Consider the following 288,358-nt stretch of genomic DNA (forward strand, 5'->3'; position numbering starts at 1 on the left):
TTAAGTTAATATTGAAGTTTACTTGGAAATAGAAGTATGATAGTTGTATTTCTATAAATATGGTAGTTATATCATGGTATGTGAAATGTTGAGTAACTTTTTTTTCTGAAGTTAATAATTATCTTGTCAGTCAGACAAAATACAATCAATACATGTTGGATGTTGGTGAGGTCAAAGATGGTGAGGTTCATCGCCCTTTGCAATGAAACGCTTGACCACATGGTGGCAATATTGACATGGTTATACTACTCGGGGACCCCTTTCAAATCGATCAAATGGTAGTTTAACCATATTAACAAGATCCTAATGGTGAAAAGCCTAAGATTTGTAGGATATTGTAATTTCCCTGTTACCCAATGATTTCTTACCATGAGTTATCAATGTTTCAAAAATAGCAGTTGCATGAATGAAAAGTTGTTTTTTTACAACCATCTGAGAACCTATCATGAAACAGGAATCAGTCATTTAATCAACCATCCTGGACCACCCGGTGGAAGCCACTGTTTGCTCATTTTGCAGTGCCTAACAAACTACACAGCGGCCAGGGTCTGAACTCGAAGTTTGGTGAGCTGTGCTATGCAGGCAGAGGGGGGTCCGGAAGACTCATACACTCCAAGGAGAAGATGGACACAGTCTCTCACATAGAGATCCTATTAAATTACAATTACATGTGAATTATTTTAAACATTTTATAATATTTAGTGTTCCTTTAACAACACAGCGCATTACGGCTGTCACTGGTGTCTAGTCTCAAGTCATTGATGTCCATCTTTCATTGAATGTCCAATATTTGTTAGCAAATTACAGAAGGCGATCAAAGACTATATAGGCTTAGCTTTTGGGAACTATTTGAAGAGATCACATAAAATTACAAAAATACATTATTGTATAGTATTTTCATTTGATTTAACCTTAATTTAACTAGGCAAGTCAGTTAAGAACAAATTATTTTTTCAATGACAGCCAACACCGGCCAAACCAGGACGACACTGGGCCAATTGCACGCCGACCTAAGGGACTGTTGTGATACAGCCTGGATTCAAACCAGTGTCTCTGTAGTGACGCCTCCAGCACTGAGATGCAGTTCCATAGACCACTGTGCCACTCGGGAGCCCAATGAATTTCTGGAATTAAAGTTTTCCTACCAAGATGGATGTATTTTTAGGCTTTCTCTCATCCCTCATCAGCTGACCACCAGAACCAGGGTGACTGGTGGCCTAAAAAGGCATGGTACCAGGCCCAAAAGCAGAAGGCCTCCACTGAGGTTTGGGGTGTGTTTGGGGACTCTTTGGAGGGGTGGATTAAGGCTCAAAGATGTTTGGGGAAAAAAGGCTATTAAAAGGAAAAATAGGTGAGAAGAAGGTGGTTTAGGCTATCTACTGAACAAAGTCATTATTGACTAATACTCAGATTAGTCAGCAGAGTTGCCATCTGAAAGGCATTAGGTAATTCGTAAATTATTTTATTTTATTTATGCTTTTTATTTTTGATGGAGACCCTTTGTTATAAAAAATAAATTGGAAGAGCTCAGGTCCACCCTCGTGAACAAGATTCTGATTGGGTAAGCGGATTTTCGCATGTTTTGATTGGCCACTAACTCACCAATCGTTTGCCCTCATTAACTGGCCTGGCAAGAAGCCATCTTCGACATTTCCGGTTTTACTTTGGCGTTGCAAGAAGCCTGTCAAAAATAAATATACTCCTCAGGACAGTGAAAATGTACCTTTTAAAGTGTTAATTTGTCACTTGTTTCACAGGCCGAAACCCAGCTCGCTAAAGTAGCCAAGCACCTTGGAGTTCTTTGGTGGATTGATATCAAAATAATTATCGTCAGGTGGGTAGCCAATGCAATGAATTACGTTTGAAACATGTTGCGTGTGATGTAAATGCACTACTAGAGCCTTATAAACTAAACAATTGGCTGCTGGCATGGATATCTTAGTTGCTACCGCTGCTGCAGTATGGCTAACCTGCCCCTGCCACTTCGTCTCCAAATGTACAGTGGCATGTAACCAAGATCGCGCATCGTGTGGCTAAAGTCAACCCAGGGTCAAATTAATCAATATAAATAATGTACGCCAGAGTGCTAAACAGCCGCTTATCAACGGCGGGGTAGGACCAATCATGCTATAGAAGGGCTATGATGCTATTCAAGGAACTGGGTTATGGGGAAATGTGGGCAAATCTAACGTCACATATTTTGCCCACGAATGTGACGTATGGATACGACCAGAGATGGGTGTTCCATAATATATGAACTCTATATTAATTCCTAACTCTCTCTCGGCTGCCTGCTGTGCTAAAGGTTTACATGTAGGCACTGTAGCCTACATATACATTCATCGGACATATCAGCTGGCAAGCACTTATCAAATAACGTTATGCGTGTAACTTAGTTCCGTTAGTGAGACATTTAGCGATTGTTCCATGCTAAGAGGGGTTGTCACTAACTACCATATCCACGAAGTCCAAAACCCCGCCTATTTCTATTAAAATACGATTTTAAACCTAACCTCAACCACACTGCTAACCTTATGTATATCCTTAAATTAACACCAAAAAGAAAAACATTTTTTTTTTCTCCAGAAATTTTGACCACGTAGCCCATTTAGACTTTTGTGACTACTATCTAGTGGAAACCCTAGAGAGGTGGGAGAACTGAGAACAGTACATCTGAACTGATGAGTGGTGTCTGGTTTACTGATGGATTGGTACGTTGTTTACTGAGACTGCAGTTCATATTTTCTCAAGCGCGAGCGGCTGTCACTGGTATCTGGTGTCAAGTCATTGACGTTTATCTTCTATTGTAATATTTTCTGGCAAATTACTGAAGACTATTGAAGACTATAGCCTAGACTTTGGGGATCTTATTTGGATAAACTTCCTTGGCACATATTTTGTCATACGTCCAAAGATGTCTGTTTTTGAAGGTACGTTTTCTTTACCTGTCTGCTATTGATGGCTCTTAAACAGTTATATTTTCCATGAATCTGTAAGTCACTTTTTGTCTTCTCTTAGTTTGGAATGATTTTCACTTTTTGAAAGGCAGTGCATTATTTTTACCTATCTATTTCTTCTGATGCCATCTTGAATTTAGGCTACTGAGGCTATAGATTTCACCACATCAGTATTATGCAATACTGGAATTTGCCAAATTAGGCAACCAATCTCTTAGTGGGGGATATTTTCATCTTGAGTGAAAATGTCAATTGTAACAATTGCATGTCAATTGTAACCAGAGCTGGGTTGCTGCTATTTTTATATTATTTTCTTAACATAATACATCCTGTGTTGAACAGAGGGTGAATGAACCACAGTTGACTGGTTCAATAATGGAGGGGCAGGTAGGCTATCATTGGTTAGGAACGTAACCAAAAGGTTGCTGGTTCGAATCCCCGAGCATACTTGGTGAAAAAAATCTGTTTGTGCCCTTGAGCATCCCTCATTGCTCCTGTAAGTCGCTCTGGACAAGCACGTCTGCTAAATTACTTACATATGGATAATATTGACCCAATAGGCTTGACTTGTTCGTGGTATAATGGACATAGGAAGAAAATGCTAGATGTCCATTAAAATAGATCCAATAAGCCAGCATGTGGGTAGACATTTGCATGGCATCATATGTAACCATGTTCCATTTCACTTATTGTAAAATAATGTGCTTGCTTGCTTATGAATGACTACAAGCTGCCTTGCTCGTTAGAACACAGGCATGCAGTTGTTTCAAGAAGGTTTTGACTGATCTTTAAACTGACCATTTTCTGTATTTGATAGTTTTGAATGGTTCCTGCAGAATGAACAAACTCCTTTTTTTTCTCTCTCTCCCCTTTGGCCTCATACTATTTGATTGTTTTGAATTGTTCAAGCGGACTGAATGATGAAATACCTCCTCTGTTGCTTTTTTTTCTCTCTCCTTTCTCCGGCAGATCTCAGCAAAGCCGGGATGGCAGAGTTTCAGGAGAAGCTGCGGCTTCAGCATGAGACCTCCATGCACAAAGAGCTGGAGAAGCTGCTGACCACAGCCAAGGGGGCTGAACAGGAGGTGGGCATGGGGTTTAGGAGTTTGGAGCGAGAGTACCTGGTGCATGTTTGTGTATCTAGGGTGGTTGTTTTGGAGGAGTGAGGAAATGTCTTACCCTCCCAGAACTCAGTCCAGCAGGGCAACAGGATGGTGAATGACCTGCGTCTCTCTCAATGGGTCAAACACAGATGCACACACTTCATGATTTCACAACATGGACTCGCTCTTTCTACCTCTTTCTGCTCCTCTCCCCATCTTTTCACCCCCCACTCTTTTCTCCCTTGTTTACTTTAAGCCCCAGCAGGCTTGCTTTTAAACCCCTTCCCTATATGATGTAGGCCATACATTCCCACAGAAATCATTGTCACTTTTCATCACCACTGAGCCCTCACCTTACAAAAGGATCAGCTATTACCATGCCATCCAACAAGCACAGTGCACAACCCATATGACCAGAAACTGGAAAGACAATTCTCCCTGCTTAGCAAACAGTTTGTATGCAGTTAGCATTGCTACTGCTAACTAAAGCATTGGCATGATGGCAAAAGCTTTACAAGATAAGCATTCTCACTCTGTAGAGTAAGTGGTTCATTTTTTACTCTGCTCCTCGTTTCACTTCAAACACAACACATTAAAGTTAGACTGCGGAGGGGGGAGAAAAGGCAATTAAAACCCATTGAGGAGGACCGGAGGGTTTAGGAACGAACAGTGAGATGGGCTAGGTGGGAGTTCTAATGATTATACCAATGGGGGCATTTAGAACACACTGAACTGTAACGTACATGAAAGCCATTAAGCAAAGGTCAAAAAGGAGGGTTGCGGGCAGAATGCTTTGATTATAGGGAGTGGGCAGGAAATGATGAAAGTCTACGCTTCACCAAACAGACTGCATCAACAGACTAGAGAAATAATGATGCACATCATTTGTAATACAAATATTGAGTTCAGATGTAGCCTATATGACACATCAAAAAGTATTTAACTCTGTATGCTATTATTGGATTGGTGAGGTGGGGGTGTCAATGTAAATAGTCCGGTGGCCATTTTGTTAATTGTTCAGCAGTCTTATTGTTTGGGGGTAGATGCTGTGAACTTATACAGGATCGGTGGGTCTCCCGTGGGATGGTTGAGCTAACGTAGGCTAATGCGATTAGCATGAGGTTGTAAGTAACAAGAACATTTCTCAGGACATAGACATATCTGATATTGGCAGAAAGCTTCAATTCTTGTTAATCTAACTTCACTGTCCAATTTACAGTAGATATTACAGTGAAATAATACCATGCTATTGTTTGAGGAGAGTGCACAGTTATGAACTGAAAGTTATCAATAAACCAATTAGGCACATCTTGATACAAAAGTTTGAACATAAATGCAATGGTTCATTGGAACAGTCTAAACCTCTAATACGTTGCCCATACACTGCTGCCATCTAGTGGCCACAATCTAAAGTATGCCTAGATTAATATATTGGCCTTTCTTTTGCATTTCAAAGATGATGGTAAAAAAAAAGTTGTTTTATTTTCTTCACATTATCTTTTACCAGATCTAATGTGTTATTCTCCTACATTTCTTTCACATTTCGACAAACTTCAAAGTGTTACCTTTCAAAGGGTATCACAAATATGCATATCCTTGCTTCAGGTCCTGAGCTACAGGCAGTTAGATTTGGGTATGTATTTTTAGGCAAAAATTGAAAAAAGGGTCCGCTTGCCGAGCGGTAGCAGAGAAAACAGTGTATGACTTGGGTGACTGGAGTCTCTGACAATTGTTTGCGGCTTTTCTCTGACACCGCCTATTATATAGGGACTGGGTGGCAGGAAGCTTGGCCCCAGTGATGTACTGGGCCATATGCACTACCCTCTGTCGCGCCTTGCGATCAGATGCCAAGCAGTTGCCATATCAGGCGGTGATGCAACCGGTCAGGATGCTCTCGACGGTGCAGCTGTAAAACTTTGGGAACCCATGGCAAATCTTTTCAGGCTCCTGAGTGGAGATGATAGTTCGTTGGTGATGTGGACACCAAGGAACCTGAAACTCTCAACCAGCTCCATTACAGCCCCGTCAATGTTAATGGGGGGCCTATTCGGCCGCCTTTTCCTGTAGTCCATGATCAACTCCTTTGTCTTGCTCACTTTGAGGGAGAGGTTGTTGTCCTGGCACCACACTGCCAGGTCTCTGACCTCCTCCCTATAGGCTGTCTCGTCGGTGATCAGGCCTAACTACCACTGTTGTGTCATCAGCAAACTTAATGATGGTGTTGGAGCCGTGTTAGGCCACGCAGTCGTGGGTGAACAGGGAGTACAGTAGGGGACTAAGTACATACCTCTCAGGGGCCCCAGTGTTGAGGATTAGCGTGGCAGACGTTAACCCATTTCCACCTGGGGGGGCGGCCCGTCAGGAAGTCTAGGATCCAGTTGCAGAGGGAGGTGTTTAGTCCCAGAGTCCTTAGCTTAGTGATGAGCTTCATGGGCACTATGGTGTGGAACGCTGAGCTTTAGTCAACGAACAGCATTCTCACATAGGTGTTCCTTTTGTCCAGGTGGGAAAGGGCAGTGTGGAGTGTGATTTGAGATTGCGTCATCTGTGCATCTGTTGGGACAGTATGAGAATTGGAGTGGGTCTAGTGTATCCGGGGAGGATTTTGTTGATGTGAGCCATGACCAGCCTTTCAAAGCACGTCATGGCTACCGATGTGAGTGCTACGGGGCAGTAATCATTTATGCAGGTTACCTGTGCTTCCTTGGGCACAGGGACTATGGTGGTCTGCTTGAAACATGTAGGTATTACAGACTCGGTCAGGGAGAGGTTGAAAATGTCAGTGAAGACACTTGCCAGTTGGTCCGTGCATGCTTTGAGTACACGTCCTTGTAATCCGTCTGGCCCAGCGGCATTGTGAATGTTGACCTGTTTTAAGGTCTTGCTCACATTGGCTACCGAGAGTGTTATCACACAGTCGTCGGAACAGTTTGTGCTCTCGTGCATGCTTCCGTGTTGCTTGCCTCGAAGCGAGCATTAAAGGCATTTAGCTCGTCTGGTAGGGTTGCTTCACTGGGCAGCTCGCGTCTGGGTTTCCCTTTGTAGTCCGTAATAGTTTTCAAGCACTGCCACATCCGACGAGCGTCAGAGCCGGTGTAGTAGGATTTACCCCCCCAAAATCAAAAATGATCATTTGCACCAAAGTAGACATCATGCAAAACTTCAAATCCCTGCAAGCTCCTGCACGTCATCTCTAGCTAACACCTTTGCTAACAGTTATTGTATCAATTCAAAACTTGCACAAGACAGTTCACAGAATTGTCCATTTTTAAAGAAATGTAGCCAATTTATTCATTGCTAACATTAGATACTTCATCCAGAGATTCTTACCCTTGCCTCGATTCGGCAGTCTCGTCCAGATCATGTCATTGGTAGTTCTTTATGATAGCCAAATTGGCAGCTAATTAGCGTTTCATTTTTGGGGGGTAAATACAGGCAAATATATTGATAAAGTCACCTTGTCCTAGAGATTTACACGGTTAATAACACCATGTCCCTGTTTGACCATTAGGTTTTATGACTCATACTGTGGTACTCTATTCCAGTACAAGCACACCTGACTCAAATGTTTTACTAATTATCAGGCTGACAGGAGATGTGGCTCAAGGAACTCTTCTGCGTCCTCTCATCTTCCTTTCAGCCATTGACAGCACAGCCCGGGATGTCGAAAGTAGGTGGAAATATGTTGACGATCTAAATCTGGTCCCATACCCTTTCTGGATCGAGGGCCAGGAGCTCAAAGTGTGTGATAGTGTGAACACTTTTTTAGAGCTAATGGTACAGAAAGACTTACAATGGGGCAAGCAGTTTGCTACTATGGTAACCAAGAGCAACAGAAAACGTTTTGTCCTTCGCCGCCTTAAAAGGTTCCATGTGCCACAGGAAGACCTGGTTTGCATTTACACCGACTACAGACGCCCCACCCTGGAATATTGCGCTCCGGCTTGACACAGCTCACTGAACCAGGCCCAGTCTGGTGACCTGGAGCGTATTCAGAAGAGGGTATGCCGCACCATCCTAGGAGGATAATCCAGTTATACTGAGGCACTTCAGACCCTGTCCCTAACCCGGCTTCATGAAAGACTGACACAACTCTACACTGACTTCGCCGTCAGCCTCCTAAAATCTCAATTCCTAGACTGGCTAACCCCTGACTGAATCACAGGAACGGGCAGGAACACCTACAGCCAAAACAAACTGACTACCAAAGTCTAGTTTACCAATCCCATATTTCTGCTCGTTGATTAATTATTCTCTTCAAGACCACAGGACATTATTGATTTAGATTTTTGTAAATGAAAAATGTTGCTCATATCCATTCATATTTGGTATGCTCATGGATTTGTGTTGACTGCTATATGAGTGTTAAAAAAAACAAATGACCCCCCCAAAAATCAAGCCCTTTATTAGTTAATTCAGGTGTGCTGGTTCTGGAATACATCAATTAAGTGGAGATGGCTGAAGTTACTAGAGGTTTGGGAGACACTGATTTAGGCTTTAGTAATGTTATGATTTCAACCGTGTCAGTATTTTTATCAAGCTATGTTCTGCGTGTGAATTGGATGCTATAATGTATCAATAATGTGGATCTTGATCATTTGCGTCCATGCAGAGTCTGATCCTTGGCACTTTCTATTTCAGATTTCCAAAAAGGACTTTGAGGGTTTTAAGAACCTCTTCCACAGATTCCTCCAGGTGAAAGGACCCTCTGTGAAATGGGACAAGATCCACAAGCCCCCAGAGGATCTGGTGAGTAGTTTGGTTTTAACCTTGGTTTTAAAGCTCAGGCATCCGCTATTTGCACAAGAAATGACAAGACATTGTCATACAGATCAGCCTGTGTCTAAAAATGGTTCCCTTCCTTACCATTGGAAATCCATTGTTTCTGCAGGTGTAGACCCTCTTGTACAAAAGGGATTATCTGACCTGTAGTTTCTTTTATTTTGAATAAAGTCTTTGTTGCATATTTAGTGCTAGTCCACAAACTAGGGTCTCAGAAACACTGTTTTGAGTGTAGCATCTCTATGTGTATGTTGGGTGAGATTAGATCTGTAGGCCAAAGCCCCCTTCTACAATGAACATCTGAGCAGATAGATGCGGCCCCTTTGAACTGAACATGAGAGCTGTAGTGGCTGTCATGTGACACTGGCTCTATGAGGGCAGAATGTTGTGGTCCTGTCGTCCTGCAGCATACCAGGGGAGAGTCTGGGACAGAAAGCCCAGTGTTGGGTTTCCTCCACTGGGACGGGAGCCAGGCGCCAGAACACCAAGCCCTCCACATGGTCTACGTCCCCATCCTCTCCCAGCTGACTGGAACATGTGAGGCTCCAGTCAGAGAGGGAGTGTTACAGCGTAAGGGTCACTGGGGCGTGGGCTTTCCCCCCCCGAGTCTAAATGTCGAAGAACGTAGCGTTTTGAGTAGTGCTGGTCAAGAGAGTGCGCCTGCGGTGACAGGAGGTAGACTCCGTTAAAGGAAGGAGAGGGGGGGGGGGGGGGGGCATTTCAGGGAGACCTGGGCTGGAACCACTGACCCATGGAACACTTAGGCCACATGCAGGAAGGCTACATCCAGTTGGTATATAGATGCACACACTTGTTTGTGAGTCTACATTCCCAAGCTCGTGAAGCCCACAGATTATAATGAGTACGTAGTAAGGTATGGAAACAAGCACCCCGCACCAACAGAACTGAAACGAGGTAACCAGATCCAAGAACAGAGTGTGTAGCTATGGGCCAAAGCCAGCCAGCTATTTATCACCTGGGTGACATTTCAGTATCTCTGAGAGCCTGACACCCCACCTTCCTGAAATAACCCCCAGCTCATAGGTTACCTTATAAATAGCCTGACCTCTCCAGCATTCGAAAGCACAGCCTTGAGGGAGCAGGATTCTGGCCTGGGGTGATATTTGGCTTACCCTGCCCCGAACCCACCTCGTGGGTGTGTAGGCTTATCTGCTCTAGCAACCTCATTCTAGGACCGTCTTAAGACCGTCTTGTTTTGGGACGTGATTCATGGTCACGACCATAAGGCTAGGAGTAAGGAACTTGAAACCGGATCTGGACTCGTTCCCCACTTGTGACACACAGGTCCAGATAGATACCGTCTGCTTCTCTACCAGATTCTCCATTCCCTCCCAGTTATGTAATCGCTTCATCGCCAAGGACTCACAGTATCTGCAAAACGCAAAGCTTTTTTTTGCTCTTAGGTCAATATTGCTTGTTTTGCAGAGATTGTCTGTTTGAAGTCCATGGCTGCTAGGGAGCCTGAAAATGCACCTCGAGTTTGCGTTCTCAATATTTAGTTGTTCTAATGCTTTGTCGGCTAGCTAAGTGCATGGAATGAACCCTACATTTTGAGTAGCCTAGTGAATAATAACGGCCCAAGTATGGAACCTTGTGGTATTACAGTATTTATAGGAAGCATTTCAGACATTGTACCATCAACCTGTACACTTTTGATTTGATAGTTTTCCACATTCTAAAGAGATTATTCTGGTTCTTTTCTGTTTCACTCTAGTAAAACTCTTTCTTTGCCTTATAAGTGCTGTTTCACTTCTCTAAATCTAGTCCAGTCTGTTGCCAGATCGGACTGTATTACTTTGGCCCAAACCACATTTGGTTCATGAATAAACTCTGTTAGATCCCCAGAAAACCCATGGATTATCTCAACCCTTATGAGTTTGAGTGACTGAAATTTTCTTGAAAGACCACACAGGAAGCCTTGCTCATCACATTTTCTAAAATTCAGTTTCAATTAATGGTGGTTGGTTTTGGTTTTGTCTTTGTAAAGGGAACTACGTAACTCACAATGAAAGTAACCTCTTTTTGTTGTTGAGAGTAATGGCACTTCACCTCAATAGCCCAGACTTTGGTAAACGCATCTTATTGTGCTGGGTTATGACTGACGATGGTGAACCCACACCTTCAGACGCTGTGTAGTCTTGACTCCAACAGAGCCATGAGAGACTATTGTGTGTTGGAAAGGATCCCCCATAAGGTAAGAAACATTGGTATGTCTTCGAGAGCAAAATGTTCATGGTGATGGAATTAGTAATTAGAAAACCATTTGGTTACTTCTCTCTTGATCTTTTGATACTCTTGAGATATCTTGATTAGGGCCTGGGACGATAGCAGTATCGTGGCAAGGAAACAAAACAAAAAGCATATTTAAATTCTTTAGGAAAACGGCCCTAATGTTGGAAACGAACATTATATTGTCCTCCAGAGTCACAAGTATTTATTTTTCAAGCTATAACACACAATATTCTACATACAGCAGGTTTTAAAGGGCCAAAGTGTTTGTTCTGTTGTGTTTTAATGTTTGTCATGGAAAGAATATCGCAATACTGGTATCTTCCCCAGTGGCGCGTATTCATGGATGCCAAGGGAAGCCAGGCGCACCAAAATGTTTTACCAAAATGTTCTTCAATTCGCAAGAGGCTGAAATATATCTCACCAGAAAAAGCATCCGAGCGAGCAAAACAGTGCCCCTCTGTCTCTGTGTAGACCATCTATCTATCCGATGCGGTCAAAAGAGTATGACATTGTTGCTGCCCATAGCATTGAATGCAAGTGAAGCCAGCGAGCATTTGGCCTCCCTTGATTAAAAAACAAAACAAAACTATAAAATAATAGCCAATCAGCGAACTCAACTGTGAATGGTCCTGGCGCACCAAAAAGAGTGTCAAGGGAAGTCAGTTTGGAACTTGCTTCACTCCAATCACATCAAGAGCAATATGTCATTGGCAGAAACAACTTGAATTGTTGCATCTCGTTGTTGTTAGCTAAAATTCTATACTGAACAAAAATAAACGCAACGTGCCACAATTTTACTGAGTTACAGTTCATATAAAGAATTATAAATAAATTAGGCCATAATCTATGGATTTTACATGAATGGGCAGGGGCACAGCCATGGGTGAGCCTGGGAGGGCATAGGCTCACCCACTTGGGAGGCAGGACCTGTCAATCAGAATGTGTTTTTCACCACAAAAGGGCTTTATTACAGACAGAAATACTCCTCAGGATCATCTGGCTGGTCTCAGACAATCCTGCAGGTGAAGAAGCCGGATGTGGAGGTCCTGGGCTGGCATGATTATATGTGGTCTGCAGTTGTGAGGCTGGTTGGACGTACTGCCAAATTCTCTAAAATGATGTTGGAGGTGGCTTATGGTTGATTAATTAACATTCAATTCCCTGGCAAATGCTCTGGTGGACATTCCTGCAATCAGCATGCCAATTACACACTCCCTCAATACTGGAGAGATCTGTGGCATTTTGTTGTGACACAACTGCACATTTTAGAGTGGCCTTTTCTTTTGTGCAATGATGATGCTGTTTAATCAGCTTCTTGATATGCCACACCTGTCAGGTGGATGGATTATCTTGGCAAAGGAGAAATGATCACTAACAGGAATGTAAACAAATTTGTCCACAAAATTTGACAGAAGCTTTTTGTACATATGGAAAATGTCTTAAGGTGTTATTTCAGCTCATTAAACATGAGACCAACACGTTACATGTTGCGTTTTTATATTTCTGTTCAGTGTAAATTAGCCATGGATGGTAGATTTGGACTTGACTTAATTGTCCGTACTGGCCAATGATTATAACGCCGATTCTGATCCAACCATAAATTCATACATTGTGCCCCTGTGCTCGATTTCTATACAACTGTCAGCAACAGATGTCTGAAATAGCCGAATCCACTAATTTGAATGGGTGTCCACGTACTTTTGTATCACGTTCGCAAGGAATATGAACTAACAGGTTATAGAGCAAACAACGCAATTATCACAACACATAGGTTGTAATATGGCATTTAATGATATTTAATCTTGATTTGACTTTCTGACATGAGAGTTGTGAGGTCTTGGATATTGTAGAGCTTGGGCCAGTCTTTGGTCATGTCAAAATGGTGACCAACATGAAGATTTAGCCTAAATGTTGTTTAAAATACATATTTTTTGCAGCTAAAGGTCAGTTATTTAAGAATCCTTATTGAAGATTATTTTAGCCTGTATGTCTTGAGGGAAGTAGAATGACCCGGCTCTCCAGACTCCTATTCATTTAAAAAGGGCTATAGTTGTGGCGAGAATCAGCCTAGTGGTTAAAACTATAAAAGGGTTTTGAACCCTCTACCACCTAACAAGTGTCTTACACGTTGCTTTGTGTATTTTCCAATAGTCCATACACACTGAATACAGTACACACTGCGAAACAATAAATGGGGTTTGTTGAGAGAAGTGCATAGCCTGCCTCCTCTGTAGCCTATAGTTTCCCAGAATGTAAGCCTTTTTTTTTAGTACAGGACTAGGCTTTCTCCTAATCTGTCTGGTCCTGGAGAACACTGCCCATAGCATTGTGATATCAAATTATAGGATAGCTTTGAAATGGCCTATTGTGGGTGTATCTGTGGGAAGACATTGTCAATATACTGTGAGGATTCCTTCATGGTTTGAATTCCTTCATGGTCACACTCGTCTCAATGGTTCATCCCATGAAGGTGTGAGCAGTAAGGAAGAGGATGAGGCCTGGCTGCCTGTTACCATGCCAACTCTGAAAGGGTAGCCTCCCTCCGACGGTGCAGGAAGTGTGTGGAAACGTTGAGCAGGAGGTGTCCTCGCACCCTCCTGCGTCTGTCTATGCATGTGAGGAGGATGGTGATGGGAGGGAGGTAAAGTAAGGAGGTGTGTCTGTATGTGTGTTGAAGGCAGTGTAACGGATTGCGTAGAAGTTAAGGTCTTGAGTGTGACACACACACACACACTCTATATTTACTTCTTGTACAACACAAGAGGACAAAAAGGACGTGTCATTTTTCCATTTGCCAACAGCGGGGCCAGTAAAGGCCAGAAGGCCTGTTCCTTGTCCCCTGGGTAGTATTCTAAATGGCTGGAAGTACAGGAAAGGACATTCAAATGGTTAATTATACCCACAAAGTCTCACTATACCCCATCCAGCTTACTGTATTCAGCTCACAGTAAAACATACCATATTAACAGTTTGCCCTTTTCAATTATGTAGGCTATCGCTGTACCTTGATGTAGGCATTTTCTGCAGGGGTGTTATGTTCTCCCCTCAGTCTCTGTGTGAGGATGTACTTTAGCTCCACCGCTCTGGGTTTTGACAGCTGTTGCTATGGCTTCACTGAGTAGCACTGTTGCGTAATAGGAGTTTGGAGTGATGCCACTCCACCCCCCCTCACCCTACCTTGAGAAACTTCAATACTGCCCCCAAGCTGTTAACTGCTGAACTGAAGATCCAACATCAAGGATCACTTTCACAGGGATTGATATAAAAGGTTGCCTGTGGCAAGTGAACTGAGCAGTCGGCAAGTTGAGTCTTCTGTGGTTAACCCGTTGGACAGGTGAATTATTTTATTGACAACGACCAAACCGCAACAAATTCCTGTAGCCTAAACTGATATATCTGGACCCTCCCCATTGTTTAATAGAATCCATCAATTTCTGTGTAACTTACTACTTTGTTAGTGGAGGAACGTGTGGCCTGCACTGAAGTGTTCTCAACATTGCCAGTCTGTGTTTAAACAGCTATACATTTCTGGGCAAGTGATACATCTTCAGGCTACTCCTAGTATCTGACCTCTGACCTGTACTTCTTTCCCTTTCTGTTGCAGATCCACCCCTATGACAAGATCAAGGCCCAGGTGCTGCCGGACAGCGTGGCGGCCAGCCTCAACAAGCTGGTGGTGGTCAAGCTCAACGGAGGCCTTGGCACCAGCATGGGCTGCAAGGGCCCCAAGAGTGTAATCAGTGTCCGCAATGAGAACACCTTCCTGGACCTCACTGTCCATCAAATAGAGGTAGAGGATACTGTACTGTACCATTTTTTTGGTCCGAGTGAACATAACACTTAAAAGATATCAGAATATTCAGTATGAGCCAGAATGTTAACTAGAGCTAGTTATTGTAGTACTAGATATTCCTATTTCTACATTCAACATCATTTATGACGGAATGACAAACTATTTGGGAGCCAAACTCCAGTTGTAAAAATGCATCTCCCTCTCAGCACTTAAACAAGACATTCAACGTGGACGTGCCTCTGGTTCTCATGAACTCCTTCAACACAGACGAGGACACCAAGAAGATCCTGCAGAAGTACACACACCACCGGGTGCACATCCACACGTTCAACCAGAGCAGGTAACACACACACACAGACGTCCACGCCTACAGAAATATACACATGGGTTGTGTTCAGCAGGGCACACTGTTTTAAAGCGTTTTTGCAATGTAAAATCCTAATGATCGTTGCTCTTGGACAAGTTCAGGTACATGACATTTTCTCTGTACTGGACATGATCCTGTTCTATTACGATCCTCCTTAACTCTTTCCTGAACATCCTCTCCTTTTTACACCCATCCATCTCTTCCTCTCCATTTCCCTCTCTTCTCACCTCTACCTCACTTGACAGGTTGTCATTGTAAATAAGAATCAGTTCTCATTGACTTACCTGTATAGATAAAGGTAAATAACATTAAAACTCTCCTCCTGCCCCTCTAGATACCCGAGGATCAACAAGGAGTCCCTGCTGCCTGTGGCTAAGGACCTGGGGTTGCACGGCGACCACGCCGACGCCTGGTACCCGCCCGGCCACGGAGACATCTACGCCAGTTTCTACAACTCCGGCCTGCTGGACCAGCTGATCGCCGCGGGCAAGGAATACATCTTCGTGTCCAACATAGACAACCTGGGCGCCACCGTGGACCTGTTCATCCTCAACCACCTGATGACGCAGCCCAAAGACAAGCGCTGCGAGTTCATCATGGAGGTCACGGACAAGACCCGCGCAGACGTCAAGGTGAGCAGAGGGTTGTGTGCTAGCTAGAAGCAGGCAAGGGGTACTGCTGGTTCTCTTTTCTCCCTGGTGGTTCATTAAATTGTTACTGTCGCTGAATGTCAGAGTCCTCACCTCGGCAGTATTTCGGGACCTTGGGGCTAAAGATTTAAGACCGTTAAAAAGTGATAAAGCAACAATGGTAGAGGATGAAAAGATCATGATGAAAGTGACTTCCCTACAATTGTATGATCCGTATTGTACCTCAAATGTAAAATGGCATACAGCCTATCATTTCCTGACTGCTCATGGTTTCTGCCACGCCTCTCAATCTCCTCCGCAGGGTGGCACGCTGATCCAGTACGACGACAAGCTGCGTCTGCTGGAGATTGCCCAGGTGCCCAAAGCCCACGTGGACGAGTTCAAGTCGGTCACCAAGTTCAAGATCTTCAACACCAACAACCTGTGGATCTCCCTGGCCGCCATTAAGAGGCTGCACGAGCAGAACGCCATGGACATGGAGATCATCGTCAACCCCAAGGTGAGAGGACGGATGAAAGGAGAGCCTTAATATTCTGGTATCTGTATCTACAGTGGGTTTAGTTCGTAGCCATGTGTTTTAGGGTTTCCTTTGAAATTCTCTTAACCATCCCATTTTATATGAATTAATATTTTTCAGATGGCAGTCAACCATGGCCTCGAGTGACTCAACTACGATTAGATTTGCATCACTTTGTAATAGCCGCCACAAACTCACTGAACGTTAGCACCAATTACCCTTCAACTACCTCCTCCCCAGACGCTGGACGGTGGTCTGAACGTGATCCAGTTAGAAACAGCGGTGGGCGCCGCGATCAAGGCCTTCGACAACGCCCTAGGTGTCAACGTGCCCCGTAGCCGCTTCCTTCCCGTCAAGACCTCGTCAGACCTGCTGCTGGTCATGTCAAACCTCTACAGCCTGGACGCCGGCTCGCTCACCATGAGCAAGAAGAGGGAGTTTCCCTCCACACCACACGTCAAGCTGGGCAGCTCTTTCACCAAGGTAATGGAACCAAAATGTAGATTTCAATGCATTTTGTCGAGTCATTATGGCAGACATTTTGATTTTATATATATTTGTGTGGGTCTTTTTTGAAGGAGGTAGTCATTCATATTTCATGGTTTGAATAGGTTCTTGACAGTAGAAGTGACCTGTTCTGGTTGTAGGTCCATGACTTCCTGATGAGGTTTGAGAGCATCCCAGACATGCTAGAACTGGATCACCTGACAGTTTCAGGAGACGTCACCTTCGGAAAGAACGTCTCTCTCAAGGTAAAGGCTTCATACCCGAAATGGTACCTCATTCCTATTGCATAGTATTTACTTGGAATACAGAAAATTGATACTGGGCTAGTTTTGCTTGACATCTCTCTAACTGTTGATGTTTTGTGTGTTACATTTGTCTACGTCCCCTCCTCACTATCCATTCCACAGGGAACTGTCATCATTATTGCCAATCACGGAGATAGGATTGATATTCCTGCCGGAGCAGTGCTGGAAAACAAGATTGTATCTGGCAACCTGCGCATCCTCGACCACTAAAGGCCTTCAGGACACAGACGAGACTCAAGGCCAAGAACAAACTATACCTAGGACTGTTGCAGAGCAAGAAAGACACAGGGTGCCGTTCCACAGTTATGTGATCCACCATTTCAGATAAATTATCTGCAGCTTCAGAAAGACTACCGCAATCGGGGTCATTTTAAATCAGCTTAAAACGGATAGGATGGTCCTCCTAATGAATGTTGTGGTTCAGCATACCATGCAAACACAAGGCTTCCGTTGGATACGAAAGCTGTGTTTACACAAGCAGCCCAACTATTTGACAAGAGATCAGAATTGGGCTGCCTGTGTAAACAGCCTCTGTTGCAAATTCTGAGCCAACTAACCTGAATAAAGTACAGTATGGATTCAACGTGTCAGTCTCTCTTGATTTTAAAACTAGAAAATCAAAGGTGTGGCCCTCAAGTATACGTCTATTGCAGTGCACTACAACCCTAAACTAGCGCACCGGTTTCTAATAATTATCTACTTGGAGCAAAAACCTACAGGTGGGTAGCTCTCCAGGAACAGGGTCGGAGAGCCCTGGTCTAATGGTTATTTTGTAATGGGTGCATCAAGTCTAGCAGCTTCCTCACAGACAAAGTGGAAATGCTTCTATATTGTCCCATGTTTTATTCAGTTTCCTGGGATTCAAGACAAAACGCTCAGGCATGCGGTCAGATTTTCAGTTTGCCACACTTCATAACCCATCACAACCAGAGCAGCAATGAGGGCCCAACAGACAGACATATACACAGGCACTCAAACAGTATACTATTGTCTGTCTTTGATAGTTATCAAAAGTAGGCACTTTTGAAGTAGACTGCTTCTTATATACCATTGGATGAGGTGTAACGTTCACACAGGCAGTTAATAGAACTGGGTAATAAGACTGTTTTGGTTCGAGCTTGACTCCAGAAACCAATGTTCGCTCATGCAATACAACAGGTGAGAACGCTGGATAGAACTGTCACACGACTGATGCAGTGGAGTTTACTGCAGCCTTGTTGGAAGATAATGCCTTATAGAATGACTTAGCTCGGTCATTACAGAGAGGGGAACAATTGTGCATAATGTCTGTCGGTAGACAAGCAATTTAACTAACTAGCAATGCTCAGTGGCATTATTATTGGAGAGAAATTGCACAGTAAAATGTTAAATAAGTGACTGCTGTATTCAGTGCAAATTGAGAAGAAATCAAATGTTTGGTCAACTTACATGACCATTTAGCTTAAACACAGGTCTGAATCCGTCAGAGTGGCTTTGTTGATGGACGTGAGATAAACCATATGCTTTCAACCTGAACAAAAATAAAAAAACTTCTCCAGTAAGTGACATGTTCTGAACCCTGTCGACATTTCAGGCCAATCAAAGTCTATAGTTGAATTGCACAGTGTGATGCGGTGACAGGCAGCAGTTAGTTGTGTCCTAAAAGTCTCTCAGAGCTGCGCTTTAAAAGAAAGCCCATGTCGGTGTCCGAAATGGCACCCTATTCCCTATATATTGTGCTAGTGGTACACTAAATAGGGTGCCATGTTACGTAGCCTGTTCTACATCATGGCTGCTTTCAGGGTTTGGTCCCACAGCGCTGCTGCCTGGGGCAGTTTCTCCCTTGAGGAAGCACCACCACTACCAGACTTCCGCTCTCTTTCTGTACCCAGACAGTTGCCCTCTTCAGGTGGCTTCAGTGAGATCCCTGGGCAGGCACAGTCTCTTTACAACAACCTGATTAGAGTTAGTTTCTCCCTTCCCTCCAGGGAGAGTTAACATGGCGTCACACTGTAGGTAGGACGACTACTCCCTCCCCCATCATCACCTCTTCTGCTCCCAGATCTCAGCCATGTTCAAGTCCAGCTTTTCAAGGGCCCTCAGTGATTGAACGTTCTCAGTGTAAAATGCCACATCCACCGTCACCAGCCTGGAGTGGGGTGAGAAATCAGAGTGCTTTCAAGTCATCATTCAACAAGTCAATTGTAAAGTGCATTGTCCTTTAGTGACAAGAAGCTGTTTTATCAGACACATTAAGCCAAGTTCTGGACCAAAATCACTTTCACTAGAGATTCTCCATTGAGCTTTCTGTTTAGTATGGTCAATCAAGATCATCAAGCAGATCTCTCAACCACCACAGAATCAGAGAAACACCCACCCATGTTGAGGTCCACCGTCGTGGTGCACGCCGAGACGGGCCAGCTGCCTTTTAAGGTGCATTTTAAAGCTTGCATTGATCCTCAGGAACAACATCTAAGGCCCGGAGGAAAGAGGGAAAAAAAAAAAAAAAAAAGTGTTACCCTCAACTCAACATGTCTAGTCAGTTGCGACTGCAATGAAGACAACCTGGAACGTGCCCAGTATGTTATAATAGCAGTATAAGGTACCGTAGTTACGTAGTACATTGTATTATTCAGAATGACAAATTGGAATAATTAGAAGTAATTGAATAAGATATGTGGTATTATTGCCATATGTTACCTGTGCCTGTTCCTCAGGTAGGAGCTCGTAAAGGGCTTCGTGCATTTTGGCCATTTGTTTACACACGTTGCGAAAGCAGGCCGAGGGCATGGGGGCCTTGACTTCATACTGGCAGGAGACCAAGTAGATATTCACATATGTTGATACACTGATTGACACTGGCTACAGCTATCTTCATAAAGTGGTGTTGCAGGTTAGACGGGGAGAGTTTGAGAGCGGTTCAGACCTGTAGAACTCACCTTAGACAGCACCTTCTCAAACAAGCTGTCCATGATCGCCATCAATTTAGCGGAGATCTCTGCTATGTGATCGTTGTAGTCCTGGCCCAAAACAGGAGGGGGGGGGGGTATTAAAACTCGAGGCCTGCACATCGTGTCACTCACAGTGTACAAGTGAATCCCTGAACTAGAGTACTGTCCTCGTGCGTGCAGGTCTGTGGATGTCAGTGCTCACCTTAGTGATGTGGTCAAAGTGCCTGAGGACACTGTACTGCTTGGGCGCCAGCTTGGTCTCAAAGTGGGCCCTGATGACGGGAATGTAGTGAACCACCAGCTGAAGACAGCGAGAGGCCAGGGCTGAGGAAAGACACACTATGGTTATTTCCACACACACTAAATGTGGAGGTAACCCTGTAGTGGGGCAAAGCCTACGGTTCATAGCAAAGCACCAGGTTGTGTTCAGTAGGGCAAACACCATAGACAATTTCAAATGGAAAATGAAATTGCGCTTGTCTTATTGGACACGACCAAGTGGTACATAGCAGAGTATGTGAGCGGAGTTGAGCGGTTGGAAATCCCGCTCATTGAGCAGAGCTGGCGCCCTGCTCCGGCGCTCCAAGTCCTTTCCAACCGCTCCACGAAACACCGCTCTGCGCCCACAGGTTAAACTGCCCTTCCTAATTCGCTCCATTCATTAAAATCCCTATTTAACCAACATCCATCTATTATTGTGACTACCTGGACCTACCATTTGGTTTTGAAGAATTGAAACTAAGCCATATGATTTGAATGAAAAGTGTTTGAATAAAAGAAGTGCATATCATTTCAAATAGGCTACATGTCATATTAAACAGCATATTAACACTAAATAGGCCAGGAGCCAGACAGGTTGTGAAAATGATTTAGATTATGTCAAGGCTACAGCCAACGAAGAAATACTTTGAAGCATTTACGAGTGCGACACAATTGGCTGGTAGGGACATAAAGCGCTCAGCACGTAAACATTTTGCTGTATTAAATGATTATAGTCTATAAGTTGCGCAAATAAGCAGTGACTTAATTTTTTATTTAATTCGAAGTAAATTAAAAATGACAGTGCCTTTGAATAAAGTTTTAGAAACAGGAGTTTGGCCAGTCTGTGGATTCAGGCTTATGTGAAGGAGCCTGTCAGCCATTGGATGTCATAAGGTGAACGCACCAATTTGTAAGTCGCTCTGGATAAGAGCGTCTGCTAAATGACTTAAATGTAAATGTAGCAGACATTCTCTTCTCTTGCAGAGCCACTGGGGATGCTAAACACCCCTTTGGCCACTATTGCTAGGCTGGGCAGAGATGCAGTTGTTTTTTTCTATAAGCAGGCCTAAAGGTTTATAGGCAAAATAACCCTATCCGAACAGAAAGCGCCTTGAACATGGGAATATGCCAGGCCTATTGGGCCAAAATCAATTACGGCCTATTGTATAGGTAACAGAACAAAAATTAATACTACTTTTAAGAGACCTGATTTTTAGTTTAGAAACACTTTGCTACAATGGACACACTTGCAGTGCTTTCGGGTAAGAATTCAGAACCCATTGACCTTTTCCACATTTTGTTACTTTACAGCTTTTTTCTAAAATTGATTGAATCGTTTCCCCCCCCTCCCTCAATCTACACACAATACCCCATAATGGCAAAGCAATAACAGGTTTAGATATTTTAGCAAATGTATTTAAATAAATAAATAAAATCACATTTACAGTATTCAGACCCTTTACTAAGTACTTTGTTGAAGCCCTTTTTGGCAGCAATTAGAGCCTGGAGTCTTCTTGGGTATGACACTACAAGCTTGGGACACCTGTATTTGGAGAGTTTCTCCCATTCTTCTCTGCAGATCCTCTCAAGCTCTGTCAGGTTGAATGGGGAGCGTCACTGCACAGTACACTGGTATTTTCAGGTCTCCAGAGATGTTCGATCAGGTTCAAGTCCGGGCTCTGGCTGGGCCACTTAAGGACATTGAGACTTGGCACCTTTCCCCAGATCTGTGCCTCGACACAGTCCTGCCTCAGAGTTTGGTTTTTGCTCTGAGATACACTGTGGGACCTTATATAGACAGGTGTGTGCCTTCCCAAATCATGTCCAATCAAGTTGTAGAAACATCTCAAGGATGATCATTGGAAACCGGATGCACCGGAGCTCAATTTGAGTCTCAAAGCTAAGGGTCTGAATAATTATGTAAATAAGGTTTGTTTTAAATTTGTAATACATTTGCAAGAATTCCCCCCAAAAAATCGGTTTTCACTTTGTCATTATGAGGTCTTGTGAGGGAAAACAAATAATTGAATCCATTTTAGTTGAAGGCTGTAACGTCCGAACATTTGGAAAAAGTCAAGGGGTCCGAATACTTTCCGAACGCACTGTAGTCATCTACCCACCTCGTTCCTTTCTTTTAGCATGTGCATGTAGTAAGTACACCATCATGCTTTTGGGATGTGTGTCTCTTCAGATTCCACAATGATTCTTTAGTTTGTGAACACTCCCTCTCTTGCTCTTGGTCCTCATCTTTCTAAGTCACCTTGATTTAGCAGCTGTGCGTTTTATCAGTTTCTTTATGAAAATATTTAGCGAACTCCATGGCAGTAGCTAAAGCAAGGGGCTATAGATGGCAGCACACAAGCAGACTACAGATGCATGCTGGGCCGGGCATGCCCTGAGATTGTGAACGGAGCGCTACTGGAGCGGCGGGAATCGCACTCCGCTCACATGCCCTGGTACACACCCAGGTTTTTAGTGGTGATGGTCTTGAGTCCCACCACTTGTAGTGCTCCTGCCCCCAGGACCAGCTGGCAGCTCCGTGAGTTGAAGTGCTGTCAAAGGAGGGTGGGGGGGGGGGTCAGGGACCATTCAATTCAACACGATGGCAGTTTGTTAGTGGGATGCTAGCCAGGTGAATGTAGCAAACACTCAGACCATTATTCTAGACTGTTGCCACACACGGGGAGGGGGGAGGTGTTGTTACCTTGAGTAGGTCTGAGAGGCGAGTGAGCATATCCGTGGAGATGGAAGGGATGTCGTTGACACACTGACAGTACTCCAGGAAGATCCGGATCAGTAGTAACACCGTGCTGATGAGGAGGACAGAGGTCACCAGTCAACAAGGGTCTTATCATAATTTGTCCTACAAGCCTTACGTTTTGAATGTGGGAGTGGAAATGAGCATTTATTGTAGTTACCTACCCAACAACAGCATATTTCTGGCCATCAATGTGCAAATAATCACTTGGTTTCCTTTCCTCTGTGCCTGGTATTGAGGAGGAGACAGAAAATAAACTCAGTCAGTCTGGGGACAGACAAATATGTTTTGGGGACTGACCATCGGGAACCTGGACTGACAGTGGTGCAGAGCGTGGGTCAGTGACAGACGATGGTAAGCATGGTATACAGGGCATAACATTCACTTTAGTCCACCAGCCACTGTGGCAGGTAGATGAAAATATCTACCAGCCACTCAGGTCTTTAACCAAAATATTTTTGTCATAATTACATAAACACCAAAAAACAGATGACCTTTGTAATGTTTCTAAAAAAGACATATTAGTAAGAAGTAATGTGGTATATTGCTGAATTTCATTTCATTTTTTATGACCCGAGTCTTGACCAAAATACCAGAAAATGTTCAGCTGCTTTAAGGGTGGGAGGTTACCGTGGTAACTGAGCCACTCGAGTGGTCTTGTGTCTCCGAGATTTGTGATCTGTCTCTTTGCTACCAGTTGAAGCCACAGACTCAAACTATGGTTGAAAAACAACCTCGTAATGTAAATAACCCCAAAAAATGAAAAAGTTTTACATTGCAGACTTTCGAGTAAATTGGACCAACTTTTAAGCCTGTGCGTCTCCAAAATGAATCTATCAGCACTTCACTCAGTGTGCCTAGCTCCCCTGCCAGGCTGTGTTACTGCGAGGTGGGACATAGGATTCCTATTTATTTGAGCGATTAGCAGCTATGAAACAAAACAGCAGAAATACTTTGAAAACAACTACTGCAGCATTTTTCTAACCCCAACTGTGCTCACACTTGACCTTTGACTCTTTATTCTCAAAAGTAATACTCGCACTGTAGTCCTGCAAATTGACCACCTGCCTGGTGAAATAGACATTCTAACCAGACAAAATCTAAATCTACCCGCAGGTGCTCATTTTGTGCTCAAATGGTATGTTACCTTGGGGTTTGCGTTCGGGTAGTGTGATCCTGCCATCTGCTATGGAGTTAACCAGGTCCTGGAATTCTGCAGGAACCTCTGCCTGTTTCCACCGCTCATTGTCCAGCAGCAGACTGGAGAGAACCCACACGCACAGTTAGGATAGACGGTTTAAGTTCCTGAAGTATTGCACCTCTAATCCCTATTTAGAAGTGTGTGTGTGTGTGTGTGTGTGTCTGTACTCTCCAGTCTAATACCTGAGCTTGGTCTTACGCTCCTCGTGGAAGCGGTGGACAAAGCGGTTGGCCTGGCTCTGTAGCGCCCCCCTTAGGGACACACTGCGCCTGCAGCACAGCTCCTCCGTGTCCCTCACAAAGCCTTCCACCGCCTGGGACAGAAACACAAACTCTGCCGAGCTCAGACGCTCCAGGGAGCCATCCTGACGGAGAGAGAAAGGGATTTTTTTCAAGGTTACAAACATGAAATACTACTAGCAGGGTTGGAGTTATTCCCATTTTACTTTGCCACTTCAGAACATCAATGGAAAGTCACACATAAGCCAGCTGAGAGTGCATTGGTCATGCTGCGTGTTGTTTATCCTGTCATGCGTTAAACGAGCTAGCTACCTTGGCTCTGGCCATGAGGACTTTGACACAGCGGTCGTGGCTGACGTCTGAGGCGGTGTAGAGCAGCTCCTGGATGTTATTGGCCACGCGGCCCAGCTCCAGATCACTGGGCATCAGGTCCTCACTGGACCTGCAGCCGGACAGACAGCATAGAAATGCAATTACTAGAACGACACTTTTGTTTTTGTAATTCTATTGAACAGAATACAGATGGCACTTAAGGGACACTCAGTAGTAGACAATACGAAATAAAGTATAATAAAAAGTTATTTGCTTAATATAGCAAGCGACGGCCACGTGACTCACTGTCTGTAGGAGCGATCCATTTTCGTGAACAGGGTGCTGTACCTAATATACATCATTTGTTTGAACTGGTACTGGGCTACCTTTCAGACAAGTCTTGTGAGGCGTCCTAGAGAGACCCACCTTTCCACAGAGGGGTTATATTAATGTTGTTGCCCAAACTGTTCGGATGCTACAGACGGGAAGGTGGCAGATCGGCAGTACTGACTTCAGACCAGTCCCGTGACGCTTGTGGGCGTCATAGAGCAAAGCGGAGTTTTTTGAGTCTCTATATAGAGGGGTCATAATAGTCGTTTCTGTGAGAAGACCGATTTTCGGGATGTCTCCTGGTCTAACAAACACTGCTGTAGCTCGGGCCACCTTCCACCGCAGATGGCCGACATCTGAGGATGCGGTGGATATATCTAGCTTAAAACAGAGATCTTTTTTTTTTTTTTAATGGGGATTTTTTTTATTATGCCAACTTGATTTCCAAAGGGGAGCGGACATCGACTCTAGGGTTAACCACAGAAAAGTGTATAGAATTGCAGGAAAATATTCTCCCATGGAGCCTCGAGAACATGTAGAATTGGGGGGCCTCTAAAATGTTCTCGCTAACGGACCGACTGCGCCCCCTGCCACCACCTAAGCCCTTTTTTTGATCCAGAATAACCCTGTATTCTTTTGCTTTTTAGCATAAAACATTTTGGAAGGAAAACTAGTTCACGTATATTGTAATTAATAATAGATCATATTTGATAAAAATCAGAAAACACTGGACAGTTACTTTGATTTCCTGAGTGTATACAGATGTGCAGCATGTATTGAATCTTTTTCACACTGCCATGCCAACCTAAACTTTACTTTGGTGGAATAATAACCAGGCCAGCACAGCACAGTATATCCTGACTCAGTAGTGTTAACCTGACTCAGTAGTGTTAACCTGACTCAGTAGTGTTAACAGTGCGTTTGGTGAAGGTGGTGAGTGACTCACGAGATGGCGGCCCCTCCTGGCTGGAAAGCGTGTTCCCTGCTGGTGGACGACTCGGTGGTCCCTGAGGCGGAGTCACTACCACAACCATCCATACGTGATAGGGCCTGCCTGGGCCCCACGGTGGAGCTCTGCTCCTGGCCTGTGCTTGCCCCCAGGTGCAGCTGGGCATCATTGAGAGCGTCGCTGATGAACAGGCCCTCGTGCGTGAGGTAGGCCAGTTCTGCTTCCTCCTGGTTGAGAGGGGTCCCTGGGGCCTCAGTCAGGCCCCCCGCTGCAGCCCGCTCCAGCAGACGGCTCTTCTGGTTGCTGTCCAGCGCCTCCAGCACCACATTCCTCACCACACTGAGTGTCACCTGTGGGGCACAGCATAAGGACAAACTTATAGGGCAGAGGAACTAACTACCAGGGTTTTGGTCACTCCCATTTAAATTCCAGGCAATTCAGAAAGTAAACCAATTTCAAATCCAATTAGACATTTTCCTTACTGAAAAGCTTATTGAATTGAAATGGAATTGACACCAACATTGCTAACTACACAAGATAAATGAAAGGCACAGATCATCAGAGTCCTACACAAAGGTATTAATCATGTACTACCAATGGGCCAGTAAAATAATGTACAAACCAGCTGTTTTAAAGTGCACCAACGAAAAACGCCAAAGAAAAAAAAACACTTCAAGTCTTCTATTCAGCAAGAAGACAATTCCATAAATCCCATTTTGATTAAATCTGACTGTGATTGTGTTTTAATGAAGTATGATCCTCACCTTGATCCTCTTCAGGAAGAGAATGAAGTTCTCAAAGACGGACTTCAACAGCTCAAACCACTGGGGGAAGGTCATCAGACGCATCTGGTCTGCCAGCCTGACCAACCAGAAAGCAGGGTTGTATTCATTAGTGCAAACCATATCAAAATGTTTTGCAACAGAAAGAACCCTTTAACTCTGTTGAAAAACATCTAGGATTTTTAAATTTTTTATTAACCTTCAATTCCTATTACTAACAACTCAAATAAGAACTTGCAATAATTTTGTGCTTTTCTGTGCCAGCTTAATGTTTATTTTGAAAATAACAGAGTTCTACCAGGAGGGTCACACCAGCAATGCATAGCATTTTTACTCATGTGAACAATATATATTTTTTTATTTTAGGTCTGCTTCAATGGCTTTCAGAGGTAGGTAAGCATTGTTAAATGAGGACTGATGTCAAATTATGGTAATTTTTTATGTCCAAACATAAATACTGAATTACATTGAAATTAATGCTTCAGGTGGTGTATAGTGCCATGTCCCTCAAAATGGTTCTCTTACATTTCTAAATGAGACAGGTTTTTTCACCATGTTTCCCACATGTTCAGACAACACTGAGATAAGACAGTGCAGTTTGTATTATTATAGGCATTATTTTATACACAACTTTGTCTGAATATTGATGAATTGGGTCATGAAATGTGATTTAACCAATTTATGTTGCCTAATAGTGTTGTCAACAACTCAAATATTTTTCACCAAAATAAATATATTTTTTAATTATTAAAAAAACATTCTTAGTCCAACAAAGCACCTATGCAAAGCCCTCACTGTCAATAAGAAACGTATTCCAGGGTCAGCCTGCCAGCTGAAAATATTTGCCAGTGTGTGTGTAGGCTACATACCCCTCCCATCTCTGAAGCATATTCTACTGTAGCCTACTGACGTTCGAAGCGTGATTAAGAAATTAGGAAGATATGTCTAATTACAGAAGAATTAGGCCCACAGAATTACACCTATGGAGGAGCGGCTTCTATGGAGGAACTTTAACTTTAACTGAACTTCCGACAGTTGGCTTAACGTTGGACTAGTTCTAGCTAGCGAGCTTGTGTGTGCAGAGCAGCAGAATTAAAAACACGTTTTACCTTCCTGTAGTTAATAAATAAAATGTGAAACGTGATAATTATGGGATGTTCCAACTAGCATTTATAATCCCTGTCATAACAAGATGCCCAATGCTTCAAGGCAAGCATCCTCCTCCACCCTCTCTCCCCACCCGCAAAAATTCAGTCACATCTGGCCCCCTACACTTGTCTGTCCAGCTTATTGATATGCCACACCGGTCAGGTGAATAGATTATCTTGGCAAAGGAGAAATAATCACTAACACGGATGTAAACAAATTTGTGCACTAAATTTGAGAGAAATAAGCTTTATGTGCGTATGGAACAATTCTGGGATCTTTAATTTCAGCTCATGAAACATGGGACCAACACTTTACATGTTGTATTAATATTTGTGTTGAGTGCATGCACACAAAAACACAGTACATTCGGAATGCATTCAGAACCCTTGACTTGAAATACATTACACCCTTATTCCAAAATTGATTAAATTGTTGTTTTTCCTCATCAATCTCCACACAATACCCCATAATAACAAAGCAAAAACTTATTTAGACATTTTTGCAAATGTATTAAAAATAAACTTAAATCACATTTACATAAGTATTCAGACCCTTTACTCAGTACGTCGGCAGGGATTACAGCCTCGAGTCTTCTTGGGTATGATGCTACAAGCTTGGCACACCTGTATTTGGAAAGTTTCTCCCATTCTTCTCTGCAGATCCTCTCAAACTCTGTCAGGTTGGATGGGAAGCGTTGCTGCACAGCTATTTTCAGGTCTCTCCAGAGATGTTTGATGGGTAACTGGCTTAGGCTCGGCCACTCAAGGACATTGAGACTCACGAAGCTAGGTTTTCCATCAAGGATCTCTGTGCTTTGATCCTTTCCCTTGGTCCTGACTAGTCTCCCAGTCCCTGCCGCTGAAAAACATCCCCACAGCATGATGCTACCACCACCATGCTTCACCGTATGGATGGTGCCAGGTTTCCTCCAGATGTGATGCTTGGCATTCAGGTCACAAGGTTGAATCTTGGTTTCATCAGACCAGACAATCTTGTTTCTCATGGTCTGAGAGTCTTTAGGTGCCCTTTGGCAAACTCCAAGCGGGCTGTCATGTGCCTTTTACTGAGGAGTGGCTTCCGTCTGGCTACTCAATCATAAAGAACTGATTGGTGGAGTGCTGCAAGATGGTTGTCCTTCTGGAAGGTCCTCCCATCTCCACAGAGGAACTCTGGACCTCTGTCAGAGTGACCATCGGGTTCTTGTTCACCTTCTTGACCGTGACCCGTCTCCCCCGATTGCTCAGTTTGGCCGAGCAGCCAGCTCTGGGAAGAGTCTTGGTGGTTCCAAACTTCTTCCATTTAAGAATGATGGAGGCCAGAGTGTTTTTTGCGGACATGTTTTGGAACCCTTCCCCAGATCTGTGTCTCAACACAATCCTGTCTCGGAGCTCTACAGACAATTCCTTCGACCTCATGGCTTGGTTTGTGCTCTGACATGCACTGTCAAATATGGAACCTTGATATAGACAGGTGTCTACCTCTCCAAATCATGTCCAATCTATTGAATTTACCACAGGTGGACTCCAATCAAGTTATAGAAACATCTCAAGGATGATCAATGGAAACAAGAACACCTGAGCACAATTGAGTCTCATAACAAAGTGTCTGATAACTAATGTAAATAAGGTATGTTGATATTTTTTTTTTATACATTTGCAAAAATGTCTAAAAACCTGTTTTTGCTTTGTCATTATGGGGTATTGTGTGTAGATTGCGAGGGATTTGGATTTATTTAATCAATTTTAGAATAAAGCTGTAACGTAACAAAATGTGGAATAAGTCAAGGGTTCTGAATACTTTCCGAAGACTCTATGTCTCTATTTATGCAACAAAACTTGAGGGGCCAAATCAAATGATCTGAAGGCAGAATTTGGTCAGCGGGCCGACCGTTGAAGAGCCCTGTCCTAAACAATACGTTTCAATCTGATAATCTAACGTTACGCCCTCAATTAGATTTCCACACACACATTGTTTTCACAGCCCTCGTGTCATACTCCAAGCACTGCTTTCAATAGCAGGATGTCAGATTAACGCAGTTTAACTCATTGTTGTTGTTAAGACAACCATAAACAACTGGTTTAGCTTCCTTTCCTTTGTTGAGGAAGGATTTTCAGAACACCAGGCCATATTTTGACCACACCTCCAGTGCATTCGGGAGATATTACCTTCAGCTCAATGTGCTCAAGCAAATACAAACGCATGCAATGTATAGCTAGCTGTACTACTCACTTCGTGACGATGTCAGTGTCAATTTCTTCAATCTGCGACACCGAGTCGACAACAGACTGCGGGATAAGAGTATGTTACTTTCTATATCGGTTTTACTAAATCAAAATGCATTTCTCGTTTGATACAGGTGTGCTAGTTCAGGAATAGACCAACAAAGTGGAACTCGGAGGGGGTGCTGGAGGAGAGGTTTTGGGAAATACTCTTAATATGGCAAAGCCCTTTTCCGAATTTCACCATAAATGTTTATGATCATGAAGATAGTCTGTTCTGATACTTTGTGTCTGGTCTTTTACCTGCGTGACGATGCTTTTGGCTGCTAGGATCATCTCGTCACTGTAGATGTCCAGAAAATCCAGCTTCCGCTGCCTCAGCAAGCCAAACACCAGAGACTCCAGCCTGTCCTGTCTCCCCCCCCACACACACACACACACACGAGAGACAGACAGAGAGTGAGCAATACTATAAAACCCAATAACGCCAATCAGAGTAATTCTTCACTTCAAGAGATCAATTATGATAAGACACCAATTCATCAATTAAATTACAATAAACTAATAAACAAAGAGATTCATATTTCAAACCAATTAACCAAACGATTTCCACGTAATGGAGATAATTAAGATCTCCTTCAGAGTCATTCAAAGTTCCCATACATGTAACAAAAGGCAATTGGCAATTGTGCTACTGAAATGTAAATTAGGTTGATGATTGAAGATAAACACATTGATGTTTTCCTCTGATCTGAACAATCTCGAGATTGCCCCAAATGTGCCATTTTAATTCACTAGATTCCAAGTAGCAAACGGAAGAGTCAGACCCACCTTTATTGAGACTGAACGTTTGTATTGCATCTGTGACCACTGTGACAAAAAACAACCTCAATTTGGTGCTCCAACTAAACCTTCTCAACATTTACGGTTGAACTCAACCTCAACCTTGTTTTTTCACCCCCCCCCGTCCCCGTCCCCCGTCTTCTGACAGCGGATTTAGTGCATTTAAAACCTTTGTGTAACCAGGTAAGTCATTCGAGAACGAATGAGTTAAATATAAAAACGACCTCAGAATTAAATATAAACATTTGTTTATATTTTATCTCAACGGTACAGACCTTCTCCATGACCTGTCCGTCGTCCTCCAGACTCCTGTTGAGGTCACTCCTGGAGTACATGCTAAAGTCCCCCACCATCATCTTGTCTATCAGCTTCTCCATCTCACACAGCTGCGAGCCCAGGTGTCTGCGGGGCGGGGTGGAGAAACAGGAGACGTCAGAAGCATCACAAGGACACACTCTAAAATACACAGAGTATTTCACTATGTTTAACTGTGGGCTGGGACTAAGTGGTGTGTATTTTAAACTTTCGGCGTGATACAGTTCTGCCACCACGCTGTATTTGTGCCACCATAAAAGCTTACTTACAATAAATAGTTGGCGTGGACTGCTGCTTACTATCATTTGATGTACGATTGTCTCATATGAGTGTTTGGCGCATTTAAAATCAGACGAGTGTCACCGCCATGACAGATAGATCTGAGTACGTAACACAAACATCCCCCACTCGTCTCCACCACCCTCACCTGAAGCTGTGTATCCCCTGCAGCTCCAGCTGCAGCACCTCCTTGGTGGTGGCGATGAGCTCCAGGGCCCCAACGAACTCCGAGGTGGAGAGCAGCAGCTGCACAGTGGGCTGGCTCTGATGCACCGCCGCCATCAGCTTCAGCTTGTTGTGCAGCCGCGCGCAGTTGGAGCGCGTCAATGCCTGCCGCAGTGCCCGCAGCGGGCCTTCGCACATGATGCGTTCGATGGCGGCCGCGCGGCCCCGGAGGACTGCCACGGCGCGGGCGGTTTCGGTGAGGCGGTCCTGGAGCTCGTGCTGGGAGGACATGGCGTGGAAGAAGGCCTCGGAGCGCAGGGAGATCTGCCGCGCGATGCTCACCTCCACCACGTCGAGGTAGTGGCTCAGCTGAGAAAGAGAGGGAGAAGCCAACAACAGGAAACATGACGGTGACGCAATGAAACAACGCAGGACATGACAATTTTCCGTCAGCTCACCTTTTCCTGTAGTAACCGTGACGATGCCATGTCCCTGCTGCTCTTCCCGCCAGCGCTGTTGAAGTGGGACCATGGTAGGACCGCGTTAAAGGTCGTTGGGTCGTCTAGCGCAAAGTCAGGCTTCATGAAGATCTGTTTAAGCCAGATGTTAATTTTGGAATCCAGAAACAAAAAGTATGTGTGCTGCTCTAGCTGGTCTAGGGAGATATTAATATAATTAAACAATATATTATTTTAAAAAGTTAATGGTATAAACATTTGAGAATCATGAGGGCATACAGTCAAATCAAGGGGACAAAGCGGTTCAATAGGGCTCTAGAAATCCCCACAACTCACATGGTTACAACACAAAACAAGAGGAAGTAATTACCTTGGGCACCTGCTCCAACTCTGTTCTTGATTTATCTACGAAGAACAGAAAGTGAAAAAGCACATTAGTTGGATCAACTCACTTAAAACACAAAGGAAATGTGATATTTGACAAAACTAATAACAGGAGGCCCAGAATAGATACTGTAGGCGCCAGGTGCAGAGCTGTTTCATATCGCATACCGTGGTTGTTTGTGATGCTGGAGACAGCATCCAGCTCATCCTTGTTGGAACAGATACTCTTGCATCGCTCATGGATTTTCTCCCTCTACAGAGAAACACAGACATGATTTAGTTTAGGCCTAATAGCGTATACCGTTTAATTATAGTGGATGCATTTTCTTTGTGCTATTTCGACCATGAGTAAAGGGAAGAGGACAAAGTCTTAGAAATAGCTTAAAATGCTATGTTCATTACATTGCACAGGGCAGTTCCAAGGTAATAACCAAACAATAGAAAGAGGATTTGACACCTGGACTGTGTTCATTAGGCACCAAACAGACAAACTGGAAGGGACTATTTGGACTTGCCCAATAAGAAATGCACAGTTTTCTTTTCCATTGCAACATGTTTTTAAATGTTCTCTGTTGCATGCCCTAATGAGCGCTACCCAGGCCAGGCAGTGGCCTCTACTTCAGTCCAATCTACTGAATAATTCACACTGAATGACAGGGGCAGCGGTGTGTATTCGTTACCTGAGCTGTTTCCTGCAGGTAGGGGCCAAAGTGTTCCTTTGTGATGTTGGGGAGGTAGAAGGAGGGCATGACTTCTGTCTCGGCAAAGTCCAGGCCCCAGGTTTTGGTGAAGAAGTCAGACTCCCTCTTGGCCAGTCGAGGGTCATTCAGCGCAGCCGGGAGGTTCACCTTGGAGCTGTACACCGTCCACCTGTGCTGGTCGGCCACCACCGACGGGCCCTCGCACAGCACCCGGGCTGCCTCGCCTGCAAGGGCACGTGGGAAATGTAGTCAGTGGAAACCTTCAGCAGTAATGAAACATTCAATGCATCTCAAGATTCTGTAGCCTGACCCACCATCCTCAACACTGCGCTCTCATTTGAGGCTACCAATTTTTCTACCCTTCACCAAGAAGTGTGCACTCTTTCACATCCTCTCATGCATTTAAAAGCTTTGGATTGGTGCAAGAATGGCTGGAGGGAGCTCCTTACACCAATCCATTCAATTTTAAATCCATGAGGGAGAGTGTACAAGAGCACACTTTGGGAGAGGGGTAGAAAAATAAGACTACAGTCAGCATATGGCTGATCTACAGTGACACAAGATGAACCTTTATAGATATTCATCTTGTAAGACTGTTGGCCAACCATAAATGTAGGCTAGTTCTTTACCCGTGGGCTCCTTGGGGCAGACGTCGGGCAGGGAGTGGACGGGCCTGTAGTGTCGTGAGGAAGGGTCCCTGTCCTTCCGGAAGATCCCCTCGCTGCCACCACTGCTGGGATGAGGCACTGGGGAGGAGCTGTGGCTGGAGGCCATGGCATTGGTGCACCTCTCCACAGAGGCTAGCTGAGTTAGCAAACATAGCACTGAGTCAGAGAGTATCAATACAAAACAAAGACATAGCCTAAACATTCATGTTTGCGGTAACACGATATAAACCCTAAACTGGACCATCTTCAGAGTTCTTAGTCCAAGGGCATTGAAAATAGGGCCATAGAAAACTAAATGTTGAGAGAGGAAGGATACAGTGGAACACTTGTGTCAATAGTCTATCAATTCAGTCAATCCATTCAAATGTCAGCCCATTTTTCTGTGCACAGCAATGACCTTCAGTTGTTGTCACAAGTCACTAGTGTGAAGCAGAAGTGAAAGTGCAGATGCTGCAGATGTATTGTCGCTCAGACAATTGTGGCTCAGAGGTGCAGTTGAGCAGGTGTTAGGCTAGAATCCGAACAGTGAGAAAAGTAATGCCTTTTGACTCGTTTCCTCTGTGTATTGATTCAGTTATTGCTTTGTCTGCATAACTAGCCCCGTCCTACCTAAACTGAATGATCAAATTCAAAGTAATTCACCATTGGTGATTAATGTGGAGGGTACCTAGAACAGGGCCTATAGGTTAACCAATATAATCACACTAGAAAACAGTTGTGTCAGCAACTGAGACCATGATAAACTGCCTACAGGAGCAAAGCTCCTCCGTTGTCTAATCAGTCTGTTGAAAAGATTAGGGTGAAAGGTGGGCAGGTACCTTTAGGCTACAATCAATACGGATATGTATTGTTGTCCGTTTCAGTAACATACAATATCGAATGCATGGTGAAATAAGAAAATAAATGATTTATAGCAGACACATTAAGTCTTCATATGACTGATTTACACCAACGTCACGTGAATCACCACACACTGAACACGTCATTGAGCAATGACATCGTAGCTGCCTATATCAACAACGTCAAATGTTAATGCATGTAGCTTGCTAACTAACGGTTAAATTGACAGCTACAATGAAAAGTTAATTCGCTAGCTGAGGGCTATATGGATCAAAACTGTACAATGCAAAATGTCAAGAAAATATAGTCAGCTATCTCTGCGAATCAGATAATATTTCAAGACCACCAGGGATGATGATGATGATGTTCTTTTTTTTAACTAGCCGGGATTAGATGACCGTTTTAACTGACAATCTAGTTAGCGTTAGTTGTTTCACTTTTTAAATAGCTAGATAGTAGAGAGGCGTTTGCCTCACCACACTGCTAGACAACTGCAGCTTCTTAACGTTAACGATCTCAGGTGGGGAACAAGATAGAACGATAACTCTAGTTGGCCAAGTTACCTAGCTACTGTAGCTAACTGTGAAACACCGCCGTCCTCATTCGCATTTCCCCGTCATCCGGCAACATTAACTGTCATTGACCATTTTTTCTAATTACTCTTTACAGACGATATACGATTTACTCTTCGAGCATCGATATTCGAGTAGCTACCCAGGACTGCAGCAGCCTGAAGAGACCAGCTGGTTACACGTAGACTGATAATCGAAGCTAGCAAAATGTTAGCCATTTGACAGCTAAACAGAGACGGAAGCAGTCCACATAAATACATGATCGCTGAGCTTTTTTGAAGAGTAGACAAACCAAAAGAAGGTGCGCTATGTCTGGTACCTGTTGTTAGAAACACATTAGTTCTTGATTCTTCTTTCCGCCATCACGCTATAACATTAGACGAACCAGGCGAAAACATCCAAGCAAACCGCCGGTACAGTCACCATAATGCACTGCGCGAACAATCTTCTTCGAGTTCTTTCGAGCATAACCATGCAGTCACTTTCATCACAGCATACCACCTACTTCACTGCAGGATGGTCAACTTTGATTGGCGTGGGGGCCACAAAAAGACGGGAATCATCATGAGGGGCTGCAGTGGGTCTGCGTACCCACATCCATACTCCCCCCTCCCCACCTTCTGAGCAAAACATTTCAGTGCCCCCCCTCATATGGGAGTGAAGAGATAGCAAAAATGTCATAAGTTAATTTCCTGCAATTTTACACATTTTGCCATAGGGCGGAGAGAACATATAGCAATTTTATAACTCATTTCATGCAATTTTACTCATTTTGCCATGGGGTGGAGAGAAAAATGTGCAGTTTTACATCTTATTTCTTGCAATTCTGCACATTTTGCCATAGGATGAATGCAAATGTTTTCAGTTTTTAATATGATAACTGATGATCAATGGGCCCCACCCCGAATTATAGCTGGCCACTAGACTAACTTACCAATCGAAAACCTTTTAGCTGACATGGGCTAATTGAGTGACTGCTGATGCACAAACACATTTCGAAATAGCACCTTGTGTATTCTATTATTCCAACTCTCAACAGTAGGTTGAGAACCCGAATGAATTCCTAAAAAAAATACAAATGTAGTTGCCCATCCCCTACCTACTGCTTACAACTGACAATTTTCACATTCTCAGTGGAAAAAGTTAATTTCATGTGAACTAGCTAGTATAGCTAGTCAATCCAAATGAATACTGTGTATAATAGGGTGAATGTTATTGCATATCTTGTTTATTTTAGCTAAATACACCAAATATCCAGTATACATGAGTTCTGTCCAGTGTCTATTGATGCTCTTGGATTCCAACAGTGGATTGGAAAAAAAGAGAGCACTCACACAAATGTGAACAATTTCAAAGCTTTTAACTTTTATTGTTTCCAGTTGGTAAAAAAAAAATGGTTGTCTGCAACAGCAACCCTCTTTGCAGAAATAATACTCAACATCCTGTATGAAGGCATCAGGCAATCAAGAGGATATAAAGCAGAACAAATTGGTAAAACTTGAATGTAAGTTGGTTGAATGAAAGAAAATAAGCTCTCACACATTACTAAAATTGGGAGTACAAATCACTGTGTAAATTAAGATCAGAAGACGAAACACGGGTACATTAACATACACACAAACATAATATTATATACACACTGAATGCAGGTACACATGGAAGATGAGAGGGTAAAATGTTCATACCATCTGAAAAGTCAATGTGTTTAGGGCCACACTTCAATTGAACAAAAATGGATCACTTGCTTGCTTGAACACATTCTGGACACAGATAAGTGTCAATGTCGACAAGTTTCCACTAGTCAATTTATAGATCTGTTTCTCCAGTCCTTGTACAGAAGGGTACACAGAGAGAAAAGTGATATTGTTTTTTATTATGTACTTCTTCCACTTCTTATACCACCTTATACCTGTTGATGTGGTGATTGATAACATACAGATAGGGTACATGTTGGGATTCATGGTAAAAAAGGTATAAGGTCATAAGCACTTTTTTTTTTTACACAATCGCCAAATATGAATTTGACTAGGCCTAGTTTAACAACATGGGTCTTCATGTCTAAGAAAAAGGAGGTCACTTCCAAAACAGTAGCTAGCATTACAAAGTATGCTTGTTTCTGCTACAATTGCCTTTCAGATAGAAAAAGAAATGGCTATAAACATCAAGCCACACCACACATCCTCACAATGGATTTTGCATCAGAACATTACAAATCTGCACCTGTGGAAGAGTTTGCTGTGTTAGCATATACTGTAGCGCTTTTTCAATGTTAACATGAAAATATAATTATAGTATCGAAAACAGCACTGCTAGAAAAAAGGTCACTTGAAATGAGAGAAGCAAAAAAAGTATTCCGTAGCTCTCCAAAATATTTAAGTTAAGAAATGTTTAATAGTCCTTTAGCTGTTTTTCCACCATTCACTTGGTTATCGCATGGCCATGGGTCATGTTCATTAGAGCACCAAACAGAAAGAACCTGTCTGAAACAGTGAGGGACTACCTGGATTTGTCCAATAAGAAACTCAAATGTTAATTTTCTGTTGCAAAATGTTTTAAGATGTTTTCGGTTGTGTGCCCTAATGATCACAACCCTGGTAGTTGTGAAGCGTTAGTTGGGGTTTGGGAGGACACCACTGTCCATTATCTAGTCCAGGGGCCCTTGGAAGATGAGTCTGAGGTAGCCGCTCTCGCCGGCCAGTTGATGCACGCAGAATGGACAAGCGGCGTGGAAGGTGTGCGTGCCGTGTGGCAGCGGGATCTGGCTCCAGAACGCCGCCGTCTTCTCCGAGCACACATGACCGCACGGACTAAAGGCGTGTGTGGGCGGTGCTGCATCCAGGTAAAACCCCGCCTCACACCCCAGCCATAATGGTACATACGGCCCTCTGGTTCGGCACATGGGGCACTCCCTCTCCCGGCCCACCTCCACCACCTCATCCTCGGGCTCCCGTCCTTGGCCTCCCCAGGCGTGGTAGCCGTGCACATGGCCGCATCGGAGGTAGGCCCACGGCTGCTTCTCATCCAGGATCTCCTTGCGGCGGAGGCTGGGGAAGGCCAGGGTGTTGAAACCCACGGGGCACTGGGGCCGCCCGGCATTCAGCTCCTGCCGCAGGGCCTCCAGGTGCTTCACGGTGGGCGTGCGCGAGAGGCCCTCGGCCGTGCGCCACAGGAGGGTGGCGCCGCACAGGTCGATCAGCGAGCCGTCCACCAGTTCCTGGCTCTCGCTCTCCACCTGCAAGACACACAGATATATTAGCAAACAGATGGCAAGATATTAACAAACACAATACAAACACATGCTCCACATGGTGTTGCTCTGCAGTCTGCCTTGATTAAATGTGTCAATGGTCCTGTAGACGGCAACCTGCGATGCCACATTTTATAGCTGTGGGGTGAAGGGGGGATCTTGGGTTCTCCATTAAGGACTTAATGAAGTGCTTTTCATTTTATTTTACTGGGGAGAGATACTATAAATATATCTCAGTATTATATTGAGCATTGTCCTGTATTATTGGCCTTCGTTATGTACCTCAATAATAGATCAAAGAGGTCTTGCTTTTGTTTCAGACAAGCTGCAGACCTGCTGTGACTAAACCCATTGAACCAGCATCCCTTCCTCTCTTTCTCCCTTATCAGCTCTCTGCATTTCCTCCCCCCTTCCCTGGCCGTTCTCATGCCTCAGTTTTAAAGTCTAAAGGCCAAACCACATCATAATCATAATAACAGCATGTCTCAGACTCTCAGTCATTCCTCCCAAAATGAAGGCGAGGTTAGGAGTGTGAGATTCCTATGAGAATTCCTCTGATTTACTGAAATCTTCCAAACTGACTGTGTGGTCTCTGGGAGAAGGGGATGGAACTTAAAAGTATAGAGTCAGGGTTTTCCAGGGGAGGTTATTATCGGTGACATAACAGACCTATCACACAATAAATCAGATGCTGATTTCTGTGTATGAGAAACAGAGACCTCAAACAGCTAAAGCCCATTCCAACCAGACTGTTCTGTACAACTGAGATAACTCGTGAATTTGTTTAGATGTCCCATCTGCTCATATCAGAGCTGTGGTAAAATGGCTTAATGAAGTTACCCAACAATAACATTTTGGAGGACGGTAGAATCTAGGTTCTGAAAAATTGTTCAAGAGTCAATTGTTCCAAGTTAGAGTGAGAACTGGGGATATTAGCTGGCAGCTTCCATTCAATTAGTGCAGTATTAATGCTTCAGAAACATCTACTTAAAACAATGTCCCTGGAAAACAATGGCAAGGCATGGCTTACAGGGAGTAGACTCACTCAATGAGGCTGCACAGGAGTGTATGTGTGTGTGTGTGTGTGTGTTTGAACATGTTATGTTCTTGCAAGTACTCACATCTACACATGTTAGGGCTTGTTACTTCATGTGTGCGCACACATCTGTGTGTGTACGTGTGTGCTTGTGTGCATGCTTGTGTCTATGTATGTATCTACTAGCTACCCACCATCTTGCCCCGTTGCTGGGCGGAGCGGGTCTCTCTGAGGGTGAAGACTTTGCCACAGACAGATATCTCTCTCCACACGCCCGGCTTGGAGTCCTGCGTGAAGCCGTGGCGAGGGTGCATCACCAGCACGCCATTAGTGGTCAGCCCGTCCATCTGTCCGTCCTGTGTCCTCCACTTGGCTGCCTTCTCCTGGGGGAAAGGGATAGAAAGTAGAAAAGGAGAGTTTCAGAGATATGTGTGCAATACTTTTTAGTTCTAATAGTTCATAGTTATTTCAAGGTTGTATTATGGCTTATAAACGTCATTGCATCATGAATAATAATTGCAAATGCTTAAAGAGATACAGTATGTCACATTAGTAGTATTTCTATCCTAATTATATGGCAGCTATTTTGTTTTCATCACAATCACCAACTCACCCCCAGGAATATGTTCTTGGAGGAGTCAAAGCCGGCGGCATAGATGCGAGCGGTGTACGGTGGGCTCCGCTGGCAGATGATGCGGCAGGCGAAGCGCGAGATGGTGCTCTGGATAGACTGGGTCTGGGTCTGGCCCTCCCCCCCGTGGCTCTGCTGGCTGCCAGGCACCGTGTCTGTCACCACAAAGTCTATGGGGCTCTCTGTGGAACGCCCAATCTGGGATGGAAGGGAAAAGAGGTATATGAGTTATCAGAGTGTATATTCCATTTAGCTTTAGTAATGTTCTTGCAAAAAAAAAGCTTTTAGAGAGGCAAATATTCAGTGGGGCAAAAAAGTATTTAGTCAGCCACCAATTGTGCAAGTTCTCCCACTTAAAAAGATGAGAGAGGCCTGTAATTTTCATCATAGGTACACTATGACAGACAAAATGAGAGAAAAAATCCAGAAAATCATATTGTAGGATGGTTAATGAATTTATTTGCAAATTATGGTGGAAAATAGGCATTTGGTCACCTACAAACAAGCAAGATTTCTGGCTCTCACAGACCTGTAACTTCTTCTTTAAGAGGCTCCTCTGTTCTCCACTCGTTAGCTGTATTAATGGCACCTGTTTGAACTTGTTATCAGTATAAAAGACACCTGTCCACAACCTCAAACAGTCACACTCCAAACTCCACTATGGCCAAGACCAAAGAGCTGTCAAAGGACACCAGGCTGGGAAGACTGAATCTGCAATAGGTAAGCAGCTTGGTTTGAAGAAATCAACTGTGGGAGCAATTATTAGGAAATGGAAGACATACAAGACCACTGATAATCTCCCTCGATCTGGGGCTCCACGCAAGATCTCACCCCGTGGGGTCAAAATGATCACAAGAACGGTGAGCAAAAATCCCAGAACCACACGGGGGGACCTAGTGAATGACGTGCAGAGAGCTGGGACCAAGTAACAAAGCCTACCATCAGCAAGGGCATTGAAGATGAAACGTGGCTGGGTCTTTCAGCATGGCAATGATCCCAAACACACCGCCCGGGCAACGAAGGAGTGACTTCGTAAGAAGCATTTCAAGGTCCTGGAGTGGCCTAGCCAGTCTCCAGATCTCAACCCCATAGAAAATATTTGGAGGGAGTTGAAAGTCCGTGTTGCCCAGCAACAGCCCCAAAACATCACTGCTCTAGAGGAGATCTGCATGGAGGAATGGGCCAAAATACCAGCAACAGTGTGTGAAAACCTTGTGAAGACTTACAGAAAAACATTTGACCTCTGTCATTGCCAACAAAGGGTATATAACAGTATTGAGATAAACTTTTGTTATTGACCAAATACTTATTTTCCACCATAATTTGCAAATAAATTCATAAAAAATCCTACAATGTGATTTTCTGGATTTTTTTCTCTCATTTTGTCTGTCATAGTTGAAGTGTACCTATGATAAAAATTACAGGCCTCTCTCATCTTTTTAAGTGGGAGAACTTGCACAATTGGTGGCTGACTAAATACTTTTTTTGCCCCACTGTAGTAACTAAACTGATTCAGTTCTTTATTTAGATTAGTTTAAGGAATCCCAGATTTGTGTCTCAGTACTCAAATGGCTTCCTTTCCTTGCCTCCTTTTTATTTGGTCTCTCAACCATTAGTGCTTTTACTAAGAGGCAACAGCCTGTTAGCCAAGCCTTCTATCGTTTTCATGCCATTCATTAGTTAGAGTTGGCTAAAGCACATGTAGATCAGATCAGGACCTGGACTATGAGATTGAGAGAAAAGACAGGTGGCAGATTAATGTAAGAAAGAAAGGGAAACATTTTCAGATTTATGTTAGCTGAGGCTGTCATCGATGTCATGCAGAATTAATGGAGTAACAGCAGGCTGGCCACCGTCAGACTGTTCACGCCTGTAAATCACTATGAGTGGAGACAGTCGGGATAAGGGTCTCTGTGTGTGTGTGTGTTTAGACTTTCTATGCATGAAAGACACAGCTTCTTATTGTCATCACTATGATATTTGTTCCTTGGGTGTGTGAACGGAACAATTATTCTCTACTTAGGGAAACTCATGCAGGAGACAACAGAGACATAAAAGAGAGAGTTAAAGATATGTAAAAGAGAGAGAGAGAGAGAGCATGTGTGTGAGAGAGAGTGTGTGTGATGGATAGAGAAGGAGAGAGGGGGGAGAAAGAGAGAGTAAGAGAGAGAGAGAGAGAAAGAGAGAACATTGAAGAGTGATGTAAGAGAAAAGAGAGAGAGTGAGAGAGGGAAGAGAGGGTGATGTGGTCTTATCAGAAAGGAATGGCAGGGTGCACCCGAGCCCCATGAGGTCTCACTGCTTAACTGCCTGCTGAATCAGCTTCGAGAAGCCACAATGTCATTCGTCAAATCGGTACCATCTATACAGGATGTACAGCAGTGGCAGTCGGTGACATTCAAGATGAGGGAGGATGATTAAAAAAATTATGAGCATGGCCTTATTTCTATTACAGCATATTGGATGACTGTCATTCATATTACATTCACCCAGTTCAATGTAACATCGATAGGTTTCGGCTACTATGTGATACACAAATTTTCCCTATTCAACCTAGCCTATGAACGCTAGCCTTTTAGAAGTTTTCATGTCTACAGGTGTGACTGTTACTGTGACTGTGTGATAGTCATTTAGACAGGTTACCTTGGCGTTCTTGGGCACAGAGACTATGGTGGTCTGCTTGAAACATGTAGGTGTTACAGACAGGGTCAGGGAGAGGTTGAAAATGTCAGTGAAGACACTTGCCAGCTGGTCAGCGCATGCTCTGCGTATGCTTCCTGGTAATCCGTCTGGCTCTGCGGCCTTGGGAATGTTAACCTGTTCAAAGGTCTTACTCACATCGGCTACGGCGAGCGTGATCACACAGTCGACCATGTGAGTTGGCAAGACAGCACAACAGATCTGGGACCAGGCGTGACTTGAGCAGTGAGGACACGCTGGGGAGACACTCACCTGGAACATGTCTGTATTGCTGTCATGAGTGTACTCCACCACCACCGTCTGGGCCCGGGACAGAGTGTAGGAGATACTGTGCTGGTCCTTGTTGCTGATGGCCTGCAGGAGGGAAAAGTTTGATGTTAGGAGTAGCAGAATGATGTCATTACCAATTACATTTACTTCAGGCGCCCCTGTTCTGAGTGGAGATATAATGCCTATTATAGAGAGAAGATTGTGTATTAGTGCAACAAGAGACAATGCCGTCACTATCGTCTTGTTTATATCAAGTATACATTACATTATTTAAGAGAGTTTCTACGATTAGAGAAATAAGTCTTAAATTCAATCATACAGTATGACTGTTTCCTAGCTCCTACCTTGGCTGCCTGAGGTGTACACGCCACGTGTACTGTGCTGGGTTTCACCCCGCTGGCCTTGGGTCTCCGGCACAGTGCAAAGCGGCTTTTGCGCCTCCCCCTGTCTCCGTTGGGTAGGGAGCCATTGTACCTGTGTAGACAAGAACACACCCCATATAAATTTACCATTTTAGGTGCTTCAACAAATTACTGAGTAAAAGGGTTGAATACGTATGTAATATATATATATGTTTTATACATTATGTATAAATTCGAGCACACAGCTATGAAATCTCCATAGAAAAACATGGGCAGTGGAATGGCCTTACTGAAGAGCTCAGTGACTTTCAACGTGGCACCGTCATAGGATGCCCCCTTTCCAACAAGTCAGTTCATAAAATTTCTGCCCCACTGGAGAAGCGCCGGTCAACTGTGAGTGCTGTTATTGGGAAGTGGAAACGTCTAGGAGCTCAACCGCAAAGTGGTAGGCCACACAAGCTCACAGAATGGGACCGCCGAATGCTGAAGCACGTAGCGTGTAAAAATCGTCTGTCCTCGGTTGCAACATTCACTACAGTTCCAAACTACCTCTGGAAGCAACGTCAGCACAATAACTCTTTGTTGGGAGCTTCATGACATGACATGGGCTTGCTCCTACCTATCTCTCCGATCTGGTCCTGCCGTACATACCTACATGTACGCTACGGTCACAAGATGCAGCCCTCCTTATTGTCCCTAGAATTTCTAAGCAAACAGCTGGAGGCAGGGCATTCTCCTATAGAGCTCAATTTTTATGGAATGGTCTGCCTATCGATGTGAGAGACGCAGACTCGGTCTCAACCTTTAAGTCTTTATTGAAGACTCATCTCTTCAGTAGGTCCTATGATAAGTGTCAAATCAAAATCAAATTAAATCAAATTTATTTGTCACATACACATGGTTAGCAGATGTTAATGCGAGTGTAGCGAAATGCTTGTGCTTCTAGTTCCGACAATGCAGTAATAACCAACAAGTAATCTAACTAACAATTCCAAAACTACTGTCTTATGCACAGTGTAAGGGGATAAGAATATGTACATAAAGATATATGAATGAGTGATGGTACAGAGCAGCATAGGCAAGATACAGTAGATGGTATCGAGTACAGTATATACATATGAGATGAGTATGTAAACAAAGTGGTATAGTTTAAAGTGGCTAGTGATACATGTATTACATAAAGATGCAGTAGATGATATAGAGTACAGTATATACGTATACATATAAGATGAATAATGTAGGGTATGTAAACATTATATTAGGTAGCATTGTTTAAAGTGGCTAGTGATATATTTGACATCATTTCCCATCAATTCCCATTATTAAAGTGGCTGGAGTTGAGTCAGTCTGTTGGCAGCGGCCACTCAGTGTTAGTGGTTGCTGTTTAACAGTCTGATGGCCTTGAGATAGAAGCTGTTTTTCAGTCTCTCGGTCCCTGCTTTGATGCACCTGTACTGACCTCGCCTTCTGGATGATAGCGGGGTGAACAGGCAGTGGCTCGGGTGGTTGTTGTCCTTGATGATCTTTATGGCCTTCCTGTAACATCGGGTGGTGTAGGTGTCCTGGAGGGCAGGTAGTTTGCCCCCGGTGATGCGTTGTGCAGACCTCACTACCCTCTGGAGAGCCTTACGGTTGTGGGCGGAGCAGTTTCCGTACCAGGCGGTGATACAGCCCGCCAGGATGCTCTCGATTGTGCATCTGTAGAAGTTTGTGAGTGCTTTTGGTGACAAGCCAAATTTCTTCAGCCTCCTGAGGTTGAAGAGGCGCTGCTGCGCCTTCTTCACGATGCTGTCTGTGTGAGTGGACCAATTCAGTTTGTCTGTGATGTGTATGCCGAGGAACTTAAAACTTACTACCCTCTCCACTACTGTTCTATCGATGTGGATAGGGGGGTGTTCCCTCTGCTGTTTCCTGAAGTCCACAATCATCTCCTTAGTTTTGTTGACGTTGAGTGTGAGGTTATTTTCCTGACACCACACTCCGAGGGCCCTCACCTCCTCCCTGTAGGCCGTCTCGTCGTTGTTGGTAATCAAGCCTACCACTGTTGTGTCGTCCGCAAACTTGATGATTGAGTTGGAGGCGTGCGTGGCCACACAGTCGTGGGTGAACAGGGAGTACAGGAGAGGGCTCAGAACGCACCCTTGTGGGGCCCCAGTGTTGAGGATCAGCGGGGTGGAGATGTTGTTGCCTACCCTCACCACCTGGGGGCGGCCCGTCAGGAAGTCCAGTACCCAGTTGCACAGGGCGTGGTCGAGACCCAGGGTCTCGAGCTTGATGACGAGCTTGGAGGGCACTATGGTGTTAAATGCCGAGCTGTAGTCGATGAACAGCATTCTCACATAGGTATTCCTCTTGTCCAGATGGGTTAGGGCAGTGTGCAGTGTGGTTGAGATTGCATCGTCTGTGGACCTATTTGGGCGGTAAGCAAATTGGAGTGGGTCTAGGGTGTCAGGTAGGGTGGAGGTGATATGGTCCTTGACTAGTCTCTCAAAGCACTTCATGATGACGGAAGTGAGTGCTACGGGGCGGTAGTCGTTTAGCTCAGTTACCTTAGCTTTCTTGGGAACAGGAACAATGGTGGCCCTCTTGAAGCATGTGGGAACAGCAGACTGGTATAGGGATTGATTGAATATGTCCGTAAAAACACCAGCCAGCTGGTCTGCGCATGCTCTGAGGGCGCGGCTGGGGATGCCGTCTGGGCCTGCAGCCTTGCGAGGGTTAACACGTTTAAATGTTTTACTCACCTCGGCTGCAGTGAAGGAGAGGCCGCATGTTTTCGTTGCAGGCCGTGTCAGTGGCACTGTATTGTCCTCAAAGCGGGCAAAAAAGTTATTTAGTCTGCCTGGGAGCAAGACATCCTGGTCCGTGACTGGGCTGGTTTTCTTCTTATAGTCCGTAATTGACTGTAGACCCTGCCACATACCTCTTGTGTCTGAGCCGTTGAATTGAGATTCTACTCTGTCTCTATACTGACGCTTTACTTGTTTGATAGCCTTGCGGAGGGAATAACTGCACTGTTTGTATTCAGTCATGTTACCAGTCACCTTGCCCTGATTAAAAGCAGTGGTTCGCACTTTCAGTTTCACGCGAATGCTGCCATCAATCCACGGTTTCTGGTTAGGGAATGTTTTAATCGTTGCTATGGGAACGACATCTTCAACGCACGTTCGAATGAACTCGCACACCGAATCAGCGTATTCGTCAATGTTGCTGTCTGACGCAATACGAAACATATCCCAGTCCACGTGATGGAAGCAGTCTTGGAGTGTGGAATCAGCTTGGTCGGACCAGCGTTGGACAGACCTCAGCGTGGGAGCTTCTTGTTTTAGCTTCTGTTTGTAGGCAGGGATCAACAAAATGGAGTCGTGGTCAGCTTTTCCGAAAGGAGGGCGGGGCAGGGCCTTATATGCATCACGGAAGTTAGAGTAACAATGATCCAAGGTTTTTCCCGCCCTGGTTGCGCAGTCGATATGCTGATACAATTTAGGGAGTCTTGTTTTCAGATTAGCTTTGTTAAAATTCCAGTTTGCAAAGAGTCAAATAAAGTTCGTTCAGAGCCATCGATGTGTCTGCTTGGGGGGGAATATATACGGCTGTGATTATAATCGAAGAGAATTCTCTTGGTAGATAATGCGGTCTACATTTGATTGTGAGGAATTCTAAATCAGGTGAACAGAAGGATTTGAGTTCCTGTATGTTTCTGTCATCACACCACGTCTCGTTAGCCATAAGGTATGGAGTGTAGTCTGGCCTAGGGGTGTGAAGGTGAAAGGAAAGGCACTGGAGCGACGAACCGCCCTTGCTGTCTCTGCCTGGCCGGTTCCCCTTTCTCCACAGGGATTTTCTGCCTCTAACCCTATTATGGGGGCTGAGTCACTGGCTTACTGGTGCTCTTCCATGCCGTCCCTAGGAGGGGTGCGTCAATTGAGTGGGTTGAGTCACTGACGTGATCTTCCTGTCTGGGTTGGCGCCCCCCTCGAGTTTGTGCCGTGGGGGAGATCTTCGTGGGCTATACTCGGCCTTGTCTCAGGGTAGTAAGTTGGTGGTTGAAGATATCCCTCTAGTGGTGTGGGGGCTGTGCTTTGGCAAAGTGGGTGGGGTTATATCCTGCCTGGTTGGCCCTGTCCGGGGGTATTGTTGAATGGAGCCACAGTGTCTCGCGACCCATCCTGTCTCAACATCCAGTATTTATGCTGCAATAGTTTGTGTCAGGGGGCTAGGGTCAGTCTGTTATATCTGGAGTATTTCTCCTGTCTTATCTGGTGTCCTGTGTGAATTTAAGTATGCTCTCTCTATCTCTTTCTCTCTTTCTCTCGGAGGACCTGAGCCGTAGGACCATGCCTCAGGACTACCTGGCCTGATGACTCCTTGCTATCCCCAGTCCACCTGGCCGTGCTGCTGCTCCAGTTTCAACTGTTCTGCCTGCGGCTACGGAACCCTGACCTGTTCACCGGACGTGCTACCTTGTCCCGGACCTGCTGTTTTCAACTCTCTTTCTCTGCCGCACCTGCTGTCTCTAACTCTGAATGATCGGCTATGAAAAGCCAATTGACATTTACTCCTGAGGTGCTGACCTCCTGAGGTGCTGACCTACAACCACTGCAAATTATTATTATTTGACCCTGTTGGTCATCTATGAACGTTTGAACATCTTGACCATGTCCTGTTATAATCTCCACCCGGCACAGCCAGAAGAGGACTGGCCACCCCTCAGAGCCTGGTTCCTCTCTAGATTTATTCCTAGGTTCCTGCCTTTCTAGGGAGTTTTTCCTAGCCACCCTGCTTCTACATCTGCATTGCTTGCTGTTTTGGGTATTAGGCTGGGTTTCTGTATCGCACATTGTGACATCGGCTGATGTAGAAAGGGCTTTACAAATACATTTGATTGACTGATTGTTTTCCATGGCCGAACAGCCACACACAAGCCCAAGATCACCATACGCAATGCCAAGCGTCGACTAGAGTGGTGTAAATCTCTCCTCCATTGGACTCTGGAGCAGTGGAAACGCATTCTCTGGAGTGTCTGGCAGTCCGACGGATGAATCTGGGTTTGGCGGATGCCATGATAACGCTACCTGCCCAAATGCATATGCCAACTGTAAAGTTTGGTGGAGGAGGAATAATGTTCTGTGGCTGATTTTCATGGTTTGGTCTAGGCCCCTTAGTTCCAATGAAGGGAAATCTTAACACTACAGCATACAATGACATTCTAGACGATTCTGTGCTTCCAACTTTGTGGCAATAGTTTGGGGAAGGCCCTTTCCTGTTTCACCATGACAATGCCCCCGTGCACAAATTGAGGTCCATACAGAAATGGTTTGACCAGATCGGTGTGGAAGAACTTGACTGACCTCCACAGAGCCGTGACCTCAACCCCATCAAATACCTTTGGGATGAATTGGAATGTTGACTGCGAGCCAGGCCTAATTGCCCAACATCAGTGCCCAACCTCATTAATGCTCTTTTGGCTGAATGCAAGCATATCCCTTCAGCAATGTTCCAACATCTAGTGGAAGGCCTTCCCAGAAGAGTGGATGTTGTTATTGCAGGGGGGACCAACTCCATATTAATGACCATGATTTTGGAATGAGATGTTCGACGAGCAGGTGTCCACATACGTTTGGCCACATAGTGTACATTTTTATTTTAATATGTGAAAATAAGACTATGCAAAATAAGACTATGCTAACTAAGATTCTGAAAACAAATAAAACAAATAGTTTAACCACTGTAAACCCATTTAAAAGGGAAATTAATGAAAACTATAGATGTGCCCTTGAGCAAGGCACCTAACTCTAATTGCTGCTGTATGTCGCTCTGGATAGAAGTGTCTGCTAAATGACTAAAATGTAAATGTAATGAAGTCATTTGATCCACTTCTAAAATAAAGTGACCCCTGAGAGGGGTCAACTGTGTACTGTTATTCCTTGGTGGAATAAGGTCACACTCCAGCGTTGGGTTTGTTGCAGTCAGATCTCCATTAAAACAAAGCCCAATCCTCTTTGGTCCAATCAGAGGAGCTAAGCTATGAGGTTATCTTTTGGTCACTTACCCCTGCCAGCATCTGCTGTGCAAAGATTTAATTGGGAAATGAGGGCTTTCCTGTTGCAGCTACCTACTTTTCCTGGACAAGCTGAAGTATTAAGACTGTAGTATCTAATTTCACGTCTTAACTGGTAGCATTACATCCAGTGCTAACTAACTACTTGGAACTGCAAAAAGAAAGTAGTCTATGACCACCTAATTGTCAGTTGAACATTGTTTCTTTTCAGACCGTTCTACTGCTGAATACAACGTGAACGTGACAGAATACTTTTGAAGTCACAACAACCACCAACAACTCAGCTCACATCCTCCCTCTCCGCGCCACATAGGCTACATTCTCCTTTGTCCCAAAGAAATGGCTTACACTCAGGAAGCCAGCAGCTCTTTGTTTACCCTCACTGTGGCTGAGTTGCAGTGTACATTTAATTGGATTTAGATAGAACCACCCTGCTCCCCCTTTCAAAAAGAAACAAAACTGCCCAGTTCAAATATTGTAAATTAACATGTACCATTGTGTCTGTTGGAAGTTGGAACAATGGGGTTCACATTTAGAGCATAAGTGCTGACTTGCATTTATTTCAAAGAACCTCCATGTAGCACAGTTGTAGCATACCACAGTTGCCAATACACAACTTAACATGTACAGTGCCTTCAGAAAGTATTCACATCCCTTGACTTTTTCCACATTTTGTTGTGTTATTTTTATTACTGGTCTACACACAATGCACCATAATGTCAAAGTCGTATTATGTTTTTAGACATTTTTACAAATTAATAAAAAATGAAAAGTTGAAATGTCTTGTGTCAATAACTACTAACCTTTTTTTCATGGCAAACCTAAATACATAACGAGGTAAAAAAAAAAAAAGAAAAAGGTTAACAAGTCACATAATAAGTTGCATGGACTCACTTTGTGTGCAATTATAGTGTTTAAAATTATTTTTGAATTACCTAATTTCTGTACTCCACACAACACATCTGTAAGGTCCCTCAGTGGAATAGTGAACTTCAAACACATATTCAACGACAAAGACCATGGAGTAGATGGGGGGGGGGGGGGGGTCGAAGCAGACATTGAATATCCCTATGAGCATAATTATAAATGACACTTTGGTTGGTGTATCAATACACCCAGTCACTACGAAGGTAAAGGCGTCCTTCCTAACTCAGTTGCCAGAGAGGAAGGAAACCAGTCGGGGATTTCACCATGAGTCCAATGTTGACTTTAAAATAGCAACAGAGTTTAATTGTTGTGATAGGAGAAAACTGAGGATGGATCAACAACATTGCAGTTACTCCACATACTAAGCTAATTTACAGAGTGAAAAGAAGGAAGCCTGTACAGAATAAAAAATATTCCAAAACATGCATCCTGTTTGCAAAAAAACAGAAATGGCAACACATTACCGCACTATGCCTCTCCCCTATTTGACCTTGATATTTTATGTACTCAAATGTAGGCTGTGTGTGATGTTTAAAATGTAAACGCTGCAAAAAAAGAAACGTCCCTGTTTCAGGACGCTGTCCTTCAAAGATCATTTGTAAAAATCCAAATAACTTCACAGATCTTCATTTTTAAAGGGTTTAAACAATGTTTCCCATGCTTGTTCAATGAACCATAAACAATGAATGAACATGCACCAGTGGAACGGTCGTTAAGACACTAACAGTTTACAGATGGTAGGCAATTAAGGTCACAGTTATTAAAACTTAGGACACTAAAGATTTCTACTGACTCTGAAAAACACCAAAAGAAAGATGCTCAGGGTCCCTGCTCATCAGTGTGACTGTACCTTAGGCATGCTGCAAGGAGGCATGAAGACTGCAGATGTGGCCAGGGCAATAAATGGCAATGTCCGTACTGTGAGACGTCTAAGACAGCGCTACAGGGAGACAGGACGGAAAGCTGATCGTCCTCACAGTGGCAGACCACGTGTAACAACACCTGCACAGGATCGGTACATCTGAACATCACACCTGCGGGACAAGTACAGGATAGCAACAACAACTGCCCGAGTTACACCAGGAAAGCACAATCCCTCCATCAGTGCCCAGACTGTCCGCAATAGGCTGAGAGAGACTGGATTGAGCGATTGTGGTAAGGCAGGTCCTCACCAGACATCACAACGTCGCCTATGAGCACAAACCCACCATCGCTGGACCAGACAGGACTGGCAAAAAGTGCTATTCACTGATGTGTCAAGGTTTTGTCTCACCAGGGGTAATGGTCGGATTAACGTTTATCGTCGAAGGAAAGAGTGTTACACAGAGGCCTGTACTCTGGAGCGGGATCGATTTGGAGGTGGAGTGTCTGTCATTGTCTGGGGCAGTGTGTAACAGCATCATCGGACTGAGCTTGTTGTCATTACAGGCAATCTCAATACTGTGAGTTACAGGGAAGACATCCTCCTCCCTCATGTAGTACCCTTCCTGCAGGCTCATCCTGACATGACCCTCCAGCATGACAATGCCACCAGCCATACTGCTCATTCTGTGCGTTATTTCCTGCAAGACAGGAATGTCAGTGTTCTGCCATGGCCAGCGAAGAACCCGGATCTCGTATCTCAATCCCATTGAGTACGTCTGGGACCTCTTGGATCGGAGGGTGAGGGCTAGGGCCATTGCCCCCAGAAATGTCTGGGAACTTGCAGGCACCTTGGTGGAGGAGTGGGTAACATCTCACAGCAAGAACTGGCAAATCTGTTGCAGTCCATGAGGAGATGCACTGCAGTACTTAATGCAGCTGGTGGCCACACCAGATACTGACTGTTACCCCTTTGTTCAGGGACACATTGTTACATTTCTGTTCGTCACATGTCTGTGGAACTTGTTCAGTTTATGTCTCAGTTGTTGAATCTTGTTATGTTCATACAAATATTTACAGATGTTAAGTTTGCTGAAAATAAACACAGTTGACAGTGAGAGAACGTTTCTCTTTTTGCTCAGTTTATATAGTATCAGTCAAAAGTTCATTAGAGTTAACAGTCAAGAGTTTTTTTGTAAAAACTATGAAATAACACCAAACACCAAAACTATGAAATAACACATATGCAATCATGTGGTAACGAAAAAAGTGTTAAACAAATCAAAATATATTTTATGTTTGAGATTCTTCAAAGTAGCCACCCTTTGCCTTGATGACAGCTTTGCACACTCTTGGTATTATCTCAACCAGTTCCATGAGGTAGTCACCTGGAATGCATTTAAATTAACAGGTGTGCCTTGTTTAAAGTTAATGTGGAATTTCTTTCCTTCTTAATGCGTTTGAGCCAATCAGTTGTGTTGTGACAAAGTATACAAAAGAGAGTACCTATCTGGAAAAAGACCAAGTCCATATTATGGCAAGAACAGCTCAAATAAGCAAAGAGAAACGACAGTCCATCACTACTTTAAGACATGAAGGTCAGTCAATCCGGAAAATGTAAAGTTTCTTCAAGTGCAGTCGCAAAAACCATCAATGATGAAACTGGATCTCATGAAGACCGCCACAGGAAAGGAAGACCCAGAGTTTGCTCTGTTGCAGAGGATAAGTTCATTAGAGTTAACTGCACCTCAGATTGCAGCCCAAATAAATGTATTTTATTTGTATTTTTATTTCACCTTTATTTAACCAGGTAGGCTAGTTGAGAACAAGTTCTCATTTGCAACTGTGACCTGGCCAAGATAAAGCATAGCAGTGTGAACAGACAACAACACAGAGTTACACATGGAGTAAACAATTAACAAGTCAATAACACAGTAGAAAAAAAAGAGAGTCTATATACATTGTGTGCAAAAGGCATGAGGAGGTAGGCGAATAATTACAATTTTGCAGATTAACACTGGAGTGATACATGATCAGATGGTCATGTACAGGTAGAGATATTGGTGTGCAAAAGAGCAGAAAAGTAAATAAATAAAAACAGTATGGGGATGAGGTAGGTAAAAATGGGTGGGCTATTTACCGATAGACTATGTACAGCTGCAGCGATCGGTTAGCTGCTCAGATAGCAGATGTTTGAAGTTGGTGAGGGAGATAAAAGTCTCCAACTTCAGCGATTTTGCAATTCGTCCAGTCACAGGCAGCAGAGAACTGGAACGAAAAGGCGGCCAAATGAGGTGTTGGCTTTAGGGATGATCAGTGAGATACACCTGCTGGAGCGCGTGCTACGGGTGGGTGTTGCCATCGTGACCAGTGAACTGAGATAAGGCGGAGCTTTACCTAGCATGGACTTGTAGATGACCTGGAGCCAGTGGGTCTGGCGACGAATATGTAGCGAGGGCCAGCCGACTAGAGCATACAGGTCGCAGTGGTGGGTGGTATAAGGTGCTTTAGTGACAAAATGGATGGCACTGTGATAAACTGCATCCAGTTTGCTGAGTAGAGTGTTGGAAGCCATTTTGTAGATGACATCGCCGAAGTCGAGGATTGGTAGGATAGTCAGTTTTACTAGGGTAAGTTTGGCGGCGTGAGTGAAGGAGGCTTTGTTGCGGAATAGAAAGCCGACTCTAGATTTGATTTTCGATTGGAGATGTTTGATATGAGTCTGGAAGGAGAGTTTACAGTCTAGCCAGACACCTAGGTACTTATAGATGTCCACATATTCAAGGTCGGAACCATCCAGGGTAGTGATGCTAGTCAGGCGTGCGGGTGCAGGCAGCGAACGGTTGAAAAGCATGCATTTGGTTTTACTAGCGTTTAAGAGCAGTTGGAGGCCACGGAAGGAGTGTTGTATGGCATTGAAGCTCGTTTGGAGGTTAGATAGCACAGTGTCCAAGGACGGGCCGGAAGTATATAGAATGGTGTCGTCTGCGTAGAGGTGGATCAGGGAATCGCCCGCAGCAAGAGCAACATCATTGATATATACAGAGAAAAGAGTCGGCCCGAGAATTGAACCCTGTGGCACCCCCATAGAGACTGCCAGAGGACCGGACAGCATGCCCTCTGATTTGACACACTGAACTCTGTCTGCAAAGTAGTTGGTGAACCAGGCATGGCAGTCATCAGAAAAACCGAGGCTACTGAGTCTGCCGATAAGAATATGGTGATTGACAGAGTCGAAAGCCTTGGCAAGGTCGATGAAGACGGCTGCACAGTACTGTCTTTTATCGATGGTGGTTATGATATCGGTTAGTACCTTGAGCGTGGCTGAGGTGCACCCGTGACCGGCTCGGAAACCAGATTGCACAGCGGAGAAGGTACGGTGGGATTCGAGATGGTCAGTGACCTGTGCTTCACAGAGTTCAAGACACATCTCAACATCAACTGTTCAGAGGAGACTGCGTGAACCAGGCCTTAATGGTTAAATTGCTGCAAAGAAACCGCTACCAAAGAACACCAATAATAAGAAGAGACTTGCTTGGAACAAGAAACACGAGCAATGGACATTAGACCGGTGGAAATCTGTAATTTGGTCTGATGAGTCCAAATGTGAGATTTTTGGTTACAACCACTGTGTCTTTGTGAGACAAAGATTAGGGGAACGGATGATCTCCGCATGTGTGGTTCCCACTGTGAAGCACAAAGGAGGAGGTGTGATGGTCTGGGGGTACTTTGCTGGTGACACTGTCTGTGATTTATTTAGAATTCAAGACACACTTAACCAGCATGGCTACCACAGCATTCTGCAGCGATAGACCATCCCATTTCTTTTGCTTGGACCATGTTAGTTTATTGGTGATGTGGACACAAAGGAACTTGAAGCTCTCAACCTGCTCCACTACAGCCCGGTCGATGAGAATGGGGGCGTGATCGGTCCTCCTTTTCCTGTAGTCCACAATCATGTCTTTAGTCTTGATCACATTGAGGGAGAGGTTGTTGTCCTGGCACCACACAGCCAGGTATGACCTCCTCCCTATAGGCTGTCTCATTGTTGTCGGTGACCAGGCCTACCACTGTTGTGTCATCAGAAAACGCAATGATGGTGTTGGAGTCGTGCCTAGCCGTGCAGTCATGACTGAACAGGGAGTACAGGAGGGGACTGAGTGCACACCCCTGAGGGGCCCTGTGTTGAGGAGCAGCGTGTGGATGTGTTGTTACCAACCCTTACCACCTGGGGGTGGCACGTCAGGAAGTCCATGATCCAGTTGCAGATGGAGGTGTTTAGTCCCAGGGTCCTTAACTTCGGGGTGTGCTTTGAGGGCACTATGGTGTTGAACGCTGAGCTGTAGTCAATGAATAGCATTCTCACATAGGTGTTCCTTTTGTCCAGGTGGGAAAGGGCAGTGTGGAATGCAATAGAGATTGCATCATCTGAGGATCTGTTGCGGCGGTATGCAAATTGGAGTGGGTCAGGGTTTCTGGGATAATTGTGTTGATGTGTGCCACGACCAGCCTTTCAAAGCACTTCATGGCTACCTTACGTGAGTGCCACGGGTCGGTAGTCATTTAGGCAGGTTACCTTAGTGTTCTTGGGCACAGGAACTATGGTGGTTTGCTTGAAACCTGTTGGTATTACAGACTCAGACAGGGAGAGGTTGAAAATATCAGTGAAGACACTTGCCAGTTGGTCAGCGCATGGTCGGAGTACACGTCCTGGTAATCCGTCTGTGAATGTTGACCTATTTAAAGGTCTTACACACATCGGCTGAGGAGAGCGTGATCACACAGTCGTCCGGAACAGCTGATGCTCTCATGCATGTTTCAGTGTTACTTGCCTCGAAGCGAGCATAGAATTAATTTAGCTCGTCTGGTAGGCTCGTGTCACTGGGCAGCTCTTGGCTGTGCTTCCCTTTGTAGTCTGTAATAGTTTGCAAGCCCTGCCACATCTGACAAGCATCGGAGCCGGAGTAGTACAATTTGATCTTCGTCCTGTATTGTCCATTTGCCTTATATGCTTCCGGGTTAGAGACCCACTCCATGAAAGCGGCAACACTGTCCTTTAGCTCAGGGGTATGTATGCACAGTCACTGTGGGGACGACGTCATCGAAGCACTTATTGATGAAGCCAGTGACTGATGTGGTGTACTCCTCAATGACATCGGAAGAATCCCCGGAACATATTCCAGTCTGTGTTAGCATAACCGTCCTGTAGTTTAGCATCTGCTTCATCTGACCAGTTTTTGATTGACCGAGTCACTGGTGCTTCCTGCTTCAATTTCTGCTTGTAAGTAGGAATCAGGAGGATATAATTATGGTCAGATTTGCCAAATGGAGGGCGAGGGAGAGCTTTGTACGCATCTCTGTGTGTGGAGTAAAGGTGGTCTAGAGTTTTTTTCCCTCTGGTTGCACATTTAACATGCTGGTGGAAATGAGGTAAAACGGATTTAAGTTTCCCTGCATTAAAGTCCCCGGCCACTAGGAGGAGCATCTCTGGATGCGCATGGTCCTGTTTGCTTATGGTGGTATACAGCTCATTGAGTGTGGTCTTAGTACCAGCATCGTTCTTTGGTGGTATAAAAAATACAGATGAAAACTCTCTTGGTACAGTTGAAGTCGGAAGTTTACATACACTATCCAAACACCTTTAAACTCAGTCTTTCACCATTTCTGACATTTAATCCTAGTAAAAATGACCTGTCTTAGGTCAGTTAGGATCACTACTTTATTTTAAGAATGTGAAATGTCAGAATAATAGTAAAGAGAATGATTTATTTCAGCTTTTATTTCTTACATCACATTCCCAGTGGGTCAGAAGTTTAAATACACTCAATTAGTATTTGGTAGCATTGCCTTTAAATTGTTTATCTTTGGTCAAATGTTTCGGGTAGCCTCAAAAATCACGGGTAGAGTCAAAAATCACAAGGAACAACAGAAGAATAGGCTGCTAACTAGGCCTATATATATATATATAGTACCTGTAGTACCTGGGTTTTTATTTATTTTTACTATTTTCTATATTGTAGAATAATAGTGAAGACATCAAAACTATGAAATAACACATGTGGAATCATATATTTTATATTTGCGATTCTTCAAAGTAGCCACCCTTTGCCTTGATGACAGCTTTGCACACTCTTGGCATTCTCTCAACCAGCTTCACGAGGAATGCTTTTCCAACAGTCTTGAAGGAGTTTCCCCATATGTGACTCATTTCAGGAAACTAGGTGTATGTCGCAAGTCTTCACAGGAGAGACATTTGAAAGTTTATTTATATTTTTTAAAATAAATATATTTAATATATATATACACACACAGTGCATTTGGAAAGTTTTCTGACCCCTTGTGTGCTTAGTAGGGTCATTGTCCTACTGGAAGGTGAACCTTCGCCCCCAGTCTGAGTGCTCTGGAGCAAGTTTTCATCAAGAATTTCCCTGTACATTTCTCCATTCATCTTTCCCTCAATCCTGACTGGTCTCCCAGTCCCTTCCTATGAAAAACATCCCCACAGCATGATGCTGCCACCACCATGCTTCACCGTAGGGATGGTGCCAGGCTTGCTCCAGATGTGACGCTTTGCATTTGTCACGTATACTCCCTCACTGGCCTCTAAGTCACCAGATTGCTGATTATTACGCACACCTGTCACCATTGTCACACGCACCAGCGCTTATGGACACTCATCTGGACTCCATCACCTCCTTGATTACCTGCCCTATTTATGTAAATCCCTTTGGTTCCTTCCCCAGGCGTTATTGTTTCTGTATCATGTCGGTGAGCTGTTTGTGTTTCTTGATAAGTTCATGGTTGTTTATTCATTAAATGTATTCACTCCCTGAACTTGCTTCCCAACTCTCAGTGTACATCGTTACAGCATTCAGGCTAAAGAGTTCAATCGTGGTTTCATCAGACCAGAGAATCTTTAGGTGCCTTTTGGCCAACTCCAAGAGGGCTGTCATGTGCCTTTTTTCCCGTCTGGCCACTCTACCACTGTCCCTCTGGAAGGTTCTCCCATCTCCACAGAGAAACTGTTTCTTGGTCACCTCCCTGACCAAGGCCATTCTCCCCCGATTGCTCAGTTCGGCCAGGTGGCCAGCTCTAGGAAGAGTCTTGGTTGTTCCAAACTTCTTCCATTTAAGAATGATGGCCACCGTGTTCTTGGGGAACGTCAATGCTGCTGACATTTTTTGGTACCCTTCCCCAGATCTGTGCCTCGACACAATCCTATCTCGGAGCTCGACGGACAATTCCTTCAACCTCATGGTTTTGTTTTTGCTCTGGCATGCACTGTCAGCTGTGGGACCTTATATAGACAGCCTTTCCGAATAATTTCCAATCAATTTAATTTACTACAATCAAGTGTTAGAAACATCTCAAGGATGATCAATGGAAACAGGATGGAACTGAGCTCAATTTTGAGTCTAATAGCAAAGGGTCTGAATGCGATTGATGAGAAAAAATATATTTAATCTATTTTAGAATAACGCTGTAACGTAACAAAATGTGGAAAAAGGAAAGGGGTCTGAATACTTTCCGAATGCACTGTATATATACAGTATATATATAGTGGAGGCTGGTGGGAGGAGATATAGGAGGACATGCTCACTGGAATGGAATCAATGGAACGGTACCAAACACATCACACATATGGAAACCACGTTCGACTCCGTTCCATTGATTTCTTCATTTCTTCATTTTTAACTTTTGGAATGTTTTGCATTGTTATGTAGGTATTAGTACTTCACTGTTGGAGATAGAAACCCAAGCATTACGCTGCACCTGTGATAACAAGGCCAATGACCATGGTACTTGCAATACTAGATCATGGTACTTGCCTATGGAGCAGCAAGAGGAACTGCCCCTCCCTACCTTCAGGCTATGCTCATACCCTACACCCCAACCAAGCATTCAGTTCTGCCTACTTTGGTCTCTTGGCCCTCCCACTCCTGTCCTGGCACCCCAATGGTGGAACCAGCTTCACCCTGAAGCTAGGACAGCAGAGTCCCTACACATCTTCCCGAAAGCACCTGAAATCCTACCTCTTCAAAGAGTATCATAAATAATAACCTCTCACCTCAACCCCCACCACCCAAAAAATAATAAATACATCCCTGAACCAACACTTGCACTTGCCTGCCCACCCCCTCACTAATAACAGAATAGGATAACCCTACTGTACATAAGCAACAAAATGCAATTAAGCCTCCTCTTACCCCAGAACAATGAGCTCTCCGTATTTGACTGGCACTTTGGTGGAGGCTGGGGTGGTGGAGATGTTTTCCTGGTCGGGAGAAAACATTGGTGCAGCTGTCAGGGGGGGAGAGTGATGAGGAGCTCTCCCACGGTGAACACTCACTCCTCTGTCTCCTTTTTCCTCAGTGTCTGCTCCTTTTTCCTCAGTGTCTGGTCATCCCGCCTCTCACTACGCCACACTCAACCTGCAGACAAATAAAAAAAACAGCAGACGAGACATTTAGTCAGGATCAAACAGTGAGTCAGAGCAGACACAACAGACATCCCAGGTGCGTCTAGAACAGCAGACGTATATTAGTCAATACGAGACTGTGAGCGAGACTAAACAATCAACAGACGCAACAACCGAGATTGCTGTCTCTCCAAAGCATATGATACACCACAACACGTAGATTACTCACACTCACTTTGAGATTATCGAAGGGCGTACTACAGGTACCACAGGTGGATAATAGTCAGTAAGAGAGAGAGAGAGATAGACTAAACAAACAAACAGAGGCAACAACCAAGATTGATGAGTCTCCAATGATAAACCACATTGATTACTCACTCTGTGACCTGTGGCGCATATCGAACGCAACAGGTAAACTGCTATCCTGGCTTTGCTTGCTAGTAACTTTCCTAAGGCTTGCAGCTGAAGAAACAGACTAATACAATAATAGTAATACTTCAGAAAGCATGTTAACTTCAGTTACATAGTGCAGCAGAACTCTAAAGTGACCGGTCACACAAATCCATCAGGCGGCGAGTAAAAAGCTCAACTCCCCACAGCTAGACAGGCTCGGCACTAATCTGCAGCTTTGCTGCTACTGCGGGGAGGGTTCAGAGAGCAGGCTCTTAGCATCGCAACGACAGGGGACTTAGTGGGGTGCAAACAAAGCTAATGAGACCAGACATATGTCACACCCTTCAATTTTCAGCCGACTACCGCGGGCCATAGTTATCAATGTTGACCTTGGCTGGCTCTCTTTATGCTGTGTGCATGGCATAGCAGGAGCTTATCTTGTAAGCATCTTATAAGCAAGAGTGGAGTCACACAATTTGTTTATACGTCTGACATCCAACAACTTTAGCTGAAAATTAACTCACAAATTCGAAATGGAAAATTCAATGGTGTCATCCCGCACCACAGTCAACTCCTGATAAGTGCACATTAGATCAATTGTTTAAAAAGTGCAATATAGCTCCTAGTCCCAATTCAATTGCATTATTTTTAATTGCCTCTGATAACTAACTGCGTGTTCCGGTTTAGTGCAAACTGCCACAACTGTCCCAAGCCATTACATTTATCAGTTATCAGAGTTGACTGTCGTCCCTTATGTTAGTTGATGCTCTCAACCTTTGGTAACCTTTTGTACATGAGGCGTACGAATAGAGAGTAGGTCAGTTTCTGCTCCAGGGACTGATCTGAGCTTGACGGCTCCCCCCGACAGTGTTGATAGTCTTCTGACCCTTACTCGACACGCTGACCCTGACCATACACTCCCACAGCCCCCATGTCCAATCCACTCAGCTCTCAGTAGCGGTGGACCACAGGGACAGATACGTACACAAACACACACAATCACTCCACAGCTAAAACACACTAGTACTCATTACTACAATAAAGAAATAAAAGCTGAAATAAATCATTCTCTCTACTATTATTCTGACATTTCACATTCTTAAAATAAAGTGGTGATCCTAACTGCCCTAAAACTGGGATTTCTTACTAAGATTAAATGTCAGGAATTGTGAAATACTAAGTTTAAATGTATTTGGCTAAGATGTATGTAAACTTCCGACTTCAACTGTATCTAAACAAGCCTCATGGGCTCCCGAGTGGCACAGAGGTCTAAGGTACTGCATCTCGGTGCAAGAGTTGTCATTACAGCCCCTGGTTCAATTCCAGGCAGTATCATATTTGGCCGTGATTGGGAGTCCCATAGGGCAGCACACAATTCGCCCTGTGTAGTCCGGGTTTGGCCAGGGTAGGCTGTCATTGTAAATAAGAATATGTTCGTAACTGACTTGCCCAGTTAAATAAAGGTTCCATTTAACTTTAACCAAAGTAGATACTTTTAAGATTGTTATATGCATCAGTTGAGGTCTCTACAAGCCTCAATATGAGGTCCTTAGCATGAAAGAGCATCCTTGTAGCTGTGTGGGCTAATATAGTCAAAATGTTTGAGCCAAGGGCCTCCCAGGTGGCGCAGTGGTCTAGGGCACTGCATTGCAGCACTAGCTGTGTCACCAGAGACTCTGGATTCGCACCCAGGCTCTGTCGCAGCCGGACGCAACTGGGAGGTCCGTGGGGCGACGCACAATTGGCCTAACGTCATCCGGGTTAGGGAGGATTTGGCCGGTAGGGTTATCAACGTCTCATCGCGACTCCTGTGGCGGGCTGGGCGCAGTGCACGCCAACCAGGTCGCTAGGTGCGTTTCCTCCGACACATTGGTGCGGCTGGCTTCCGGTTTGGATGCGCACTGTGTTAAGAAGCAGTGAGGTTGGGTTGTGTTTCGTAGGACGCATGACTTTTGACCTTCGTCTCTCCCGAGCCCGTACGGGAGTTGTAGCGATGAGACAAGGTAGTAACTACTAATAATTGGATACTATGAAATTGGGGAGAAAAAGGGGGTAAATTTTAAATAAATTAAACATTTAAAAAAAATGTTTGAGCCAATGGTTGAGCCAATGGAAAGTTTGAAGTGTTTTCTTCCCAGGCATAATGCAATGCATTATCGCTGGGATATGAGGTAACAACAGGGCCTGGCCTGTGTTAAAATACAAAAAAGTGATTGTGATTGTGTTGAATTGTGTTTGGGAAATAAAGAAATACATGTTTTTAAAAAGGGTAGTGGTCATTTTTAATTCAGTACAAACATTTGAAGGTGGCTACCCTATAAGTTGTGCCAAGAGATACATTTTTTGGGACAAGTTTTCAAAACTAATTAATTCTAATTATTTCCAGGGATACAGACCATCCTTAAATATATGTACATATCTTTGTTAGAAAGAAAGAATAGTGGTCTTTTTCGTGAACTATATATTAAAAATGGCTCAACTTACCCGACTCTTCCCTATCATACAGTAAGACATGAACAAAATGCATCAGTGATTTGTATTTTCCTTCAACTTTCTGAAGAGGCAACGGCACTGGAATGTGTGTGTTTGTTTCTTCACTTTCCGTATCCGTTAGCGATGATGCTAATGTAATGACAACCATTTTCTGGAAGAATAATGATGAGTGAGAAAGTTACAGAGGAATATACATCATACCCCCCCCCCCAATGCTAACCTTCCCTGTTATTGTAATGGTGAGAGGTTAGCATGTCTTAGAGGTATAATATTTGTGCGTCTGTAACTTTCTCACGCATTATTATTCACAATTAATTCAGGACTATCCGTAATCATGACAGCATCTACATAAATGTAGGAGTGTTTAGAAACATTCTATTCTTACTTATAATAAATGTGACTCCAAAATTACACAATACATGATTTACCATTCAGTTCTATTGGGCACAAAATAATCTGAAACTCAACCAAAACAAACAGCAAATGCATCCAACAAGTTTGTAGAGTCACAAGATTGATGTAATTTTGACTACTTTAATACACATATAAGTGAATTTACACCAATTCTTTTGGTCCCCTAAAATGGGGGGACTTTGTACAAAAAGTGCTGTAATTTCTAAACAGCAGCTGACAGTCTGCAGTTTAACCTAATTGTATCATTTCAAATCCAAAGTGCTGGAGTACAGTGCCAAAACAACAAAAAATGTGTGTAAAATGCGAGTAATTCGTACCTGTGTAATATCAGTTAATAGGAAACACGAAAAAGACCACTAGTCTCTCAAAACAGCTATTCAAAACTGAGCCAGCTAGCTAGTTCAAGGGTTGGTTATGGCTTGAAAGAATAGCAGACCTGGCCCACTATCCCTAAAGCAATAATATGGACATATCTGCATTATCTTACCACTTCTGCTCTATTATAAATCAATAAGGATAAAGCAGAGATTTTTCTGCTATTGAAATCCTTGGGCGGGCCGGCGGTGTAAAAATAGTACATTATATTATTTATTTATTTGTATTATTAGTTTTCGGGATGGAAAAATGCTTTCAGTGTAAACTTAAATGACTAAAACCAGATATAAATGATGTAGAAAAGATAATGGATCTGTATATTTTTTTATAGAATATAATCTTTGAGAACAAAGAATCACCAAAATAAAAGTTAAATCTAATCAAATTAAATTGTATTTGTCACATGCGCCAAATACAACTGGTGTGGAATTTCACATTAAATATTTGCTTCCCAACAATGCGGTGTTTAAAATAGTAACACAAGAGGCATACAATAAAATATACAAGAATGGAGATATATACAGGAAGTACCAGTACCAGATCAATGTGCAGAGGTACGAGGTATTTGAGGTAGACACTGTATGTGCAAGATGGCAGGGGTCAATGACTAGGCATCAGGATAGATAAAAATAAGAATCAAATAAAGAACAGAGCAGCAACAAATTATGAGTGTAAAATGTGTGTGTGTGTGTGGTGTGTGTGTGTGTGTGTGTGTGTGTGTGTGTGTAATGTATATGTATGTACTAGAGGTCGACCGATTATGATTTTTCAATGCCGATACCGATACCGATTATTGGAGGGCCAAAAAAGCCGATACCGATTAATCGGACGGTTTTTGATTTTTTTTGTTGTAATAATGACAATTATAACAATACTGATGGAACACTTATTTTAACCTAATATAATACATCAATAAAAATCTATTTAGCCTCAAATAAATAATGAAATATGTTCAATTTGGTTTAAATAATGCAAAAACAAAATGTTGGAGGAGAAAGTAAAAATGCAATATGTGCCATGTAAAAAAGCTAACGTTTAAGTTCCTTGCTCAGAACATGAGAACATATGAAAGCTTAACATGAGACTTCAATATTCCAAGGTAAGAGGTTTTAGGTTGTAGTTATAGTATTTATAGGACTATTTCTCTCTATACCATTTGTATTTCATATACCTTTGACTATTGGATGTTCTTATAGGCACTTTAGTATTGCCAGTGTAACATTATAGCTTCCGTCCCTCTCCTCGCCCCTACCTGGGCTCGAACCAGGAACACATCGACAACAGCCACCCTCAAAGCAGCGTTACCCATGCAGAGCAAGGGGAACAACTACTCCAAGTCTCTGAGCGAGTGACGTTTGAAACGCTATTAGCGTGCACCACACTAACTAGCTAGCCATTTCACATCGGTTACACCAGCCTAATCTCGGGAGTTGATAGGCTTGAAGTCATAAACAGCGCAATGCTTGAAGCACAGGGAAGAGCTGCTGGCAAAACGCACGAAAGTGCTGTTTGAATGAATGCTTACGAGCCTGCTGCTGCCTACCATCGCTCAGTCAGACTGCTCTATCAAATATCAAATCATAGACTTAATTATAACTAATATGTTCGAATCCGGAAACTATCATTTCGATAACAAAACGTTTATTCTTTCAGTGAAATACAGAACCGTTCTAACGGGTGGCATCCCTAAGTCTAAATATTCCTGTTACATTGCACAACCTTCAATGTTATGTCATAATTACGTGAAATTCTGGCAAATTAGGTGGCCCAAACTGTTGCATATACCCTGACTCTGCATGCAATGAACGCAAGAGAATTGACACAATTTCACCTGGTTAATATTGCCTGCTAACCTGGATTTCTTTTAGCTAAATATGCAGGTTTAAAAATATATACTTCTGTGTATTGATTTTAAGAAAGGCATTGATGTTTATGGTTAGGTACACCTTGGAGCAACGATACGCACCGCATCGATTACATGCAATGCAGGACACGCTAGATAAACTAGTAATATCATCAACCATGTGTAGTTAACTAGTGATTATGATTGATTGATTGATTGTTTTTCATAAGAGAAGTTTAATTGTTTTTCATAAGAGAAGTTTAATGCTAGCTAGCAACTTACGTTGGCTTACTGCATTCGCGTAACAGGCAGTCTCCTCTTGGAGTGCAATGAGAGGCAGGTGGTTAGAGTGTTGGACTAGTTAACTGTAAGGTTGCAAGATTGAGTCCCCCGAACTGACAAGGTAAAAATCTGTTGTTCTGCACCTGAATGAGGCAGTTAACCCACGTTCCTAGGCCGTCATTGAAAATAAGAATGTGTTCTTAACTGACTTGCCAAGTTAAATAAAGATTAAATCTGCCAAATCGGTGTCCAAAAATACCAATTTCTGATTGTTATGAAAACTTGAAATCGGCCCTAATTAATCGGTCGACCTCCACTTGTGAGGCATCTGTTTTTCAAACTAGACACTCTAATGTACTTGTCCTCTTGCTCAGTTATGCACCGGGGACTTCCACTTCTCTTTCTATTCTTGTTAGAGCCAGTTTGCACTTTTCTGTGAAGGGAGTAGCACACAGCGTTGTATGAGATCTTCAGTTTCTCTAAAGTCTAAAATATACAGAAGGACAGTGTTATTGCAGATTTAATCAGGACAACAGTTTTCAGCTGTGCTAACATAATTGCAAAATGGTTTTCTAGTGATCAATTAGCCTTTTAAAATCATAAACTTGGAATAGCTAACACGTGCCACTGTAACACAAGAGTGATACTTTCTGGTAATGGGCCTCTTTATTCCATAAAAATCAGCCGTTTCCAGCTACAGTAATAATTTACAACATTAACAGGGTCTACACTGTATTTCTGATCATTTTGATGTTATTTTAAGGGACAAAAAATGTGCTTTTCTTTCAAAAACAAGGACATTTCTGTGACCCCAAACTTTTGAAAGGTAGTGTATGTGTGTTTCGGTTGTGTCGGTCTGCGTGTGTGTTTGTTATGTGTGTATGTGTGCGTATCTAGTGTACAGTATGTGAATGTGTGTTGGTTTTGTGTGGGAGTGTCAATGTAGTGTGTGTGAGTGCATGCGTGTGTATATGGTGTGTATATAAAATCTAGTGAGTGTGTGTAGGGTCAGTGCAAGATAGAGTCAGTGCAGGTAGTTTGGGTACCCTTAATTTATTATTTAGTAGTCTGGCTATTTAACAGTCTTATGACTTCCGTGTAGATGCTGTCTCGGCGCCTGTTGGTCCGAGAGCCGATTCTTCGGTGCAGCTGATGGTGCAGCTGTATAACATTTTGAGGCTCCGAGGGCCCATGCCAAATCTTTTCAGCCTGCTGTGGGGGAAGAGGAACTGCCATGCCCTCTTCAATACTGTGTGGGTGTGTGTGGACCATGTTAGGTCCTGTGGTGTGGACACCAAGGAACTTGAAAGTCAAGGAACTTGACTCATCGACATCAGTGATCATGCCTACCAGCGTTGTGTCATCAGCAAACTTGATGATGGTGTAGGAGTCATGCATGGCCATGCAGTTGTGGGTGAACAAGGAGTACAGGAGGGGACTAAGCACACAGCCCAGAGGGACCCCCGTATTAAGGGTCAGCATTGCGGAGATGTTGTTGCATACCCTCACCATCTGGGGCTGGCCCACCAGGAAGTCCAGGATCCAGTTGCAGAGGGAAGGGTTTTTTAGACCCAGGGTCCCTAGCTTGTTGATGAGCTTGGAGGGGACTATGGTGTTGAATGCTGAGCTGTAGTCTATAAACAGCATTTTCACATAGTTATTTCCCCTCTTGTCCAGGTGGGAGAGGGCAGTGTGAAGTGCAATTAAGATTGCGTCATTTGAGGACCTGTTGGGGTGGTGTGCAAATTGGAGCATAAAAGGCATTTAACTCGTTTGGGAGTTCTGCATCACTGGGCAATTCATGGCTGGGTTTCCCTTTGCGATCCATTATTGTCTGCAGTCTTGTACCCTCTCGTCTGCTTCATCCAACCATTTCCGTATTGAGCACATCATTGGTACTTCCTGTTTGAGCTTTTGTTAGTAAACAGGAAGCAGGAGAATTGAGTCATGGTTAGATTTGCCAAAGAGAGGACGAGGGAGGGCCTTGTATGCATTTCTGTGGGTAGAACAAAAGTGGTCTAGAGTTCTTGAGCCTAGTGGCGCAGGAGACTTGTTGGTGAAGTGAAGTAGGACAGTTTTAAGTCTCCCCAAGTTAAAGTCTCCACCCATCAGAAACGCTGCCTCTGGGTGAGCACTTGTTTGTCAGGGAGAATTGAAAATTCCCAAACAATTAATTTAGCAGATTTTGTTGTAAAATGCAGCCCATCGTACCCACTGCCACTCCCTCAGCCACGCCCACCACCTAAACCCCTTTAGATCCAGAAAAAACCCTGTAAAGTATTTGAAGTGTTTGAAGACCCAACACCCGGGGCAAACACAGCAGTGAAATCTGCTAAATGATTTAAGCATCCCATGGGGAAACAACAAGAACAGAGAAAAAGATGAGCACAGATTCAAAAAACCTAACCCGTCCCAATTATAAGTCATAAACCGCCAATCCTGTGCCCACGATTAGCTATCTCTCAATTTCATCAAAAAAGCAGACAGGCTTTTTTTTCTCATCATTCCGTTCTCACAGATCACTCTTTAAAGGTCTGTTTGTTAGATTTAATCAGTAACTACAATCTGGTGGCTACAGAAGCACTCAGATCTCACCCAAGGTGAGAACGGAAAAACGTATTTTCACAGTACTTTCTTACATACTTCATAACAGTAATAGCGCTTGATTTAGAAAACAGTCTAGGACCACAATTAAATAGCTGTCCGTGGATGGCAGTGATGTTGGGTAAGGTCTGAGGCTGACTATTGAGCCCCACATTGGACGTGTCATAATACCCATAAAACCTAGCAAGTCAAACATGGAAATGTTTCCAATCATTTTCCCATAGGAGATTTTAGAAACATTTACAATGAATGAATGTTAATTAACATAACATAGCATCTCCCGGCCTCCACATATACAAGCCGCCGATGCGGGCCGTTGGAAAATCTACATAAAAAAAGTATAATAAATCATTTTTATATATACCATCACAATAAATCCACAATCTATTTTAGTCAGGTCTAAAGAAACATTATAGGAAGAAAATGTATTTCAGAAGAATGAGCACTTCCGGGTTGGAGCGAGCGGTCGCATCTGCACTCGGTCCGCAGGTAGTATTACATTTCATTACATTTCATTACATTTCATTATAGTACAACGGTTTGATTTGTCTAATCTTAGCAATTTCTTCTTAGCTAGCTACACAGCCGTCTTTGTATCATAGATAATTGCGTAATTATCGTATTTCGTCGTCCTAACGCAGTCTACACTGCCCTGCAGCTAGCCAGCTAGCTAACGTCCACCGTTAGCTAGTCCACCGTCTACCGATTAGCAGCACAACTATTACACTCAACTGAACGACTTGATTAGTGTAGTGTTAGCTAGCTACATAGTTGTCTTTGCTGTCTTCGTACCCAAGATAATTGTGTAGTTTAGAGTGTGTAGTTTTATGTCGTCCTTAACATAGGAGACTCTGCTAGCTAGCCAACAGCTAGCCAACGTCTACCGAACAGAACTTCTGCACTCAACAATCCGGTCGCATTTCGCTTCGCTCCACAGGTAGTATCGCATTTTTCATTTCATTTCATTACAGTACAACGGCTTGATTTGTTTGATCGTAGCTAGCTACATAGCTAGCTACATAGCCGTCTTTGTATCAAAGATAATTGTGTAGTCTAGAGCGATTTCCTAGGTTAGTTAGCCAGCTATTGTCGTTCTTTTAGCAACGTAACGTAATCAACACTGCTAGCTAGCCAGCTAGCCCCGAATAGCAGCACAGTAGAAACTATTACACTCAACGGAACGACTTGATTAGTGTAGTGTCAACAACGCAGCCAATGCCAACTAGCCTACTTAGTCAACAACGCAGCCTCTGCCAGCTAGGCCACTTCAGCAGTACTGTATCATTTTAATCATTTTAGTCAATAAGATTCTTGCTACGTAAGCTTAACTCTCTGAACACTCGTGACGTGTAGTCCACTTGTCATTCCAATCTCCTTTGCATTAGCGTAGCCTCTTGTGTAGCCTGTCAACTATGTGTCTGTCTATCCCTGTTCTCTCCTCTCTGCACAGACCATACAAACGCTCCACACCGCGTGGCCGCGGCCACCCTAATCTGGTGGTCCCAGCGCGCACGACCCACGTGGAGTTCCAGGTCTCCGGTAGCCTCTGGAACTGCCGATCTGCGGCCAACAAGGCAGAGTTCATCTCCGCCTATGTCTCCCTCCAGTCCCTCGACTTCTTGGCACTGACGGAAACATGGATCACCACAGACAACACTGCTACTCCTACTGCTCTCTCTTCGTCTGCCCACGTGTTCTCGCACACCCCGAGAGCTTCTGGTCAGCGGGGTGGTGGCACCGGGATCCTCATCTCTCCCAAGTGGTCATTCTCTCTTTCTCCCCTTACCCATCTGTCTATCGCCTCCTTTGAATTCCATGCTGTCACAGTTACCAGCCCTTTCAAGCTTAACATCCTTATCATTTATCGCCCTCCAGGTTCCCTCGGAGAGTTCATCAATGAGCTTGATGCCTTGATAAGCTCCTTTCCTGAGGACGGCTCACCTCTCACAGTTCTGGGCGACTTTAACCTCCCCACGCCTACCTTTGACTCATTCCTCTCTGCCTCCTTCTTTCCACTCCTCTCCTCTTTTGACCTCACCCTCTCACCTTCCCCCCTACTCACAAGGCAGGAAATACGCTCGACCTCATCTTTACTAGATGCTGTTCTTCCACTAACCTCGTTGCAACTCCCTCCAAGTCTCCGACCACTACCTTGTATCCTTTTCCCTCTCGCTCTCATCCAACACTTCCCACACTGCCCCTACTCGGATGGTATCGCGCCGTCCCAACCTTCGCTCTCTCTCCCCGCTACTCTCTCCTCTTCCATCCTATCATCTCTTCCCTCTGCTCAAACCTTCTCCAACCTATCTCCTGATTCTGCCTCCTCAACCCTCCTCTCCTCCCTTTCTGCATCCTTTGACTCTCTATGTCCCCTATCCTCCAGGCCGGCTCGGTCCTCCCCTCCCCGCTCCGTGGCTCGACGACTCATTGCGAGCTCACAGAACAGGGCTCCGGGCAGCCGAGCGGAAATGGAGGAAAACTCGCCTCCCTGCGGACCTGACATCCTTTCACTCCCTCCTCTCTACATTTTCCTCTTCTCTCTCTGCTGCTAAAGCCACTTTCTACCACTCTAAATTCCAAGCATCTGCCTCTAACCCTAGGAAGCTCTTTGCAACCTTCTCCTCCCTCCTGAATCCTCCTCCCCCTCCCCCCTCCTCCCTCTCTGCAGATGACTTCGTCAACCATTTTGAAAAGAAGGTCGACGACATCCGATCCTCGTTTGCTAAGTCAAACGACACCGCTGGTTCTGCTCACACTGCCCTGCCCTGTGCTCTGACCTCTTTCTCCCCTCTCTCTCCAGATGAAATCTCGCGTCTTGTGACGGCCGGCCGCCCTACAACCTGCCCGCTTGACCCTATCCCCTCCTCTCTTCTCCAGACCATTTCCGGAGACCTCCTCCCTTACCTCACCTCGCTCATCAACTCATCCCTGACCGCTGGCTACGTCCCTTCCGTCTTCAAGAGAGCGAGAGTTGCACCCCTTCTGAAAAAACCTACACTCGATCCCTCCGATGTCAACAACTACAGACCAGTATCCCTTCTTTCTTTTCTCTCCAAAACTCTTGAACGTGCCGTCCTTGGCCAGCTCTCCCGCTATCTCTCTCAGAATGACCTTCTTGATCCAAATCAGTCAGGTTTCAAGACTAGTCATTCAACTGAGACTGATCTTCTCTGTATCACGGAGGCGCTCCGCACTGCTAAAGCTAACTCTCTCTCCTCTGCTCTCATCCTTCTAGACCTATCGGCTGCCTTCGATACTGTGAACCATCAGATCCTCCTCTCCACCCTCTCCGAGTTGGGCATCTCCGGCGCGGCCCACGCTTGGATTGCGTCCTACCTGACAGGTCGCTCCTACCAGGTGGCGTGGCGAGAATCCGTCTCCACACCACGTGCTCTCACCACTGGTGTCCCCAGGGCTCTGTTCTAGGCCCTCTCCTATTCTCGCTATACACCAAGTCACTTGGCTCTGTCATAACCTCACATGGTCTCTCCTATCATTGCTATGCAGACGACACACAATTAATCTTCTCCTTTCCCCCTTCTGATGACCAGGTGGCGAATCGCATCTCTGCATGTCTGGCAGACATATCCGTGTGGATGACGGATCACCACCTCAAGCTGAACCTCGGCAAGACGGAGCTGCTCTTCCTCCCGGGAAGGACTGCCCGTTCCATGATCTCGCCATCACGGTTGACAACTCCATTGTGTCCTCCTCCCAGAGCGCTAAGAACCTTGGCGTGATCCTGGACAACACCCTGTCGTTCTCAACTAACATCAAGGCGGTGGCCCGTTCCTGTAGGTTCATGCTCTACAACATCCGCAGAGTACGACCCTGCCTCACACAGGAAGCGGCGCAGGTCCTAATCCAGGCACTTGTCATCTCCCGTCTGGATTACTGCAACTCGCTGTTGGCTGGGCTCCCTGCCTGTGCCATTAAACCCCTACAACTCATCCAGAACGCCGCAGCCCGTCTGGTGTTCAACCTTCCCAAGTTCTCTCACGTCACCCCGCTCCTCCGCTCCCTCCACTGGCTTCCAGTTGAAGCTCGCATCCGCTACAAGACCATGGTGCTTGCCTACGGAGCTGTGAGGGGAACGGCACCTCAGTACCTCCAGGCTCTGATCAGGCCCTACACCCAAACAAGGGCACTGCGTTCATCCACCTCTGGCCTGCTCGCCTCCCTACCACTGAGGAAGTACAGTTCCCGCTCAGCCCAGTCAAAACTGTTCGCTGCTCTGGCCCCCCAATGGTGGAACAAACTCCCTCACGACGCCAGGACAGCGGAGTCAATCACCACCTTCCGGAGACACCTGAAACCCCACCTCTTTAAGGAATACCTAGGATAGGATAAAGTAATCCCTCTCACCCCCCCTCCCCCTGAAAAGATTTAGATGCACTACTGTTCCACTGGAGGTCATAAGGTGAATGCACCAATTTGTAAGTCGCTCTGGATAAGAGCGTCTGCTAAATGACTTAAATGTAAATGTAAATGTAAGAACAGAATATGAGTTGGCCTACTGTATGTTATCTGGCTATACGCCATGCCATAGGCTGTAGCCTTGTTCATTTAGCAGACAAACGATGCGTAGAGGTTCCATGCCATTATTTTATATTATATGATTTTATAGTAAGAAGAATATAATTGAACATAGCTGAATAAAATAGAAAGGATATTTTTTCCCATTACAGAGTGAGCGTGCGTGTGAAGTGGCTATGTTGAGCATAAAAGTAATCACTTGAAAAAGGTCCTATATGCTAGATTTAGAGTTATTTGGCGACTTTAGTTGTGAATGATACAAATCTTAGAATGTCTTCGAAATCAAGATATGGGCTGCATGATGCAACTATAGGCTACTGATGATTTAAGACAGTTGCAAAGTTGCAAATAAAAGCTTGCAAAATGTTCCTTGCCTCAGGCTGCAAACACTGTTCTCTCATGAAGAGATCATATTTTCACCCTCTTCTCAACAGAATCTTGTCTTTAATAACATGTAAAATTTGTTTAGATTTTGAATGTCCCATTATCAAATGGGGAAGGGCAGGGGAAAAAATAAATGTAATCTGTATGCACTCGAATAGCAAATAGCGGCCGGGTAGACTACTCTGGTTATTTCACTCCACACAACAACCACTGTTTGAGGAGCAAGCTGGGCGACAGTTGATATTCCGCCCAAACTCTGTATGCCTTGGGCTCTCCAACCCTGTTCCTGCAGCTACCCAGTGCTTCATTTTGGAAACCAAGTCAAATCTGTTCAGGAACATCGATAGTAACATATTTTCACAATGAAACATATTTCATTAAACTGTTTACAGCCCATCTCTCTGAAGGAAAAAGGGGAGGAGATGGAAATGCACAGTTGTGAAATATTCTGTAGCTATAGGTAATGTGTCAACCTATTAATTCTGAAAATAAAATACCCTATTACTAGGCTATTCAAAATCAAATACAAAACTCACTATAATTGTAGGCTAACTCTGAAAGCCGCCCTGCACAACCAACAGCATCACCTAGGCCTATACGTTCACTCCCAGACTCATGGATATAACGTTTGGAGTGTAGAATAAGGTAACCAGTCCATCCAGTATGCATAATAATACAGTCAAAGGCGATTACTACAATTTGTTTAATTTTGTATTGGGTAGACTAATTATGTACCAAAGACATCTTAAATTAGTTTTTTGGTATGTTTTTCTGCCCTGTGTAATATGCTTTTGTATTGTATAATGGCAAAATCATTATTTTAATTATGTTTTGGGGGGGGGCTTGTGCTCATATATAGGCCTATGCTTATGCATAAGCTCTAATATGCATATGGATATTTTGAATGAATCATTACCTTAGAAAGCGCTGTCCATTTTGTTGTATTAGACTTTGAAACAACATCCACAACGACCATGTTTTCCACTCACTTTCAACCTGTTGAACTTCTTTCTTCAAAATGATCAATCACAGTGAGGTGAGTTTTAAAAGCACATACTGTTTTGATAATACTTATTTGATGTGATTTTCTATTGCATTTGCATTGATGTCAGAGTGGTTAGAGGGACAACATGTCACGACTCCGACCGAAGGACACTCCCCTTCCCGTTCGGGTGGCGCTCGGCGGTCGTCGTCGCCGGCCTACTAGCTGCCACTGATTATTTCCTCCCCCTCCTTATGTGTTTATTGAGTGCACCTGTTTTGAGTTAGGTAGTTAGTAGTAAGGCTTTATTAGTCAGCCGGCCCGCCTGGTTCCTGCGGGATTAATTATTATGACCGTCCGTTTGGTGTACTTGTGTGCACGTCTATGGGTTTTGTGTTTTCCCATTTTGTGTTTTTTTTCTGGACAGTTTAAGTCCCCCTGTTTGAGGCATTTGTTTGTTCATTACGCCCTGTGTTTTCGTGAGGGTTACACAACAGAGCCCTGAGAACCAGCCCATCAGTGACCTGATGATCATTAGCAAGTTGGGTACTACCTACACATGTCCAGAGTGCATAAGAGGAGATTACCGTGACTCAACGGTCATGTGGAATTTTACTGCGGTTAGGACTCATGATGAATGCCAGTGTGGCGGTAATACAGTCAGCGCAACAGCCCTATTCACAGGTCATTTGGATTAGTCATGTACAACAGATGCACTTGTGGGAAAAAAAACATGTTTCTGTGGTTTGTATGGGGAGCCCACAAGATGCACCTCAGTGAGAACATTCTGCAACTGTGCCATGGAAGAGGAGCCTGGAACTTCAATATTTCAATTGAACTCCAAATAAGAAGTAAGTAGAGTTGGATAGGACACACCATACACCATCATGTGGAGTGCTTAACGAGAGCGAGCGAGAGCGAGAGACGGAGAGGAGAGACAGCTATAAATCGGGGCCAAAATTGTGTAGTGTATACTAGGATGGGGCGGTCTCCAGATTGTCATACCTTCATACCGATTTTATGCCATACCTCGATATTCGGTAATACCGGGACTGAACACAAGGGACAGTGTTTTGAAACCCCACTGATACTCTGTAATCCGAAGGTTAGCAATGCTAACAAGTATGTGTAAAATCCCATGGAGAATGCTAACGAGCGCATTGCAAACATTTTATACAGTGTCTGACCTAAACTATAAATGTAACTAAAAAACACAGTTTGCTGCACACACAAAACACACATTAGACAGCAGAGCTCTTGATCCAGGAGCGGATTGTCTGCTGTTACCAAGCGAATGCTTGATTTTGGAAGAAGCTAACCACCCACTAAATTAACAAACCAAAATGTTCAACTGCAGAGCATTTAGCACATTTTAGACAGTTAACCTAATAGTTATAAGATATCTAGCTGGCAAACATTTAGTTTTGAATTCCATACTGCAATTAGATAATCTAGCGCATGTTACACATCAGTGAGTGATTTACAAGGCTCTCATCATTTTGTGCTTGTAAACGTGACTGGGGACGACCGTTAAGTTTCAGAATGAAAAATTATGTGACAGGTGAAATGAAGAACGCAATCTTCTTTATCTTATTATTTTGTAAATGTAAAAAAAAAAATCTTCTCATCGCTGCAACTCCCCATCGGGCTTGACAGGCGAAGGTCGAGTCATTGTAACGAATCTCTTCGTCGTCTTGAGGAGGAGTAGGAAGGATCGGACCAATATGCAGCGTGGTAAGTGTCCATGTTAATTTATTACACTGAACACACGAAACAAAATAACAAAGTGAAAGGAAGAAACAAAACAGTTCTGTCAAGTGAATACACAAAACAGAAAACAACTACCCACAAATCATAGTGGGAACACAGGCTACCTAAGTATGGTTCTCAATCAGAGACAACGATTGACAGCTGCCTCTGATTGGGAACCACACCATGCCAAAAGCAGAAATAGAAAACATAGAACAAAAACATCAAATGCCCACCCCAACTCACGCCCTGACCAAACTAAAACAGAGACATAAAAAAGGAACTAAGATCAGGACATGACAGGCCAAACTGCAATTCTTAACACCCACCCACTTAACCCGGAAGCCAGCCGCATCAATGTGTCAGAGGAAACACAGTTCAACTGACGACCGGGGTCAGCCTACAGGCGCCCGGCCCGCCACAAGGAGTCGCTAGAGCGCGATGAGCCAAGTAAAGCCCCCCACGGTCAAACCCTCCCCTAACCCGTACAGCGCTAGACCAATTGTGCGCTGCCCTATGGGACTCTCGATCACGGCCGGTTGTGATACAGCCCCTTCTTCATCTTCTAACGTATTGCATAAGTTAACTTCAGGTATTTATACTGAACAAAAATATAAATGTAACATGCAACAATTTTAAAGATTTTACTGAGTTACAGTTCACATAAGGAAATCAGTCAATTGAAATGGATTTCACATGACTGGAACACGCTGTCGTACACGTCGATCCAGAGCATCCCAAACATGCTCAATGGGTGGCATGTTTGGTGAGTAGGCAGGCCATAGATAAGCTGGGACATTTTCAACTTCCATGAATTGTGTACAGATCCTTGCGACAGGGGGCCATGCATTTTCATGCTGAAACATGAGGTGATGGCGGTGAATGAATGGCACGACAATAGGCCTCAGCATCTCGCCACGGTATCTCTGTGCATTCAAATGGTCATTGATCAAATTGAATTGTGTTCGTTGTACGTAGCTTATGCCTAACCATACCATAACCCCATGCCACCACGAGGCATTCTGTTCACAATGTTGACATCAGAAAACCGCTCGCCCACACGACATCATACACGTGGTCTGTGGCTGTGAGGCTGGTTTGGCGTACTGCCAAATTCTCTAAAACAACGTTGGATGCGGCTTATGGTAGAGAAATTAACTTTCAATCCTCTGACAACAGCCCAGGTGGACATTCCTGCACTCAGCATGCCAATTGACAAAACTGCACATTTTAGAGTGGCTTTTTTGTGTGTCCCCAGCACAAGGTGCACCTGTGTAATGATCATGCTGTTTAATCAGCTTCTTGATATGCCACACCTGTGAGGTGGATGGATAATCTTGGCAAAGGAGACATGCTCAATAACAGGGATGAAATACAAATTTGTGCACAAAATCTGAGACTAAAGAAGAAGAAAAAATGTGCGTATGGAACATTTCTGGGATCTTATACTGTATTTCAGCTCATGAAGCATGGGACCAACACATGTTACATGTTGCATTTATATTTTTGTTCAGTGTACCTACTAAGAAGCTACAAATATTTAAACGTATTAAAAAAAATGTAAAGAAATTGTTTCAACAGTATTGACTGTATTGGAAAAAACATCCTGTGGCTTTTTCCAAATACCCCGGTATACCTTATATACGGTATACCGCCCAAGCCTGTTGACTATACACTTTTTTCTCCCTCATACACACACGCACATGAACACACACTCATAAAGGAGATTTTTGCGCCAGTGTTTAACCGTATGACGCAATCACAAAGATAACCATCAAACAAGCACAACCAACCATCAAACAGGAGCAGGTAGGCGAGGCAACCATTAGACACACATTCACAGGCCAAAAATGCTCAGTAGTCAGCGCTACTTAAGGAGATATACACTCACCGGACAGTTTATTAGGTACACCCATCTAGTACCGGGTTGGACCCTCCAGTCCTGGAGGGCGCCCGTTTCTGAGATACTGGATCCGGCACACCTGGCACCGACGATCATACCATGCTCAAAGTCATTTAAATCACTTGTTTTGCCCATTCTAACGTTCAATCGAACAGTAACTGAATGCCTCGATGCCTGTCTGCCTGCTTTATATAGCAAGCCAAGGCCAAGTGACTCACTGTCGGTAAGAGCAATCAATTTTCGTGAACGGGGTGGTGTACCAAATAAACTGTCCAGTGAGTGTACAGTATACTTACACAATAAACATGTAATGTAATAATAGTAGACGGCACTACTGTAAATAAACACTTACATTTACTGTACTTTTACTTGTAAACAAAGTCCATGTGTCTATCCTTCTGGGCGAATTAACTGTAAAACTCCTCACTGTTGGCCCTCAGTTTTAAAAGTATCTCTATCTAGATGCAATGGAGATGATGCCAAGGGATGAGAGTCGTCCTTGATCGGTCCGGTTTCTACTGTTTCAGTGCAGAAAATCACTTCACAGATGCTGATGTGTCTGGTATAGTGAGGACTGCAGTAACTGCAGTAACTTTGTCGCCTTGGGGACAGTCTGTGTCAGGTCATGCTGGAACAAAAAGCTGAGGAGCTTTCCAGGTGATTTGTCTCACACCACTTGTGAACTATACAATCCGACCATTAATGAGCAGTGCCACAATTGATCTTCTGATTCCACCGACTGGATCTTAATTCGATCACTCTTTTGTTGCCGAGTGTATTTGTAGTGTATTTGAGTTTTAAAGAGGTTTCTTGTAAGAGGTGCGTGACTGGCTGCAGGGAAGTCAGGTGCAGGAGACCATAAACTGGGTAATAACCGGAGCAGTTTAATATGCAAAACCAACGACACCCAGAACAACAAAATACGGGTACAAAATAACCACTGGCCTGAGGAGAGACACATGGAACGAGGGGTTAATACAGTATTCAGGGGGAAGCTGTAACCTGTAACTAACCTCGTTCAGTCTCCTCAGGACTTTAAATGGCCCCACAAACCACGGCCCCAGCTTCTGGCAGGGCAGGCTTCAGATCGAGAGCCAGACCCGGTCCTCACTGCGGTGACGGTCTGCGTCGGCTTTCTGGCGCACCACGGCCCACTTAAGGTGAATATGAGCAGCATCTCATGTCTCCTCCGTGCACCTGAACCAGTCGTCCACCGCAGGAGCCTCGATCTGACTCTGATGCCAAGGCGCCAGAACCGACTGGTACCCCAGTACGCACTGGAAGGGGGAGAAGTTAGTGGAGGAGCGAGTTCTCGGCCATCTCTGCCCAGGGCACGAACGCCACCCACTCCCCCGGCCGGTCCTGGCAATAAGACCTTAGAAACCTACCCACATCCTGGTTAACTCTCTCCACCTGCCTGTTACTCTAGGGGTGAAAACCCAAGGTAAGGCTGATCGAGACCCCCAGACGTTCCATGAACGCCCTCCAGACCCTAACAGTGACAGGTGCGGCCAAGGCCGTTGTGGAACGGGTAAAGGGTGTAGCTTACCTCTGGGCAGGTGCATAGGAGCCTTACACTGGGTGCACACCGAGCAGGAGGAAACATAAACCCTCACGTCCGTAGCCAAAGTGGGACAGAGCACCGTCCGACCAATGCCTGGATGACCAGAGGAGGGTGACGTGTGGGCCCAATAGATCAGCCGGTAACGGACAGCAGACGGAAGGTACAGACGCCCAGCGGGACACTGGAGGGGAGCAGGCTCTGCACCTAACGCCTGCTCAATGTCCGCAGCTCCTACATCATAGTTTCGCTCAGCCGGGCTGAGCTTCTTCGAGAAGAAGGCACAGGGGCGGAGCTTCGGTGGCGTACCCGAGCACTGAGAGAGCACGGTTCCTATCTCATCCTCGGACGCGTCCACCTCCACTATGAACGCCAAAGAGGGATCCGGATAGGCCAGCAAGGGAACCGAGGTAAACAGAGCCCTCAGGTGACCAAAAGCCCTGTCTGCATCAGCCGACCACTGCAAACGTACCGGGCTCCCCTTCAGCAGTGAGGTAATGGGACCCGCTACCTGCCCAAAACCCTGGATAAACCTCCGGTAGTAATTGGCAAACCCTATAAACCGCTGAACCTCGTTTACCGTGGTGGGAGTCGGCCAATTACGCATGGCTGAAATGCGGTCACTCTCCATCTCCACCCCTGAGGTGGAAATGCGATACACTAGGAAGGAGACGGACTGCTGAAAGAACAGGCATTTCTCAGCCTTGACATACAGGTCATGCTCCAACAGTCGACCAAGCACCCTGCACACCAGGTACACATGCTCGGTGCGTGCAGCGGAGCATATCAGAATGTCATCGATATACACCATTACACCCTGCCTGTGCAGGTCCCTGAAAATCTCGTCTACAAAGGCTTGGAAGACTGATGGAGCATTCATCAAGAGCATTCATCAACCCGTACGGCATGACGAGGTACTCATAGTGCCCTGAGGTAGTATTGTATGCCGTCTTCCACTCGTCTCCCTCCCGGATACGCACCAGGTTGTAAGCGCTCCTGAGATCCAGTTTGGTGAAGAAGCGCACCCCGTGTATTGACTCAATCGCTGTGGCTATGAGCATTAGCGGGTAACTGTACCTCACAGTGATCTGGTTTAGGCCTCGATAGTCAACACACGGGCGCAGACCTCCCTCCTTCTTCTTCACAAAAAAGTAATTTGAGGAGGCGGGTGAAGTAGAGGACCAAATGAACCCCCGACGCAGGGATTCGGAGACATATGTTTCCATAGCCACCGTCTCCGCCTGTGACAGGGGATACTCCTGACTCCTGGGAAGTGCGGCGTCTACCAGGAGATTTATCGCACAATCCCCCCGACGATGAGATGGTAATTGAGTCGCCCTCTTTTTGGAGAAGGCGAGAGCCAAGTCGGAATATTCGGGGGGAATGCACACGGTGGAGACCTGGTCTGGACTTTCCACCGTAGTAGCACCAACGGAAACCACTAAACACCTCCCTGAGCACTCTCGCGACCACCCCGTGAGAGCCCTCCGTTGCCATGAAACAGTGGGGTCATGACAAGCTAACCAGGGTAGGCCTAGCATCACAGGAAACGCAGTGAAGAAGAGACTAATTCTCTCCTTGTGACCCCCCTGCGTCACCATGCCCAGAGGAGCGGTGTTCTCCCTAATCAACCCTGACCCTAATGTTCGACTGGCGTGAACTGGGAAGGGCATTCCCTGTGACCTCTGCGGCCACAGATGATGCATGAGACGGAACCTCCTCCGGTCTCCCTGAGTGCAGCATGGAACCGACAGACCCCGCTCTGGACGTCTGCGGGTAGCCAGCAGGTTATCCAGCCGAATGGACAGGTCCACCAGCTGGTCGAAGGTGTGCGTGGTGTCCCTGCAGGCCAACTCCCGACGGACGTCCTCGTGCAAACTGCAGCAATAGTGGTCGATCAGGGCCCTGTCGTTCCATCCTGCGCCTGCGGCCAGGGTCCGAAAGTCCATCGCGAACTCCTGGGCGCTCCTTGTCCCCTGCCTCAGATGGAAGAGACGTTCACACGCCGCTCTACCCTCGGGCGAGTGGTCGAAGAGTGCCATCTCCCTCTCCACACACGGCGTTGGCCCACTCCAGGGCTTTCCCCGAGAGGCACGAGACGAGGGCGGATACCTTCTCACGGCCCGAAGGAGCCGGGTGGACGGTTGCCAGGTAGAGATCCAGCTGCAACAGGAAACCCTGGCGGCGTGCAGCCGTCCCATCATTCTCCCGGGGAAGGGCGAGACGAATCCCACTGGGAATGGGTGCAGGGGGGCCGAGTAGTGGAGACCCCGGCTGTGCTGTTGAAGGCGCTGGAGGAACTCCCTGTCTCTCACGGTGGTCCATGGTTTGGACGACGCGGTCCATGGCGGCGCCGAGATGGTGGAGCATCGCCGCGTGCTCCCGGACGCGCTCCTCGACCCCTATAACAGGGGCACCTGCTCCTGCTGACTCCATATTCGGGTGTGAAATTCTGTAAGAGGTGCGTGACTGGCTGCAGGGAATGCAAAACCAACGGCACCCAGAACAACAAAATATGGGTACAAAATAACCCGTCGCGAACCAGTCAGAGTGCACAAACACTTTACAACAAACAATTTAACACACAGACATGGGGGGAACCGAGGGTTAAATACATGACAAGTAATGAGGGAATGTAAACCAGGTGTGTGGGAAAGCAAGACAAAACAAATGGAAAATGAAAGGTGGATCGGCGATGGCTAGAAGACCGGTGACGTCGACCGCCGTACGCCGCCTGAACAAGGAGAGTAACCGACTTTGGCGGAAGTCGTGACACTTCTAAAGTTTGTAATTTCCACTTAGACATTTCATTAATGGCCGATTAATTAGGGCCGATTTCAAGTTTTCATAACAATTGGAAATCGGTATTTTTGGGCGCCGATTTGCCGATTTAAAAAGAAAGAAAAAAAGAAAAATGTATACCTTTATTTAACTAGGCAAGTCAGTTAAGACCACATTCTTATTTTCAATGACGGCCTAGGAACGGTGGGTTAACTGCCTCGTTCAAGGCCAGAACGACTTGTCACCTTGTCAGCTCGGAGGACCCAATCTTGCAACCTTACAGTTAACTAGTCCAACGCAATAACGACCTGCCTCTCTCTCGTTGCACTCCACAAGGAGACTGCCTGTTACGCGAATGCAGTAAGCCAAGGTAAGTTGCTAGCTAGCATTAAACTTATCTTGTAAAAAAACAATCAATCAATCAATCATTTTATTTTTACTTAACCAGGCAAGTCAGTTAAGAACAAATTCTTATTTTCAATGACTGCCTAGGAACAGTGGATTAACTGCCTGTTCAGGGGCAGAACGACAGATTTGTACCTTGTCAGCTCGGGGGTTTGAACTCGCAACCTTCCAGTTACTAGTCCAACACTCTAACCACTAGGCTACCCTGCCGCCCCTCATAATCACGAGTTAACTACACATGGTTGATGATATTACTAGATATTATCTAGTGTGTCCTGCGTTGCATATAATCTGACTGACCATACAAGCATACAAGTATCTAAGTATCTGACTGAGCGGTGGTAGGCAGTAGCAGGTGCGTAAACATTCATTCAAACAGCACTTTCGTGTGTTTTGCCAGCAGCTCTTCGTTGTGCGTCAAGCATTGCGCTGTTTATGACTTCAAGCCTATCAACTCCCGAGATTAGGCTGGTGTAACCGATGTGAAATGGCTAGCTAGTTAGCGGGGTACGTGCTAATAGCGTTTCAAATGTCACTCGCTCTGAGACTTGGAGTGGTTGTTTACCTTGCTCTGCATGGGTAACGCTGCTTCGAGGGTGGCTGTTGTCATTGTGTTCCTGGTTCGAGCCCAGGTAGGAGCGAGGAGAGGGATAGAAGCTATACTGTTACACTGGCAATACGAACGTGCCTATAAGAACACCCAATAGTAAAAGGTTAATGAAATACAAATGGTATAGAGAGAAATAGTCCTATAATTCCTATAATAACTACAACCTAAAACTTCTTACCTGGGAATATTGAAGACTCATATTAAAAGGAACCACCAGCTTTCACATGTTCTCATGTTCTGAGCAAGGAACTTAAACATTAGCTTTCTTACATGGCACATATTGCACTTTTACTTTCTTCTCCAACACTTTGTTTTTGCATTATTTAAACCAAATTGAACATGTTTCATTATTTATTTGAGGCTAAATAGATTTTATAGTTCCAGCCGGAACTGGGAACAATCATTCAGTATTGTTGTAATTGTCATTATTGCAAATACTTTTTTTTTTTTTTAAATCGGCCGATAAATCGGTATCGGCTTTTTTTGGTCCTCCAATAATTGGTATCGGTATCGAAAAATCATAATCGGTCGACCTCTAGTTTCTTTGGTCTTATTTTGGACCTAAGCTTGTCAACTGCCTTCCCACCTTTGGAACAACAACTCCCATTTTAAGGGTGGAGACATGCATCTCCTCATTATATACAAATATCTGGTTTAAATGGGAAGGTGCACACAGCACAGAGGAGCGAAGGAGACCAAAAATACATGAGAACCAGCGGACATAAACACATATAAAAATTTAAAAAATAACAAAACCTTGATTCTTGCGGTATAGGCATTTTGAATATCCCGCAAAAACATACATTTTAATTAATTCTATATAATGTATCTACCACCAAGGCAATGAGGCATAGCTCAGCTGGCTCTGTAGGTAGATCACATCAGCCTACAAATTGTGTGTTGCAGCGACTATACTACTCTTAGTCAGCCGGAACTGGGAACATTCACACACCTTTGCACCCTACAAAGACTCCATTAGAGTAGGTTTTCGATATCATTTTGAAAGACAGAGAACACACACATCTCTGACAAGATGTATTCTTAAGGTCCCAACAGGTTAGCAGATAAATGAGAGCTGATGCCAAGTCTTCTTGAGAAGAAACACCCTGCAATTCAGTCACATTTCTATATTCCCTGTCCATGAATAAAGCCAGTTAACTGCAGAGGACAGAGGCCCATTCACTGGCCTGTAACTAGATAATGGAGGAGCTTTGCAGCAATAGCACAGAGAACCACCCTCTCCCAAGACAAGGAGGACGACTTTTAAAGTGATTTCACTCCTCTGCAGTAACAAGGACACTGTTGTTGCACCCCTTTCATTCCTCTGGTGACAGAAGTAACAGCCTCCGGTCTGACTGGGCGGTGAATCGTTTTTAACCGCACGACAGGGAGTCGGGGGGCGCGATTTGGTGTCAGACTGGCTTCACACAGAGAAAATGCGAAACAGCTTCTGTGCTTGGTGGTAGTACATAGAGTGAGGCATTATATGACAATAAAGAATACTAACTGCACATCAACAAGTGCTGTAGCTAATTCTGCGAAGCCTTGATTAGCATTGAGAAACCGAATTATGTAATCAGTACTGTATTGTGCTTTTCACCCAGGAGAAGCAGGGAGGTTAAAGGAGTAAAGACAGGAGTTTAAACTCAGCTAACGTTAGAGCTGGCACAATTATTGTGTAATCGTGCAACCAACAATTATGGACAACAGTGAACTAATAAAAAGAATTGTGATAATCAGCCTAATACATTAATTTTAGGAGAAGGGCGATTCAACTTTATATTCAAGTAGATATAGTTTACCCAATAGCATTTGTTTTTACATGACTTAGGCTAAGTTGGTGATCATTTTACGAGCAGCACGGTCATGAAGAGAAGCTTCACTTCCACTTCCAAGTGGTGAAAACCATTCGTTCTTGAGACAGGGGTGTCACCAAAGCTGTGTAGTATTTATTAGGTATGTCGTAGCTCATTTCCAAAGACGCATTATGATGCATTACAAGCTCAATTTTGTTCATACAAAAATCACAATTATGAAATAACCGTGGCCATTTGCATGAGAATTCATCCTTACCATAGGCATCACAGCCCTAGCTAACGTGCTTATTTGTAGATTTTAGGTGTGTTGTTAAAACAATGCAGAATTGTTCAATAATTTTGATGTTAAATAGATGACTAATACCACACTAAATAAAATATGGTCTGTTAAGAAAAAATGTTGGAAATTGTTAATGATTTCCTTATTGTAGCAAATGTAATACGGTATATGCATTCAATGTTTATGTATTCCTATTGGTTGGTTTAATTTACATAACAATAAGATTATATGCCATTGGTCATGCTTGCAGATATACGGGAGATCGTGAATTAAATTCTACTATATTCTATTTTCATATTTACAATGTGTATATATTAGAGGTCGACCAATTAATCAGAATGGCCGATTAATTAAGGCCGATTTCAAGTTTTCATAACAATCGGTAATCTGCATTTTTGGACACCGATCATGGCCGATTACATTGCACTCCACAAGGAGACTGTGTGGCAGGCTGACTACCTGTTATGCGAGTGCAGCAAGGAGCCAAGGTAAGGTGCTAGCTAGCATTAAACGTATCTTATAAAAAACAATCAATCTTAACATAATCAGTAGTTAACTACACATGGTTGATGATATTACTAGTTCATCTAGCTGTCCTGCGTTGCATATAATTGATGCGGTGCCTGCTAATTTATCATTGAATCACAGCCTACTTCGCCAAATTGGTGATTTAACAAGTGCTTTTGCAAAAAAAGCACTATCGTTGCACCAATGTGTACCTAACCATAAACATCTACGCCTTTCTTAAAATCAATATACAAGTATATATTTTTAAACCTGCATATTTAGTGTCACGCAAGAGAAGTGACACAATTTCCCTAGTTTAATATCGCCTGCTAACATGAATTCCTTTTAACTAGGGAAATTGTGTCACTTCTCTTGCGTTCTGTGCAACAGAGTCAGGGTATATGCAGCAGTTTGGGCCGCCTGGCTCGTTGCGAACTGTGTGAAGAACATTTCTTCCTAACAAAGACAGACAACTTCGCCAAACGGGGGATGATTTAGCAAAAGCGCATTTGCGAAAAAAGCACAATCGTTGCACGAATGTACCTAACCATAAACATCAATGCCTTTCTTAAAATCAATACACAGAAGTATATTTTTTTAACCTGCATATTTAGTTAAAAGAAATTCATGTTAGCAATATTAAACTAGGGAAATTTTGTCACTTCTCTTGCGTTTATTGCACGCAGCGTCAGGGTATATGCAACAGTTTGGGCCGCCTGGCTCGTTGCGAACTAATTTGCCAGAATTTTACGTAATTATGACATAACATTTTGCTAAGTCAAACGACACCGCTGGTTCTGCTCACACTGCCCTACCCTGTGCTCTGACCTCTTTCTCCCCTCTCTCTCCAGATGAAATCTCGCGTCTTGTGACGGCCGGCCGTCCAACAACCTGCCCGCTTGACCCTATTCCCTCCTCTCTTCTCCAGACCATTTCCGGAGACCTTCTCCCTTACCTCACCTCGCTCATCAACTCATCCCTGACCGCTGGCTACGTCCCTTCTGTCTTCAAGAGAGCGAGAGTTGCACCCCTTCTGAAAAAACCTACACTCGATCCCTCCGATGTCAACAACTACAGACCAGTATCCCTTCTTTCTTTTCTCTCCAAAACTCTTGAACGTGCCGTCCTTGGCCAGCTCTCCCGCTATCTCTCTCAGAATGACCTTCTTGATCCAAATCAGTCAGGTTTCAAGACTAGTCATTCAACTGAGACTGCTCTTCTCTGTATCACGGAGGCCCTCCGCACTGCTAAAGCTAACTCTCTCTCCTCTGCTCTCATCCTTCTAGACCTATCGGCTGCCTTCGATACTGTGAACCATCAGATCCTCCTCTCCACCCTCTCCGAGTTGGGCATCTCCGGCGCGGCCCACGCTTGGATTGCGTCCTACCTGACAGGTCGCTCCTACCAGGTGGCGTGGCGAGAATCTGTCTCCTCACCACGCGCTCTCACCACTGGCGTCCCCCAGGGCTCTGTTCTAGGCCCTCTTCTATTCTCGCTATACACCAAGTCACTTGGCTCTGTCATAACCTCACATGGTCTCTCCTATCATTGCTATGCAGACGACACACAATTAATCTTCTCCTTTCCCCCTTCTGATGACCAGGTGGCGAATCGCATCTCTGCATGTCTGGCAGACATATCAGTGTGGATGACGGATCACCACCTCAAGCTGAACCTCGGCAAGACGGAGCTGCTCTTCCTCCCGGGGAAGGAATGCCCATTCCATGATCTCGCCATCACGGTTGACAACTCCATTGTGTCCTCCTCCCAGAGCGCTAAGAACCTTGGCGTGATCCTGGACAACACCTTGTCGTTCTCAACTAACATCAAGGCGGTGGCCCGTTCTTGTAGGTTCATGCTCTACAACATCCGCAGAGTACGACCCTGCCTCACACAGGAAGCAGCGCAGGTCCTAATCCAGGCACTTGTCATCTCCCGTCTGGATTACTGCAACTCGCTGTTGGCTGGGCTCCCTGCCTGTGCCATTAAACCCCTACAACTCATCCAGAACGCCGCAGCCCGTCTGGTGTTCAACCTTCCCAAGTTCTCTCACGTCACCCCGCTCCTCCGCTCTCTCCACTGGCTTCCAGTTGAAGCTTGCATCCGCTACAAGACCATGGTGCTTGCCTACGGAGCTGTGAGGGGAACGGCACCTCAGTACCTCCAGGCTCTGATCAGGCCCTACACCCAAACAAGGGCACTGCGTTCATCCACCTCTGGCCTGCTCGCCTCCCTACCACTGAGGAAGTACAGTTCCCGCGCAGCCCAGTCAAAACTGTTCGCTGCTCTGGCCCCCCAATGGTGGAACAAACTCCCTCACGACGCCAGGACAGCGGAGTCAATCACCACCTTCCGGAGACACCTGAAACCCCACCTCTTTCAGGAATACCTAGGATAGGATAAAGTAATCCTTCTCACCCCCCTTAAAAGATTTAGATGCACTATTGTAAAGTGGCAGTTCCACTGGATGTCTTAAGGTGAACGCACCAATTTGTAAGTCGCTCTGGATAAGAGCGTCTGCTAAATGACTTAAATGTAAATGTAAATAACATTGAAGGTTGTGCAATGTGACAGCAATATTTAGACTTATGGATGCCACCCATTCGATAAAATACCGAACGGTTCCGTATTTCACTGAAAGAATAAACGTTTTGTTTTCTAAATGATAGTTTCCGGATTTGACCATATTAATGACCTAAGGCTCGCATTTCTGTGTGTTATTATACTATAATTAAATCTATGATTTGATAGAGCAGTCTGACTGGGTGGTGGTAGGCAGCAGCAGGCTCGTAAGCTTTCATTCAAACAGCACTTTACTGCGTTTCCAGCAGCTCTTGCGCTGTTTATGACTTCAAGCCTATCAACTCCCGAGATTAGGCTGGCAATACTAAAGTACCTATTAGAACATCCAATAGTCAAAGGTATATGAAATACAAATGGTATATAGAGAAACAGTGCTATAATAACTACAACCTAAAACTTCTTACCTTGGAATATTGAAGACTCATGTTAAAAGGAACCACCAGCTTTCATATGTTCTCTTGTTCTGAGCAAGGAACTTAAACATTAGCTTTTTTACATAGCACATATTGCACTTTTACTTTCTTCTCCAACACTTTGTTTTTGCATTATTTAAACCAAATTGAACATGTTTCATTATTTACTTGAGACTAAATAGATTTTATTGATGTATTATATTAAGTTAAAATAAAAGTTCATTCAGTATTGTTGTAATTGTCATTATTACAAATATATATATATATAAAAATGGGCTGATTAATCGGCATCGGCTTTGTTTGGTCCTCCAATAATCGGTATCGGAAAATCATAATCGGTCGACCTCTAGTATATATATATAAAAGTTTTCTAGTAGGCGAGATGTAACGCTCGCATTAGCCTCCTGCTAATTCAGAGTTATTTCCATGCTAACAGACGAATCACGAAACTACAGCCATCAACATACTGTTGTTCTGCACATGTTGTCCTGTGCTTCCCTGTGTCTATCGTCAGGTACTTACATTTAATGTATTTTGTACTATTTTTGTCATTGTTATGATGTTTGATTACAAAATACCCAGTACATACTGTGTCAGCCTAACAAGACTTTTAGGACTTTAACGTAACCCTGTTTACAGAGGTCATAGGTGCCATTTTCCACAATCCAATAAAGAGGGTTGCTTTTGGCTGTAGGTGGCCATTTCATAGGCACCCATCTCTATAAGGAGATTATCAAGGGAAGGACAAAGTCTGATCCAAACATGGCACCTCATAAAAAGGGTTAGACTGCAGGCTAATAAGCTTATGGCTGGCTTAGAGAGAGAGAGAGAGGGAGAGAGGGAGAGAGAGAGAGAGAGAGAGAGGGAGAGTGAGAATTTCCAAATAATTTAATACAGTCAAAGTTTATTCTTCTTTATTAACGTCATTAACAATGGGGGTAAGGGAGATGTCATCATGTCAGTTTAAAATGGAGTCCAACGGTGACATAACCTCAGGAGTCTGACTTTTGAGGTAGCAGATGTAGGGTGGCAGTTTACATTTCAAACACTTTGAATTATTCATTGAGGTAAAACACAGACTACCCTGAAAGGCAAATAAATAATTGTTTAAAAAAAATAAGTATACCGTGTTGTGCCTAGAATGCATCTTCCTCAGAGAGTGAAGATGGTCTTCTGAAATTCAAACTAAAAAAGCTAGGCTACATCTGTCAACTACTGGTGTCATCCTCATACAAGGTACCGATTTAGCTATAGGTAAGGATAACGTCCATTTGCTTATGAGCAGCAATGCCACAGAGAACACATGTCATTATACTATCATACAAATTCAGGACAGAAAGTTATCACTTTTATTTGTTTTTCCCCATTCTCCAACCATCAGTCAGAAGAATGGTGAAAAATCTAATCAAATCAAATGTATTTGTCACATACACATGGTTAGCAGATGTTAATGCGAGTGTAGCGAAATGCTTGTGCTTCTAGTTCCGACAATGCAGTAATAACCAACGAGTAATCTAACCTAACAATTCCAAAACTACTAAAGGGATAAAGAATATGTACATAAAGATATATGAATGAGTGATGGTACAGAACGGCATAGGCAAGATGCAGTAGATGGTATCAAGTACAGTATATACATATGAGATGAGTAATGTAGGGTATGTAAACAAAGTGGCATAGTTTAAAGTGGCTAGTGATACATGTATTACATAAAGATGCAGTAGATGATATAGAGTACAGTATATACATATACATATGAGATGAGTAATGTAGGGTATGTAAATATTATATTAAGTAGGGAGGTAATCATGGGCAAAACAAAAGTTCCCAAGCAAATGTGTTTCCCCTATAGCGTTGAAGCACAATCAGCCAGGTAGGCAACCTCTCCATTTTCCAAGTTCATGGAGAACAAGAAAATTAGGATACATCCCAAATGGCATCCTATTCGCTATATAGTATACTACTTTTGACCTGCACTAATGGGCCCCGGGTCAAAAGTAGTGCACTACATAGGGAGCCATTTTGGACGAAACTCAAAAGTGGTGCACTACATAGGGAATAGAGTGCCCTTTTGGACGCAATCCTGCGAGAGATAAGAGGCGGTGGCTTGTAGGTGCCCATGATTGGACCTTTCAAACACATCAAGTCGATCTTGATAACAGGAGAGGAATGAAGAGGAGGGGCGTAAGCAGAAAAAGGAATGTGGAGAGGAGAGGACTGGATAGGACCAATTAAAATAGCCTTTATGTCTTTCTGTCCAGTCAGGAAAAAGGGAAGAAAGGGATCTTTCCAGGAATGACTTTCATTAATTGACTTTACCACAGAGGCAGATCTCCAAGTACTTTCATTAATTGACTTTACCACAGAGGCAGATATCCAAGTACTTTCATTAATTGACTTTACCACAGAGGCAGATCTCCAAGTACTTTCATTAATTGACTTTACCACAGAGGCAGATCTCCAAGTACTTTCTTTAATTTACTTTACCACAGAGGCAGATCTCCAAGTACTTTCATTAATTGACTTTACCACAGAGGCAGATCTCCAAGTACTTTCATTAATTGACTTTACCACAGAGGCAGATCTCCAAGTACTTTCATTAATTGACTTTACCACAGAGGCAGATCTCCAAGTACTTTCATTAATTGACTTTACCACAGAGGCAGATCTCCAAGTACTTTCTTTAATTGACTTTACCACAGAGGCAGATCTCCAAGTACTTTCATTAATTGACTTTACCACAGAGGCAGATCTCCAAGTACTTTCATTAATTGACTTTACCACAGAGGCAGATCTCCAAGTACTTTCATTAATTGACTTTACCACAGAGGCAGATCTCTAAGTTAGAAAGATTTACCGGCTAGGTGGCGAGTTTTTTAATGTTTTGTCTATTCATTCACTCTCTGTTCAAAATAGATCAGTCACACAAGTTCCAACCTAAACATGAACCAATGTCATGAGAATGGTGAGCATGTAAGGGCCCTTGACAGGGAATGTAGGCTAAAATACAGTTATAAACCATGCTTGCACAACACTACACAAACATAGGCCTAAATGTTGGTCATGGCACACCCAATGTTGCTGTTGTTAACATGATACAGCCTATGAATTACTTAGTAACTTTGTGGCTATGTGTAATAAACCATAAGTTACATGTTTTTAGTATGTGCCCCAGGGTTGATGTTAACTAATTGTGTTTCTCTACCCTTTAGCGACTTCCGAGTCACAGAACCCAACGTGATCCTCACAAACGGCAGGCTCTGAACACTCCATCCATGTTCAGCCTCAGCAACCTTCGGTGACCCCACGTTTGTTTTTCTTCCCGAATCAAGGCATGAAACACACACCCATCCTTAGGGCTTTTCGCCCCAAACAAATGGACTTGCATAACTGATCCCAGCACAACCTGTTGACATACCAGGGGTGAGTCGGAAAAGCATCTTATCTGGGAGGTTGGAGTCGAGTAGGGAGACATGCCTGATTAAATAAAGGAAACGGATCCAGCCCATTTCAGGAATGGAAACTCTGGTGAGAGTGATATGATGGTGTTATTTTTAAACTCTCCCAAGCATCCACAGATGATGTAGTCCACTACTGAGGAATATAGTCAGACGACAGTATGATGATGCAAAGCCAGTTTTCTAAGACAGCACAATCATGAATCAACTGTGCTTATAATAGACTGGAGGGGCAAATGGAATGTCAAAGTATAGACAGTTGGCTACTAACAGCCCTACCATACTCAGATGACAGTTTGAATCGAAGCCAGTTTCTCTTCAAATAAGCCTAACCTTATATAGAGAAGGGTCAAAGGGTATTCCGAAGTAAAGACAGTATATGCTACACACAAACACAGCTCTATTATGATAGGGACAGCAATGAATATGACTGGACAGTTGAGCAAACGAGCCCGAATTTGGGGGAACAAAAGAGGGAATCACGAGGCCAGATGCTCGAGCGAGATGATGCATGCAAATCAGTTTATGTTGTGGGAACAATAGCCCCCAGCTGGGCTTTCTCTGCGGGTCAAACCTGCTTGTCAACCACACGAGGGAAAGAGAGACCCTTCATTGTGCACAACCAGTAACGTAATATGCATACTTCAAAAGTGCCATAGACATTTCATTACACATACCCTACCTCTCTCTTAATAGTTAAATGGGTAACGTTAGGTAGGCTGCTTGGTTTTCCATGTGTGAATGATGACAATGGGCTATAAACCAACCTCATTTTAGGGTTTTCTTACTGCTGGAAAATGTTGTCATTGTTTGGTTTCTGTGCCATGAATAGACTAACTTGAAAGTAAAAAGTGATACGTTGTAGGCTAGGCCTACTACTGGTAACGTTAATAGTCGACAACAGAAAAAAACGTGTAAAAGGTGTGCAACAATTAACGTTAGGCTACAATTTTATATTGTGCTGATGATGACAATAACTTTCCCCTGGGTAGCCAAGCAAATTGCAGTAAAACAACACGTCAGCTACATCAAATAAAGCACATTGTATGCGTTTCAAACTCGCCTTACCTAATGATAATCCGACAGCATCATCTGGACTTTCCCGATATTCGCTCGAAATCCAATTTGAATGCTCCAGTTGAAAAAAAGGAAGGATGAAAGGAAAGCGATTCTGTCCGTGCTGACCTAAACACCGAATTGTCGAGTCATTTTTACATTCACCTGCTAATATATTAATGTTTATAACGTTGTTATATGCTGTCCAACTATTTTCGCTCTAATGTGCTGGTAAACGGACTCAGTGTAGGACAATACTAGAGTGAGTAATCTTTACAATCGCGTCTTTGCTCCAGTCTGCTCGTGCTCACATGAAGTTACGTCATGAGACGCGTCGAAACGTACCATGGGCCTTGTAGTTGTAGCCTAGTCTACTGGAAATACCACACTGCACGCACACGCACACACGCATGCACGCACACACACACGCACGCACGCACGCACACATACGCGCACACACACACACACACACACAGTCTTGTACAACTAACCTTGTGGGGACACACAATTCAGTCCCTTTCCAAATCCAATTTTCCCTAACCCCTCACCCTAACGCTAAAATCTAACCCTAATCCTAACCCTGAACTAACCCTAGCTCCTAACCCTAAACCTAATTCTAACCCTAACACGAATTCTAACCTTAACCCTAAACCCCCAGAGATAGCATTTAACCTTGTGGGGACCAACAAAATGGGGACCAAGTCAATTGTTTGTCTGTCAATGTGTGTGTGTGTGTGTGTGTGTGTGTGTGTGTGTGTGTGTGTGTGTGTGTGTGTGTGTGTGTGTGTGTGTGTGTGTGTGTGTGTGTGTGTGTGAGAGAGAGAGAGAGAGAGAGAGAGAGAGTTGAATTGAGAGAGAGAGAGAGAGAGAGAGAGAGAGAGAGAGAGGGAGAGATACTAAAATAATCCCTCTTCTGCAAGACAGGACTCCTCCATACAGTGACTTTTAAATAACCTCTTAGTTCACAATTTCTTGGTTTGCCTCTGCATTTCATTGGGGGAAAATGGTAGGTCTTCTTCACTCTTGCTTGCTTGTCTTTGCACAGATGTATTCCTGCTTCAATATCTGGAATTTGTCCCACGCTTTCAAAGAGCTCTTCACACCATACTGCCGAAAACCTGAGGGCCATTTTTTTCCTTCAGCAATGAAACACACATCAACATAGCAACAGCACTGCATTTGGTTCTTAAGAGTTCAGTAGGAGCATAGGGTGCAGCAAATGCTGTGCTAATACTGGCAAATATTACATTTCCAAACCACTAAATGATTGTATGCCTGACCTGTAAGCTGTTGTTATGCAGTCATGGAGACTGTAACCATGAACACTGATATGTTTACATAATGTTTTAAATACCACAAACTTGGAAGACGCATTTGGGAAAAAGGTTATTTTAGGCTTAGGGGTTAGGTTTAGGGTTAGGATTAGAATTGGGGCAAAAATTTGGTTTAGTGTTAGGGGTTATGTTTAGGGTAAGGAGCTAGGGTTAGGGTAAAGGTTTAGGGTTAGGGTAAAGGTTAGGGTAAAGGAAAAGTCGAATTTGGAATGGAACTCAATTGTTGGTTGGTCCCCAAAAAGTCTTCACAATTATAGTAATACTCTGCTGTGTGTGTGATTTTTTGTGTGTGTGTGTGTGTGTGTGTGTGTGTGTGTGTGTGTGTGTGTGTGTGTGTATGTGTGTGTGTGTGTGTGTGTGTGCATTTGAGAGAGAGAGAGAGAGAGAGAAAGGAAGAGAGAGAAACCAGGATAAATACGTTATCCTTGTGCTTGAGTACATAGATAATAGCTGTACATGTATATAATAACAGCATATGTAAAATTAGGTGAAATAAGTGAATTCACCACTGCAGTCCACTCTCAAATGAAACAGTTGAGTGAATAGGGGTGGGATATGACAAGCTGAGACAATACATAAGCGCAAGCGTCGGTTTCTGCATTGTCATTGCCAATGAATCAATGCCTGCCCTCTCAATAACCTTTCCATACGGGTGTGTGTGTGGGTTGGAGCTTTAATATGTAGCTGATGATAGCTGAGTCATGGTTGGCTGTGGTGTGTGAATAAGTCTCTGTATCGTACTTGAACTGAATAAGACTTAGGTTTGATTATCTGTTCTGCATTTCCAATACCTTCTGTTTTCCCTCTAACACTCATTTCATTGTTGGGTAGGAAGGTTACAATAATGTTCCCAATACTACATTTTACCAGACAAGAACAAGGCAGTCTGTAGGCATTTGCCTTATGAAATGTGTCAAGCAGTGCAGTAAGTGGAATACACAGTATTCCTATTACCTAGCAATAACAGTAAAAGCATCACAACCTATGACAGCAATATCATCACTACATGTACAATGATAGTGTTTACAGAATTCTCAGAAAATGTATTCAATTTTATTTGACAAAGAACCAAAGGGCTATATATGCTATATAAGGTCAAATGTTGGGAATATCTCACTAATATCTCTTTTCATCCAGATGTTTTTTCACAGCTCTCAATCTTTTTTTCTTTCTTTTTTTTCTCTTCTACGTCCCTCCTCTTTCTCCTTATCTTTCCATCTCTCTCTCTACCAGCCAGGTGCTAGTGTAATCGGATACGTTCTCGGCTGGTTTCCAGGTCACTGTGGGACCAGAGGCCATAGACAATGTGATGTGAGGAGAAAAAGGGTGGGCGTGGGTAGCAGTTATAGTGTTAGTGTATCAAATAAGATCATTACAAGAGTGAATAGTGGAGAGGGCAAGTAAGATTAAAGATTTGTCTGTTTGTCTATCTGTCCTGTGTCCATACAGTATATCTGTGCAATGGTGGTGTGCTTTTCCAATAGAAACCAACCCTTAATTGTTATAACCCCAAAAGTTTTGGCACATGGCGTGGTCACATTTCTTGGACTGAACAGGATCTGTTGAGGTGCAATGAAATGCACATACAGTAAGTACATGATTCATGGGCTCCATGTGTGAACCCAGACGGCAGACCCACACTGAGTAAGTTGTGCCATCTAGTGTTAATTTTGTGAATACATGGACATACATTGGGTATATACATCGAGTGTACAAAATATTAGGAACACCTGCTCTTTCCATGACAGACTGATCAGGGGAATTCAGATGAAGGATATGATCACTTTTTAAATTCACTTTAATCAGTGTAGATGAAGGTGAGAAGGCAGGTTAAATAAGGGTTTTTAAGCCTTGAGACAATTGAGACATGGATTGCGTATGTGTGCCATTCAAAGGGTGAACAGGCAAGACTAAATATTTTTAAGTGCCTTTGAACAGGGTATGGTAGTAGGTGCCAAGTGCCTCTTGAAGCTAGGGGACACTATTTTTATGTTTGGAAAAATAATGTTCCCAAAGTAAACGGCCTATTTCTCAGGACCAGATGCTAGAATATGCATATAATTGACAGCTTGGGATAGAAAACACTCTAACATTTCCAAAACTGTCAAGATATTGACTGTGAGTATAACAGAACTGATATTGCAGGCGAAACCCTGAGAAAAATCAAACCAGGAAGTGGCTTCTATTTTGAAAACTCCATGTTCCATAGCCTCCCATTGCTCCATTTAAAGGGGTATCAACCATATTCCTTTTCCTATGGCTTCCTCAAGGTGTCAACAGTCTTCAGACATAGTTTCAGGCTTTTATTTTGAAGAATGAGCGTGAACGACCACATTGCGTAAGTTGATTGGTGGGGGCTCTCAGAGTGAGTTGTGCGCAAAAGAGAAAGGCGGCCATTGTTACTCCCGGTCCTAATGAAAAGCCAACTGTCCCGGTTGATATATTATCGAATAGATATTTGAAAAAGAACCTGAGGATTGATTATAAAAAACATTTGACATGTTTATGTGGACATTATGGATATAATTTGGAATTTTTGTCTGCGTTGTCATGACCGCTCTTTCCGGTGGATTCCTGGGCATAACGCACCAAACTAACGGAGGTATTTGGATATAAAAAATATATCTTTATGGAACAAAAGGAACATTTGTTGTCTAACTGGGAGTCTCGTGAGTGAAAACATCTGAAGATCATCAAAGGTAAATGATTCATTTGATTGCTTTTTTTCATTTGATTGCTTTTTTTTATTGCTTTTCTGATTTTCGTGACCAAGTTGCCTGATGCTAAGTGTACTTATTGATTTGTCGAGCGATCGATAAACTTACACAAACGCTTGTATTGCTTTCGCTGTAAAGCATAATTTCAAAATCTGAGATGACAGGTGGATTAACAAAAGACTAAGCTGTGTTTTGCAATATTGCACTTGTGATTTCATGAATATGAATATTTTCTAGTAATATTATTTGACTGTGGCGCTATGCTATTCAGCGTTGCTGATGACAATTATCCCGGATTCGGTATGGGTGGTTCAGAGAGGTTAAAGAAGGGTTTTTAAGCCTTGAGACAATTGAGACATGCATCGCGTATGTGTGCCATTCAAAGGGTGAACAGGCAAGACTAAATATTTAAGTGCCTTTGAACAGGGTATGGTAGTAGGTGCCAGGTGCACCGGTTTTGGTATTTTGATATTTTATTACGATCCACATTAGCTGTTGCAAAAGCAGCAGCTACTCTTACTGGGGTCCACAAAAAACATGGAACATAATACAGAATGATATAATACAGAAAATCATTAGACAAGAACAGCTCAAGGACAGAACTACATACATTTTTAAGAAGGCACATTTAGCCTACATATCAATGAATACACACAAACTATCTAGGTCAAATAAGGGAGAGGCGTTGTGCCGCGATGTGTTGCTTTATATGTTTTTGGAAACCAGATTTGCTGTTTATTTTAGCAATATGAGATGGAAGGAAGTTCCATGCAATAAGGGCTCTATATAATACTGTACGTTTTCTTGAATTTGTTCTGGATTTGGGGACTATAAAAAGACCCCTGGGGGCATGTCTGGTGGGATAAGTGTGTGTGTCAAAGCTGTGTGTAAGTTGACTATGCAAACAATTTGGGATTTTCAACACATTAATGTTTCTTATAAAAAAGAAGAAGTGATGCAGTCAGTCTCTCCTCAACTCTTAGCCAAGAGAGACTGCCATGCATAGTATTAATATTAGCCCTCATATTACAATTAAGAGCAAAACGTGCCACTCTCTTCTGGGCCAGCTGCAGCTTAACTAGGTCTTTCCTTGCAGCACTGGACCACACGACTGGACAATAATCAAGATTAGACAAAACTAGAGCCTGCAGGACTTGCTTTTTGGAGTGTGGTGTCAAAAAAGCAGAGCATCTCTTTATTACGGCTAGAACTCTCCACATCTTTGCAACCATTGAATCTATATGTTTTGACCATGACCGTTTACAATCTAAGGTAACGTCGAGTAATTTAGTCTCCTCAACTTGCTCAACAGCCACACCATTCATTACCAAATTCAGCTGAGGTCAAGCATTTAAGGAATTATTTGTACCAAATACAATGCTCTTAGTTTTAGAGATGTTCAGGACTAGTTTATTACTGGCCACCCATTCCAAAACAGACTGCAACTCTTTGTTAATGGCTTCAGTGACTTCATTAGCTGTGGTTTCTGATGCGTATATGGTTGAATCATCAGCATACATGGACACACATGCGTTGTTTAATGCCAGTGGCAGGTCATTGGTAAAAATAGAAAAGAGTAAAGGGCCTAGAGAGCTGCCCTGCAGTACACCACACTTTACATTTTTGACATTAGAGACACTTCCATTAAAGGAAACCCTTTGAGTTATATTAGATAGATACTGTAGCTCTGAATCCATGATATGGCAGAGGTTGAAAAGCCATAGCACTTAAGTTTTTTCAACAACAGGTTATGGTCAATAATATCAAAGGCTGCACTGAAATCTAACTGTACAGCTCTCACAATCTTCTTTTTATCAACTTCCTTCCACCAATCATCAGTCATTTGTGTCAGTGTAGTACATGTTGAGTGCCCTTGTCTATAAGCATACTGAAAGTCTGTTGTTAATTTGTTTACAGAGAAATAGCATTGTATTTGGTCAAACAATTTTTTCCAACAGTTTGCTAAGAGCTGGCAGCAACCTTATAGGTCTGCTGTTAGAACCAGTAAAGGCCGCATTACCACTCTTGGGTAGCGGAATTACTTTGGCTTCCCTCCAGGCCTGAGGACAAAGACTTTCCTCTAGGCTCAGATTAAAAATATGACAGATAGGAGTGGCTATAGTCAGCTACCATCCTCAGTAGCTTTACATCTAAGTTGTCAATTCCAGGAGGTTTGTCATTATTGATCGGTAACAATAATTTCCCACTTCTCCCACACTAACTTTACAAAATTCAAACTTACACGGTTTTTCTTCCATTATTTGTTTTTTTATACATGAATATAATTGCTCACTGTTTGTCGTGGGCATTTCCACGTTTCTGGGTTTTTCAAGCTGGGTTTTTCAGTTTCCCGTGTGTATCAAGAGGACATCCAGACAACTTGACACAACTGTGGGAAGCACTGGAGTCAATATGGGCCAGCATCTTTGTTGAATGATTTTGACACCTTGTAAAGTCCATGCCCCGATGAATTGAGGCTGTTCTGAGGGCAAAAATGTTTGCAACTCAATATTAGGAAGGTGTTCCCAATGTTTTGTACAATCAGTGTATAGAGAACATGATGACATTTGCCTATAAATTACTCAGATAAAGATGCATCATATCAAGAAAGAAAAGACAGTCCTTGTATTATTGCAGAGAGCAATAGGCTATGGTACTGTACTTTTTAAGGTTTCTGTCATTGGGGAAACTTTTAAGAAGTGAAATGTCCATTGCAGAACCCTAGAAGGCTATTTTATTGAGCATGTTAATTTAGGCAGTGGTGGAAAAAGTACCCAATAGTCATTCTTGAGTAAAAGTAAAGATACCTTCATAGAAAATGACTATGTAAAATATTACTTGTGTAGAAGTCTAAAAGTACTTGGTTTTAAATTTATGGTATACTGAACAAAAATATAAACGCAACATGTTGGTAACACGTTTCATTTAAAAAAAATGTGTTTTTAAATATAACCTTTATTTAACATGGCAAGTCAGTTGACAATATTGACAATGACAGCCTACACCGGCCAAACCCGGACGAAGCTGGGCCATTTGTGTGCCGCCCTATGGGACTCCCAATCATGGCCGGTTGTGATACAGTCTGGAATCAAACCAGAGTGTCTGTAGTGACGCCTCAAGCACTGAGATGCAGTGCCTTAGACCACTGCAACACTCTGGAGCTGAAATAAAAGATCCCAGAAATGTCCATACGCACAAAAGCTCATTTTTCTCAAATTCTGTGCACAACTTGGTTTACATCCCTGTTAGTGAGCATTTCTCCTTTGCCAAGATAATCCTGACAGGTGTGGCATATCAAGAAGCTGATTAAACAGCATGATCATTATACAGGTGCACCTTGTGCTGGGAACGATAACAGGCCCCTCTAAAATGTGCAGTTCTGTCACACAATACAATGCCACAGATGTTTCAAGTTTTGAGGGAGTGTGCAATTGGCATGCTGACCGCAGGAATGTCCACTAGAGCTGTTGCCAGGGAATGTAATGTTAATTTCTCTACCATAAGCCACCTCCAATGTCGTTTTAGAGAATTTGGCAATACGTCTAACCGGCCTCACGATTGCAACCATGCGTTACCACGCAAGCCCAGAACCTCCGCACCTTGCTTCTTCACCTGCGGGATTGTCTGAGGGGGGAACGGGTGCTAAGGAGTATTTCTGTCTGTAATAAAGCCCTTTTGTGGGGAAAACTCATTCTGAATGGCTGGGCCTGACTCCCCAGTGGGTGGGCCTGGCTGCCAAGTGGGTGGGTCTATGCCCTCTCAGGCCCACCCATGGCTGCGCCCCTGCCCAGTCATGTGAAATCCATTTATTTATTTAAATTGACTGATTTCCTTATATGAACTGTAACTCAGTAAAATTGTTGAAATTGTTACATGTTGTCACAATCGTTGTTGTAAGAATCGGACCAAAATGCAGCGTGCTTTGGGTTCATCATCTTTATTAGGTGAGCAGGCAAAAAACAATAAAGAACAAAACGAACATGAAGCTATGCAGTGCTCAAGGCAACTATACACAAACAAGATCCCACAAAAACCCAGTGGGAAAGGCTGCCTAAATATGATCCCCAATCAGAGACAACGATAGACAGCTGCCTCTGATTGGGAACCATACCAGGCCAACATAGAAATAACAAAACTAGTGTACCCACCCTAGTCACACCCCGACCTAACCCAATTTGAGAATAAAAGGATCGCTAAGGTCAGGGCGTGACACATGTTGTGTTTATATTTTTGTTCAGTATACTTAAGTATCAAAAGTAAAAGTATAAATCATTTCAAATTCCTTATATTAAGCAAACCAACTGGCCCCATTCTTGTTATTTTTATGGATAGCCAGGGGCACACTCCAACACTCAGACATTATTTACAAACAAAGCATGTGTGTTTAGTGAGTCTACCAGATCAGAGGCAGTAGGGATGACCAGGGATGTTGTCTTGATAAATGTGTGAATTTGATAATTTTCCTGTCCTGCTAAGCATTCAGAATGTAACAAGTACTTTTGGGTGTCAGGGAGTAATGTATGGAGTAAAAAGTATATTATTTTCTTTAGGAATGTATCACGACTCAGGATATGACCCAGATGCAAACACGGGAGGCGGATAGTACAGTTCTCAGATTGTTTATTAGAAACACCGGGGAGGCAAAGGGCAGGTCGAGAGCAGGCAGAGGTTTGTGATCAGGTCCGAGTCAGACAGGTACAGGAAAGCAGCCAGGCTCGGGGTCAGGGCAGGCAGAATGGCCAGAGCTGGGAAAAACTAGGAAAAAAAACTAGAGAAACAGGAAGGCGAATGCATATGGATAGCTTCAGAGATGACCTGACCAATCTTTAAGTCTTTACTGAAGACTCATCTCTTCAGTGGGTCATATGATTGAGTGTAGTCTGGCCCAGGAGTGTGAAGGTGAACGGAAAGGATCTGGAGCAACGAACCGCCCTTGCTGTCTCTGCCTAGCCGGTTCCCCTCTCTCCACTGGGATTCTCTGCCTCTAACCCTATTACAGGGGCTGAGTCACTGGCTTACTGGTGCTCTTTCATGCCGTCCCTAGGAGGGGTGCATCACTTGAGTGGGTTGAGTCACTGACGTGACCCCCCCCCCCCTTGGGTTGTGCCGTGGCGGAGATCTTTGTGGGCAATACTCTGCCTTGTCTCCGGATGGTAAGATGGTGGTTGAAAATATCCTTCTAGTGGTGTGGGGGCTGTGTTTTGGCAAAGTGGGTGGGGTTATATCCTTCCTGTTTGGCCCTGTCCGGGGGTATCATCGGATGGGGCCACAGTGTCTCCTGACCCATCCTGTCTCAGCCTCCAGTATTTATGCTGCAGTAGTTTATGTGTCGGGAGGCTAGGTTCAGTTTGTATATCTGGAGTACTTCTCCTGTCTTATCCGGTGTCCTGTGTGAATTTAAGTATGCTCTCTCTAATTCTCTCTTTCTCTCTTTCTCTCGGAGGATCTGAGCCCTAGGACCATGCCCCAGGACTACCTGGCATGATGACTCCTTGCTGTCCCCAGTCCACCTGGCCGTACTGCTGCTCCAGTTTCAACTGTTCTGCCTGCGGCTATGGAATCCTGACCTGTTCACCGGATGTGCTACCTGTCCCAGACCTGCTGTTTTCAACTCTCTAGAGACAGCAGGAGTGGTAGAGATACTCTTAATGATCGGCTATGAAAAGCCAACTGACATTTACTCCGGAGGTGCTGACTTGCTGCACCCTCGACAACTACTGTGATTATTATTATTTGACCATGCTGGTCATTTATGAACATTTGAACATCTTGGCCATATTCTGTTATAATCTCCTCCCGGCACAGCCAGAAGAGGATTGGCCACCCCTCATAGCCTGGTTCCTCTCTAGGTTTCTTCCTAGGTTTTGGCCTTTCCAGGGAGTTTTTCCTAGCCACTGTGCTTCTACACCTGCATTGCTTGCTGTTTGGGGTTTTAGGCTGGGTTTCTGTATAGCACTTTGAGATATCAGCGGATGTTATATAGCTGAGGCTATATAAATACATTTGATTTGATTTGATTTGACCATTGATCCTGTTGACTCTTGGAAGTCTCAACCCTACTCCCCTCAGAAACCATGGATGTCCTTCGATGAGATACATGTATGATGCTGACCATGTGTCTCCAAATAACCATGTACAATAGATAACCTGGTTTCTACATTTTGGTGAAACTCACAATAAACCTGTTAAGGGATTTTTATGAATAATGACTCAATTATGTATACATTTAAATCAGAACTATGACTAAACAGAATACCACTATGTTACTGTATGGATGTATGAATCTTATTATAATCATAATACTGAATGTAATGTGTGTAGTTTTCGTCCAGAATTAGAAGGACTGTCTGTTCCTTGTTAGAAATGAATGGAATGCTGTGTTCCTTACAGGACATCCTGTCTCTTCACAGGGAGAGGAGAGACCTTGGGCTAGTAGTAGATTATTTAACAGGTGGTGGACAATGTGGAAAGGCTTGTGAACTATACTGAAATTGTATCGGAGTGGAGGAAGGACAGAATAAAACCTGTGACGTAATTTTTAGTATAAAACCTGATGTAAATTGTACTATGATCAGTACTCCCGAGAATAAACACTATTGATTGATTTTGAGACTTGTCTCTGTCCATTTCATGCAAATAAGTATCTTACACATTTTTAGAAATGGGCAGAGTGTTTTAATTTAATTGGTTGATAAACATATAGGAATCAAATTCCTTTAACAAAACCAAAGGATGCATGTCTAACTATGTCACACAGGCGTACTTCCCATGGCAGATCATGCCTCCTTCACCCCCTGAGCAGAGGAGAGCCTCCAGCATTTGAAGCAACATGGAGAAGGCAGTTCACTCAGCCCTGTGCTGCAGAGTCCCACCCCAGAGGAGAGGTGCTTCGTCCAAGAGAGCCGGTTATGGAAATATGTTTTTTGCCCTCCATCTCGCCCATGAGCCAGAACACTGTCTCTCCCCAAGGGGGACTATGAGATGGAAGAGAAGTAGATCAGCTGCCAGAAGAGCCGGGATAGGGACCAGGATGTGGCCTAACTTCCAGTTGCCATCCAGGGACAGCTGGCACAGAAGCCTCTCTCAGTTTTATCGACTTTATTATATTTCATTGTGGTCCTAGACTGATTTCCAAGTCCATTTTTACAATACGTTGTTTTTTATCAATTTCTTTCCACTGCATAAAAAGTGTTATTCATACTTTAAAAAATATATATATATATATATATTAATAGGCCCTTATAACAAGGCATAATAAATGTAAGGTAGACATAACTGAACGCATTTTGAAATATTTTTTTTGTAGCCTACATCATAAATTGATTGTTGATGTTTACTTTGTAACTTTAAAAGGACACTGCCCCATTCTATCCCACTATAATTGAAAGAGAGCTGGAGGACAGATAAGAGAAAACAAAGCTATCTGATTATAGAAAACAAGGATTAGACGGATTAGGTTGTGATTTCGTCAGCAGTTTTCAGGTCAGAAACTAAGCAAGACGCAAAATAGGACGTCGCCGTTCGCAATAACCGCATGCATACATTTTTTAGCAAATCCCAACATCACGGTCGCTGCTCTAGTCTACCTGTCAGGTCACTTCTGCTGTGCATATTACGTTGGTGCGACAGACAGAGCACCTTTCAGCTCAGCTGATAATTTTTTTCTCTCCATTTGGTCAAGATGGCGGAACTGGTAAGTGAATATGAGAAATATGTTTGAATTTATTCACAAGTCTGTGTAACATAGCCCATAGCCCAACAAATCTGATAGAAATAAATGCAGTCCAATCTCCCTTGACCAAGAGGTTGTGCAAAGACTGGTAAGCATTATGTTATTTCAATGAACATACCAATATGAACCCTATTCTGAAGAAAGTTTTTTGAGTACATGAGGGTAAGTTTAACATGACTTCTGGATGTGTGAAGAAAATGTATGGTACTTTGTTCTCTGTCAGTTCCGTTCAGTGGTCATATCACAGGTGGGATGAGGCCTGGAAAGAAGATCATTGTGATGGGGATAGTGAATCCTGAGCCTGACAGGTACATTGGACACACCCACATCATGCCTGCATACCAAATGGCAACTTTTTCCCTATACAGTGCACTACTTTTGACCAGAGCCTAGGTCAAAAGTTGTGCACTATAAAGGGGAAAAGTTTCCATTTGGGACGTCTAGCACGACTATCCTTTATCAAATACCAGTTAGCTCAGCTACAAATAATATGTAGTGTGAGAGTATCTTGATGTGGCTTCCATACAGTACCTTAGAAAAAACCTGCTTTAAGTTGTATAGGAATTCTATTGCCATGTGGTTTGGGAAAAAGCCACCGAAGTTGGGAGGATGATGTCTAAATGTCAGGATTGTAATCCACTTTGTACAAGGTCAGTAAGTATTGTATATGTATACAATGAAACACAAAATGCATAACAGACTTAGACTACCTTTTCTAACACACTTACCTTTTTTGGTCTTTGTGGCTACCCAGCTTTGACATCAGTCTGGCCTGTGGGTGTGGCACAGTGGATGAGGCTCCTCCCACTGACGTGGCATTAGAGCTCTGTGCCAAGTTCGAGGACCTCCAGTTCCTACGTAAGGCCTGTGTTTCGGGCACCTGGGGTGACGCTGAGAAGCTCATCCCCCTACTTCCCCTTCATCGAGGACCAACCTTTCCGGGTATGGGGAGGATCTTCATTTCTTCTCAGTGGCTCATCTTTGTATTCCACCCTTTGATAGTGTCACTGAATCCTGCAATTTATAGTGTAGGGTTATGATTATAATATAGGTTATAGTGTGGTTATAGCATAGGGTTAGGTTTACATTGGAATAAACAGAAACATTTAATATTGTTTCATACGATTAAGCACATTTTGAGAACACTGAAATGAAGTGTCAGGTGTCATTCAGGTTCAAGAAGGTAACACATGATGTAAGACTCACAATACAACAATATGGCTGAATGACCTCCCCTCGTTGTTTCTTCCCCAGATCGAGATCCATTGTGAACTACTGCGTTTCCGTGTATTTGTGGATGGACACCAGCTCTTTGATTTTTACCACCGGGTGCAATCCTTACTGGACATTGACACATTAAGGATTAATGGTAGTTTAACCATTACCAAACTCGGATAGAGGGAAGAAGGACTGTGTAGGATGCACTTTACAGAAGTGGTGATGGAACCTTGCCTCCCATAATCCTCACCCTTAGCAACATTGTGGACATCGACTTGAAAGCAATGTCTTAGCCTCTTTGAGCCTCAGCTGACAAAATCGATTGCAAAGCAATGTTCTGTCCCTGGATTTTCTATAGGATGTAGCCTACCTATTTCTGTTAGTCGTGATTTATTTTTTGTTTCGTGGTATTGAGTGCTGTTGGTTTGAGATGGTCATGAAATAAAAAAGCTTCCAGGGTAAAAAGAAAACTTTAAAAGATCAGAGATCTTGAGCAATACATTTTTTGGTGTTAATGAAAGCTCTCAGGAGGAATTACATACGCACACATACTGCTCTGAACATGAGGATGAAAATGACATTTAAATAAAGGACATAGTGTGTCCTTTATTTTTTAACATTTTGATTATATTGATTAACTAATATTGATTAACTTATAACTACAATATACTACATATTTCAGTATGATATAATATTTAAGTGTAATTGGAAATGAATAATTGAGTGGTTATGAAGTAATTAATAATTCTGTGGGGTATTATGCTTACACGGTGGCCTTTCAGTTCTTCAATAATTAAATTACGTTTATTTTGTATCATGGCATATTACAATAATTTCATGAACTATGCCAGTAGATTATATTGCAGGGGCACAGGTTATTATTCAAGAGTAGAATGGTGATTTTCTATTCCCTCACCTTGATGCTTGACAATGTCTGTGTATGTTGAGAAGCTCTTTCAGTGGCCTATTCATTTTCAATTAAAATATTTGAATGTGTCATAAATTAATCTGTTAATTTTGGAAATGTGGATTGTTTCAAATTGAAATGACTGAGGACTATTATAGGCCTAAAGAAAGGAATGCAGTACAGTATCTTTTTGTTGCTCAGTTGACCAGATGCTTGAATGGGAGACATAAAAGAAGCCCCCAATTTAGTTGAGTCATTTTCTATTAAGGTATCTTTACCTTAACTCAAGTGTGACAATTGGGTACTACTCAGTATTACTACTGCCAGTGCAGATGGATTTTGGATGCAGATTATTCTCCACTCGTCCATGCGCTCCAGTATGCTCTGCTTCCAAAGTAGAGGAAAACCAAAAAGGTCTTGTTGCATGCTGGGTAATATTCGGAGAGCGAAGGGGCCAAAGTAGGATCATCATCATAACCAGCTGACTCAACCTTAGCTAGTTGTCTCAGTCAGAACGAAACCACCTTGCTGTCTTGTTTTAAGTCTGAAAAGTGTCCACTTCATCTGAACCATGGGAATGAATGGTCAAGATATTAAGGTATGCCGAAACGTTCATTGGTACACTGCCAACCTGCCCGGATACGATGGGACTAGCTAAGGCAAGCAAGCTAGCGAGAGATGGGAGGACAACTTGATAGCTAGCTAACAGTTAGCTACAAATGCCTGTGTATTAGCAAACTAGCTAGCGAGCATCAAAACGACCTAGCTACTTTGTCACTTCTGCCCTCGATCTCGAATCAATGTAGAGAAGTATTTTCATAATATTTTAGCCTACTGCTAGTTTGCTATCCCATTCGCATAGACTGCCAAGTTGTTGTTTTTAGCTTGCTAGCTACGACATTTGTGCTGGCTAGTGGTAGCTGGCTACGTATCTAGCCAGCTAGCTAGCTATCCCCCCTGCCTTCCCCATCTGATGGAGAGTAAAGGTGTATGCCAGCCATGGCCTGTTTTCCATTCTAAGACTGGCTGGCACTTCACGTTATGGTAATGTAACTGTTAGTTAGCATAATCAAAGTGATTTATTCAGCTAACGTTAGTTAGTTAACTATCTGGTTAACGTTAGCTATTTGGCTAGCAACTAATTTGCTTCCAGTTGTTAGCTACTGGTAGCTACCTAACCAATCTTTGCTCGGCTAAAATTGAGCTAAATAGCTAGGTTGTGGGTTAAGTATATAGTAGGAAACAAATTATCATAGGGAGGGTTGCGTGTTCTCTTTTTGTTTACCCGGAGGTTTCTAGGTAGTGGTCTGTCATCACCTGTCAGTTTTAGTCTTGTTGACAGACGGTCTAATTTGGTGAACGAATAGCTAACTAGCTGGACAGGACAGGGTGTTGGAGGACACCTGTTTCTGATGTGTTAATTAGTTAACAATGTTGTATTATAAACAGATTCATGTTGCATTATAATATGTTGTATTGTAAACATTCATGACGCATACCATATCATGCAATCATAGTGCCCATAATAAAACAATAGGCAGTGCTATTTGTTGTGAATAGCAATACAATAGCTATCATCAGATTATTTGCCTTTAATGCCATCTTGCTTTCTTACACAGTATCAGAAGCCACTTCAAGTAGCCTAGAGTTTTAACAATGTTTTAAATGCTTTCCAAGGTTCCATGTCAAGGCTTACTAGGCCTAAGATATCTAGTCAAGGCTTCATGGGCATGAATTCTCTGTTCTAAAACATTTGTGTCCAGTTTTGACTCAGAACTGTACTTTCAGCGCTCTAGTCTGGATGCGAGTAAAGCACAATTTAGGCTTAAGAGTGCATTGTGCAAGTTTAGCCTTGAGCATCCAAAAAGAACATCAATAGTTATTATTCTTCTGTGCCCTATGTCTGGTTTAGTGATGAATTTGAAATTGTCAAGGAAATGGATCCCACCTGGACAAGGAAATGGATCACACCTGGAGGCACAAAACGCCTAGGCCTATGCTCTAAGTCTAATATTTCAAAAGGAAGCATTCTACATATCTTGACAGGCCTATGTCAATATACAAATACTACATGCACACAAGCCTTAGGTCAATGCAAACACAAATTGGGTACAAAGTTCATTGGTTGAAGTAATTAGGCCAGTAGGATAAACACACAAAATATTTGTACTGATAAAATAAATTGTAGCTCATTTTCAGTTCTCATTTGCTACTATTTAGGTAGGTCCAGGTCGCAATTGTAAATGAGAACTTGTTCTCAACTTGCCTACCTGGTTAAATAAAGGTGAAATAAAATAAAAAAGGTCACAAGAAATGAGCGCTCAACATTTCCTTTCGGGCCTTTTCTACATGACAACGCCACTTCGCTATTATCACTTAATTACTGTCAATTTGAAAACAATCTGTCCACTTAGCCTGGAGAGCTTTTGGTAATTTAATTTACGTTAAGGCTGAAGCAACACACCGGGCAAAGAAAACAGTCTAGATCCTAGACTCCATCAGAGACCGCTTCTAGGTCTGTAGGCTAACACGTTGTCGTTTTGTATATTCAGACATTTTAGCCTTCAGAAATCAGTTTTAAGAGAGAAATGAAATTGCTTGCATTTATGTGCCCTTCATTGTTTCAGTCACAATGACTAGTGTCTTCCCCTCTAGGTGTAACCTCAAGGCGTAGTGTGACTGCTTTAGGACCATGGAGCCGGACGTGATCCGCATGTACTCCTCCTCCCCACCCCCAATGGAGGACGGAGCTGAGGAAGAGGATGACGAGTTTGGGGACTTTGGGGGCTTCTCTGGAGTTCCGACCAGCGCCAGCTTCACTGAGTTTGACACCCCAGCAACCTTCAACCAGACCGCAGCCTTGGCCGCCACCTCACCACCGGAACTCCTCAACAATGGAGGGGTGGTTGGGTTGTCAAAACTCAGCTCAGGTCCCGTGGGAAGGGGTCCTGTGGTCAAGCTCTCCAATTCTAAGTCAAATGGTGTCGTGCCGGGAGGCTGCCAGTACGACTGTCCTTCAGAGAGAACTGTGAATGTGGAGGAGTTAAAAAAGCTTGCCGACCACACTCGAGCCAATAATCATTCTACCTCCCTGGACATATCTGGGAGGAGTCAGACTGACAACATAGACAAGCCTGTCGATTGCAATGGTGGGGTCCCGGAAGTTCTGACCAACGGCTTTGCTACTTTTGAAATAGAGGGAAGCACATCTTTGCAGAATTCGATCCACTCTAAAAAGAAAGGAACCACCGCAGAGTGTGCAGACGACTGCCCTCCCAGGAGCCCCGAGGACGACTTTGCGGATTTCTCGGCCTTTTCTAACGCAGACGTTCAAGGACTCTCCGGCAAGGTGACAAACCGCACCAGCGAGAACTTGGACAATCGCAACAGGGACGAACGGCTGGCAGAGGACGCCTGCCAGCAACAGAGGCAGCAGGTGCACTCTAATGTAGAACAGGGAATCAGCTCAGGGGACATTGTCAGGGACACTCACATTATAACTGGATCCAACGACATCGCTGGCTCTGATTCTCTATCGCACCCTGCTGAGGCTCGAGACACTGGCGAAGGCTTGAGCAACGGGGACGGGGGCTTTCAAAGAGACACTGCTAACTCTGAACAAAGGAACGTAGAGCCGGACTTTGCACACAAGCACTCTGCTACTGAGGTGGTTATTAGTGAGGATTCTGCCCCAGAGGAGGTTTGTGGTGAGGATTCTACCCAAGAGGTGGTTTGTGGCGAGGACTCTGCCTCTAAGGCACTTTATGTTGACAAACCGGTCGCCCAGATTGGTGTGGTTTTGGAGCAGTTGGAAGAGGAGGCGGAAGAAGAGAAGGCAGGTGTCAGTGAAAACCGGGTTTTCCCCAATATAGACGACGAAGATGGGAATGGCGAGCAAGCAGACGAGAAGCCAGGGTCCGGAAACGAAACAGAAACAGAAACTGAAACGTCTTTCGGCCGACCTCTGTCCACGGATGCCCTTGAGGAGTACGGCGACATCAGCACGACGGGCTCGGTGCCCACGCCGCCGCTCCAAGAGGAGACGGCCACGCCTGCTGACCACAGCCAACTGCTGGAGGACGACGACGGTGAAGACTTTGGAGACTTCGGGGACGTGGGCTCTTTTAGCGGACAGGGCTTTGCTGAATTTGACCAGCCAGAGTTGCAACCTGCACCTCTCACACAGGAAATAGTGGACAATGACAAAGACTTTGGTGATTTTGACGCCCCCAACAGCCACACTGGTGGTGGGAAGGCAATTGAGAACGAAGATGGGGGGAAGTTTGCAGATTTTCCCGGCAGCGACAGTTTTGCCGACTTTAGCTCGGCTCCTGTTGGTGCGGACCCTGATGCAGATGCTGGTTGGAATGCCTTTGATGAGCCTGAACAGGGTCAAGAGGAGGGCGATTCCTGGGCTGCATTTGGAGAGGAGCCGACCACCACTGCTCCTTTGGAAACGGGTGAAGACGAGTGGCAGGAGAGTGAGCCTGTAGCAGCCCGTCCATCCAGCAGCCATCAGATCAGTAGAAGAGACAGTCAATCTGTAAGTTTTTCTGTGCGAGTTTGGCCACTCAGGGTTTGAACTCTGTTCTCCCGCGCACCACGATAACATATTATGCCTCTGAGCTAAAGGCTCAGGGAGCCAATACAAGTTGTCAAGTCTCAGGCAAGATAACTCTGAACCACCTCTGTAGCATTCAGAAATGTAGCATACTTGACAGGAAGGTAGTGGTGTTTAAAAACCCATCTTACTGTAATTGAAGGCGCCCTATTGAATGTTGTTGTATTGCACTATCCAGGAAAAGTATGCTTAGTGACACTCTTAGGGGAATTCTGACGCTCTCTTGACGTTTATCACTAGTGTTAGAGAGCCGTACACGTGTCCTCCCTTAGGAATGTGACCAGACAGGGAGTTCCACCTTTTCAAGTACATACCATTTAACAATGCCCCTCCTTGTCCTTGCTAGTAGAGTCAAGCACAACAACTTATTCAAGATTTGAAATGTGTTGATTGAATCACGTCAGTGTTAGTCATTGTTGAACATAATAGAATGCAGCTTTATTGTCCATCGAAGCTCAAATATGAATTTATGTTGCCTGTCTATTGTATTGTGCATCTCCTGTACAGCAATGAGGCTAGCTGCCAAACGTGGTAACAGAAGACTTATTCAACCCGTATCTTATTCAGCAATATTGATTGTTATAACGTGTTTGTTATGTCACTGAGCCAGTCTCTTATTCAACAACGTTGGTTGTTATCATGTGTTTGTTATATCAGGCGGCGCTTTGCAGTCGGCTAGAGAAGCTTTTTCAGGAAATGTTCCCCGACGCACCTGCCCCGCAGGTGGGGGTGGAGGTGGTCCCTCTCAAAACCCTGCTGGAGCCTCCTGCGAGGTTACAGCAGGAAGAGCATGAAATGAAGAGTGGTGTGCCAGACAATGGGTGAGAGAAATTACCCCCCTTTTTAATGAGGGCTGGGACGGTACCAGTATTGCAGTATTTTTTTCCATGGCAAAGATTAAAACACGAAGCAGGCCAAACTCTTTGATCCATAAAAACCTGCTGTATGTAAAATATTGTGTGCTATAACTTTGAAAATAAACAAATGTGACTCTGGATGACAACGTAATTACGTTTGTTTCCAACATTAGGGCTGTTTTCCTAAAGAAATTAAACCGCTTCGTGTTTTGTTTCCTTGCCACGATACTAACGGGTATCAGGATACTAGTGTCGTCCCGACCCTAATATCCCATAACTACACACAATCTCATCAATACACAGAAAGACTCACCAGGTCTGTTCTATCTTTTTTTATACAACACAAATATGCTGTTACTGTGTCTGTATACTATGCGGTCAATATTTTTTTGCGTATTACTATGATAAAATAAAATTACATTCCTGCTTTGTCATCGTCGTCTGTTGCTACAGGGCCGTGGGGGACGTGTTGTGGAGGCAACTGCTGGACATCCACGAGGCGTTTGGCCTGCGACACCAGTGGGGAGGCTCGCACAGCAACAAGACACTACTCTGCTCCCTGGGCATCGACATTAGGAACATTGTGAGTTCTGCCGCCAGTCAGCAGTCATCACATTGTCTGTATCCCAAATGGCACCTTCCTGCTGTAACTCATAGGGCTCTGGTCAAAAGTAGTGCACAATATAGGGAATAGGGTGCCATTTGGGACATGCCACTCTCCCCCTTTCTGTGACCTTTGCCCTTTTAAAAAAAAATAATGGCTCTGTGAAAAAAACACGAACCATGATTGTAATTGCGAGAATGTTTTGACTTCTCTTCTGTCAAATGAAAAAGGCTGTTTGTAAGACTATTTGCAGCAGAGAGCAGACAAATAATTGTGATTTGTGTTTCCCCACAGCTGTTCACAGGTCAGAAGAAGCAGCCAGTAATAGTTCCCATGTATGCTGCCAGCCTGGTGAGTTAACTATGCGCTGCAAGGATGTATTCACCTCCCCCTTCAAACCACCTACTCGCTCCCTCAATTGTTTTTGCCCCTCTTGTAGAAACGGACCAAGAGACAAATTAACCCAAGGCTTATAAAATGTATTTAAAAAAAATTCTGGTGACATTTCTGTCAACTGGTTGCAAATGTTTTTCGCTGGCATATCCTACAAAAAAATGGTTTCAACTTTCTGGGAACCTTCCCAAATTCCCAGGTTTTAAACAGAATATCTCAACCCAATACACATACCAGTATTTAGTACGTTTAGGATGTAACCCTGCCTCTCTGTTACCTAGGGCATGCTGGAACCCACCAAAGAGCCAGTAAAACCCATATCAGCGGCAGAGATGATCACGTCCATAGCACAACAAGTACCTCCAGTGGCCCCGGCAGAGATCATAAGCACTAGTCCACCAGACACAGCCCAGGTTGGACTCCTACATTGAATCCGTATGGTCCTTTTTGGGGTACAATGTTTGGAATTTTGATGTTTTGTGTTTTTTCTGGCCTTTATTTAGATTAATTTCTTCTCATCAGTAGTATATGAGTATATACCAGGGCTATCCAACCCTGATCCTGGAGAGCTACCATCCTGTAGGTTTTCAATCCAACCCTAAAATAGCACATCCGATTATAATAATTAGCTGGTTGATCAGCAGAACCAGGTTAGTTACAAACTGGGGTTGGGGCGAAAACCTAGAGGAGAGTTGCTCTCCACCAACAGGGTTAGAGAACCCTGGTGGTATATACTGTATTGCAGAGGAGGCTGGTGGGAGGAGCTATAGGAGGACGGGCTCAATGTATTGACTGCAATGGCATAAATGGAACCGTGTCGAAACATATGGATCCACATGTTTGACTCTGTTCCCTTTATTCCATTCCAGCCTTTACAATGAGCCCGTCCTCCTATAGCTCCTCCCACCAGCCTCCACTGCTGTATTGGCTGTAAGGCCAATTGTCACAACTGTATACAAGGAATAGAGAGAGTGTGTTTATATATGTGTTCTACGGTAATTGGTCTTAATGTAGAACCTGAGGTGCTTTTCAAACAAGTTATACAAAAGTTGAGTTCCTGCCCCACAAGATGCGCAGGCATTGCATCAACCCATGGTAGCGTGCCACGTCATCGACTGTGCAGCTGGGCATCATATGGGTCGCGTTCCCCTGCTCAGACATTGCATGCATCATCCAATGGTTGGGTGCCACATCTTAGACTGTGTCATCGACTGACGGATTGCTATAACAATAGAACGTTGTAAAATATGGCATCGGTCCGCAATGTAGTCTGGTAGGAACTCAACCTTAGACTGCTGAGTTGTTGTAAGGGTAGAAGCCAGGGGAGGACGGCTCATATTAATGACTGGAACGGAGTGAATGGAATGGCATCAAACCAAGTGTTTGATGTATTTGATTCCATTCCACTGATTCCGCGAGCCCGTCCTCCCCAATTAAGGTGCCACCAACCTCCTTTGGTAGAAGCAGTCCATTAGCAGGCTTCCTGAACATCTGCATAGGCGAATCACCTGTTGACAAAGCTGTTCGCTTTTACCGAGTGTCTCCACCCTCTTCTGAGCTGGTTTGTTCCCTCTCCTCACCAGGAAGCGCTCCCGCCCGTCCAGTTTGACTGGAGCAGCAGTGGCCTTACTAACCCCCTGGACGGTAGGTCCCTCCCCCAAACCACCTGCTGAGTTAATGAACCATTGTCTCTTTCCAGAGCTAACCTATTCCTTTTTTCCACCACTCAAACTGTTTTGTCCAAACACACAAGCCGCCTAGACCTGTTTTTGCCTGTTGTCTTCCGTTAACTTCCATGGAACAACATCGTCTGACGTTTACTTCATCAACCATTGGTCATTACATGTTACAGTTTTACAGAGTTACGTGGATTTTGCTGTGAGGACTATAGTATAAGATTACAGAAAATTCTTATCTTACATTCTCTAAGATTTTGTGTATTTCATTGCCATATTGGACCATTTCTGATTTCACTTGTCATATCCAGACTCATAAAACATATTTATCTCATCAAATCTTCTCCTTATGCCTTTTGTTGTTAGCAACAAATCAAATTATTTTGCCATTTAGCTAAATGATCTGCACGGTTCATGCTACAAAGCCATGATGGCCGTTCATGCTTCAAAATGTCAACACAGATTTTTCATTAACCGGTAGATAGAATCACACAATATTTTCTCATTAACACAGCTACGTCAGTTAGCTTGCCCTGGGTCATGTTCATTAGGCATCAAACAGAATAAAATGGAGGGAGTACCTGGATTTAAGAAATCCCTGGATTTAAAGCATACTTTTCAGTTGCAAAATGTCTTCAAACATTTCTTTCCCACTGAACATGACCCATGTGCTCTTTCTTTGTAACTAATAATAATGACCAGCTCAGCTGCATGTCTTCTAAGTTTGTCTCTTTCCTGACTACTTCTTCTGTGTTATAACCCACTGCTGCCTCGGTCTGCCTGTTTGCAATGTTGAATGTCAAGCGAGCGGAGGCTCGTCTCTGCTCAACCTCGATTTCTTTGGGCCCGTGGAGGACTCTGGCCCAAGCAGCTCCACCTCCATCCCAGGTCAGCACAGGAAACTCCAACCCCCTGACTGCCAGACTCTTTCATACATTTGTCTGAATCCCAAATTGACCGTACACCCTATTCAGAGACCGGAGAGGATTGGATCGGGGTAAACAATACAGTGATAATTCCAGCTATCTAATCATAAGGCAAGGTGGATCTACTATCATTATATGGCTTACACCCATTGAACCCTCTGAGGTCTTCACAGGTACACAAGGTGTAGAGGTCTAGGAGTCCATTTGGGATAAGTCCTTATTCTTTCCCCGATTCCTCGTGTCCTCTTACCTCTCTGTCAAAATGCACCAGGGGAGGTCAGAGAGGAGGAAGCTTGGATCTTCTCCAATGAGTTTTGGGAAAGAGGAGAGGACTGAGGGACGATGCGAGGAATCGAGGAAGGATGCTTGTGAAAGAGCCTCTGCCGTACTCACAGATTTCTCTTCTACTATTTGTTTTAGATTTATTTGCTTAGATACTGACCTCACTAAATCAAGCTCTTCTTTTTTCTATGTGTTAATATTACCAACTGAATCAAACACTGAATCAAAATATTTGGGAATTGGCTACACTGTTTAATAAAGTGCACCCCCCTCCCTTGTTTTGAGTGGAATATTAGACTGTGTATATGTCTCAACTAGCTCCCTATTCTGTATATAGTGCACTACTTTTGACCAAAGTAGTGCACTATATAGGGGATAGGCTGCCATTTGGGATGCAGACATTATAATGTGTTTGTGTGGTTAGGTGTGGACCCGGAGCTGTACGAGCTAACAACTGCTAAACTGGAACCCAGTGGCTCTGGGAGCCGTGTGGCTGACGCCTTCGCCCGCCTTATGTCTACTATGGAGAAGACCAGCACCTCTACCAGGTTGGTCTATTACTGCACCTCAGACCAGCACCTCTACCAACCAGGTTGGTCTATTACTGCACCTCAGACCAGCACCTCTACCAACCAGGTTGGTCTATTACTGCACCTCAGACCAGCACCTCTACCAACCAGGTTGGTCTATTACTGCACCTCAGACCAGCACCTCTACCTACCAGTTTGGTCTAATACTGCACCTCAGACCAGCACCTCTACCTACCAGGTTGGTCTAATACTGCACCTCAGACCAGCACCTCTACCAACCAGGTTGGTCTATTACTGCATCTCAGACCAGCACCTCTACCAACCAGGTTGGTCTATTACTGCACCTCTACCAGGTTGGTCTATTACTGCACCTCAGACCAGCACTTCTACCAACCAGGTTGGTCTATTACTGCACCTCAGACCAGCACCTCTACCAGGTTGGTCTATTACTGCACCTAAGACCAGCACTTCTACCAACCAGGTTGGTCTATTACTGCACCTCAGACCAGCACTTCTACCAACCAGGTTGGTCTATTACTGCACCTCAGACCAGCACCTCTACCAACCAGGTTGGTCTATTACTGCACCTCAGACCAGCACCTCTACCAACCAGGTTGGTCTATTACTGCACCTCAGACCAGCACCTCTACCAACCAGGTTGGTCTATTACTGCACCTCAGACTAGACTACCTCAAAAAGGTATGCATGCAGGGCCGTGCACAGACCTTTCAGGGGGAAGGTGCTCAAAATGACCCCCCCCCCCCTTAAACAAAATAATCTACTTTCATAAGCTTAGAGGCCGATACATAAGCTTATTAAATATCAGTGATACTACCAAGAGCAGTGTGCGGTTTCCTTTTTCCTTCATATAATTCATATCTTGAAATTCACAACAGACTAACTGCCTCTAGCGCACTTTTGTAACATATTTTACCATATGCCTATTTATTTCTGCAACACGCTCACTCTTCACAAATTGTAAGCAAGCTACATCACAGTGCCTCCTAAAGACATGATTGACATCGGGAAAAGAGGGTGGGCTATCAGCTGATCGTTGATGATTGGTGTAAATCTGCTAGTTAGCTAGCTCGATTATTATTTTACACATTTTACTCAAGCGCACAAATGATTGAAGTGACAGGCTACTTTGACACTGAGCATCAGAGATCAGTAAAGATGACCTTGTCATAAATCCATCAATAGCTTAGGCCTAGGTGTGTGGAGACACATATTGTACAATATGATGAGGAAATGATAGTCCTAAAACGGGGTGGCAGACTTGACGACGTCACGACGACCTGGAGCAGTGGGTTCAGAACAACAATGACAAAAACTATAAAAAATAAAAGGGCACTTGGCGAGTGGGGGGGCAGGTGCTCAGGCACCGGTAGACCGCTATCTGCACATGCATGTATGCTTTGGATCAAAACGTCTGCTAAATGGCATATATTACAAATGGCACCCTATTTCCTTTATAGTGCTCTACCTTTGACCAAAAGTTGTACACTATAAAGGGAATAAGGTGCCATTTGGGATGTGGCCAGAGTGTATTGCACACATTGGAGATGGAGAGTAGCAAAACAATACAAATCCAGAGTTCTAACTTAACCAACATCTCACTCCCAAACATGAAATCAAGTTTTATTTGTCACATGTGCCGAATACAACTGGTGTAGACTCTACAGTGAAGTGCTTGCTTACGAGCCTTTCCCAGCAATACAGAGTTTTAAAATATAAAATAGTTACACGAGGAAAAAAATGCACAATAAAATACACCCGAATGGAGCTATATACAGGGAGCACCAGTACCAGATCAATGTGGAGCTATATACAGGGAGCACCAGTACCAGATCAATGTGGAGCTATATACAGGGAGCACCAGTACCAGATCAATGGGGATCTATATACAGGGAGTACCAGCACCAGATCAATGGGGATCTATATACAGGGAGTACCAGATCAATGTGCAGTAATTGGTTAAGTAATGATGCTATAAAGAGGATAACTTCAATATATTTGCCATTAGTTAGAGCTATTACTTTTTAAGTCAAAAGTTACTTAGTTAAATGGCGAACAGACGAACAACACTGGTATTTATAGACATGCATGGCTGGAATGACTTGAACCACATTCTAGTGGTGACCCTTTGAAACAGTTGGTCCACTAGATGGAGACAGATTTTCTAACGCCTCTGTCGGAGCCCCTTACATCAGCATGCAGACAGGATGTAGACTCAGCAAAAAAAGAAACGTCCTCTCACTGTCAATTGCGTTCATTTTCAGCAAACTTAACATATGTAAATATTTGGATGAACATAAGATTCAACAAACTGACACATAAACTGAACAAGTTCCACAGACATGTGAGTAACAGAAATTGAATAATGTGTCCCTGAACAAAGGGGGGGGGGTCAAAATCAAAAGTAACAGTCAGTATCTGGTGTGGCCATACAGCTGCATTAAGTACTGCAGTGCATCTCCTCCTCATGGACTGCACCAGAATTGCCAGTTCTTGCTATGAGATGTTACCCCACTTTTCCACCAAGGCACCTGCAAGTTCCTGGACATTTCTGGGGGGAATGGCCTAAGCCCTCACCCTCCGATCCAACAGGTCCCAGGCGTGGTCAATGGGATTGAGATCCGGGCTCTTCGCTGGCCATGGCAGAACACTGACATTCCTGACTTGCAGGAAATCACACACAGAACAAGCAGTATGGCTGGTGGCATTGTCATGCTGGAGGGTCATGTCAGGATGAGCCTGCAGGAAGGGTACCACGTGAGGGAGAAGGATGTCTTCCCTGTAACGCACAGCATTGAGATTGCCTGTAATGACAACAAGCTCAGTCCGATGATGCTGTGACACACTGCCCCAGACCATGATGGACCCTCCACCTCCAAATCGATCCCGACCCAGAGTACAGGCCTCAGTGTAACGCTCATTCCTTCGACGATAAACGTGAATCTGACCTTCACCCCTGGTGAGACAAAACCGCGACTCGTCAGTGAAGAGCACTTTTTGCCAGTCTTGTCTGGTCCAGCGACGGTGGGTTTGTGCCCATAAGCGACGTTGTTGCCGGTGATGTCTGGTGAGGACCTACCTTACAACAGGCCTACAAGCCCTCAGTCCAGCCTCTCTCAGCCTATTGCGGACAGTCTGAGCACTGATGGAGGGATTGTGTGTTCCTGGTGTAACTCAGGCAGTTGTTTCCATCCTATAACTGTCCTGCAGGTGTGATGTTCGGATGTACCGATCCTGTGCAGGTGTTGTTACACATGGTCTGCCACTGCGAGGACGATCAGCTGTCCGTCCTGTCTCCCTATAGCGCTGTCTTAGGTGTCTCACAGTACGGACATTGCAATTTATTGCCCTGGCCACATCTACAGTCCTCATACCTCCTTGCAGCATGCCTAAGGCACGTTCATGCAGATGAGCCGGGACCCTGGGCATCTTTCTTTTGGTGTTTTTCAGAGTCAGTAGATAGGCCTCTTTAGTGTCCTAAGTTTTCATAACTGTGACCTTAATTGCTTACCGTCTGTAAGCTGTTAGTGTCTATACGATCGTTCCACAGGTGCATGTTCATTAATTGTTTATGGTTCATTGAACAAGCATGGGAAACAGTGTTTAAACCTTTTACAATGAAGATCTGTGAAGTTACTTTAGATTTTTACAAATTATCTTTGAAAGACAGGGTTGCTGAGTTTATATGGGAGTGAGACAGACACATCTGTAGTAGCAACCAGAGAGAGCTTGCAACATCTTGGCTCTTTCTCAATTCTCTTTCCTTGATTTCTCGTGTCCCTTTTTCTCTCCTCTGAGAACATCCTTCTCCAATGCGTGTTGAGAAGGATGTGGGGAAAGAGGGCACAAGGAATCGAGGAAAGAGATTTAAGAGGCGAAGTCCATTAGAATCTGACTGTGGCACATTCATTTAGTGAAGAGGGAATTTATGTGTCCCAAATGGCACCCTATTCCCTATGTACCTCGGTCAAAAGTAGCACACCCCAAAGGGAATATGGTGCTATTTTAGGATGCATCCTATGTCTGTGTGTTTTCCAATAAAAATGGTGTCCCTCTCCTTCTCTCGGAATCTGCAGAAAGCCCCGGAAAGAAGAGAACCTAAGTGAGGAGGCATTGAAGGTGATTGCAGGGTTACCAGACCTGTCCTTTATGCAGGCAAAGGTGCTGATGTTCCCCACCACGTTGACCCCCCTGGGCTCCTCCTCTGACCACATACCTGACTGATCCCCCCCCCCCCTTCTCTTCTCCTTATCACTGTCTGTCATTCTATCACTATATCATGAAGTTATCATTTTTGCTTCCATGCCTTCATTGTTTTGTCATTTTCTCCCTTTTATTTGTTATTTTCAGTTTTAATCAAGTGAAGCATTTACCGATTGTCCTTGTGAATGGAGAATGGTTAGTCAGACCTGGACTAGGCTAAGCCTGTAAAGCGAAGCTTCGTCAATAGCAGAACAAGAGAACATATTAAAACAGTTTGTTTAACTTCTAGGTCAAGGTCCTAGAGAGAGGTTGTTAATAATAGGAGAATCAATGTGTACATAATCAGGGACGAATTGCGCTGTTTTTTCGAAGGTGGCTTTTACGTGTGTCAATGTTCATCTTTGAATGGAAATGAAACACTGGTTGAACCTCTTCAAAGGGAGGCGGGATATACACTGAGTGTACAAACCATTAGGAACACCTTCCTAATATTGAGTTGCACTTCCTTTTGCCCTCAGAACAGCCTCAATTCGTTGGGGCATGGACTCTACAAGGTGTCAAGCGTTCCACAGGGATGCTGACCCATGTTGACTCCAATGCATCCCACAGTTGTCAAGTTGGCTGGCACACACATACACAATCCGTATCAATTGTCTCCAGGCTTAAAAATCCTTCTTTAACATGTCTCCCCCCCCTTCATCTACACTGATTTGAAGTGGATTTAACAAGTGACATAAAAATGGGATCATAGACCGACCAGGTGAAACTGTCATGGAAAAAACAGGTAGTCCTGTTTTGTTCACTCAGTGTATGACTATACAAATATATATGACTTGAAACCACACTGCCTGCAAAATCCAGCTGAATGTTTTTTTTCCCCTGTTGTGTTAATGGCCTTAGTTTTATTTTGTCATTTTACATAGGGCCTAGATTTCTTAAACCATGGCTAAAAATGCGTTAATGTATGCTCATTCTTTAAGTCCGCGATTTAACCGTAGCCCGCTTTTTTTTCTTATGCCTCCCATTGGTGCAGTCCGTCACAGACAACTGTTTTGTGTTGAATTCTTTTTTAAAAAATTCCTGATTTGGGGACGGGTGGTAAAAAGGGGGAGATCATGTTTTATTGGTTTAAACCACTGACAGATTGAAATGACTATCAGTATCATAGCTGGTCTGAGTGAAGGTCGGCCTACATTACAAGGGAATAAGGGACCAATTTCTGCTTCCACGTGTCTGGTTTTACACTTATGAAGTGCTTTTTAAAATTTTGTTGTCATTCTCTACCATTTTGTTTTGTTGCGATTTGTTTTACCACTGTCAACCTGTTCCCAGGAGGATTTTGCACATTGTAAAGATGAAATGGATGTAATCATAGTTCACTGTGGCTTTAGACTGTGTACTATGGACTGTAAAATGTATGGGGAAAATTCCTATGGAAAAAATGATTAACTTGAAGAGCCTGTAAAAAGGTTAACATGCATGCCCGGGTTCTTATCAAACTTAAGTGTGTAAATTTACTTTTAGTGTACACAAGAAATTAAAAATAATTTAAGAGAAAGTGCTCAATGGTCCTTCATGTTCCATTACTCCTCCCAACAGGGAATGAATGAACAATGAATTCATACAGGAGTCTCGTGCATTTTGTATTTACTAATTAACTCTTGAGTGGGCCTCATTTAAAACCAGGCATAGAGAAACAATGTTCATATACGGATTTATTTCCTAGCCATTGGTCTTGGTCACTCGTGCTGAAAGTGAAAGTCTGGGTAACAGTGTGGTCTTACGAAGAGGACACATCACACTGGACTTGGGGCCAGGGCTCTAGCCAGCTTGACCAGCAAACAACCATCCAACTTGTTTTAGACTGGGTACCAAAAAACCAATGCTTGGTGTGTCTAGGGGTCCAAGGACTGTCCATAACCTGTGTACAGAAGAGCAAGCATGGACAGGTATTATAAGCATGTATATAGGTATGTACCCTGAGACAGGCAGCTTAGCTTGTAAATGCTGACCACCTTGGTCAGTCAGCTGAGGTGATGGCAAGTATATTAAAGAAATCAAAAAGGTCCATCAAAAGGGATTTGGATCCCAAATCAGTCCAATCCGGTTTGATGTGCAGGAGCAGACCAAACGACCAGGTCTCAGCTCTTCCAAAGGGTTTTGAAAAGGACTGGAGTCATCAAGGGCCTTCTCAATTCCTGTGTTCTTTCTCGCCTCATTTTGAAAAAGGTCAAAAGGGTAAGAGGTGGGGAGGAGAGGGAACGTCGACAGAAATGTGCTTGTTTGAAATGAGATGGTCCTTCACTCGTCATCAGGCAAATTACATTTACAGGTGGAAGTTTAATACAATACATTTTATAGATAAAATAGCATTGTTTTTAAACGTGCATGATTTTCTAACTCTGACAATACAGCTGCTGATTCAAAGGGGGTGTGGCAGATAACACTTCTATGATGGGATACACTGGTGCTTTCTCGTCAAAAGGAGGCTATATCGAGGTGAGGAATGTATTCCGTTTGCCTACTAATGAAATCACACACGAACCACATTGGTTTTCAGGTCACGGAGGACAGACTTTTGCCCAAACGAGAAAACCCCAAGGAAATTCACCCATGGCACCCGGAAGTCCTGAACCAAAGAGTGCAGACTAGCCCTGCCCTTTATCAACTCCAAACAGGAAATTACCTTTGATCGTATAACCTGACATTGGAGCGCAACCAGACCATGGCATACAGGCCACTAGTAATCATGAGCAATGGTATTCAACTCTTACTTTACGAAGTCTGGAACCTGCTGGTTCTGTTCTACCCGAATTATTTGCACACACCTGGTGTCTCAGATCTAAGTCCGTCCCTAATTAGCAGTGGAACTGGATATGAGGTCCAGAGTTGAGTTTGAGGGTTATAGAGTGAGTATTAGTTCAAATGGGACACATGCACGTGCTGAGAACTGTTGACATTTCATTTAAATTTATTGTATAAAATTAATCTACAAAAGTAAAACTGCATTAAAGTCGTATGCACATTTATACATAAAAAGTCAGATATTTCCAACCAATTAATACATATTGCATAGAACAAGGCACAGATTCAAGGTCAGTGATAAAATACAGCCGTTCTTGAAAACAGGTCAACTTTAAAAAATTTAAAAATTGGCGAGATGACTGGAAATTTGCTGACCACATTTGCTTCAATTTTTTTAAATAATAATAATGCAAAGAATAGAAGAGGTAAGCAGCAAAAATGGATTTGCCACTGACTGACAAGAGAAATGCTTTGTTTTAAAAGGCTTTGGATTACTATAGTCACCACTGACAAAGTAGTTGACTGTTTCCCGACTGATCGATTGCCACAAATACCGGAGACGTAGCCCAATACACACACACACACACACACACACACTGACTTACAGCATTCACTTCCCTGAAAAACAAAAGGGTCAAATATATTACACAGCATTTCTTCACACATTACTAGCATAATTTCACTGCATGTTCTGTACAACCCAAATGTTAGTGTCATGTTTGAATAAATATCTGTACACCAGAAATTGATGATAATAAATAACTTCATAACCACTTAGTACAAATTATTTTGTCTGCAATTGTGTTTGAACTGTGAACTTAAAGACCATACAAGGTTACCCTTATATTTCACTTGATATCCTTTTGAGTCAGATCAGTTGAGAGTAAATTCAAAACATGCCATACGTGAAAAGGAGACGTAGTCCATCTACAAATAGAGAGTTGAAGGCTCACAGATGATAAATTCAACTAACAAATTATGAATAATACATTAAAATAGAGAAGAAAAAAAAACTTGAATGAGGCCTATGAAAAGTTCTATAACATTGATAAGCTGTCCATATACAAAATATTGTTAAAGTACCCTCAATTGGGACACATCAGTGTATACCTATGGTGCTGTATGCAAAAGCTGTATATAAATTCACTCTCTGTATTTGGAGAAGAGAGAAAATGTATGGCTGTGTTGATAAACAAAAAAGCTATATAAAATCAAGGAACAGAGTAGTACAGACAAAGGCACTCAAATAAATGCATTCCATACAGTATATTCAACATGGTTTCCATTTTGGAAAGGCGAGCACAACGCATGCACAGTGTAGTTAAAACGTCTCTGGTGAAGTCTTACATTTCTTACAATTTCCGGACAACAAAAAAATGAAAAAGGTTTAACATTTCGCCTCCTACGGCACTTTTTATCCGGTTTGTCGTGTTCATTAGGGCATACTGTAGCAAAACGCTTCAAAAGAAAATGTAAATGAGCATTTCTTATTGGACAAGCAACTTGCTCTTTCACTCAGTTTTCCTCTGCTTTGTGCCTATTGAACACGACCCCGATGTCAGTCAAGACCCCACCAGGACTTCCATAATGTGGTCGAGCTCAGCCAGGTCCATTTTGAAGGGCTGGTTTTGAGCCAGAGGGGGAGAGCCCACCCCTCCCCCGCTGTAACTGGACAGAGTCTTGACCAGGTCGTCTGCAGTGACCATGGGGGTCGTTTTGGACACCCCCAAGTTCGGCGGTATTGAAGAGGCGCCGCAGGGGGCGTTAAAGTCATACATGGAGGTGTCGATGTCCGTGAATAGAATGTCATCCAGAGCAAAGTCAGTGAGGAAGCCACCGGAGGAGGGCGACAAGCCTGCTGGGGCGCTGGGCGGGTCTGCCAACACGGTTTTTGCAGCCTGACCATCGTCCAGCAAGAGTGACTCCTTGTCCTTTGGGCTGTATGTCCTCCCTTCCTCTTTCATGTCCATCCCTGCTGGTAGAGAGGGTGGGGGCTGGGGTGATGGTGGAGGAGACAATGGTAGGGAGGAGGTAGTAGAGGTTGTCACTGCGATGGGGCACAGCTCCTCGATCTCCTCCAAAGCTGAGGAGAAACTGTCCTTGGCGGGTGGTGGGGGAGGCGCTGACGGTCTCGGCGAGAGAGGGTGGTGACCCAGGGGGTGGGGTGAGGACGGCGGCAAGGCGAAGAACAGTGGTGGGTCGTCCTCCAGGAGCGAGGCCGGGGTCAAACCAGAATCCAGCGACGACAGTGGCGAGAGGGGCGGGGAGAGGACGCCGCTGAACGTGGATGACGGAGCCTCGTGGTAGCCCTCGTCCTCGGTGATGTTCGGCGCCGGAGGCGGGACGGCGAAGAAGAGTGCGCGCAGCCCCGCGCCGCCTTCCTCTTTGAACTCGTGGTGGATGCGGCGGATGACGTTGTTGATGAGCACGCGGCGCTGCAGGGCAGGCTCGGTGGCGGGCGTCCTCGCCGGCCCATATAGCTTCATCAGGGAGATGTTTAGCACCGTCTGGCGCTGCAGTGTGTAGTTAATCCTGGAGTGGCTGCCCACGGCCCCGGCCGCTGACGTGAGGGGCGCCTTGCCCTCCTCCAGGCCGTCCTCATCCAGTTTGCGCTTCACACCGTTACCCAACATATATCTGTGGGAGAGAACAGAAACAAGGTGTCAGGAGCAAAACAATGCATATGGTTCCTTTTTCTTCACATGTGAACGAGTGAGTAGTAGTCAGTGAGGCACAGCTATGTGAAAGAATGACTGCTAGAGACGTAACAAAACAAAGTGAGAGATGTTGGTTAATTTTAAACACTTATATCACATACAAGTGTAACACATCTGTGAGAGGAAATAACCCCAGTTCATAGTTTCATCAGCAACACAACAAGCGGAAAACATCCACTTCTCACTCAAACAAGACGAGTTTCCTGGAAGCAGAGGAGCTTCCTTGCAAACAGTAACAAGAAATGAGACGAGCAAGCAATGAACACAACACACACGCTCAGCGTCAGTGTATGGGGGGGCGCCAGGAGGGGGTTTTGGTGTCAGCTGACCAGACGGCATCAGCTGACTAGGCGGGTGGCAGCAAGTTCTGACAAAAGTGCCTGCGTCCCAAATGGTACCCCGTTCCCTACATAGAACTCTGGTCAAAAGTAGTGCACTATGGGCCAGTGTCAATAGTACTACACTAAATAGGGAATAGGGTGCCATTTGGGACGCAGACAAGCTCCCAACTGAACCACCTGACTCCATCAGAACACGGCGCTAACAGACGTGCCAGCACAGGAAACTACCGACTTCCTGCCCGGACATAGCACAGAAAACAGGCAGAAATGGACCTGCTGTTTTATCGATTTACGCTCAAAAATGGTCACATTGGGCTTATATATATATATATATATATATAGATATCGCACACACACAGAACTAAAATATAAATGCAACATGTAAAGTCTTGGTCCCATGAGCTGAAATAAAAGGCAGTTAGATTTGGGTATGTCATTTTAGGTGAAAATTGGGGGGGAAAGGGTTTCGATCCTTGTCAATGTTGACTTTTTTGGGGGGGCTTTGGCAGTTAATTGAAAAACATTCTCACAGTATTTTTGATTGTCTTCTCAACTCACCATCACATACTTTTAATGTAGGACTATGACAGTTAATTGATCATTTGTCTGACATGAATCTTCTCACCACCACTAATGAGATGGGTGTGCTTAAGGCATGTCGCGTAGGAGCTTCTCAAAGTCAGGGGGCGTGGTCGCACCTCATCTCCGCTGTCACAGCCAACCTGGACCGACATTTGGTTTTAATGCAGACGAGAGCACTGATGGTGCTTTCAAGACAACTGGGAACTGAGAAATATGGAGGCAAAATCATGACGTCAGTGATATTCAGGTCAGATAGCCGGAGATCTAGAAAGAAGCCGGAGTCCCTGAGTTGGAATTCCGAGATGGATGACTGTTCAAATACACCCCCCCCCCATGTTTTTGGTTTGTTCTCCCCCGTCCCAAACTTTTAAAAAGATTCGCTCTCTAATAATAGTTCTCTGAATCCACTGCTCACGCATCTGTAGAATGTTTTTGTATTTCCCCTGCATGCTTGCGTTCAGTTTCCCAAATATGTCTGTTACATAGGCAAGGAGACACTATATTCATTACACAGAGAGAGTCAACCAAGTCGGTTTTCTTTTACATCCATTGTGAATGACGACAGTTCCTCTCTCGATGCAGAAAATCTTTCCAACTCTCCCCCCTCAATAACCACCGAGCCTCGATGTGAAATAGAACATCGTCATGCTCTGATCCGATATCTCCACATAGTTTTGCGAACAGACATGCGCGCAGTGGATGTGGTTTGATGTAGTTTACAATCAATGTTACCTGCTGCAGTATATCAGAGTTCTGTGCTCAGCTCTTTCGTCGCAAGTTGCTCTCGGTATATCATACAATGTGTCCACATCGCAGAAGGAGACTCATTCATAACTAGAGTGCAGAGGCCTGCCCGCCATAGATGGAAGCTCCATCTGTGCAAAAACCCACCATTCGATCCCATTGGACCTTTTTTTTTGTCAATATAGCCACGCAGCACACTGAACATCCCCTGTGACGTTTCATGCCCAGGAATCATGAGAGAGAACAATATGTCCTAGTGAAGAGCATCCCTAGACATGTATAGCGAACAAAAGTCAATGCATGGGCATCTCAGCCCTCACACTGTTTTCACCATATCAATTGCGCCTGGTAATATCAAAGTCTGCAGTAGTGTGTGGTTTCAGTGTAGCGGGCAGAGCCATTCATCGTGGAAATGATTCAAATACAATGGCTAAGCGCGCCGCTCTCTGGTTGAATTTCATCTTTTAGATTTGAAATCATTTTAATTTCGATTTTTAAGGTAAACTACATTACAATGGTTGAGAAAGAAAATATAATATATTTTTTAAATGTAATGATTTTTTTCCAGGATTTGGGAAATTCTCCCACAGCCCCATTTTCATATCAGGGACCCCTAGCTTGGGAACCGCTGCACTAGAATGCTTCCCAAACTGTCACCTAAGATGGAGCACACCTCTCCTGCATTGCATTGTCTCACTGGCACGTGTAACTCTACCCCGCTACATAAACTACTGCACACAGCCTGCGAGAGACTCGCCCCTTTCAGTCCGTTGTGTAACGTGTGCTACCATGATAAAAGCCAGAGGAAAAGAGATTCACTATCACATTTCCAAACCGTGTTCTTGTAGAGAACATTGCTGTGTGAGTGAGTGAGAGAGTTTGTGTGTGAGAAAGAGAGAGGGTGTGCGTGTCAGCTTTGCTTAGAGCCACACACATCAACTTGAACTCTGAGCACACCAAACCCCCCCACAGTGCATGCGCGTGGCTGGGGATAGCTCCACTCTCGCCTGTTACCATGACGAATACAGTCAGCTGGGAATCCAGAGAGGGAGGGGGGGGGGGCAAAGACGACGACATAGGGAGGGACAAGCGGGGGAGGAAAGAAAGAACCTAAATGTTTTTCCACTCAGGCTGCCCATCACTATCACAGCTGATGATGCTGCTTGGATATGGAAGTGGAGGTGAGAGAGCAACTTGTGTGTGTGCAGTGCACATGGAGTGCACTACTCTGATGTAGATAGGCTACATTTTGTAGTAGTTCCCTCGGTGCAAATACTATGCCTCCACATACCTCCCCCACTCAGTGAAATTATTCATCAGACCCCTATTCCACCCCTGCTCTGTTCACTTATTCTTTTCACACGTGGGGCCCTTCGACGCTGCCATCTGCTGACACTGTCTGAAGACGGGTGAGAGAGAGAGAGACAGAGAATAGAGAAGACTGACAGGGGATTTTGGCAGACGGGGGGAAAACAGGGTGACAAAGAGAGAGAGGAAAGGAAGGTGAAAGGGAGAGTTGAAAGAAAAAAAGAGCAGAAATATAGAAATAGGAACACACCTTCCGTTGACAAAAACAACTGAAAAGTGTCCAATTACAACAGCATTCCGGCCACACAGAATGCTTTCTTTCACTCCATACTCGCAGCAGGCTTACAGCGATGGCACTCAGATTACACTCAGATTGGTACAAGGCAATGTCCACCCCTTGAACACATGACCACTTCAAAACTCACGTCCCGACATGAACTTCTTGGTTCTCCAAGAGCTTTGTGTTCCGATACACCAGGGTCCTATTCATTAGTGCACACTGTGTTTCAACTGAAAAGTTCAGGCAGTCCCTCCCTGTTTGCTTCCTAGTGAATACAACCCAGAATCCCTCCACATGTTATTGATAGTTATTCCGTAATGTTATTTCAGTGTGTACTTCCATGAAGTGCTAGGGATATGTAAGAGCCCTGTCTGGGACAAGGTCAAAATGTCATTGGATTGCTTTTTTTTTTTACGGTGGTAGCAGGCAGCTGCATGCCTCACATACTCAGCAGGCATCGTCATCCTGAGGAGGGTCTCGGTGGTACACCGATTTCTAATACAAACTCTGCAGTGCACACTTAGGCTGGAAGAGCAAACCTTTCTCAATGGCACACAGTGCAGCCTGCACCTGAGATTTCAACCCTCATTCATCAACAAGCCTAATCATTCTATTTCCACACTATTTCTCTCAAGTTCTGTCGGACTTCCAAGTCCTTCAAGATTGCAGTAAAAGTTAAACACATTCATATTTGGCATGCAAGCATTTTCGGCCTCGATGTTGCCCAAAAGGTTCCTGGAAAATAATAATTTTATGTTAGGTTGAAAGACAAGGTTCACTGTTGGGCTCTGGTCATGCGAGAAACCACACTCAGAAGCCAGGCTGGCCTGGCATTAGGGTTGTTTGCCCAGGTTTCTCCAGCAGGCAAGTGGATGCTTGTAGCACTGATTTACTGGGCTTGTTTGGAAGAGACTCCAACTGCGTCTGAAACGGCACCCTATATAGTGCACTACTTTAGACTAGGGCCTTGGTCAAAATAAATCAGACTATATAGGGAATAGGGTGCCATTTTGGACAGAACTAGGCTTGTTTGGAAGAAACGCAGAGTTACAGAGAGTTATTTTGATTGATCACCAAGAGAGGGGGATTTCAAAGCCAATTTGCCAAAATATGTAGGTGTACTTCAGCCCTCCTGCTCACATAGTAGAAGAAAAAGAGGAACAAATGGTGTTTACTGGAAACCAGAGCAGACAGAGTCAAGGAAGCAAAGGTGGACTTTAGTCACGGAGATGGAATGCTTCGAGTCTGGTACGAGTGTGGACTGTGTGCCTACTGCAAATCTGTGCAGATTCCTTGTGGTTGATCGTAGCATGTTAGTAGCCCATTGGTGGATTTCTTACTATTCTTTTTCCTATTTTATTAATACCTCACCTCAATTCTTTGGAGTTTTGATGGGCAAGTCATGAACATGTTTTTAAAAATGTAATAATAAAACTTTAACATCATTATAAAAACAAATGAAGGAAATGTTGAACTGCGACACAATCATTCCCAATGCAACGGAACACTACACAAAAGAGAAAACATCCATATTTCCCTGTGCAAATATGAATGTCACTCAGCCCTGCAGTTGAAATGCAAATAACACTTGGCACTGTTAGGTTCCTACAAGGCAGCAGTCAGAACTAGCCCTTTTTGCCACCCACATCCCTGAACCAGTATTAAACCTATTTGGAAATCTGAACAGCAATAGTTAAAAGCTTTACAAAACAGTAAAACAAAGCCATAGGGCTGTATCAGATTAATTCAGAGGCCCCGTTCTCCCAGTCAAGTCTATATGGCATACCCATAAACTTTTAGCATAAAAACAGTTTGAAAAGGCATGTAGGGCTTCTATTTTCTAAACTACCAGTTTAGCTTCCAGGAACTATGGCTCATCATATTCCTGTAAAAGGTGACAATGAGTCACTCAAAAAACAATAGAATGCAATGACCAAGTCAATATCTGATGAGTTACAACAAAGCTAAGGGCAAGTCTCAAATGTAAAAATATGCAACATTACATAATTATCATGTACTTACAAAGTAGCAATTGTACTGGGACCCACATGAACAGTAACGTTTTCAGTGAACAAAGTTATATTGGTGTCAAGTTCCTCCTCCCACTCCCTCAGCGTCCTACATGCCACCAAAAAGTTGTTTTGTAGCCAAGGCCCTATTATGATCACTGTTGGCATGACATGGCTCTAGTATTTGAAACGAAACTAAGTCACGCCTGGGTGTCACTTGCTTTTTCAAACGTCAGAAAAACATTATTCAATAGGCAGACCGTCTACAGCAAAAAAAGAAGCAGACATTCCCACTACTGGACATTAAGACTACGAAAAATTGTATGGATGCCTATAAACAACTATTTTACTTATTGATATATCTTATAAACTGAATGGTTTGGGTTTTCTGTAATGTCAAAACGCATGTTTGATCAATTGACGGTATGATCTGTCACTGACGTATCACTGTAGCTGTCACAACAGCTGCCCTTGACCTCCAAAGGCAAACGCCACAGATAGCCTATGGCTGTGATGGGGGCGCCATAGCCTTCTCACCGTCACCTGCCACATAGGACTCAGTCGGCTCTTCACTGAACTGGAGACTTAATAACAATATTACGTTTTCGTTTCGAACATTAGGGTCTCCTTCCACATGCGAAAATGTAACAGTTGCGACATTATAACAGACAAGTAGCTAAATGTAACAAAACAACAAAAAGACGGCGGTGCTTTCTCTCGACTCAAGACACAGCAACAATAAAATGCGACAAAATGTTTTTTTGAATGGCAAACGGGTAAATAACGGCTAATAATTAATGTATACGTAAATTAACGCATAATTATTCCATGTTGAAGCGTGTTTAAATAATCCTAACATTGGTGAAAGCAGCGCAATCGTAAACTTACCACATGTAGTTCCAGCAAGGGTTTCAAATCCTGCATCGGGTTCAAATTGACGCCAAGAACAGAGGCTCTACAACGAGGAACACCAGACATCGAACTCTTCGCCGTCTATACTTTCATTTCCCCGCCGCGGTTTTCCAAAAAAGCCGTGGAGCTCTACACAATGGCGAGCTGTCGAGGAGACCGATGAGTCTAGTCACAGACAACTACCGTTCACTGAACAGCAGGAGGAACGCCAGCTCTTTTTTTATTTTTTTAAATCTGCCGATAGACCCACAACTACACTGGCTAGGAATGACGTAAATGAAGTTACGCTCTGAACTGACTATGTTGACTGGTACGGTGGCACACGCCTCGCCCCCATGTAACTTGGGGAGCCACTAGTTGGCGCTATGGATCTCCACTATCGTCTGGGCTTAATGTGCCCACGGTAATACACTAGTATCACCCTGCGAATGGTTTGTATTTCTCCATTCAGGCTGCAAAAGCTTCGATTTCCTCTTTAACTCGGTTTCATGTCGAGGCTACAAAAAAGGGGAAAGTATGCGTACTTTCTTTATGAAACACCATTTCCCACCACAATGCTTAAGTGGCTAAATGCTAGTCTCAGATATAAGAGTATCACGTTCAGCCAGTCAGGTTGAAGCAGACTGTTTCTTCCACCCCTTACCTAACATAGCAGCGTAAAGGAAACAGGAATAGTTTCAAAATAAAAGTTGTGCTTACTGAACATAGTTTTAAATGAGGTATTGGATTTGTTGGCATGAACTCGTTTACAGAACATTAATCCGTTTTAATAAGATGAAACATTTATGAAGTGAAATTGTAAAGTTACAATTCGAGTAGATTGTATTTTTTAAACCCAGATGCAATTAACGTAATTATATTTTTGTTTACAGGTTTATTAAATTATATGTTCATAAATGTGTGAAATCTGAAAAGTGTAATTAATAGTCAAATAATAATAATACAAATTGGATCCGAATGCTCTTACTAATCTCCCCATTTCTCTCTCTCTCTCTCTATGCCTGAGGACACCTTGGCCTGATGATTCAGGCTTTGCCTGTCTCAAATCCACCGGGTGGTGTTGCCTGTTTCGTGCTGCTGACTACCGGGCGTGCCCTGGAATGATCCCTGACTACTTTGCCACTTACCACCACACCCACATACCTAACTAGCAAGTTTAATTGCATATTGCATCTGAGGTGAAAAATAATGTATTCTATTCTAAATGTCGTTTTAACTTTATAATTACACTTCAGAAACTTTTAATATTTTGTACTAAAACTGTGAACAATGTTCTGTAAACGAGTTCATGCCAAGAAATCCAATATGTCATTTAAAAATGTATGTTCAGTGGGCACAACTTTTATTTTGAAACTATCAGACCAGGGCTGCAGTCCAAACACATTTTTACCACCTCAGCCCTCGCGCTAGCCACTTTCCCTTGGGGGAATCCACGTCGAAACCGGATGCAGGTCCAATTCACTAACTTCTCACTCAGCCATTAGCTGGAGGGAGCAAGTGAAGAACTTTGATCACTTGTGGGGTTGATATGAACCACAATTCCACGCAAACTGTAGTCACGTGTCATACTCCTGTGGCCGCAAAGTGTCAAACTTAATAAACACGACTGCATTTTCGGCATGTCAGACAAAATTATAAAGGTAGCATGCTAAAAACACATATATATATATATATATATATATATATATATATAGATGACACTGATTTTAGCGTTGGCAAATTGGCTTATTCTTATAGTGAGTACCCAATAAAACGTAGGTAGCTTCATAAATATATTTTTGGGAATTCTGAAATGTATTGGATTTAATGACCAAACTAGCTAGCTATGGGTAACTGTAGCAAGTTAGCTAGGTACATTAGTTAGATTTAGGTTGGTCGTTTTTAAACTCAATTTCAAGATTTCCACCAAGGACGTTGCCTCTCTGATCATCACTCTCCCTCGCTTGGGCAAGGTACACTCGGATGTGACGATATAAAACGTCATTCAAGGGCTGAGGGTTTAGAGCCAAGGGCTGTTGTCGACTTTGAATTTCGACTGCAGCCTGGGGGGGTTGTTTCTTTTAATGCTGCTACGTTAGGTGTGAGAAAACAGACTAATGCAGCCTGATTAGCTGAATGCGATACGCAACATCCGGTGCTAGCATTTAGCCACTCTTGCATGATTGTGGAAAATTCTGTTTCATAAAGAAAGTACGCATATTTTCCTTTTTTTAAAAACGCCTTCTAGGCATTAAATCGAGTTACGGAGGAAATCAAATCCTTTGCAGCCAGAATGGAGAGTGTTTTTAGTACGAATCGGTATGAATCGGTCGCCGGCGGGACACGAGTGTATGACCGGTTTGGTTTGGCACATTAAGCCCAGACGATAGTGGAGATCCATAGCACCAACTAGTGTCTGCCCAGGCTACCCCCAATGCACAGACCAGATATACATAATAGCCTGAAATAAAACAAAAATCTGTAACATTGGATTTTGTTGCGCTAGTGTAAATATCCTAGGCTAGCCTATAGATCAAAACCCATTGTGTGTGTATCAGACAAAATAGGCAGCTTTCAGGCAGAATAATAATGATAACATGTAATTGAGAGAAAAAGTCATAGCCTATTCTTGGGAGCATTCTCGTGTCAACAAGTCTTGCTGTGAGTGAGCAACCACAACTATGTAAGGCATCCAAGCTATTCAACATTAGACATCTTGGTATTAGCCAGTGCAATATTGTAATGCATTCTTTGTATGTTAGCTAAGGAAATTAAATGTATCGACAATGATCACTCCTACAACGTAAATCTAATGTACACAATAAAGTGTATTACTATTACGTCAGTGGCATTATAATGCTTAGGAATCAGACCAGCAACTTTTTCTGAAACTCTCCAAAAGGTTTTTAGCCAATTCTCATCTGTCACTCTGGCAACAGCTTCTCCATTGACAACTGGAGACACATTTCAACTAGTCAAACAGATTAGAACTATGCTGAGGCAGAGAGCTTCAAATACAAACTCATGGCTACATGTCCAAAACACTCAGGACTTTTGAAACAAGCACTTAGTCAGATAATAGAGTATTAGCAAACTGCAGAAATAATCATTTTTATCAAGGGATTTATCAAATGCTCATATGCCCAAAATGAACGTGGGTCATTATGTGGCTATGCGCACACCTGTGTATCTGTGTGTGTGCAGATGCTCATTTAGGAAAGAATGATGTGAGCCCCATACTACTCCATTCTCTGGCATCTGTTCAATAATGTGGTGGTTATCCCCGAGTTAGGCAGAGCATAACATAATTGCAACCAGATGGCAAGAATAAAAACCGGAGGACTCTCCAACACAAGCAGCTGATTCCCTTCAAATTAATGCAGGAGCCGAAGATATGGCATTCCCATCTATGACCAGTGGAACCCGTTCTGAACTTTTGACTGGTTCAAAGTTAAGTTTAACACCTCAGCGTGAATCAGAACAAAAAGCCAAGATAAAAAATTAAGGCCAGAAACACAGTATATGAGTACTAAATAAGGGAAGTCAAGTGAATGTAGTAAATCTTTTATAATTTAAATGACAATGACCCTTAGGGCCCTGAAAGCGATGGCAGTGCCACAGCTGGTAAACAGTCGTGACAGAAGGGCAGCAGTAGTCCGGGCTAGGGGTATTGCTGCCCCTCCTAGGGTTAAGAGAGGGGGGCCTGGGTTGCCAGTTGTGAGCGGAACGAGCGCTGCTCTCCTATTTTGGGCCTGGCACCAGTTGAGACAGAGCTGCAGGGCTCCTGCGGTCATCATGGTCTCTCTCACGTTTCACCCGACCGTCCGTCCACCCACAGACAGACAGACCTGCGACTATACAGAGAACTGCCTTATGACTTCAACTCCAACCCCAATCAGAGCCCATGCAGGAAATGGACATCTTGTTACACATCACTCATAATTACATGTGGGAACAAAATTAAGCTGAATGAAAGACGCAGCCCTGAGGGATGCCTACCTTTTGACACGCCAATAGAGTAGCAGTGATCTAATCACAACAACCATGATGGTACTGGAGCAGAGTGGAGGCATGGCGAGAGACCGAGACCTCTACTCTGAGAATGTTTCTTGGAAGCAACTGGAAGCAATTTTAGGACAGGTTAGAGAATGGAAGAGGTTGAGGAGAAGCTGCAAGATAATGGTTGAAGTTGCGGTCTCTTGCATAAAAGACGGCCATATTTCATGAAATTGTCAAGAGTATGACATAAGATATAAATGTTAATAAAGAAAATGTAAGATAGTGGGAGAAGTTGTTACATCTGACAAACAAGACACCCATATTTCATGGAACTGCCAAAGAAATTAGGTGTAAATTAAGACTCATATTTTCTGCATATATCCTCCAGATTTAGTTTTGCGTCAACGTTAGGCAGATCCTGGGTCAGTTCTTTTGGGCCTCTTACTTACAACAGACTCTTTGGAGCCGGTTCCGCCGCATAGAAAAGTGTCTGACTGGCACCCGGGCACTATTTGAGTTTACCCCGTTGCCAGGGATATTGAAACAAACCCCCTCCATAACAAACCGCCAAGGTTGCCATTTAGCTCCCAAAACCCGATCCCACCCATCTCTTCCTCCTCCTGCTCTGAGAGAGAACACTGAGGGAGGGCCGCCAGGCTGGGGTCAGGAAATGAACGGCTGCAGTTTTTTTAAGGTTGGCTCCTCCGCCGCGGGCGTCCATCCATCACTGTGTTTTTCTTTCTGGTTTTTGTCTTGCCTGGCAAGGAACTACTAGGAGCTACTTCAGAATGATACAGTATCGCCATTGGTTTTATTGAGAGTAGCTAAAAGAGAGAGAGAGGGGGGGGGGGGGGGGGGTAGGTCTCGCATGAAAGGATTAAAAGCCAAAGAAAGTCTAGCCAAAGAAAAACATGCGTAACGGAGGCCTTCAATTTATAGTGGGGCCTGGCTGGAACGAGTGTGTAGATGCTGAGGGGGATAGGGAGATTTGTCTTTGATTATTTAGCACTCACTGTGAGGTGAATGAAATGGTGATATATCTAGTGTACATATTTAATGAATCACACCCCCAAATGCTTTCACTGGAGCTCACTGTACATGCATGCACAAGAGGTTCGGGGACTGACATACCGTAACTAAAGCTAATAGGGAGCTCAAGTCAAGTCAAGATGCCCTTTTGGCAGCTCGCTTGCTGGAGCTATGCTTCTGACCAATACAGCTTTAAATTCCAAGAAAAGATACATGTAAGGTGAAGTCAGATAAGTGTCACTTGGATAGTCAGGAATGAGTAATCATCGTGTAAATACTCAAGGGGAGTGTATACATATGAAGGTTATGTAAGGTTATGTAAGAATTCTGTTAATCCCATAGCCGGTGACTTGAAACCAGGTATCTTTTGTTTGCTCATCTTGCCCTACATAGCCTGGCTACCCAAAAAAAATTGGTGTCGATGAAGTTTAAAATAGGCTGCCTTGTAAAATAAACAGGCACCACTTACATTTAGTCTAACAGTGAATACAAGGAGGCTGAGTAGCAATACAATAATGAGTGTTACAGGCAAAATCCTTCAAAGGCAAGTAGTTGTATTGTTTACTCACAGTACTATAGCAAAGACCAAAAGACAACCGCTTGAGAACAGACGCAAAACACCTTTCTCAGTTCCAATTCTAACAGATAGAAACAGTCACTACCGGTAGTCTAATTCACTGAGCTGTCCATGCAGACTTGTATTATGTCAGTCGTTTCAGGCTGCTGCTAATTCTGATTCATCTGAAGAGAATCAACTCTGTGCTCTGCTGCACACTTGGCCATTATTCAGAAGGGCGTCAGGCACACAAATGGGACCCGTCTGGCCAGTAGGGCAGCATGCTGTTCAGTGCTCACTGGCTAGCTGACACACAGTCCCCAACACCTCTCACTCCATTTGATGACGTCACACTACAAAGTGTGGCCAAAGCCCGTCTCAAGTGCACAACTGCTGTGCACAACTCGCATGAGCGAAAGAACCAAGATTGACATAACGGAGGCTTGATTCTCCATCTCTTCTCCACAAATCCAGCTCCAGTTCCCACCTTCTTGCTGTATTGTCTGAGTGAACTTCACACATGGGTTAACTAGCTCCCTCCTTATCCTCCCCCACCCCTCTCTCTCTTTCTGTATTTTACCTACAGGGCTTCTTCAGTATATCCGGGGAAATGCTGCAGCCCCTCTACAGCTGTCACAGATGCTTTCCCCCTTCCATTGCCCGGCAACCAAGAACAAATAAAGCCGGCAAACAACCCCCCACCCCCCCCCCCCCTCCCTATTGCGCCATCAACTCTAACCCCCTCCTCAGCGCTGTTGCTGCTGCTCTCCATCCCCAACTCCCACTCACTCCCTCTGAACTCACACCAAAACATCTAGCCCTTTGTCCACGCTGACCGGCTGAATGTAGGTTTTGTTTTCACTTAAAAGCAAATTGGGGTAGTGCTTAGGAAAAAGAGAAGACTCCAGTTCAACAGCTAAACAAGAGGCTGGCTTTACACTGCCTTTTACTATACTCCGTTGACATAATTACAGGGGTCTGATAGAGGGAAGGAGGGGGGAAGGGAGCATGCCAAGCGGTTAAGAGTGTGCCCTTTCTTCTGCCTGGGGCCTATGTGTGAGAGAGGCCGGCCAGGGCACATTTACAGCGGCGGGCACCATGCCACCACGACTGCAGCGCTGATGAGAGGGCCAGATGTTAATCAAGCAGGCACACAATGGGTACCAATCACGGGATGAACTGGTGGGTGCTCTACGTTGGGTATGATACTAATTCTATGACAAGGTTGGTGTGAAAGAATAGATGAACGGTATCTATCACAGCCACAAAACAATGTCTTTGTCATGGACGTCAATGTCACATGAATTCAGATAACCGTTCAACATAATAGAGCGCCATGGAAAAGCCAATGTAATTCACGGCAGCTGTTGGGGATGTGTAATCTAATTACTATTCGAATGAGGGCCAATTCAAAATGATTGATTTGAAATTGTCCTTAAATCAGATTTCAAGAATTCCAAACTACTGGGAGACAGACAGTACGGCTGCAGACATGAACTAGGCCACTTAATGCTGCCCTCCACTGGTACAGACCTGTACCAGATTCAGTATGCAGTTTAGTCTTACTGGGTCCCTTTGCATTACATAATGTTAAAGACATGCCTCGGAACTTTGGCGACTAGTATTGTTTTAACCTCGTACTTTGGGCTGGATGTGTCAATGTGTAGTTCATACATGCATAATCCACAATCAGAATTACTGTCTTAACTCAATTACCCGTGACATCCCTAGTGTGTTTATCTGGAAGCTGTGCTGCACTATTTTCCCTACGTGGGCCAGCCCCCTTGCATTCAAGTTCAACCAATGAGCTTCAGACCCTCACACACTCACCATATGAGTGACAGCTAGCAAGAGGCACATCATGCACACAGCATAGCGAGAGTAATGACATGGTGCACAGATCTCCATTTTAAGGAACCACTTTTGGGCCGTGAGCGCTACTTTCAGAACTACTGGCTAAAAAGTATATAAAAGTACCAGAGAATCCCATTAACTGTCATGTACACTTGTTGCTGGACAGACTCAAAAGTAAGATAGTGTTTTGGCCCCGGTGGGCACAAAATGGTAGTTGAGTTGGGTAAAAGAGAGGAAAAGTCTAAACGTGATCTTTGGGATGTCCAACTGACGTCACCCCATTGATGTCGAATTTTAGGTTAAGGTCAGGTAAGGGTTAGGGTATGGACGTCTCAAGTTCAGCAAAACTGCACCCTTTACTGGAGACAATGGAATCTGGGCCAAAGATCATACCTTTCGGCTTTTGAGACAGGAGCACATAAAATCTGTCACATTTCAGGCCTATTTCAGTGTGAAATGTGCATGCAGAACAGGTGTAACTATCAGGAAAGAATTCCAGTAAGACAAAGGTTTATTAAAGATCTCCTTCATTGTTTAATAGACATTGTGCCACAAAAATGTGAAGTACTCAGCCACAAATCACATGCCGAAATTAAAATGTTCAGCTACTTTTCATGATGTCATACATTTAACTTGCTTCTCTACAGGCTTAGCTAATCAGTTCTTACATATGTATAAATATATACAGTTGGTAGAATTCTTTCATCGTTTGGTGAAACTTTGTTGTGCTGTTGGTTGAGACACTGGCGGAGGAAAAATGTCATTGACACTTTCAATGTAGCACGTCTCCATGCGCTATTATGCATGTGCGCTATTATGCATGTCGGCAGAACAATTACTGTCTGTACAGGAATGTTAACTAATGCTAGTATCATACAAAATTCATTAGAATAAACCCAAATAAGAGATAAGAGCTTGGGCATACAAAAGGTATTTAGGACTGGAAGGACATGACAACAACACAGTGTGCCAAGGGCTTATCATATATATACACATACACACACATCCTGCCATAAAGGCACTGGCACATTATTTGGGGCCACATTATGAAGTTGGACCACGTGACATTGAATGATATTTCCTCTAAATAATTTGGGTTGATTACAGTGAGCAGATGTGCTAAGTCATGATGACTGCATTAGAGATGCATTGTGGGTAAAGTAATCAGTTCTGCCGACATGTATAATGCGCTTTATTGGGAGTGCTTCCGAATTCAGCTTCTGAGGAGATCAGGCCAAAGTCATGCTGAGATCCACAGTGAAATAAGGAGAACACAACCATCGTAGAAAAATGTATTATTAACTACCAGACCTGGACTAAAGAGTCGGGCAAGGTTCATTCATCACCTTGCTTAAAAATGTCTGGATAAATTGCCACATCTTATTTTGGATAGGTATAGGTTTTGGTAATATGTAAAAATATCCCACATTATGTTAGTGTGTTTCTGTGGGTGTGGATGGGCTTAGCATCCTATTGCTGACCTTGTTAGGGGTGGGGGACATATTTCAGGTATTGCAACTGCACACACAATCAAGGCCACTCAGTCTTCCCTCTCTGTCACTCTCGCCATATTCTCTCTCCCTATCCCTGTGGAGCAAGGTAACTTTTGAGATTGGTAGATATGGGTCTGAGTGGATGGCGTTTGGGGGGCTGAGGGTTCCTCAGCAGCAACCTCCAGAGGAAGTCTTGACTGGCGTGCTCTGGATCTTGACGTTGGACTTCTCCGAGCCTCCGGCTGTGGCCCCAGGGCCCATTCTCTTCTTGATCTCAGCTGCCATGGTCATGAAGGCCTGCTCCACGTTGGTGGCGCTCTTGGCACTAGCTTCCAAGAAGGGGATCCCTAAATTGTCAACAAATTCCTGAGGGAGGAAAAAAAAAAAAAGACAGGGGGAGTAAGAGGGAGAGAGGCAACAGTAAGGTGGGAGTAGGGGAGAGGCATATCCACCAAGAAAGAGGCAAAGAGACGAGAAAAGAGTGGGGGACAGAAAATATTAAACTGAAAAATGCAACAAAAATGAGTTATTTTTCACTCCGTAACCAGGTAGAGCGTTACCTTGGCCGTCGTGTAGTCCACCATTTTCTTTGTCGTCAGGTCACATTTGTTGCCTACTAACAGCTTGTTCACGTTTTCACTGGCGTAACGGTCAATCTCCTGGAGCCACTGTTTCACGTTATTGAAGGATTCCTGGGGTGTGACAGGAGAGGAGACAACTGTTGATAACTCAACAACCGATGCAATAGACAGCGTAACCAGATACACTGAAACATTGTTAACTTACACAGGCTTGAGAACAATGTTATCTGCTATGTAAACATGTTGTGGAGAAAAAGTGAAAGCGAACGATGGACTGACCTGGTCTGTGACATCGTACACTACAATAATGCCATGCGCTCCTCTGTAGTAACTGGATGTAATTGTGCGGAACCGTTCCTGTCCAGCTGTGTCCCACTGTGGGCCAATGAGAGCAAAGTCAGACCCAACACCATGTTCCACTTCTGCCATTCTTGTGACTCAATAAAGTCATGTCAGCCACAGGTACTCACAATCTGAAGTTTGATGGTCTTCCCATCTAACTCTATGGTCCTAATTTTGAAGTCCACTCCAATAGTGCTAATATAGCTCTCTGTGTATGTGTCATCCTGAAGAGAAAATAAGAAAAACAGAAAATTCCTATGGGTGCTCAATGTACAGTAAAGTTCCTGGGATGTCAAACTATTATTCTTCAAAATATCAACATGGCAAAAAAAATCCACCTAGACAGAGGAAAGTTACTTACTGCAAATCGGAGGAGGAGGCAAGACTTTCCAACACCAGAGTCGCCAATCAGAAGCAGCTTGAATAAATAATCACTGAAAGGAGAGTAGATATTTCACAGGTTAAATAAATGTCAATTCCACTGTCATGGAGGTATTACTATATATTATTCGATATTTGTTGAGTCAAAAACAAGGCAACAAATTGTCACATAGTAGTTAGTTCTGTCTACTATAGTGTAGTAACAAAAGTCAGTCAAATGTACTGTATTTGTTTCACACAATCCAAGTAGCCTTGGATTTCAACTGACATAGTTACGAAATTTAGCTATATTATTGGGCAATTAAAGTTAAATTGGTCAGCTGACTTTTTACACATGTTCATATTTGAAAAAGTCAACGAAGCAGTTAACGTTTTAACTAGCTAATTTAGCCAACGTTACTTAACTAGCCAGCTGATACTAGCTAGCTAAATTAGCTACCAGCTGATAATAGCTAGTTAGTTAGCCTATGGGTAGCATTCATGCTAGCTGGCGTTTGAACGTAGCTAAGAAGATAAAAACTGGCCCTAACACGCCTACTAACATTCAATATAAAACATGTCTAGAGCGGAGTTGATACAGAACATACCTTATGTCATCGATCTCATATTTGCATAGAAGACAAAACAAGTATCTTATTTGAGTAAACCATCCAGGTAAGTTAGCGGACTAACGTTATCTAGCATTAAAAAAACAGCCTGTCATCATCAACCAACAGTGTTACTTACTATTCGGGATTCATCGTTGACTAAGCACGATTACGTTAAGCAGTAATTCTTTAAAATATTGCTATCCTTTGCCGTGGAAAATCTGTGTAATATATTTATTTTCAGAACAACTGCAACTGGCTAGCTAACTACTCCGAGCCAAGATAATCGAATCAAATATGGCTGCCCTCCTGACCAGGAAATGCCAACCAAACCTATGGGGCTAATGGAAGTTGTAGTCAAATCGTATTAGGCATACATTATTTATCATCCATCATTTATTCATTCATTATTTCCACTCCATGCATGATCATGGGATAAAGAGAGGTCCACACACCTGTCTGATTGTTTGGGATGCAGAAGAGCGTTAGCCCAACACAGGCCCTACTGGATCATGAGATCACTGACAGATGTCTGTATTGCACAGGAGGTTGGTGGCACCTTAATTGGGGAGGACAGGCTTGTGGTAATGGCTGAAGCGGAATTGGTGGAATGGTATCAAATGCATGGTTTGCTGCCATTCCATTCTCTCCATTCCAGCCATTATTATGAGCTGTCCTCCCCTCAGCAGCCTCTCCTGATGTACAGTACTATGCATTTTGCTCTTCATGCTGGTGGTACCTTATTGGCTCAGCCAGTTTCTTCTTGATTGCATCCCAAGGATACCGGATAGCTCTGACCCTTTTATGTTCGCTAGCTGGACGCCGCCGAGTACTAAACTGTAAACTAATCAAAACGTGTATAATATCTATATTGTACTATCGCTGCTGACCACATCTGCCAATCACGTTATCCGTATCTAAGGTAGTAGACCGCTGGTGACAGCGTGAGAGAGATGTCCATCTGACAAACTGCTATCAGGTAGTCTTTTTTCGATCAATTTAGATATAGAAACGTGTTACCATCAATGCAAGATGTAAAATTACTCCCAACTTAGAACGCAGCAACCTTAGTAATGTATCTAGCTTGCTGGTTAGCTAGTTACAACAAGTAAATATGTTGCTAGCTAGCAGGAGCAGATAGCTTTAAGGTTGGGTTAAATGCGGAAGACATTTCAGTTGAATGCATTCAGTTGTACAACTGACTAGGTATCCTCCTGTCCCATTATCACTAGCTAGCATGTCATTCCGGGGACAAGGAGCGTTTTTAGCTGTCCATTTATTCCAAGTAATTTAAGACTACAAACGTCTATAGGACAAAGCTAATACAGTCATCAATGCAAGACCCACTAATTCCATTACTGATTAATTATAAATGCCACATTTTCCCAGTCAATATTTGGAGGATGAATGCAGAGCACCCTGCCTCAGACTGTCAAGATGTCCTGCTTCCAGAGATCAATCAAGTGAAGCATGGGCTGATTCATTCACCTGTGAGGAGAACCATCCAACTGCAGTTTGAACTAGCCCTGCCGTCACTATTTAGACATTGGAACCACATTTCCATTTGCCTGTTGTCTTTTCTTTGTGGGTTTTATTTTACAGTCTAGTGCATTTTATAGTTTAAGAACACCAACTACAGATACAAGTTCATGTTTTAGCATCTCAAAGACTAAAATCCATGTAGATTCAGTTTAATAAGTGACAAACCAGATTATTTTACTATTGTAACTTGGTAGTGGTGAGAATGATATCTCAGTCAGGAGCCCAGGCTTCTGCCGTAGATGGTGGGGGAAAAAAGCTTTAGATTGCATTCTTTACATCGGTCAGCTACATTGATGACGAGGGTGAGATCCTTTCGATACGCCTATGGGGTATTGAAAGTGACCAGGCATAAACCAGGCACAAAAAGGACCAGGCATAAATGACCAGGCATAAATAGTTATTTTCCACCATAATCTGCAAATAAATTCATTAAAAATCCTACAATGTCATTTTCTGGATTTTCTTTTCTCATTTTGTCTGTCATAGTTGAAGTGTACCTATGATGAAAATTACAGGCCTCTCATCTTTTTGAGTGGGAGAACTTGCACAATTGGTGGCTGACTAAATACTTTTTTGCCCCACTGTATGTGAATTGGAGTTTTTTACATTTTTATTTAACTAGGCAAGTCAGTTAAGAACAAAATCTTATTTACAATGACAGCCTACCAAAAGGCCTCCTGTGGGGACGGGTGCTGAGATTAAAAATAAATTAAAATATAGGACAAAACACACATCACGACAAGAGAGACACCACAACACTACATAAAGAGAGACATAAGACAACAGCATGGCAGCAACACATAAACACAACATCGTAGCAGCACGAAACATGGTACAAACATCATTGGGCACAGACAACAGCACAAAGGGAAAGGAGGTAGAGACAACAATACATCATGCCAAGCAGCAAGAACTGTCAATAAGAGTGTCCATGTTTGAGTCTGACTGAAGAGATTAGTGTTTTTGGCAGCTCATTCCAGTCGCTAGCTGCAGCGAACTGAAAAGAGGAGCGACCCAGGGATGCGTGTGCTTTGGGGACCTTTAACAGAACGATCCAGGGTGTCTGAGAGGTTGTTGTTGTGAGCCATGACCAGCCTTTCAAACCATTTCATGGCTACAGAGGTGAGTGCTACAGGGCAATAGTCATTTAGATAGTTTTACCTTGGCGTTCTTGGGCACAGGAACTATGGTGGTCTGCTAGAAACATGTAGATATTACAGACTGGATCAGGAAGAGGCTGAAAATGTCAGCGAAGACACTTGCCAGCTGGTCAGCGCGTGGTCTGAGTACGCATCCTGGTAATCCATCTGGCCCTGCGGCCTTGTGAATGTTGACCTGTTTAAAGGTCTTGCTCACATCGGCTATGGAGAGCGTGATCACACAGTCGTCCGGAACAGCTGGTGCACTCATGCATGGTTCAGTGTTGCTTGTCTCGCAGTGAGCATAGAAGACATTTACCTCGTCTGGTAGGCTCGCATCACTGGGCTGCTTGCGGCTGGGTTTCCCTTTGTAATCCGTGATAGTTTGCAAGCCCTGCCACATCCGAAAAGCATCAGAGCCGGTGTAGGAGGATTAGATTGTTGTCCTGTAACGCTTTGCATGTTTTATGGTTCGTCGGAGGTCGTAGCACGATTTCTTATAAGCGTCCAGATTAGTGTACAGCTCCTTGAAAGTTGTAGCTCTAGCATTTAGCTCAGTGCAAATGTTGCCTGTAATCCATGGCTTCTGGTTGGGATATGTACGTACTGTCACATTTTTTCACCTCTAGTTGCACAGGTGACATGGTGAAATTAGGTAAAAATGGATTTCAGTTTTCCAGGTCAGGGTGCCTGCCGGTGATAGGTTAGTCTCGAAGGGAGCTCACCCAGTTTGTTCACCAATAGGAAGGAGGGTAGAGGCGGTTTATGTACACGCCAACGTAGTTTTGTCAGGGTGCCTGCACATCGGCCTCTCTTGCTCCGTTTTTTTCCTTTTACAAGGGCCTGGTCCAGTTGAGCAGTATGTCCTGTCTGACTCATTGAAATAGTAGAATAGAAATCTTCATCCAAATCAAGGTTAGTGATTGCTGTTCTGATGTCCAGCAGCTCTTTTTGGTCATTGGAAACGATGGGGAAACATTATAATCAGTGCAACAAAAATAAATAAACAGCAGCTATCCATTGCAGCGCCATTCTCGAATCCCTCATGACCTGGTTGGATATGACACCGTGTCACCAGCGATGTCACCAGCGGTGGTGATTTTAGTATGTAAATCTTGGTGGGGAACAATATATGTATGCATGCCATCAAAGTCACTAAACAATACATTAATTGCACTATAACGGTGACAAACGGTGCCCACAAACTGTTAGGGCCTACATAAAGCTGCCCCAACAGCAGTCCCAACACCTTACCACTGCTACACCTGGCTATCAGCAGAGCCTTGTCTGGCAGCGAAACAGTTAATTCAGCCTCATTTACTGCCTTTTTTAAAAACATAGCTGATATGGCTGACTTGTTTAATAAACATGTATCTACTGACAACTGCGATGTACAAACTATGGCATAAGGGAAAGACAAGCAGATAATCCATCATTTCGATTAAGACCTTAATGAGCGAGCTAGTACGGACGTTGTCAATATAACTATTTGTTCAGCACTTTTGAAATGTACAGCGACAGATTTCAGAACATAGGCCATTCTTACAGTATTCTCCCAGTACACCAAGTCAGAACCGAATAATAAATAAATGGGGCCATATAAGCAGACAATGAAAGCTCTTACAATATTCTATGATTACATTTCTCTAAAACAGGCTATAGGCTACATGTGCACATGCACCAAGTCAGAACAATAGGCGAAAGAAGGGAAAAGGGACCAAATTATTAGTGTGAGGTACACGGGCTACTAACAGCTTACTACACAACATACACTTTCTTAGCTACAGTATGCATATCTCCCTGGCATATCATTTATGCAGCAGCATATAATACATTTTTGGACTCACAGTGTTGTGCTGTGCTCAATTCCTTCCAAACCACTCATTGTTGAATTTGCTATATTCCAACTTGTAATGTTTATGGCCGTTGAGCCCTGATACCTTTTATTTATCAATTCTCTTCATTACTTATCTTCATATGACAAGGATTGATTTGCCAGTAGATTGTCGACTTGATTCATGATGATGACTGCTGTCACACCTTGATCTGGTTCACCTGTCCTTGTGATTGTCTCCACCCCCTCCAGGTGTCACTTATTATCCCCGGGACATATATCCCTGTGTTTCCTATCTCTCTGTACCAGTCCATCTTGTTTACCAACTCAACCAGGGGTTTTCCTTGTGCCTATTTTTCCCCAGTCTCTGTTTCTAGTCCTCCTGGTTTTGACCCTTGCCTGTCCTGTCCTGACTCTGAACCTGCCTGCCTGACCTTGAGACTGCCTATCGTCTGGTATTGTTTGGAGACTGACCTGGTTTATGAACTCTCGCCTGTTCCTGACCTGCCTTTGCCTACTCCCTTTGTTATAATAAATATCGGAGCTCTACCATCTGCCTCCTGTGTCTGCATTTGGGTCTCGCCTTGTGCCCTTATAGACTGCTAGCGAAGATTTTGAAAGTATGATGTTGACAAGATAAGTCCAATCAAAGCTACTGTACAGATACTGTGATTTTATGTAATTTTATCTGTGGCCAATGACCTTGAGCCTTCTTGAATGTACACTTCTAATGTATCTCTATATCCCCACCCAAAGAGCTAGAATTTGAAGTTCTCCCTTTAGACTTTGCCGTGACGTAGTTTACCCATGAGTGACAGAACACTGAGCCAATCACGGCGAAACGCCCCGTATTTTCTGCTGGCTTGTTCCACCTCCACCAAAAGCACTGGGCTGATACACCTGCATTTTGAAGCTGCCTTACTCAAGAAAACAAAAAAGACCATGTTTGTATGCGGCTTTATTAACTCAATGATAACTCAATGATATACACTACCGTTCAAAAGTTTGGGGTCACTTAGATGTCCTTGTTTTTGAAAGAAAAGCAAAAAATGTTGGTCCATTAAAATAAATCAGAAATACAGTGTAGGCATTGTTAATGTTGTAAATGACTATTGTAGCTGGAAACGGCTGATTAAATATATATATATATATATATATATATACGAGCAAGATGACAAGTACATTAGTGTCTAGTTTGAGAAACAGCCGCCTCACAAGTCCTCAAATGGCAGCTTCATTAAATAGTACCCGCAAAACACCAGTCTCAACGTCAACAGTGAAGAGGTGACTCCGGGATGCTGGCCTTCTAGGCAGAGTTGCAAATAAAAAGCTATATCTCAGACTGGCCAATAAAAAAAAATTAAGATGGGTAAAAGAACACAGACACTGGACAGAGGAACTTGTGAGGCATTTGTTTCTCAAACTAGACACTAATGTACTTGTCCTCTTGCTCAGTTGTGCACCGGGGCCTCCCACTCTTTCTATTCTGGTTAGAGCCAGTTTGTGCTGTTCTCTGAAGGGAGTAGTACACAGCTTTGTACGAGATCTTCAGTTTCTTGGCAATTTCTCGCATGGAATAGCCTTAATTTCTCAGAACAAGAATAGACTGATGAGTTTCGGAAGAAAATGCTTTGTTTCTGGCCATTTTGAGCCTGTAATCAAACCCACAAATGCTGATGCTCCAAATACTCAACTAGTCTAAATAAGGACAGTTTTATTACTGCTTTAATCAGAACAACAGTTTTCAGCTGTGCTAACATAATTGCAAATGGTTTTCTAATGTTCAATTATCCTTTTTAAAATTATAAACTTGGATTAGCTAACACAATGTGCCATTGGAACACAGGAGTGATTGTTGCTGATAATGGGCCTCTGTACGCCTATGTAGATATTCCATTTAAAAATCAGCCGTTTCCAGCTACAATAGTCATTTACAACATTAACAATGTCTATACTGTATTTCTGATCAATTTTATGTTATTTTAATGGACAACAAATGTCCTAAGTGACCCCAAACTTTTGAATGCTAGTGTATTTTTTTAATATATTTTGTTTTACATTGTTTGCAAACTGATATGTGACAAGTATTAATGCCAAAATAGCATGCAAAATAGGCAAGCCTGTTATTTTTCAAAAAATGTCGGGCTCAAAACAGGTCACCTGCCCTGAATGACGGGTTGCCATTGGTCACCAGGAGGGATCAAACACATTGTTATTTATCACATGCGCCGAATGCTTACTTACAAGCCCTTAACCAACAATGCTTTAGGAAGTTAAGAAAAAATAACAAGCGAGGCTAAATGCAGGGGGTACCGGTTAGTTGAGGTAACATGTTCATGTAGGTAGAGTTAAAGTGACTATGCACAGATTACAAACTGAGAGTAGCAGCAGTGTAAAAGAGGGGTCTGGTTAGCCCTTTGATTAGCTGTTCAGGAGTCTTATGGCTTGGAGGCAGAAGCTGTTAAGAAGCCTTTTGGACCTCGACTTGGCGCTCCGGTACTGATTGCCGTGTGGTATTAGAGAGAACGGTCTATAACTAGGGTGTCTGGAGTCTTTGACAATTTGTAGGGCCTTCCTTTGACACCGCCTGATATAGAGGTCCTGGATAGCAGGAAGCTTGGCCCCAGTGATGTACTGGGCCGTACGCACTACCATCTGTAGTGCCATGCGGATTTGAGGCCGAGCAGTTGCCATACCAGGCAGTGATGCAATCAGTGTAGCTCTAGAACCCTTTGAGGATCTGAGGACCCATGCCAAATCTTTTCAGTCTCCTGAGGGGGAATAGGCTTTGTTGTGCCCTCTTCACAACTGTCTTAGTGTGTTTGGACCATGATAGTTTGTTGGTGATGTGGATCAGCTAATGAAGTTGGCCACTAGAGGCCTCTATCATTCTTTATGGTTGATATAGAATTTTTCTGAGAAAATGTGCAAGAATTGAAGGTGCCAACACATTTTACAGTAATCATAAGAATATTTCATTGTCATATAAGAAAACAAATCTGCTCCTCCCTCGACATAGATCGATCAACTTAACTGTTTTCGGCGTAGGCCCACCAGGCCTCCACCTAAATGTATTGATAAAGCTTGCATTACGGATATTTCAACATTCTGATTGACACGACACTGTCAATCATTGTGATTGTCGAATAGAAAGGTGTATGGAAAGGCGTTGCCATATGTTATTGGCTGAATTTCTTTGCTATCTCTACCCTGATAGGTGTGTAAATTATATGGGCATGTGTCACACATTCCGGAAGAAGCCCTTTGCTAGAGCCGGGGTGGTGGTTTCCGCCTTGCCGAAGAAAGTTGTGCAAAGGAGGGCTGCTGGTTTCTGTATTCCGAGAAAATGGACAGCCAGGGAAGAAAAGTGGTGGTTTGCGACAATGGGACCGGGGTAAGTTTACAAACAGACCGTGTTCTATCGTCAAATTATGAGCGTTCCGGCTTTTGTGTTGTGCATTTTGGCAGAGGAGACGAGATGGGGAGGAACAGGAAGTATCTCGTTTCATTGCTAGCTTGTTGTGTAGCCACGGTCTGGGTGAATGTATCTGTCAGCTTGTCAATTAGTTATGCATTCACTGAGGTTGGTGCATCTGTCAATTAGAGGTGGCAAGGTTAACACCGGTCGGTGGAATGTTTAGAGTACCGATTGTTTCCTCGAATTCGTGAATCAGTGAGAGTAGCCTTAAGTATTGTTATCGCAGCTGTCGGCTGACATTGCGAACTCGAATCGTCTCGAGCTAGTTCGGTGGCTGGCCAGCAAGCTCGATAGCGATCATTCAACGTTACAAATCACAGTCTTATTGTTTCATAGCTTGCTCCAGAGAACACTTAAATATCGTGTTCGGCCACATGTAGCTATATCTTGTATTTCTTCGTCAGACATCATTACCCTACATTTCCATCCCTTGTTTCAATTTGATTGTTAGCTCAAACTAACAAGGCTCTCTGTAAGAAGTTGCCAGCGTCATTGTTAATTGCAAGGAAATGACGTGATCTATTGCGTTTTATTCAGTAACTCCAAATTTGTAGATACTATTTGGTGTTGTTCACAAAGAACGATGATCCAGCATCTATCTGTATTCCCGCCCTCACCGAAACTTCTTTGAACTTGTAACAAGTATTTTACACTGCTACATTGTTGCATTGTCTGTTGCGTAAATGGATGAGGATTTGCACATATAGTTTTACTAAACCAGGCAGCAACAAACAAGTATCACAATTAAAGTATTGCTACCAACTGTTGACCAAGGCGAGTTAAGCAACTAAACTTGTCTCGAGCAGTAGATACTGCGCATGCATCATTCTTGTACATTGAGGAAGTCAGAAACCATTCTTCCATGTAAGGAGTTATCAGATCTATTGCCATTCTCTTGTAAAATATGTTTGCAAACATGAGTCTTCCGGTTAAAATTGACAAATAAATTTCGTTTTCACCTCCAACATTTTACCTTGGATGAATGTATTATCTGGCTAAATACTATCTATTTATGCTGTTGATTTGGTTTCTGTTCCATTCAGTGGTGAGCTGACTCAGTCTCTCTCCAGCAAAGAAACTACGCTGCTTACAGCCTTTGTTTTCACACTGTGAATAAAATGGGACATGCTGTACACTGGCCTACCTCCTATTGTCTTTGAGTAACCTCTTCCTCTCTGAGCTGATGATGTGTTGTCTACTTGATGATGCATGTCATACACTTATTTTATTCTTCTTACCGGACGGTTGAGAATGAGATGTGGTCAGTTATGTAACGTAGGTGAAAGAAGGACAATTGTCATTAATCGTTATGTAGGCCCAAAGAAAGCCCAATGGATTTTAAACATGCATGGGAAAAGCGCTCGTATCGATTCAAGCGCTAGGCTATTCCTCGAAGCAAACGCACAGTACAACCGAACAGGTTTGAATGAAATTCTCCGCATAGGTTGTCTACGTAACTTCCTAAGCATGCTGCACGTCAGGTAGTGATTGTGGGATGATAACACTACCAATGCTGTAACTTTCTCTGTAACGCCTCAGAGAGTGTTCACAAACAAAGTAGGGTGGAGTTGCTGGGGCTGGTATTTTGTCAGTTGTGCATTTCCCCCACTAATGGTTAGGATTTGGTCAGGGCAAGCTGATTCTAAATCTGTACCTAGTGGCAACTCAAACGGCACCATGTGACTCAGAGAAAGTAGAGAAGGCTCTAACTTCTGCCTAATAAACAAGTACATTACTGCATTATCGATCAGGTTAGGTTATGTCAGAGTTAATGGACTAAAAGGTTTTCTTTTAAAGGAGTCTGGGCTAAATGCTTTGATCCAATTTCTAGTATTTTGCTATAGGGCTATTATTAATCTCTATTAATTTTGTCATTCTGTGTGCTATGAAAATGTATTTATGTCCTATGTTATTTACCAAAAATAATGTTTGTCACTGACCGTGCCCTTTGTCTCTCCCTTTAATCCTAGTTTGTGAAGTGTGGCTATGCAGGCTCCAACTTCCCAGAGCACATTTTCCCTGCATTGGTTGGCAGGCCAATCATTCGCTCCACAGCTAAAGTGGGAAACATTGAGATCAAGGTAACCTCACTTGTTTACTTCACATGAGTGTTAAATCCCTTTGATATCTAGACAAAAATATGTCTCTTAGTATTTACTCAAGAAAGTGGTAATAACCTGTTTCGAAGGGGGTCATATAAATATTGCATAATACTGGCTTAATCGACGTCATCGAGGGGGTGACCTTGGCCTTGCTCAAGGGCCAAACTGCAGTTTTTTTCTACCTTGCCGGCTCGGATTCAAACCAGCAACCTTTTTGGTTATTTTATTTTAAATTATTTTACCTTTTTATTTAACTAGGCAAGTCAGTTAAGAACATTCTTATTTTCATTGACGGCCTAGGAACAATGGGTTAACTGCCTTGTTCAGGGGCAGAATGACAGATTTTTAACTTGTCAGCTTGGGGGTTCGATCTTGCAACCTTACCTACCGCCCCACTAGTTTTTAAGTTTTTATTTTTCAGAACATGTAGACCTAGCGGGAAAATGGAGCACATTTTTTGATTTACACTACTTTATGTTAGATTACATTTTGCTTAGTCTCTCCACTGTACTTGTTGGAGCAATTTTCCTAACACTTATTCTGGATAAAGAAGCTATTTCAATGGAGATTCTTAGTTGACAGTGCTTTATTCCAGGACTAGCCTTAATCTGTGTTTGGGAAACCGGCCATTTGAGTTGAGTTTTTCACAGTATTGGAGAGTTTAAAAAAAGTATTTCCTCCATTGAGTGTCCTCTGGAAATTCAACAATCCAACACACTGTTCCCTATGGGAAACAATAGGCTAATATTTACCATTGCTGGCTGAGTCCCAAATGGCACCCTATGCCCTACATAGTTACTTTTAACCCTATGGGCCCTGATCAAAAGTAGTGCACTGCATAGGGAATAGGATTCCTTTTGGGACGTTGTTGATTTAACCTAGATGTCGCACCTAGTCTTGCTATCAGGGCGTTACACATTAACAATCACCTTTGATAACATTGCAGCATTATATGAGAGGATGGGTGGTTTTGGTAGGACACACACTGATTCACCTCTGTCCTTGGCTCCTCTGTCCTCCTCTCTCTCTGTTCTATCTTCTGACCCTCTGCTTCATCCCTCTCTTCCTCCCACCTCTCCTCCTTTTTTCCTGTTGAGGTAGAATAACGGAAAGATGGTAAGTGTGTATGTTTGCAGTTTCATGGGCCCCTGCTGTCTGCTCGGACAATGAAATGGCTGCACTCGTCATCTCTCCGACAAGAATGGTCCTTTTATTTTTCTGTCAATTGTTTGGCATTGCTTCCTCATTCCCTCTCTACTACTCTTTCCCTGGTTTTCTGTGATGAAATGGTGTTCTGGCTAACCTTACAAACTGTTTTACTCCTTGTTTTTTTAGTGTTTTTTTTTTACAAATCAACATGTTAAATACAGTGGTCTAAACACTGACAGACATTCATGGTCTTGTGTACATACAAGCAGTTGCAGAAGGAAACAGCAATTTTTTGTTTCACCTTTTATTTAACCAGATAGGCCAGTTGTGAACAAGTTCTAATTTACAACTGCGATCTGGCCAAGATAAAGCAAAGCAGTGAGACAAAAACAAGTTATTTTTTATTTAATTGAACTAAGCAATTCAGTTAAGAACAAATTCTTATTTACAATGACGGCCTAGGAACAGTGGGTTAACTGCCTTGTTCAGGGGCATAACAACACATTTTTTAGCTTGTCAGCTCGGGGATTCAATCTAGCAACCTTCCGGTTACTAGTCCAACGCTCTAACCGCTAGGCTACCTGCTGCTGCTACACATGGGATAAACAAATGTACAGTCATTAACACAATAGAAGATCTGTATACAATGTGTGCGAATGAAGTAAGGAGGTAAGGCAATAAATAGGCCATAGTGGCGAAGTAATTACAATTTAGCAATTAACACTGGAGTGATAGATGTGCAAGTAGAAATACTGGTGTGCAAAAGAGCAGAAAAAAAAACAAATATGGGATGAGGTAGATAGTTGGATGGGCTATTTACAGATGGGCTGTGTATCGCTGCAGCGATCGGTAAGCTGCTCTGACAGCCGACGCTTGAAGTCAGTGAGGGAAATATAAGTCTCCAACTTCAGTGATTTTTGCAATTCGTTCCAGTCATTGGCAGCAGAGTACTGGAAGGAAAGGCGGCAAAAATAAGGTGTTTGCTTTGGGGATGAGCAGTGAAATATACCTGCTGGAGCGGTGCTACGGGTGGGTGTTGCTATGGTGACCAGTGAGCTGAGATAAGGCGGAGCTTTACCTAGCAAAGACTTATAGATGACCTGGAACTAGTGGGTTTGGCGACGAATATGTATCGAGGACCAGCCAACGAGAGCATACAGGTCAAAATGGTGGGTAGTACAGTTTAAGTCGGAAGTTTACATACACTTAGGTTGGAGTCATTGAAACTCGTTTTTCAACCACTCCACAAATTTCTTGTTAACAAACTATAGTTTTGGCAAGTCGGTTAGGACATCTACTTTGTGCATGACACAAGTAATTTTTCCAACAATTGTTTACAGACAGATTATTTCACTGTATCACAATTCCAGTGGGTCCAAAGTGTGCATTTAAACAGCTTGGACAATTCCAGAAAATGATGTAATGGCTTTAGAAGCTTCTGATAGGCTAATTGACATCATTTGAGTCAATTGGAGGTGTACCAGTAGATGTATTTCAAGGCCTACCTTCAAACTCAGTGCCTCTTTGCTTGACATCATGGGAAAATCAAAAGAAATCAGCCAATACCTCAGAAAATGTATTGTTGACCTCCAAGTCTGGTTCATCCTTGGGAGCAATTTCCAAATGCCTGAAGGTACCAAGTTCATCTGTACAAACAATAGTACGCAAGTATAAACACAATGGGACCACACGGCCATCATACCGCTCAGGAAGGAGACGCGTTCTGTCTCCTAGAGATGAACGTACTTTGGTGGGAAAAGTGCAAATCAATCCCAGAACAACAGCAAAGGACCTTGTGAAGATGCTGGAGGAAATGGGTATAAAAGTATCTACCTCCACAGTAAAACGAGTCCTACTTCGACTTAACCTGAAAGGCCACTCAGTAAGGAAGAAGCCACTGCTCCAAAACCGCGATTAAAAAAAGATAGACTACGGTTTGCAACTGCACATGGGGACAAAGATTGTACTTTTTGGAGACATGTCCTCTGGTCTGATTAAATAAAAATAGAACTGTTGGGCCATAATTACCATTGTTATGTTTGGAGGAAAGAGGGGGAGGCTTGCAAGCCGAAGAATACCATCCCAACCATGAAGCGTGGGGGTGGTAGCATGTTTTTGGGGGTGCTTTGCTGCAGGAGGGACTGGTGCACTTCACAAAATATATGGCATCATGAGGCAGGAAAATGATGTGGATATATTGAAACAACATCTCAAGACATCAGTCAGGAAGTTAAAGCTTGGTCGCAAATGGGTCTTCCAAATGGACAAATACCCCAAGCATACTTCCAAAGTTGTGGCAAAATGGCTTAAAGGCAACAAAGTCAAGGTATTGGAGTGGCCATCACAAAGCCCTGACCTCAATCCCATAGAAAATTTGTGAGCAGAACTGAAAAAGCATGTGAATGCGAGGAGGCCTACAAACCTGACTCAATTACACCAGCTCTGTTAGGAGGAATGGGCCAAAATTCACCCTACTTATTGTGGGAAGCTTGTGGAAGGCTACCCGGAACATTTGACCCAAGTTAAACAATTTAAAGGCAATGCTACCAAATACTAATTGAGTGTTTGTAAACTTCTGACCCACTGGGAATGTGATGAAAGAAAAATACATTTCTCTGCTATTATTCTGACATTTCACATTCTTAAAATAAAGTGGTCTCCTAACTGACCTAAGACTGGGGATTTTTACTAGGATTAAATGTCAGGAATTGTGAAACTGAGGTTTTAAATGTATTTGGTTAAGGTGTATGTAAACTTCTGACTTCAACTGTATATGGGGCTTTGGTGACAACAGATGGCACTGTGATAGACTGCATCCAATATGCTGAGTGGTGTTGAAGGCTATTTTGTAAATGACATTGCCGAAGTCAAGCATCGGCAGGATAGTCAGTTTTACGAGGGTATGTTTGGCAGCATGAGTGAAGGAGGCTTTCTTGCGAAATAGGAAGCCGATTCTAGATTTAATTTTGGATTGATATCAATAGTAGAGAGATCATCATGAGAAGGGGAACATGTTGTCTGCTGTAGCTTCTCATGTTAAAAGAAACTTGCAAGCCTCCTCATAACTACCACACTGAGCATGAGTTTACCAATGTAGTTCTCTGCCATTACGAGTGACTTGTTTGTTGGGCGGTAGACAGTCAAGCCTTTTCTGAGTGCCTATACTATAGGTTCTAGACATTTTCAATAGGTTCTGCATCCCAATTAACCAAATGGATTCCGTTCTACTAACAGTGTGCTCTGATTGTATGGCTGGAATCTTTATCTAATGTTGCCTTATCTACCGCCTGTTCTCTGGAGCAGGGCTGAAAGTATCGTCAGATCACTAAAAGCAACATGCCCGCAGAATGACTAGATGTTGACTGCAACTATAATAAGTGAGGTTTTACTTTTTTATTGTGGCATGCAAATGTCCTTTTAGGGAAGTGCTTTAAGTTTGTTCTGTAGAGCATTTTAAGATGGTGGATGTCCTTTTGGGACGTTGTTACCTTCTTACCCAGAGCTTTCCATCCTCTTTTTTTTGTGTTTTTTTTTTTGTATAGCTGTGGTCAGTCGGCATTGACACTGTGACAGTCGGTTTGTTGCTGTGGTACGTCAATGACTTGGGTGGTGGACACTGCAACTTTTCTTTGCAGTAATATTCAGTGGCTACTGCACTATTGGGGTCCCTCCTAAACGGTGGGTGCATTTTAAAAAGTCACATCCTGGTTTTGACCCTAGTCTGAGAAACTCTGATCTTTATCCCCTCCCTCCCCAGGACCTGATGGTAGGGGATGAGGCGAGTGAGCTGCGCTCCATGCTGGAGGTGAACTACCCCATGGAGAACGGCATCGTGAGGAACTGGGATGACATGAAGCACCTGTGGGACTACACCTTTGGTCCCGAGAAGCTCAACATCGACTCGCGCAACTGCAAGATCCTGCTCACCGAGCCGCCTATGAACCCAACCAAGAACCGCGAGAAGATCATTGAGGTGCGTATACATTTTTTTTAAGTGTTTCTTTTTGTTAACCCACAACTACTAAATATGTTGTCAGAGGACAATTTCATTAACATGCTTTAGTTTTGAAAGTGTGTATTCTGGAGTGTACCCGGAACGGCTGGAGGAGATCTCTTGTAAGGCCTTTTATACGGTTCCATTGTGGATCTTAAATGATTCATCAGTCATAACAGTGATGCTCTGTGCCGAGGAGGCAGTAGTGCTCCCAATAAGGAGGTTTATCTTCGAGTTGCAACTTGTCAGTCATTGTGACTAAGGCAGCAACACTGCCTGGCAGACCTGGTTTCAACGAGTATTTGATTGTTTGAGCCTGTCTGGAGTTTCACATGGGTGGACATTGCATTTTTGGGACTACTCCATTGCTTCCATTGTGCAAGGCCAGGTCAATCAACCACAGCTAAAGTATTTGAAAGACTTGAAATGCTATTTGAACCCAGATATGCTGCCTGGCGACAGCTCCTCAGTGGGAGTCAGTCAGAGCCACTGTTATTAATGATTCAGGCTGTCCTCTGTGTGGGGGCCAGCCATGGCTAAGTTCTTTGAGAATAAGTCCTTTTCACCCATTTAAATTTCAGGTTTATGAACATGGTCTATTCCTTTGAGTTGAGGTTAGATTTGTTGCGGTTTTCCTAGCATTGCCAAATGCAAAAGCAAAGCTCATTTGTATTAGCAAGATGCTAAGTTACTGTTTAACTATAAATGCACAGATTTGTTGTTGTTGCAGTAACTATACATTCCAGTGACATACTCTCGCACTCCCCACCTCTTTTCTAGGTGATGTTTGAGACGTACCAGTTCTCTGGGGTTTACATAGCCATCCAAGCTGTGCTCACACTCTATGCTCAAGGTAGGTTCTTTAAAACTAAACAAGGCCACTAGATGGAAGGTAGGACACCCAAAACCAGTGAAGAACACTGGGTACCTGAGATTTCACTCCAACGAATTGCAATTTAAAGTACCTTTCAGAACACATGGAGGAATGTAGGAGATTATACCCGGTAATTTGCTTTGGCTACGTTTCTACCATGGTAGCAACAATTATTTTGGACTTATACTTTATTTTCCGGTACAGAAAGTACCAGATATTTACTTTACATTTTAAAATGGTTATTATTTAATAACCTAATGAGTTTCTTGTTTGTTTCTTTGAGAAACAAATTAAAACAATTGATTTGGTACCAGATAGTTACCAATTATTTGAAGTAAGTACCAGAAAGTACCCATTGATACCACATCCTTTCCTACCGTAGTAAATAGCTAGTATCGTAAAATAAAGTGCTTCCATTTGTACTGTACTGATTGTATTTTTAACATCGGTCTTTCTCTGGTAAAAAAATAAGCACAGCTGTGGAATGAGACAGGCTGTGCTAATGTGTGACCCTTTCAGTGGCAGGAAGAGAGTTGAATATGCAGCAGCACGTAGTTGAATAGGTAGCTGTACACTTCTTGTTGTTCTCTACTGTCATTGGCCTAAGCATTTGTTTGATATTGAACCAATATACAGTATTATGATGGGAAACTCTTGACACCAAGAAATCGGTAATAACAATGAATAAAAAGCTTTCCATTTCAAATGATTAATGACAGAAATGGTCTATAATGTTGATTATGGGCTTTGGAAACGGTGGATGTGTTTTCTCACTGGCCCTATTCTGTTGGCACTGCTGTGTTTTTTGTCTTAAAAAAAAAATGTAGGTCTCCTGACGGGCGTGGTGGTGGACTCTGGTGATGGCGTCACCCACATCTGCCCCGTGTACGAAGGCTTCTCCCTGCCCCACCTGACCAGACGCCTGGACATTGCAGGACGAGACATCACGCGCTACCTCATCAAGGTACACCCTCGTTCCCCACACGTGACTGTCTTAGAATGTCCTGTCCAGAAACCACTCCTAGCCCCGAGGCATGTGTAGATATGGGAAGACTGAATAACGCACCATGATGCATATTGAGCCTTGCCCATTGGAGCTACTACCATATATAATTGTAACTATATAGCCTAATTCTTTCAAATCTACGCAAGAGCCTAGGAGGAACTAACTAGGGGGTGATTCCCTCATGACTATGTCTGATGACTTGCTAGTGGAAAGCAGTCGACTGTAAATCACACCTGTTCATTATTTCATGTTAAGATTTGTGATTTTAAGAAAGGTGACGATTTAAAGAGTATTGGAGTCTTTTTAAATGAGTTTTGCAGTCCTTTACAACTGAGATATCTGCAAACCAACCAAACACATCCCTTACCTCTGACCTTTATCCAGCTGCTGTTGCTGAGGGGCTACGCCTTCAACCACTCGGCGGACTTTGAGACGGTGCGCATGATGAAGGAGAAGCTGTGCTACGTGGGCTACAACATCGAGCAGGAGCAGAAGCTGGCGCTGGAGACCACCGTGCTGGTTGAGTCCTACACGGTCAGTAACGCAGTCCTACACGGTCATTATCCTGGCCGAGTCCTACACTTCCAGTTCTTATTGTACAAGTTTAGGTAGTACAACCTTAAAAATCGAATTGTTTGCTTGAGTGTCGGATTGCGCAAGGTGAGCCTTGTGCGCTCTACCAAAGATGGGCTACTTACTAACTCAGGTTTGATCGCTAGTTACTCCTTTCATCTGTGGCACTGCTTTCCTGTGCTAGTCGACAAGTGCTGAGCTATATATGGGCTGCTTAATTAGCCATATATACTGTAAGCCAAACATCTGTACAGATTTCCTATCTTTTCATTCAAAAATCTTTCTGTCGAGCCGCTAGTACATAGAGATGTATAGAAGGCACGTTTGTCACTAGACAGGAAAACCTCTATAGGCTTTTCTATCACAGAAGTGATCAAAGGCAAATATCAGAGGTGCACCCTCTATATATTTCTATGGACAGCAGCTGCCATGACTTTTCTCCAATTTGAGATCGGATCATGGGAAACACGCGCCCGGTAGAGAGATGATTCTGGAAGTAATGCACACGTTGTTTGACAGTGTAACTGTAATAATATTACCCGATTTTAAAAAGCTACGAGTTACTTACAAAAGTAATCTGATTATGTAATGCATTACTTATATATATATATATAACTCATCACCCCAAACACTGCATCATATTCTCCTTAGTCTTGCCTGGTAAGGGGGACACCATTTTACACTGAGAATAATATAATTTATCTGTATTTGAGGCCTGGCTATATGGTAACACTGCCTCCTTGTGGACATAATGTATCATGGAGATCAGGTTATAATTTTAGAACAGTAGGAGACATATTTAGTGTGGGAGGAGCTCTTGAGCCAAGCTCTGGATGTCCCCAGGTTACTTTGCACAAATCGGGTTTGATGGCCGGTAGGGGTTGGAGGTGAACCACGAAGGAACCGCGAGTCCCTGTGATGTAGAGGGAGTGGACGGAATTTTCCATGTGTGTGGTGGGCTGCGGCGCACCTCCCTGTTTCCTTGCCCAAATCCTGGAGAGAGAGGGAGAGGCGGAGGACATAGAATGGAACAAGGGCACTACTGTAGAGTTGAAGAAACGACTCCCCATCCATGGGCGTGACATAATTTCCTGTACGACCCAGACTCCCACGCCACGTGCTGACCTGGTGTCTGTTTCCTCCTCTGGACTCCAGACTGGAGCCGTCAATGGGCCCTTTATGCTCCCTCCCACATAGTGTTCCGCCACGCTCTGTAAAAGGCCTACTGTCTGTCAGCCGGCTCCATCTGACCAGAGAGAGAAAGACTCTTAATGTTGCCAGTTCCAAACATTGTATATTGTCCATCTCTAGCCAAGCATTGCCTTCATATTTCCCTAGCAGTGTTCTAGCAGAAGAAAGCCATCAGTCCTGTCTTGATGTCAACTAAATGCTTTCCGATGTGTGAATGTTGTTCCCCTTTCTGTGTCCCCAGCTCCCCGACGGCAGGATGATCAAGGTGGGAGGGGAGCGGTTCGAGGCCCCTGAGGCTCTGTTCCAGCCCCACCTCATCAACGTGGAGGGAGTCGGGGTGGCAGAGCTCCTCTTCAACACCATCAATGCAGCAGACATCGACACCAGGTAACTCCATGACAGACTCCCCCTACTTACTAGTGAGAGACCTAGTAATTTCCAAACCTCTATCCTTCCCTTTCACATCTCCTTTTGCCATTTCATTAGTTTACATTCTAGACTTTGAGTGGATGCTCTTGAGTAGAGTGATGATGTTGAACTGCGTAGCCAAAACCCTTCAAAGCTCAGTCACTAGTTGTCACTGCAGTGCTATGATGGAATCTGGGCTGTCCCCGACAAAAAAAAAAAAATCTTGGTCAACCAAGAGTCGTCTGTTCAAGCCACCCTTTGCTTTGATGACAGCTTTGCACACTCTTAGCATTCTCCCAACCAGCTTCATGAGCTAGTCTACTGGAATGCATTTCAATTAACAGGTGTTCCTTGTTAATTCGTGGAATTTCTTTCCTCGTTAAAAACCTTTTAAGGATCGGCCCCTTTTTTAAAAACATTTTCGCCTTTTTATACTGTTCAACATACCTTATGTCAATTGAATCTTATCCTCAATACTGACTAAACTAATGGTGTTTTCTAATGCAATAAATAAATTCACCGATTACTACCTGTCAGGGCAAGGAAATTGAGGTTGTAACCTCATATAAATATCTTGGAATTTTAATTGATGACGGCCTCTTTTAAATTGCATATTCAACAACTTACAAAAAAAATTGAAGCTGAAATTGGGATTTTATTTTAGGAATAAGGCCTGTTTTTATTTTGAAGCCAGAAGGAGGCTAGTATCAGCTACATTTATGCCTTTACTAGACTATGGGGATATTTTATATATGAATGCTTCCGCTCAGTGTTTGAGATCAATTGACACTCTTTACCATGGCACTTTGAGATTTATTTTAAACTGCAAAACCCTTACGCACCACTGCACTTTGTATACCAGGGTTGGCTGGCCTTCTCTTGTCACTCGTAGGCTCAGTCACTGGTATACTTTTATTTACAAAGCCATTTGGGGTTTACTACCTTTTTTTATTTGTGCATTTATATTGTTCAGAAATGTGGTGGGTATTCTCTTCATTCGCTGGACTTTATCCTGCTAACTGTTCCAAATGTCCGAACTGAATTTGGTAAAAGGGCTTTTATGTACTCTGCGCCATCGTCTTGGAACACCTTACAAAATACTTCTAAACTGGAAGAACATGTCCTGATTTGTGTTTTTAAATCTCTGATGAAGGATTTTTCAGGCTGATTCCCTGACCTGTCAATGTTTTTAATTTGCTGTTTTATACTCTTGTGAATTCAATAGGTTTTACTAGATTACTTGTAGTTTTTCAAGTCTGTCTGTACATTTTTTGTAATGACTTGGTGCTGCCTATCTTGGCTAGGGCGCTCTTGAAAAAGAGATTTTAATCTCAATGAGCCCTTCCTGGTTAAATAAAGTAATAAATAAAATGACATACCCAAATCTAACTGCTGGAAGCAAGGATATGAATATTCTTGGTACCATTTGAAAGGAAACACTTTGAAGTTTGTGGAAATGTGAAAGGAATCTAGGAGAATAACACACTAGATCTGGTAAAAGGGTACAAAAACATTGATTTTTTTCATCTTTGAAATGCAAGCGAAAGGTCATGATGTATTATTCTAGCCAAGGCACAATTTAGATTTTGTCCACTAGGTGGCAGCAATGTGTGTGCAGAGTTTCAGACTGATCCAATGACCCATTGCATTTCTGTTCAAAATTGTGTCACAGCTGCCCAAATGTGCCTAATTTATTTATGAATGCATTTGAGCCAATCAGTTGTGTTGTGACAAGGTAGGGGTGGTATACAGAATTTAGCCCTATTTGGTAAAAGACCAAGTCCAGATTGTGGCAAGAACAGCTCAAATAAGCAAAGAGAAACAACAGTCCATTACTTTAAGACATGACGCTCAGTCAATCTGTAACATTTAAAGAACTTTGAATGTTTCTTCAAGTGCAGTTGCAAAAACCATCAAGTGCAATGATGAAACTGGCTGTCATGAGGACCGCCACTGGAAAGGAAGACCCAGAGTTACCTCTGCTGCAGAGGGTGAGTTCATTAGTTACCAGCCTCAGAAATGAGCAATTAACTGCACCTCAGATTGCAGCCCAAATAAATTATTCACAGAGTTCAAGTAACAGACACATCTCAATATCAACTGTTCAGAGGAGACTGCGTGAATCAGGCCTTCATCGTCGGATTGTTCCAAAGAAACAACTGAAGGACACCAACAATAAGAAGAGACTTGCTTGGGCCAAGAAACATGAGCAATGGACATTAGACCTGTGGAAATTTGAGATTTTTGGTTCCAACCGCCATGTCTTTGTGAGATGCAGAGTAGAGGAACAAATGATCTCCGCATGTGTGGTTCCCACCGTGAAGCATGGAGGAGAATGTGTGGGGGTGCTTTGCTGGTGACACTGTCTGATTTCTATTTAGAATTCAAGGCACACTTAACCAGCATGGCTACCACAGCTTTCTGCAACAGGTAAATGACTCAAAACACACCTCCAGGCTGTGTAAGGGCTAATCGACTAAGGAGTGATGGAGTGCGGCATCAGATGACCTGGCCTCCACAATCACCGGACCTCAACCCCATTGAGATGGTTGGGATAAGTTGGACCGCAGAGTGAAGGAAAAGCAGCCAACCAGTGCTCAGCATATGTGGGAACTGTTGGAAAAGCATTCCAGGTGACTACCTCATGAAGCTGGTTGAGATAATACCAAGAGTGTGCAAAGCTGTCATCAGGGCAAAGGGTGGCTATTTGAAGAATCTCAACTATAAAATAGATTTTGATTTGTTTAGCACCTTTTTTGGTTACTACATGATTCCATATGTTATTTCATAGTTTTGATGTCTTCACAATTATTCTACAATGTAGAAAATAGTAAAAAATAAAGATTTTATTTTCACCTTTATTTAACCAGGTAGTCTAGTTGAGAACAAGTTCTCATTTGCAACTGCGACCTGGCCAAGATGAAGCAAAGCAGTTTGACACATACAACAACACAGTTACACATGGAATTAACAAGCATACAATCAATAATACAGTAGAAAAGTCTATATACAGCATGTGCAAATGAGGTAGGATAAGGGAGGTAAGGCAATAAATAGGCCATGGTGGCGAAGTAATTACAATATAGCAATTTAACACTAGAATGGTAGAATGTACAGAAGATGAATGTGCAAGTAGAGATACTGGGGTGCAAAGGAGTAAAATAAATAAATACAGTATGGGGATGAGGTAGATTGGATGGGCTATTTACAGATGGGCAATGTGCAGTGATCTGTGAGCTGCTCTGACAGCTGGTGATTAAAGCTAGTGAGGAAGTAAGTGTCTCCAGCTTTAGAAATTGTTGCAGTTTGTTCCAGTCATTGGCAGCAGAGAACTGGAAGGAGAGGTGGCCAAAGGAAGAATTTGCTTTGGGGGTGACCAGTGAGATATACCTGCTGGAGTGGGTGCTATGGGTGGGTGCTGCTATGGTGACCAGTGAGCTGAGATAAGGCGGGGCTTTACCTAGCAGAGACTTGTAGATGACCTGGAGCCAGTGGGTTTGGCGACGAGTATGAAGCGAGGGCCAGCCAACGAGGGTGTACAGGTCGCAGTGGTGGGTAGTATATGGGCTTTGGTGACAAAACGGATGGCACTGTGAGAGACTGCATCCAATTTGTTGAGTAGAGTGTTGGAGGCTATTTTGTAAATGACATTGCCGAAGTCGGATCGGTAGGGTGGTCAGTTTTACGAGCGTATGTTTGGCAGCATGAGTGAAGGATGCTGTGTTGCGAAATAGAAAGCAGATTCTAGATTACATTTTTGATTGGAGATGTTTAATGTCAGTCTGGAAGGAGCGTTTAAAGTCTAACCAGACACCTAGGTATTTGTAGTTGTCCACATATTCTAAGTCAGAACCGTCCAGAGTAGTGATGCTGGACGGGCGGGCAGGTGAGGGCAGCAATCGGTTGAAGAGCATGCATTTAGTTTTACTTGCATTTAAGAGCAGTTGGAGGCCATGGAAGGAGAGTTGTACGGCATTGAAGCTCGTCTGGAGGTTAGTTAACACAGTGCCCAAAGAACGGCCAGAGGTATACAGAATGGTGTCGTCTGCGTAGAGATGGATCAAAGAATCACCAGCAGCAAGAGCGGCGACATTGATGTATACAGAGAAAAGAGTCGTCCCGAGAATTGAATCCTGTGGCACCCCCATAGACTGCCAGAGGTCCAAACAACAGGCCCTCCAATTTGACACACTGAACTCTATCTGAGAAGTAGTTGGTGAAGCAGGCGAGGCAGTCATTTGAGAAACCAAAGGCTGTTGAGTCTGCCGATAAGAATGTTGTGATTGACAGAGTTGAAAGCCTTAGCCAGGTCGACGAATACGGCTGCACAGGAATGTCTCTTATCGATGGCGGTTATGATATTGTTTAGGACCTTGACCGTGGCTGAGGTGCACCCATGAAACCAGCTATGAAAGCAGAATGCATAGCAGAGAAGGTACGGTGGGATTTGAAATGGTTGGTAATATGTTTGTTAACTTGCCTTTGAAGACCTTAGAAAGGCAGGGTAGAATAGATATCGGTCTGTAGCAGTTTGGGTCTAGAGTGTCTCCCCCTTTTTGAAGAGGGGAATGACTGCGGCAGCCTTCCAATCTATGGGAGTCTCAGAAAATATGAGAGGTTGAACAGGTTAGTAATAGGGGTTACAACAAAATTTTTAGAGAGGGTCCAGATTGTCTAGCCCGGCTGATTTGTAGGGGTCCAGATTTTGCAGCTCTTTCAGAACATCAGCTATCTGGATTTGGGTGAAGGAGAAGTGGGGGAGGCTTGGGCAAGTTGCTGTGGGGGGTGGAGGGCTGTGGATCGGGGCAGGGGTAGCCAGGTGGAAAGCATGGCCAGCCGTAGAAAAATGCTTATTGAAATTCTTAATTATAGTGGATTTATCAGTGGTGACAGTATTTCCTAGCCTCAGTGCAGTGGGCAGCTGGGAGGAGGTGTTCTTATTCTCCATGGACTTTACAGTGCCCCAGAACTTTTTTGAGTTTGTGCTACAGGATGCAAATGTCTGCTTGAAAAAGCTAGCCTTAGCTTTCCTAACTGCCTGTAAATATTTGTTCTTAACTTCCCTGAAAAGTTGCATATTGCGGGGGCTGTTTGATGCTAATGCAGAATGCAACAGGATGTTTTTGTGCTGGTCAAGGGCAGTCAGGTTTGGAGAGAACCAAGGGCTATATCTGGTTCCTGGTTCTACATTTTTTTGAATGGGGCATGTTTATTTAAGATGGTGAGGAAGGCACTTTTAAAGAATAACCAGGCATCCTCTAATGATGGGATGAGGTCAATATCCTTCCAGGATACCCGGGCCAGGTCGATTAGAAAGGCCTGCTCGCTGAAGTGTTTTAGCGTTTGACAGTGATGAGGGGTGGTCGTTTGACCGCAGACCCATTACGAATGCAGGCAATGAGTGCAGGCAACTGTTCTACAATGTAGAAATAATGAAAAACCCTTGGAGTAGGTGTGTCCAAACTTTTTACTGTATGGATGATTTCTAAAACCAGGCACATTTTTTTATTTTTTCATTTTACCCCCTTTTTCTCCCCAATTTCGTGGTATCCAATTGTTAGTAAATACTATCTTGTCTCATCGCTACAACTCCCGTACGGCCTCGAGAGAGCCCGAAAGCCATGTGTCCTCGAAACACAACCTTAACCAAGCCACACTGCTTCTTAACACCGCGTGCATCCAACCCCGAAGCCAGCCACACCAATGTGTCGGAGGAAACACCGTGCACCTGGCGACCTTGGTTAGCGTGCAAGGATATCCCTACCGGCCAAACCCTCCCTAACCCGGTTGCGGCTGGCTGGGACAGAGCCTGGGCGCGAACCCAGAGTCTCTGTTGGCACAGCTAGCGCTGCGATTCAGTGCCCTAGACCACTGCGCCACCTGGGAGGCCCTAAGCCAGGCACATTTTAAGTTAGGCGATTGATTATAGACCTAATTAAGTTTTTACCTCTCTCCTCACTTTTTTTTAGACAATTAAGGTAAGGGCTGTTTTCTCGTCTCTTAACTCCGCTGCTGCCTCCACCCCATTGTTCTCAACATCAATATGCTGGTTAACTTTGCAAATGTTTTTATTTATTTATTTAACCTTTATTTAACTAGGCAAGTCAGTTAAGAACAAATTCTTATTTACAATGACGGCCTACCACGGCCAAACCCTAACCCGAACGACGCTGGGCCAATTGTGCGCTGCCCTATGGGACTCCCAATCACAGCCGGTTGGGATACAGCCTGGAATCGAACCAGGGTCTGTAGTGATGCCTCTAGCACTGAGATGTAGTGCCTTAGACCGCTGCGCCATAGAAACAGGTCTAGGAAAGGGCGCCAGTTCAGCAGCGCACTAATGTATACAATTTCAGCCTCCACAATGGATCATTCCACTCAGACAGGCACGAATCAGACGGGTGTCTTATACACCATGATTTTTATTTCTATACACTTTTTTTTCCTACTCTGCTCGACTAAAGAAGTCTTGCTTGACCAGCAGCCTATCTACCGACCAGTCGACCAAATGGGGTCAGTCCTAGATGAATTATGACGACAACAAAAAATTCTCCATATTGTATTTTTTCTTCTATTCTCTACATCCCTTTTTCTCTCCCCTAAACATCCTCACCTTCTCTCCTCAGGGCTGAATTCTACAAACACATTGTGGCAGAATGTTCGCTTTTCCTCGCTCCATGTCACCATTCTTATTCACCTTTGTTATTTCTCTCCATTTCTTCTCCTTTCTCCAGGTCTTCTCCCTAAACGTTTTTTCCTTCTCTCCACAGGTCTGAGTTCTACAAACACATAGTGCTGTCGGGGGGCTCCACCATGTACCCTGGCCTTCCCTCTCGACTGGAGCGTGAGCTCAAGCAGCTCTACCTGGAGCGCGTGCTGAAGGGAGACGTGGATAAGCTCTCGGTGAGGACAGACACCGAACGCTATTTGTCTTTACTTTGAAGTAGCTTGCTTCAAGTACATGTCATATTTTATTGTTGATGTTTTTAGTGCAGGTTTTACTGTCCAATATTTGGCATTTAACAGATGGATCAACTACTTACAGACATTTAATAATCCATTTTCAATTTTTTGCATTACTTTCATTGGCCACCAGGTGGCGGTGTTGTCCTAAATTGAAATAGTGTACACTACACAAGCAATGTGCTTCTTCAAACACAGAGTGAACTATTTTCGTCATGGGACCATGTTTAAATCATGCGCTCGACAACAAAATTAAAATATAATGTCTCATTGTTCCTCATTCATTCCGTTACACACTGATTGCTCAATTTGGCAACAATATCCATTTCAGCATTTTCAATGACAGGCCTGCTGGTTCAGTTCATGTAATTATTAGACGATTTTACACCTATTTTTAGTTTAGGTTAACAGACACCAACATACATTTTTCCTTCTCCTCTTTTGCCCATTTCCTTATTTCTCCTTTCCCCCCTTATGCTCTTGTTTTCCCTTCTCACACTCTTCCCTTCTCCTTATCTTCTATTCTGTCTCTCCTTTCCTGCTCGTGTGCAGAAATTCAAGATCCGCATCGAAGACCCCCCTCGGCGCAAGCACATGGTGTTCCTGGGCGGGGCCGTGCTGGCCGACATCATGAAGGACAAGGACAACTTCTGGCTGACGAGGGAGGAGTACCAGGAGAAGGGGATACGTGTCCTGGAGAAGCTAGGGGTCACCGTCAGATAAACATGTCTGGGCTAAGTCTGAAATGGCACCCTATTCCCTTAGTGCACTACCCTATGGGGTCTGGTTAAAAGTAGTGCACTATCTAGGGAATAGGGTGCGATTTGGGATGCGACCCTGGTCTTCTCTCCCGCCCTCTCCTCCACCACGTCCTCCACTTGATATCCATCTTTCGCTCACCTCATCTTCTCGACGCGGTCATCTTTTTTTACCACCTGTCCCAGATTCGCTCACTCTCACTCTCTCCAAGGGCATGCTGGGACAGACTGATGGGGTTAGGTGGGGTTGGGGAGGTGGGAGGAGATAGATGAGGTGCTAACAACGCGTCTCCTGGGAATAGTTTAAATCATGTTGCCCAACTTATTTTGTCAAAACACGATCCCAATAGTAAAGTCAATTATTATTAGGGATTCATTTATAGAGGGGGTGTTGGATTCCCCTGTGTTGTGGGCACGGGGTACACAAGGGGCCCCCATCAAAGGCAAGCTGCCCTTCTTAAATCCACCCTTCTGCTTATTTTCGTCTTTTGTCTTAATCAGCAGGGGGATTGCTTGCTCCTCTTGAGTCCCTCGTAACGAATGGGTACACACACTGTTTATCCCCGAGGTTAATTTAAGGTTGTTGTAATGTTGAGAGGTCAGGGGATGATGGTGGGTTAGAGGGCAGGTGGTTTATGGGGCATGTTTCTCCTTCTCACAGGGTCCACCTGCCCACTTGTCCGACTCCCATATCCAAACAGTGTGTCGTAAGGGGGATGTGGTGATTACAAAAAGAAACGGTTGACCTTCCCTCACGATAAAAAATGTTTTTTTTAAAAGGCATTTCATTCCACTGATGGCAAAATATTTGCCATGCATTCAATTCCAATGAGGACTGCTCAGCCTTGTAATTGGAGTCAAGTTTTGTGTTCACATTCATTTTGCTGATGCGCTTTCCTTTTGGAGAAGAGGTTTTGCCTTTTTGTTTTGTCAGACATGTTATTTGTACGGATTTGTGTATTTCTTTTGCAGTGCATTACTCAAAATAAAGAGTGAGGACGTGTTATCCTCATCATGGCTGTTGGACACACGAGTCCATAGTTTTTTTAAGGTCTGGGTTAGTTTGCCCTCCAACAACCGGTCTAGGATCTCTATCCCAGGGCCTATCCTTAACCATTGTGAGCTCAACAATCCATCAGACCTAGGGCTTGTTAAGGGCGTACTGAACCGTACGTAACCTGTTTAGAGAGGAAGTCATTCTGAGACCAGTAGGAACTCTCCATAGTCTCAGCTCCAGTGAAGATACATTTTTTGAGATCTGGTGTCATTAGGGGTGGGGATTTGTTGGGAGAGTTGAACATTTGTAATATTAATAACAATTTGGGTGTCATGGAGACCACATAAAAGCTGGTATTTAAGGTTTTCCTTTTTTGGTTTTCATATGTATATTGGAGGCACTTACACAATGGTGTATGTATGATTTTCTTTTTTGACAAAACGGTCATCCAGTGCCAAGTGCAGTTATTGTAGCTGGATCTTATTTTTGGTTGCTTTTTTTTCCTCTTTTCTTTGTTTTTGTTCATAACTGCCTACCGCTGATTTTAAATAAAGCAACGTGATTTATTAATACCTGGTGGTGCTCTGTCTTTGAGATGTACCATGTGGTCGCCATAAATACTTGTGACATTATCGTTGTTGTCGGCAGTGATCCTAAATAAGACCGAATTAGAAGGCAGATGAATTGCCTCAAAAGAATGAAGTTGGTACATTCACGTGTATGGATGCATGGGTATGCTGTGTAACTGTGGTCACATTTAGAATGAAGGCTGCAGAGAACAAGAATGTTGAGTGGCTTCTTCTTGAGTGCATGTCAAATAATTGTAATCGTCACATGTTCGTGAACAACCGTTGTAGACTAACAGTGAAATAATAATAAATATATACACAGGGTACCAGTACTGGGTCCATGTGCAGGGGCACAAGGTAATGCAGGTAGATTTGTACATATAACTAGGAACAAAGTGACAGATGATCAACAGTAGCAGCAGCGTATGTGATGAGACAAAGTTAGTGCAAAAAGGGGCAATGCAGATAGTTAAGTAGTTAACCAAATAATTATCCGGACTCACTATTTAGCAGTCTTATGGCTTGGGGGTAGAAGCTGTTCAGGGTCCTATTGGTTCCAGACTTGCCTTGCGGTAGCAGAGAGAACAGTCTTTTCGTTTGGGTGGCTGGAGTCTGACAGTTTTTAGGGCCTTCTGACACTGCCTGGTATAGAGGTCCTGGATGGCAGGGAGCTCTGCCCCAGTTATGTACTGGGCTGTACGCACTACCCTCTGTAGTGCCTCGCGGTCAGATGCCAAGCAGTTGCCATACCAAGCGGTGATGCAGCCAGTCAAGATGCTCTCAATGGTGCAGCTGTAGAATCTTTTGAGGATCTGAAGGCTCATGCCAAATCTTTTCAGCCTCCTGATGGGAAAGAGGCATTGTCGTGCCCTCTTCACGACTGTTGGTGTGTGTGGACCATGACCTGCCTTTCAAAGCATTTCATGACTACATTTGTGACTGCTACATTAGATAGTCATTTACACAAGTTACCTTGGTGTTCTTGGGCTCGGACTATAGTGGTCTGCTTGAAACGTGCAGGTATTACAGTCAGGGAGAGGTTGAAAGTATGCAATGCAGTCACTTGTGAGCTGGTCAGGGCATCCTCTGAGTATGCGTCATGGCAATCCGTCTGGCCTTGTGAATGTTAACCTGTTAAAGGTCTTACTCACATCCACTACGGAGAGCGTGATCACACAGTCGTCCAGGAAAGCTGGTGCTCTCATGCATGGTTCAGTGTTGCTTGCCTCAAAGTGAGCATAGAAGGCATTTAGCTCATCTGGTAGGCTCGCGTCACTGGTCAATTTCCCTTTGTCATCCGTGATAGTTTGCAAGCCCTGCCACACCCGACCAGTGTCAGAGGCGGTTTAGTAGGATTCGATCTTAATCCTGTATTGACGCTTTGCCTGTTTAATGGTTCATCGGAGGGCGTAGCGGGATTTCTAATAAGCGTGCGGATTAGTCTCCAGCTCTAGCCTTTACCTCAGTGCGAATGTTGCCCATAATACATGGCTTTTGTTTGGGATATGTGCATACGGTCACTGTGGGTACGATGTCGATGTCGCACTTATTAATGAAGCTGGTGACTGATGTGGTAAATACCTCAATGCCATCTAATGAATCCCTGAACATATTCCAATCTGCGCTAGCGAAACAGTCCTGTAGCTTAGCATCCGCTTCATCGGACCACTTCCGTTTTGAGCGCTTCACTGGTACTTCCTGTTTTGAGTTTTTGCTTGTAAGCAGGAATCAGGAGGATAGAGTTATGGTCAGATTTGCCAAATCAAGGGTGAGGGGACTGCTTTGTATGTGTTTCTGTGTGTGGAGTAAAGGTGATCTAGAGTTCTTTCGCTTCTAGTTGCACATGACATGCGGGTAGAAATTACAGTGCCTTCAGAAAGTATTCATACCCCTTGACTTATTTATTCCACATTTTCTTGTTACAGCCTGAATTCAAAATGGATTAAACAGATATTTTATGAAATACATGTTAATTTACATAAGTATTTACACTCCTGAGTAAATACATGTTAGAATCACCTTTGGCAGTGATTACAGCTTTGCACACTTGGATTGTACAAAATGTAAGCATTATTCTTTTTTAAATTCTTCAAGTATTGTCAAGTTGGTTGAGCATTGCTAAACAGCCATTTTCAAGTCTTGACATAGATTTTCAAGCCGATTTAAGTCAAAGCTGTTACTAGGCCATTCAAGAACATTCTATATTGTTTTGTTAAGCAACCAGTGTATACACAGTGTACCAAATATTAGGAACACATGCTCTTTCCATGACAGACTGACCAGGTGAAAGCCATGATCCCTTATTGATGTTACCTGTTAAATCCACTTCAATCAATGTAGATGAATGGGAGGAGACATGTTAAAGGATTTTTAAGTCTTTAGATAATTGAAACATGGATTGTGTATGTGTGTCATTCACAGGGTAAATGAGCAAGACAAAAGATTTAAGTGCCTTTGCACGGGGTATGGTAGTAGGTGCCAGGCGTGCTGGTTTGAGTGTGTCAGGAACTGCAACCTTACTGGATTTTTCACGCTTAACAGTTTCCCGTGTGTATCAAGAATGGTGCATCACCCAAAGGACATCCAGCCAACTTGACGCAATTGTGGGAAGCTTTGAAGTCAACATGGGCCAGCATCCCTGTGGAACGCTTTCAACATCTTGTAGTCCATGCCCTGACGAATTGAGGCTGTTCTGAGGGCAAAAGGGGTGCAAACTCAATATTAGGAAGGTGTTCCTAATGTTGTATCCACTCGTTGTATTTGGCCTTGTGATTTAGGTTATTATCCATCTGAAAGGTGAGGTTGAGTGAACCAGGTTATACCCTACGATTTTGCCTGTGCGTAGCTGTATTTCATATATTTAAAAAAAAAAATCCTTAGTCCTTGCTGATGACAAGCATACCGATAACATGATGTAGCCACCCCATACTTGAAAATATGAAGAGTGGTACTCAATGTGTTGTGTTGGATTTTCCCCAAACATAACTCTTTGTATTCAGGAAATAAAGTTAATTTCTTTGCCACATTTTTTGCATTTTTACTTTAGTGCCTTATTGCAAACAGGATGTATGTTTAGGAATATCTTTTTGTTTTGTTCTTTTAACCGTCATTTAGGTTAATATTGAGGAGTAACTACAATGTTGTTGATCCATCCTCAGTTTTTCTACTCTGGAACTGTTTGAGTCACCATTGGCCTCATGGTGAAATTCCTGAGCGGTTTCCTTCACCTGTGGCAAGTGAGTTAGAAAGGATGCCTGTATCTTAGTACACCACCCAAGGTGTAATTAATATCTTCATCGTGCTCAAAGGGATATTCAATGTCTACTCCCCCCCCATCTACCAATATGTGCTCTTTCCGAGGCATTGGAAAAACTCCCTGGTCTTTGTGGTTGAGTCTGTATTTGAAATTCACTAATCGACTGAGGGACCTTACAAATAATTGCATGTGTAGGATACAAAGATGAGGTAGTCATTCCAAATTCATGTTTAACACCGTGAGTCAATGCAACTAATGTGACTTATAAGCACATTTTTACTGCTGAACTTATTTTGGCTTGCCATAACAAAGGGCTTGAATACTTATTGACTCAGCTTTTTATTTGTAATTTATTTCTAAAAACATGATTCCACTTTGACATTATGGGGTATTGTGTGTAGGCCAGTGACACAAACTCTAAATTTAGTCATGGGGTGTAAATACTTTAAGGCAATCAAGGTAATACAGATGTGTATGTAAGTATATAGGAGAGGGAGATTCTGCTAAGATATTTGGGGGGAGTGTCAGGGTCTGTAGGTTGAGGAAACCAGGCCCTTTGGAGGGGCACTGTAGCAGAACCCAACCGTTCTGCCGATCCCTTTGATGTTGCACCGTTGCCGTGGCGCTACACAAGGAATTCCCACCCAAGGTCTCCAAGGCGATGGCCTTCGCAAACAAGACAGACTCCACTGGCAGTTGGGCATGGAACCGTCCCACTTCACCTCGGTTCCTTTCACATGGTTGGTGGCGTTAGCGTCATGATAAATAGCAACGTGCTAAAACCCACAGGACGTTTACCTGTCGGTTTGGACAAGAGAGTGGTTCTTATCTTCAGATCAGAGACGTGATATGACCACCAAAGGGAAAAGACAACCAGGACAAGTTGAAGCCGAGGGGTGTGGCAGAGGGTTAGCAGAGGACCCTTTGAACTCTGTGAGGGTCTCTGGAAACTGCAGGGAGGTTAGAAGGGGGAGGCTGGGGGGGGGCTGACTGTTCTCAGAAGCTATATGGAAGGACATGCATGGCTTCCCTCTTTATCTACCAGACACTTTTTTTCTTTTGCATGGCATCACGTTTGAAAGGGCAGTGAGGCTCATTTATTCCTTTCAGGAGGGAGAATTTACTAATTTGCTCTGGAGGGAACACACCTTTCCCACCATGCTCCACTACTTCAACTCTACGTAGGGAACACTTTGTCAGGGATTAACAAAGGCCCCTCTGAACCCAAAATGATTATTTAATTGTTTAGAGCATTTGCTTCATGGGCTCAAGCCAACCAACCAGGCTTGAAAATGGCACTTACTAAATAAACTGCACACTAAATCCCACAACAAAGATTATTTGGATAATTATAATTCTGAGAAAAGCCAGATTGCCTGACTTCTCATATACAGTTGAAGTCGGAAGTTCACATACACTTCAGTCATTAAAACTTGTTTTTTAACCACACCACAAATTTATTGTTAACAAATTATAGTTTTGGTATGTCGGTTAGGACATCTACTTTGTGCATGACAAGTAATTTTTCAAACAATTGTTTCCAGACAGATTATTTCACTGTATCACAATTCCAGTGGGTCAGAAGTCTACATACACTAAACTGACTGTGCCTTCAAACAGCTTGTAAAATTCCAGAAAATGTCATGGATTTAGAAGCTTCTAATTGACATCGTGTAAGTCAAATGGAGGTGAACCTATGGATGTATTTCAAGGCCTACCTTCAAACTCAGTGCCTCTTTGCTTGACATCATGGGATAATGAAAATAAATCAGCAAAGACCTCAGAAAAAAAATTGTAGACCTCCACAAGTCTGGTTCATCCTTGGGAGCAATTTCCAAACGCCTGAAGGTACCACGTTCATCTGTACAAACAATAGTATGCAGCCTTCATACCGCTCAGGAAGAAGACGCGTTATGTCTACTAGAAATTAACATATTTTGGTGAAAAAGAGCAAATCAATCCCAGAACAACAGCAAAGGACCTTGTGAAGATGCTGGAGGAAACAGGTACAAAAGTATCTATATCCACAGTAAAATGAGTCCTATATTGATATAAGCTGAAAGGCTGCTTAGCAAGGAAGAAGCAACTGCTCCAAAACCGCCATAAAAAGCCAGACTACGGTTTGCAACTGCACATGGGGACAAAAATCGTACTTTTTGGAGAAATGTCCTCTGGTCTGATGAAACAAAAATAGAACTGGTTGGCCATAATGACCATTATTTTTGGAGGAAAAAGGGGGTTGCTTGCAAGCCGAAGAATACCATCCCAACCGTGAAGCACGCGGGTGGCAGCATCATGTTGTGGGGGTGCTTTGCTGCAGGAGGGACTGGTGCACTTCACAAAATAGAAGGCATCATGAGGAAGGGAAATTATGTGGATATATTGAAGCAACATCTCAAGACATCAGTCAGGAAGTTAAAGCTTGGTCGCAAATGGGTCTTCCAAATGGACAATGACCCCAAGCATACTTCCAAAGTTGTGGCAAAATGGCTTAAGGACAACAAAGTCAAGGTATTGGAGAGCCATCACAAAGCCCTGACCTCAATCCCTATATCCTATAAAAGGTTTGTGGGCAGAACTGAAAAAGCGTGTGCGAGCAAGGAGGCCTACAAACCTGACTCAGTTACACCAGCTGTCAGGAGAAATGGGCCAAAATTCACCCATCTTATTGTGGGAAGCTTGTGAAAGGCTACACGGAACATTTGCCCAAAGTTAAACAATTTCAAGGCAATGCTACCAAATACTAATTGAGTGTGTGTAAACTTCTGACCCACTGGGAATGTGATGTAAGAAGAAAAGCTGAAATAAATAATTATCTGTACTATTATTCTGACATTTCACATTCTTAAAATAAAGTGGTGATCCTAACTGACCTAAGACAGGGCATTTTTACTAGGATTAAATGTCAGGAATTGTGAAAAACTGAGTTTAAATGTATTTGGCTAAGGTGTATGTATACTTCCGACTTCAACTGTATGCCTCTTGGTACCGATGGTTGTTTTCTAACACAAAGAGGGAAACTAAAAAAGGGTTTGCATGCATTTTAAACAATGTAGCAATTAAGCAACAAGTTCAGTGAGTAAAAGGGGTTTTGGACCAAGATGTAGCATGTTTGAAAGCAGGAGGAGCAGTTAAGACTGCAACTGCAGATATACCGAACAAACATATAAACACAACATGCAACAATTTCAAAGAGTTTACAGGAAATCAGTCAATTTCAATTTATGGATTTCACATGACTGGCATTACAGATATACATCTGTTGGTCACAGATACATTTTGGGGGGAAAAAGTAGGGGAGTGGATCAGAACCTAGTCAGTATCTGGTATGACCACCATTTGCCTCATGCAGCACAACAAATCTTCTTCGCATTGAATAGGTCAGGCTGTTTATTGTGGCATGTGGAATGTTGTCCCACTCCTCTTCAATGGCTGGAACAAGCTGTCGTACACGTCAAACATGCTCAATGGGTGACATGTCTGGTGAGCATGCAGGCCATGGAAGAACTGGGACATTTTCAGCTTCCAGGAATTGTGTACAGATCCTTGCAACATGGGGCATTATCATGCTGAAACATGAGGTGATGGAGGATGATGAATGACATGACAATGGGCCTCAGGATCTCGTCACAGCATCCCTGTGCATTCAAATTGCCATTGATTAAATGTAATTGTATTCCTTGTTTGTAGCTTATGCTTTCCCATACCATAATCCCACCGCTACCATGTTCACAACGTTGACATCAGCAAACTGCTCGCCCACACGATGCCATACACACAGTCTGCAATCTGCCCCGTACAGTTGAAACTGGGATTCACCCGTGAAGCGCACTGTTCTCCAGCGTGCCATTAGCCATCGAAGGTGAGCATTTGCCCACAAGTCGAAACCAAACTGCAGTCAGGTCAAGACCCTGGTGAGGACGACGAGAACGCAGATGAGCTTCCCAGAGACGTTTTGTTCAGAAATTCCTTGGTTGTGCAAACCCACAGTTTCATCAGCTGCTGTCTGGGTGGCTGGTCTTAGACGATCCTCAAGGTGAAGAAGCCGGATGTGGAGGTCCTGGACTGGTGGGGTCTACAGTTGTTAGGCCCGTTGGACGTACTGCATTTTTTTTTAAAATGAAGCTGGAGGTGGCTTATGGTAGAAAAATGTACATAACATTTTCTGGCAACAGCTCTCGTGGACATTCCTGCAGTCAGCATACCAATTGCACGCTCCCTTAAAACTTGAGACATCTGTGGTTCACCTGTGTAACGAGTTCGCCGGTGTAATGATCATGCTGTTTAATCAGCTTCTTGATATGCCACACCTGTCAGGTGGATGGATTGTCTCGGCAAAGGAGAATTCTCGCTAAGCGGGATGTTAACAAATTTGTGCAAAACAATGTGAGTGAACTAAGCTTTTTGTGCTTATGGCAAATTTCTGGGATATATTATTTCTGCTCATGCAACATGGGACCAACACTTTGTTTATATTTTTGTTCAGTGTAGTTACAGTAGCTCCCTTCCAGGAGAGGAGAGAGTGGAGAGTCATCTTCCTCCCCTGTGCTTTCCGGAGCAACAACTGATGGCCACTAACACCAGAAGCCATAGAGAGGAGAAAAGGCAATTAGCAAAAAAGGGAAGCTATAAAAAGTCAATGCTGTAAGGAGCCCGGTGGGGAGTTAACCCCGAACCCACTGTGCTTTAATTTCGGTCCAAGAAAATAGCACACATGGCTCCGTTTGAGATACCCAGGGAGGGAAGCAGCTCGAGGGGAGGGTTGGGGGACAAGAGGGGTATCGTGTTCACATTTGTTTCAGATTTCATCCATGTAAACAAAGGGAGGCAGGCAGACACGCTGGGGCCTATTTAAATTAGGCCCAGACTAACATCCCGTCAGAAGCTGCTGCCTCACTCCCCGCGCATGCTAGGCCATCAGCACATTCTGACTCGCTAGGGTTTTGATGGGATCACTCAGTGCTCTTGTGGCAGGAGAAGAACTAGTTCTTTAGTTGGTTGAAATTACTTTTTTGTTGTCATTTCCTCCGTTTATTACAGTGGATGAGAGGCTTCTTGGCGTGTGTGTGTGTGTGTAATGCTCTCTCTTTTGCTTTGGTTTCATCCCTGTTGGAATCTACACAGTTCCTGTACAGCACTAACGGAGAATAAGTAGACCAGCACAATCTCTCAAAAAGACCTGGGGGGCTTGTTGGCAGATCTGACGACAATTTGGTAAACATGTGGGTTTATCTAGATCTAGACTACAGCTCCCCCATTACACAGCCTGTACAACTCAACTAGCTCCAGCTATCTGCAAAATGACCACCAAGGCCATTCTGGCAGTGGAACATTGTTTTGGAACTGGGGTGGAACATTCAAGTAACTGAGGTGAGTGGGGGCAGGGTTCAGATAGAATAAAGTTAACAGTTAAAGTCCACTTCCTTCCTCCGACCGGCCCAAAGCAAAGCATTGGGAACTGAAGCCTTTCTGTGCCTCCGAGTAACCCCAAATGTGGCCGGAACGGCACACAAACTCTTGATACAAGCGTCCGCAAAAATAAACACTGGTCATATTATTTTCACTGCACTTTTCCTGTTGGTTTGATTCAACACTAGCTACACCCAGTCGTGCCAACAGACACACACCAGGGTTTGGTCTTTTTGGAAATAACGCTGTGTCCATGTTGACCACACAAGTTAAACTGGCATGGGGCACGTATATAAACCCAGGTTTAGACTGGGAGATTGGCAACCAATTCCACCTGATTTGTGTGTATTGGCCTTGCTTGGACTGGCCAATGAAAACAGACTCCCTCCTATATCTTGTGTTCACTGCACACAGGTTGTTGCTTGGTTCGTGGAGCATGCATGGTCATTGTTGAACAGATCGGGGCACGACTACTATGTGAGAAAGTGACTACATTTTCTGAATGCTACTAGGCTTACCTGAGAATCATTTTCTGAATGCTACTAGGCTTACCTGAGAATCATTTTCTGAATGCTACTAGGCTTACCTGAGAATCATTTTCTTTGGATCCTTTCAGATCCTAATCAAGCACTTTGAAACCTCCTGCTTGCGCGAAATGATGGAATTACCTGATCATCGAACAGTCTTCATAACTGGGAGAAGCCATTTATACAGGTATAGCGATATGCACGGTATAGGTTTTATTGTTCAGAGAGAAGCCAAATATCAACTACAAGCTCTCCTGAAAGGACTAAATAGAGAACTATATCTTTTGGAGTTCACTCACCCTGGCTGTCAATGACATTTGCTGCCAGATAGCTGGAGATAGCTGGAGAGAACCAAAAAAGGCGCTTTTGGAGACAATGCCATCGCACCCGTCTCTTTCCTCCCACTTTCCCCCTCCCCCCACCACCCCATGGACCTTGAGCAGTGTGGGAAAGCACCTCCCTCTCCTCTGTCCATAGGAGGATGGAGAGGCTCCCTCTCGCTCTCTGTTGTGATATGTGCACAATAACATCCTGATGAGTGTCCTGCAATGTTCCCACCGGTGAGGAAACGGTACACAAATAAAGCCCTGAAGTTCTCTGGCTAAGCACGGGATGGGACTGGAGCCAGGGGTGTGTCCACCATTTGGGCTGCAGCGACGAGCACACTACTGGTGGGAGGATGGGTCCGTGGGAAATGGACAGCAAGTTAGGTAGTCCTGTATAGATGTTCTAGAACACTGCTACAGGGGGGGGGGGGGGGGGGGGGTGCACGGCTAAAGCATGCATCGGCCATGTAAAAGCAGGCCAACTGGACAGGTAAGGACTGCCAAGAGGGTGTCCAACTGTGTCGTGGTGGGAAACAGGAGCGCCACTTTAACAACGGATGCCACGGTTTAACCATGTTTTTTAAAGGTTGTGGCGGGGGTTATGGAGGGAGCTGGTGGTGGATGCTGTTCGCAGAGCCTAGTGTTGACCTAAGACCCCATGGAACCCTGGCCATTGGTTTGCTGGCTGTGGCCTAACACACATTCACACAGAACAGGTTCAATGGTGATTGGAGAGACACACTATGGCATACCGTGCCGAATTTGAGGTCTTGTGTCCAGTTTCACATGGCGAGCGCTGGTCAACATGCAGGTCTGTTTACAAAGGCCTAGCAGGTCAGAATTAGTGCCTGACACCAGTCGTCTGGGCTCACACATGATGGAACAATATCCTTGGTTCTCAACAGTCTCTGTTGTCAACTCCTAGGCTCAGGGTGGCAAAAATGTGTATGGTGTATTGTGACACCCATCTTGGACTGGGTTATTTAGAAATGTTTGAGTGACATGACTGCATTTTCAATAGCACTGGATATGCCGAATAACTATGATACTGAGAGCTACAACCAGGTAGTGGACTACAATTAAGTTCCATGATATATCTCACTCTCAACCCTATGAAATAGGCTAGCTTTCACTGAGAAATATTTAATTTTTAATTGACCCTTTTTTTAATCTAGGCAAGTCAGTTAAGAACAAGTTCTTATTTACAATGACGGCCTAGGAACAGTGGGTTAACTGCCTTGTTCAGGGGCAGAATGACATGTTTTTACCATGTCAGCTCGGAGATTCGATCTAGCAACCTTTCGGTTACTGGCCCAACGCTCTAACCACTAGTCTACCTTCTCAAAATGTCTCCTGTTTTTCCCCTCTCTAAAATAGAAAACTTTTAAGAAGTTTTTGACTGAACAGCTATAGCTACTGATTGGTGAGCTAGCTAGCTAGCAATTCACAGCAGACATTGACAAAAACCTGTAACAGGTTTACTGCTAAATATAAGTTATTCTTGACATCCACTCAAAGCTAGCTTGCTAGTAAACTTGTTAGAAGTCACACTGACCAACCTTGCTAGCACTCACCGCAAAAAATAATGGTTGTGTTGTCCAGTTGAGTCAGAGGACGCTTACACAGAGTTATAAATTGGCAAACATTTTCATGTTTGTGTTATAAACTTATTTTAGCCTATGTTCATTGCTAGCTATTTAAGCTTAGAGTGTGTCTCTCCAATCACACTTGCTTGCATGGTAATGCACACACCTTGACAAAAAAGGTGCCATTTTGAAGGAAACAACCACGTGCTCAACGGTGCTGAAAACCTCTCTGCGGGGAACCAAGTTATAGGCCTACTCCTTCCCATCATCATACTGTAACATGCATTTCAAAACATGTTAAAACAGTGTTTTTGGATGTAGGTTAATGTAAATCTATAAAACTATTTTAAGGGGGCAGGCTATGACATCGCAGTACACAAGCCTTAAATAAGAAAGGCGAAGATGACAACAAGCGTTTTAAGTGCTGGTTCTTTCTTTCAAACCCTGATTCAAAAGAGGGGAGAAAAAAAAAGTGACCTCATTAGAATAAAGTATGCCTTAAATGTTTGCACATGTTGAAGTTTGATACTATTTGCAGTCGCCGAGTTCCGTAGCCGGGCCTTCAGGGACCATTTTTTTTCTCTCGCTCTGACTGTCTTTCATATGCATTTACAGAGACCCACAGAGCAAAACAACATTGTGCCCTCTATAGATTATTTTCGAGACTTGCGGAACACGGTACAGCTCTGCGAGCCTGTCTAGCGCCTAACGGAAATATTTCAGTCTTGACAGATAAGGGGGGGGGAGAAGATACTCTAGAGCAAAGGCAGGATCTGACTGCTGCAGTCTTTCCCTCTATGATACACACATACGATAGAGATGTGTGTTTTAATCAAGAACATGCGTGTACTCAAACTGAAACTCTCTCTCCCCCCATGACCTGACCAGGTTCAAACTGAACCTCTCTCTCCCCCCATGACCTGACCAGGTTCAAACTGAAGGTTCCTCTCTCTCCCCCATGACCTGACCAGGTTCAAACTGAACCTCTCTCTCCCCCATGACCTGACCAGGTTCAAACTGAACCTCTCTCCCCCCATGACCTGACCAGGTTCAAACTGAACCTCTCTCTCCCCCATGACCTGACCAGGTTCAAACTGAACCTCTCTCTCCCCCATGACCTGACCAGGTTCAAACTGAACCTCTCTCTCCCCCATGACCTGACCAGGTTCAAACTGAACCTCTCTCTCCCCCCCATGACCTGACCAGGTTCAAACTGAACCGCTCTCTCCCCCATGACCTGACCAGGTTCAAACTGAACCTCTCTCTCCCCCCCATGACCTGACCAGGTTCAAACTGAACCTCTCTCTCCCCCATGACCATGTATTTACCGCGTTGCAGCAGGATGGTACTGGGCAGAGTAGCATGAGGTCGATCAGCTCCTCCCCCCCACCGCACCAGTGCTCCTAAACAACGGACGCAACACAGGGAAGTGTTGGGCTACAACCCTGAACTACTGTTGAAAGGTTCTATAGGAATTCTATATGGATGCTATGTATACGGGATAAATGTTCAGGCTGTGTGAGATGCCACTGTAACATGGTTTAATCTGTCAAAAACCATGTCTCTGTAAAACACAGTGGAAAGAACACACGCACACACACGGAAAAATACTTACTATCCAGGCCATGCTTCTGTTAGTTTCCATATGATGTATTGGCATTTATACAGATGTTAATTTCTCGTTTCTCATTTTTTCTTTTTAAAAGTATAGAGTCGTGACGATCATATTAGAAACAATACAAAAATATAACTTAAAATGTACATCATACACTTGATATATATATATGAGCTTTTTTTTTTTACAGAGGTAAAAATGCAGATTGTAAAAATTAAAAAAAGACAATCAATTTAACTTTTTTTTTTAACATTAAAATAAAAAAGACTAAGTATATATATATATATATGAGATAGATGAAGAGGATGCTTCAGGCACTTTCCTTTAATAGTTAAATGTGTGCAGGAATTAGACACCGCACCAAAACAGACAAACTGCTTTTGGTTAACTTTTCTTTTACCACAGATAGAAAAATAAAACTGGGATCTTCTCTACAATGAATGGCAACCGTGTTGCAAAGCTGACAAACAGGGACACACAGCAGAAAAAAAAGGAAGGAAGAAAGGCAGAGAGAGTGTACAGAGAAAGACATGGACACAACGACAGTTTTTGTACAGAATCCGTAATGCCATGGTACTGTCGCCCATTTAACCCCAGACATTGCTTGGTACTTGAATGGTTATGACAATTAGTTCATGTATGACTGGGATAGATCGCATAAGATGTCTTTTCTACCACATTGATGCGACTCGAGATCGGGTACTTCACAGCAATTTGCGCATTTTGTTCATAAGGTTTTTCTGATTAGTGTTGTGCTTCATACAGAGATAAATCAAACAACGTTCCTCCGACGAGGTGAGGTTACAGGGTGATTTAAATTTGAGGCTAGTTTGTTTCAATAGAAACATACATACATACATACATACTGTAGCGTCCATTTTATTTTTGTATACATTTTGACACCACCTGCCTGACTGATGTGATTGGCTGACAAGACAGCCTTCTCCCTTGCCATTGGCTGTAATGTATTACCGCGTAACAGACCAGGAAGTGGGATTTATTGGAACAATAGATAAAAACCCTTCTTCCACAACTCTGGTCTTGGAGAGATCCTGGGTGTGCAGCCTTTCGTTCCAACCCTGCAGTAACGCACCCGTGTCAGCTAATCGTGGTATAGACTGAAGAACACGATTAGGCGATTAGTTGAATCAGGTGTGCTAGTGGGCCCCTTCGTTGGAGAACACACAATCATATACCCTTCGAAGGGAGTGGGGAAAGATGAGCAACAAGATCAAAACGGTCTTTCTCTCGAGCTAAAGTTGAGCAAAACTCTAAAGATAACGAGGCTAACTGTCAGGGAATGCCGAGTATCCTTTTGAAAGGCAAAAGAAAAGACACACTAAAGAAAGCACCATTGACATTGTAGTGGACAACGACATCATCCATCTCAAAAGGTGGCAAAAAAAACCTCCTCTTCCCCTCTTGGCTGTGTTTAGTTTACAATAGGACCGTTCCCTTCCTCTTAACCCCCCCAGTCCCCTAGGCTGGTGTCTAAATTTAGCAAGGCAAATAAATAAAAACTATATCAAAAGATCAACATCAAGCATCAAAACTGAATAAAAAGTCACCTAAGGCTTGAGTTCTCCTCCTCCACTGTAATAAAACGGTTGATTGAGGATTATTATCTTCAAAAAATGACTAATTTAGATACTCTATTTAAATGCTGCAGCTTATTTTGTCATTTTGGCTTTTAGTTGATGTCACAAAAAAAGCAAACAGGGATACATTGTTGCCCATTCCATTTTCCAGACCATTGCACAAAGGAAGACACACACACAGATTAAGTGTCTAAAGCAGAGGTTCCCCATCCAATACTCAAGTACCCCTGACCCATTTGATCTTTTGTTCTGGGCCGAATCCACAATACATTCAGTCTAACTTGACTGAGCAGTAGAATGGTACTTTCATGTTTTTTCCAGGTGTCTCTCCACTGACATTAGGTTGAATTTGGTTTTAAAAATGTGCATAGTCAGGTACCTTCCTGGCCCCAGGTCTAATTGTGCTGTATAGTCAACTCCTAAGGCCATTGACAACCATAGGAGTTGACAAAACAGCACAGCTCTGAGACCAGGCTAGGTCAGGAGTAGTCAAGGAGCAGAACGAGGAAACACTGGTTAAACATTTGCCTTTTCTTTTGTTTCATTGGCTGGGAGGGGCAGACGTGATCACAGTTGGGCTGCATCCCACATGGCACTCTTACCTATATATTGCACTACATTAGACTAGGGCACATTGGGCTATGATCAAAAGTAGTGCACTTTATAAGGAATAAGGTACCATTTAGGACACGTCCTTGATTTAAGTGCCTCTGCTTTACAGGCGGGAACCAGCTTGATCTGTGATTGGTGGTGAGCCATGGCGAGGGGAACACAAAGCGAGAGCCCCCCTCAGAAAACAACGCTCACACTGACCTCACACAAAACACGGAGAAAAAGAGAAATATTCAAGCCTTTAAAACACATGAGTGTAAAAATATAAAGTACCTGTTTATATATATTTATATATAAATGAATATTCATTATTTTAGTCTTTGTAATGCAAGGACGTGGAAGCCGTAGGCAGGGTACCCCTATAAAAATAAAAAAACAAACAAAAATAAAAACAATAGGAAACGTATTTTTTCTCTTTCTTTCCACCGAGAGAAACTTCCATTTCCAAAAGAATCGGGACAAGCCAATTGTTTTCCCATCTGGAATTTGACCGAGAGAAGCAACAGCGAAAACAAAAACACAAAACAAAAGAATTGCGGGGCCACCCTCTTCTGGTCCAGTCCCTTCCATGTGTCTCTGTTCTACTCCCCCTCTCTGCTGGCACCTCCCGGCCCTCAGCCCACGGCTTTGTGCTTGCCCCCACAGCAGTGGCAAGCCACCCCGCAACGGTAGCAGGTGCGAAGCGGGGCATAGCAGCACATGCAGGGGGCCAGCAGCGACAGCCCAACCAGGGCCAGCCAGCGCAGGCAGAAACGCTCGTCGCTGGTGTCGCACGAGCACGGGTCCGAGTAGTCGCCCTCCGGGTCCGACATGCAGTGGTAGAGCAGGCTGTCCGCGCACCACATGAAGCTGACCCGGTGGATGCACGTCTGGATGGGGTCCGGCGCCTCCTGGCACCGCCCGCGCCTGTTCTCCTCGTGGTTGAACATGTCCCGGCAGTAGACGCAGCGCGAGCGCTCGCCGTCCTCCTTCCGCCGCTTGCCCTTGAGCTGGAGAGTGCGGGGCTGGGCTGTGACCACCGCCCTGTGTCCCCCGATAAGGCCACCCCCACCTAGTCGGTCCACGCAGCCTATCTTGGGGTCCCTTGCGTGCTGGTAGGGATCAAGGCCCAGGGGGTAAGGGTAGGTGTAGTCGTGCTTGGGCGGCTCGCTCTTGGCGAAGTGCACGTAGGCGTCGGCGTCCTCGGGGTGCTGGATGAGCTTGTCGCGCGCGGCGGTGGCGTGCCGGTAGTCCTCATACCCAGTCAGCCAGGTCCGCTCGCGAGGGTTGATGCGCACAATCTCCTCCTCCTCCTCCTCCTCCACCTGGAAGCTGACGTGGCGTGGGAACATGGGAACCGACTGCAGAGATAAAGGAGAGCAAAATAAATGAGAACTACACAGACCAGTCTACAAACTACAAAACATGTCTTCCAACAAGCAGTCAACTTCCAGGCCCAACTTGAAATACATCATCACTCTAGCACCATAGTTTATGCTTCAAGAACACTCATTCCCTCTGTCCCTCCCACCTACCCATGGTAGTAAAGAATATAGCCACAACCCTCTAGCTCCAGTGCATGTTTTTTTTCCCAAGATCAAAGTTTTGGTGACCCACCTTCGCCACAGTCGTCCCCCAGCCACCCACCTGATCCAGGAAGTAGTGGTCCGAGTGTCGGTGCTGGTCGTAGAAGTGACCCAGGATGCAGTGGTGCCGGCGCGGCTCGCAGAAGCTGGGCGGGGCCAGGGTCTGCAGCTGCAGAGGCTCCTTCTTCTGGGAGTGGGAGGAGTTGGATGAGCTGTCGGTGGCATTCTGAGAGACAATACCAAACCAAACACAAGTCAGGACAGGGTCCTGTTCATTAGGGTACGCAACAGACGTTTTGCAACTGAAAAGTAGCATTTCTTATTGGACAGTTTCAGATAGCCCCTCCCGTTATGGTCTGTTTTCTTCTGCTTGGTGTCTAATGAACATGACCCATGACTACATGGGAGTAATATTAGACCAAGCTTACCACTTGAAAACATCACTGCTTTCTGGCACATTGTGTTTGGCTACGCTAACTCAACATGCACTATTTTGGGCAATGTTAGCAGACACTTTTCTCCACACCAGAAAAAATAAAATCTGATGTGTTATTTTTTGGGCAGTATATGCGGCTCTTCATTTATAAAACGCACTGTCTGCTCTCCCTGGAGGATTTTCCAAGTTGATGCCCAGGAGACCAACCAGCCTCAGATCATGTTCGAGCCTCGGATTGGACACTGAAACAAACACCTGCAGGCGACGTGCAGATGTTTAATTTCTCTCTCATGCTCTCATGGCTGAAGCCAGCACAATTTCCTACTATTTGTGTCCAGGTTAAACGTGGGACGTCCCTCATTATAAACAGTCGGTTAAATTCATGGTTATTGCATCATTTTCAGATCTATTAGAAGCGATTCATAGACAAAACAATGTAATTTAACCAATTGACTGGCCAGAGATCAGGGCATTCATCAGCAAAGACGCAGTGCAAGCTGATAGTATTTTAGACAACCAAATTGAAATCAAACTGATTGATGAAATCGAAGTGTGTTGGCTCTATGGTGATTTGCGATTCATAACTTACATTTTGCGGGTACTACAGTGCCTTGCGAAAGTATTCGGCCCCCTTGAACTTTGCGACCTTTTGCCACATTTCAGGCTTCAAACATAAAGATATAAAACTGTATTTTTTTGTGAAGAATCAACAACAAGTGGGACACAATCATGAAGTGGAACGACATTTACTGGATATTTCAAACTTTTTTAACAAATCAAAAACTGAAAAATTGGGCGTGCAAAATTATTCAGCCCCTTTACTTTCAGTGCAGCAAACTCTCTCCAGAAGTTCAGTGAGGATCTCTGAATGATCCAATGTTGACCTAAATGACTAATGATGATAAATACAATCCACCTGTGTGTAATCAAGTCTCCGTATAAATGCACCTGCACTGTGATAGTCTCAGAGGTCCGTTAAAAGCGCAGAGAGCATCATGAAGAACAAGGAACACACCAGGCAGGTCCGAGATACTGTTGTGAAGAAGTTTAAAGCCGGATTTGGATACAAAAAGATTTCCCAAGCTTTAAACATCCCAAGGAGCACTGTGCAAGCGATAATATTGAAATGGAAGGAGTATCAGACCACTGCAAATCTACCAAGACCTGGCCGTCCCTCTAAACTTTCAGCTCACACAAGGAGAAGACTGATCAGAGATGCAGCCAAGAGGCCCATGATCAGTCTGGATGAACTGCAGAGATCTACAGCTGAGGTGGGAGACTCTGTCCATAGGACAACAATCAGTCGTATATTGCACAAATCTGGCCTTTATGGAAGAGTGGCAAGAAGAAAGCCATTTCTTAAAGATATCCATAAAAAGTGTTGTTTAAAGTTTGCCACAAGCCACCTGGGAGACACACCAAACATGTGGAAGAAGGTGCTCTGGTCAGATGAAACCAAAATGGAACTTTTTGGCAACAATGCAAAACGTTATGTTTGGCGTAAAAGCAACACAGCTCATCACCCTGAACACACCATCCCCACTGTCAAACATGGTGGTGGCAGCATCATGGTTTGGGCCTGCTTTTCTTCAGCAGGGACAGGGAAGATGGTTAAAATTGATGGGAAGATGGATGGAGCCAAATACAGGACAATTCTGGAAGAAAACCTGATGGAGTCTGCAAAAGACCTGAGACTGGGACGGAGATTTGTCTTCCAACAAGACAATGATCCAAAACATAAAGCAAAATCTACAATGGAATGGTTCAAAAATAAACATATCCAGGTGTTAGAATGGCCAAGTCAAAGTCCAGACCTGAATCCAATCGAGAATCTGTGGAAAGAACTGAAAACTGCTGTTCACAAATGCTCTCCATCCAACCTCACTAACCTCGAGCTGTTTTGCAAGGAGGAATGGGAAAAAAATTCAGTCTCTCGATGTGCAAAACTGATAGAGACATACCCCAAGCGACTTACAGCTGTAATCTCAGCAAAAGGTGGCGCTACAAATTATTAACTTAAGGGGGCTGAATAATTTTGCACGCCCAATTTTTCAGTTTTTGTTTTGTTAAAAAAGTTAATAAAGTACATTGTAGGATTTATGAATTTATTTTCAATATTATGGTGGAAAATAAGTATTTGGTCACCTAAACAAGCAAGATTTCTGGCTCTCACAGACCTGTAACTTCTTCTTTTAAGAGGCTCCTCTGTCCTCCACTCGTTACCTGTATTAACAGCACCTGTTTGAACTTGGACCAAAGTAACAAAGCCTACCATCAGTAACACACTACGCCGCCAGGGACTCAAATCCTGCAGTGCCAGACGTGTCCCCCCTGCTTAAGCCAGTACATGTCCAGGCCCGTCTGAAGTTTGCTAGAGAGCATTTGGATGATCCAGAAGAAGATTGTGAGAATGTCATATGGTCAGATGAAACCAAAATATAACTTTTTGGTAAAAACACAACTCGTCTTGTTTGGAGGACAAAGAATGCTGAGTTGCATCCAAAGAACACCATACCTACTGTGAAGCATGGGGATGGAAACATCATTTGGGGCTGTTTTTCTGCAAAGGGACCAGGACGACTGATCCGTGCAAAGGAAAGAATGAATGGGGCCATGTATCGTGAGATTTTGAGTGAAAACCTCCTTCCATCAGCAAGGGCATTGAAGATGAAACGTGGCTGGGTCTTTCAGCATGACAATGATCCCAAACACACCGCCCGGGCAACGAAGGAGTGGCTTCGTAAGAAGCATTTCAAGGTCCTGGAGTGGCCTAGCCAGTCTCCAGATCTCAACCCCATAGAAAATATTTGGAGGGAGTTGAAAGTCCGTGTTGCCCAGCAACAGCCCCAAAACATCACTGCTTTAGAGGAGATCTGCATGGAGGAATGGGCCAAAATACCAGCAACAGTGTGTGAAAACCTTGTGAAGACTTACAGAAAATGTTTGACCTCTGTCATTGCCAACAAAGGGTATATAACAAAGTATTGAGATACATTTTTGTTATTGACCAAATACTTATTTTCCACCATAATTTGCAAATAAATTCATTTAAAAAATCCTACAATGTGATTTTCTGGATTTTTTTTTCTCATTTTGTCTGTCATAGTTGAAGTGTATCTATGATGAAAATGATATATATATATATATATATACACACACACACACACACACACACAGACACACACACAGTTGAAGTCGAAAGTTTACATACACCTTAGCCAAATACATTTAAACTCAGTTTTTCACAATTCCTGAGATTTATTCCTAGTAAAAATTCCCTGTCTTAGGTCAGTTAAGATCACCACTTTATTTTAAGAATGTGAAATCACATTCCCAGTGGGTCAGAAGTTTACATACACTCAATTAGTATTTGGTAGCATTGCCTTTAAATTGTTTAACTTGGGTCAAATGTTTTGGGTAACCTTCCATAAGCTTCCCACAATAAGTTGGGTGAATTTTGGCCCATTCCTCCTGACAGAGCTGGTGTAACTGAGTCAGGTTTGTAGGCCTCCTTGCTCGCACATTCTTTTTCAGTTCTACCCACACATTTTCTATAGGTCAGGGCTTTGTGATGGCCACTCCAATACCTTGACTTTGTTGTCCTTAAGCCATTTTGCCACAACTTTGGAAGTATGCTTGGGGTCATTGTCCATTTGGAAGACCCATTTGTGACCCAGCTTTAACTTCCTGACTGATGTCTTGATGTTGCTTCAATATATCCACATAATTTTCCTGTCTCATGATGTCATCTATTTTGTGAAGTGCACCAGTCCCTCCTGCAGCAAAGCATCCCCACAACATGATGCTACCACCCCCGTGCTTCAAGGTTGGGATGGTGTTCTTCGGCTTGCAAGCCTCCCCCTTTTTCCTCTAAACATGACGACAGTCATTATGGCCAAACAGTTCTATTTTTGTTTCATCAGACCAGAGGATATTTCTCCAACAAGTATGATCTTTGGCCCCATGTGTAGTTGCAAACGTAGTCTGGCTTTTTTATGGCGGTTTTATAGCAGTGGCTACTTCCTTGCTGAGAGACCTTTCAGGTTATGTCTATATAGGACTCGTTTTACTGTGGACATAAGGTACTTTTGTACCCGTTTCCTCCAGCATCTTCACAGGGTCCTTTGGTGTTCTGGGATTGATTTGCACTTTTCCCACCAAAGTACATTCATCTCTAGGAGACAGACCTAGTCTCCTTCCTGAGCGGTATGATGGCTGCGTGGTCCCATTGTGTTTATACTTGTGTACCATTGTTTATACAGATGAACGTCGTACCTTCATTTATTTAGAAATTGCTCCCAAGGATGAACCAGACTTGTGGAGGTCTACAATTTTCTTTTTTGTGGAGGTCTTGGCTGATTTTTTATTTATTTTCCCATGTCGTCAAGCAATGAGGCACTGAGTTTGAAGGTAGGCCTTGAAATACATCCACAGGTACACCTCCAATTGACTCAAATTATGTCAATTAGCCTATCAGAAGCTTCTAAAGCTATGACAATTTTCTGGAATTTTCAAAGCTATTTAAAGGCACAGTCAACTTCGTGTATGCAAACTTCTGACCCACTGGAATTGTGATACAGTGAATTATAAGTGAAATAATCTGTCTGTAAACAATTGTTTGAAAAATGACTTGTGTCATGCACAAAGTAGATGTCCTAAACGACTTGGCAAAACTATAGTTTGTTAACAAGACAATTGTGGAGTGGTTGAAAAACTAGTTTTAATGACTCCAACCTAAGTGTATTTAAACTTCTGACTTCAAAGGTATATATATATATATATATTTTTTTGCGCTCACCGTTAAACAGTGACTCAATTTTGTCTGGCCTTAGTGGACCAAAGATGTTCCACAAAACATTGAGACATTTTGGCTTAGCGATGTAATGAACGATACCACAAATTCTGGAGCCAAAGAAATGCAAAAAAAAATCTGACAGCCAGTCTGAAGCAATTACAATGGTCCAAACGGCCCAGGAAATGCAGAAGGAGGGGGAGTCTTTCTCCAGTGGGTGAGAGATAACGACACCCTTGATTGGGCACGAGAACCCGTGCGGGAAGCAGACTCCCATCGGCCCTTTACACAGAGACCAACAAACCGACCTGCACATGGCATGCGCTCAACGGGCCATTGCTAAGGTAAAAGCATGTCATGGCTCAGAGTCAAAATCTCCCTACTTCTGTATGTAATTAACCAACAACCCCCCATGCCTCCCAAAAAATGATTCCTTCAAGAACAAAAGAGTGGGAAAAACTGTTCTGAAGTCTCCCTTTTATATTGGGGGTAGGTTAAATTAATTCCAGCTAGGAGACTTACAGCCCCTTTAGCGTTGAGCAAGATCAGAAGTGTGGTCGATTGCGTCACTAGCTGAGGCCGGCGCGGGGCACCTCTTTCATGTGGCGGTGTGCTTTCGGTTCCCCAGTTCTCCTTACCGCTGCCAAGGCGCGTGCCAGAGGACCGCTAGACTGCGGTAATCAGACGAGGGGGAGTCCGCATATGATATCAAAATGAGAGCACCACCTCTAGTCCACTCCCATTCACTTTGGACGGTTTCTGGTGTCCCAGTCCTACGTTTATTGGACCCCCAGCCACTTGCTATAGAGGGCTTCAGTGAGCCCGACCAAAGCTAAAAGTGGCATCCCTTCCTTGGGCGATGCCAAGAGCTTGGTTATGGTTGAGAAATGTTCTTTAGGAGGCGAACCGGGGCCCCTGTCTGATGGAGATGATTACAAACACAGACCGTGTTCAGATATTTACTCCCAACAGCGGGGCTTGAGGGGGAAAAAAATAAGAGGGAGAAAGAAATGCTCCTGAGCACTAATAGCGCAAGACCTATGGAATGTGAAAGGGCTAAATTGCCCATGTTCATCACAAAAGCCACGGAAGTCCACCAGGCGTGTTGATTGGGGGAAGATGTGAGATGTGTGTGGCGCAGCCTCTGATTTCAAAGACATACCTCTGCCTTGTTTGGAGATTTTCATCATCTCTTGCTTTGGGGGTGAATGGAGGTGAATAAAGACTGGAGATTAAGGCAAGGGGCTGCATCTGGTGGGGGGCAGGAGCCCTTTGAGGTAATTACAAAGTAACACACAAATGCACAAGCACATACACAAGCCAGCTACTTAGCCACTGTGCCCTAGTGCACAGGAAAAGCCAAATGGTAGGAGCTGTGTGTGTGCAAAGTGTGATTACTGTGGGGCCGGTTGGGGGATGTGTGCGCCAGGGTCTAATTGGGAGTGTGTTTGTGTGTGTGCGCATATGTAAGGGATATATTTGTAAGTGTGTGTGCATGTGTGTTCTTGTGCTCGGAATGATTTCTGTGGTTGGGGAGGGGGGAGGGGTGTATTTGTGGCTGAGCGAATTATCAATTTAGCTTCCAGACCAGACACAGGAATGGAACTCGCGGCAGCTGGCGATTCTAAAACTACCCTCGACCTCATTGACACTACAAAGTGGATAGTCTGGTCACCAGCAGCCCATTCAAAAAGACCCTGATGGGTGAGACAACACACACGCGTAGTGTGAGGCATTTGAGCCTCCTGCACCCTCGTTAAACCCCCCCCGCAAGCACCAAAGGGAGACATTCCAACAGTCTTTCCAAATCTCACCAGTCACACCGGACCTTCCAAAAAGAGGAGGAAGTATTGCATCATCCAAGGGAGTGTGTTATTTACTCTTGACTAATATTGTTCTACTGCCCTGGGGGGGAGGGGGATAAAGGTCATTCGTCATTGTCCTCTCTCCTCCATCTGTGCCGGGACTTCAGTTCCCTCAGGCTTTTCGAAAAAGACAGATCCTATCTAATACAATGTGACCTTCCCCCTCTTCAGGCTAGCTCTCTGGGCCACTGGGGAATGGGGCTAGATTCCAAAAGAATACAAAAAATACGGGGGAGGGGGGCGTCTGCAACCGAGGCGAATTGGAGTGTTCCCTTGAGCGGACCTGCTTTTTCTAAGTAGGGCCAGCTATGTAAACAGGGAGGCAGTGACGGATTACTGACGGGCCCTCTTCCCTCTGACTGGACATCCTGTGGAAACGACACGCTAGGCCCTTTTCCTCTTTGATGCCATCGGAAGGGAGAAGGAGTTTAAAAAAAGAAGAGAAAGAGGGGAAGCGAGTGCAAGGACCTGGACTTCCCATTACCATCAGATTTAGGATAAAGGCTAGGTACGCCAGACAAGAGGAAAGCAAATGAGTTACAATGGACGGATTCACTAGCTTAGCATCATCGGGATACTATTATTAATGTTGAGAGTGTATGAAGTTGTGTAGCAGTGAAGGGCCCATCTCAGTTTCTTTTGGTGGGAGTGGAGTACTTTACCATTTCCTAGTCATGTTCTTTAGTTGCGTCTTTTCTCTTGGCTTGGTCATCTTGTCAGCATCGCGTTTTAGCGTGTCTAGTTATGTGTTAGCATGTTTGCTAGCTTAAAGGGACACGGCGAGAAATGTAAGTCATTTTTCTACTTACCCAGAGTCAGACGAGCTCATTGAAAACCATTATGTCTGCGTGCAGTTTGGAAATGATTAAAGTTAGCGTATCGTTAGCTTAGAGCAATTTCTGGAAGTTTCCCGGTGCAGTAGCCAACACTTCTCAAAAGCAAGGAAACAGACCTTCCAACTACTCCAAAGCTTAGCGTCGTACAAAGCTATTCATAGTAAATTTGTTGATTTGACTGATCTTCTATCCACGTCATTCTCGTTCCTGTTGTCACCAAGATCGCAACGTTTTATCTGTCTCAATGGCGCTCAGATACCAGAATGGTAAAGAAACAAATGTTCTGCTCTCTATACATCTCTATGCGACAACGGGACAGAGAATGAGGAAGTGGATCAAATCTAGTTTCTTACGATTATCATTCAAATTTACGAATTCATAAAATATTATTGTAGAGGTTTTTGTAAGACTAAAATGACCAACCATCTTTGGTTTAGTTCTAAAGTCTATTTCCATGCTTTTGAGAGGAGCTACCTACTGTACTGGGAGACTTCCAGGAATGGCGAAGGTGTATAAAGATCCATGCACTTTACCACAAATGTCTTGTTTACCAAGTTTGCTCTTTGTTATGCCGGCCTACTCTTCCTTTGTATCGTCATAAAGCACAGTATACATGATCCCAATTTAAGCTCCAAGACACTGGCAATATGAAAACCGGAAAAAGTTAACAAGTGTTGATTTATTGGCACATTGAACCATGTTGCGCACAGTAGTTTAAAAGCTCCGCGGATAGTGTTGAAACCATGATGTCATATCTGAATTCCGACATCTTTATGCACCTTCGGCCATTGCCCTAAGCTAACGATATGCTTACTTCAATAATCTCCGAACTGCACGCACAGACTTTGGGTAGGTAGAAAAACAACCTACATCTCAAAATCTTGCAGTGTCCCTTTAAGTGTTAGCTAGATAAATAAGTAACATATTAGCATGTCCGCTAGGCTAGCTAACCGTGTGTAGGCTGGGTACAGTACAGTGGGTCAGGCAGCAGCAGCAGTTGGGATGGAGGCTGCCAGGCAGAGGCCTCCACTGCAGATGCACCACACTATGACTCATGTACATCTCCCTCGCCCTCTCCTCCCTGGAAATTAGGCCTATTCAAAATCCGGTGATATAACAGCAACACACACTGCAGTTATAAGCTGTGCAGGAATGGATGTATGTATACCTTACTGGAACGATGTTTTTGATGCCTTGTTGTGTGAGGGTTTTCATGTTATCCATGGCAGGAACTGAACTGGTATTCAGGGCAGTGTTCTGGTGAACTGCCGGAGGTGGCCACATTCTAGCTAGCTCTGTGTATTTGAAATGTTTGGACTGTACTCGCATGATTTCTTTGGGTACTCGTATGGAAAATATATTTTTAGAACAAGGCACTTGGGAAAAAAATGGCACATTTATCTACAGTGCATTTGGAATGTATTCAGACCCCTTCACTTTTTCCACATTGTTACATTACAGCCGTATTCTAAAATGTATTAAATTACTTTCCCCCCCTCCTCAATCTACACATAATACCCCATAATGACAAAACAGGTTTTTAGAAACCTTCCTACAGGACAATGACCTTAAGCTCAGCCAAGACAACGCAGGACTAGCTTCGGGACGAGTCTCTGAATGCCTTTGGCCCAGTTAGAGCCCGGACTTGAACCCGATCGAACATCTCTGGAGAGACCTGAAAATAGCTGTGCAGAGAGGCTTCCCATCCAACCTGACAGAGCTTGAGAGGATCTGCAGAGAATGGGAGAACGTCCTCAAATACAGGTGTGTCAACCTTTAGCGCCATACCCAAGAAGTGTCCAGGCTGTATTTGCTGCCAAAGGTGCTTCAAGAAAGTACTGAGTAAAGGGGTCTGAAAACTTATGTAAATGTGATAGTTTTTAATAACAAATTAGCAAAAATAAATAAAAACCTGTTTTGGTTTTGTCATTATGGGGTATTGTGTGTAGATTGGTGAGGGGGAAAAACAATTGAATCCATTTTAGAATAAGGTTGTAACGTAACAAAATATGGAAACACTCAAGGGGTTTGAATTCTTTCTGAATACACTGTATATACACTGCTCAAAAAAACAAAGGGAACACTTAAACAACACAAAGGAACTCCGAGTCAATCACACTTCTGTGAAATCAAACTGTCCACTTAGGAAGCAACACTGATTGACAATAAATGTCACATGCTGTTGTGCAAATGGAATAGACAACAGGTGGAAATTATAGGCAATTAGCAAGACACACAGACCACTTCTCAGTTCCTATGCTTCCTGGCTGATGTTTTGGTCACTTTTGAATGCTGGCGGTGCTTTCACTCTAGTGGTAGCATGAGACGGAGTCTACAACCCACACAAGTGGCTCAGGTAGTGCAGCTCATCCAAGATGGAACATCAATGCGAGCTGTGGCAAGAAGGTTTGCTGTGTCTGTCAGCGTAGTGTCCAGAGCATGGAGGCGCTACCAGGAGACAGGCCAGTACATCAGGAGACGTGGAGGAGGCCGTAGGAGGGCAACAACCCAGCAGCAGGACCGCTACCTCCGCCTTTGTGCAAGGAGGAGCAGGAGGAGCACTGCCAAAGCCCTGTAAAATGACCTCCAGCAGGCCACAAATGTGCATGTGTCTGCTCAAACGGTCAGAAACAGACTCCATGAGGGTGGTATGAGGGCCTGACGTCCACAGGTGGGGGTTGTGCTTACAGCCCAACACCGTGCAGGACGTTTGGCATTTGCCAGAGAACACCAAGATTGGCAAATTCGACACTGGCGCCCTGTGCTCTTCACAGATGAAAGCAGGTTCACACTGAGCACGTGACAGACGTGACAGTCTGGAGACGCCGTGGAGAACGCTCTGCTGCCTGCAACATCCTCCAGCATGACCGGTTTGGCGGTGGGTCAGTCATGGTGTGGGGTGGCATTTCTTTGGGGGGCCGCACAGCCCTCCATGTGCTCGCCAGAAATAGCCTGACTGCCATTAGGTACCGAGATGAGATCCTCAGACCCCTTGTGAGACCATATGCTGGTGCGGTTGGCCCTCGGTTCCTCCTAATGCAAGACAATGCTAGACCTCATGTGGCTGGAGTGTGTCAGCAGTTCCTGCAAGAGGAAGGCATTGATGCTATGGACTGGCCCGCCCGTTCCCCAGACCTGAATCCAATTAAGCACATCTGGGACATCATGTCTCGCTCCATCCACCAACGCCACATTGCACCACAGACTGTCCAGGAGTTGGCGGATGCTTTAGTCCAGGTCTGGGAGGAGATCCCTCAGGAGACCATCCACCACCTCATCAGAAACATGCCCAGGCGTTGTAGGGAGGTCATACAGGCACATGGAGGCCACACACACTACTGAGCCTCATTTTGACTTGTTTTATGGACATTACATCAAAGTTGGATCAGCCTGTAGTGTGGTTTTCCACTTTAATTTTGAGTGTGACTCCAAATCCAGACCTCCATGGGTTGATAAATTTGATTTCCATTGATCATTTCTGTGATTTTGTTGTCAGCACATTCAACTATGTAAAGAAAAAAGTATTGAATAAGAAATTGTTCATTCATTCAGATCTAGGATGTGTTATTTTAGTGTTCCCTTTATTTTATGGAGCAGTGTATTAGATTCTGTAAGTACTTAATGTTCCCATCTCATTGATATCAAATGATTAGATACACAAGTTGTTTTTGAAATAGGTCACTGGAATTACATCTACGGCCAGCGTGCCTCTTGCGCGTAATGGTCATATTGGCGGGTAATTCCAACAATCTTTTTTTAACTGTTGCCTTGGTTAACTTGAACCCATATGTAGATAATCCTTTATGACCATATGTTCCTCTGTGATTAATTATGATTGATTGTGCACAAAAGTGAATTGAATTGTTTCCACACCCAACATGCGTCAAGCGCATAATGGTCATGTGACATGAAACGTGTATATTTTGGGAAATGACTCAGATTGTTAGTTTGACCTGACGAAGAGCCGTTTCGGATCATAACATTGTCAGTAATGCGGAGAATTAAGAGTTTGAGGGCCTTCTTGTTCTCAAAGAGATGGAAGTGACCCATCTTGTCTAATGTGTCGAAGCTGGTAGCTTGGGGATACTGAACTATGCTAGGAACATGCCCTTTCACAGCTTCTGCACTCAAGACAATTAGCATGTTTAATCACCTTGAGCATTTTAAATGAAGTTATTTAGACGTTTGCTTCAGAAACGTGCTCTTCGAACATCCACAATTGCTAACAAAAACATCCATCTGCAGAAATCCACAACGGAGGCAAGTCAAAACACAGCTGAATGAAGCATCCATGCGCACACACACACACACACACACACACAACTCCCTCTTCCAAGAGGGCCGGCGGCCAAAAACCCCAAGCTCTCTCCAGACATGAGGGAAGAGAGAGAGACAACACAAGGCGTTCCCTTCTCTCAGTCCCCCCCCATGGTGTTAAATCACAGAGGCAGTTTGCTAGGAAGCAGCTGCTAATGATAGTTTTAGAGGAGGGTCAGTGGGAGGAGGGAGGGGTGGGGAGTGGGAGGAGGGAAGGGGGTGGGGAGTGGGAGGAGGGAAGGGGGGGGTGGGGAGTGGGAGGAGGGAAGGGGAGTGGGGGGAGGGAGGGAGGGAAGGGGGTGGGCAGGAAGAGACCTCGCGACCCCTGCCTGCTGCTCCTCATCTCCTGTAACGGAGACAAACCAAATGCCAAGCCGTGGCGGAGTCTGGTCAAAACACTACAGGATACCTAACCCTCACCCCTCCTCCTACCCTCCCCCTCCACCCCACCAGCCGCCTGTTACTATCACACCAGCCATCTCCTGCTCAAAAACAAAGGCCCATCTCTTCCCAAACTGGGCCAAACTAAAATAACTGAAATCTTCACACGCACTTCAAAAAAGGGCCTATAAGTGAAGGCGAGAGAGAAGCCCGACCAAGCACAGACTAGAGGTGATCCTGCAGACGGAAACAATATGGAGTCCAACATGCAAGTGGACAGCCATGACCATAGATGGGAAACATACCATCTCTATTGATATGAAGCCCAGAGTTTTGGCTGGGACTAGAAACCTGACCCTAACCAAAACAGACAAACTTGGATTCTCTCAAGTGTTTACTATGTCCCTGAACTTGCTGGTGTTAGAAACTACAATAGAGGAACACGGGAAGGGACTCACGGTGAAAACATCGTCGTCACCCAACTCGGCCTCATTCTGGATGGTCGAAGAAGAGGTGGTAGATCCTGGAAAACAAAGATGGCAGAACAAGCCAATAGTGAGTAACCTGAAGCGCAGGAGGCTGAACCACTTTAGTTGGACTTCCACATTCCCATAGCATCAAACATATTCCTTTTCTTGATATGATAATCTAAACGCATTTGATAAGTTAAACCAATATGGTGGTTGCCTATCCACCTCTTTCAGCAATCAGTGGCTATAAAAGAAAGGGATGTATACCATTCAAGAGCATTGAGATACAGCCCTCATAGTCTTCGCCTTCCCCTCCCGTACCTTCCGTCAGGTCCTCCATGGCTTTCCTGACCCCACGGTCGAAGGCGCGTGCGTCGGCCGGGCTCTGGAACGTCAAGCCACACTTCTTGTTGTCCACTTTCCAGTGGTGAAATGTGGGCGTGGCCTTGGTGTACACCAGATCCCTCTTCAGGAAGCATTCCAGAATCACCTGGGAGGCGGCACACGTTTGAATGGACTATAAACAATGCTCCTAACAAACTATGCTGAAAGTGCAAGCCTCCTTACAAGCCCACACTGATTTCTACTACCTGAATTATCTATAAAGGAATAGAAAGAGAAACAGAAGGGAAACAGCTGAGGATCGATATCTGACAAAACACATTTGGGTAACAAGAAAAATGTTAATTGGTGACAATGAAGGATTTGTGAATACATTGTAAATGCGTGTGACAGAATCAATCCTTATCTTCCCTGGACGGGATTCGATACCACGTTACCAACGACACTTCTTACTTTGGAAGCTAGTGAGCGAATTGTTACTGTAACGATTCAGGATTTGGATCTGAGTGCTAGCAGGGGCTTTACCTGTTTGTCTTTGAGGCGCTCGCCGTGGATGAGGAAGCTGCTTCGGCCCAGCAGCTCGGCCGACAGCACCTTGCACACGCCCACACGGCTGAGGCATCCACCGTCCTGGGCCAGCCAGCCGCCACTCGAGTCGTCCCGGGTCATGACCACCGCTTTGACACGCACAATGTAGCTGTCACTGTATGGTTGAGAGAGGGGGAAAGTGGGGGTTAGTCAATTAGCAATGAGGTTGTAGCGCAGGTGCTTTTATATACATGTAGATGCATGCATGCGTATATACACAATAATATATATATATATATACATATATATATATACACACACACACGTGGCAGTCAAAAGCTGACACACCTAGTCAATCAAAGGTTTTTATTTTTACTTTCTTCTACATTGTAGAATAACATTGACGACATCAAAGCTATGAAGTGTAACATATGGAATCGTGCAGTAACCAAAAAAATGTGTTAAACAAATCCAAATATATTTTAGATTAGCCACCCTTTGCCTTGGCATTCTTGACACTCCTGGCATTCTCTCAACCAGCTTCATGAGGAATTTTTCCAACAGTCTTAAAAGGAGTTCCCATATATGCTGAGCACTTGTTTGCTGCTTTTCCTTCACTCTGCGGTCCAATTCATCCCAAACCATCTCAATTGGGTTGAGGTCAGGTGATTGTGGAGGCCAGGTCATCTGATGCAGCACTCCATCACTATCCTTCTTGGCCAAATAGCCCTAACACAGCCTGGAGGTGTGTTGGGTAATTGTCCTGTTGAAAAACAAATAACAGTCCCACTAAGCACAAACCAGATGGGATGGCATATGGCTGCAGAATATTGTGGTAGCCATGCTGGTTAAGTGTGCCTTGAATTCTAAATGAATCACTGACAGTGTCACCAGCAAACCACCCCCACACCACCACCTCCATGCTTCACGGGGGGAACCACACATGCTGAGATCATCAGTTCACCTACTCTGCATCTCACAAAGACACGGTGGTTGGAATCAAAAATCTTACATTTGGACTCATCAGACCAAAGGACAGATTTCCACTGGTCTTATGTCCATTGCTCATGTTTTGGCCCGAGCAAGTCTCTTCTTATTGGTGTCCTTTAGTAGTGGTTTCTTTGCAGCAATTTAAACACGAAGGCCTGATTCACGCAGTCTCCTCTGAACAGTTGATGTTGAGATGTGTCTGTTACTTGAACTCTGAAGCATTTCTTTGGGCTGAGGCGGATAACTCTAATGAACGTATCCTCTGCAGCAGAGGTAACTCTGGGTCTTCCTTTCCTGTGGTGGTCCTCATGAGAGACAGTTTCATCATAGCACTTGATGGTTTTTGTGACTGCACTTGACGAAACTTCCGGATTGACTGACCTTCATGCCTTAAAGTGACGATGGACTGTAATTTCTCTTTGCTTATTTGAGCTGTTCTTGCTATAATATGGACTTGGTCTTATATCAAATAGGGCTGTCTTCTGTATACCACTCCTATCTTATCACGACTAATTGTCTCAAACGCATTAAGGAAAGAAATTCCCCAAATTAAACTTTTAACAAGGCACACCTGTTAATTGAAATGTATTCCAGGTGACGACCTCATGAAGCTGGTTGAGAGAAAGCCAAGAGTGTGCAAAGCTGTCATCAAGGCAAAGGGTGGCTACTTTGAAGAATCTCAAATATATTTTGATTTGTTTAACACTTTTTTCATCATTTCATAGTTTTGATGTCTTCACTATTATTCTACAATGTAGAAAATAGTGAAAATAAAGAAAAACCTGGAATGAGTAGATGTCCAAACGTTTGACTGATATATATGCACAACACAAAGTGTTGGCCGCAGGTTTCATGAGCTGAAACAAAAGATCTGACTACACACAAAAAGCTTTTTTCTCTCAAATTCTGTGCACAAATTTGTTTACGTTGCTGTTATGTGATCATTTCTCCTTTGCCAAGATAATCCATCCATCTGGCAACTGTGGCATATCAAGAAGCAGATTAAACAGCATGATCATTACACAGGTGCCCCTTGTGCTGGGGACAATAAAAAGGCCACTCTAAAATGTGCAGTTTTGTCACACAACACCACAGATGTCTCAAATTGAGAGAACGTACAATTAGCATGCTGACTGCAGGAATGTCCACCAGAGCTGGTAGAGAATTGAATATTTATTTCTCTACCATAAGCCGCCTCCAACATTGTTTTAGAGAATTTGGCAGTACGTCCAACCGGCTTCACAACCACAGACCACTTGTAACCATGCCAGCCCAGGACCTCCACATTAGACTTCTTCACCTGCGGGATCGTCTGTGTCCAGCCACCCAGACAGCTGATGAAGCTGATGAGTATTTCTGTCTGTAATAAAGCCCTTTTGTGGGGGAAACTAATTCTGACAGGCTTGGTTCAAAAGTGGTGGGTCCTATGCCCTCCCAGGCCCACCCATGGCAGCACCCCTGACGATTAATGTTTAATCCATAGATTAGGGCCTAATAAATGTAATTAAATTCACTTGATTTCCTTATATGAACTGTAACTCACAAAAACTGTTGCATGTCGTGTTTATATTTTAACAAAAATATAAATGCAACAATTTCAAAGATTTTACTGAGTTATAGTTCATATAAGGAAATCAGTCAACTGAAATAAATTAATTAGGCCCTAATCTATGGATTTCACATGACCTGGAATACAGATATGCATCTGTTGGTAACAGATACTGTATTCTTAAAAATAAAATAAAAATGTAAAGTAGGGGCGTGGATCAGAAAACCAGTGAACATCTGGTGTGACCACTATTTGCCTCATGCAGCACTACACATCTACTTTGCATAGAGTTGATCAGGCTGTTGTGGAATGCTGTCTCACTCCTCTTCAATGGCTGTGCGAAGTTGCTGGATATTGGTCGGGAACTGGAACACACTGTCATACTGGTCAATCCAGAGCATCCCAAACATGCTCAATGGGTGACATGCCTGGTGACTATGCAGGACATGGAATAGCTGGGACATTTTCAGCTTCCGGGAATTGTGTACAGATCCTTGCAACATGGGATGGTGGATTATCGTGCTGAAACATGAGGTGACATGAGGTCACAATCGTGAATCTGCTTTGCAGTGCAAACAAAACAAAATGGTTGATATAAATGAAACCTACATATTTGCATTCAGCCACAGGACTAAACCCACTAAACCCCCTGAAAATGATGAGTCACACGTACATCTGCGCTGTGAAATTGGTCCGCGAACGGACTCTGCATCACCCCCTCACCTTCTGCCATATTTGAACGGACACAAACTAGCACCAATTAACACAGCTTTTAAAGAAGAACGCCCATTAGCAGTGGTATGGCTTTGCATGACATAGTATTTAAAACGATATTGTCAAGTTGCTGAAAAAGGCACCAAATATCAGTTATTCAAGCGGCTGCCTGACACCAGATATGAACACAAAGACGCAGCTTTACAAAAAAGTCATGGCCGTCTAAATCTCCATTGTCCCCCCCCCCCCAAACGGTCACTTTCCTAATCTCACCCTTGCACTACTCGTCATGCACACCCAGGACACACGTAAATAAACAAGTCCAATTCATTACATTTGTCTTTCTAGTCAACGGGGACATTCAAAAGGGGATACTGAGGCAAGTCTAGTCATGTAAGAATCAGCATTGCTATACCATGGGTACATCACAATTATATACATGACACTACCCCAGATTTAACGATTTGGACAATATATTAGTCAGGAATCTTCCATCCATAGCAGTTGAAAGATGTCTATGTGCCCATGGCTTTTAATATGGTAAACTAACTGTCCAGCTGGCATTTGAAGAGAGCATGGGTGATGGTACACCTCCACTAACACTTCCACACATACACCCTCAGACAAGCTAGGCCCAACTCAGAGACATGTACCTACCATGCCAAGACGCATGAGAAATGCACACCAGAGCAATAAGGACACCTGGCTAAAAGCATAACTGCAAAAGGGCAACAAATGAATTCATCAGCAGCAATCCTTTATATATAAAATCCCAGACAAATACACAGGTGCATATGACTTGGGAGTGAGTCACTAGACATGGAAACGGTTTTGTCAAATCCTGACGGACAGGCAGTATTTGAGATCATATGAGGGATGATGACTCCACAGCCCACCCACCCCCAGAGCGCGATAAGCTCGGGTTTTGTTGACACCCCTGGAATGTAGCGGCCATGATAGTACATACTAAAGAGGGGGAGTAATTCCTCTCCCACTGCAGAGGTCACCCCTCTCTCTCTCCCACATCTTCTCTCTGTCACACACACACACACACACACACACACACACACACACACACTATGATTATCCCAGATAACCTGGCGGCACTTCCAAACACAATGAATATTCATTTAGAGTTTTGACCAATAAACCGGGTAAAGGAAGGAAGAAATGGCTGAATAAAGCCAGTCTTTGCAAACAAGGCTGACGATCAGTCTCCCCGAGATCCATGAACACGGAGCCCACATGGATGATTCAGAACAATCTCGCAGAGTGCCAGCGAATGTACTCTATGATTACACATCTAAAGACCTGCGAGCACGAGCCAGAGAGTCCCCCGGCGTTACCGAAACACCAGCTCTCCTCTGTAAAAGGTGGCAGCATTGCTCTGCTCATCGAACCTACTCCGCCACAGCCAAAACAAAACCTTATCCTAACCACGCAGTAGTCACGAGCAGCAGCCCCTCCAGCAACAGCCACACAGAATATGAGCGAGGAGGAGGACATTGCAGAGTACACACAGAAAAGACACGGCTAACAGAAACCAGGGAAGCAGCAGAAATACAAAACCCGGGCGGCTTGCCTTTTATAATCGGACATCTCTCCTACATCCCGTGGCCACGGTCACAAATTCCTCATGGTTTCCATCGGCAGACGGTCGCGGTGTGCGAGACGACACAACATCCCAATCACCAGCCTGACCATGGTGGAAGCAGCAGCGGCCGTGCCTGACTTCCAGGCTGTTGGCTCAAAAGTGCTTCCCCACGTACAGTATGATTCAGTCTCCTTGACAAGCAGATGGCGCTTGTGTGTGTGTGTGTGTGTGTGTGTGTGTGCGAGAGAGGGACGGAGCGAGAGAGTGTGTGTGTGTGTGTGAGTTGAGCATGAGTCATCTCCCGGCAGCCATTCCGCATTCGCCGGCAGTGGCACACAGCACACTCCATCCTCATCCGTCAAGGAGGGAGAAACATGGCCTAAGAAGCCCACCACTACCCAAACACAACAGGGGGGTTCCATCCATTCCATACCAGCTTATTCTCAAACACAGGAGTCCAAAAGGAATTTGAAGCAACTGGAACAACTCGCCTATCAGCAAAAGGTTTGCGCACATTGTGTACAGCAGCGAGCAAAGAACATGTACATTTCATGGCTCTCGCTAGCGTGCAGGTCTAAAGAATATGTGGGTTGAATATTACTCAGCTCTGACTGGACTCCTTATCAGGAGTGTGCGCCCGGTGTCCTAACTTTGTCAGGCTCATAAAAGGAGGTCAAAGGTTTACAATGTACAAACCCAACCCACAGGTAGGTGTAAAAGACCTGGGGTGATGTCATCCACGGCTCAGAATATAGGAACATAGGTGATCGATAGTCCTTTTTTTTCTCTCCTCTCGCTCTCCCTTTTCCCTCTCTGGCAGCTCCCATTCAGGACGGCTCATCAGTTTCCCCTCCAAGCTCTCATGTCTCTATCACAGGCCATCAGATGAGGATTTTGTACAAGGAGCTGGCCACTAACAACGTTAAAGTCATGGGATACTTTCCTTGCGTTTGAGGTGTAGAGAAGAGGCTGTTCTGTTACTTGATGAACCAGACAAAGCAAAGCAGCAATGGGTCCATCAAGGCTCAGAAGTTCATAGACAACTGTACATGATGGGTTGATTTTTGATAGGGACAAATGATTCTATCAAACAAGTAGGGTTAAGGCCTACATATTCACATTCTAACCCAAAATAGGCCAGTCCCACTGAAATGAACGTAGTTATTGTATGTTATGTCTCCCCCAATATTCAACAGGTCGATTCCCTTGGAAGTCGGAGGCCCCCCAGATTGCTTATGACGTGTTCACATGCTACGGCAGAATGTGGAGAGTTACAGAAAATCTGCTTCAAAAATGTACATTTCCCTCTCTGCCCAATGACAAAATGTGTAGAATAGCATAAAACTGCTAATTTCTCTGCCCCATGGCAAAATGTGTAGAATAGCATAAAACTGCTAATTTCTCTGCCCCATGGCAAAATGTGTTGAAATGCATGAAGTTGCCCCCCCCACCCACATTTCCCCCCCCCCCCTAAAAAAAAGTATTATTTTTGGCTTAGTGTAGGTGCCCCAAATGCATTAGTCTGACCCTATTCAGACACACTGCATCTCCTCCGCTTAGCCGTGCTGTCTATTCATGCCCCTTCCCAATTCATTTCAGTTAGGGGCGGTTCGAGGAGAGGGGCACTAGCCCCACCTGAAACACATTTCATTCCAGAATCATGGGCATTAATATGGAGTTGGTCCCCCCTTTGCTGCTATAACAGCCTCCACTCTTCTGGGAAGGCTTTCCCCTAGATGTTGGAACATTGCTGCGGGTATTCGCTTCCATTCAGCCACAAAAGCATTAGTGAGGTCGGCACACTGATGTTGGGCAATTAGGCTTGGCTCGCAATCAATTCATCCTAAAGGTGTTTGATGGAGTTGAGGTCAGGGCTCTGTGCAGGCCAGACATGTTCTTCCACAACGATCGCGACAAACCATTTCTGTACGGACCTCACTTTGTGCATCGGGGCATTGTCATGTTGAAACAGGAAAGGGCCTTCCTCAAACTGCTGCTATAAAGTTGAAAGCACAGAATCATCTAGAAAGTCATTGTATGCTGTAGCGTTAAGATTTCCCTTCACTGGAACTAAGAGGCCTTGCCCGAACCATGAAAAACAGCCCCAGAACATTATTCCTCCTCCACCAAACGTTATACTTGGCACTATGCATTGGGGCAGGTGGCTTTCTTCTGGTATCCGCCAAACCCAGATTTGTCCGTCGGAGTGCCAGATGGTGAAGCGTGATTCATCACTCCAGAGAACGCTTTTCCACGGCTCCAGAGTCCAAATGTAGAAAGCTTTACAAGCTGATGCTTGGCATTACACATGGTGTTCTTAGGCTTGTGTGCGGCTGCTCGGCCATGGAAACACATTTTATGATGAACAATTCTTGTGCCGACATTGATTCCAGAGGCATTTTGGAACTCGGTAGTGAGTGTTGCAACTGAAGACAGACGATTTTAACGCGTTACGCGCTTCACCACTTCAGTCCCGTTCTGTGAGCTTGTGTGGCTTACCACTTCACGTCTGAGCCGTTGTTCCTCCTAGGCGTTTCCACTTCACAATAACAACAATTACAGCTGACCGGCGCAGCTCTAGCAGGGCAGAAATTTTACAAACTGACTTGTTGGAAGGGTGGCATCCTATGACAGTGCCACGTTGAAAGTCACTGGGCTCTTCAGTACGGACCATTCTACTGCCAGTGTTTGTCTATGGAGATTGCATGGCTGCATGCTCAATTGTATACACCGCTGAGGAACAGGTGTGGCTGAAACAGCAGAATCCACTAATTTGAAGGGGTGACCACATACTTTTGGCCATGTAGTGTATGATTGACCACCCTTGGTGCCCACCCATTCTCATTAGGTCAGAGCGCTGTTAATATGGCTCAGATTGGAAAAGGAAGAGTGCGTTCGTGCTGGGTTTTCCTGTTGGCGCGAAAAAAAATTGGGCTGGTAAGTCAAGTTTGGACACACCTACTCATTCAAGGGTTTTTCTTTATTTTTTACTATTTTCTACATTGTAGAATAATAGTGAAGACATCAAAACTATGAAATAACAAATATGGAATCATGTAGTAACCAAAAAAAAGTGTTAAACATAAAATATATTTAGATTTGACATTCTTCAAAATAGTCACCGTTTGCCTTGATGACAGCTTTGCACACGCTTGGCATTATCTCAACCAGCTTCATGAGGTTGTCACCTGGAATTAATATAATTTCAATTAGCAGGTGTGCCTTGTTAAAAGTTACTTTGTGGAATTTCTTTCCTTCTTAATTAATGCTTTTGAGCCAATCAGTTGTGTTATGACAAGGTAGGGGTGGTATACAGAAAATGGTCTTTTGCCGAATAGCACTAAGTCCATATTATGGCAAGAACAGCTCAAATAAGCAAAGAGAGAAAACACTAGCAAAACACCAGTCTCAACATCAACAGTGAAGAGGCGACTCTAAGATGCTGGCCTTCTAGGCAGAGTTCCTCTGTCCAGTGTCTGTGTTCTTTTGCCCATCTTAATCTTTTCTTTTTATTGGCCAGTCTGAGATGTGGCTTTTTCTTTGCAACTCTGCCTAGAAGGCCAGCATTCCGGAGTCGCCTCTTCACGGTTGACGTTGAGACAGGTGTTTTGCGGGTACTATTTAATGAAGCTGCCAGTTGAGGACTTGTGGCATGTGTATCTCAAACTAGATACTAATGTACTTGTCCTCTTGCTCAGTTGTGCACCGGGGCCTCCCACTCCTCTTTCTATTCTGTTTAGACCAGTTTGCCCTGTCCTGTGAAGAGAGTAGTACACAGCATTGTATGAGATCTTCAGTTTCTTGGCAATTTCTCCATGATCTCGCCATCACGGTTGACAACTCCATTGTGTCCTCCTCCCAGAGCGCTAAGAACCTTGGCGTGATCCTGGACAACACCCTGTCGTTCTCAACTAACATCAAGGCGGTGGCCCGTTCCTGTAGGTTCATGCTCTACAACATCCGCAGAGTACGACCCTGCGTCACACAGGAAGCGGCGCAGGTCCTAATCCAGGCACTTGTCATCTCCCGTCTGGATTACTGCAACTCGCTGTTGGCTGGGCTCCCTGCCTGTGCCATTAAACCCCTACAACTCATCCAGAACGCCGCAGCCCGTCTGGTGTTCAACCTTCCCAAGTTCTCTCACGTCACCCCGCTCCTCCACTCTCTCCACTGGCTTCCAGTTGAAGCTCGCATCCGCTACAAGACCATGGTGCTTGCCTACGGAGCTGTGAGGGGAATGGCACCTCAGTACCTCCAGGCTCTGATCAGGCCCTACACCCAAACAAGGGCACTGCGTTCATCCACCTCTGGCCTGCTCGCCTCCCTACCACTGAGGAAGTACAGTTCCCGCTCAGCCCAGTCAAAACTGTTCGCTGCTCTGGCCCCCCAATGGTGGAACAAACTCCCTCACGACGCCAGGACAGCGGAGTCAATCACCACCTTCCGGAGACACCTGAAACCCCACCTCTTTCAGGAATACCTAGGATAGGATAAAGTAATCCCTCTCACCCCCCTTAAAAGATTTAGATGCACTACTGTTCCACTGGATGTCATAAGGTGAATGCACCAATTTGTAAGTCGCTCTGGATAAGAGCGTCTGCTAAATGACTTAAATGTAAATGTAATGTTAAATGAATGGCCTTCATTTCTCAGAACAAGAATAGACGAGTTTTTGAAGAAAGTGCTTTGTTTCTGGTCATTTAGATCTTGTAATCGAACCCAGAAATGCTGATGCTCCAGATACTCAACTAGTCTAAAGGACAGTTTTATTGCTTCATTAATCAGAACAACAGTTGTCAGCTGTGCTAACATAATTGCAAAAGGGGGTTCTAATGATCAATAAGCCTTTTAAAATCATAAACATGGATTAGCTAACAACGTGCCATTGGAACACAGGAGTGATGGTTGCTGATAATGGGCCTCTGTACGCCTATGTAGATATTCCTTTTTTTTTTTTTTTAAATCAGCCATTTCCAGCTACAATAGTCATTTACAACATTAACAATGTCAACACTGTAGTTCTGATCAATTTGATGTTATTTTAAATGGACAAAAAAAGTGCTTTTCTTTCAAAAACAAGGACATTTTTAAGTTACCCCAAACTTTTGAACGGTAGTGTTTGTTTGTGTACACACACACACACATTTACATTACATTTAAGTCACACACATAGTGGACTGGGCATAAGGTTGGCGTAAGGTTGGCGAACTACATCTATAATAAAACGCAGTGTTCATCTTTTTATTCTTAACATAAATACATATGCATGTGTGACCCCACGTCAACCGTTCTCCAATATCTACTCCGCAATTTCTCCACCTTTACTATCCAACATTCCTCTCCCTACACATCTCCGATTGGTATAGTACGCTCTAGTATTTACGGGGACCTTTATATGAAAGGTATACCAAATTCAGAATGAAGATGTCGCAGTATGGCTGGCAGCTGAAATTGGACAGAAAATGAGAGGCATGTAATCTGTGGCTACAGACCACATGCCTTAGTGGTGGCACTACAGACTGAGTGCAACAACACACTTTATTAATATACTCCAGACACACCACCACCACCACCACCACCACCACCACCACCACCACCACCACTACGGAACAGGAGATACTTCTTTACTACATGATTCCATATATGTTACTTCATATCTTTGATTTTATTTTTTTATTTTTTATTTCACCTTTATTTAACCAGGTAGGCTAGTTGAGAACAAGTTCTCATTTGCAACTGCAACCTGGCCAAGATAAAGCATAGCAGTGTGAACAGACAACACAGAGTTACACATGGAGTAAACAATTAACAAGTCAAAAACACAGTAGAAAAAAAAAATGGGCAGTCTATATACAATGTGTGCAAAAGGCATGAGGAGGTAGGCGAATAATACAATTTTGCAGATTAACACTGGGGTGATAAATGATCAGATGGTCATGTACAGGTAGAGATATTGGTGTGCAAAAGAGCAGAAAAGTAAATAAATAAATAAAAAAAACAGTATAAAAACAGTATGGGAATGAGGTAGGTGAAAATGGGTGGGCTATTTACCAATAGACTATGTACAGCTGCAGCAATCGGTTAGCTGCTCGGATAGCTGATGTTTGAAGTTGGTGAGGGAGATAAAAGTCTCCAACTTCAGCGATTTTTGCAGTTCGTTCCAGTCACAGGCAGCAGAGTACTGGAACGAAAGGCGGCCAAATGAGGTGTTGGCTTTAGGGAGGATCAGTGAGATACACCTGCTGGAGCGTGTGCTACGGGTGGGTGTTGCCATCGTGACCAGTGAACTGAGATAAGGCGGAGCTTTACCTAGCATGGACTTGTAGATGACCTGGAGCCAGTGGGTCTGGCGACGAATATGTAGCGAGGGCCAGCCGACTAGAGCATACAAGTCGCAGTGGTGGGTGGTATAAGGTGCTTTGGTGACAAAACGGATGGCACTATGATAGACTGCATCCAGTTTGCTGAGTAGAGTGTTGGAAGCCATTTTGTAGATGACATCGCCGAAATCGAGGATCGGTAGGATAGTCAGTTTTACTAGGGTAAGCTTGGCGGCGTGAGTGAAGGAGGCTTTGTTGCGGAATAGAAAGCCGACTCTTGATTTGATTTTCGATTGGAGATGTTTGATGTGAGTCTGGAAGGAGAGTTTGCAGTCTAGCCAGACACCTAGGTACTTATAGATGTCCACATATTCAAGGTCGGAACCATCCAGGGTGGTGATGCTAGTCGGGCATGCGGGTGCAGGCAGCGATCGGTTGAAAAGCATGCATTTGGTTTTACTCGCGTTTAAGAGCAGTTGGAGGCCACGGAAGGAGTGCTGTATGGCATTGAAGCTCGTTTGGAGGTTAGATAGCACAGTGTCCAATGACGGGCCGAAAGTATATAGAATGGTGTCGTCTGCGTAGAGGTGGATCAGGGAATGTCTTCCCTATTATTCTACAATGCGGAAAAATAGTACAAATAAAAGAAAAACCCTTGAATAAGTAGGTGTCCAAACTTGACTGGTACTGTAGTTCGACGGCACTTTGAAATGTTGCATACAGAAAGAGTGTTACATTTCTGTACGTAAATGTTACTTGAGCAGCTGTTCCATAACCACATTGCCAAACCTACTGCCAAAATAAATAAAATAAAACAAACTGCCTCACAGGGGTAAAAAATAAAACAATAATCTGCTGAAATTGTTCCAACCTCTGCACCCTTTCGCTGATAAGAAAACGATGTGATAAGGCTTGGTGTGATCTTACCTCGCCTGCTTATAAACCCCCAAAACACACAACACGCACACAATCACATAAAATCCAATAATCTATTAGCTAAGAAACCTGTTGGTAGTTTGGGGCATCAAGACAGAGTATGTTAGTGACCATTTCCTACTGCATAAGTTTGCATCTTGAAGTTGTAGACTCCACTTCCAACAGAAGCGTCTTGAGTCTTTGTCGTGTGCGATTTTTTCGGGGAGTCTTTTTAAACCTCCATTGGGGCAAATGTACTGTACATTGGCAAAGGAAAAACGAGGAATATAACTAGTTCTTTGCGACAGTAAACTGAACTTCCTTTTACATGCCCAAATCTAATATCTGCTAAACTAAGTCATGATGTCAAACCGTTCACCAGCAATGGGTGACGCTGCTAAAGCAAACATTACGCCAAAGGCCCATCGGCTGGACGTACAGGTTTAGCCGTTCGAGCTGTTGCCTCAGGTGGTCCACGAACACAGGAGAAAACGAATGAAAACTCCACACATGCTTGTGACATCATCCCCATACAAAATGGTCAGATCTCCGTTTCCCTATCAGCAGAGAGATGGAGCAGATGTTGTTTCACTTGGTCACTGCCAAACATTGCGAATGTGTACCCTCGCCGTCACAAAGAGAGGGACTATGCTCTTTAACCAAGTCAACCAAACCGGGGACGGGGGGGCGGGGGGAGAAGGACACTGTGACCTTGTGCGGTGCTTTCACATGCGCTCCCCTGTCGATAGATATCCGAAACGTGAGCGGGTCTGTGTGGCGAAGTCGATAGAGGCAGAATGTGGACCCGTGCGATGCCACTATTGAACCGAAGTAAAGGAAATCCATCTTCCATTACACATGTCACATGGCCTATAGCCCAAATGGCAAACACCATCTCTGCACCATGACTTCCCAATCACTAGGCAAAAAGCCCCAATGGTTTTTGTAGTGTACAGGTTGACCACGTTTTGAGTCCCTCAAAGTTTGGAGCAGTTTAAGTCGGGATCGAGACCTTAGAATGAAAGAGACTGTCTAGTGCAGTATTATTCGTGTAATGACAAGCTTCATGTCATTGGTGATAGACAATAAGCCCATGGCAATGAGGTATCTCTTTGTTGACGTTCAAACAACGTTTCGGTAGAGGGAAAAATGACACCACTAACAGCAATTATTTGGCTCCAATAGTTTCATCTCGTCTCTGCTTCATTTTGCCGTTGTTGAGCTGAACCCTGCCGGCCCAGCTCATGGAAGGGGAGGGTTGATATGAAATTGATCCAGGGCAGTAATGGGGCTGGGAAGCTGGGGAGAGTTGTGGTGACCTTTCCTCAATGTCATTTTCTCCTCTCAGTGGCATTATTGACAGCTCAGAGTTTGCCGGTTCTGGGGCGTCATTACTCTGATCAATACAACTAGCCAACCCAACCTCCGGAAACAGGGTGGGTGGGGGGGACGTGCACATGGATTGGGGGAATGCAAGGCAAGACCTCACAAACTTGCTGCCTAGAATAGTACAGCTGAGTTTTATTGCACTTAGACCAATAAAACTGGACCACTATTAGCCATTTGGATACATATAATAAAACAGTCTTTAACAGTTGTGTACTGTATGTAGCTGGAATTTGCAGCAACACTGTTGTGTAACTACTCTGGCCTGTTGCTCGAGGGTACTAAAACCTGTGATATCATTCGAGAACTTGAGCATCCCACGTATCCTTTTGTGCACACATGAAACGTTGCCAAGACGACTTTTGTTCCAACATTCCCACCTTTCAATCATGTTCAATTGCTTAAGAAATGTCAACGCCAACGGTTATGGATTGAAGTAACCGGCTTCTTTTAGCACTTTCAGTTCGGATAAACATTTCACAAGCACAAACTATTAGATTTCCTTTTACATTACCATCTGAGTCATGTGTTTACCTATAGGGGTGTGAGTGTACCATAAATCATGAGAAGAAAAGATAACCCATGACCTGAAGGAGTAGGCTATTGCCAAATCTCTACACGCAGGATAAAGGACATAAAGCTATGAGCAACAGAACCTTTATTGCCAAACCTCCAAGGTGTACTCTACACCCAGAAACATATGCCTTATAGAACGTGTAGGTGAGTGGTGGTCAGTGCCGTTTAATATTAGGGATGACTATTGTATCATTGGTTGTATCATTTGTTGGGCTAATATGTTGGAGACGTCGAAAGAGGTTACAGAAGACAGAAATGCAAAAAGCGTCCCACTTTTCTCAGAATTCAACTTACAGCATGGATGACTGTCATTCATATTCCATTCACCCAGCTCAGTGTAACATCAATAGGTTTTGGCTACTACATGATCATTGAATTTATACCCATCATGGGGTTGCTACAACCTTGCCTACAAATTAAAGTTTATACCGTGGGTGCACAGGTTGAGAGACAAAATGGAGTAATCAAAAGTGACACATTCAATACTGCCTAAATTGGCTACATTAGCTAAGTAAGTGAAAGGTAAACTAAGAAGAAAAATTACAAGAAGATATAGCTATGGTTAGGGTTACTGTATAAGTCTATGTAAGATTGTGAGAGCCATGAGCCTCCTAGGTTTTGTATTGAAGTCAATGTACCCAGAGGAGGACGGAAGCTAGCTGTTCTCCGGCTACACCATGGTGCTACTCTAGAGGGTGCTGTTGAGGCTACTGCAGACCATTGCAAACAGTGTGTTTTAATCAGTTATTTAGTAGGAATGGGTATGAGTAATCGAGTACTCGAACTTACATCAAACCTATCTTTAATCGGAGATCACGTTTTTCAAATACTGTAAAAAAGATTTGGTCAAAACTCTGTCATCTTTGAAGACAACGTTAATTTGCTTTGTCTCGTGTTCCTTTTGTACATATGCATATGCAGGGGCACAACAAAAACTAAACAAAGCGGTCCCGTGTGGCTCAGTTGGTAGAGCATGGTGCTTGCAATGCTAACTAACGTTATCGGTTTGATTCACGCAGGGGACCAGTATAAAAAATGATGTAGGCCTACTAAGTCGCTCTGGATAAGAATGTCTGCTAAATTACAAAAAATAATAAAATGTACCAAAAGGTTCTCCCTAAATTCCCTTTCCCACGGTCTCTCACTCAATTGCGTTTCTGACCGCTCCCTCTACACATGCATGCTGTGTGCCACACACACAACCTCGCGCTAGGTCTTTAGAAATACAAATGCATATAAAAAAACATATCTAACTGATGGGATATACAAGCTACATTCCATGCCAAATGATGATAGTTTTATCACAAATTAAAAATGGACTGGTTGACTGAAGGATATACGTGTTCCAACAACAAGCTGCTGTTTTGTGACTAGTTACCACAACCACAAAGTCAAAATTGGCTATACTGTAAAACATTATTAAAACAAAAACTTGCTTTTCGGGCTTAATTTAAGGTTAGGCATAAGGTTAGGAGTGTGGTTAATGTTAGGGTTAAGTTTAAATAAAATATTAAGAGGAGAAATTGTAGAAATAGGCGGGGTTTATCACTGTGGCAACTAGTGACGACACTACTTTGCGAACTGCTAGTGCCATTTAGAATTGGTTAGCCTATGCTATAACCCCCCTAAACAGCGACAGGTTCCACACTGAAAATATGAACAGATTGATAAATAGAAATGGCATATTTTCATCAGAATCATTAAGCCTCAAATCGAATGCATGTATATTGAAAAAAGACAGATTTGAGTTTGTAACACTAAAAAAATGGTCTTTCAACTCACAAAATTGAGCATGGTAAAAAATAATTTAAAAAAGAAATCACTGAGAAAAAACAAGGCCATTGCACAGCCATATGATTCTACAAGCAAACACCACTGCTGAGGCTACTAACTTTTTAAAGATTGTGTTCCACGATAAAATATAACCATGTGACATTACTTTTTCAATTAATTACTTTTAAAGTTGCACTTTTTTATTGACTGGGGTATTTTAGCAATTAGGATGTGTTATTTGTAATGGTTACGATAAATTATGCGTTGGTGGCATATAGATAAATGTTCTAAAAATATTATTTTTTTCTTCATTTGAGTACTGGAAAAACAATCATGCAAGTACTCAAAGTAATAAAAAAATGGCATCCCTATTATTTGGTGAAATGTGAAAATATTTAGTACCTATAGTTTTATCTAAAAAATATATTATTTTTCATGTTTCACTATTTTTATGAAATTCAATGAATAGGATGGTCCTCCTCCTTCCTTCACTGAGGAAGCTATATGTAGGCTACAATAGGATATCTATTTTGAAAAGCAAAAGTGTGTATGCCTATAAGTAAGATGGAATGAAGTTGTGCACGAGACAATGGCATGTGTGAAAATGGGTTGACCCCTAGAAATAGAGGGAGACAAAATGTAACAACCAACCAAAAAGCCTAACGTAACGCACAAGGTACTTAAGAAAATAAAACAGTTTAGGACGGAAATGTTGACTATCATTCGGCACTGGACTGAATCAACTGGATTATCTTTCCAACTAGACATTCATATTTGATCGTACTCAGAAAACTATGAAATATTCGTGTAAACTCTATCAACGCGGCGCGCACCCTCTCGGCCTTCGCCGTTGGTATTTTTATGAATGAAGGACAGTATGCAAATTAGAGCGATTCACGAAAAGAAATGGCGGATATGGCATATCAGTCCCCCACAAAGAAAGACTTTCTAGCCAACAATGCAAACGAAAGCTACTTTTTCCGTAACCGTGCACCCACATAATCTACATTGTGGTCAACATACAATGTTGTTATACATTCTACCGTGTTATTTGCATGGCAAATGGTGATATGAAGTGCAGTTGAAACTATTCACTGTAAACCCTTTACAAAATGTTTCCGATCCAACCCCTCCCCTCGCCCCCCCCCTCCCTCTGTTTCAAGACTGTAGTCGTTCAGGAGGGCGAGGGGGCCTAACCATCTCGCTCCTCTGTCCACTATAACGTTACATTGTAACAAAGCATTCTCAACTTCGGGGGAAAAAACTTTAGGTCCACTCTCCTCATCCATCTCAGTATCCCATCAACAGACATGCATAACATGGGTATAATTCGAGAATTTATAACATGCAAAATAAGAATTAAGACTTATTTTGTGAAGTAGCTAACGTTATAGGCTACTCACTCATCTGGGTGTGTTTCCTCGGTCATTTTTTTCGTTTCACCTACAATAATATCCCGCCGAGGGTACGTAAATGTGGTGTCTTCATTTTATCTTTCCCTTCTCGTCCAACCCCTCGATCACACACTAACAGCCGTAGTTTAGTTTTCCGAGTGTTTTTTCAGTTTGTTTGCGTTATTTCTCGCTTCTCTTCTTCGTCTCTCAGCACTTTACTACAATTATTCGAGCGCATCCACGAGAGAGTAAATCCCTTTGGAATACCTCCACCGATTTAATCCCGTCGCGCCCCATGCTGAAATGCGGTAATTAAAATCGTGCGTTGATGTCGGTGAGGATGGCCCCGTACGAGCCCCATCTCTGGTTACTCCATGTTGGATTCTGTAGGTAGAAGCCAACGCCGCCGACTCTGGAAGTGGAGAGGGGGGGGCTTGCGGAAACGATGACGTCAGACCCGAAGGACTGCAGATCTTATAGAATTTTTAGGGATGTCCAAAGCTAGCAGTGGACTATTTGGCTATACGAAATTAGGATGTATGTGTTTCCCTATTTCTACTGTTTCGCACAATAAGGTCACATTCAGTACTTTACATTTACATCACAATTTGGCCTGTACTTATCATAGATAGGTGCCTCCTATTTACATTTTCAAGTAGTGCTGGTATATTATGAAGATGTGGACACAGGGTTAATGATACCTAATGTAGACAATGTATGAACTAGTGAGTAACCTGAATACCTCAATCATGATTATCGTGCATTCATAACAGCTGAAGTTACTGGAATTCAACATATTTTTCATCGCACCATCATCAATTATTTGCCAAACACATCTGTTGTTCACTGACACAATATGTGATGAGAAAAAATAAAGAAAAAATATATCAAATCAAATTGTATTGGTCACATACACATGGTTAGCAGATATTATTGTGCGTGTAGCGAAATGCTTGTGCTTTTAGTTCCCGACAGTGCAGCAATATCTAACAAGTAATCTAACAATTCCACAAAAACGACCTAATACACATAAATCTGAGTAAAGGAATGGAATAAGAATATATACATATAAATATATGAATGAGCAATGACAGAGCGGCATAGGCAAGATGCAACAGATGGTATACAGTATATACATATGAGATGAGTGATGCAAGATATGTAAACATTATTAAAGTGGCATTATTAAAGTGACTAGTGTTCCATTTATTAAAGTGGCAAATGAATTCAAGTCTATATATAGGCAGCAGTCTCACTGTGTTAGTGATGTCTGTTTAATCTGATGGTCTTGAGATATAAGCTATTTTTCAGTCTCTCAGTCCCAACTTTGATGCACCTGTACTGACCTCACCTTCTGGATGATACAGGGTGAACAGGCAGTGGCTCGGGTGGTTGTTGTCCTTGAGGATCTTTTTGGCCTTCCTAGGACATCGGGTGCGGTAGGTGTCCTGGAGGGCAGGTAGTGTGCCCCCTGTGATGCGTTGTGCAGACTGCACCACCCTCTGGAGAGCCCTGCTGTTATGGGCGGTGCAGTTGCCGTACCAGGCGGTGTAGAGCAGCTGTAGATAGTTTTCAATTAAAGGTCATTTTATCACATTACCGCTGTTTCAGCCTTATTGACAATGAAAATGTATTTTTTCTATTGTCAATAAACTGAAGTTCAATTTCTTACACATAGAAGGCACAACTATGTGCCTTCTATGTGTAAACAACGAACCATGGTCCAAACTACAATAGGAGGCTTCTATATCACCACCTAGTGGTCAACATATGTGTTACATTAATTTGCCATTCACAACTGTCCAGATGACATTTTAAGCAGCGGTGGGAGAAGTACAAATATTGTCAAACTGAATAAAAGTAAAGATATCTTAATAGAAAATGAATTCTGTCGGAATATATTGGAGTAAAAGTAAAATTTGTCAAAAAATATGAATAGTAAAGTACAGATACCCCCCAAAAAACGACTTAAGTAGTCCTTTAAAGTATTTTTCCTTATGTACTTTACACCACTGCAATTTACATGATCTCATATATTCCATTTTGGTGTAAAATGACCTAGCACGTACTGACATGACATTGCATGGTATCCTACTCTTGCATTGTACTATAATATTATTGCATTGTGTCACCATGTTATTAGTAATACTTTTAGTTTGACATCAACGTAGCTAGAAAATATGTTTTACACTTTGCTTTATATATATCTGTGAATTATATTATTCGTTTTTTAAACAGTTAACAAAAAACAAAGTGAGGGTTCTACAAATGATTACAATACCACAGCAATCGGCTCCCGAGGGACGCAGTGGTCTAAGGCGCCACTGCAAACTCTGGTTCGATCCCGGGCTGTATAACAACCGGCCGTAATCGGGAGTCCCATAGGGTGGCGCACAATTGGCCCAGCGTCGTTAGGTGAGGGTTGGGCCAGGGTAGGCCGTCATTGTAAATAACAATTTATTCTGACTTGCCAAGTTGAATAAAACAAAATAAAAAATAAATAGCATGTTATGGCCAAATACAGTAGAGGGAGCCAAAGTCTGTTGGATGCTTCAATCAATGGTTATTGTTCAGATTCTCTACCCTTCTCCTGAAGTGTAACATACTACAGTGTAGTATAGAATACTACGGTACTTACTTTAGAATTCTGTAGTAAACTGTAGTATACTGTAGAATACTATACTGCACACTGTAGTATCTCTCGATCATATGTAGTACTTACTATAGAATTTTGTAGTATAGTGTAGAATAATATAGTAAATACTACAGTATACTACAGACTGCAAAAACGCTACAGTAAATGCTACAGTAATGTCCACAAAAACACTACAGTCTGCAAAAAACACTACAGTAATTACTAAAGTATATACTACAGTATTTAATGTGCATATACCAGTGGAGGCTGGTGAGAGGAGCTATAAGAGGTTGGGCTCATTGCAATAGCTGGAATTGTATAAATGTATAGACCATATATTGTGTTCCCTACAGGTTATAGAAAAGAGCAGAAGCTCTGAACTACCTCAAACGTCAAACACTATAGTAAATACTACAGTAATGTCCGCAAAAACACTACAATCTGCAAAAACACTACAGTAATTACTACAGTCTGCAAAAACATTACAGTAATTACTACAGTCTACCAAAATAAAACAGTTATTACTATATAAATATACACATTTTTTTTTACTACATTATTTATTTTATATTATAAATCAGGTGGTTTGAACCCTGAATGCTGATTGGCTGAAAGCCGTGGAATATCAGACCATATACCATGGGTATACAATTTTTTGTACTTTTTACTGGTTTAATTATGTTGGCAACCAATTTATAATAGCAATAAGGCCCCTCGGGGGTTTGGGGTATATGGCAAATATACCACGGCTAAAGGCTGTGTCCAGGCACCCGCGTTGCTTCATGCGTTAGACCAGCCCTTAGCCATGGTATATTGGCCATATACTACACCTCCTCGGGCCTTATTGTATAAGTAAACTGTAAATACTAAAGTGTACTACAATCATGTCCGCAACAACACAGTCAATACTACAGTAAAGCCGGCGAAAACACTACAGTGAAAACTATAGTTTTTATACAACGTGGACACTCTTATAGATTAAAAAAATAATGGACTGGTGTGAGGAATATGTTGGAAACACTCTCCAGTCACGCTTGCACCAATCCAATGCTTTTAAATGTATCAGGGGGAGTGAACGAGTGCATGGGTAGAGATTCAGAATTTAGCCATACTCTTCTAAATCCCAAAACAACCCCTAGCCCCCTACACCCTAGGCACTCCAGGAAATAAATCTGAGATGATAGGATAGACCTTTGCATTATGGTAATACATTTTGCCTTCTCATTGGCTGGTGAAATGTTGCCATATTGCTTCCATTTATTTTTTTACTTAAAAAAAATATTATTAAAGTATTTTTTTTCACCTTTATTTAACCAGGTAGGCAAGTTGAGAACAAGTTCTCATTTACAATTGCGACCTGGCCAAGATAAAGCAAAGCAGTTCGACACATACAACGACACAGAGTTACACATGGAGTAAAACAAACATACAGTCAATAATACAGTATAAACAAGTCTACATACGATGTGAGCAAATGAGGTGAGATAAGGGAGGTAAATGCAAAAAAAGGCCATGGTGGCAAAGTAAATACAATATAGCAAGTAAAACACTGGAATGGTAGATTTGAAGTGGAAGAATGTGCAAAGATTTTTGTAGTTCGTTCCAGTCATTGGCAGCAGAGAACTGGAAGGCGGCCAAAGAAATAATTGGTTTTGGGGGTGACTAGAGAGATATACCTGCTGGAGCGTGTGCTACAGGTGGGAGATGCTATGGTGACCAGCGAGCTGAGATAAGGGGGGACTTTACCTAGCAGGGTCTTGTAGATGACATGGAGCCAGTGGGTTTGGCGATGAATATGAAGCGAGGGCCAGCCAACGAGAGCGTACAGGTCGCAATGGTGGGTAGTATATGGGGCTTTGGTGACAAAACGGATTGCACTGTGATAGACTGCATCCAATTTGTTGAGTAGGGTATTGGAGGCTATTTTGTAAATGACATCGCCAAAGTCGAGGATTGGTAGGATGGTCAGTTTTACAAGGGTATGTTTGGCAGCATGAGTGAAGGATGCTTTGTTGCGAAATAGGAAGCCAATTCTAGATTTAACTTTGGATTGGAGATGTTTGATGTGGGTCTGGAAGGAGAGTTTAAAGTCTAACCAGACACCTAGGTATTTGTAGTTGTCCACGTATTCTAAGTCAGAGCCGTCCAGAGTAGTGATGTTGGACAGGCGGGCAGGTGCAGGCAGCGATCGGTTGAAGAGCATGCATTTAGTTTTACTTGTATTTAAGAGCAATTGGAGGCCACGGAAGGAGAGTTGTATGGCATTGAAGCTTGCCTGGAGGGTTGTTAACACAGGGTCCAAAGAAGGGCCAGAAGTATACAGAATGGTGTCGTCTGCGTAGAGATGGATCAGAGACTCACCAGCAGCAAGAGAGACATCATTGATGTATACAGAGAAGAGAGTCGGTCCAAGAATTGAACCCTGTGGCACCCCCATAGAGACTGCCAGAGGTCCGGACAGCAGACCCTCCGATTTGACACACTGAACTCTATCAGAGAAGTAGTTGGTGAACCAGGCGAGGCAATCATTTGAGAAACCAAGGCTGTCGAGTCTGCCGATGACGATGTGGTGATTGACAGAGTCGAAAGCCTTGGCCAGATCAATGAATACGGCTGCACAGTAATGTTTCTTATCGATGGCGGTTAAGATATCGTTTAGGACCTTGAGCGTGGCTGAGGTGCACCCATGACCAGCTCTGAAACCAGATTGCATAGCAGAGAAGGTATGGTGAGATTCGAAATGGTTGGTAATCTGTATGTTGACTTGGCTTTTGAAGACCTTAGAAAGGCAGGGTAGGATAGATATAGGTCTGTAGCAGTTTGTGTCAAGAGTGTCCCCCCCCCTTTGAAGAGGGGGATGACCGCAGCTGCTTTCCAATCTTTGGGAATCTCAGACGACACGAAAGAGAGGTTGAACAGGCTAGTAATAGGGGTGGCAACAATTTCGGCAGATAATCTTTTAGAAAGAAAGGGTCCAGATTGTCTGGCCCGGCTGATTTGTAGGGGTCCAGATTTTGCAGCTCTTTCAGAACATCAGCTGACTGGATTTGGGAGAAGGAGAAATGGGGAAGGCTTGGGCGAGTTGCTGTGGGGGGTACAGTGCTGTTGACCGGGGTAGGAGTAGCCAGGTGGAAAGCATGACCAGCCGTAGAAAAATGCTTATTGAAATTCTCAATTATGGTGGATTTATCAGTGGTGACAGTGTTTCCTATCTTCATTGCAGTGGGCAGCTGGAAGGAGGTGTTCTTATTCTCCATGGACTTTACAGTGTCCCAGAACTTTTTTGAGTTAGTGTTGCAGGAAGCAAATTTCTGCTTGAAAAAGCTTGCCTTGGCTTTTCTAACTGCCTGTGTATAATGGTTTCTAGCTTCCCTGAACAGCTGCATATCACGGGGGCTGTTCGATGCTAATGCAGAACGCCATAGGATTTTTTTTGTGTTGGTTAAGGGCAGTCAGGTCTGGGGAGAACCAAGGGCTATATCTGTTCCTGGTTCTAAATTTCTTGAATGGGGCATGCTTATTTAAGATGGTTAGGAAGGCATTTAAAAAAAATACCCAGGCATCTTCTACTGACGGGATGAGATCAATATCCTTCCAGGATACCCCGGCCAGGTCGATTAGAAAGGCCTGCTCGCTGAAGTCTTTCAGGGAGCGTTTGACAGTGATGAGTGGAGGTCGTTTGACCGCTGATCCATTACGGATGCAGGCAATGAGGCAGTGATCGCTGAGATCTTGGTTGAAGACGGCAGAGGTGTATTTAGAGGGCAAGTTGGTTAGGATGATATCTATGAGGGTGCCCGTGTTTAAGGCTTTGGGGAGGTACCTGGTAGGTTCATTGATAATTTGTGTGAGATTGAGGGCATCAAGCTTAGATTGTAGGATGGCTGGGGTGTTAAGCATGTTCCAGTTTAGGTCGCCTAGCAGCACGAGCTCTGAAGATAGATGGGGGGCAATCAGTTCACATATGGTGTCCAGAGCACAGCTGGGGGCAGAGGGTGGTCTATAGCAGGCGGCAACGGTGAGAGACTTGTTTTTAGAAAGGTGGATTTTTAAAAGTAGAAGTTCAAATTGTTTGGGTACAGACCTGGATAGTAGGACAGAACTCTGCAGGCTATCTTTGCAGTAGATTGCAACACCGCCCCCTTTGGCAGTTCTATCTTGTCTGAAAATGTTGTAGTTTGGGATGAAAAGTTCAGAATTTTTGGTGGTCTTCCTAAGCCAGAATTCAGACACAGCTAGAACATCCTTGTTGGCAGAGTGTGCTAAAGCAGTGAATAGAACAAACTTAGGGAGGAGGCTTCTAATGTTAACATGCATGAAACCAAGGATATTACAGTTACAGAAGTCATCAAAAGAGAGTGCCTGGGGAATAGGAGTGGAGCTAGGCACTGCAGGGCCTGGATTCACCTCTACATCGCCAGAGGAACAGAGGAGGAGTAGAATAAGGGTACGGCTAAAAGCAATAAGAATTGGTCGTCTAGAACGTCTGGAACAGAGAGTAAAAGGAGGTTTCTGGGGGCGATAAAATAGCTTCAAGGTATAATGTACAGACAAAGGTATGGTAGGATGTGAATACAGTGGAGGTAAAACTAGGTATTAAGTGATGCAGAGATAGTCCTCTGAGATTGACAACAGTGACAAGGGAGTAGTGCACTGGGGTCAATCATTCAGATGGTTTGATTTGGTTTAACATACCTTGGAAAATGAAATGTGTGTGTGTATGCATGTGTCACATCTGTGTGTGTGTGTGTGTGTGTGTGTGTGTGTGTGTGTGTGCGTGTGTACAGTGCCTTCAGAAAGTATTCACACCCCTTGACCCAGCTCTACGTATTTTACTGGATTGTGACTCACTGACGCCGCCCTCGGTTAGAGGGGAATAAAGCAGCCCAAGAGTTAACACATACAGGAACTTTATTTGCTGGGGATTTGGCCCCACCTGGTGCTGAGTATCATCACATAGGTGGAGGAGAGGGGCCATAGGGTCCATAATGCATCGTCAGCAGGCATGGGGATCCAGAGAGGGGGTATAATCCACATTGTTATCAGGTTTCAGGTAAGATCCAAGTGCAGACTGTGTTGAAGTAACAATGTTTACTGCAACAACAGGGGCAGGCAAATGACAGGTCAAGGCAGGCAGGGGTCGATAATCCAGAGTAGAGGGTCCAAGGTACAGAATGGCAGACAGGCCCAGGGTCAGGTCAGGCAGAGGTCGGTAATCCAGAGTAGGGGCAAGGGCACCGGACGGAAGGCAGACTCAAAGTCAGGACAGGCAAGGGTCAAAACCAGGAGGACGAGAAAAAGAGAGACTGAGGAAAAGCAGGAGCTGAGACAAAACACTGGTTGACTTGAACAAATAAGACAAACTGGCACAGACAGAAAACACAGGTATAAATACCCAGGGGATAAGTGGGGAAGATGGGCGACACCTGGAGGGGGGTGGAGACAAGCACAAGGACAGGTGAAACAGATCAGGGCGTGACAATTGTAGTAGTTCACTGGAGACCCCAGGGCCATGCTCTACTGGACAGCAGGTGGGCAGTGTGGAAAGTACCCTGTGTGGTCTCTGTGGGCTCTAGTGGTGTCAGCAAAGTCACAAATCCGGTGAGACAAAGGACCATGAAAGAGAGTGACCTGGGTCTATGTATTTAACTGGATTGTGACTGACGCCGACCCCGGTTAGAGGGGAATAAAGTAGCCCAAGTGTTTATTTAGCTTTATTTAAACACACTGAGGAAGATGAACATGGGGATGTACACTACCGGTCCAAAGTTTTAGAACACCTATTCGTTCAAGGGTTTTTCTTTATTTTGAAGACATCAAAACTATGAAATAACACATATGGAATCATGTAGGAACCAAAAACGTGTTAAACAAATCAAAATATATTTTACATTTCAGATTCTCAAATAACCACCCTTGCCTTGATGACAGCTTTGCACACTCTTGGCATTTTCTCAACCAGGTTCACCTGGAATAATTTTCAAACGGTCTTGAAGGAGTACCCACATATGCTGAGCACTTGTTGGCTAATTTTCTGTCACTCTGCTGTCTGACTCATCCCAAACCATCTCAATTTGGTTGAGGTCAGGGGATTGTGGAGGCCAGGTCATCTAATGGAGCACTCCATCTCTTTCCTTCTTGGCAAAATAACCCTTACAGGACCTGGAGGTGTGTTGGGTCATTGTCCTGTTGAAAAACAAATGATAGTCCCACTAAGCCCAAACCAGATGGGATGGCAAATCACTGCAGACTGCTGTGGTAGCCATGCTGGTTAAGTGTGCCTTGAATTCTAAATAAATCACTGGCAGTGTCAACAGAAAAGCACCTCCATACCATAACACCTCCTCCTCCATGCTTTACTGTGGAAAATATCGTTTCTCTTTGCTTATTTGAGCATATTTGAGCCATAATATGGACTTAGTCTTTTACCAAATATGGCTATCTTCTGTATACCCCCTACCTTGTCACAACACAACTGGTTGGCTCAAACGCATTAAGAAGGAATGAAAGTCCACAAATTAACTTTAAAGAAGGCACACCTGTTAATCATTAATCACGCCTATGGTGAAGCATGGTGGTGGCAGCATCATGCTGTGGAGATATTTTTCAGTGGCAGGGACTGGGAGACTAAAGATGAACGGAGCAATGTATAGAGAGATCCTTGATGAAAACCTGCTCCAAGGAGCTCAGGACCTAAGACTGGGGCGAAGGTTCACCTTCCAACAGGACAACGAGCTTAAACACACAGCCAAGACAATGCAGGAGTGGCCCAGACAGAGCCCGCACTTGAATCAAATTGAACATCTCTGGAGACACCTGAAAATAGCTGTGCAGCGACACTGTCCATCCAACCTGGCAGAGCTTGAGAGGATGTGCAGAGAAGAATGGTAGAAACTCCCTAAATAAAGGTGTGCCAAGCTTGTAGCGTCATACCCAAGAAGACTCAAGGCTGTAATCGGTGCCAAAGGTGCTTCAACAAAGTACTGAGTAAAGGGTCTGAATACTTATGTAAATATGATATTTTCCTTTTTGATTTGTCATTATGGGGTATTTTGTGTAGATTAATGAGGGGGAAAAACTATTTAATACATTTTAGAATAAGGCTGTAACACAACTAAATGTGGAAAAAGTCAATCCTTTCCGGATGCAGTGTTAGTCTGACAAGACCTGAAAATGGGTTGTCTAGCAATGATCATCAAACATTTTGACAGAGCTTGAAGAATTTTGAAAACAATAATAGGCAAATGTTGCACAATCCAGGTGTGAAAAGCTCTTAGAGGCTAACCCAGAAAGACTCACAGCTGTAATCGCTGCCAACGGTGATTCTAACCTGTATTGACTCAGGAGGTTTAATACTTATCTAATCAAGATATACACGGTGTACAAAACATTAGGAACACCTTCTGAATGGCACACATACATAATCCGTGTCTCAATTGTCTCACTGCTTAAAATCCTTCTTTAACACGTCTCCTCCCCTTCATCTACACTGATTGAAGTGGATTTAACAGGTGACATCAATAAGGGATCATAGCTTTCACCTGGATTCACCTGGTCAGTCTATGTCATGGAATGAGCAGCTGTTCCTAATTTTTTGTACACTCAGTGTATAAATGTTTTATTTTTCATTAAATATTTTTTTCCAATTCAAATGTTGTTCCACTTTGTCATTACAGAGTATTTTGTGTAGATCGTTAAGAAAAAATGTATAATTAAATCCATTTGAATCCCACTTTGCAAAACAACAAAATGTGGAAAAAGTAATGGGGTGTGAATACTTTCTGAAGGCGCTGTATGTATGTATATTCCTAATAACTTATGCACATACTGGCCCCATTCAGGTTCATCCTCCGGGTAGCCTATTCATAATTTAATTTTTTTTACGATTCTTTAAAAGTACTAGAATAGCTACCAAGTGGACCCATGGGGGTTAAGAAACATCGTCCATTTGGCCCCCAAAACAGCAACAGCAAAAGGCAACAGGAAGAATACCAGGCCTGCTCAGCTGTCTCAGTCAGGCAGAGGCCAGAGATAATTGCGGCCGTGACCTTTTTCTGTGGCCCTTAACTCGCTCTTTTCACATTCCAGGGCAATCTGAATTGTCCCACGGTTTGCGTCCAAAATGCCACACTATTCCCTATGTAGTGCACTACTTTTGACCAGAGGGATCTGGTCTACATAGAGAATATGGTGCCATTTGGGACGCATCCTCATGTTGTAATAATAATAACAACAGGAAACACTGCAAACTTCCCCCCTTGTCCTCAGAATATCCCAACCGTCATTATCTACCCGCTGGGGCTCGTTTCTGTGTGGTGGTGGGGGGTGGAGGATGTAAAGTCAAGTACATAAATAATATTGTGTGAGTACAAGGCAAAAAGTATCTGTCTGTGGATTGTGACTGATGTACATTTGAGGATTGTGTATTCTGATTATTTACATAACATTGGCACTTATCTGTCTCCATAAATGAATAATAGTGTGACATATTGCAGAATGAAATATATATGTATATATATATATATATATGCTGTGTTGTTGCTCGAAGTCACCTGTATTTAGCTCTGATGATGCAGTTTTGGTCACCATATTGTAACAACCTTAATCAGAGAACAGTCAATGTGAAAATGATTCAGTTTAGGTCTTGACTATGTATGATGACTATGAAACTATTTTAAATAATATTTTTCTTTCGAATGTTCAGAGACAAGAAAATTCCTACCATTAGTTGAAATTATTATTTCGGGCCAGAGATAGGAAATGCTGCATGCACAAAATGCATAGCTCATAAAACATGGACAGAGAAATGTCTACTTTAGTATGCTTAGAGTTGAACAGTTTTGATGTGTCCTCAGAAACACTTTACAAGTTGCTCTTATGCCAAACAAAAGCTTCTGTAGTTATACAGCAGCTGTACTTGGTGAAAGCAGATAAATAATGTAATTGTTTTGAAAGGGAACTTGCCAAATTCTGTTTCAAATGAGTTTAGTTACTGTGTAGTTCCATACCATCATTACAATTCCCCAGTGGTGTAAAGTACTGAAGTAAAAAGTCTTTAAAATACTACTTAAGACGTTTTTTGGGGTATCTGTACTTCACTTTTCTATTTATAATTTTGACAACTTTTACTTTTACTTCACTACATTCGTAGTAAAGAAAATTATGTACTTTTTACTTAAATAAAATAAAATAATATTGTATTGGTCACATACACATGGTTAGCAGATGTTATTGCGAGTGTAGCAAAATGCTTGTGCTTCTTATTCCGACAGTGCAGCAATATCTAACATGCAATCTAACAATTCCACAACAACTACCTAATACACATAAATCTGAGTAAAGGAATGGAATAAGAATATATACATATAAATATATGGATGAGCAATGACAGAGCGGCATAGGCAAGATGCAACAGATGGTATACAGTATATACATATGAGATGAGTGATGCAAGATATGTAAACATTATGAAAGTGCATTATAAAAGTGACTAGTGATCCATTTATTAAAGTGGCAAATGATTTCAAGTCTGTATGTAGGCAGCAGCCTCACTGTGTTAGGGATGGCTGTTGTAACAGTGTGATGGCCTTGAGATAGAAGCTGTTTTTCAGTCTCTCGGTCCCAGCACCTGTACTGACCTCACCTTCTGGATGGTAGCGGGGTGAACAGGCAGTGGCTCAGGTAGTTGTTGTCCTTGAGGATCTTTTTGGCCTTCCTGTGACATTGGGTGCTGTAGGTGGCCTGGAGGGTAGGTAGTTCGCCCCCGGTGATGCATTGTGCACCACCCTCTGGAGTGCCTTTGCGGTTGTGGGCGGTGCAGTTGACGTGCCAGGCGGTGAAACAACCCGACAGGATGCTCTCAATTGTGCATCTGTAAAGGTTTGTGAGGGTTTTAGGTGACAAGCCAAATTTCTTCAGCCTTCTGAGGTTGAAGAGGCAATGTTGCGCCTTCTTCACCATAATGTCTGTGTGGGTGGACCATTTCAGTTTGTCTGTGATATGTACGCCAAGGAACTTAAAACTCTCCCCCTTCTCCACTGCTGTCCTATCAATGTGGATAGAGGGGTTCTCCCTCTACTGTTTCCTGATGTCCACAATTATCTCCTTTGATTTGTTGACGTTGAGTGAGAGGTTGTTTTTCTGACATTACACTCCGAGTGCCCTCACCTCCTCCCTGTAGGCTGTCTTGTTGTTGTTGGTAATCAAGCCCACTATTGTTGTGTCGTCTGCAAACTTGATGATTGAGTTGGAAGTGTGCATAGCCACGCAGTCATGGGTGAACAGGGAGTACAGAAGGGGGCTAAGCACCCACCCTGGTGAGGCCCCAGTGTTGAGAATCAGTGAAGTGGGGGTGTTGTTTCCTACCTTCACCACCAGGGGGGGCGGCCCGTCAGGAAGTCCAGGACCCAATTACACAGGGCGGGGTTGAGACCCAGGGCCTCAATCTTAAAGATGAGCTTGGAGGGTACTATGGTGTTGAATGCTGAGCTTTAGTCAATGAATAGCATTCTTACATAGGTATTCCTCTTGTCCAGATGGAATAGGGCAGTGTGCAGTGTGATGGCGATTGCGTCATCTCTGGACCTTTTAGGGCGGTAAGCAAATTGAAGTGGGCCTAGGGTGACAGGTAAGGTGGATGTGATATGACCCTTGACTCGTCTCTCAAAGCACTTCATGATGACATAAGTGAGTGCTACGAGGCGATAGTCATTTAGTTCAGTTACCTTTGCCTTCTTGGGTACAGGAACAATGGCGGCCATCTTGAAGCATGTGGGGACAGCAGACTGGGATAGGGAGAGATTGAATACGTCTGTAAACACCAGCCAGCTGGTCTGCGCATGCTCTGAGCACACAGCTAGGGATGCCGTCTGGGCCGGCAGCCTTGCAAGGGTTAACACGTTTAAATGTCTTACGTCGGCCACGGAGAAGGAGATCCCACAGTCCTTGGTAGCGGGCCGCGTATGTGGCACTGTATTATCCTCAAAGCGGGCAAAGATGCTGTTTAGTTTGTCTGGAAGCAAGACATTGGTGTCCGTGACGTGTCCGTGACGTGGCTGGTTTTCCTTTTGTAATCTGTGATTGTCTGTAGACCCTGCCACATACGTCTCGTGTCTGAGCCGTTGAATTACATACATTTTCCCTGACACTTGTACTTGTTACATTTTGAATGCTTAGCAGGACAGAAATGGACCAATTCATGCACTTGTCAAGAGAACATCCCTGGTCATCTCTACTGCCTCTTATCCGGCGACTCACTAAACACAAATGCTTTGTTTCTGAATGATGTCTGAGTGTTGGAGTGTGCCCCTGGCTATCCATAAATTTAAAAAAACACGAACAACAGCAAGGAGTCATCATGCCAGGTAGTCCTGAGGCATGGTCCTAGGGCTTAGGTCCTCCGAGAGAGAGAGAAAGAAAGAGAGAATTAGAAAGAGCATACTTAAATTCACACAGGACACCGGATAAGACAGGATAAGTACTCCAGATATAACAAACTGACCCTAGCCCCCCGACACATAAACTACTGCAGCATAAATACTGGAGGCTGAGACAGGAGGGGTCAGGAGACACTGTGGCCCCATCCGATGATATCCCCGGACAGGGCCAAACAGGAAGGATATAACCCCACCCACTTTGCCAAAGCACAGCCCCCACACCACTAGAGGGATACCTTCAACCACCAACTTACCATCCTGAGACAAGGCTGAGTATAGCCTACAAAGATCTCCGCCACGGCACAACCCAAGGGGGGAGCGCCAACCCAGACAGGAAGATCACATCAGTGACTCAACCCACTCAAGTGACGCACCCCTCCTAGGGACGGCATGAAAGAGCCCCAGTAAGCCAGTGACTCCGCCCCTGTAATAGGGTTAGAGGCAGAGAATCCCAGTGGAAAGAGGGGAACCGGCCAGGCAGAGACAGCAAGGGAGGTTCGTTGCTCCAGAGCCTTTCCGTTCACCTTCACACTCCTGGGCCAGACTACACTCAATCATATGACCCACTGAAGAGATGAGTCTTCAGTAAAGACTTAAAGGTTGAGACCGAGTTTGCGTCTCTCACATGGGTAGGCAGCCCTGCCTCCAGCTGTTTGCTTAGAAATTCTAGGGACAATTAGGAGGCCTGCGTCTTGTGACCGTAGCGTACGTGTAGGTATGTACGGCAGGACCAAATCAGAGAGATAGGTAGGAGCAAGTCCATGTAATGCTTTGTAGGTTAGCAGTAAAACCTTGAAATCAGCCCTTGCCTTGACAGGAAGCCAATGTAGGGAGGCTAGCACTGGAGTAATATGATCACATTTTTTGGTTCTAGTCAGGATTCTAGCAGCCGTATTTAGCACTAACTGAAGTTTATTTAGTGCTTTATCCGGGTAGCCGGAAAGTAGAGCATTGCAGTAGTCTAACCTAGAAGTAACAAAAGCATGGATTAATTTTGCTGCATCATTTTTGGACAGAAAGTTTCAGATTTTTGCAATGTTACGTAGATGGAAAAAAGCTGTCCTTGAAACAGTCTTGATATGTTCGTCAAAAGAGAGATCAGGGTCCAGAGTAACGCCGAGGTCCTTCACAGTTTTATTTGAGACGACTGTACAACCATTAAGATTAATTGTCAGATTCAACAGAAGATCTCTTTGTTTCTTGGGACCTAGAACAAACATCTCTGTTTTGTCCGAGTTTAAAAGTAGAAAGTTTGCAGCCATCCACTTCCTTATGTCTGAAACACAGGCTTCTAGCGAGGGCAATTTTGGGGCTTCACCATGTTTCATTGAAATGTACAGCTGTGTGTCATCCGCATAGCAGTGAAAGTTAACATTATGTTTTCGAATGACATCCCCAAGAGGTAAAATATATAGTATAAACAATAGTGGTCCTAAAACGGAACCTTGAGGAACACCGAAATGTACAGTTGATTTGTAAGAGGACAAGCCATTCACAGAGACAAACTGATATCTTTCCAATAGATAAGATCTAAACTAGGCCAGAACTTGTCCGTGTAGACCAATTTGGGTTTCCAATCTGTCCAAAAGAATGTGGTGATCGATGGTATCAAAAGCAGCACTAAGGTCTAGGAGCACGAGGACAGATGCAGAGCCTCGGTCTGATGCCATTAAAAGGTCATTTACCACCTTCACAAGTGCAGCCTCAGTGCTATGATGGAGTCTAAAACCAGACTGAAGCATTTCGTATACATTGTTTGTCTTCAGGAAGGCAGTAAATTGCTGCGCAACAGCCTTTTCTAAAATTTTTGAGAGGAATGGAAGATTCGATATAGGCCGATATTTTTTTACATTTTCTGGGTGAAGGTTTGGCTTTTTCAAGAGAGGCTTTATTACTGCCACTTTTAGTGAGTTTGGTACACATCCGGTGGATAGAGAGACGTTTATTATGTTCAACATAAGAGGGCCAAGCACAGGAAGCAGCTCTTTCAGTAGTTTAGTTGGAATAGGGTCCAGTATGCAGCTTAGAGGCCATGATTATTTTCATCATTGTGTCAAGAGATACAGTACTAAGACACTTGAGTGTCTCTCTTGATCCTAGGTCCTGGCAGAGTTGTGCAGACTCAGGACATCTGAGCTTTGAAGGAATACACAGATTTAAAGAGGAGTCCATCATTTGATTTCTAATAATCTAATAATAATAATAATGCTGAAGTGCGTTCTGAGCCCTCTTCTGTACTCCCTGTTCACCCACGACTGCGTGGCCATGCACGCCTCCAACTCAATCATCAAGTTTGCGGACGACACTACAGTGGTAGGCTTGATTACCAACAAAGACGAGACGGCCTACAGGGAGGAGGTGAGGGCCCTCGGAGTGTGGTGTCAGGAAAATAACCTCACACTCAACGTCAACAAAACAAAGGAGATGATTGTGGACTTCAGGAAACAGCAGAGGGAGCACCCCCCTATCCACATCGATGGAACAGTAGTGGAGAGGGTAGTTCCTCGGCGTACACTTCCTCGGTGTACACATCACGGACAAACTGAATTGGTCCACCCACACAGACAGCGTCATGAAGAAGGCGCCTCTTCAACCTCAGGAGGCTGAAGAAATTTGGCTTGTCACCAAAAGCACTCTTCTACAGATGCACAATCGAGAGCATCCTGTCGGGCTGTATCACCGCCTGGTACGGCAACTGCTCCGCCCACAACCGTAAGGCTCTCCAGAGGGTAGTGAGGTCTGCACAACGCATCACGGGGGCAAACTTCCTGCCCTCCAGGACACCTACACCATCCGATGTCACAGGAAGGCCATAAAGATCATCAAGGACAACAACCACCCGAGCCACTGCCTGTTCACCCCGCTATCATCCAGATGGCGAGGTCAGTACAGGTGCATCAAAGCAGGGACCGAGAGACTGAAAAACAGCTTCTATCTTAAGGTCATCAGACTGTTAAACAGTCAGCTAACATTGAGTGGCTGCTGCCAACACACTGACTCAACTCCAGCCACTTTAATAATGGAAATTGATGTAAAAATATATCACTCGCCACTTTAAACAATGCTACTTAATAATGTTTACATACCCTACATTATTCATCTCATATGTATATACTGTACTATATATCATCTACTGCATCTTTATGTAATACATGTATCACTAGCCACTTTAAACTATGCCACTTTGTTTACATACCTTACATTACTCATCTCATATGTATATACTGTACTCGATACCATTTACTGCATCTTGTCTATGCCGTTTTGTACCATCACTCATTCATATATCTTTATGTACATATTCTTTATCCCTTTACACTTGTGTGTATAAGGTAGTAGTTTTGGAATTGTTAGGTTAGATTACTCGTTGGTTATTACTGCATTGTCGGAATTAGAAGCACAAGCATTTTGCTACACTCGCATTAACATCTGCTAACCATGTGTATGTGACAAATAAAATTAGATTTGAAGTGAAAGCCATCCTCACTTGGAGAATGCTGCTTTTAGTTAGCTTTGCGACAGTATCAAAAAGAAATGTTGGATTGTTCTTATTTTCCTCAATTAAGTTGGAAAAATAGGATGATCGAGCAGCAGTAAGTGCTCTTCGATACTGCACGGTACCGTCTTTCCAAGCTAGTCGGAAGACTTCCAGTTTGGTGTGGCACCATTTCCGTTACAATTTTCTGGAAATTTGCTTCAGAGTTCGGGTATTTTCTGTATACCAGGGAGCTAATTTCTTATGAGAAATGTTTTTAGGGGTGTAACTGCATCTAGGGTATTGTGCAAGGTTAAATTGAGTTCCTCAGTTAGGTGGTTAACTGATTTTTGTCCTCTGACGTCCTTGGGTAAGCAGAGGGAGTCTGGAAGGACATCAAGGAATCTTTGTGTTGTCTGTGAATTTATAGCACGACTTTTGATGTTCCTTGGTTGGGGTCTGAACAGATTATTTGTTGCAATTGCAAACGTAATAAAATGGTTGTCCGATAGTCCAGGATTATGAGGAAAAACATTAAGATCCACAACATTTATTCAATGGGACAAAACTAGGTCCAGAGTATGACTGTGACAGTGAGTAGGTCCAAAGACATGTTGGACAAAACCCACTGAGTCGATGATGGCTCCGAAAGCCTTTTGGAGTGGGTCTGTGGACTTTTCCATGTGAATATTAAAGTCACCAAAAATTTGAATATTATCTGCTATGACTACAAGGTCCGATAGGAATTCAGGGAACTCAATGAGGAACGCTGTATATGGCCCGGGAGGCCTGTGAACAGTAGCTATAAAAAAGTGATTGAGTAGGCTGCATAGATTTCATGACTAGAAGCTCAAAAGACGAAAACGTATTTTTGTTTTGTAAATTGAAATTTGCTATCGTAAATGTTAGCAACACCTCCGCCTTTGCGGGATGCACGGGGATATGGTCACTAGTGTAACCAGGAGGTGAGGCCTCATTTAACACAGTAAATTCATCAGGCTTAAGCCATGTTTCAGTCAGGCCAATCACATCAATATTATGATCAGTGATTAGTTAATTGACTATAATTGCCTTTGAAGTAAGGGATCTAACATTAAGTAGCCCTATTTTGAGATGTGAGGTATCACGATCTCTTTCAATAATGACAGGAATAGAGGAGGTCTTTATCCTAGTGAGATTGCTAAGGCGAACACCGCCATGTTTAGTTTTTCCCAACCCAGGTCGAGGCACAGACACAGTCTCAATGGGGATAGCTGATCTGACTACACTGACTGTGCTAGTGGCAGACTCTACTAAGCTGGCAGGCTGGCTAACAGCCTGCTGCCTGGCCTGCACCCTATTTCATTGTGGAGCTAGAGGAGTTAGAGTCCTGTCTATGGTGGTAGATAAGATGAGAGCATCCCTCCAGCTAGGATGATACTTAAGTATATTTTTGCAATTACATTTACTTTTGATACCTAAGTATATTTATAACCAAATACTGTTAGACTTTTACTCAAGTAGTATGTTATTGGGTGTCTTTCACTTTTACTTGAGTAATTTCCTATTAAAGGTAGCTTTACTTTTACTCAAGTATGACAATTGGGTACTTTTCCCACCACTGCAATTCCATGTAGTCGTAACTATCTGTGGAACTCAGGTGTAACGGGTGTCTTTTGCTATACGTTTTCTCTGCATAAAATCCGTTTATATAAAGTGAAATGTTTATTTTCAGTCGGAGTGGCTACAACAACTCTATAACACACCTATCACAATAAATACCACAACTCAAACACATTTTAATTGAACTTGCGCTTGCCTACAACTAGATGGCGCAAATGGTCCAGTAAATTATCAAACAAACTGCATACCCAAACAGCATCAGTGAAAACAGTGAGAACTTGTTTACCTATCTCTTGGTTTCAGAATATATTTCATTTTAGGGTATGCATGCCTAAATCAGCTAGACCTGTGATGTAACAGATTGCTTTATTTGATGATAGTAATGTTGAAAACAGATTGTTTTCAGTGTCATGAGATACACAAATTACACATTTTCTAAAACATGATTAAGAATGGACTAATGTAAAAGGGAACAATACCAGTTCCTTTCAAATATTTCTTCCCGTAGTTACTTTCAGCTGTGAAAGGCTATTCCATAAATTACGTTTGAGTTTTCTGTGAAATGTAAGATCATTTTGGCCTATGTGTAAAAACATTTGAATGGTTTTCAAAAGAAAATCTGTTCACTCAACAGAAAATGTGAGTTTGTTCAGTAAACATTTGATGAGCTATTCAGAGATAGATATTCTTAAACAAACGGTCAAATGTGGGCTACTGTAAATGATGTTAACTTACACTGTGTCTACGGCTATATTCTTTTCTTGACCACAATACAAATGTGGGTCTTCCAAATGAGCCAAGTCACGTTTTGGTTAGCCTAGACATGAATAACCCTGCGGATTGTGGTCTGAGTAAAGTTTAAATTAAAACATGTTAGGAGCGGTAATAAAGGCTGTAAAAGTAGCCTATAGACACAGATATTCGATCATTCACGTTACAAATGGAATAATTTGATTTCATACCGAATAATAATCATTATTGATTGACGATTTCAAAACTCAATAAACGTTCTTTACCTTTCTTACACTTTCGGTTTAGGCTCCTTCAAGTCCTTCCATAACTTCCAGAGTTTATCCTAAGATTGTCAGAAAAATACATGAATAGTACCTTCAATAAATATATGTAATTATAAGGACATCATTGGATAGCTTCTTCATAAAACAAAAGTTCATACTTTATACTCGTACTCAAAAGTTTGGTTTCAAAGCGGTTTTGCCTGCCTGCACGTCTTGTAGCCATGCTTCATTTCATCAAATGTATGTTCTGATCTGAAAGCAGCTTTAATGGCCTGCCACAGAGGTTATAGACTATTTTAAATGATTTAGATATGTTCTTAACCTCACATATTCCAAGTATTTAAGAGGTTGGTACGATTCCATCTACTCATAGGTATATCCTCGAGGGAAATAAGTCCAAATGAATTTCTATGGACAAGGTAGCCACTCTCTCTGGGTAAAGCTACCGTATTTTGAAGGCAACCACCGACCAGCCTCTCAGTTTGAAGCTTGGCAAGGCTATGCGTCTTTGGACAACACTTTGGACAAACTCTATACGACTTTCATGCTATATTTAAATCCCTTCTACTCCAATCTTCATTTAAAGTTGACCTGATAACATTAATACTCTGTTGGATACGGACTCGAAAGTTAAACTGTTTACAGACTAAACTGTAGACTAACTACAACGTAATTAAAGAAATTCGTAATGTTATGCACGGTCGGCGAGGGAGCTTTAATCCCCAATAACTAGTAAACTGAATTTGATAGGCTATAGTTCAGTCACTGTCTTTTGACACATACAAGTACAGATAGTAATTTATTTGCAATCTTTCACTACACAATGCTGTCCATGTCCCCAATGCCCCAAACCACCCATGTTTATATTAGAGAACTGAGGCCTGTGTTTGATGTGCGCTTAATTGCGCCCATTCTTCCCACTTCTACTGTCATATTGGACAAAAGGTCTGTCAATCAATTCTGCGAAGGAGTGTCAAATTCTGACACACAACCTCCAAGAAAATAATTTTAGGGTGTTATTATAAACCTGAAAAAAAGTGAATAGCTTAATTGTTAGACTACTTTTATTTGGGTGAAAAATGGACAGCTGTTTCTATTCATGGTCAGTTATTTGCCTATTTATAGCCTATCGTTTGTTAATATTTATATGTATTCTTTAAATAAACCTAAAGCATGCTAGTCATTTCCACAACAAAACGTCCAGCTGAGCACCAGATAATACAACCCTTTACAGTTCTCAAACGCCCCCACCTGGTTCTCCACTTGATGTGGCCCATTCCAATACGTGACCAGTTATGGCCACCACTACTTCCGGGTTTGCACAAATTGATCAAAGCTACCCTCTCTGCGTTATGCGCCCTACAACAACACACACACACACGCGCGCATTTGGCGAACCAAGCACGGCATTCACATTGCACATCGGGATCTACCAACATACGGACGGACAGTGGACTGCCCCTTTAAGAAAAACTAAGTAAGAAAATATCACCCCTCCTCCTTCAGATCTCCACTTGGATGGTATTGCATCAAAGAAAACCTTCACTGGAGTTGCAAGTGATCGAGGAGACGATGGGGACTGTTTTTGAACATCTCTACATGAATATCTGAAGCATTCAAAGTGAAGGAAGAGCGCGACGAGTCATCATTAATTAAGCAACTTGACAACCTCGATGTTGATTGACAGCTTGCTTGTTGAGCGAGACTAGAGTCTCAATGTTTTTTTCTGTAAGGGGCATTTTACACCAGTCTCAAGCGTGAAGTCGTAGCCAGTGTCGCTTGTTTATGAACGGTCTCCAGGAGAAAGCGAAGGAGCGCTATACTGGATTGGGGTGTTTTTGTCTTTAGCTGGACTTATGCTGACGGTCTGGCAACCATCCTCTCTGGAGAGACGACCACAGTATTCCTAATCTTGCATTTGGAGTTAGGTCTTTGTTTTTCCTCAGCCCTGGCCTCGTAGAAGACGTTTAGAGTCCGATTGGAATCGGCTAGAGTGACAGGCCGATGGCGCAACGGGTGCGTATTGACAGAACTTTTAGCGATGGCAATAAAGCTACAATTGAGACGTGGCTGATTACTGTGCGCAATTTTTCATTTGTATGGCACAACAAGCAGGCAGCTATGCAATAAGATGATCTTTGGTAGAGCTATAAGTTGTCAAATATACTTATGCTACATGCTAGCCTACTATTCAGCATTTGAGCGTGTGTGAGTAGAATAAACAATTGCATTTTCATATTGTCTAAAGAACTACAGACTGCAGACTTCATCACATAATTAATTTTACCCCACTATTATGACATGTGTTTTGATATTCTGCCTTTCATAAACGCCGCATCGGTCTTTGAGGGTCCAGTGTTTAATGTAGGCTATAACCAAGTTGTTACACATCAACTTAAACGATTTACAAACAACATGATGTAAGTTTGGTAATAAGAACATGGACGATATTTCACAAATATTTTGTGTGTATTAAATTTCAGTCTGTACAGATATGCTAATTATGTAGAGAATGTTCGCTTTGGGTTTAGTTTGTTGATATCTGTCCTTTTCAACATTTCATAATATTTATACATTCTTATCTGATATATGACATCCAAATAAATAAATTCAACATTTAGAATAAAACATATGTGATTACGTTCTCAAAATATACTCGAAATAGTTTAGATAGGCTAATTGTTCATGCATGTCTACGTGGCCTATCTAAAATGTATCTGTTATTTTTTTTGTTTCTTTAAACTATTAGTTTTGTCAAGATAAACAAAACAATATTTGATTTCTTTGAAATATCAGCAAGAATACAGACAGAAAAGTGTATACATTTGTGATATTGTTTTGTCTAAGCAAGACCCTGCAGTTCTAATCGCCTGAAAGAATTAAGCAGACCCAAAACGTTTGAAAGTTTTAGACATATAAAAGTCAACTGCTTTTTCAGAACTTTTTAAAATGTTAATGATCCAACGTAATCCACAAACAATGAACATTTTCCATTGATTCTCAATTAGGTGATCAACATAGGCTTTTATTGCCACTAATATACTTCCTACCACTAAACATACGATAGGCTACTATTAGCACCATATACCTAACACATTAGCACTTATTTTCTATACTAATTTTGTAGGCCTAGACTTATTTGCTATTATTAGTATAGACTGCCAACAACATAATTTAAGCTATTTTACTATTGTTGTTAATATACTTTTCTTGTTATTAGTCTTTATATTTCGTTTTTATTGTCAGTATTATTACATGATTACTTTTACTTTAGCTATTATCAACACAGGCCTTCATTCAACACCAGGAGAGGTAGCACACCGGTGTCAATGGTTATTCTTTTAGAATATTCTCTATCTTTCACTTTTGACAGTATGAAGACCTTCCCCACTATGGAATGGACGGAGTAGGGCTTCCCTCGACTATGTACGGGGACCCTCATGCAGCGCGCTCCATGCAGGCGGTTCACCTGAACCACGGGCCCCAGTTCCACTCGCACCAGTACCCGCACTCAACACACGCCAGTGCCATACCGCCCAGTATGGGCTCCTCTGTCAACGACGCAATAAAAAGAGACAAAGATGCCATTTACGGGTACGTTTATTTTACTGCCAACGTAAAGTGTACAGCCATTGGGGAAATCAAGCACCACAAATGTGAGCGATGAAAGTTTAAGAGAGAGGGAGGCTTTGGGAAATTCTCGCTAATTATAACCTCTTCTGTGTTTGATCATTATGCACGGTGCTATATAGGCTTATTTAAACTTTGTATATCGGTTTTGAAATGTTTCATTATGACATTCTCACCTGAGTTTTCGAAAAAGATCCATACGCTTCGTTTGCATTTGGCTTTCAGTCAAAATATGATGTTATTTTGCATTCACAAAATTCATGATATGGATGTATTCTATTGTTTAGCCGGAGCCAGTGGTTGAGTTGGATAACCAAACTCCCAAAATGTTTGTAAATCCAACTCTCAGATTTAAACAATTGTACATCAAACACATTCTCAAACTACTTCAACAAATGTGTAGGCAGTGTTGTTTATATTTGTGTGCCATAATATAAGCATATTTTCAGGCCAAGTTTAATTGTCTTGAACTCTATTGAAAAGTTCATCGTGTCATTTTTTGCCTGAGTTAATCTCACTGAAGAATATGTTATTTCGTTGTCCTAAAATGTTGAATCGTGTTCTAAATAAGACACTCGAGAGCTGAGGATGCCATACGACCAGTTATGCCTGTATGACCAACTCATTTCATGCAGTAAGACTAGGCCTACTTTTATGTAATTATTGTGCTGTTACATTTCTGAATGTTTGCACGTTTTCAACTGAAAACAGTAGGCAATGTGATTGAAACTCGATGTAACCTACTTTCTTAGTTTGGGCCTGTACCGACTCGCAAACTTTCCAAGGCGGCGTACAGCGTTAATGTCCCCTCTCTTCCTTTTAGGCATCCCCTGTTCCCACTTCTAGCACTGATTTTTGAAAAATGTGAATTAGCAACTTGCACGCCGAGAGAAACTGGGGTCGCTGGAGGCGACGTGTGTTCCTCGGAGTCTTTCAATGAGGATATAGCAGTATTTTCAAAACAGGTTTGACATATCTATTTACTTGTTTTGTTGAAGTTCAAATTCGTATATTGTAGGGTAAATAACCGTTGTGCATTGGTACATGTTTTGTAATTCTGCATTGTGAAAACTTTGTAAGCCGCAAACTGTCCCATGCATGTGAACACAAATCGTTATGAATTATGTATGACGCTCAGTGAACAGTGAATTTTGTAACACTTTTGTTTCAGATTCGATCAGAGAAGCCTATATTTTCATCAAATCCAGAAATTGATAATTTGGTAAGAACTCACATGCTTTAGGCCATTCACAAGAACAGTATCGAACAGTTGGATAATGAATACATTCACTCATTGTCTACAATAGACGACACTTAAGTGTGAATTTGACTTTATCACAGTCCTTGTTATTAATGCTGTCATAACAGATACACGTTTGTGTAATCGTAATCTGTCAAAAGATTTTCTTGTCATGAAGTTTGTTTGCTTTCATGCTAATTCTTTTAATCCTGTTGATCCTGATCCATTGCCTACACGTTTTTAATGGCCGTGCGCGTGCAAACACACACCCACACGCACCCATAATTATAATAATAATGTAATGATCCAAAATGTGAATAAAAATGTTTTAATGCAAACTTTTCCCTCCTAGATGATACAAGCAATTCAAGTATTACGGTTTCATCTGCTCGAGCTGGAGAAGGTATATTTACTCATAACCATCTCATGCACGGTGTGACTGATAGGCCTGCTGCTGTAGAAATCGGATATTTTATCACCGTCGATTGCGATGATGCATAGCATTGGGCTATAACTCCGTAGTAGAGGTGTAATAGTGGTGGTAGTATATTTGGTTGCCCAAATAACATTTTTATGTTATGGCGTTGATACTGTTGTCATTGATGGATGCGCTTGCAAAATATTAGTCGAGGGCGTTTATATAAAAGTCGCCATATTGCTCATGTTGAGCCTATATTAGGGAGGAGATAAAGTTGCTAAAGTAGCCTACAGTTATCGCTCAATTATATAAAAAATGTAAGAAAAATAAAGTAATCATTCGTTTTACTACAAGTAAAGTAAAATGTATGTAATGTAATATAGTTCTGCTATTTTTGAAGCCAATTTGCTTGAATAGTAATTTAGGCCTCTCACAAGGCGAGGGATAGGCTAGTCCTTATAATAACACTGATTATTACCATCTACATTATTTTGGGGGGGGCTTTCCGGTAGGGTATAGTGTTCACTCAGTTTTTATACATGTTTGGTTGTCCTCCGTGTTTGCAGGTACACGAGCTATGCGATAATTTCTGTCATCGATACATCAGCTGCTTGAAAGGAAAAATGCCCATTGATTTGGTCATAGACGACAGGGACGGTGGAAATAAATCTGACAGTGAAGATTTTACAAGATCGTCTGGGCCTCTTGATCAGGTAAGCTCTTGCATATTACGTGCGTATTAATACAATTGTCGTCTATTAACTTAAGTGCATTTGAATTGTAGGCCTATACAGAGAACACGTCGCACGCATTTTATGCTGTCTAGATCGTTTTATCAAAATAGAGGCCAATGGAAAAAATATAATTTAGGAAATTGTTGGCCTCCTCTTAGTGATATAGATTGATAAGTGACTTTAAAATAAATCAAATATTAAATGTAGGCCTAACATTTGACAAAATGACAATGAGAACAATGTTTGAGAACAAAGCAAAATAAATTGTTTTTTTTCGGACATTTGGAAAAAACTTGTTTGAAGTAAGGATCCCGGTGAACAATTGCTTGGCTTTTACTATATTACTTCTTGAATAAATGCTTTGAGGGACTATGGTAAAATTTTAAATTGTTATTATGCTATTTTATGGTGTTTTTATGTGTCAATTATGTTCATTGTTCTGCATGTGCTCGAAAAAGATGTCATTGATCAAAAATTGTACGAGAGGTGTGGAGTCAAATCTGCTCTTTTTTTCGTGTGAATGCAACCAAGCAAGTTTTGAAGTCACGTTGCACCCACCCCTTGAGCAAGGCTTTAGGAATATGGAGTCCCTTTCTCCGGGTGCCATGTCAGCCACACAGCGACTTGTTAACCATTTAACCATTTATTTACCAAAGCAACGAGCACAAATCCAAGCAGTTTAGTGGAGTGTCAAATGCTCACAACTCAAATGTCTCGGTGTTAGTTTCAAACACCCTCCCAAGCCTATATTAGTCTGTTGTTGAGATGTTCTGAGTGTCCCATTCACTTTACTACAGGGTTCCAAGCTCTGTATTATAAAATAACCCTCTATCCAAGTCTATGGTCTATTCTAGTATGAATCATACTACTTTATATCCACAAATGAATATGCATCCCCTTCAGTCCTCTCACCTCCATCAGGTAGTGAGACTTCCCTCCAGTAGTACTTTGATCACATCTGCTGATTTGCACTTTGATGGTCATCTTTGATTGCGCTGTCACCTGCCAGAGTGTTTTTATTATTATCGATCAATCAACATGATCAATGATGAGCGCAGGTCCCCTGAGTCTTATAAGCACACGTAATTTATGATTTTGATTTAACAAAATGTGTGGCTCAGTTGGTAAGAGCGTAGCGCTAGCAACGCCTGTCGTAGGCTCGATTCCCGCTGGGGTTACATATACTAAAATGTAAGTCGCTTTGGATTGAAGCGTCTGCTAGATGGCATATATTATGAAGCAGCACACTAAAGTGTAGCCCCTGGATGTGGAGGTCAATCCAATAACCCGTCCCACCAGCCTTCACTTTCCCACCCATAAGTCCATGTATGGTACAGCACCCGCCCGCCCGACACCCACTCTACCTTGCAGGCACTTTGTCCCCACACCTCTAGCCCAATAGTGTACCATTTTCACACTTAATTCCACACTTAATTTCTCTCTCAAGTGGGGCTGCTTAGGGAGTACCTACTGGTTATGGGTGGATATTGGGAGGTGGTGGCGGTGTGTGAATGTATATGCATGTGTGTGTGTTTGTGTACATGTTCGAGTGTGTGTGTGTGTGTGTGTGTGTGTGTGTGTGTGTGTGTGTGTGTGTCTCTCGGTACTTGTCACCCTCGGTCTCTCGGGAGCGGTTCCATTCGGATTGAACAAATCTCTTCAGCCCTATACTCACTCCCCCTCTTCTATCCCCCTTGCTCGTTTCGTTGGGAACTTCTCTTGTTGGAGTTGGCCATTGCTGCTTTAACCATTTGTGTTCTGAGCATATGTTCTAGATTACCACAGCCTGACAGCATTCTCTTGGTATGCAGCGTAATACATGATATATATTTTTCATTTTTTTTCCTTCCCAAAGAGGACTTATTATTATTCGTTTGCTGGTCAAAAACAATTATGAATTATAGGGTTTGCATTCTGACCTGGAGTTAGCAATGCGTTAGCCACGATGCACCGCCAACTGAGGGGAGTAGCTAGCCAGTGTGTACAGGGCTGTTTAGCTGTGTGTTTGAAATGTCTACAGGTTATCCCCCCCCACATGATATGTACTGCGTATGATATGGATATGATATGTAAGGAAACTAAGAATGAGGCTTTCGTGCCAACATACCTTGGGTCTCCATTCACATCTCTTTTAATCAGTCGCCTGTGGATTATTCTCTATGGATGACCTCACTTAAAGCCCTTGTTTTCTATATGACGAATAGACCATTGACACGTTCTCTGTGGTTAATCGAATTCATACTGTAGTTTCTTGTCTGATTGTCAGTGTCATGTCATCCAATCAGATCTCGTGGAGCAGAGACCACGATGACACGGCGTCAGTTCGCTCGGCGGGGACGCCCGGGCCCTCCAGTGGGGGACACACGTCACACAGTGGGGACAACAACAGTGAAGAAGGTAAGGACTCACTGATAGGTAAGATAACTGGATAGGTGTCCATCATTATTGCTTTTGTCTTTTAAAGTATACTATCATATCAGTGGGAGGAACGAGGAAGCTATTTTAGAGTTCTGGGACAGATCAGATTCACTTACAGGTAGAAATACTAGAAAGGTGTCCACCATTATCGCTTTCACCTATCAAGTACTTTCAGATTAGTGAGACAGTGTTGGGACTGATCCGATGTCAAGCCAATGAGTGAGTGTCACACGCTGTCGAGTTTGGATTGGATGTGATGTGGAATAGAAAGACAGCCAGCAGAGAGAAAGAACGAGTGAATGATGAGGGTTGACAGAAAAATGTGAATGCGGAGCTCAGCCTGGGACTGGATCTGGAAGAAAGGGCGCATTATGTTCTAGTCGACTGAGCGACGATTTATATACCAGCCTCTGCGCCTCTTTTATTTGGACATGGGGAAAGAGTATTAACAGAGAGCAACACACACACACGCACGCACGCACATACACACACACACACACACACACACACACACACACACACACACACACACACACACACACACACACACACACATTAAATGCTAGGCAGCTCCTAATGGTTGAGGTAGAGAAGAAGACTAAAAGGGACTCTCTCTCCTCTGCTATTGGCCGTCTTTATGAGCAGAGCTCTGGGTTTGTGGACTTCCCCCACACTATCCAAATAGTTTCAGTCAGATGTGTATCACCTATTACCAGGGCCATTTGCAAAGTGCTGCTTGTGTGCCAAGTGCAACAAGCGTTCAGGGGATTTGTTATCTCCAGAATACATTTTCAGTTTAGCACCGCCACGGGTGGACTGCTTCGGGGATATCTGTGTGTTTTAACTCCCAAACACAAATACAGTCACACAGCCAGAACACAAGGCCCAGAACACAAACACTCCTAATACCCTTTTTATTCCCAATTTGGATGGTTGGAGAATTGTGGCTCCTTCAATGGAAGTATTCCACAGAAACGTATTGGTTGAGCTTCTGTTGGAGAGTGGATTCTTGGTTGATCCATATTGGGGTATGTAGTCCAGTGATACCTTAACACTGGTTCCTTGCATCACGAAGATAGGCCTAGAGGACCAGAGAAGCTACCATTGGATAGTCATGGTTTTCCGACTTTTCTGGAAATATCTGATACATACCTGAGGAGAGATTTGTTATCTCCCACTTTAACCGAAAGAAAAACTATCTCACACCTGTAGGGAGGGGAGGTGTCAGTCCTGGGAAAAAGAGGAGGAAGAAAGAAAACAAAGAGAAAGCTGTTAAATAATGTCCCAAAGAAGGCAAACAGTTTCAACAACTTAGTTCATCGCTATGGTGATGTCTGCAGTTTGGTCAAACATTTAGCTTCTGTTCATTTGAACTTGCTGGTAGCCGATAGAGAAAGTCCATCCAAGACAAGTAGTCAATTTGTCTAAATATTTTCTTTGTGCATTGTCCGTGTTTTGTTGCCCATGGTTGCTTGAAGTTATCACAAGCCTGGCCTGAGCATCGAGGCCATTCTTCACAGACCCTTGGATTGGCTGACAATGGTCACATGGCTGCCTTGCTCCTATAGGGAAGTGTGTCTTAGAAGAAAGGACCAATGGTGGAAGCCTGGTGCAAAATAAAAGGTCCTCTCTCCTCCCAGGCCCCTTGCACCAGACCATGGCCAATAACATTTTGTGCAAACACTTCTGAAAAGCTCAGCAATTGAGCAGGCCAGCAGCTGCTGCGAGCGCCAAGCTTTGACGGCTTGACTTATAATGTTTGCGTGAAAAGTGCAAGTGGATTTTTGTGCCTCCGAGTCTTGATGCTGGAAGAGAAAGGAGCAAGCGGCGATATTGAACGGTAGAAGGAAAAAAAGGGTGAGAATGGAATGAGGGCAAATGAAATAAAAGAAAGAAGAGGGAGAGAGAGTGAGAGAGAGTGAGGATGAGCAATGAACCCTTTGGTTTGGCGTGGGCATGGTCAATGCTGCATAACCACAGCTGAGCTAACTTCGTGTTCAGAGTTTTTTTTCTTTCTTCGGGGAAACAAATTCCTTTGTATGGCCTCACTCTTTCACTGGAAGCCAGACAGGAAAGCCGAGAGTAGCAGCGACTTCCCGTGCAACCACCACTTTCTCCAGACCTCCCAGAGTCACTGCAGCGCTTTACTCCTTCCTTCGCCTTCTAACACAACCCCCCTTCACAGTCACACATAGCTGGATGTAGAGGAGGATTTGACGTGTGCAGCTCTAGTCGCCGAAGAAGCATGTCCCCCTCCCCGTCCCCGTCCCTGTCCCCGTCTCCACCCGGTACACAGGTTGTCGCTGTGAAACTTGGAGCTGTCACAAACCATTAGCAGGTTGGGTCCAAAGTCACCACGGCGGCGACGTATTTCTCCTCGTAGTGTTGGGCTTGAGAATGCTGCCGTGACACGGCACATTGCGGAGTGTAAATCAGCCTGAGGGAGCCCGCCGTCGTCCCCCTAATGAGGCCGAGAGCTTGTTTATGGACTTCAGCATAATTTTTATGATTATTTCCACCTTCTCAGACTCTTGTCGGTCCCAGTAGAGTCTCACCTCTGTTTTGGCGGTGGAGGTAATGGCAGGAGAAGCCTAAGCGAAGTCAACCTCCCAGCTAGTGAAGTCACCACTGGTATTATACTAATGTGGTCGGTAGTTGCTGCCATATGCCTGCTCTGCTTTAACTGACTGTCTCTAACCTTGCCTGTTGCTGTTAAAAGTGACGAAAATACTGCGTACGGCATGATTTGTAATTGTAATTGGAAAGGTTAGCAGTTAGTGGGGGCTTTGGTAAAGATGAAATGGACTTAGTGTTGGATCAAAGGAAGCCTGGTCCCAGATATGTTGTGCTGTCTTGCCAACTCCTATGGTAGAGTTGTCAAGACAGGACAGAGAGATCTATGGTCAGGCTACCTTCAATCCACCATTTCATCCAGTTCCTCTTTAGCAAAGCCCCGCTGTGCCCCAGACAATAACCATATGAGTTGGCAAGGCAGCACAAACTGATCTGAGACCAGTCTAGATCGAAGGAGCATTCACTTCCAATGAGACATTTTGGATTACGAACCCATGGCCAGCAGTGTAGCTCTCCCAGGCCAGATGGGAGCTAAGTAAACATAAGAGACGAACTTTAGCGGGGAAAAAACAGCGAGAGGAATAAACTGGGTATTAAATCATTGGCTGGTTTTGGACTACCTCTGCGTCCCAAATGGCATCCTGTTCCTTACATAGTGCAGTACTTATGGACCCTGGTCAAAAGTAGTGCACCATGTAGGGAATGGGGTGCCATTTGGGACGCACCCTAGGTCTGTGATATCTTGGAGATGTACTGTATGGATTTTGGGGGTGGGCAGATGGTGCTCTGGGTGGGTCATATCAAATCCACAGTACAGTCAGAGAGTTCAACCCCTGGCTTAGAAGCTTTCTGAGATGTATGCATATTCATAACTCTTTTCAAAAATATATATACAGTATATATGTTCCGGGGAGGTTTGGTGCATCACGTGTACGGTACATGGAGTGTTTTGTATGGAACATTGAAGATTCAACCTATTCGTTCAGACGCCCTCTTCTGATGAATATGTGAAGGTTTCTTGGATGATGAGTCAATCGTTTGAAATGTAGGGAGAAATAGATTTTTCACCAGATCCATCCGTATTTCAGCTTTAGAGCTATCTCCTCGCATTCGGAAAGACTGTGTAGCAGTAACTCTATTACAGCATCCTGCAGTTTGATCAATATAATCAGAGCAGTGATAAAACTGTGTAAAAGGGTAGAATTTCTGAAGAAAAAATGACCAGTTGCTGTCTTTTGGCCAAGATGCTTTAGCAGACTTCTCTCCTTTTGGTTGAAAACGTTTCTGTTTTAATGCACCAACTAAACACATTCAGCTAAACAAGGCCAGGAAAGCACGATCGCTGGCCAGTCATGTAAAATGTAAAATTATTCCTTCCACAACCCAGAGAAGCAAAGGTTAGAATTCCTGAAGCAAAATGTGCAGTTGTTGACTGTTGTCCAAGAGAAGATAGTCGGTTGCCAGGTTTTAGCAGAATGGTCTGTCCTTATTCCCCCCACAACCCAGGGAAATAGAGTAAAAAAAAAACATTTCTGAAGTTAAACGAGCAGTCGTTGTCTGTTTGTCCAAGAGGAGATAGTCGGTTGCCAGGTTGGAGCCAAAATGTCCTAAACCCTTCTACTTAGTTCCCCATGGAACCACCCACCCACACTAACTGTTGCCTTTGTTTGGACAGGTGACTGCATGGACAACGGGGTGGCCTCTCCCAGCACTGGGGACGATGACGACCCTGACAAGGAAAAGAGGGATCGTCACAACAAGAAGCGAGGAATCTTCCCTAAAGTGGCCACCAACATCATGAGGGCGTGGCTCTTCCAGCACTTGACAGTGAGTAGAGTGGTGGATCACCATTACACTTCTTAGAAGCCAAGCAGTGAGACCTCAATACCGGCGGCCATTTTGAGCTCCATGTCATGCCCTTTAGCCTCAGTTACACTTTATGGGTGTTTAGGGTTGTTGTGACAAGTCTGAAATGTAGCGATGAGGGAGGGGACATTCCCCCTGCTGCCTAGCAGGTATAGGAGGATTTGGCTGTTGAAATTACTTTTGAAATGACTCCCCCGAAGTTGTCCAACTGAACCATGCATGCGGGTGTGTACGTGTGTGTGTTTTTTTGACTAGTCATGTCAAAGCTATATGGATAATTATTATGTAGATAACTTCTCCCTAACTCTCCTGTCAGTCACTACGAGTGCAGTGAGTTGTGAGAAAATACTTTGGTTCACATTCACACCATCCAATAGAGCTAGAAGGAAGTAGCAGTAAAAAGAGAGGCCATATTTTCTGTGTCCATCGTCTCACGGATACAGACGGTTAAAGGGAGACATATCTGACAGACACAGACATATCTGATTTACAGCTTTGGCCAAAGCTAGCAAGCTAGTCAATTGGCCAGCAGGCACTGAGAGAGAAACATTGAGAGGATTTTTGCTATGCAGGCATTTCCCCCCCCTTTTTCTGTCTGGGCTCCATACAAGGAGAGGCTAAATCGGGATGTCTCGATGGGGGTCAAGGTGGCCGCCAGGACCTACCACTGAACCCGGGGGTGGCTGCAGCCTGCAGCAGATGGGATGCGAGAGAGAGGGAGGAGAGATAACCCAGGTAGAGAGAGGGAGGAAGAGAAGGAGGGAGAGAGAGTTGACCATAGACATTCCCAGGTTCTCTAGAGAGTAAAATGTTGGTGTGTGTGTGTTTGTGTGTGTGTGTGTGTGTGTGTGTGTGTGTTTGTGTGCATTGCCAGTTAAGTCGTATTTAGAACTATGAGCACAGTATCTTCCACTTCCACCGTATCGATTCTCAAGGACTTGGTAAAGGTTCATGCATGTGGTCTAGCAAGCTGGCTGCGGATGTGTGTGTGCGTATGTGTGTACCAAGAATACTGGTGAGAAAGGGGGGGGCGCACTCTTGCCCCTCCAGCAGGGAACCACAGGCCTTTTCTTCCTCTTTTCATCCCCCCAGTTCCCCAAAGAAAAGGTAATTATGTGATAGGGTAATGGGACGAAACCCAGGCGTTCAGATTGTTGCCATGCCCACTACATTGTGGGAGGTTCTACTTAAATTGTCGGGTCGTAACCATGGTGAGGGGGGTAGGAGGCGGGGTGAGGAGTGAGGGAGGGCTTAGCAAGCACCCTCCCTCCCTCATTTTTTATTAATAATTCATTTTTTTTCCATTTGTTCTTTTTTTCTTCTCTTAGTTGTGCACAGAATATTTAAGCCTGTGAGTGAGAGGGGAGCCACAGCTTGTAAAAGAGAAACCACAGCAGCACGTGCTGTTTTCTTCACATGTTTTCGCTTCTCTTTTTACAAAGTGTTTCATGTAAAAAGCAAAAACCAACTGGAAGGCATAATCCCTGTTAATGCAATTAGAGGCTAATTTGCCACCCTCTTGCTCACAGATGTGCTGTAATAACAACGTGTGCTCCAACCCTGCAAGCACATTCTACACAAACCTGAGCAGAAACAGGTGGGAAAGAAGTTGTACTGGGTCGCTAAGCATACTGTAACTTTGTTTATTGAAATTGGGTTTGAATAAATGACAAGTTACCTGTAATTTAAAAAACACCCAAATCTGTGAGTTACAGAATGCTTTGGTCACACAGAGGGGAAGAGAACTTCTGAACTGGCAAACTGCTCAGTTAGACAAGTAGGTTGGAGATGGGCTAGTTCCTGAACCTTAGAGTGCACATAACCCATGCAGAAACATTTTCTCCTGCTTTCCTGTCCTCTGAAAAAAAAAAAAATGTCCTCTTAAGCAGAAAAAAATAGTCTGGCTAGCGTTTCACAGGAAGCCCCTGAAATGACCTCATCCCCTCTCGTCCCGGGATCATCAAAGGTCAAAGTTCGACAGGTCATTTGAACCCATTCATCATTGGTTGTTTGTTGCCAGAGCCACCTTGGATGTTGACGTGCCAATCACCCATAGCAAACTGTGGTGTGCCACACAGCAGCCTATACCCTGGCAGGGAATCCCTGTCCCATGCCAACGGTAGCCAGCCAACCCCATCCCCCTCCCCGTTCCCCCTCCCCCGTCTACCCAAAGGCACATTTATAATGCGGTCTTGCCCTGATGTCATTAGATCGGGGACATGCAATGTAACAAATTACAAATGTACTATGGCCTGACTGGTCTCTCCTGCCCACCCAAAAAGTCCCTGGGCTTCCCTATACACACTGTGTATTTACTGTCCAACCCCCCCCCCCAAACCACCCCGACTAGCGCCACTCATGTACGTGTGACGAATCAATCCATCCATATTCATATTTGTAAATTCAATTTAGTCCCCGGGCTTACGGTTCCTGATTATTCCTTAATTCTATCCAAGCAAGCACTCAGAATCGTTGGCGCCACCCAATTAAAGAATAAAGAACATTACACATGGTGTATAATCGCGTCTCGGCCTCTCAGACTAAAAATATGTCCTTCTCTTTTTAGCTGAATGCGCCCCTTTGTTGGGGTAGCAATATCTGAAGTTCTTCTCGCCACTGTTTTTAAACCTTTCTTTTAGTTCCTCTGTTCTCGATGCCCATTTGAGTTATTTGAGTTCCAGGGAAATATTTGGAAGTAATGAGAAGACGATTATTGGAGTCAGTGGCAATCCCATTCCCTACATAGTGCACTACAAGCCCATAGGGCTTTGGCCAAAAGTAGTGCACTATGTAGGGAATATGGTACCATTTGAGACACAGCCAAAGAAGGGAGGAGCAGAAAGAAGGGGCAGCCAAACATGGTATTTTTAGGAGACCTGTGGGGCATCTGAGTTCATTTATCCAATGCTGGCGCCCCATTGTGTCAGGGCATGGTCTTCGCTCTTTCTCTGGGTCCCTCACCCTGCAGTGAAAACATCATCCATTACCTTTTTGACAGGCCCCCAGGGACCTCCAGGGGCTTGGGACTCAGCGCCCAGCGGGGGTCGCTTTTATTGACCTCCCCAGAAGTCCAGCATGTGTTCACATACATCACTGGCCGGGGCCTTTTTCTCTGACAAGGTAAATGTGTTTAGATCCGAACAAATAATGAAGTGAGGAGAAGTGGGCTGATGGACAGAGGAGATTGGAGGAGATTGGCAGATGGCACTACACAGTGAATGGGGGAAGCTTTAGTTTGATAGGGGGTGCGTTGGAGATGAGTTCAGCAGTTAAACCTGACCCGTTGGTGCAGTGTGGTGTTGCTCTGCAATTCATGTTCTGTCTTGATTGCTTTTCCCAATAGCAGCCGGACACACATTGGATGCTTTTTGAAGTATTTAGCCTTACTGTAGTTCAATTACATCCCATCTAAAGCTAGGGATCCCTCTAGGGATGCAGTGTTAAATAAAGGTGGGTGAACTCTGCAGATCGAGATGACAAAAATCAAGTAAAAAAAAATGGGTAATTTCCCGGAATAGGTGCTTAAGTTTGGTTCAGATACAGTACGTTTACCCTCCGCTATTTAGCCGCTCTTCTCAACGCTCACCTCTCACCTCTCGCCCCGTCCTACTCAGCTGTGCCAGGTTGTGGGTGTGCCGGACCGACCGCCCTCTGAGCAGCTCCTCACTCCAAATGAGGAGTAATTACAACCTCCTAACAGGTTTACTGGTCCAGTAAACAACATAATCACCCTCCCAAAACTTCTCCTGAATTGGCCCGGTCTGATCGTTCAGTCGTGAACTCAAAGAGCTCGCAGCTCAAACCCCCATTTGCTCACAGCAACCCTTCCCTCCAACCAGCAGGTGTGGAACAGAGTGGCAAGCCCCCTGCCTCCCCTCTTACCACATTGCCGTGAAATGCCACGTATTCTGTTACTGCCGTTTACTAATGAGATTGGTCAGTAGTAGGTACTCCCACTCATTAGAGGCCCTTGTTTGGGAGGGGGGGGGGGGGGGGGGGGTTGGTTGGCGCGCTACATCGCTGGGACTAGCAGCAGAGGAATGTAGCCTGGGGCTTTGGGCCCTGTTTAAGGCCTTCATTGGCCTGCCTGGTTGCCTGCCTGCCTGGCTGGCTGGCTGCTAGGTGGGAGGCTGGTGGGAGACTGGTTCAGCTGGCCTGTCACCACCTAGGCTGCTTCACAACCCACAGCCCAGCGGCAGCCACTTAGTGGTCGACACCAGGCAAGTCAGGGCCCACTATATGAGTTGTAATGTATTGCGTTGTAGGAGAGTGGAAGAGTGTATGATATGCGTGTGTGTGTGCGTATGTGTACAGTATGTCCATGTGTGTATGTGTGAGTGCGTACGGCATTGTGCGTATTCTCGCACATATGCTTGTGTGTGTTTACTACCTCCTCTAACCAACACCCCTCCAACACGGACTCTCTTGCTAGTTTGACAGTAAAGCCCCCTTTCCATTTGATGTGTTTAGACCTGCCTGCTAGGATCGACCTGGTTGATTATGCTTCCCTCTGTTGCTGTTAATGTGGTGCTGAAAGGCATGGCGACGGGGTGTTCCCCTCAGAGTGGTCAGGCTGGCTGGAAGTGGAGTGGGAGAGGGAGGGACATAGAGGCCTGTTGACTGTTGATAGTTGTAGTATTCCATGCTAATAGTTGAAATAAAGTGACATTCATTTTCAGGTAGTAAGTTGTTTTGGAAACTAGGCCAAGTTTTCATTTTCAGGTAGAGTTAGTTGTTTTTAAAAGCCAGTTGCTTGAAAGATAAGACAATGTACTTTCAGTTTCAGGTAGAGTCAGTTGTTTGGAATTCTAAGCTAAGTTAGGCTAATTTTCAGGTAAATTCTTTCGAAGCTAAGCCAAGTTCCATTCATTTTCAGGTTAGTTGTTTGAGCTAAGCCTTTGAGCTCTGTTTCCCCCAGATATTTGTGTTGATCTGCACTACTTTGTTGCTGTTGGTGTCCTCCGTCTCATTGGAGATTTGGTGTCAGTTAGCCATTCACCCGGAAGGCATGGTTTTGATCTGTCCCAGCATGCTAGAGCGCAGTTCTTGCCTGAGCATGGAGTGGCTGCTAGCTGGTAGCAGATCTGTGTCGCCACTCATGTCAGAGTGCTCCGAGTATAATGTCCCTATAGGCACAAATCTAGGATCAGCTTTAAATGCTATAAATCCTAACGGTAACCGTTACAGTGAAAAATCACAAACTGACTTTGGATCAGCGTTGAGAGGCAACTTTATCTTCCTCGTGTCAGAGGCAAGGGTCATGTCCAGTAGGGAGAAAACTTTTAAAACAGAGCAAAAAGGGGTGGTACTGAACTCCAATAGGAACACATATTTTATGTTTTTTGTTGCAAATCCTTTTGCTACAGTGTGCCCTACTGAACAGGACCCAGGCCTCAGTGCTGATTACAGGGTTGGCGATAGCCCGCCTTAACTCTGGGACGGTTAGAGCTTCTAGTCCTTGCTAACAGGATTATAATTCATAATGAGCGGGTGGGTCGGGATTAGGTCCCGGAGTGGAAACTCTGAAATTAGGCCTGAGGTTACCAGCCTTTCTTATGTGTGTGTGTGTGTGTGTATGTGTGTGTGTGTGTGTGTGTGTGTGTGTGTATGTGTGTGTGTGTGTGTGTGTGTGTGTGTGTGTGTGTGTGTGTGTGTGTGCGCTCACGTGTGCATGTGTGTGTGTGCGCGTGTGACTGTGTTTTCACTTTTGTGTTCTGGGAAGATGTTACGGTATCTTAACTTGTTTTTCCTTCTGAATGTCTTTGTAGAGATTGGTTCAAGGCGAGTTTTTCAAATTTTCTCATAAATGTTTTGCTGCTATTTTCCCTTCTGTTAGTTGCTAGAATTATCCACGTTATTCAGGAACAAAGGCCACTGGGAGGAACATGGAACATGTCCGGCAGACACTGAGGGACAATTTGATGAGGCGACACCGAGATGATCACTTTCTGTGGCGAATTAGACTCCGTTTAAGCCAATTACCTACAATCAAATCACATGGAAACAAGAGGGCGAGGCAACAATTACCAATTGATTCAGCGGCGAAGATAATAACTCAGAAACACCAAAGACCCTCTCCCTGTCGCCACAGAAAAAGGATGTGGTAGATAAATATTCTCCAGGTGTAAAGCGTGTCATTTCTACCTTTGTGCCTATGTGGAATTGGCCTGCGGGTGTTTGGCATCTCAGATGGTTTGAACTGGTCACAGTGGTTGTCTGGTTTCTAATGTTCAATAACATTCAATGTTATGAAGCGTTGAGACAGTAGATGTTTGGACCTTTTCCTCTTATGCTCAATCCACAGTTTGAGCTCATTTCCTATATCCTAGCTCCCGTATTCTCACTGACTTGAGAGGTCTGGAGATGGTTGAAAGCCACAGGCTTGTTTTAGTTACTGACGTAGTGCTCGCCTATCCAGTTCTTTCAGATTAGGGAGTAGGAGGGGAAAGTAAATAGAACAGGGAGCGCTGTTAAAAGCATTGGGATTCTTCCCGTGTGACTTACACTCCCATCTCTACACCCGAGTACACACACACACTCCACACGCCTGTATCTATATCCCCCCACCGCTAACAGAACCAGCTCACCCTACTCTAGGGTGTATCAGGAGCTTTTGGGTGTGTGTGTGTGTGTGTGTGTGTGTGTGTGTGTGTGTGTGTGTGTGTGTGCGCGCATGTGCAAAGCACCAGTAGCACCCATAATTAATGTAGCTGTTTCTCCACTCGGCTAAATTCTTTAATTGGCTCACACACACGCACACACACACACACACACACACACACACACACACCATTAATTATGCTCCATTTCATATTGCCCTAATGAGTCTTTGGAGCCACACCTCCGTTTGTTCACGCTAATTAGCCGGCGCTGCTTTTAGGCACAACAACACAAAATATGTTTTTTGTTTTTGTTTTCTTTCAGTTACTATTTCCTTTATATTTATATGTTCTTTATTTCTCTTTTTCTCGTTGAAACAGCATCCTTACCCTTCGGAAGAGCAGAAGAAACAACTGGCCCAGGACACGGGGTTAACGATCCTACAAGTCAACAATTGGTGAGTTGGATTGGGGTTGTTTGGTGTCTGCATGTGTTTACATGGCAGTAATTCTTTGGTTACGGCCCAAATGGCACCCTATTTCCCATAGGGCTCTGGTCAAAAGTAGTGCACTGTATAGGGAATATGATGCTGTTTGGGATGCAGACTTAGTTAGTTTACCCCAACCCAGGCAACCTGGGTCTAATGATTTGAATGATTCATTCCTCTGGGAACACCCGACTGAAAATATCCCCCTTACAGTCTGTTGGCTTCAGTTAATTGGAATGAGAGGAAACCTGTATAATAGTTCCAGTGGTGTGGGGTGCATTTACTACAGTATTTACTAATCTGAAAGAAGAAACTAGGACATTTCACTGTACTTTGATCTATTTTATGAATAAATATCCACAGTTATTAACGAAGTATGAGGTAGTAGCCTGCAACGTGTTTAATTCTGTCTGGTTATGGAGGCAAAACGTAGACAAGAATGATGATTCAACCACTATGTGAGAAATCTCAATCTTAACATGTACAGATGTACAGACATCCTATCCAATTGAACACTAGCCTAGGCAAATATACACAGCAATATACATGAGCAAATACAGAATACAGAAAATGCAATCAATGGTTTATGGTATAACTCTACACCATTCCAACTACTGTTTAGCCTTTATATGCATGCACTATGCACAGTATTTCCCTATATGTTTAGCCTTTAAATGCATGCACTATGCACAGTATTTTCCAATAGGCATCTGTCAAAATAAATACCCACAGAACAATCCTCTGTCAATCCTACAGCTATTGTCTGCAGTAATAATTTGCCTATGAACCGGAGTTATACTGTTAGCACTGAGGTGGTTTGCCCTAGTCGGAAGTCCACTGTGTGCAGCTCAGCCTGCACTATCAGCTCAGACATAAATATCACTGTCATGTCTACCTCTGATAAGCCTCCCAGTAAAGTAATAAAAACCATCACGAATCTCAGAAAAGTGCTAAAAACAGCCCAGATTAACATATAGCCTACCCCAACGGCATTCATCACTATTGCAGTTGTTAATGTATATTATTACTTTTTTCATTACAATTTGTGTTGTTTTTATTTCAGTCAATAGTCATGGTGCTCCCCAGTGGTCATTCCATCCCACCACAACCCCTCAATAGCCTTTACTCAACCTCCACCCCAATGGACATGTGTTTAGTCATCACTGCCACAGTTGTTATTATGTATATAGTGCTATTTCTATTTCTATTGTTGTTTTTTATGACCATTTTCATTATTTTATTTCACTTAGTCCTGCATGTTGAAGCTCGAAGCCTAAGATTTTTACTGTACCCTGTAATCACACCTGCAACCCTGTACATATTACTATTAAACACTCTGAATCTGAATCTGAAACAAGGTTCATGAAATCAATAATTTGCTAGTAACAGATAACATTCATATACTGACTATCTCTGAAACTCACTTAGGTAATGCCTTTAATTATACAGTGGTAGCAATACATGGTTTCAACATCTTCAGAAGAGACAGGAATGCCAATGGTGGAGGTGTTGCCGTTTATGTCCAGAGTCATATTCCTGTAAAGCTTAGAGAGGATCTCATGTCAAATGCTGTTGAAGTAATATGGCTACAGGTTCACCTGCCTCACCTAAAGCCCATTCTGGTGGGAAGCTGCTATAGACCACCAAGTGCTAACAGTCAGTATCTGGATTATATGTGAGAAATGCTTGATAATGTATGTGATATAAACAGAGAGGTCTATTTTTTTGTGTGATGTAAATATTGACTGGCTTCCATCAGGCTGTTCACTCAAGAAAATATTCAAACTGTAACCAGTGCCTGCAACCTGGTTCAGGTTGTCAGTCAACCTACCAGGTTATTTACCAAAAACATGTATTTCTTTATTTTATTTAACCTTTATTTAACTAGGCAAGTCATTTAAGAACAAATTCTTATTTACAATGACTGCCTACATCATGAAAATCCGGACGATGCTGGGCCAATTGTGCTATGGGACTCCCAATCACGGCCGGTTGTGATACAGCCTGGATTCAACCAGGGTGTCTGTAGTGACACCTCTAACACTAAGATGCAGTGCCTTAGACCGCTCTGCCACTCGGGAGTCCGAGTGGAATTCACAGGTATGAAATCATCCACATGTATTCATCACATCTTTACTAATGCTAGATAAATCTGCTATGAAGCAGTATCCAAATCCATCAGATGTAATGATCATAATATAGTAGCTATACCTAGGAAAAACAAAGTTCCAAAGGCTGGGCCTAATATAGTGTATAAGAGGTCATACATATATGTAAAGAATATTTGCTGTTTAATGAGGAGCAACCAGACACTGCACTTGACACATTTATAAAATTGCTTATTCCAGTTACTAATAAGTATGCACCCATTAAGAAAATGACTGTAAAAACGGTTAATAATGAGGAATTGAAAAATTGTATGGTTGAGAGGGATGAGGCTAAAGGAATGGCAAATAAGTCTGGCTGTACAGCCGATTGGGAAATAAACTGTAAATTGAGAAATCATGTGACTAAACGGAACAAAAATAAGAAGACACTGTACTATGAATCAAAGATAAATTATATAAAGAATGATAGGAAAAAGCTTTGGAGCACCTTAAATTAAATTTTGGGCAAAAAGACAAACTCGGCCCCATTCATTGAATCAGATGGCCCATTCATCACAAAACCCATTGATATTTTCATGACCCATTGATACTTTAATGATTATTTCATTGGCAAGACTAGTAAACATAGGCATGACATGCCAACCACAAATTCTGAACCTACACATCCATGCATAACTGAACAAATAATGAAAGACAACTATTTACATTTTTTATTCTGTAAAATGAGTGTGGAAGAGGTGAAAATAGTATTGTTGTCTATCAACAATGACAAGCCACCTGGGTCTGACATCTTGGATGGAAAACTACTGAGGATGATAGCAGACTATTTTTCCACTCCTCTTTGCCATCTCTTCAATCTAAGCCTACAGGAAAGGGTGTGCCCTCAGGCCTGGAGGGAAGCACAATTAATTCTGCTACCAATAATAGCAAAGCACCCTTTACTGGCTCAAACAACCGACCAATCAATCTGTTACCATTTCACAGTAAAGAAATTAACATATTTTCGGCACACTTATAGGGAAGGGCATTTGACATGTACGGCACTTAAACGAATGACTGATGATTGTCTGGGAGAAATGTATAATATAAAGATTGTGGGAGCTGTTTTGTAAGACTTCAGTGCAGCTTTGACATTATCAATCATATTCTGTCTGCTGGAAAAATGTATGTGTTATGGATTTACATCTCATGCTATATTGTGTATCGAGAGTTACCTGTTTTAACAGAACACAGAGGGTGTTCTTTAATGGAACCCTCTCCATCATAATCCAGGTAAAGTCAGGCATTCCCCAGGGCAGCTGTCTAGGCCCCTTACTTTTTAAAATCTTCACTAATGACCTACCACTGGCTCTGAGTAAAGCCGGTGTGTCTATGTATGCTGATGACTCAACACTATACACGTCAGCTACTACAGCGACTGAAATGACTGCAACACTTAACAAAGAACTGCAGTCAGTTTCAGAATATGTTGCAAGAAATATGTAAGTTAGTCCTAATTATTTCAAAAACTAATAGCATTGAATTTGGGACAAATCATTCACTAAACCCTAAACCTTAATTAAAATTTGTAATGCATAATATGGAAATTGAGCAAGTTGAGGAGACTAAACTGCTTGGAGTAACCCTGGATTGTAAACTGTCATGGTCAAAACATATTGATGCAACAGTAGCTAAGATGGGGAGAGGTCTGTCCATAATAAATCGGTGCTCTGCCTTCTTAACAATGCTATCAACATGGCAGGTCCTACAGGCCCTAGTTTTGTCGCACCTGGACTACCGTTCAGCTCTGTGGTCAGGTACCACAAAGAGGGACTTACAGTTGGCCCAGAACAGGGCAGCACAACTGGCCCTTAAATGTGGGGTCAAAATGATCACAAGAACGGTGAGCAAAAATCCCAGAACCACATGGGGGGACCTAGTGAATGACCTGCAGAGAGCTGGGTAAAGTAACAAAGCCTACCATCAGTAACACACTACGCCACCAGGGACTCAAATCCTGCAGTGCCAGACGTGTCCCCCTGCTTAAGCCAGTACATGTCCAGGCCCGTCTGAAGTTTGCTAGAGAGCATTTGGATGATCCAGAAGAAGATTGGGAGAATGTCATATGGTCAGATGAAACCAAAATATAACTTTTTGGTAAAAACTCAACTTGTCGTGTTTGGAGGACAAAGAATGCTGAGTTGCATCCAAAGAACACCATACCTACTGTGAAGCATGGGGGTGGATACATCATTCTTTGGGGCTGTTTTTCTGCAAAGGGACTAGGACGACTGATCCGTGTAAAGGAAAGAATGAATGGGGCCATGTATCGTGAGATTTTGAGTGAAAACCTCCTTCCATCAGCAAGGGCATTGAAGATGAAACGTGGCTGGGTCTTTCAGCATGACAATGATCCCAAACACACCGCCCGGGCAACGAAGGAGTCCTGGAGTGGCCTAGCCAGTCTCCAGATCTCAACCCCATAGAAAATCTTTGGAGGGAGTTGAAAGTCCGTGTTGCCCAGCAACAGCCCCAAAACATCACCGCTCTAGAGGAGATCTGCATGGAAGAATGGGCCAAAATACCAGCAACAGTGTGTGAAAACCTTGTGAAGACAGAAAACGTTTGACCTCTGTCATTGCCAACAAAGGGTATATAACAGAGTATTGAGATAAACTTTTTTATTGACCAAATACTTATTTTCCACCATAATTTGCAAATAAATTCATTAAAATTCCTACAATGTGATTTTCTGGATTTTTTTCTTCTCATTTTGTCTGTCATAGTTGAAGTGTACCTATGATTACAGGCCTCTCTCATATTTTTAAGTGGGAGAACTTGCACAATTGGTGGCTGACTAAATAATACTTTTTTGCCACACTGTATATTCCACATCAAGTAACTTGTGCAAGCAGTAAAATCTGATTTAAAAAACAGATTAAAATACACCTTATGTTACAGCGGGGACTGTGAAGAGACACACACAGGCACAGACACACGCATACACACACATGATAACATACGCACTATACACACACGTACACATAGATTTTGTGTTGTAGATGTGTGGTAATAGAGTAGTGGCCCGAGGGCACACACTTAATGTGTTGTGAAATCTGTAGTGAAATGTAATGTTATGTTTTTAATTGTATATACCTGCCTTAATTTTACTGGAACCCAGGGAGAGGGGATCCATAATATACACTGCTCAAAAAAATAAAGGGAACACTTAAACAACACAATGTAACTCCAAGTCAATCACACTTCTGTGAAATCAAACTGTCCACTTAGGAAGCAACACTGATTGACAATAAATGTCACATGCTGTTGTGCAAATGGAATAGACAACAGGTGGAAATTATAGGCAATTAGCAAGACACTCCCAATAAAGGAGTGGTTCTGCAGGTGGTGACCACAGACCACTTCTCAGTTCCTATGCTTCCTAGGTGATGTTTTGGTTACTTGTGAATGCTGGCGGTGCTTTCACTCTAGTGGTAGCATGAGCCGGAGTCTACAACCCACACAAGTGGCTCAGGTAGTGCAGCTCATCCAGGATGGCACATCAATGTGAGCTGTGGCAAGAAGGTTTGCTGTGTCTGTCAGCGTAGTGTCCAGAGCATGGAGGCGCTACCAGGAGACAGGCCAGTACATCAGGAGATGTGGAGGAGGCCGTAGGAGGGCAACAACCCAGCAGCAGGTTCGCTACCTCCGCCTTTGTGCAAGGAGGAGCAGGAGGAGCACTGCCAGAGCCCTGCAAAATGACCTCCAGCAGGCCACAAATGTGCATGTGTCTGCTCAAACGGTCAGAAACAGACTCCATGAGGGTGGTATGAGGGCCTGACGTCCACAGGTGGGGGTTGTGCTTACAGCCCAACACCATGCAGGACTTTTGGCATTTGCCAAAGAACACCAAGATTGGCAAATTCACCACTGGCAACCTGTGCTCTTCACAGATGAAAGCAGGTTCACACTGAGCACATGTGACAGACGTGACAGAGTCTGGAGATGCCATGGAGAACGTTCTGCTGCCTGCAACATCCTCTAGCATGACCGGTTTGGCAGTGGGTCAGTCATGGTGTGGGGTGGCATTTCTTTGGGGGGCTGCACAGCCCTCCATGTGCTCGCCAGAGGTAGCCTGACTGTCATTAGGTACCGAGATGAGATCCTCAGACCCCTTGTGAGACCATATGCTGGTGTGGTTGGCCCTGGGTTCCTCCTAATGCAAGACAATGCTAGACCTCATGTGGCTGGAGTGTGTCAGCAGTTCCTGCAAGAGGAAGGCATTGATGCTATGGACTGGCCCGCCCGTTCCCCAGACCTGAATCCAATTGAGCACATCTGGGACATCATGTCTCGCTCCATCCACCAATGCCACATTGCACCACAGACTGTCCAGGAGTTGGCGGATGCTTTAGTCCAGGTCTGGGAGGAGATCCCTCAGGAGACCATCCGCCACCTCATCAGGAGCATGCCCAGGCGTTGTAGGGAGGTCATACAGGCACGTGGAGGCCACACACACTACTGAGCCTAATTTTGACTTGTTTTAAGGACATTGCATCAAAGTTGGATCAGCCTGTAGTGTGGTTTTCCACTTTAATTTTGAGTGTGACTCCAAATCCAGACCTCTATGGCTTGATAAATTTGATTTCCATTGATAATTTTTGTGTAATTTTGTTGTCAGCACATTCAACTATGTAAAGAAAAAAGTATTTAATAAGAATATTTCATTCATTCAGATCTAGGATGTGTTATTTTAGTGTTCCCTTTATTGTTTTGAGCAGTGTATATAAATACATGTGCCACAAAGATCAGATCTGAAATCTCAAACTCGCTCTTCCCTGAACAGTGCAGTAATATTATCAAAAACTAGTGAAGATGGCCCGCGGTGTGCCACCCTGCCATGGTTATTGGGCGGAAGGTAATGGCTCACACAGAGAGGCCAGGTGCTGTAGCCAGGTAGAGATGAGAACCCAGCGTGTTCCTGCACACTCAGCTGCAATCAGCACTTTTGCCTGCCTGGGTCCTGTCCAGTTGGGCACACCGTAGAAATATGTCTTACAACGGAAAAAGAAAATCTGCTAAATTTTGTTATTGGACAGTTCACAGTAGTACCTTCCCGTTTCACTCTATTTCAAAACTCATACAGAAAGGACATGTGCTGTAGCCAGGTAGAGAAGAGATCCCAGCTTGATGCTAGTGCACACTCAGCTGCACACTTTTCTTCTTTCAAGGACAATGAGGTCGTGAAACATTTATGTGTTCCAAATGGCACCCTATTCCCTTTATAGGGCACTACTTTTGACCAGTGCACCATACACTACTTTTGACCACTGCACCATACACTACTTTTGACCAGTGCCCCACAGGCTCTGGTCAAAAGTCGTGCACTACATAGGGAATAGCGTGCCATTAGGGAGAGAATCAGGATAGGCTCTCGGAGGTGTTGCTTAGCTGCTCAACCTACATGCAGGTAGTGGTACCACACGGGTCCCATGGGAATCAGGGGTGTGGGATAGGTGGGGTGGGGAATGGAGGGAGAGGATGAATCTAAAAAGAGGGGCAGATAGGATGCACATTCTGGATGGGGGGGTGAGTGGTGAGGTATGGGAAATGTTGTTTCATTTGACGGAGATTGATGACTTCTCCTGCTATTAATGTAGCAGCAATTCTAATATTGTCTAAACTATTATTCGTCTGTTACCGTGGTAACTTGGCTGACAAGCTGATTTTCAGAGGGAGTCCAGGGTTTTCTCTTGTATTATGCTGTGAGAAATACAAATGAATTCGCAAGTTTAGCCAACTTTGCTTTTGGTGTTTCTCCCATATATGCTTTTAAATGGACTTGTGTGTGTGTGTGCACGCATATATCTGTATTTCTATGTACCAGTATGTGTGTGTGTGTCTGTCTGTGTGTGGAGAGGTGGCGGGTTCACAGTTTAGTTAATGGAAACACTCCTCTGAGTTTGGCGAAAAGTGCCCACCGAGGGGTGTAAGGGGGGGGGGGTCGGGTTTAGCGATGAGGTAATGGCCTCCCACTGTTCAACAACAGAGCCTAATGTTGCCGTGGGGAATTACGAGCGACCCCCAAGTATGTCCTCTTCGTTAAAAGCACCAACCTTTGAATCACACACAGACACACAGACATGCACAGACACATGCATGTATGCGCGTATGAACGTATGTATGTGTACAAGCACGCTGGCACACGCTGCACACACACGTTCACACATACATACACACAAGTACTGTTCTTCAGATCGCCAGCTGCGGTGGAATGTTGCAGAGATTCCGGCAGAGTGTGTGAAGGAATTCAGAGCCGTTTGGCCTCTCAACTCAGCGGCTGGCGCTAATGTTTTTTCTCCCATTTTTTCGGCCCTCTCTGGAACTTATGAATCTAAATTGGTTGTGGAAAAAGTACACAATTGTCATACTTTAGTTATAGTCAAGATGCCTTAATAGAAAATGACTGAAGTAAAAGTGGAAGTCACCCAGTGAAATAGTATTTGAGTAAAAGTCGAAAAGTATTTGGTAAAAAATATACTTAAGTATAAATCATTTCAAATTCCATATACTCTATTAACCAAACCAGGCGGCACCATTTTCTTGTTTTTTATTATTATGGATAGCCAGGGGCACACTCCAACACTCCAACACTCCAACATCATTTACAAACAAAGCATGTGTGTTTAGTGAGTCCACAGATCAGTGGCAGTAGGGATGACCATGGATGGTCTCTTGATAACTGTGTGAATTGGACCATTTTCCTGTGCTGTTAAGCATTAAAAATGTAACATGTACTTTTGGGTGTCAGGGGGAAATAATGTATGGAGTAAAAAGTACATTATTGTCTTTAGGAATGTGGTGAAGTAAAAGTAAAAGTTGTCAAAAATATAAATAGAAAAGTAAAGTACAGATAACACAAAAAACTAAGTAGTACTTTCAAGTACATTTACTTAAGTACTTTACACCACTGATCTAAATGTAGCAGCAGCACAGTCCATTTCCTCAACATACACATGCATTGCATAGTCATCGTTCAATTGACATTGCTGTTAGTGCTTTGAAGATACTGTACATGCATGGGCTCGTTTGTCAGTCACATTCTAAGTGCAGTAGGATAGGTTGCGGAGAGGTTGTGGAGAAGTTGCCGAGGCGTTTAAGTCCCCCCCATCTCATAACAGGGCCATGTGCTGATTGGAACAGGTGAGAAGGGGGGGTATTGATGTCAATGGCGTTTTCATGGCAAACAGCTGGACTGGTTTATTCAAACACCCAAGGGTGGGCGTGCAAGGGGGAGTTGGGGGACCGGGGGGGGGGTTAGGGGAAGGTGACCTGAGAATGACACCCCGGGAGGCGGGTTTAGGGGCCATTTTACGACCAGGGGAGCCCAGACTGGAGGGGAGCGCTCGTTTATTTTAATCCTCACAGGAGAAGCGTTTCACCGTGCTGAGGCTCCAGCTCTGCAGCCTGCAGTGGAGGAGAACAGATGCCACCGCAACAAATTAGCTAAAGGAGGATATTTCAGTTGTTGGGGTTGTTCTTTCTTGAGCGCATTCCTTTAAACAAAAAAGGCTTTTCGGGCTGTGTTTTTATGTGTAAATGTGATGGTGCTTGGTGGTGAGGTAGTATTTGTAAAGTTGTGGATCAGGGTTGGGGTCAATTCCATTTCAATTTATTCAATTCAGGAAGTGAAAGTAAAGTGAAGGCTTTTCAATGCAATAGTTCCTGAGATGATTGAATTGAAATGGAATTGACCCCAACCCTATTGTGGATACCCTGGCTGTATCTAGAAGTGCCTACTATAGGTGCTTACTTCACTACATGCTAAGCATACAAGTTCATATCACACAAAGCCGTCGTAAAACAATGTTTTTCTTCGGAAAAACAACGTTTTTCAAAAGTGGAGGGTTTTTACGACACGTCTAACCAGAAGAATAGGCCTCCATTGTGGGAGTGGGAGCCAGAGAGGGGTGGATAGTCACACTTATTGTGCGGTGGGAAGCGGAGGGCTAAAGCAGGGACATAAACGCAGTCCCATGGTGTGAAGGGTTCGCGCAGGGGTGAAACTTTTAACTCCCTAACAGAGGACGCAGCCTTGGTCCCGCCGCATGGCGCTCTGTTCCCCCTTTCATTGGCTGCTTAAAAGGCGGAGCTAGGGGGTGTGTGGTGGCGGCCGGGCTCCCACACAACAGAGCGCCCCACAGCCTCTCCACCCCTCTCTCTCCCTCTATCTCTCTCTCCTTTTGAGACCCCTAACACTACATACACCCCCTGTGCTCACCACCATGATTCGTCACAGTATCATCAAGGATATGTCCTTCTTGTGGTTTTTGTGGAAGCACTCTGGCCTAAGGGACTTTGCGCCTCATTTGTCAAAGCTTTGTTGAAATTAAAGTAATTGGTTCCCCTTTATTTTTATGGTTCTATCATCCAAAACATCACCTAATAGCCACCTTTTATTGCCTGATAGATACACAGTATGTTATTACACTGCAAAAACATGCGGCTCTAGATAGGCTTCATCATATGACTCGGTTTTCTAGTTCAGTTTGGGCCTCTTCTCCGCACTTCTCTCTTAGTATCTTCCTCTCCCCCTCATCTATGCCCCTCCACTCCTCCTCCCACTACTCCACCCCCCTCCCGCCCCCTGCTTCTGCCTTTTTTTGGGCCCTGCTGAAAGGAGTGTTGTGGCTTTTGTTTTCCTGAAAAGGAAACCTGTTCCTCCCCTTTTCGCTTCTCTCTTTTTTTTTGAAGAAAAAGATGAAATGGAACCATTCCACCAGGGGTAAAAAGGCAGAGGGACATAAATCAAGTTGGAACCACTGAGCTTTCACTCCCCGGGTCAGCAGGGGTCACGGGGCGGGTTCACAAAGCTTTAGGCTGAGCAAGACCAGAGTGCTCCTCTGCCGAGGGCGCCGGGTCACGGGGCCGCCAGGGTCGAAGGTTAGGGATCATGCATACCAGAATGATGGCTTTCAAGAGCACAATTATACTTTGAGGGGATGTGTATGAATGTAGGACAACACTCTGCAAACATAGCTATTCCGTAATGCACCTAAGCTATCCCACTGCAGAGAGATTTAGTTGTATGAGCTTTGTTTGGATGTGTGCTAAGGGATGGTACACTAAAAATCTATACTAGTACTTGAGGACTTTATTAGTGCTTGGTGTATTTTATGTATTGAAAAGCTAAATATAATTTTGCTGTGACATGAAATATTTTGGACTTTTTAGAGACAGTATAGCAAGTGTCTACTGTATTGGTGGATATCAAAGAAGTGTATGCTTGCACCAGCAGCGTCAGTTTGCTATGAACTCATAGATATTCCAGGTGTTTGGTTTGGTAAGAATCACAGTTACTGTCCAAGAAGTCATTTTTTTCTTTGAAAGACACAGTTTAAGAGGAAGTTGAGGTTTCCATGTTCTTTTAGTGAAGTGTAGACCAGATGCCTGGACAACGTCAGGCAACCATCGCTGACAGCAAGCATTTTTTTCTTCTCATAACGCCAAAGCGAATGAATGCTTTTCCTCTGTGGTCCCAAAACAGTACATTGAAATCATATGCTGCTCGCCAGGCCTCATTTATAACGTGTTGCTGTCTTCTCTCTCCTCCACTGCCCTCCCCCATCCCCTCCTTCCCTCATTCTCTCTCTTTCAGGTTCATCAACGCGAGACGAAGAATAGTACAGCCCATGATCGACCAGTCCAATAGAGCAGGCAAGTCTGCCGTCAAATTTGAGTGGTTTCAATTCATGTGGTAAAGTTGTTTCAATTCAAGTCAACGTCAAGACATTTATTTCAAGAAAACAGGTTCAACATACATTTAAAAAAAATCTTGATTTTAAATCAAATAAAAACATCTCAAAATGTAAAAATAAATTAAAACATAAATGAATCTGTTTTTTAACAAAACAAAAACGGTGTACTTCTCCTGCTACTATCTCCAGTCTTGCCCCTTCTGGTCTTCGATGTGTTTAACTGAACGAACGGACTTAACTACGGGAGTGAAGGGCCACTAAAACCCAGAGGATTAGCCCAGACAAAGCTGCTAATCACTTTGACTGGCTAGTCCACTGAAAGTTTAACCTTGGATTTAAAAAACAAACAAGGACCAAGTGAAACTGAAGCTAAAATATGACCAGTTATTTTCCCTTGCTTTTTTACAAATTGAAATTTAATTTCAGAATTTTAACTTTTTGATGAAAAAAAACACATATTGGCTACTGTAAAAAGTTGTGGAGTAGGACTTTGGTTTACTTTGTTAGTCTCTCTCTCTCTCGCTCCCCATTCTCCCTCTCTTCCTCTCTCTCCCTCTCTGCTAAATACAGAGCAGTCCCCTGGCACATGCCTTGTTTTGGAGCTGCTGTAAAATTTATGACCTGTGATGAGGGTTAGGGGTTAGGGTTGCATTAGGGGGACTCTGTAAAGTTCAAAGACGGACCGAGGAGCTTGAACTGTTGCTCTGGCTCATGTAACCAGAACCAGCCTCTCTACCTGAGGCTGCCTACACTTTATGATATGAAGGAGACAGAAAGCCGAATCACAGTCCGTTCTGTCCTATATCCTTCCTCCGCCACTAATTGTTCCATTTATTTAATTACATTTTTATTTAACTACGAAGGTCAGTTAAGAACAAATTCTTATTTACAATGACGGCCTACACCGGCCAAACCCGGAAGACACTGGGCCAATTGTGCGCTGCCCTATGGGACTCACAATCATGGCCGGTTGTGATACAGCTTGGATTCGAACCAGGGTGTCTGTAGTGACACCTCTTGCATTGAGATGCAGTGCCGCTGCGCCACTTGGGAGCCCCATAAGTGATAGTGGACAGATTTGTTATTTGTTATTATTATTTATTTATTTATACCTTTATTTAACTAGGTAAGTCAGTTAAAGAACAAATTCTTATTTTCAATGACGGCCTAGGAACAGTGGGTTAAATGCCAGTAACCTGGTGGAAAAGTAATTCCTTAATTACGTACTGTAATTATGGTTAGCCGGTTTGCTTAAACGCGTGTTTAATGAGTCAAAGAGTTGTTATAAGTTACTTATTTCCCATTTACAGTGCTACTGTGTAATTTGAGGTAATTATGTTCTAGTTGCCAGAACAGTAATCTATTTGCTGATATCAAGTTGCTCTTTCACAGCATAGGCCATAAGGACAACTCTTACCACTACATACAAAGTCGTTTGTTAGTAATTAAGCCTATTGATGAAGAAAATTACCTACGAAATAATCTTGTAATTAGAGGATAATAGTGAGAGAATAACGAGCACAGACCAAACCAGGAAAGGGAGGGGATGTTTTATGGGGGCGCACCGGTAATTAAAACTTATGCAAGATTCTAATTAGCATTTCCTTCTGTCTCGGCCTGTGTTTTTTTGCCAGTGACTGGAGGAGGGCCCTACACCCCAGATGGTCAACCAATGGGAGGGTTCGTCATGGACGGCCAGACACACATGGGAATCAGACCACCTGGTAAAGACTCCTATCTCTTAACTCCTACATCCCAGACACACACATGCACGTATGCACGCACGCATGCACACACCACACACACACAAACCTTTGAGTCCCTCAAACACACACCATGGACCTGACTGGTTCCCATTCCCCCCTCCCCTGTCACAGTATAATTGACTAACCCTATCTCCCATGCCCCCCCACCTTGCAGAGACACAGTCTTGACCAGGTGTGACCGGTCACATTGCAATATTTGCATTAGCTCACCTCACTGACCCAAATAATGCCTTTGTCCTCTTTATCTCTGTGTCCCTTCTCTTCCCCCATCCTCACTCACACCTCTCTAATGTGTCCCTCTTCTCTCCCCGTAGGGCCCATGGGTGGGATGGGTATGGGTGTGGAGGGACAGTGGCATTACATGTGACCCCTTGCTAACGGACTTAGCACAGAGCCCAAGGGGACGCACTGTAAGTATCAAGCATCCACATGAATGTAGAAGTGTTTAGAAACATATTATATTCCTACTTACAATAAAAGTGACTCCAAAATGACACAATTACATGATTTACCATTCATTTCTATTGGGCACAAAATCATCTTGAACACAGTCAAAACAAACAGCAAATTCATCCAGTTTGTAGAGTCACAAGCTTGATGTAATCATCGCCTACATATATACACATACTGTACATATAAGTGACTTTGTCCCAATACTTTTGGGTCCCTAAAATGAAACCGGAAGGTGGCAAGTTCAAACCCCCGAGCTGACATGGTACAAATCTGTCGTTCTGCCCCTGAACAGGCAGTTAACCCACTGTTCCTAGGCCGTCATTGAAAATAAGAATTTGTTCTTAACTGACTTTCCTGGTTAAATAAAGGTAAAATAAAATAAAATAAAAAAGAGGACTATGTACAAAAAGTGCTGTCATTTCTAATTTCACCTGATATGGATGAAAATAACCTCAAATTAAATATGACAGTCTGCACTTGAACCTCGTAGTTAGTGTATCCTTTCAGAATACAAAGTGCTGTAGTAGGGAGCCAAAACAACAACAGAAATGGTGTGTACCAATACGTTTAGAGCTCACTGTATCATGAAGAATGCATAAGGCGTGCACACTAAGTCAAATAAATAAAAACGTGTACGGTATAGAAACGCAGCATAAAGCTACTGCCACGCTGCAGCATAAAGCTACTGCCACGCTGCAGCATAAAGCTACTGCCACGCTGCAGCATAAAGCTACTGCCATGCTGCAGCAGGATGAAAAGGCTGGCAAAAGCTCATTGACTTTGTCTAAATGAAATATGTACACGCCGGTGGTGTGACCAATTGATTTATTTGACTGGTCATGTGGACAGAAATTACACCCTTTCCTTGCTCCCGCTGCTCACACGCACTGTGGGAAAGAACGTGTTATGGCTGTCCACATTCCAAGGGTCAACCATCGGAGAGAAAAAGAAAGCGCAGCTCTGCCTCTCAGATGTGCATATTTGATGTTTGTTTAGGAACAGCGAGAGTGGATGCTCTATGGAAAACCACAGTGCTAACGAAATGTGTCATGTGAACATTGTTAATGGGGTAGGAGGTGGCATCTGAAATCCTATGGGAACAGAAGACAGACATAGGCCAAGAGTCAATCTTCCTCTGCCGTCTGTTGAGTGATAGAGTGGCTAAATATAGACGGGCTAATTAAGGTAAAGTTCTCAAAGATTGCAGGGTCAATTAATCATAAGAGATGTTCTTTGACGTCCCATTGAATGAATGAATCATTAACGAGGTACATTAAACGTTTTCCCCCTCTTATTTGATTAAGGACTCCAGTTCTGTCATAAGATATTTTCATTAAGCTCGGCGAATGGGGAAGATTAAGCGAGCCGTTTACGGCCTGGACTGGAGAGAGACTGGAGAGAGACACTGGAGAGAGAGACTGGAGAGAGACTGGAGAGAGAGACTGGAGAGAGAGACTGGAGAGAGACAGGAGAGAGAGACTGGAGAGAGACTGAAGAGAGACTGGAGAGAGACTGAAGAGAGACTGGACAGAGAGACTGGAGAGAGATGGGAGAGAGAGACTGGAGAGAGACTGGAGAGAGAGACTGGAGAGAGAGACTGGAGAGAGACTGAAGAGAGACCGGAGAGAGAGACTGGAGAGAGAGACTGGAGAGAGACTGGAGAGAGAGACTGGAGAGAGACTGGAGAGAGACTGAAGAGAGACCGGAGAGTGAGACTGGAGAGAGAGACTGGAGAGAGACTGGAGAGAGAGACTGGAGAGAGACTGGAGAGAGACTGAAGAGAGACCGGAGAGAGACTCGGGACATGGCGGGTTTTGTAATACAGTCACTCTGCAACTCTTCTTCGAACTAAAGTCAATTAAAAAACTCCTCAGGAGGAGCATTACGCTTTCTTCCCCTCGCGATTATCGAGCTTATGGGTCCTTGGGAAACAATGCACCTGTCAGTTCGTATCCAAAGCAAGCCATGCAGAAGGCCCCGGACCAAACGACTGTTCCCTGGTCGTTTGGCCCCCTTCTTTCCTTTCTTCTTATTCTGCAAAATTAGCCCAGGCTGGGCAAAATCGTCATTTTCCCTTCCCAGACAATAGGCGATTACGGGCCCACAAATTAACGAGAGTACAGGATTATTCCCCTCCCCGTACAAAATGTTTCTCTCTACCCAGAAACCCCCTCAGGCATCCTTTGGTGAACTTCCTCACTGACCCCTGTGCGTCGCCCTAACACTGCTGGAGGCCATTGTTTAAAGGAGCCTCTCCGCCAATTATTCGGCCGAGGTTTGCTAACATCGTTCCGAGGGGTCAAGGTTGCCATCTTTTGAGGGGAGGACCTGTAAAGGGACTCAGGAGAAAGAAAGAGAACGAAAGAGAAAATAAGGCTTGGGGGGCGTTTAGCCTCTGCTCTCCATCGGGAAGTAGCGCCTGTTGATTGGGTCCCCTGGTGTCAGTGAAACAGAATGGGTCAGCCACGCTGCTCTCTTGCTCAGCCGCAGAGTGCTGCACTCTAGCCGGCTCTAAATGCTCGACCAATGGCCTCTTTTTCCTCCCTCCTACTCTCCTTTAAATCATGTACACTGATCCAAGAGTTAGTGGGATAGGGGAAATCCATTTGTCCCGACATGTCACCCCATTGTAGTGCCGCTTCACTGCACACTACACAACTGCTTCACATGACCTAAAGTAACAGTGCAGAGTGCTGTCGTTTTAAACTGACACTACACAGTGTTATAGTGTTAAAGTAACACTACACAGTATTATTGCTGAAGTAACTTGTACACACTGGTGTTGTTTGCAGTTTTACTCGTTGTTTGTTTTTCTTTGTTTTCCCAGCAGAACTGCCAGGTATTCCCGAGGATGGTGTGTCCCGTGGTGGTCCGATCAGCACGGATATGGGCATCGCTCTGACCTCCACGGGTGCCCCTACCATCACCTCTACCCTCCCACCAACCAGCCCCGCCACTGGGGCATGATCTCTCGGTGCTGCCCCTCCCTCAGTGACTCTTCCGTGACCCAGCGATATCGATTGCGCTGGTGCCCAGCCCAAACTCACCACCATCGCCTGACTGTTTGTCAGTGGGGCTTGTGACTCCCCCTTCTCCAACTCCCCCCATTTCCTTAAAGTGGTTCAATTTGAGTAGCCACTGTTGCTGAACCACCACCCTGACTTTGAGAGGCCTTGGAAACCCCATCATGCCTTGTGAGGACTTCTTACATTGTGAGGACTTCTTACATTATGAGGACTTCCCTTCTGGGGACTACAATTACTGGAGCTCTCCAGTGGATACTTCGATACTGTGTTAATTCAATACAAACAAACAATTAGTCCTTCACTTTTCCCCCCTCTGCTGCATGGCATGGACAGTTATAGAGGGCGAAGGTACTCTTGTCTTGGCAGTGGACCTGTACCAAGAAAATAAGCCGATGTCTGTATTTCCTGGAGGGTCTTTTCAAAACAACAGACACCCTGGAAACCATTTTTTTAAATAATGAAATTGTTGTAATTCTGGAAAAGGACAATAAGGTGAGGCAATAGTGTGCTGTTTACTGTTTTACCACAGACTCTCTGCGGATGAGTAACGATAACTATTGCAAGTGCTCTGGTATTGCTTTGCCGTACTCTGCTGTTTTAAAAAAAAGGACTTGACTTGTCGCATTCACACTATGTGTGTGAGTCTTTTTTCATAGACTTTTATCTCCTACCCCCACGAATCTCTTTGCGTTTGAAAATAAAAAATAAATCACAGGACCAGTTTCTCTCAGTTTGTTGTATGAATACAGAAAGGAACCATTTCAATACTTTGAGGTCCTGTCATACAATTTATATTATGTGTTAACTAGCTTTGTAACACTTAAGTAACTAGAGTGTAATTACAGATTAACTACACAGCTAGCCTATAAGAGTAGTAATTACAGAACTACTACACAGGTATAAGTGCAACTCAATGTAAAGTGCTAGCAAAACCCCAGTTAGTAACCCGGACAGTTAGTAGGAGGGTACAGCTTGGTACAGTACAGTGATGGGAAAAATTACACAGTCGATTTCCTGCCTGCCGGCTGACCCCTTCCTGCTTCGCCTGGGTAGCTCTGTATTTATTGACTAATTACTTTGTTTGACTCGCCGACTGTGGTGGAAAGGGCTTATGCAGACACAGGTTGTGTCCCAAATGGCACCCTACCCCCTATATGGTGCACTTGTTTTGACCAGGACTCATAGGGCTCTGGTGCCATATATTATATGGAATGTGGTGCCATTTGGGATGCATCCACAGTGTTGGTGGTGGAGGTAAGAACAGAGAAGGGTCACTATCTCTCGCTCTTGGTCTTCTCAGCTGCTGTGTGAGGTGTGGCTGAAGGAAGCAGGCTGTTGAGGCCAAAAGGTTATACTGAATGACGGACGTTGTTGTCACGTCCAAACCCCGACGAGAACAGACCAGGTGGGCTTTGAAGGTCCACTAAATGAACAAGCACATTGCTCTATCGTCCTGTTCTTGTCTTTAATGAGTCAATCTTAGTATCTTGGAATAATACATTATAAACTTGCCTAAGACCTATAGTCTCTCAGGTTTGAATGGCAATGTGAGAAAAAAATGTTTCACCAAAATCAACTTAACTGAAAGCTTTGTTGTGGCGAATAGAATGTTTGAGGATACTTGAGGATTTTTCTTTATTTTGGAAGAATAGAAAATGATTCGAGGTTAAAATACTGCTGAAATGCACTTCACTGAAATTCAGCCCCCTTAAACTGTGGCTACTTTTAATCTTGCAGCAACTGGGGCAAAAAAAAATATGCTGACACTTACTTAAACATGGTCTTAGACAGAGGACTACTATTTATATGACATATTGTAATTGTGGCATCCTCCAGCATGAGAAAAATGTCATGCACTACACTATCCACAACCAAGTATGCTTAATAGTGAGAAGGCCTCGATACGAATGAGTCTTCCTTGGAATTTGAGGGACTGAAAATATGTTGACACTTACTAAAACATGATTTTCTACTATAGACATAGGCCTACTATTTCTATGATATCCTTTTGTGAGCCTCTCCAGAGACAAATTATATACACTATCCACTACCAAGATATTCAATAGTGAGGAAGGCCTAGCTAGATACAAATGAGAGTCTTCCCTGGAATTTGAGGGGGGAAAAAGGGATTTGCGTAAATCTGCCCCCAAACACTTAAATGGATTAGTTCCTGCTCACGCTCTACTTCTCCCTCTCAATAGATGCGCTCTCCCAATCCTCTGGGAGTTCTCTAGATACACCTAATTTCAAAGCCGGCAGACACAAAAGGAATCATTTATCTTCCTCTTAAAATCAATTACCAATTTGGTGTGAGGACAGAAGGATATTGTGGAATTTTTGGTTGGTTAGAGTTTAGATTATTGGTGAATGAGACTGCCTCAAATCTTATTTTTTTGCCACAAATGTAATTTAAAAAATGAAAATTGCACCATAATGTTTAAGAAAATGTAACTCTTTATTGTCAAGATTTCCCCCTCATCTCTCTGCTCCTCATGATTCCACTGCAAGTCTCACATTCCTGAGTGACATGGCTGTCTATTCCGATAAAGCCAATGTGAACTAAGTCCCATGTTTGACTGCCATCTTTAGGGGATTTTGGAAACTGCCTTCATCTGACTGTTTTTCCCAGCTAAGAATGGCGTTCCAAATGGAACCCTATTCACTACATAGTACACTATTTTTGACCAGGGACCATAGGACTCTGGTAAAAACTAGGGCACAATATAAAGAATAGGGTGCCATTTACGCAACCTAAATGTGTGATTAGACATCAGTAGTAGATTTCCTCCAGCTGAGGATTCATCATGCCACTTCATACCAACTTCATTAAATATGCTAAAAGTGCTGTGTAAACAACAAATATAAAATACATAAAGTTTGTGTGGGGCCACTTTAGGGATTATGGTGTGTGGCAATTTCAGTGTTGATTTATTACTCTGTAATAAATGCAGAACTAAGCTAAAATCAATCAACAAAGTAATGATATACAGTGCCTTCAGAAAGTATTCATACCCCTTGACATTTTACAGCCTGCATTTTAAATTGATTACATTTAGATTTTGTGTCACTGGCATACACACAATACCCCATAATGTCAAAGTAGAATTATGTTTTTAGAAGTTTTTTCAAATCTAATTAAACATTTGTCAATAAGTAGTGCGGCTGACCCATTCTGTTTCACTGACACCATAGACACTCAGTCACTACAAAGATACAGGCGTCCTTCCTAACTCAGTTGCCGGAGATGAAGGAAACCACTCAGGGATTTCACCATGAGGCCAATTGTCACTTTAAAACAATTACAGAATTTAATGGCTGTGACAGGAAAAAACTGAGGATGTATCTACAACATTGTAGTTACTCCACAATACTAACCTAATTGACAGAGTGAAAAGAAGGAAGCCTGTAGAGAATTAAACTATTCTGTTTGTAATAAGGCACTAAAGTAAAACTGAAAAATGTGGCAAAGAAATTAACTTCATGTCCTAAATACAATGCAAATCCAACACAACACATCACTGAGTACCACTCTTCATATGTTCAAGCATGGAGGTGGCTGCATCATGTTATGGGTATGCTTGTCATTGGCAAGGACTAGGGAGTTTTTTAAATAAAAAGAAACGGAATAGAGCTGAGCACAAGCAAATTCCTAGAGGAAAACCTGGTTCAGTCTGATTTCCAACACACACTGGGAGACGAATTCACCTTTCAGCAGGACAATAACTTAAAACACAAGGCCAGATATACACTGGAGTTGCTTACGAAGATGAAATTAAATGTTCTTGAGTGGCCTAGTTACAATTTTGACTTAAATTGTCTTGAAAATCTATGGCAAGACTTGAAAAGGACTGTCTAGAAATGATCAACAACCAACTTGACAGAGCTTGAAGAATTTAAAAAAGAATAATGTGCAAATATTGTACAATCCAGGTGTGCAAAGCTCTGAGAGGCTTATCTGTAATTGTTGTCAAAGGTCATTCTAACATGTATTGAATACTTATGTAAATTTGACATTTCTGTATTTAATTTTCAATACATTTGCAAAAATATCGAAAAATGTGTTTTCACTTTGTTATTATTAAAATATTTTTAATAAATTCTGAATTCAGGCTGTAACGCAACAAAATGTGGAATAAGTCGAGGGGTATAAATACTTTTTGAAAGCACTGTATCTAGTCCATCTAATCTATCACAATTAATTATGGCAAGTTTCATTTTAATTTAGAGCTTTTAACAAAGTAATTTGTCACAAAACGTAAAACAAAGAAACCCAGAATTAAACAGAATAAATCAGAGGCACACAAGTAATGCTAATGGAAACCAAAATGAGGACTGGAGACATCTCAGAGCCAGTGTGTAAATAGCCTTTGTATTTGACGCAACTAGGAGAAGCAATCACCCTGAAACAATGGATGGAATCAGCAGGCCACGACCCCTGGGGCCCTGGGGGCCCGACATGCAGTGACAGATGACTTGGTCTCCTGAGGTGGGTCACTGCTCTGGGTCTCTATGTGTCAGGGTGCTGCAGGGGCCAAGGCATGGCCACCACCTCGCCTCAGCCTGGACCTTCCAGAGGAGAGAGGAAGAGGAGGAAGAGGAAGATTTCCACTGACCATGGAAATACTTTATCTGGGAAATATTTCATGATCAGAATTGATCAGATCAATTAAATTGTATTAAATTAATTTCTGTTCATTTCAATTTCAATTCAATGAAATACCATTAGATTCCATTCAAATACATATCACAAGTTCAGAGCAACTGCAAACCACTGAAAGCTACATGTTTTTCCTTCTGAATTTTCCATATAGTGTTTCACAAGTCTTGACTAGTAAGGTCAATATCTCATTACCAAAGTTGTGAAGTTCAGAAGTGAACATTGGGTTAAAAGTATAGAAGATTTTGACATAAAAATTCCTTGCAGACTGACATGCAACTATGGCATGCTGGTACAAGCAGCAGAAACTTCCAGAACAATGGGAGATGGTTAGGTTAAAGTTGTTATCAGGTTCCGAGTGATAGAGTGAGTTAGACTGACAATGTTATCTCTGTGAGGACAGATAGAGTGGTTAATATCTGTGCTGGTTGGCCACCCAAGGCAACCACTACCTTGATGCCCTCAAGAAAATAATTAGGTCACTATTTCAAACATGCACAAAAGCACTCAATCACTCTTGTCTGTGTTTCGTGTACAGGGCCTGTTTTTCAAATTAAATGTAAGGAAAGCTAAAAGAAAAATGCAAAATGTCAGAAGAGGTAGTTATGTTGAATGTAGTGCTACTGCGAAAAAGGTCCTTTACAGTCAGATCACTGTTATATATTTACACAAAAAATACAAGGCATTAAATAAACAATTTTCCTTGATGATGGACTCTCAAATGTTTGTATAATTTCAGACAGTAGTTTTGAATGTGGTGCTCACGAGCCAAAACGGGCCCCGTTTTTTTGTGTGTACTACGCCATCCAATGTTTTACTACATCATTCATTTTGTGTGATGTGTTAAAGCTACAATATGTAACTTTTTGGGCGACCCCGACAAAAATTCACAGAAAAAATGTGAGATCTAGGTCTGTCATTCTCATTAAAAGTAATTCTAAAAAGCGGTAGATCTGTTCTATGTGTGCTATTTCTATGCTTCCCGTTCTTAAATTTTGTTTATTTGCATATTTTACTTTCGGTTTTGTACACCAATTTCAAACAGCTGAAAATACAATATTTTTGGTTATGGAAAAGACATGTCACAGCGATTTAGATGGTACAATGATTCTCTACACAATGACTGCTTGTTTTGTCACACAAACTGAAATTAGGCGAACTATTTTTGCAACCAGGAAATAACAGAGTGGTTTCTGCATAGCGCACTTTTTTAGAAATGTTGCAATTCGTATGATATCATATTAATTTTGAAATTAATTTTGAAATTCAATTCGAATCCAATTTGTGCAATACGTTACGAATTTGTTGTGCTTAAGATTCCGGACTAACATGTATATGCTAACAGATTCAAGATTGAATACACTTGGATGTCCAACCCCCCAACCTGAATAAACAAGGATGACAAGTTGAGATTAATGAAAGGCTGTTAGTGACAGGGCCATTTATTTGTCAAGGGTTCTGCTGGCTGAACTTTGCCAGTGTATTTACACAGTGGATGCTATGTGCCCGGGCCCCTCAACCTACCTAATTCATAATGACCAATAAGTGAACACATAGCCTTTTCTGTCTCTCTTGTCTGCTACTTCCTATATGGATTTATACTGTTAGCACTGAGCTGGTGTGCCGTAGGAGGAAGTCCACTGTGTTCAGCTCACCCTGCACTAACATGAATAACATGAGCATATCTACTTCTGCTAAGCTTCCCAGTAAAGCAATAAAAACAAGTAAGCATCACAGAAGAAAAGTGCTCAAAATAGCCCACGTTAACATATATAGGTTCATGAAATCAGTAATTTGCTAGTAACAGATGACATTCATATTCTGACTCTGAAACTCACTTAGATAATACCTTTGATGATACAGTGGTAGCAATACAAGGTTTTAACATTTACAGAAAAGGTTGAAATGCCAATGGTGGAGGTGTTGCTGTTAATATTCAGAACCACATTCCTGTAAAGATTAGAGACGATCTCATGTTAAATACTGTTGACGTAATATGGCTACAGGTTCATCTGCTTCACCCTAAAGCCCATTCTGGTGGGAAGCTGCTATAGACCACCAAGTGCTAACAGTCAGTATCTGGATAACGTGTGAAATGCTTGATAATGTATGTGATATCAACAGAGAGGTCTATTTTCTGGGTGATTTAAATATTGACTAGCTTCCATCAAGCTGCCCACTCAAGAAAAAGCTTTGAACTGTGACCCGTGCCTGCAACCTGGTTCAGGTTATCAGTCAACCTACCAATAAATGCATGCTCTTCAACCGATCGCTACCTGCACCTACCCGCCTGTCCAACATCACTACTCTGGACGGCTCTGACTTAGAATACGTGGACAACTACAAATACTTAGGTGTCTGGTTAGACTGTAAACTCTCCTTCCAGACCCATATCAAACATCTCCAATCCAAAGTTAAATCTAGAATTGGCTTCCTATTTCGCAACAAAGCATCCTTCACTCATGCTGCCAAACATACCCTTGTAAAATTGACCATCCTACCAATCCTCGACTTTGGCGATGTCATTTACAAAATAGCCTCCAATACCCTACTCAACAAATTGGATGCAGTCTATCACAGTGCTATCCGTTTTGTCACCAAAGCCCCATATACTACCCACCATTGCGACCTGTACGCTCTCGTTGGCTGGCCCTCGCTTCATACTCGTCGCCAAACCCACTGGCTCCATGTCATCTACAAGACCCTGCTAGGTAAAGTCCCCCTTATCTCAGCTCGCTGGTCACCATAGCATCTCCCACCTGTAGCACACGCTCCAGCAGGTATATCTCTCTAGTCACCCCCAAAACCAATTCTTTCTTTGGCCGCCTCTCCTTCCAGTTCTCTGCTGCCAATGACTGGAACGAACTACAAAAATCTCTTAAATTGGAAACACTTATCTCCCTCACTAGCTTTAAGCACCAACTGTCAGAGCATCTTACAGATTACTGCACCTGTACATAGCCCACCTATAATTTAGCCCAAACAACTACCTCTTTCCCAACTGTATTTAATTTATTTATTTATTTTGCTCCTTTGCACCCCATTATTTTTATTTCTACTTTGCACATTCTTCCATTGCAATACTACCATTCCAGTGTTTTACTTGCTATATTGTATTTACTTTGCCACCATGGCCTTTTTTGCCTTTACCTCCCTTCTCACCTAATTTGCTCACATTGTATATAGACTTGTTTTTTTTTTTTTTTTTTTTTTTTTTTTTTACTGTATTATTGACTGTATGTTTGTTTACTCCATGTGTAACTCTGTGTCGTTGTATGTGTCGAACTGCTTTGCTTTATCTTGGCCAGGTCGCAATTGTAAATGAGAACTTGTTCTCAACTTGCTTACCTGGTTAAATAAAGGTGAAATAAAAAAATAAAAAATACCAGGGTAGATACAAACAGCACAGGAATTAAATAATCAACATGTATTGATCACATCTTTAGTAACGCAGCAGAAATTAGATTGAAAGCAGTATCTAGATACATCGGATGTAGTGATCACAATATAGTACCCATATATAGGAAAACCAAAGTTCCAAATGCTGGGCCATATATAGTGTATAAGAAGTCATACAATAAGTTTTGTAGTGATTCCTATGTTGTTCATGTAAATAATATCTGTTGGTCCGTGGTGTGTAATGAGGAGCAAACAGACACTGCACTTGACATATTTATGAAATTGCTTAATCCAATTACTACTAAGTATGCACCTATTAAGAAAATGATGGTAAAAACTGTTGAATCCCCTTGGATTGTATGGCTGAGAGCGATGAGGCAAAAGGAATGGCAAATAAGTGTGGCTGCACAACCGATTGGAAAACGTGTCGCAAATTGAGAATAAAAATAAGAAACTGAATAAAAAATAAGAAACTACACTATGAAACAAAGATAAATGACATAAATAATGATAGTAGAAGCTTTGGAGCACCTTAAATGACATTTTGGGAAAAAAGGCAAACTCAGCTCCATCATTCATTGAATCAGATGGCTCATTCATCACAAAGCCAACTGATATTGCCAACTACTTGAATTATTTTTTATCATATGCAAGATCAGCAAACTTAGGCATGACATGCCAGCGACAAACATTGACACTACACATCCAAGTATATCTGACCAAATTATGAAAGACAAGCATTGTAATTTTGAATTCCCTAAAGTGAGTGTGGAAGAGGTGAACAAATGATTGTTGTCTATCAACAATGACAAGCCAATATGCATGTCAATCTCTCCTGGCTCAAAGTGGAGGAAAGAATGACTTCATCACTACTTGTATTTATGATAGGTATTGACATGTTGAATGCGCTGAGCCGTCTGTTTGAACTACTGGTGCACAGCTTGGACACCCATGCATACCCCACAAGACATGCCACAAGAGGTCTCTTCACCGTCCCCAAGTCTAGAACCGACCATGGAAGGAGCACAGTACTACAAAGAGCCATGATTACATGGAACTCTATTCCACATCAAGTAACTGACACAACCAGTAAAATTACATTTAAAAAACAGATAAAAATACTTTGAAGCAACACAAACATAGGCACACACACACACACACACACACACACACACCCGCAATAACATACGCACTATACACACACGTACACATGGAATTAGTACTGTAGATATGTGGTAGTGGTGGAGTAGGGGCCTGAAGGCACACAGTGTGTTGTGAAATCTGTGAATGTATTGTAATGTTTTTAAAATTGCATTAACTGCCTTAATTTTGCAAGACCCCAGGAAGCAGCTAATGGGGATCCATAATAAATACAAATACTAAATACAAATATGGTGCTATTCAGCCCCTTTTTTCTACTTCTTTTGATCAGAGCCCTGTGTAGTGCACTACATTTGACTAGGGCCCATAGGGCTCGGATGAAAAGTAGTGCACTAGACAATGGTGTGCCATTCCAGACACACCTTAGTGACTCTAGAATAGTGTCCATGGAATAGCTTCAATATAACGTCATGTCTTCCACTGACTTGGATGAGCCATACTCATGCTACACTTACCACAGCATACTTTTCCAGTTGGTTTTCTAATCCTCTGCTAATGCCGTGGTATGGAGGCGTGTCGATACAGGCAGTCAAAACATCATGCAGTGTGCCTCCCAAATGGCACCCTTTTCCCTATGGGCTCTGGTCAAATGTAGTGCACTGTATAGGGAATAGGGTGCCATTTGGCACACAGACCACAGTGTGTACATTGCAAACCTATAGTCCTCTCCTACAGATAATTAGTCACTGAGAGTTGATGGGGTGTATGATGGGATTTTGCCACCCTTTCGCAAGAGTGCAATCGGTAATGTACACGTAATCACTGGCCCAGGAGGTATGGAGATATTTCACTAGTCTCGGTGTTGGAAAAAAGTATCACGGGACGGATAATTAATAGGTTTGCCGTGTTTTCTTTTTTGGTGGCTTTTCCGGTTACGCTAAAGGCAAGTGCATTCCAGACTTCTCTCCATAAGGCCCTTTCCCTCCACAAGTCCCCCAGCGGCCTCTGGTCTGACAGGTACGTCGTACTCAATAGGCTTTGGGGTGGCGGGAGGGAGAGAGGTGTGTATGTGTGTATGTGCACGTGTGTTCACATGTGCACATGTCAGTGTGTGTGTGCGTACAGTACATGCATGTGTGTGTGTGTGTGTGTGTGTGGTGAACTTTTGATTTGAAGCAACGCTCTGAGGCCCTTCTCCCCGCATTGTGCGTTCGCTCAATAGGAAAGAATGTGAGAGATACAGACAGAGATACATATGCCTTCGGAATGATGGGAGTAGTGAGTGCCCATGGGATGACCCCTCTCTGGCTATAGGCGAAGAGCCCAGAGAGAGGTAAGGGGTTTATATAAACAAAGCAGCTCCTAATTTGGACTCCCATAACCAACATTAGTCTGAACATACCCAAATTCCAGCAAGGCATCAATCTAAAGAGCAAGGTTTTCCCCTTCCACTCCTCCAGGTCTTGGTCTGGGTGCGTGACCCAGCCCATCAATAGTCTGCTTTAGAGTAACACTCGCCATGAGCTCATTCCCACTCTTGAAAAGGGTCCAACATCTTCGTCTCTCCGAAAGTCTAGGACGTTTCCCGGCCGCCTGTAGAATCCAAGTGCGTTCAAAACATTTTGGGACAATTTATTACTCTTAATTACAATCTTAATTTAAGATGGGATTAAATGTTGTACC

At 43.5% G+C, this 288,358-nt stretch overlaps 10 protein-coding genes across 21 annotated transcripts; 5 read left to right on the forward strand and 5 right to left on the reverse strand.

Moving 5' to 3' along the window:
• Positions 1-1,649: 1,649 nt before the first annotated feature.
• Positions 1,650-17,817, forward strand: LOC115103854 (UTP--glucose-1-phosphate uridylyltransferase-like). Of its 3 annotated transcripts, none has more exons than XM_029624852.2 (10): positions 1,650-1,834; positions 3,927-4,042; positions 8,702-8,809; positions 14,700-14,885; positions 15,095-15,228; positions 15,590-15,887; positions 16,207-16,404; positions 16,663-16,905; positions 17,070-17,174; positions 17,337-17,817. In XM_029624852.2, exons 2-10 carry the CDS (start codon positions 3,944-3,946, stop codon positions 17,442-17,444), a joined length of 1,479 nt encoding a protein of 492 aa, XP_029480712.1. In that variant the 5' UTR covers positions 1,650-1,834; positions 3,927-3,943; the 3' UTR covers positions 17,445-17,817. The 3 variants fall into 3 exon arrangements, with proteins under 3 accessions (XP_029480712.1, XP_029480711.1, XP_029480713.1); XM_029624851.2 differs by lacking the exon at positions 1,650-1,834 and adding an exon at positions 2,718-2,930; XM_029624853.2 differs by lacking the exons at positions 1,650-1,834; positions 3,927-4,042; positions 8,702-8,809 and adding an exon at positions 10,883-11,057.
• A 237-nt stretch (positions 17,818-18,054) lies between these two features.
• LOC115103853 (vacuolar protein sorting-associated protein 54-like) lies at positions 18,055-36,034 on the reverse strand. Of its 2 annotated transcripts, XM_029624849.2 has the most exons (23): positions 35,909-36,029; positions 34,139-34,313; positions 33,489-33,733; positions 32,977-33,061; positions 32,795-32,829; positions 32,425-32,556; positions 31,950-32,335; positions 31,483-31,609; positions 30,668-30,775; positions 30,375-30,430; positions 26,979-27,075; positions 26,212-26,564; positions 24,936-25,065; positions 24,567-24,748; positions 24,331-24,443; positions 23,348-23,411; positions 23,130-23,235; positions 22,890-22,977; positions 20,367-20,488; positions 20,153-20,233; positions 19,914-20,021; positions 19,591-19,685; positions 18,055-19,362 (listed from the first exon to the last, which is right to left on the reverse strand). In XM_029624849.2, the coding sequence occupies exons 2-23, from the start codon at positions 34,281-34,283 to the stop codon at positions 19,257-19,259; spliced, it is 2,964 nt and encodes a 987-aa protein (XP_029480709.1). In that variant the 5' UTR covers positions 34,284-34,313; positions 35,909-36,029; the 3' UTR covers positions 18,055-19,256. The 2 variants fall into 2 exon arrangements, 1 of the variants encoding a protein (XP_029480709.1); XR_003859662.2 differs by lacking the exons at positions 18,055-19,362; positions 19,591-19,685; positions 22,890-22,977 and having other exon boundaries at positions 19,934-20,021; positions 35,909-36,034.
• An 898-nt stretch (positions 36,035-36,932) lies between these two features.
• LOC115103855 (E3 ubiquitin-protein ligase pellino homolog 1) lies at positions 36,933-93,847 on the reverse strand. Its single transcript, XM_029624854.2, has 7 exons — positions 93,545-93,847; positions 59,892-60,116; positions 43,818-43,947; positions 43,456-43,557; positions 40,486-40,701; positions 40,067-40,255; positions 36,933-38,821 (listed from the first exon to the last, which is right to left on the reverse strand). The coding sequence occupies exons 2-7, from the start codon at positions 59,975-59,977 to the stop codon at positions 38,234-38,236; spliced, it is 1,311 nt and encodes a 436-aa protein (XP_029480714.1). The 5' UTR covers positions 59,978-60,116; positions 93,545-93,847; the 3' UTR covers positions 36,933-38,233.
• An 11,669-nt stretch (positions 93,848-105,516) lies between these two features.
• On the forward strand, positions 105,517-107,096 carry LOC115104418 (galectin-related protein A-like). Its single transcript, XM_029625841.2, is given in 4 exon segments — positions 105,517-105,623; positions 106,070-106,220; positions 106,222-106,257; positions 106,570-107,096. Coding segments are annotated over 4 exon segments (438 nt in total). The 3' UTR covers positions 106,714-107,096.
• Positions 107,097-107,867: 771 nt separating this feature from the next.
• Positions 107,868-123,108, forward strand: LOC115103856 (aftiphilin-like). Of its 2 annotated transcripts, XM_029624856.2 has the most exons (10): positions 107,868-108,038; positions 110,096-111,983; positions 112,719-112,882; positions 113,372-113,501; positions 113,817-113,873; positions 114,197-114,328; positions 115,499-115,559; positions 116,396-116,479; positions 117,224-117,347; positions 121,424-123,108. In XM_029624856.2, exons 2-10 carry the CDS (start codon positions 110,133-110,135, stop codon positions 121,569-121,571), a joined length of 2,751 nt encoding a protein of 916 aa, XP_029480716.2. In that variant the 5' UTR covers positions 107,868-108,038; positions 110,096-110,132; the 3' UTR covers positions 121,572-123,108. The 2 variants fall into 2 exon arrangements, with proteins under 2 accessions (XP_029480716.2, XP_029480717.2); XM_029624857.2 differs by lacking the exon at positions 116,396-116,479.
• Positions 123,109-124,498: 1,390 nt separating this feature from the next.
• Positions 124,499-133,854, reverse strand: LOC115103857 (SERTA domain-containing protein 2-like). Of its 2 annotated transcripts, none has more exons than XM_029624859.2 (2): positions 133,225-133,854; positions 124,499-126,992 (listed from the first exon to the last, which is right to left on the reverse strand). In XM_029624859.2, exon 2 carries the CDS (start codon positions 126,986-126,988, stop codon positions 125,918-125,920), a length of 1,071 nt encoding a protein of 356 aa, XP_029480719.1. In that variant the 5' UTR covers positions 126,989-126,992; positions 133,225-133,854; the 3' UTR covers positions 124,499-125,917. The 2 variants fall into 2 exon arrangements, with proteins under 2 accessions (XP_029480719.1, XP_029480718.1); XM_029624858.2 differs by lacking the exon at positions 133,225-133,854 and adding an exon at positions 132,350-132,657.
• A 7,321-nt stretch (positions 133,855-141,175) lies between these two features.
• LOC115103859 (ras-related protein ORAB-1-like) lies at positions 141,176-148,665 on the reverse strand. Of its 2 annotated transcripts, none has more exons than XM_029624860.2 (6): positions 148,578-148,665; positions 143,443-143,515; positions 143,210-143,305; positions 143,019-143,114; positions 142,719-142,850; positions 141,176-142,524 (listed from the first exon to the last, which is right to left on the reverse strand). In XM_029624860.2, the coding sequence occupies exons 1-6, from the start codon at positions 148,613-148,615 to the stop codon at positions 142,327-142,329; spliced, it is 633 nt and encodes a 210-aa protein (XP_029480720.2). In that variant the 5' UTR covers positions 148,616-148,665; the 3' UTR covers positions 141,176-142,326. The 2 variants fall into 2 exon arrangements, with proteins under 2 accessions (XP_029480720.2, XP_029480721.2); XM_029624861.2 differs by lacking the exon at positions 148,578-148,665 and adding an exon at positions 144,189-144,363.
• A 3,151-nt stretch (positions 148,666-151,816) lies between these two features.
• Positions 151,817-172,627, forward strand: LOC115103860 (actin-related protein 2-A). The gene is made up of 9 exons (XM_029624862.2): positions 151,817-151,958; positions 154,013-154,123; positions 159,051-159,266; positions 160,068-160,140; positions 160,989-161,125; positions 161,552-161,701; positions 163,173-163,318; positions 170,110-170,242; positions 170,855-172,627. Exons 1-9 carry the CDS (start codon positions 151,911-151,913, stop codon positions 171,023-171,025), a joined length of 1,185 nt encoding a protein of 394 aa, XP_029480722.1. The 5' UTR covers positions 151,817-151,910; the 3' UTR covers positions 171,026-172,627.
• A 13,027-nt stretch (positions 172,628-185,654) lies between these two features.
• On the reverse strand, positions 185,655-220,706 carry LOC115103861 (sprouty-related, EVH1 domain-containing protein 2-like). 4 transcript variants are annotated; one of them, XM_029624866.2, is made up of 6 exons: positions 220,308-220,706; positions 203,085-203,262; positions 202,539-202,707; positions 202,206-202,270; positions 189,152-189,346; positions 185,655-188,895 (listed from the first exon to the last, which is right to left on the reverse strand). In XM_029624866.2, the coding sequence occupies exons 1-6, from the start codon at positions 220,331-220,333 to the stop codon at positions 188,170-188,172; spliced, it is 1,359 nt and encodes a 452-aa protein (XP_029480726.1). In that variant the 5' UTR covers positions 220,334-220,706; the 3' UTR covers positions 185,655-188,169. The 4 variants fall into 4 exon arrangements, with proteins under 4 accessions (XP_029480726.1, XP_029480725.1, XP_029480724.1 ...); XM_029624865.2 differs by having other exon boundaries at positions 189,182-189,346; positions 202,485-202,707; XM_029624864.2 differs by having other exon boundaries at positions 202,485-202,707.
• A 21,116-nt stretch (positions 220,707-241,822) lies between these two features.
• Positions 241,823-278,232, forward strand: LOC115103862 (homeobox protein Meis1-like). 3 transcript variants are annotated; one of them, XM_029624868.2, is made up of 13 exons: positions 241,825-242,477; positions 243,835-244,055; positions 244,915-245,056; positions 245,263-245,313; positions 245,684-245,734; positions 246,316-246,462; positions 248,769-248,880; positions 253,151-253,302; positions 260,322-260,398; positions 272,174-272,232; positions 273,908-273,997; positions 274,354-274,449; positions 277,320-278,232. In XM_029624868.2, the coding sequence occupies exons 1-12, from the start codon at positions 242,466-242,468 to the stop codon at positions 274,404-274,406; spliced, it is 1,167 nt and encodes a 388-aa protein (XP_029480728.1). In that variant the 5' UTR covers positions 241,825-242,465; the 3' UTR covers positions 274,407-274,449; positions 277,320-278,232. The 3 variants fall into 3 exon arrangements, with proteins under 3 accessions (XP_064857644.1, XP_029480728.1, XP_029480729.1); XM_029624869.2 differs by having other exon boundaries at positions 277,323-278,232; XM_065001572.1 differs by lacking the exons at positions 272,174-272,232; positions 273,908-273,997; positions 274,354-274,449; positions 277,320-278,232 and adding an exon at positions 261,492-262,148 and having other exon boundaries at positions 241,823-242,477.
• The last annotated feature ends 10,126 nt before the right edge of the window (positions 278,233-288,358 follow it).

Source organism: Oncorhynchus nerka, linkage group LG15 (assembly GCF_034236695.1).
Source record: "Oncorhynchus nerka isolate Pitt River linkage group LG15, Oner_Uvic_2.0, whole genome shotgun sequence".
Classification (NCBI taxonomy): Eukaryota; Metazoa; Chordata; class Actinopteri; order Salmoniformes; family Salmonidae; genus Oncorhynchus; species Oncorhynchus nerka.

Bases quoted from the DNA above. Each gene is read 5' to 3' on its own strand.
- LOC115103854 (XM_029624851.2), top strand. The intron at 16,405-16,662 runs GTGAGAGGACGG...CCTCCTCCCCAG, and splicing joins AGATCATCGTCAACCCCAAG to ACGCTGGACGGTGGTCTGAA. The intron at 17,175-17,336 runs GTAAAGGCTTCA...TCCATTCCACAG, and splicing joins GAAAGAACGTCTCTCTCAAG to GGAACTGTCATCATTATTGC.
- LOC115103853 (XM_029624849.2), bottom strand. From the start codon at position 34,283: ATGGCCTCCAGCCACAGCTCCTCCCCAGTGCCTCATCCCAGCAGTGGT. The intron at 33,062-33,488 runs GTAACGAATACA...GTTTCTCTGTAG, and splicing joins ACCTGCAGGAAACAGCTCAG to AGGGAGAAAATCCATGAGCG. The intron at 30,431-30,667 runs GTAAAAGACCAG...CTTATCCCGCAG, and splicing joins CCAAAAGCATCGTCACGCAG to TCTGTTGTCGACTCGGTGTC.
- LOC115103855 (XM_029624854.2), bottom strand. From the start codon at position 59,977: ATGTTTTCTCCCGACCAGGAAAACATCTCCACCACCCCAGCCTCCACC. The intron at 43,948-59,891 runs GTAAGAGGAGGC...TTGTCTACACAG, and splicing joins GGAGAGCTCATTGTTCTGGG to GTACAATGGCTCCCTACCCA. The intron at 40,256-40,485 runs GTGAGTTGGTGA...CCTTTCCCCCAG, and splicing joins CCAAGAACATATTCCTGGGG to GAGAAGGCAGCCAAGTGGAG.
- LOC115103856 (XM_029624856.2), top strand. From the start codon at position 110,133: ATGGAGCCGGACGTGATCCGCATGTACTCCTCCTCCCCACCCCCAATG. The intron at 113,874-114,196 runs GTGAGTTAACTA...TCTGTTACCTAG, and splicing joins CCATGTATGCTGCCAGCCTG to GGCATGCTGGAACCCACCAA. The intron at 115,560-116,395 runs GTAGGTCCCTCC...TTGAATGTCAAG, and splicing joins CCTTACTAACCCCCTGGACG to CGAGCGGAGGCTCGTCTCTG.
- LOC115103857 (XM_029624858.2), bottom strand. From the start codon at position 132,504: ATGCCAACAGTGATCATAATAGGGCCTTGGCTACAAAACAACTTTTTG. The intron at 126,993-132,349 runs GTAAGTACATGA...TCTCTCCCACAG, and splicing joins CCCAGTACAATTGCTACTTT to ATATATGTTGGGTAACGGTG.
- LOC115103859 (XM_029624860.2), bottom strand. From the start codon at position 148,615: ATGAGTGGTTTGGAAGGAATTGAGCACAGCACAACACT. The intron at 143,516-148,577 runs GTGAGTCCAAAA...CTCTCCTTTCAG, and splicing joins ATTGAGCACAGCACAACACT to TGATTATTTATTCAAGCTGC. The intron at 143,115-143,209 runs GTGAGTACCTGT...ATTGGCCCACAG, and splicing joins AGACCATCAAACTTCAGATT to TGGGACACAGCTGGACAGGA.
- LOC115103860 (XM_029624862.2), top strand. From the start codon at position 151,911: ATGGACAGCCAGGGAAGAAAAGTGGTGGTTTGCGACAATGGGACCGGG. The intron at 161,702-163,172 runs GTCAGTAACGCA...CTGTGTCCCCAG, and splicing joins TGCTGGTTGAGTCCTACACG to CTCCCCGACGGCAGGATGAT. The intron at 163,319-170,109 runs GTAACTCCATGA...TTCTCTCCACAG, and splicing joins GCAGCAGACATCGACACCAG to GTCTGAGTTCTACAAACACA.
- LOC115103861 (XM_029624864.2), bottom strand. From the start codon at position 220,333: ATGACCGAGGAAACACACCCAGATGA. The intron at 202,271-202,484 runs GTATACATCCCT...TTTGTTTTCCAG, and splicing joins TATCTCAATGCTCTTGAATG to GATCTACCACCTCTTCTTCG. The intron at 189,347-202,205 runs GTGAGTCCCTTC...ATTGTCTCTCAG, and splicing joins GTGACGACGATGTTTTCACC to AATGCCACCGACAGCTCATC.
- LOC115103862 (XM_029624868.2), top strand. The intron at 245,314-245,683 runs GTAAGAACTCAC...TTTCCCTCCTAG, and splicing joins ATCCAGAAATTGATAATTTG to ATGATACAAGCAATTCAAGT. The intron at 260,399-272,173 runs GTGAGTTGGATT...TCTCTCTTTCAG, and splicing joins ATCCTACAAGTCAACAATTG to GTTCATCAACGCGAGACGAA.